Source organism: Taudactylus pleione, unplaced genomic scaffold, assembly GCF_031769625.1.
Source record: "Taudactylus pleione unplaced genomic scaffold, aTauple2 ptg000490l, whole genome shotgun sequence".
Taxonomy (NCBI): Eukaryota; Metazoa; Chordata; class Amphibia; order Anura; family Myobatrachidae; genus Taudactylus; species Taudactylus pleione.
The window spans coordinates 1,091,503-1,379,860 of NW_028284892.1; the positions used below are offsets into that span (position 1 = coordinate 1,091,503).

The 288,358-nt window shown below is 46.6% G+C and overlaps 2 protein-coding genes across 11 annotated transcripts; one reads left to right on the forward strand and one right to left on the reverse strand.

Annotated features, from left to right (window-relative positions):
* Positions 1 to 2,834: 2,834 nt before the first annotated feature.
* LRRC71 (leucine rich repeat containing 71) lies at positions 2,835 to 105,346 on the forward strand. 4 transcript variants are annotated; one of them, XM_088449647.1, is made up of 17 exons: positions 2,835 to 3,113; positions 7,674 to 7,768; positions 9,806 to 9,841; positions 10,419 to 10,553; positions 11,361 to 11,483; positions 12,928 to 13,003; positions 13,087 to 13,161; positions 13,911 to 13,979; positions 14,941 to 15,100; positions 16,281 to 16,364; positions 16,447 to 16,536; positions 23,302 to 23,439; positions 25,212 to 25,326; positions 25,474 to 25,553; positions 26,465 to 26,573; positions 28,341 to 28,462; positions 103,310 to 105,346. In XM_088449647.1, the coding sequence occupies exons 1-17, from the start codon at positions 3,088 to 3,090 to the stop codon at positions 103,418 to 103,420; spliced, it is 1,644 nt and encodes a 547-aa protein (XP_088305773.1). In that variant the 5' UTR covers positions 2,835 to 3,087; the 3' UTR covers positions 103,421 to 105,346. The 4 variants fall into 4 exon arrangements, with proteins under 4 accessions (XP_088305773.1, XP_088305775.1, XP_088305772.1 ...); XM_088449646.1 differs by having other exon boundaries at positions 2,839 to 3,113; positions 25,471 to 25,553; XM_088449649.1 differs by lacking the exon at positions 28,341 to 28,462 and having other exon boundaries at positions 2,836 to 3,113; positions 25,471 to 25,553; positions 103,310 to 103,427.
* ARHGEF11 (Rho guanine nucleotide exchange factor 11) lies at positions 105,222 to 235,726 on the reverse strand. Of its 7 annotated transcripts, none has more exons than XM_088449645.1 (43): positions 234,525 to 235,726; positions 189,655 to 189,687; positions 188,481 to 188,495; positions 177,121 to 177,212; positions 173,358 to 173,456; positions 169,447 to 169,496; positions 168,146 to 168,203; positions 167,750 to 167,925; positions 167,313 to 167,384; positions 166,811 to 166,930; positions 166,591 to 166,645; positions 166,056 to 166,132; positions 164,853 to 164,987; positions 164,403 to 164,471; positions 162,731 to 162,832; positions 161,380 to 161,478; positions 154,181 to 154,223; positions 153,056 to 153,152; positions 151,979 to 152,101; positions 151,752 to 151,775; positions 149,929 to 150,073; positions 149,345 to 149,447; positions 146,405 to 146,434; positions 144,906 to 145,032; positions 132,862 to 133,041; positions 132,511 to 132,558; positions 132,055 to 132,242; positions 128,404 to 128,550; positions 127,869 to 127,948; positions 126,660 to 126,785; positions 126,082 to 126,199; positions 123,392 to 123,570; positions 122,184 to 122,259; positions 120,516 to 120,683; positions 118,476 to 118,563; positions 118,156 to 118,263; positions 117,982 to 118,061; positions 117,481 to 117,705; positions 116,914 to 117,312; positions 110,717 to 110,812; positions 108,098 to 108,393; positions 106,506 to 106,595; positions 105,222 to 106,001 (listed from the first exon to the last, which is right to left on the reverse strand). In XM_088449645.1, the coding sequence occupies exons 1-43, from the start codon at positions 234,557 to 234,559 to the stop codon at positions 105,972 to 105,974; spliced, it is 4,701 nt and encodes a 1,566-aa protein (XP_088305771.1). In that variant the 5' UTR covers positions 234,560 to 235,726; the 3' UTR covers positions 105,222 to 105,971. The 7 variants fall into 7 exon arrangements, with proteins under 7 accessions (XP_088305771.1, XP_088305769.1, XP_088305765.1 ...); XM_088449643.1 differs by having other exon boundaries at positions 106,409 to 106,595; positions 108,167 to 108,393; positions 234,525 to 235,725; XM_088449639.1 differs by having other exon boundaries at positions 106,409 to 106,595; positions 234,525 to 235,725.
* Between the last annotated feature and the right edge of the window lie 52,632 nt (positions 235,727 to 288,358).

Genomic DNA, 288,358 nt, shown 5'->3' on the forward strand with positions numbered 1-288,358 from the left:
AAAACTAAACCACAAAAAAAAACAACTTCTAGTCTTTAAAAGTAAGGCTATATTTGTTCGTTTGGTGTAATATACTGGATACAGCAGAACCACCAACCTGCTATTTTCCCCGGTGTCTGGTGGGATGAGGTGGCAGTTCCACGTCATGGGAGACTAAAGTTGATGATCAATTTTATGACCGAAATAAATGGAGAGAAACCTGAAAGGGATTTGTGTGTGTCTCCTCCACAGGGAATAAAGCTGCCGGTTTAACTTCAAAGAGCTAGTTCTGAGCAGGACCCAGAAATGCCTATTGATCTGGTAAAGATCTGTTCAACGCAGAATCGGATGGAGATACCCAAAAATGCATACATTAGTTTATATGTGTGAGCTGTAAGCTAAAACTCGCTATTTGCGTGCAAGAAAAGAAGAGATCTGATGTAAAATCAGCCCTCTGTCACTAGTAGCATGCCTCAGATCCATTTGTGTTACCTGAACTTGCAATGTATACAAAGTGATCTTAATGTGAAAGTAAAATTAGTTTTATTGCTGTTTCAGGAGTATCCTGACAAATTATTGGCCACATACCTACGTCCATAGGCTGATCACCAGTAGTTTGAATTTCCAGCGTGGAACATTTGGTGATTGGATACCTATACAGATAAAGATTTTTTATATATGGCACCGATGGTTTTCTGACATTTCTTTTGTAAAAAAAAAAAAAAAAAAAAAAAAAAGAATTACTTGTATTTTTTTTCTTTGTATGATTCTTTTAACAAGCAATGGACGGGATGTACTAAAGGAAAAATGCAGTAAAACCAAGTTTTGGGGGTTTTACTGCATTTCCATATGTACTAAGGCCCGGCCACCCTGTTATCGGTGCAGAGGGTAACGCCAGAAAAACCTGGCGTTACCCTACAGAAGCCCGTGGCCTTCTTACCGCATCCCGCACCTGACGCTTCACCGTTGCCCAGCCCTGGCCCTCACTCACCTGAGTGTCCTGTGTGATGGCCCGTGCGCCGCCTGGGTCCTCCTAATCTTCTTCCGGGTGCAGGGAGGAGGAGGAGTAGCCCAGGACTTCCTGCACAAGTCACCAGCAGGAAGTTCCTGGGGCTCTGAGGGGAAGAGGTCCCACGGAGACCCCACTCACCCGGCGTCTGCTACTTCGCAAAGGGCAGCTGTCCTTTGCGATACTAAACGCATATGTTAGTACATATGCGATTAGTAAGGTTGCGGTGACTGGCGGAATGTTCACTGCAACCTTAGTACATCCCGCCCAATGCCTAATGCTCTTCCGAAACCTACAGGGAAATTTTGCCAACCATCAGGATTATGTATTGGAATGGAAAAGCCAAGTGCATGATGGCCATGACATTTTCAATCTTTAAATTGCATCATAATTCTGCAGCAACTCATTTAGCAGCTGCATGTACTCAACACATACTGTACATCCTCTTTGTATAGAGAACGCCAAGTTTTAATTTGCCATTTTTGCAGTGACCATTTCAGCGCTTGTTTCTGTCAGCCAGTCGTGGACACCTCACAGATGCTGCGAATAAGGTGGGACAGTCCCAATTTGTGGACCCAAAAGAAGTGTGGGGGGTGGGGTTACAGGGCAGTGGGAGGAGCTTTGTCAGAGTGGGTGTGGTCAGGGGCCTGTCTTGTATGGACTGGGGATGACTGTATTTGGTCCTGGTTAAATGTTAATAGGTGTGTATAATATTAACTGCATCGCTATTTACACTCTCTCATTCTCTGGGTGTTAGTAGCCGCAGTCACCACAGGAGGGATTTTCCCCATTCGTCATATCTGAAATCTGTGGATTCTTGCCTTCGAAACCTTGCTCAGTTTGCGTCTTGCGTAATTTACGCACCTCTATGGGACGCAAGCAAAAACCAGCAGTGTGTGTGTGTGTGTGTGTTTGTTTTTTTCTCTCCCACCACTCCCCTAACAGTATGTTAGTTACAAAGCCCCCCTGTCTCTGCCCCTCAGCTTTGCATGATCTCAGTCCTGGAGAACAGACGCTGTATTTCTTGAACCTCCCCCATCTTCAGCTGTTCAGTTGTGTAAGAGGGGCTCATCTTCCAGCCTAGACACTAGGTGGGGAAGGCCCGGCTCACAGACAGTCAGGACTCCTCTCGTGAAGTCCTGCAAAGATATAATAGAGGCCGGACGTGGAACAAGTGTCTGTGGGACGGATTCAGAAGTTCACGTAGTGTCAGTGCCGCTTGCTTGCAGCTGGTGCTTTCAGTCTGCGTATTCGTCCAAACTGCGCTTGCGTCCAGATGATTACCGCCGGGAGCCGCAGAACAAATTTGGATGCAGAGATGGGCAATTTCAGGGGGCGTTTACGGGTGATAACAGGTGCGTGGCTAGCCAGACGCCGGCGTATCGCGGTCAGTGACTGTGTCTTTTGCCGCAGTTGAACGGATTCCGTCAGCCATGTTCTGTCAGATATTCTGCGCCTCCATAGGACTGGTGCAATGTTTGGTGGTGCGGCCTAATGCGCACAGCGTCGGATTAGTACCGCAGCAGATGGGCGTCTCTGTACAGATTCCATCGGCTGCGGCATTAACGACAGTCACGCTGCGGCCAATGACTCCTGCGTGGCTGCGGTACAGTGTGCCTCTGAATCCAGCCCTGCGTCTGGTCAGATTGTGTAGAATGCAGATCAGGCGCAGCCTCCATTATCGGTGAGGTCCCACTCACGCAACAAAACAGTCATCTGCTCATGAAGTCTCTTATAAAGGAGACTCTGGTAACAAAGATTAATCCTTTGTATCTGGGACACCGTCATTAATAAATCATCAGTGATCATAAGTCATCCTCCTATTCATTTGCTGGAACAATACCTGAACTGGGACAAGACACTGATATTACCACTGACATTTGCTGCGAGAGGCCAGGCCGGCCTGTATTTATGTTACAGATGAGCAGGGACAGCAGGTGGCTGAATGCACCATATATATATAAATTACATACTACTTTAATATCGTCAAGACATACCTACAGCCATACTTCCCCTAAGCAGCGTCCTGCTTACACAGAGGTCAGCCTTCCCCGGAATAGAGAGAAAACCAATGACCTTTTTGCTGCCGGTCACAGAAAATGACACCTTTAGACAAGTGGAGAAGGTACGTACACGTATGTCGCTTTATGTACAGTTATATGTCCAATACTGTAGACACGCCACATCCAGTGATTTATTTATTTCAATATAAAGTCGACAAATAGTCATTTGGCATTAAAATTTTAAATGCACAGAAATATGAAATTATTAAACTGGAATCCTGTTAAGGTTGTGCCAATTTGACTTCTGTATGCAACTGTGTGTGTGTACACACACACACTATTCAATATTGATCTGCAGAACATGCATGTTATTCCCCTCTTATGGAGCATACACGCGGTCAGATTTGTCAGATGAACGATCTGACCAACGATTTGAACTATGAACGATTTTTAGGTGTATATTTACTAAAGTGCAGGTTTTTAGAAGCCAGTGAGATTCTTCTTAACACCTTCTTCAGGGCACCTAGCACCTTCTAGAAGATAATAGCTAGAATCTGATTGGGGTGGTGTATTACATTTATTATCTAAAGCACTAGATGTCTTACATGTGCAGGTTCCTTACACATAATCCAGACATGTTTTAGACAAAAATAAGCAAGTCCACATTATTTCAATATTTTTTCTGGGCTTATTTTGAAAAATAAAAATACAATAATAATATTAATATCATTATATGGAATGCAATTATTATCTCGACAATTACTATATAGACACTCACTATGGCAACACAACCAGTTAAAAGTTTAGCATGTTGACACTGTTAAAACGTTGACATGCTAAATGTCGACACCTGCCGGCATGGTTAACATTTCGACATATCACATGTTTATAAAGTAATAATGTCAACAATACAGATCTTAGGGTTATGGGCAGTGTTAGCATTCGGGTTACGTTAGTGTGAGGTATTGACATTTCAACATGTCGACATGTTCCAAGTCAGTACAGTGCGCTTCAAAATTATGAACATGTTGAGATGTACCCTGTTGAAATAGAGCACCAGTTGACATGCTGTAGTCTAGATTGTGGTTGTTGACCGGGCCGTAACTAGGATAGTGCGGCCGGTGCCATCACACAGGGCACCACAGGGCAGGGGGCACTGTTTGGGTCTGTCAAATTTCTGTTTATTATCATTCTCACTTGTAGCTTCCTCTTATGTCATCCCCAGCATCTCCTGGCCTATCTGTTCCCAGACCCTTCCCCATGAGGCCATTCCCCTTTTTTGGGTGCATTGTGTCCCTTTGAAAAATGAGGGGGGCGCCAATGCTCTTTCTGGCACAGGGCACCAAAAAGTCTGGTTGTCAACATATCATAAAGAACCCCCGCTGTACAACCACATATTTTATGAGGTAAAAATACTTTCTCCTAAAATACTGCTTACTTTAGCCTTGTTTATACCTTTAAAAAATGGAGATTGAGGCAGGTTTACTACACGTGGCACTGTCTTATGTTTGAAGCGTTTCTTTACATTTGGCGCAATGCGTCTAGGGATGGTCTTTTCTGGTAAAGTTAAATAAAAGGCGCGATATGCATCCAAAAAAAAAGTTAGTACCTGATACTGGCGTGCCCAGAGCTGCTTTCATCCTAATCACCATCACCAACTTGATTGTGATTGGCATTTTTAATGTATATTAATAATAATAAAAAAACAGCGTGGAACCCCCTATCCCACCACTCACAGCCTAGGCTGGTACTACTAATGCGGGGAAGAAAACAGCATAGGGACCCGTGCAAAAGCCGCAGCCCGCACCAAGTGATGGGATCCCACTGCCATAGTGAGACAGACTCAGCTGCTCATGGCAGAGTATTGGCTGATGGGCAGATGCAGAGGCGTAAGCAGCGGAATGAAGATATGCAAATGTTGCAGAATCAACGCTGACAGTCTACCCTCTCCTATTCTGCTGAATGCATCTTCCCGGCGCTGTATGGAGAACCTGCTGCTCACTGATATACCCCTTTTCTAATAACCCGGGTAATTTTTGGGTCTACCTGGGTCGTGGCTGCGTGTAAAAAGATCTTTGAGAAAAAACCTGGGTTGAGTGAGCTGGGAAACTGACCCTGCTGGCTACCTGGGTTGAACCCACGAAGGATCCGCGGGTAACAGCGCAGTGTAAACAGTGCGACCCAGTCACAATGACCTGGGTCATGCCTCAAACCAGCGGATTGGTTGGCTTCAATAGCACATGGAGACTACATCATCTCTAAAGCTGCATACACATGTAAAGATTATCTGTCCAACCATCCAACTAGTTGATCGGTTGGAATGAAATTCTGGTAACGTATGGGAGTAACTGATGATCAGCAATTTGCTTCCAAATGCCGGGAAATGGACAAAAACTGTTGTTTGAACAAATTGTTTAGATCAAACATTTAGCAAACTTGTCTGACAACCATTTTCATCTGTTTTCTGGCATTTAGGAGCAAATTGCTAATCATCAGTTACTCCCATACGTTACCAGATTTTCATTCAAACCAATCAACTAGTTGGATGGTTGGACAGAAAATCTTTATGTGTGTATGCACCATAAGGGTCCACGGTAATGCTGGGAGACCCATGACCGTTGTTCAAGAGTAGTGCCTAGATGCCCTTCACCGAGTGGACCTTGACGTCATCAGTTAAGGCAGGGTACACACCTAAACGACCGGCAATCGTGCCGATGTTCAGGGCGATTTGCCTTCACCCTGGACATCGCATGACTGCCGGAAAGATTTCATTAAAGACGGATCAATCACTGTTCTGTCCTTCATTAACTTGTACAGGCTCACATACGATATCGTATGATTGACTGTGCTGCACAGTCAATCGCACGATATCACATATGACCGCGGGGAGGCGCAAATTGGGCATACACACTGCACGATATGCCCGATTTGTTGTTCCGATTTGGCTAAATCGGCCAAATCGGGCTGATATCGTACAAGTGTGTATGCACCCTTACTGTCCATCATTCCTTACTATCCACGTGGACATAGAGGGGGAATATAAACTGTACCCGTAGCGTGGCGAGTGAAGAAATTCTTCTTTTGGGGCCTTTATGGGCATGGAACGGCACTTCCGCCCTCACTCCATGTCACTTCCAGGTCTTTGGGATGAAGGGGAAATAAGTTCTACCGTTGTGAGAGGTTGGACCCAGGAAAATAACCTGAGTACAGCCATCGGAGTGAAAGGGGTAAAAGTTGCTGCATACACACACAACGATTTTTTGAATGATTATCGTTAAACAATATCGTTTAACAAAATCGTTCACTTTCTGAGTCATACGATGAGCTATTATCGTTCAAGCGCGTTCGCGTTTGTAGTTCAGTCAGACTTGTCAACTCAACGATTTTCAGTAAGTTAAAATATGCAAAATTTGTTTGTAGTTCAAAAAAATCGTTCAATATGGTGCATACACACGATCAGATTTTTTCTTCAGATATGGACGATAACGATTTAAAAATCGTTCAGTCGTTCATATCTGAAGGAAAATCGTTCATATGTGACATGCCTGAACGATGGACGATCAACGATGCGCGTTCCCGTTTGTCAGATAACGATATCTGACATCTGATGGGTTTGCAGTCAGACTTGGACGATTCCATTCATTTTAATGCAGTCAAAAATCGTTCAATCGTTCAAAACTTTGGTCAAATCGTTCAAATCGTTTAGTCGTTCAGTCGTTCATCTGACAAATCTGACAAATCTGACCGTGTGTACGCTCCATTACACTTTAAAAAATCTGACAGAAAATCGTTCATAAAATCGTTGTGTGTGTATGCAGCTGCCACCAACCCATGCTCAGTATCCCGGGTTGGAGTAGGGTTTTTTTTTTTGAGGAAAAGGTGTATTACAATGTAATAGTCTGCATACCCAAATGTGATTGAGAAGCAGCTACATAACACACACTTGCACTGTTTCCAGTGCTGCACAGAGCAGAGGGGACCAAGAAACATTTTAAAAACATCACAGACAACCCGGCTAAAGCTGAGGTGCGGAGTCTTCTCAAACGCAGTAGCTACACTGTCTTTACTTCCATGGCCAGCAGTATACAGAGTGTACTTTAGAGCACACTGCACCCGGCATTAGGAGGTGACAATTCCAGTGACCGAGAAACCCCCCCAAAGTGCGCCCTTGAGCCCGTCATTCAATCATAACAAGCCACGCCTCGATTCATACAAACTCCGCCCCTGAACCACCCAAACGCCGCTCCAAAAACATCCCATTGATGTGAACAAAGCTCCGCCCATCTTCAAGCACGCACCTCCCCCTTTCCCACTCTGTACGCGGCACAGCTTCCCGCTTATTTCGGCTCCAGCCGCTGCCCAAACCCCGCCCCGGCGACTGATTGGTGGATGGTCTCTAAACCACCTCCCACCCCTTACTGGTTACTATGGTGACGGGACTCTGCTGAGGCTGCGGGAGCCATTGTTATTACTCTGTATACTAATCATATATAGAGATAATATTACTATACATAATAACGCTGTGAGCGGGAGGAGGGTAATACCCAGGGTCTTGTGGAACTATAAGTCCAAGCATGCCCTGCCACCCTGGCACAGTCTGCTGGGACTTGTAGTGCCGCAAGCAGCCGGAGATCTTGTCTGCAGAGCTGACACTTCTTGTGTTGCTCCCGGTGTTTCTGCAGCGTCATCAGGGTCCTGGCTATGGGGAAGAAGGCAGACAAGGCCCCGAAGGAGAGGACACTGAAGGACTGCACTGAGGAGGACCTCAGACACTCAGGTACCTACTACCCCAGTCTGCTCCTGATCACAGGCTGCACAGCCTTAGTGTGCCATTAGCATATGTATATCTCACACACATTATATCTAGGCCACTCTTATGCCCTTCTTGTTATTATGATATAAATGTTCATTAACACTTAAATATGTTACAGTACAAGAGGAACCCCAAGGGCTCAGTTCAATTATCAGTGTATTGCCCGGGGTGCCCACAGTGTGTTGCTGCAATGGCATTAGTACATACTCAGTGGCACACTGTTGTCCCTGATTTCACCTCAAAATCATATATTGGAGTTCAGTGAACTCCAATGTGTGATTTTGAGGTCAAATCAGGGAATCCTGGCATATTGTAATATGCACCCAGTTCACAGCCCCATAGGGGTACATATTACAATACGCCAGGGCTTCCATAAGTGCGGCATCACCTGTAATTCAATTGACCCCTAAATGTATGTATTTGAATAATTGCATTTATTTCTGCATTGATGCTGCTGCAAACTGTTGCCGAACTGTGTGATTGCTGCACTAATATCACAATATCATGTTAGAATTTGGCAACTTTGGATCAAAACGATTTGTTCCATTTTCCCTTTTTTTTTAAATAATTATTATTGTTATTATTATTATTATTATTATTATTATTATTATTATTATTATTATTATCATAATGTGTCCACATCGCCATACAGTGAAAATATCAATTGCATAAATATATGAAACCACAATGATCAGGGGCGTATCTATAATGGGTGCAGGGTGTGCGGGGCTCATGGGCCCCTCGGTCCTGGGGGGCCCATACCGCACACCTTGCACCCATATTTTAAATACTCACCTCTCTGGAGTCCCACATTGGTGATATCAGCGCTGGAAAAATTGCCTGGAAAATGGCGGCTGGTGCCATTTTTCCGGCGTTTAGCGCATGCGCAGTAAGGAAATCGCTGGAAAAATGGCTGCCGCACCATTTTCCCGGTGGCCTGCGCAGACTAGTGCCCAGAGTTTACTGCTGAGGTGCTGCCAGCTGCCAGAGAGAGAGGAGGGGACCTCGGACGGAGTCTGCACACGGGCCACTTTCTCTCTTAATCCGCCCCTGACAATGATAAAACTGAGTGGGCGTGCAGACAGGATCAGAGTCACTGGTGGGAAAAATGGAGACAGATGCGCACTAGTTACAGAAACCGTGCTGGGAGCAGGGAGCAAGAAAAGAGGGATTACAGTCTATGAGGGACGGGGGAACTGGGAGAGAGGGTTAGTAAATGGTCAGAGGTGCCGGTTAGAGTGTTATGATGGAGGATAGACTTGTATGATGAGCGTCTTGAGTGCTTGTTTTACAGTATGGAGGATGGCAGAGAATGTGATAGAGCAAGGGAGTGAGTTCCAGTGTAGAGGGGCAGCATGAGAGAAATCTTGGTGGATGCGGGAGTGAGAGGAGGTGATCACAGCGGAGGTGGTGGTCAGGGAGCGGAGAGGGAATGTGGACAGAAATCGGGTAGTAGATGTAGAAGTGAGTGGAGCAATTGCAGGCTTTATATGTGAGGGTGTGGAGTTTATACTGTTTTCTGTGGTGGATAGTTGTGGGCAACATTTTCACTTCTAAAAACTCTCAATTTAGTAAATATACTCCTTAGTGTATGTTGATCATCAGTTAGCAGCATATGTCATCACGTATTCTCCAGTGGAATAAATCAAATTCACTATGATGCGTGTACTGCACTATGATACAAAGTTTTCACCAAAGTCTACTCCACCTGCAGTCAAGAGCCTCATCAATGTTTAACCTGTAAGTGGGGTATGGGCGGACAGAAAGTAATACATTTCAACCATTCATGCATATAACAAAGTGCCCACCCCCAGCCATATACCCCCACTCCCTCCCACCCCACAATGTTGGTCAGCTCCATAGCCACACTCTTCTCTACTGTCCCACCTGTTGTTTGATTTATTTCCTTTTTTATATATATATATATATATATATATATATATATATATATATATCTCTTTTAGTTATATCAATGCTGTGTCGTTTGTTTTTTTATTGTAGGTGTTGGTTTTCAAGACAAAACGTTGCTGACAGTCGGTAAGAATAACGTATTTATTTACCATTCACCATTTTCATAACTGTCGCCATGTATCTTAATTTATATTGTGTCATAGACAGACTTTGTTATATTTGTCCAACATCACTGCGGCCATTTTGAACTGTCAGTTGATGAATACCAGCACTATATAAAGACTCCCGGCTCTCCTGTACATGCTTGTACTCAGATGGAGGCTTGTGAGAGATGTTCCCTATTAGGAAGCCCCCGACTTCTCTTGTAAGAATCGGTTTCCCTGGGACCACGTCCCCTACCATTGCTATTTGATCAGAAGCAAGAGCCGCCATTTTCTGAGCTCCCCATTTCCTGAAGTAATATATAATTTCAATGTAATATTGTCATTGTGTAGTGTGCTGTGTAAGTGGCACCTGATTGGACGGGAGTGGGCGGAGCTACAAGTTTTTTTGGGGGGGCAGCCCTTTAGAGCAGAGTGGAGCTGCCGCGTCATTCACGGGCCGGCTGCAGTTTGCACCATCATATTAATGTAAGTGCAGTAGTTTCCTGCATAGGAGGGGTATTTTTCTGTTCATATGTTCTAACCGAAGACCTTTCTTGCAGAGGACTACCAGTGCACCGGTAACCTGGATCAAGATTTTACAGAGCTCTGCAGCCGCTCGGGTTATACAGAAATTCCAAAAGTTGTAGCCCGACCGCATCCGCCCAGCACTCCAGTATCCGAGAAATACGGCTTAGGTGAACTTCATTTTTACCATTATTTTTATTTAAAAAAAAATGACGCATATTGGTAAATAACTCAACTTTTGTTTCCCAATATGTGTAATTTTTTAGGATATTGTTTTTAGAATGACATTTTCTTTGTTTAGTATAGAAGCTTCATTTGGTCACCAAAGCTGTTCTGACAGTCAATGAAAAAGGCCAAAAGAATGTTTTTAATTATTTGTGATGCTAAATGTGTTTTTCTTAAAGACACCAAGGGCACAAAGGTTATCAGGAAAACCGCAATGGTCATTGAAATATCCAAATGAGAACAATAATGCATTGAGACCAATACCAGCCTGATAAACTCTGACAATCGCTGCATAGTTATCGGTATAGCAACAGAGGTACGGCCTGAATTAGAGGTGTGCGGAATTAACACATCAGGCGCAAGCGGGGGATGTTTTCATTCTGCACATACGTCCTGGTGGTTACCGCTGGGGGATGCAGATCGGAACTGCATGGAGATCTATGCAATTCCGATGGGCATTCCAGGGCAGTGACAGCAGGGGGTGGCTATTGACAGCAGTGTCAGGAACTGCATCGAAAAAGGCAGGTCCACTGGAGAAGTTGCCCATAGCAACCAATCAGCTGCTAACTATTGATAAATGCTACCTCAAAGCTAATTGGTTGCTATGAGCAATGTCTCCATTGGTCCACTCTTTTCACTGCTGGATCCATCAGCCGCATAGTCTTCCATAGGCTCGATGATCAATAAATAGGTTTCCATATGGTTCTTACTGTACATAGTAACAATATTGCATTGCTGTGATCCCCTGACAGATGACGCAGACTGGGCATCAGACATCCAGGCCAGCCAGAGTCACAGCTCTTCTTTCAAGCCCTGCATCCGGGTAGAGCTGGAGAATGAAGACGGACGATCCGTCCAAGAAATATCCATTAGAGGTGACTGAGGCGTTCATAAAACCTTCACCCGTTCACATTATACATTTTCTTCATGTGCAGCAATAATATTAGCCTCTTGTTTAACTATAATCAAATATATGATGGCAGCATGGTTGGCGTAGTACGTTAGCATTACTGCCTCCCCACACTGAGGTCATGAGTTCAGTTCCCAGTCATGGACAATCTGTGTGGAGTTTGTATGTTCTCATATTTGTATGGGTATCCTCCCACACACCAAAAAACATACTGGTAGGTTATAAAAAAAAAAGTGTGTGTGTGTGCATGTGAGAGGGAATATAGAGTGTAAGCTCCACTGGGGCAGTGATTGATGTGAATGCCGGAAACATTTCCCGGGAAAGTGCTGGTCAATCTAATGGTCCAAAGATCCAATGCCAGTTACATTGAATAAAACGAATTTAATGATATATGTCAATATACAATAGAATATATTAAAAACAAGTAAATATAAAATGATGGATAAAAACAAAGGAAAGTATTAAATAGATAAACATGTAGGTGATATTAGGTGTAGCAATGCATTTCACAGAGCCTACGTCTGCTTCCTCAGGCTGATACTTACATAGCTTCCTGCTATAAAGGGACAGTGAATGTTATTTTTAGATGGTTAAACCTCTTGCATGCTAAGGATGAGTGTGACTTGTCCTTAGCACTTTAGAGGTATATGTGGAGGACGCATTCCACTCAAGTAGCAAAAGGTAAATAGACTTTTCCAAGTGCAATTTGTAAATAAGGGTGAGGGTCACCGCTGGTGAGCGTTGGATGACTGTATAGATCCTTATGCTGATGGTTACCGCCGGGGAATGCAGATCAGAATTGCATGAAGTTCCCTGCAGTTCTGAAGGGCGTTCCTCTGAGGTGACTGGGGGAGGTGGCTATCGACATTAGGGTATTAGCGGGCGTGTCGGTACCAGGGACTGCGTCAATTGATGCATTTCCACTGGCACCAGCAGCCATGTGCCGCTGGGCATTCTGAGCAAAAATAGGGTTGCTCTAATGTCCAATGTTGCCATCGATGTCCGATCCATGGTGCGACTATTTGTGCACATCGTCAGATTAGAGCTGCAGCCTTTGGATCTCTCAGTAGACAGCCTATCGCCTGCGGCATTAGCATAAATTCGCAGTAGCAGTTGCGACAAAAGTCGTATCCGCTACTGCATCTCCGTCCATCCCTGAATCAGGCCGTCAGTGTAAGGACTGGCAGAGGAGGGACAGCAGCGTATAGGAGACTGCTTAGGTGCTTGAGTCTGGAAGCAGCAATCACAATTGACCAAAGTGGGGGCAGTCTATGGAGAAAGAGAGTAGCAGTCGCCAAGGTGTAATAGGGTAAAAAAGTAAACTGAGATCTCTGTGTAAGCGACTACCCATAAGGCCAGTTGATGATTTCTTGTGGCTCTGATCACACCATGCGATTCTGTAATTACAGGGTGGAAGATCGACGATAAAATGATGGGAATATTCGCTAAGTGTTTGCCAGCTGTTACCAGTCTCCACAAGATCAGGTGAGTGGGCGGCCATCTTGTCCTGCTGTTCTGACTCCAAGCACATAGCCTGGGTGTACTGTAACGTGTCGTTACTCTGACAGCCTGTGGAACGTCGGCCTAACATACAGCACCTTCTCCTCTTTCCTGGCCATCCTGCAGCATTGCCCAAACGTCAGGTAAGAACCGATGGCACCATTTGTGATAGAAATTAAGAAAGGATAAAATGGGATCCATCAGAATAATATTGACTAAATGACACCGATCTCGTGTTTGGTGTATCCAATACTCTATTTTACACCAGTGAGCTCCACACTCTAGGACACACGTGCGATTTTTACCCAGAATCCCTCCCACCAGTTGCAGGACAGTGTAACGCAGGTGAATGGTCGCCAGGAAGGGGCCTGTGTTGTGTTATTAGGCGTCTAGTCTCACTGATTGTCACCATGTACCTGGGCCTTAAGCATATCAGTTGGAACCTACAAGGCCAGAAAGTACCTCCGCAATCTCAGTTGCCGCGACCATTCTGCGGCACCATAGACATACTCGGGACTGCGATAATCAAATGATCTACGAGCGGTTCTGCGTCTGTGTGGATGCTGTGTAGATGCTTGGCTTTGAAGAGCCGCCAGTGGGTGGCGCAATACATCTCCCGGCGTCTACAACATTTGCATAATTGCGCACAGCATCTGCGTACATATTCACAGCAATGGCGGCATTAACGTAGATCTATAAATAAGGCCCATTATCCGCTTTATGTAGAATTTATTTAACTGATGTAGAATTGCTGAAAAAAAGTGGATATTTTATGTACATTAATTTTGCCATAACAAGCAGGTAAGACTCTTTTCTTTAAGAAGTGTTTATCTTATTATAAACTATGCTATAATCATATAATAATACACATTGTTTTTTTTTCCTTCACCAGGGTAGTGGTACTGGAAGGTAACCCCCTGCCAAATCAATCATATTACAGGCTGATCTCTGATGATTTAGCGTAAGTGAAATAATCTGCATACTGCACCGTACTAATCAGTAGTAAGGACAGTAATGTTTATGTTGTATACGTACTGCGAGTACATGAGTTGGGAAAGAAATTCTGTGAGGCAGCCATTATGGTTTCTGCTGTATGACAGGGTCACCAGGGGAACAGATATTCTGGGCCTTAATTAGAGCAATTTGCGTTAAGGTGCAATTGCACCTGGGAAAGGTTTGCACTTCGCTACCAATACAGAGCGGGTGTAATGTCATGTGAGATGCAACCAATTCTGTTTAGGTGGCAAATGTGCCTCCTTCCTCTACACATGGCACGAGCAGATGCTGCAGGAATACCACAGGAGATGCGGCATCAGATGCTGCAGGAATACCACAGGAGGTGCGGCATCAGATGCTGCAGGAATACCACAGGAGGTGCGGCATCACTGTGAGCACAATAGATGGGCGAAACGCAGTACACAAGTCATACACATTACAGAAAGTGGCCGGAAGGTGTCAGTTAGAAGCTAATGGAACAAGACGCAAATATATCAAAAGCTTCCACCTCTCCAAACAGAATAGGAAACATACTTTATTTTTTCAGTACTTTGTAATCTTAGTATTAGATTGTAACCGCAGCAGTTATACTGTATTTGCCTAATTGGGTGTGTCTTTGGCATGTTCGGCGAATCAGACGCGGCCAGCGGCCATCATCATTAGCTCGCAAATTGCACCACTGTTTAAATGAGGTGGCCATCTTGGGTTGCAATTTGCGGCAACACTCCCTCACCCGTCTCCTTCAAACCTTGTCTTGTTCCTCCTTGATGTAGGGATCTGTAAGTGCAAAATGCGTCAAAGTCGCCAGGATAATAAATGCACATGATCAGTAATTACGAGCAAGTTGTGGCAGACAAGCTACAACATGCATTTACATCCAACTCTGACAGAGCTCCTCTGATGCTCATGCCGTCCCATCTATACAGGTTGGGCCATATATCCCTCAGGAACAACCAAATTAACGATGAAGGGGCCCGACTCATCAGCCAAGCTATACAGAGCCTGAAGATGACCAACAAAACCTTGTCTTCCCTTGTTCTCAGCTACAACCACATCACAGACCTGGGGGCAGGTTACATTGCACAGGTAAGGAAGAGTGGACAATTGCGGCAGATATAAAAATCGCAGTGTTCTAACGCGAGTTACCGCTCACGCCATAGCGATCCTGCTGTCTTAATGCGGCAAGCAGACAGGAACAGCATTCCCAACTCATTTTAATGCTAAACTGTCGGAGCACATCCTGGGACCCTGCTGTGTTCATAGAACGCCTGCCTGAGACCATAGGACAGGTATAGGACCCTCAGACACTTTGTGTGTGGCAGCGCCAGCTAGCTGATGTAGATACACCAGCCCAGTTACACCTTCACTACATCAGAGGCATTTTAATAAATGAGGGGCTCCATGTGTTCAACCCCTCCCCATACCTGGCTGTTGGCGGTGACATCATTCCGAAGACATCTATCAGGACAGGCTTTTGATTCAATTTGATGGATTGGAGAACAGAGCGCCTGATTCCGAGATGTACACTATTGTGCCAGCCGCTGTGTCTGTGTATGGAACGGCTGTGAACAATTGCGTATCTATAATGGGTGCAGGGTGTGCTTACGCTTCACATCAAACACCCATATATCGTTCTACTCCCCTCTCCGCGGTCTCCAGAGTCCTGCCTCTGCTGCGCTGCCAAATGATGCGGGGGCCATTTTCCTGGTGATTTGTGCATGCGCAGTAGAGCTGTATAAGGCACGGGCACCATTTTCCCGGAGACCTGCAAATGTGCATTAGAATCTGGCACCAAGTCACTGTCTACTGCGCTGCCAGAGTGGAGGGGGCCCACACAGGCCTTCTCCTCTCTTAAAGTGCCAGTGGCAATACGCAAATGCCGCAGGAGGCATCTCGGGGCCAGCGAAGCTGCGTCCAAGTACACAGCCACTTGTTTTGGCACACCCAGAAAACATGGCCAACACGTCCCGTTTTTCTGCAACGCTCACTGATGCCCCAGTAGGACACAGCATTTTAAAACGTAAATGACAGGTTCTTTATTTAATACTGTTCTTAATTCCATCAATTGAATCAAAAGTCTGCCCTTAGAGCGGGTGTACCTAAATAGCTATTGAAAGATGACCCCTGTAAATAAAGCAATAGGACTATGGCATTCTGGGAAGTATTCGTAACATCTGAGCACCTCACTTATTGCAGCGACATCATTGAGCTGAGTATTATTTCTCAGGACGTTTACCTGCTATTTCATTATTGTTTTACCCTTTAGGCCTTAAGATTAAACCGATCTCTGCTCACCCTCAATCTATCCAGCAACCAGATCGGAGATCAAGGCGCGTTGGCGTTGGCCGAGGTGGGTGAGGATTCAAGTTACCCTGATTACATACTGTCATGTGAGCGGATAACCTATAATGCAGCGCCATGTTCCTGGATAGGTGCTGGGACAAATCTCATTAACACACGCAGAGATTGTGGAGAGGAGGCGCCTGCTACTGGCGAAGGGGACTCAGGAGCTGCCCAAATCGGTGAGGAGTGTGTGACATTTTATTCTGATAAACAGGCGTATTTATCACAATCCGCAATTAAATTGTGGTTGTGATACGAAGATTTTGTCTCAATTCTCAATGTGATATTTGATAATATGGCAAGCATGTATTAAAAAACCTGTTTCACCGGACAGAGATTGCGAGAGAGCTCTGTACCGGCGAATCCCACTCCCTGCGCTTCTCGTTTATTTGTCGTAAATGTGAGAGACCCATGTCTACAGAATGTTCATGTGCCGGAATTACGGCCATCAGGGAGGAGAGCCTCCTGTGTGCTACCTCTCCTCAATGCCCCTACCTCAATGCCCCTGCTCCCTTACCTCCTCTGTTCCCCCTCCCTGATGAATCTGCCCCGGCCCCCCCTAGGTGTGTGCTGCTGCCCTGCTCCCGGCCTCCTCTCCTGCCTCTCTCCCATCAATGTTTGTAATAGAAAATAACAAAACTTCCCTGCACCCAGGGATCTCTCGTGGGCTGCTTCAGTAACCCGGCCAGCTGATCTGTGTGGTCAGTTGAGGTACTGGCCGAGACTTTCACTGCTGGTCGGGTCACAACAGCAGCCCACCGATCACCGCTCCCTGAATGAAAGTTTTATTTTATTTTACTTATTTTCTATTATAACTATTTATATTCTTTCTGTATGCAGCGCCATAACACGCTTTTCTGTGCCCTATGCTGGCCACACCCCCTGAGCATACAATGTAATGACGTCATGTGGAGGGGCCGGGCCGGTAGCGCCGGGTTTTACAGCACTGACCGGAGCGTCCTCAGGACGTCTGGAGTGTCCAAAGGATATGATGGGAAACGCCTGGTTACTAGTGGTTACCTAGCGGTTCCCATCATTGAAGTCAATGGTGGGAACCGTTCATTGGCTGAGAGAGGCAGAGGCTCCCCTCTCTCAGCCAATGTTCACAATAGCAAAACATCTGGATGTGTGCTTGGCCATTTCGAGTAGCGGGGTGTGAGAAACATGCGAGTTTGAATGTTCTTGCACCCTATTACATAGGATGAGTTCTAAAAATATGCGAGTTACATTTTGCCCTAAGTACATGAAAGAGAAAAGATTGTATCATTTTGTGAGGTAAATAGAAATGCAATTATAATATATATGATTTATGGTCAACCAATGTGACCAGCCTGGTCATCATTATGCTGTCACTATGACGGCCTATATATTTATGTGAGGCCTGTAGCTGCATAGGCATTCTGGGACTTATAACAATGATCTTTTCTTTTATAAAATTGGCCTACATCCACCACCAGGGGGTGTGGGAACAGCCCTAGTGCTGTCATCACAAAGCTGGTGTTTCTAGGGGGTGGGGCACAATTTTTGTTATACGCCTGATCTCCCAAGGGCAGAGGTTCCCAAACTCAGCCATTACAGTCCAGGTTGAGGATATCCATGCTTGAGTCCAGATGTTTACTTAAAATTCACTGAGGTACTAATTATGTAACTGTGCTCAAGCATGGATATCCTTAAAACCTGGACTGTAATGGCGGAAATTGGGAACCTCTGCCCTAGGGACTGCAGATCTATGCTGACTAGACTGGGGCTATTTGGCACTGTGCTAGGGGTAGCCCACGCTGCATATTTCCCTGGCTGACGGAATGGGATTAAAATGTTGGCGGCTGTTTAGTCAAATCCCAACAGCAGATGGCCGATGGAGAAGTATGTTCCCTAACCCCAACCCTCTCCCTCCCTAACCCTCCCTTAGGGGTGCCTAACCCTAACCTCCCCCCTTAGTGCCTAACCCTCCCCTTCCCCTAGCGTAACCCTAACCTTCCCCGGGGAGGGGGGGTTCCTAACCCTAAGTACCCCCAGGGGTCCCTAAACCTAACCCCCCCATCCCCAGGCTAAATGTAATACTTACCCTGTGAGCGACATTCGGGATGGCGGAGGTCGGGTTTCCTGCATTAACATAGACGTTGGTATTTCACCTCCTATGTTAAATCCCTTGCCGGGATTACTCTGTCGGTATTGAGACCGGCGATCGTGCCGCCGCTGGTCTCATAACTACATACCCTGACTGGTGTTGGTAGTGGTAATTTTGGGGTCACCTTACGCTTTTCACCCTCCCGATTGGTATACTGCAATGAACCCATGCTCCTGGTTAAGTCTAACCAGCTGGTGTGTCTACAACAATACTTTCCATTGGTGACTACATTTTACTAACTGAGTACACCACAAAATATTACACACATATCAACAGTCACCAGGTGCCCTACTGTCAGTGAGGGTGGAGGTCTTGTTTTACATCCCCTTGCATATTGCAACAGGCTGGTTGATGACATTGAATAATTCTTCCTGCTTGCCAAAATTGTAGGCTAGCTCAGTGGACTAGCAGCCATGTGTCCCGCCTCTGTGTAATGCTTGCCCTTAAGAAGAGTCACTGCACTTGCCTCCAATGTGAGCTGACACAGTGGGTGTGTGCGGGTCATCTCTATAGATAACTAAATGTATTATTCATGCCTGCACCAGAACTGCACATCACATGACCTAGAAGAAGCTGATGTAGCCGTTGGGACCAGGTAAATGATCGCTGGGCCAACAGGGAGGTTAGGTCAACATTCTATCATAATAACCTGTCGTCTGTGTGGACATGATGAATGTCAGGATAGTCACTGCTGCATGTTGACATATCACCTATGTCAACATCCTCATACCGCCCTAAAGCACTGATACATTTCAGGGAGCTGAGAGCAGAAAAGTAAGCAGCCGGTGCTATTCATGCCCAGATGGAGCATTAATTGAACTGCTCCGTCAGGAAGCCCAAAAGAAATAGCTGCGGCTAAAACAACTGAATCTCCCCCCTTGGTGCCTTGAAAGTTGCAGCTGGGTGGTATAAGACATTGGGAAAGGTATCTGTGCTTATTATAGGTATAGGCTGGCTCCGTGGCAAGGTTCCTTATACAAAATTGTGGCGTGGTCCCTGTTTTGAATCCCATGACCAGTGTTACTTATATTACCTGTAATTTTCCCCCAGACTCCATGATAACATTTGAAATAGTCTCTTCATATTCTTGATCAAGTGGTGGCTCAGCTGAATGGTTGCCAGGATTACTGCTGGTGATGACCATGGAGATCCTGGTTTGAATCCCAAGACCAGTGTTATTTATATTACCTGTAATTTTACCCCAGACTCCATGATAACATTAGTAAAAGTCTCTCTATGTACTTGGTTATGCAGTGGCTCAGCTGAATGGCTTCCAGGTTTACTGTTGGTGAAGCCCATGGAGATCCTGGTTCAATCTCAGGCAGGTTTGAATCCCATGACCAGTGTTACTTATATTACCTGTAATTTTCACCCAGACTCCATGATAACATTAGTAAAAGTCTCCCCATATGCTTGGTCATGTTGTGGCTCAGCTGAATAGCTGCCAGGGTTACAGCAGGTGATGACCATGGAGATCCTGGTTTGAATTCCTGGCCTGGTATTATTTATATTACCTGTAATTTTCCCCAGACTCCATGATAACATTAGTAAAAGTCTCCTCATATATTTGGTCATGCGGTGGCTCAGCTGAATGGCTGCCAGGATTACTGCTGGTGATGATGGAGATCCTGGTTCGAATCTCGGGCAGTCTGGTTGAGTTCCACATGACACAGAGCACCCAGGGCTAGTGGATGATGGTTGGTGTCCTAAGTTGGAGTGTTGCACCGTGTGTTTGTTATTTATTTAAGGTGCAACATCAACAGTAAAGGAGAGCCTTCTGCAGGATCATCTACCACAATCTACTATCTCTCACGGGTGATCTCCCTGCTGACAGGGGGCATTTTGTCAGGGTCATCTATCTTCCATAAAGGACACTAAAAATGAAGTTACCATACCTGGGAAACATGAGCAGAGACTGTCCCTAGAGCACAGCCATGGACATTGACCTTGAGGAAGAGAAGACACCATCAGGCAGCATCCAAGCTACCAAAAGAATCTAACATTTCTACTTACCTGAAGCAGGATCTTGGCACAGTTCTCTAGTAGAAAGGTCACCTACTGAAGTAGTCCCAGGTAGGATTCTTTTAGTAGCTTGGATTTAGCCTGCTGAGCTGCCTTCTCTTTGCAAGGTCAAGTTTCATGGATGTGAGTAGAGTCTCTGTTCATGATTCCCAGGTGTGGTGACTTCCTTTTTAGTGTCTTTTATGGAAGATGGATGACTCTGACAAAATGCCCCCAGTCAGCAGGGAGATCACCTGTGAGAGATGATCCTGCAGAAGGCTGTCCTTTACTGTTGATGTTGCACCTTAAATAAATAACAAACACATGGTGCAACACTCCAATTTAGGACACCTGACTGAGGATACCATCCATTATCCACTAGCCCTGGGGGCTCTGTCATGGGGAACTCAGCCAGACTGCACGAGATACGAGAACCAGGATTTCGATGCTCATCACCAGCAGTAATCCTAGCAGCCATTCATCTAAGCCACCACATGACCAAGTATAAGAGGAGACTTTTACTAATGTTATCACGGAGTCTGGGGGAAAATTACAGATAATATAAATAACACCAAGCCTGGGATTCAAACCAGGATCTCCATGGTCATCACCTGCAGTAATCCTGGCAGTCATTCAGATGAGCCACCACATGACCAAGTACATAGTGAGACTTTTAGCAATGTTATCATGCAGTCTGGGTTCGAATCCCAGGACCAGTGTAATCTATATTACCTGTCATTTTCTCCCAGACTGTATGATAACATTGTTAAAAGTCTCACTATGTACTTGGTTGTGTGGTGGCTCAGCTGAATGGCTGCCAGGTTTACTGCAGGTGATGACCATGGAGATCCTTGTTTGAATCCCATGCCTGGTGTTATTTATATCACCTGTAAGACTCCATGATAACATTAGTAAAAGTCTCCTCATCTACTTGATCATGTGGTGGCTCAGCAGAATGGCTGCCAGGATTACTGCTGGTAATGATGGAGCTCCTGGTTCGAATCTTGTGCAGTCTAGCTGAGTTCCCATGACACAGAGCACCCTGTGCTAGTGGATGATGGTTGGTATCCTCAGTCAGGTGTCCTAAGTTGGAGTGTTTCACCGTGTGTTTGTTATTTATTTAAGGTCATCAACAGTAAAGGACAGCCTTCTGCAGGATAATCTACTATCTCTCACAGGTGATCTCCCTGCTGACTGGGGGCAATTTGTCTGAGTCATCTATATTCCATATAAGACACTAAAAATGAAGTCACCACACCTTTGAAACATAAGCATGGACTCTACTGTCCCTAGATCATATCCATGGACCTTGAAGAGAAGACACCTCATCAGGCAGCACCAAGGTACTAAAAGAATCTTACATGGGACTCCATCATTGCGATCCTTCTACTAGCGTTGTGTGCCAGATCCTGCTTCAGGTAAGTAGAAAGGTCACATTCTTTTGGTAGTTTGGATTCTGCCTGATGAGGTGTCTTCTCTTCCTCAAGGTCCATGGATGTGCTCTAGGGACAGTAGAGTCCCTTGTGTTTCCCAGATGTGGTGACTTCATTTTTAGTGTCTTCTATGGAAGATAGTTGACTCTGACAAAATGCCCCCAGTCAGCAGGGAGATCACCTGTGAGAGATAGTAGATTGTGGTAGATGATCCTGCAGAAGGCTGTCCTTTATTGTTGATGTTGCACCTTAAATAAATAACAAACACACGGTGCAACAATCCAACTTAGGACACCTGACTGAGGATACCAAAAATCATCCACTAGCCCTGGGTGCTCTGTCATGGGGAACTCAGCCAGACTGCACGAGATACGAGAACCAGGATTTCGATGGTCATCACCAGCAGTAATCCCAGCAGCCATTCATCTGAGCCACCTCATGACCAAGTATATGGGGAGACTTTTAGCAATGTTATCATGGAGTCTGGGGGAAAATTACAGGTAATATAAATAACACTGATCCTGTGATTCTAACCATGATCTCCATGGTCATCACCAGCAGTAATCCTGGCAGCCATTCAGCTGAGCCACCACACAACCAAGTATACAATGAAGCTATTATAATGTTATCATGCAGTCTGGGGGAAAATTACAGGTAATATAAATAACACTGGTCCTGGGAATCTAACCTGCCTGAGATTCGAACCATGATCTCCACCAGCAGTAATCTTGGCAGCCATTCACCTGAGCCACCACATGATTCAGCTGAATTGGCTGCCAGGATTAAGGCTGGTGATGACCATGGAGATCCTGATTTGAATCCCAGGACCAGTGTTATTTATATTACCTGTAATTTTCCCCCAGACTCCATGATAACATTTGTAATAGTCTCTTCATATTCTTGGCTGCCAGGATTACTGCTGTTGATAACAAAGAGTGTAACTATATTACACATAAAGTATAAAAAGTGAATCCCTGGGACTGGATACCAGCTGCTGTCCATGTGTAATCAGATAAGCTCTTATTCACTTATAATGTATGTTTCATATGATTAAACTCATACAGGTGCAACAGTGAAGGAATGGGAAGGTAGACTGGGAGTGTAACTCAGGAGCTGTCCCATCACTAGCAGCAGAGGACCTGGTTACTAGCTGACTGTGCCAGCTCATGACTTGCATAAGAGCGGTGACTTTAGTAATATTGTCATGCAGTGTTAACAATTTTACTACGTCCCTTTATATAATGTTAGTTTGCATCCTAGATTTTGTGGTCCTATTAGCTGATCACCTGCATAAATAGGTCTCATCCACCATTGACCAGGCACTATAACAGGCCATTATATAGAAAGAAGAACTAATAGGAGCTTATTTCTTTATTCCCCAGCCGTCAACGACCCGACCCGTGGATTCCAAGAGTGAGCGATTATCCAACCATCCGAACACCACAGCTGTGGAGAAAGCAGACAAGAGCCACGCTCTGAAGGCTAAACAGAGTGCCACCAAGAAGAAAGACAAGGAGAAGGTAGGACGCCTGTCTGTGATGTCATACCGTCATCCGCCTCCTAAGTGTCATCTCAGCTTCTTCACTGGTGAACCATGGCCACTGCCTGTAGCCGGGATGTACCTACCTAATTATGTATGAATATCAGACCCTCAAACATTACTCCTTCCACATAATGCCCTGCTCCGGAACTGACCACTGATATAATTGATGAGATGAGTGTTTCTAAGCATCAGTTACTGAATGAAGCCCAGATACCGGCAATAGCAGGAAGTCAGACTGTATCCTATTTCATAATGTTGTCTTGATGATTTTCAGCAATACGGGGAGCTCAGCTGATCCTCCTGGTTAGATGAGTAACCCGAGCAGAGATAGTATATAGACAGTAATAAGACAGACAAGGAATAGCTCGACACCAGATGGTCGTCAGTTAATTGGTCAACATGGTGAAAAGTTCAACACAAAAAAAAGGTTGACACATGGTTTTTCATGATTTTTAGGGTTGTTAGGCTAAAATATAAACAAAACATGTTGACCCTTTTGTGTCTGTCGACATTTTGACCATGTCGACCTCTTAACTCTATTGACCTAAAACACTGTCGACCAATTAACAGTCAGCCTAATGACCCTGTCTACCTATTGTCTGTCGACTATCTAATATCACCCTATTGCTTGTCTATCTAATTACTGTCTATCTATCAATCCACATCCGCTGGAACAGAGAGACAAAGGACTCGGATAATCTAGTGAGTGTCCTACGTTAATTGTTCATGCCCCATTCGGATCCCGCTGTATCTACAGTACATGAAAGCAGAATGCAACATTAGGGATCAGTAGTGACAGATGGCTCAACAGGTAGATGGCACCCTGTGGTCGAATGGGTCACAATCTTGGGGTGTAATCACTAGCGTATTTAAGAATTTTGAAGGCACATTTTCCCTGCCCAACCAAGCTACTGTAACCAGCTAGCTTTAGGTGCTCAGAAGGCAGATAGCCAAGGAAACTTATCCCAGGTCACAATAATACCTCTTTTCCACCAAAAACCCGGGTCCGACCTGGGTTTTCAGACATGGTTCCAACCCAGGTCAGACCCCATTTACACAGCACCATCGATCTGGGTTATTCTCAGGTCAGCCCCGTTCACACTGAACCTGGGTCTCCCCTGCTAAACTTGTGAGGTCATAAAAAGTGGGAGGTGACTGCTCCACAACCACCAATCAGCTCATTTTAGGCATGACTCAGGTCAGATAACCACGGTTGCGCCGTTTGCACTGCAACATAACCCAGGTCCATCCTGGGTCCGACTCTTATAGCTACCTGGGTTGGATTGCCGGGTCACTTAACCTGGGTTATTTTTCAGGGACCCTTTTACACTGAGCTGCGACCCGGGTAGAACCAGCAATAACCCAGGTTTTTGCTCTGGTGTGAAAGGGGTATTAGCCAGCATCTCCAGCAATTCTCAGTGTCATTGCACCTGACTCAAGAGGTGGACAAAGCCCGGGTTGGTGCTGCGGCTTCGGCCATAGCGCAGCGGGGAAGTTATGCAAATGCTGCCGGTGGCATATTGTGTAATTGTGGTCTGGTCTCATATCTCCCACTCATTTTTCATTGCTAATTCAGGGCCAAATGATATGATTAAATAATCCAGGACAGGTTACGTTAATTGGAATGTAAGTAGGGCAATGGGAGTTGTGATGAAATCGGTCATGTTGGAGGGCATTGATGATCCCGTAAAGTGGAATAAATCAGTTAAGTTTGAGTCTGAGAGAATATTAATAAAGTCTTTGCTATAGGAGCCCCAGAAGAAGGAGGACAGAACTACGGTCAGCAACGGGGCGAGCGGCATCCCCAGTGTGGTGACGCAGCCAGGGCCGACTAAGAAAGAGGACCTCAAAACAGCCAAAAAACGTAAGTCACGTGACAGGACAGGAGGCTGCATCCTGGTCATGTTATGGCTGTATTCCGTGCTGTACAGTTATCGAAGTTCTGAAGATGAGCAGCTGATGGGTCAGTATCTTCTCATTGAGTAATCTATGTGCCGTTACCTTACAGAAGTGCTCAACCCTGACCAAAAAGGCACACGTGGAAAAGGCGTTAAATCTGCCACCAAGAGAGCTCCCTTGTCAGAGCAAGAGGTAAGCTGGACGAGGAACCGAGGCTCTTCAGCTGGCGTTGGATCACAGCTTCAATGCTGTGTTAGCTTAATGGGAGACCCAAACAGAGACCATTAGTCTTGTTGTATTATGGCAGACCCAACCTCATGTAGCCTTGTTTTGGTTATGGTCCTAAGTAACCTCTTACACCAGTGTTTGCCAACTCCAGTCATCAGGGACCCCTAGCAATGCAGGTTTTACATATCTCCTCAGGATCACAAGTGAAGTTGGCACCACCTGTGGATCAGCAATTAATACATCTGTGCACCATCTAGGAGATCTGGAAAACAAGCACTGTTAGGGTTCCCTGAGGACTGACGGTGAGAAATACTGTCTTATGCAATGGTAAAACGGGAAGCTCATGTCTAGTGTCATAATTGGAGACCTCACCCCATCTAGCACTTATCTAGTGGTATAATGGGAAATGGTGCCCCAAGTAGCCTCTTTAATCCAGGTACCAGCCTCTTATTTAGAGGTATAATGGGAGATAATGTCCCCTATTTAGAGGTATAGTGTTATTATTGCAGCATTAGGTATAAAGCATGGAAGTAATGAGAAATGTGTTCTGGATGCATAAAGTCTCATATAAAGTCATTCAAAACACAAACACCGACACACGTATACTGTGGTTTTGGCTGCAAGTTACCACAAACACCCACACACGTATACTGTGGTTTTGGCTGCAAGTTACCACAAACACCCACACACGTATACTGTGGTTTTGGCTGCAAGTTAACACAAACACCCACACACGTATACTGTGGTTTTGGCTGCAAGTTACCACAAAAAACTGATAAAGACAAATTGTGTATGAATATGTCCCTCCAATGTCACTTATTAACTGAATGCAATATCTTATGTTATTTCTCTACAATTACTCATATACCTCTCAGCAAGTGGAGCCCACAGAGGTGGTCAACCCTTTATTGGAAGCCGCCGAGTTCCGACATGGGAAAGTATTTCTCCCAGGAAACAAAGTTCTCATCAGCCTAAACCTTTCACGTAAGTCACATAAACGCAAGGCAAGGACCCAAGGATCATCTAGTCAGCTGTACCTCGCCGTCAGTTTGTTACCCTCCTTTCTGGATATAGGGCAGGAACCTTATCTGTACAACAGGAGACTCTGTATCTGGACAGATAAAGTAAGGTCCTCAGGCCACCCTAACAGTCCAGGTTTTAAGGATATCCATGCTTGACCACGGGTGAGAATCAGTTCCTCAGTCAATTTGATTTAGCCACCTGTGCTGAACCAAGGATATCTGTAAAACCTGAGCTGTTGGGGTGCCTTGAGGACGGCGTTTGGGAACCTCTGTTTTGTGATCTTCCTTATTTGTTGTACAATCCATGTCAGGAACCATACCGCATACCATACAAGAAAGTACCTGTAAAAGAGGTGTATATAACGTAGTGTGTTTAAAACGTTTTGTTTTTGTATGAATACTATTATACATACATCAACGAATAGGTAAAAACAGCTTTTCTGTTGGACTTTTGGTTTGAATCCATAGGAAACTATTACATGAGTTGTTTTTGCCTATTCATTGATGTACATGCAATATATTTTGTTATTGTATAAATAAATGTAAAACATATTACACGGTTTCATTATACTTAGTGCATGTCCTATATGGTTCCTGATGCGGATTGGACAACCAACAGCAACCAACAGGACAGATCACAAAAGACCCACAATATACAGATCAGCGCACAGAGGGCCTAATTCAGACCCGCTCGCAAGCAGGTCGATGTTGGCCAAGTGCGCATGCGCACGACGGAGGCGGCTCTGAATCAGGGCCAGGTTCCTTTATTTGCTAGAAGTAAAATGTAAATCACTTTGGCCTCAGAGGCGCACGCAATCCCAACGCACTGCCGAAGTTCAGCAATTATTTGCCACTGAAAACCCTACAGCACATGCATTACAGAGTGTACACACAAAGGTAGTATTGCGATCGGGACATATGGCATCAGAAATGGGGTGGCAAAGCGGTGGCCGTTCCTGGGCGGTGCCCTGTAGTCAACGCAAACCCCCCCATCTCCTGGGTGTGCCGTGGTCATATCAGTGATAGCGGCTGCGTCCTCAGACGCACAGCTGCAGCCACACAGGCCATGTACAGACAGAGACATGTGATTTTTCAATGCTAACTATTCAGACGCAGGCTAGTGCACCAGGGAACAGCTGATACTAGCATTAGTGTGTTATAGCTACGCACCAGCGTGCAAATCATGCCCTTTGTGTGCACTGTTGTATAAAATACACTAGAGGGCGCAGTCTTTACTTTATTTTTCCATTTATGTTTTCCTCAGACTATTGATTTGAAATCTGTGTAAGTGCTTTGTCTCCACAAGAGTCTCGCACATCGGTCAGTCTCAGTGGGGATATCTTATACCATATTCACTTAGAGGGTCTATCGCAGACTCTGAGCCAGATGATAACTGATAAATCAGCAGTCAGGTCCAACCGAATGATTCCTCTTGTTATGAAGGCCATAGATTTGCCACAAACTCTCTGTGATATGGACAAGACTATCAGCCTGGCCGTGGTGATACAACTATATGCAAAGCTGATTATAGATTTTCAGCACAGGGAAAGGCAAAAAGCCCTGTACACAGGGAGGGAAACCCTCTGCTTTGTAGATACATACTGTATAGAAATGATTAAAATATAACCTTTTGTGATATACGTTACCTGCTGAAGCCCCATTAAATATATATTTATACATAGAATAAAATGGGGATGTAGCACCCACTTCATTAAATTCAAATCTGCAGGGAACAGGATCACAGAGGAAGGATTAAAAGGCTTTGTGGCAGCAATGGAGACACAGGTGCAGGAGACCAAGCCGATTCCCGGCACCAAGAGCCACACAGGACTAATGCGGCTATGTGTGGGGGTAAGCACTCCGTATATAGCGGCTGTGTGTGGGGGTAAGCACTCCGTATATAGCGGCTGTTTGTGTGTGAGCATGCTGTATATATAGCGGCTGTGTGTGGGGGTAAGCACTCCGTATATAGCGGCTGTGTGTGTGTGAGCATGCTGTATATAGCGGCTGTGTGTGGGGGTAAGCACTCCGTATATAGCGGCTGTGTGTGTGTGAGCATGCTGTATATATAGCGGCTGTGTGTGGGGGTAAGCACTCCGTATATAGCGGCTGTGTGTGTGTGAGCATGCTGTATATATAGCGGCTGGGTGTGGGGGTAAGCACTCCGTATATAGCGGCTGTGTGTGGGGGTAAGCACTCCGTATATAGCGGCTGTGTGTGTGTGAGCATGCTGTATATATAGCGGCTGTGTGTGGGGGTAAGCACTCCGTATATAGCGGCTGTGTGTGGGGGTAAGCACTCCGTATATAGCGGCTGTGTGTGTGTGATCATGCTGTATATATAGCGGCTGTGTGTTGGGGTAAGCACTCCGTATATAGCGGCTGTGTGTGGGGGTAAGCACTCCGTATATAGCGGCTGTGTGTGTGTGTGTGAGCATGCTGTATATATAGCGGCTGTGTGTGGGGGTAAGCACTCCGTATATAGCAGCTGTGTGTGTGTGAGCATGCTGTATATATAGTGGCTGTGTGTTGGGGTAAGCACTCCGTATCTAGCGGCTGTGTGTGGGGGTAAGCACTCCGTATATAGCGGCTGTGTGTGTGTGAGCATGCTGTATATATAGCGGCTGTGTGTGGGGGTAAGCACTCCGTATATAGCGGCTGTGTGTGGGGGTAAGCACTCCGTATATAGCGGCTGTGTGTGTGTGAGCATGCTGTATATATAGCGGCTGTGTGTGGGGGTAAGCACTCCGTATATAGCGGCTGTGTGTGTGTGAGCATGCTGTATATATAGCGGCTGTGTGGGGGTAAGCACTCCGTATATAGCGGCTGTGTGTGGGGGTAAGCACTCCGTATATAGCGGCTGTGTGTGTGTGAGCATGCTGTATATATAGTGGCTGTGTGTGGGGGTAAGCATGCTGTACAGCGGCTGTGTGGGGGTAAGCACTCCGTATATAGCGGCTGTGTGTGTGTGAGCATGCTGTATATATAGCGGCTGTGTGTGGGGGTAAGCACTCCGTATATAGCGGCTGTGTGTGGGGGTAAGCACTCCGTATATAGCGGCTGTGTGTGTGTGAGCATGCTGTATATATAGCGGCTGTGTGTGGGGGTAAGCACTCTGTATATAGCGGCTGTGTGTGTGTGAGCATGCTGTATATATAGCGGCTGTGTGTGGGGGTAAGCACTCTGTATATTGCGACTGTGTGGGGGTAAGCATGCTGTATAGCGGCTGTGTGTGGGGGTAAGCACTCCGTATGTAGCGGCTGCGTGTGGGGTAAGCACTCCGTATATAGCGGCTGTTTGTGTGTGAGCATGCTGTATATACAGTCAGGTCCATAAATATTGGGACATTGACAGAATTTTTATATTTTGGCCTCTATTCACCAGCACAATGGCTTTGAAATGAAACAAACAAGATGTGCTTTAACTGCAGACTTTCAGATTTAATTTGAGGGTAATTACATCCAAATCGGGTGAACGGTGTAGGAATTACAACAGTTTCAATATGTGCCTCCCACTTTTTAAGGGGCCAAAAGTAATGGGACTATCAACTCAAAAGCTATTTCATGGACAGGTGTGGGCTATATCCTCGTTATTTCATTATCAATTAAGCAGGTAAAAGGTCTGGAGTTGATTCTAGGTGTGACATTTGCATTTGGAATCAGTTGCTGTCGACTCTCAATATGAGATCCCAAGAGCTGTCACTATCAGTGAAGCAAACCATCATTAGACTGAAAAATCAAAACAAACCCATCAGAGAGATAGCAAAAACATTACGTGTGGCCAAATCAACTGTTTGGAACATTCTTAAAAAGAAAGAACGCACCGGAGAGCTCAGCAACACCAAAAGACTCGGAAGACCACGGAAAACAACTGTGGTGGATGACAAAATAATTATTTCCCTGGTGAAGAAAAACCCCTTCACAACAGTTGGCCAAATCAAGAACACTCTCCAGGAGGTAGATGTATATGTGTCAAAGTCAACAATCAAGAGAAGACTTTACAAGAGTGAATATAGAGGGTTCACCACAAGATGTAAACCATTGGTAAGCCACAAAAACAGGAAGACCAGATTAGAGTTTGCCAAACAACATCTAAAAAAGCCATTACAGTTCTGGAACAACATCCTACTGACAGATGAGACAAAGATCAACTTGTACCAGAGTGATGGGAAGAGAAGGAAAGGAACTGCTCATGATCCAAAACATACCACCTCATCAGTGAAGCATGGTGGTGGTAGTGTCATGGTGTGGGCATGTATGGCTGCCAATGGAACTGGTTCCCTTGTATTTATTGATGATGTGACTGCTGACAAAAGCAGCAGAATGAATTCTGAAGTGTTTCGGGCAATATTATATGCTCATATTTAGTGAAATGCTTCAGAATTCATTGGACGGTGCTTCACAGTGCAGATGGACAATGACCCGAAGCATACTGCAAAAGCAACCAAAGAGTTTTTTAAGGCTAAAAAGTGGAATGTTATACAATGGCCAAGTCAATCCCCTGACCTGAATCCGATTGAGCATGCATTTCACTTGATGAAGACAAAACTGAAGGGAAAATGCCCCAAGAACAAGCAGGAACTGAAGACATTTGCAGTAGAGGCCTGGCAGAGCATCACCAGGGATGAAACCCAGTGTCCGGTGTTGTCTATGCGTTCCAGACTTCAGGCTGTAATTGCCTGCAAAGGATTTGCAACAAAGTATTAAAAAGTGAAAGTTAGATTTAGGATTGTTTCGTTTGTCCCATTACTTTTGGCCCCTTAAAAAGTGGGAGGCACATATAGAAACCGTTGTAATTCCTACACCGTTCACCTGATTTGGATGTAATCACCCTCAAATTAAATCTGAAAGTCTGCAGTTAAAGCACATCTTGTTTGTTTCATTTCAAAGCCATTATGGTGGTGAATAGAGGCCAAAATATGAAAATTCTGTCAATGTCCCAATATTTATGGACCTGACTGGATAGCGGCTGTGTGTGGGGGTAAGCACTCTGTATATAGCGGCTGTGTGTGTGTGTGTGTGAGCATGCTGTATATATAGCGGCTGTGTGTGGGGGTAAGCACTCCGTATATAGCGGCTGGGTGTGGGGGTAAGCACTCCGTATATAGCGGCTGTTTGTGTGTGAGCATGCTGTATATATAGCGGCTGTGTGTGGGGGTAAGCACTCTATATAGCGGCTGTGTGTGTGTGAGCATGCTGTATAAATAGCGGCTGTGTGTGGGGGTAAGCACTCTGTATATAGCGGCTGTGTGTGTGTGAGCATGCTGTATAAATAGCGGCTGTGTGTGGGGGTAAGCACTCTGTATATAGCGGCTGTGTGTGTGTGTGAGCATGCTGTATAAATAGCGGCTGTGTGTGGGGGTAAGCACTCCGTATATAGCGGCTGGGTGTGGGGGTAAGCACTCCGTATATAGCGGCTGTTTGTGTGTGAGCATGCTGTATATATAGCGGCTGTGTGTGGGGGTAAGCACTCTATATAGCGGCTGTGTGTGTGTGTGAGCATGCTGTATAAATAGCGGCTGTGTGTGGGGGTAAGCACTCTGTATATAGCGGCTGTGTGTGTGTGAGCATGCTGTATATATAGCGGCTGTGTGTGGGGGTAAGCACTCTGTATATAGCGGCTGTGTGTGTGTGAGCATGCTGTATAAATAGCGGCTGTGTGTGGGGGTAAGCACTCTGTATATAGCGGCTGTGTGTGTGTGAGCATGCTGTATATATAGCGGCTGTGTGTGGGGGTAAGCACTCTATATAGCGGCTGTGTGTGTGTGTGAGCATGCTGTATAAATAGCGGCTGTGTGTGGGGGTAAGCACTCTGTATATAGCGGCTGTGTGTGTGTGAGCATGCTGTATATATAGCGGCTGTGTGTGGGGGTAAGCACACTGTATATAGCGGCTGTGTGTGTGTGAGCATGCTGTATATATAGCGGCTGTGTGTGGGGGTAAGCACTCTATATAGCGGCTGTGTGTGTGTGTGAGCATGCTGTATAAATAGCGGCTGTGTGTGTGTGAGCATGCTGTATATATAGCGGCTGTGTGTGGGGGTAAGCACTCCGTATATAGCGGCTGTGTGTGTGTGAGCATGCTGTATATATAGCGGCTGTGTGGGGGTAAGCACTCCGTATATAGCGGCTGTGTGTGGGGGTAAGCACTCCGTATATAGCGGCTGTGTGTGTGTGAGCATGCTGTATATATAGTGGCTGTGTGTGGGGGTAAGCATGCTGTACAGCGGCTGTGTGGGGGTAAGCACTCCGTATATAGCGGCTGTGTGTGTGTGAGCATGCTGTATATATAGCGGCTGTGTGTGGGGGTAAGCACTCCGTATATAGCGGCTGTGTGTGGGGGTAAGCACTCCGTATATAGCGGCTGTGTGTGTGTGAGCATGCTGTATATATAGCGGCTGTGTGTGGGGGTAAGCACTCTGTATATAGCGGCTGTGTGTGTGTGAGCATGCTGTATATATAGCGGCTGTGTGTGGGGGTAAGCACTCTGTATATTGCGACTGTGTGGGGGTAAGCATGCTGTATAGCGGCTGTGTGTGGGGGTAAGCACTCCGTATGTAGCGGCTGCGTGTGGGGTAAGCACTCCGTATATAGCGGCTGTTTGTGTGTGAGCATGCTGTATATACAGTCAGGTCCATAAATATTGGGACATTGACAGAATTTTTATATTTTGGCCTCTATTCACCAGCACAATGGCTTTGAAATGAAACAAACAAGATGTGCTTTAACTGCAGACTTTCAGATTTAATTTGAGGGTAATTACATCCAAATCGGGTGAACGGTGTAGGAATTACAACAGTTTCAATATGTGCCTCCCACTTTTTAAGGGGCCAAAAGTAATGGGACTATCAACTCAAAAGCTATTTCATGGACAGGTGTGGGCTATATCCTCGTTATTTCATTATCAATTAAGCAGGTAAAAGGTCTGGAGTTGATTCTAGGTGTGACATTTGCATTTGGAATCAGTTGCTGTCGACTCTCAATATGAGATCCCAAGAGCTGTCACTATCAGTGAAGCAAACCATCATTAGACTGAAAAATCAAAACAAACCCATCAGAGAGATAGCAAAAACATTACGTGTGGCCAAATCAACTGTTTGGAACATTCTTAAAAAGAAAGAACGCACCGGAGAGCTCAGCAACACCAAAAGACTCGGAAGACCACGGAAAACAACTGTGGTGGATGACAAAATAATTATTTCCCTGGTGAAGAAAAACCCCTTCACAACAGTTGGCCAAATCAAGAACACTCTCCAGGAGGTAGATGTATATGTGTCAAAGTCAACAATCAAGAGAAGACTTTACAAGAGTGAATATAGAGGGTTCACCACAAGATGTAAACCATTGGTAAGCCACAAAAACAGGAAGACCAGATTAGAGTTTGCCAAACAACATCTAAAAAAGCCATTACAGTTCTGGAACAACATCCTACTGACAGATGAGACAAAGATCAACTTGTACCAGAGTGATGGGAAGAGAAGGAAAGGAACTGCTCATGATCCAAAACATACCACCTCATCAGTGAAGCATGGTGGTGGTAGTGTCATGGTGTGGGCATGTATGGCTGCCAATGGAACTGGTTCCCTTGTATTTATTGATGATGTGACTGCTGACAAAAGCAGCAGAATGAATTCTGAAGTGTTTCGGGCAATATTATATGCTCATATTTAGTGAAATGCTTCAGAATTCATTGGACGGTGCTTCACAGTGCAGATGGACAATGACCCGAAGCATACTGCAAAAGCAACCAAAGAGTTTTTTAAGGCTAAAAAGTGGAATGTTATACAATGGCCAAGTCAATCCCCTGACCTGAATCCGATTGAGCATGCATTTCACTTGATGAAGACAAAACTGAAGGGAAAATGCCCCAAGAACAAGCAGGAACTGAAGACATTTGCAGTAGAGGCCTGGCAGAGCATCACCAGGGATGAAACCCAGTGTCCGGTGTTGTCTATGCGTTCCAGACTTCAGGCTGTAATTGCCTGCAAAGGATTTGCAACAAAGTATTAAAAAGTGAAAGTTAGATTTAGGATTGTTTCGTTTGTCCCATTACTTTTGGCCCCTTAAAAAGTGGGAGGCACATATAGAAACCGTTGTAATTCCTACACCGTTCACCTGATTTGGATGTAATCACCCTCAAATTAAATCTGAAAGTCTGCAGTTAAAGCACATCTTGTTTGTTTCATTTCAAAGCCATTATGGTGGTGAATAGAGGCCAAAATATGAAAATTCTGTCAATGTCCCAATATTTATGGACCTGACTGGATAGCGGCTGTGTGTGGGGGTAAGCACTCTGTATATAGCGGCTGTGTGTGTGTGTGTGTGAGCATGCTGTATATATAGCGGCTGTGTGTGGGGGTAAGCACTCCGTATATAGCGGCTGGGTGTGGGGGTAAGCACTCCGTATATAGCGGCTGTTTGTGTGTGAGCATGCTGTATATATAGCGGCTGTGTGTGGGGGTAAGCACTCTATATAGCGGCTGTGTGTGTGTGAGCATGCTGTATAAATAGCGGCTGTGTGTGGGGGTAAGCACTCTGTATATAGCGGCTGTGTGTGTGTGAGCATGCTGTATAAATAGCGGCTGTGTGTGGGGGTAAGCACTCTGTATATAGCGGCTGTGTGTGTGTGTGAGCATGCTGTATAAATAGCGGCTGTGTGTGGGGGTAAGCACTCCGTATATAGCGGCTGGGTGTGGGGGTAAGCACTCCGTATATAGCGGCTGTTTGTGTGTGAGCATGCTGTATATATAGCGGCTGTGTGTGGGGGTAAGCACTCTATATAGCGGCTGTGTGTGTGTGTGAGCATGCTGTATAAATAGCGGCTGTGTGTGGGGGTAAGCACTCTGTATATAGCGGCTGTGTGTGTGTGAGCATGCTGTATATATAGCGGCTGTGTGTGGGGGTAAGCACTCTGTATATAGCGGCTGTGTGTGTGTGAGCATGCTGTATAAATAGCGGCTGTGTGTGGGGGTAAGCACTCTGTATATAGCGGCTGTGTGTGTGTGAGCATGCTGTATATATAGCGGCTGTGTGTGGGGGTAAGCACTCTATATAGCGGCTGTGTGTGTGTGTGAGCATGCTGTATAAATAGCGGCTGTGTGTGGGGGTAAGCACTCTGTATATAGCGGCTGTGTGTGTGTGAGCATGCTGTATATATAGCGGCTGTGTGTGGGGGTAAGCACACTGTATATAGCGGCTGTGTGTGTGTGAGCATGCTGTATATATAGCGGCTGTGTGTGGGGGTAAGCACTCTATATAGCGGGTGTGTGTGTGTGAGCATGCTGTATAGCGGCTGTGTGTGTGTGAGCATGCTGTATATATAGCGGCTGTGTGTGGGGGTAAGCACTCTATATAGCGGCTGTGTGTGTGTGTGTGAGCATGCTGTGTATATATAGCGGCTGTGTGTGGGGGTAAGCACTCTGTATATAGCGGCTGTGTGTGTGTGTGAGCATGCTGTATAAATAGCGGCTGTGTGTGGGGGTAAGCACTCTGTATATAGCGGCTGTGTGTGTGTGAGCATGCTGTATATATAGCGGCTGTGTGTGGGGGTAAGCACTCTGTATATAGCGGCTGTGTGTGTGTGAGCATGCTGTATAAATAGCGGCTGTGTGTGGGGGTAAGCACTCTGTATATAGCGGCTGTGTGTGTGTGAGCATGCTGTATATATAGCGGCTGTGTGTGGGGGTAAGCACTCTATATAGCGGCTGTGTGTGTGTGTGAGCATGCTGTATATATAGCGGCTGTGTGTGGGGGTAAGCACACTGTATATAGCGGCTGTGTGTGTGTGAGCATGCTGTATATATAGCGGCTGTGTGTGGGGGTAAGCACTCTATATAGCGGCTGTGTGTGTGTGTGAGCATGCTGTATAGCGGCTGTGTGTGTGTGAGCATGCTGTATATATAGCGGCTGTGTGTGGGGGTAAGCACTCTATATAGCGGCTGTGTGTGTGTGTGTGAGCATGCTGTGTATATATAGCGGCTGTGTGTGGGGGTAAGCACTCTGTATATAGCGGCTGTGTGTGTGTGAGCATGCTGTATATATATAGCGGCTGTGTGTGGGGGTAAGCACTCTATATAGCGGCTGTGTGTGTGTGTGAGCATGCTGTATATATAGCGGCTATGTGTGGGGGTAAGCACTCTATATAGCGGCTGTGTGTGTGAGCATGCTGTATAGCGGCTGTGTGTGTGTGAGCATGCTGTATATATAGCGGCTGTGTGTGGGGGTAAGCACTCTATATAGCGGCTGTGTGTGTGTGTGAGCATGCTGTATAAATAGCGGCTGTGTGTGTGTGAGCATGCTGTATATATAGCGGCTGTGTGTGGGGGTAAGCACTCTGTATATAGCGGCTGTGTGTGTGTGAGCATGCTGTATATATAGCGGCTGTGTGTGGGGGTAAGCACTCTATATAGCGGCTGTGTGTGTGTGTGTGAGCATGCTGTATAGCGGCTGTGTGTGTGTGAGCATGCTGTATATATAGCGGCTGTGTGTGGGGGTAAGCACTCTGTATATAGCGGCTGTGTGTGTGTGAGCATGCTGTATATATAGCGGCTGTGTGTGGGGGTAAGCACTCTATATAGCGGCTGTGTGTGTGTGTGTGAGCATGCTGTATATATAGCGGCTGTGTGTGGGGGTAAGCACTCTATATAGCGGCTGTGTGTGTGTGTGTGAGCATGCTGTATATATAGCGGCTGTGTGTGTGTGAGCATGCTGTATATATAGCGGCTGTGTGTGGGGGTAAGCACTCTATAGCGGCTGTGTGTGTGTGAGCATGCTGTATATATAGCGGCTGTGTGTGGGGGTAAGCACTCTATATAGCGGCTGTGTGTGTGTGTGTGTGAGCATGCTGTATATATATCGGCTGTGTGTGGGGGTAAGCACTCTATGTAGCGGCTGTGTGTGTGTGTGAGCATGCTGTATATATAGCGGCTGTGTGTGGGGCTAAGTACTCTATATAGCGGCTGTGTGTGTGTGTGAGCATGCTGTATATGTAGCGGCTGTGTGTGGGGGTAAGCACTCTATATAGCGGCTGTGTGTGTGTGAGCATGCTGTATATATAGCGGCTGTGTGTGGGGGTAAGCACTCTATATAGCGGCTGTGTGTGTGTGTGTGAGCGTGCTGTATATATAGCGGCTGTGTGTGGGGGTAAGCACTCTATATAGCGGCTGTGTGTGTGTGAGCATGCTGTATATATAGCGGCTGTGTGTGGGGGTAAGCACTCTATATAGCGGCTGTGTGTGTGAGCATGCTGTATATATAGCGGCTGTGTGTGGGGGTAAGCACTCTATATAGCGGCTGTGTGTGTGTGTGTGAGCATGCTGTATATATAGCGGCTGTGTGTGGGGGTAAGCACTCTATATAGCGGCTGTGTGTGTGTGTGAGCATGCTGTATATATAGCGGCTGTGTGTGGGGGTAAGCACTCTATATAGCGGCTGTGTGTGTGTGAGCATGCTGTATATATAGCGGCTGTGTGTGGGGGTAAGCACTCTGTATATAGCGGCTGTGTGTGTGTGAGCATGCTGTATATATAGCGGCTGTGTGTGGGGGTAAGCACTCTATATAGCGGCTGTGTGTGTGTGTGAGCATGCTGTATAGCGGCTGTGTGTGTGTGTGTGAGCATGCTGTATATATAGCGGCTGTGTGTGGGGGTAAGCACTCTATATAGCGGCTGTGTGTGTGTGTGTGAGCATACTGTATAGCGGCTGTGTGTGTGTGTGAGCATGCTGTATAAATAGCGGCTGAGTGTGTGTGTGTGAGCATGCTGTATATATAGCGGCTGTGTGTGGGGGTAAGCACTCTATATAGCGGCTGTGTGTGTGTGTGTGAGCATGCTGTATATATAGCGGCTGTGTGTGGGGGTAAGCACTCTATATAGCGGCTGTGTGTGTGTGTGAGCATGCTGTATATATAGCGGCTGTGTGTGGGGGTAAGCACTCTATATAGCGGCTGTGTGTGTGTGAGCATGCTGTATATATAGCGGCTGTGTGTGGGGGAAAGCACTCTATATAGCGGCTGTGTGTGTGTGTGTGAGCATGCTGTATATATAGCGGCTGTGTGTGGGGGTAAGCACTCTATATAGCGGCTGTGTGTGTGTGAGCATGCTGTATATATAGCGGCTGTGTGTGGGGGTAAGCACTCTATATAGCGGCTGTGTGTGTGTGTGTGTGAACATGCTGTATATATAGCGGCTGTGTGTGGGGGTAAGCACTCTATATAGCGGCTGTGTGTGTGTGTGTGTGAGCATGCTGTATATATAGCGGCTGTGTGTGTGTGAGCATGCTGTATATATAGCGGCTGTGTGTGGGGGTAAGCACTCTATATAGCGGCTGTGTGTGTGTGTGTGTGAGCATGCTGTATATATAGCGGCTGTGTGTGGGGGTAAGCACTCTATAGCGGCTGTGTGTGTGTGAGCATGCTGTATATATAGCGGCTGTGTGTGGGGGTAAGCACTCTATATAGCGGCTGTGTGTGTGTGTGTGAGCATGCTGTATATATAGCGGCTGTGTGTGGGGGTAAGCACTCTATATAGCGGCTGTGTGTGTGTGTGAGCATGCTGTATATATAGCGGCTGTGTGTGGGGGTAAGCACTCTATATAGCGGCTGTGTGTGTGTGTGTGTGAGCATGCTGTATATATAGCGGCTGTGTGTGTGTGAGCATGCTGTATATATAGCGGCTGTGTGTGGGGGTAAGCACTCTATATAGCGGCTGTGTGTGTGTGAGCATGCTGTATATATAGCGGCTGTGTGTGGGGGTAAGCACTCTATATAGCGGCTGTGTGTGTGTGAGCATGCTGTATATATAGCGGCTGTGTGTGGGGGTAAGCACTCTATATAGCGGCTGTGTGTGTGTGAGCATGCTGTATATATAGCGGCTGTGTGTGGGGGTAATCACTCTATATAGCGGCTGTGTGTGTGTGTGAGCATGCTGTACATATAGCGGCTGTGTGTGGGGGTAAGCACTCTATATAGCGGCTGTGTGTGTGTGAGCATGCAGTATATATAGCGGCTGTGTGTGGGGGTAAGCAATCTATATAGCGGCTGTGTGTGTGTGTGAGCATGCTGTATATATAGCGGCTGTGTGTGGGGGTAAGCACTCTATATAGCGGCTGTGTGTGTGAGAATGCTGTATATATAGCGGCTGTGTGTGGGGGTAAGCACTCTATATAGCGGCTGTGTGTGTGTGTGTGAGCATGCTGTATATATAGCGGCTGTGTGTGGGGGTAAGCACTCTGTATATAGCGGCTGTGTGTGTGTGAGCATGCTGTATCTATAGCGGCTGTGTGTGGGGGTAAACACTCTATATAGCGGCTGTGTGTGTGTGTGTGTGAGCATGCTGTATAGCGGCTGTGTGTGTGTGAGCATGCTGTATATATAGCGGCTGTGTGTGGGGGTAAGCACTCTATATAGCGGCTGTGTGTGTGTGTGAGCATGCTGTATATATAGCGGCTGTGTGTGGGGCTAAGCACTCTATATAGCGGCTGTGTGTGTGTGTGTGTGTGAGCATGCTGTATATATAGCGGCTGTGTGTGGGGGTAAGCACTCTATATAGCGGCTGTGTGTGTGTGAGCATGCTGTATATATAGCGGCTGTGTGTGGGGGTAAGCACTCTATATAGCGGCTGTGTGTGTGTGAGCATGCTGTATATATAGCGGCTGTGTGTGGGGGTAAGCACTCTATATAGCGGCTGTGTGTGTGTGTGTGTGAGCATGCTGTATATATAGCGGCTGTGTGTGGGGGTAAGCACTCTATATAGCGGCTGTGTGTGTGTGTGAGCATGCTGTATATATAGCGGCTGTGTGTGGGGGTAAGCACTCTATATAGCGGCTGTGTGTGTGTGAGCATGCTGTATATATAGCGGCTGTGTGTGGGGGTAAGCACTCTGTATATAGCGGCTGTGTGTGTGTGAGCATGCTGTATATATAGCGGCTGTGTGTGGGGGTAAGCACTCTATATAGCGGCTGTGTGTGTGTGTGTGAGCATGCTGTATAGCGGCTGTGTGTGTGTGAGCATGCTGTATATATAGCGGCTGTGTGTGGGGGTAAGCACTCTATATAGCGGCTGTGTGTGTGAGCATGCTGTATAAATAGCGGCTGTGTGTGGGGGTAAGCACTCTGTATATAGCGGCTGTGTGTGTGTGAGCATGCTGTATATATAGCGGCTGTGTGTGGGGGTAAGCACTCTGTATATAGCGGCTGTGTGTGTGAGCATGCTGTATATATAGCGGCTGTGTGTGGGGGTAAGCACTCTATATAGCGGCTGTGTGTGTGTGTGTGTGTGTGTGAGCATGCTGTATAGCGGCTGTGTGTGTGTGTGAGCATGCTGTATAAATAGCGGCTGTGTGTGGGGGTAAGCACTCTGTATATAGCGGCTGTGTGTGGGGGTAAGCACTCTATATAGCGGCTGTGTGTGTGTGAGCATGCTGTATATATAGCGGCTGTGTGTGGGGGTAAGCACTCTATATAGCTGCTGTGTGTGTGTGTGAGCATGCTGTATATATAGCGGCCTAGTGTGGGGGTAAGCACTCTATATAGCGGCTGTGTGTGTGTGAGCATGCTGTATATATAGCGGCTGTGTGTGGGGGTAAGCACTCTGTATATAACGGCTGTGTGTGTGTGAGCATGCTGTATATATAGCGGCTGTGTGTGGGGGTAAGCACTCTATATAGCGGCTGTGTGTGTGTGTGTGTGTGAGCATGCTGTATAGCGGCTGTGTGTGTGTGTGAGCATGCTGTATAAATAGCGGCTGTGTGTGGGGGTAAGCACTCTGTATATAGCGGCTGTGTGTGGGGGTAAGCACTCTATATAGCGGCTGTGTGTGTGTGAGCATGCTGTATATATAGCGGCTGTGTGTGGGGTTAAGCACTCTATATAGCGGCTGTGTGTGTGTGTGTGAGCATGCTGTATATATAGCGGCTGTGTGTGGGGGTAAGCACTCTATATAGCGGCTGTGTGTGTGTGAGCATGCTGTATATATAGCGGCTGTGTGTGGGGGTAAGCACTCTATATAGCGGCTGTGTGTGTGTGAGCATGCTGTATATATAGCGGCTGTGTGTGGGGGTAAGCACTCTGTATATAGCGGCTGTGTGTGTGTGAGCATGCTGTATATATAGCGGCTGTGTGTGGGGGTAAGCACTCTATATAGCGGCTGTGTGTGTGTGTGTGAGAGCATGCTGTATAGCGGCTGTGTGTGTGTGTGAGCATGCTGTATAAATAGCGGCTGTGTGTGGGGGTAAGCACTCTGTATATAGCGGCTGTGTGTGTGTGAGCATGCTGTATATATAGCGGCTGTGTGTGGGGGTAAGCACTCTATATAGCGGCTGTGTGTGTGTGATCATGCTGTATATATAGCGGCTGTGTGTGGGGGTAAGCACTCTATATAGCGGCTGTGTGTGTGTGTGTGTGTGAGCATGCTGTATATATAGCGGCTGTGTGTGGGGGTAAGCACTCTGTATATAGCGGCTGTGTGTGTGTGTGAGCATGCTGTATAAATAGCGGCTGTGTGTGGGGGTAAGCACTCCGTATATAGCGGCTGGGTGTGGGGGTAAGCACTCTGTATATAGCTGCTGTGTGTGTGAGCATGCTGTATATATAGCGGCTGTGTGTGGGGGTAAGCACTCTATATAGCGGCTGTGTGTGTGTGAGCATGCTGTATATATAGCGGCTGTGTGTGGGGGTAAGCACTCTATATATCGGCTGTGTGTGAGCATGCTGTATATATAGCGGCTGTGTGTGGGGGTAAGCACTCTATATAGCGGCTGTGTGTGTGTGAGCATGCTGTATATATAGCGGCTGTGTGTGGGGGTAAGCACTCTATATAGCGGCTGTGTGTGTGTGAGCATGCTGTATATATAGCGGCTGTGTGTGGGGGTAAGCACTCTGTATAGCGGCTGTGTGTGTGTGTGAGCATGCTGTATATATAGCGGCTGTGTGTGGGGGTAAGCACTCTATATAGCGGCTGTGTGTGTGTGTGTGAGCATGCTGTATATATAGCGGCTGTGTGTGGGGGTAAGCACTCTGTATATAGCGGCTGTGTGTGTGTGAGCATGCTGTATATATAGCGGCTGTGTGTGGGGGTAAGCACTCTATATAGCGGCTGTGTGTGTGTGTGTGTGTGAGCATGCTGTATAGCGGCTGTGTGTGTGTGTGAGCATGCTGTATAAATAGCGGCTGTGTGTGGGGGTAAGCACTCTGTATATAGCGGCTGTGTGTGGGGGTAAGCACTCTATATAGCGGCTGTGTGTGTGTGAGCATGCTGTATATATAGCGGCTGTGTGTGGGGGTAAGCACTCTATATAGCGGCTGTGTGTGTGTGTGTGAGCATGCTGTATATATAGCGGCTGTGTGTGGGGGTAAGCACTCTATATAGCGGCTGTGTGTGTGTGTGTGAGCATGCTGTATATATAGCGGCTGTGTGTGGGGGTAAGCACTCTATAGCGGCTGTGTGTGTGTGAGCATGCTGTATATATAGCGGCTGTGTGTGGGGGTAAGCACTCTATAGCGGCTGTGTGTGTGTGAGCATGCTGTATATATAGCGGCTGTGTGTGGGGGTAAGCACTCTATATAGCGGCTGTGTGTGTGTGTGTGAGCATGCTGTATATATAGCGGCTGTGTGTGGGGGTAAGCACTCTATATGGCGGCTGTGTGTGTGTGTGTGAGCATGCTGTGTATATATAGCGGCTGTGTGTGGGGGTAAGCACTCTATATAGCGGCTGTGTGTGTGTGTGTGAGCATGCTGTATAGCGGCTGTGTGTGTGTGAGCATGCTGTATATATAGCGGCTGTGTGTGGGGGTAAGCACTCTATATAGCGGCTGTGTGTGTGTGTGTGAGCATGCTGTATATATAGCGGCTGTGTGTGGGGGTAAGCACTCTATATGGCGGCTGTGTGTGTGTGTGAGCATGCTGTGTATATATAGCGGCTGTGTGTGGGGGTAAGCACTCTATATAGCGGCTGTGTGTGTGTGTGTGAGCATGCTGTATAGCGGCTGTGTGTGTGTGAGCATGCTGTATATATAGCGGCTGTGTGTGGGGGTAAGCACTCTATATAGCGGCTGTGTGTGTGTGTGAGCATGCTGTATAAATAGCGGCTGTGTGTGGGGGTAAGCACTCTGTATATAGCGGCTGTGTGTGTGTGTGAGCATGCTGTATATATAGCGGCTGTGTGTGGGGGTAAGCACTCTGTATATAGCGGCTGTGTGTGTGTGAGCATGCTGTATATATAGCGGCTGTGTGTGTGAGCATGCTGTATATATAGCGGCTGTGTGTGGGGGTAAGCACTCTATATAGCGGCTGTGTGTGTGTGAGCATGCTGTATATATAGCGGCTGTGTGTGGGGGTAAGCACTCTATATAGCGGCTGTGTGTGTGAGCATGCTGTATATATAGCGGCTGTGTGTGGGGGTAAGCACTCTATATAGCGGCTGTGTGTGTGTGTGTGAGCATGCTGTATATATAGCGGCTGTGTGTGGGGGTAAGCACTCTATATAGCGGCTGTGTGTGTGTTTGAGCATGCTGTATATATAGCGGCTGTGTGTGGGGGTAAGCACTCTATATAGCGGCTGTGTGTGAGAGCATGCTGTATATATAGCGGCTGTGTGTGGGGGTAAGCACTCTATATAGCGGCTGTGTGTGTGTGTGTGAGCATGCTGTATATATAGCGGCTGTGTGTGGGGGTAAGCACTCTATATAGCGGCTGTGTGTGTGTGAGCATGCTGTATATATAGAGGCTGTGTGTGGGGGTAAGCACTCTATATAGCGGCTGTGTGTGTGTGAGCATGCTGTATATATAGCGGCTGTGTGTGGGGGTAAGCACTCCGTATATAGCGGCTGTGTGTGTGTGAGCATGCTGTATATATAGCGGCTGTGTGTGGGGGTAAGCACTCTGTATATAGCGGCTGTGTGTGTGTGTGAGCATGCTGTATATATAGCGGCTGTGTGTGGGGGTAAGCACTCTGTATATAGCGGCTGTGTGTGTGTGAGCATGCTGTATATATAGCGGCTGTGTGTGTGAGCATGCTGTATATATAGCGGCTGTGTGTGGGGGTAAGCACTCTATATAGCGGCTGTGTGTGTGTGAGCATGCTGTATATATAGCGGCTGTGTGTGGGGGTAAGCACTCTATATAGCGGCTGTGTGTGTGAGCATGCTGTATATATAGCGGCTGTGTGTGGGGGTAAGCACTCTATATAGCGGCTGTGTGTGTGTGTGTGAGCATGCTGTATATATAGCGGCTGTGTGTGGGGGTAAGCACTCTATATAGCGGCTGTGTGTGTGTGAGCATGCTGTATATATAGCGGCTGTGTGTGGGGGTAAGCACTCTATATAGCGGCTGTGTGTGTGTTTGAGCATGCTGTATATATAGCGGCTGTGTGTGGGGGTAAGCACTCTATATAGCGGCTGTGTGTGTGTGTGAGAGCATGCTGTATATATAGCGGCTGTGTGTGGGGGTAAGCACTCTATATAGCGGCTGTGTGTGTGTGTGTGAGCATGCTGTATATATAGCGGCTGTGTGTGGGGGTAAGCACTCTATATAGCGGCTGTGTGTGTGTGAGCATGCTGTATATATAGCGGCTGTGTGTGGGGGTAAGCACTCTATATAGCGGCTGTGTGTGTGTGTGTGAGCATGCTGTATATATAGCGGCTGTGTGTGGGGGTAAGCACTCCGTATATAGCGGCTGTGTGTGTGTGAGCATGCTGTATATATAGCGGCTGTGTGTGGGGGTAAGCACTCTATATAGCGGCTGTGTGTGTGTGAGCATGCTGTATATATAGCGGCTGTGTGTGGGGGTAAGCACTCTATATAGCGGCTGTGTGTGTGTGTGAGCATGCTGTATAGCGGCTGTGTGTGTGTGAGCATGCTGTATATATAGCGGCTGTGTGTGGGGGTAAGCACTCTGTATATAGCGGCTGTGTGTGGGGGTAAGCACTCTGTATATAGCGGCTGTGTGTGTGTGTGAGCATGCTGTATATATAGCGGCTGTGTGTGGGGGTAAGCACTCTATATAGCGGCTGTGTGTGTGTGTGAGCATGCTGTATATATAGCGGCTGTGTGTGGGGGTAAGCACTCTGTATATAGCGGCTGTGTGTGTGTGTGTGAGCATGCTGTATAGCGGCTGTGTGTGGGGGTAAGCACTCTATATAGCGGCTGTGTGTGTGTGTGAGCATGCTGTATAAATAGCGGCTGTGTGTGGGGGTAAGCACTCTGTATATAGCGGCTGTGTGTGTGTGAGCATGCTGTATATATAGCGGCTGTGTGTGGGGGTAAGCACTCTGTATATAGCGGCTGTGTGTGTGTGAGCATGCTGTATATATAGCGGCTGTGTGTGGGGGTAAGCACTCTATATAGCGGCTGTGTGTGTGTGTGAGCATGCTGTATATATAGCGGCTGTGTGTGGGGGTAAGCACTCTATATAGCGGCTGTGTGTGTGTGTGTGAGCATGCTGTATATATAGCGGCTGTGTGTGGGGGTAAGCACTCTGTATATAGCGGCTGTGTGTGTGTGTGAGCATGCTGTATAAATAGCGGCTGTGTGTGGGGGTAAGCACTCCGTATATAGCGGCTGGGTGTGGGGGTAAGCACTCCGTATATAGCGGCTGTTTGTGTGTGAGCATGGTGTATATATAGCGGCTGTGTGTGGGGGTAAGCACTCTATATAGCGGCTGTGTGTGTGTGAGCATGCTGTATAAATAGCGGCTGTGTGTGGGGGTAAGCACTCTATATAGCGGCTGTGTGTGTGTGAGCATGCTGTATATATAGCGGCTGTGTGTGGGGGTAAGCACTCTATATAGCGGCTGTGTGTGTGTGTGTGAGCATACTGTATAGCGGCTGTGTGTGTGTGAGCATGCTGTATATATAGCGGCTGTGTGTGTGTGAGCATGCTGTATAAATAGCGGCTGTGTGTGGGGGTAAGCACTCTATATAGCGGCTGTGTGTGTGTGTGAGCATGCTGTATAAATAGCGGCTGTGTGTGGGGGTAAGCACTCTGTATATAGCGGCTGTGTGTGTGTGAGCATGCTGTATATATAGCGGCTGTCTGTGGGGGTAAGCACTCTATATAGCGGCTGTGTGTGTGAGCATGCTGTATAAATAGCGGCTGTGTGTGGGGGTAAGCACTCTGTATATAGCGGCTGTGTGTGTGTGAGCATGCTGTATATATAGCGGCTGTGTGTGGGGGTAAGCACTCTGTATATAGCGGCTGTGTGTGAGCATGCTGTATATATAGCGGCTGTGTGTGTGGGGGTAAGCACTCTATATATCGGCTGTGTGTGTGTGAGCATGCTGTATAGCGGCTGTGTGTGTGTGAGCATGCTGTATATATAGCGGCTGTGTGTGGGGGTAAGCACTCTATATAGCGGCTGTGTGTGTGTGTGAGCATGCTGTATAAATAGCGGCTGTGTGTGGGGGTAAGCACTCTGTATATAGCGGCTGTGTGTGTGAGCATGCTGTATATATAGCGGCTGTGTGTGGGGGTAAGCACTCTGTATATAGCGGCTGTGTGTGTGTGAGCATGCTGTATATATAGCGGCTGTGTGTGTGGGTAAGCACTCTATATAGCGGCTGTGTGTGTGTGTGTGAGCATGCTGTATAGCGGCTGTGTGTGTGTGAGCATGCTGTATATATAGCGGCTGTGTGTGGGGGTAAGCACTCTATATAGCGGCTGTGTGTGTGTGTGAGAGCATGCTGTATAAATAGCGGCTGTGTGTGGGGGTAAGCACTCCGTATATAGCGGCTGGGTGTGGGGGTAAGCACTCCGTATATAGCGGCTGTGTGTGTATGAGCATGCTGTATATATAGCGGCTGTGTGTGGGGGTAAGCACTCTATATAGCGGCTGTGTGTGTGTGTGTGAGCATGCTGTATAGCGGCTGTGTGTGTGTGAGCATGCTGTATATATAGCGGCTGTGTGTGGGGGTAAGCACTCTGTATATAGCGGCTGGGTGTGGGGGTAAGCACTCCGTATATAGCGGCTGTTTGTGTGTGAGCATGCTGTATATATAGCGGCTGTGTGTGGGGGTAAGCACTCTATATAGCGGCTGTGTGTGTGAGCATGCTGTATAAATAGCGGCTGTGTGTGGGGGTAAGCACTCCGTATATAGCGGCTGGGTGTGGGGGTAAGCACTCCGTATATAGCGGCTGTTTGTGTGTGAGCATGCTGTATATATAGCGGCTGTGTGTGGGGGTAAGCACTCTATATAGCGGCTGTGTGTGTGTGTGAGCATGCTGTATAAATAGCGGCTGTGTGTGGGGGTCAGCACTCTGTATATAGCGGCTGTGTGTGTGTGAGCATGCTGTATAAATAGCGGCTGTGTGTGGGGGTAAGCACTCTGTATATTGCGGCTGTGTGTGTGTGAGCATGCTGTATATATAGCGGCTGTGTGTGGGGGTAAGCACTCTATATAGCGGCTGTGTGTGTGTGAGCATGCTGTATAGCAGCTGTGTGTGTGTGAGCATGCTGTGTATATATAGCGGCTGTGTGTGGGGGTAAGCACTCTATATAGCGGCTGTGTGTGTGTGTGAGCATGCTGTATAAATAGCGGCTGTGTGTGGGGGTAAGCACTCTGTATATAGCGGCTGTGTGTGTGTGAGCATGCTGTATATATATATAGCGGCTGTGTGTGGGGGTAAGCACTCTGTATATAGCGGCTGTGTGTGTGTGAGCATGCTGTATAAATAGCGGCTGTGTGTGGGGGTAAGCACTCTGTATATAGCGGCTGTGTGTGGGGGTAAGCACTCTATATAGCGGCTGTGTGTGTGTGTGTGAGCATGCTGTATATATAGCGGCTGTGTGTGGGGGTAAGCACTCTATATAGCGGCTGTGTGTGTGTGAGCATGCTGTATATATAGCGGCTGTGTGTGGGGGTAAGCACTCTATATAGCGGCTGTGTGTGTGAGCATGCTGTATATATAGCGGCTGTGTGTGGGGGTAAGCACTCTATATAGCGGCTGTGTGTGTGTGAGCATGCTGTATATATAGCGGCTGTGTGTGGGGGTAAGCACTCTATATAGCGGCTGTGTGTGTGTGAGCATGCTGTATATATAGCGGCTGTGTGTGGGGGTAAGCACTCTATATAGCGGCTGTGTGTGTGTGTGAGCATGCTGTATATATAGCGGCTGTGTGTGGGGGTAAGCACTCTATATAGTGGCTGTGTGTGTGTGTGAGCATGCTGTATAGCGGCTGTGTGTGTGTGAGCATGCTGTATATATAGCGGCTGTGTGTGGGGGTAAGCACTCTATATAGCGGCTGTGTGTGTGTGTGAGCATGCTGTATAAATAGCGGCTGTGTGTGGGGGTAAGCACTCTGTATATAGCGGCTGTGTGTGTGTGAGCATGCTGTATATATAGCGGCTGTGTGTGGGGGTAAGCACTCTGTATATAGCGGCTGTGTGTGTGTGAGCATGCTGTATATATAGCGGCTGTGTGTGGGGGTAAGCACTCTATATAGCGGCTGTGTGTGTGTGTGTGAGCATACTGTATAGCGGCTGTGTGTGTGTGTGAGCATGCTGTATAAATAGCGGCTGAGTGTGTGTGTGTGTGAGCATGCTGTATATATAGCGGCTGTGTGTGGGGGTAAGCACTCTATATAGCGGCTGTGTGTGTGTGTGTGAGCATGCTGTATATATAGCGGCTGTGTGTGGGGGTAAGCACTCTATATAGCGGCTGTGTGTGTGTGTGTGAGCATGCTGTATATATAGCGGCTGTGTGTGGGGGTAAGCACTCTATATAGCGGCTGTGTGTGTGTGAGCATGCTGTATATATAGCGGCTGTGTGTGGGGGAAAGCACTCTATATAGCGGCTGTGTGTGTGTGAGCATGCTGTATATATAGCGGCTGTGTGTGGGGGTAAGCACTCTATATAGCGGCTGTGTGTGTGTGTGTGAGCATGCTGTATATATAGCGGCTGTGTGTGGGGGTAAGCACTCTATATAGCGGCTGTGTGTGTGTGTGAACATGCTGTATATATAGCGGCTGTGTGTGGGGGTAAGCACTCTATATAGCGGCTGTGTGTGTGTGTGTGTGAGCATGCTGTATATATAGCGGCTGTGTGTGTGTGAGCATGCTGTATATATAGCGGCTGTGTGTGGGGGTAAGCACTCTATATAGCGGCTGTGTGTGTGTGTGAGCATGCTGTATATATAGCGGCTGTGTGTGGGGGTAAGCACTCTATAGCGGCTGTGTGTGTGTGAGCATGCTGTATATATAGCGGCTGTGTGTGGGGGTAAGCACTCTATATAGCGGCTGTGTGTGTGTGAGCATGCTGTATTTATAGCGGCTGTGTGTGGGGGTAAGCACTCTATATAGCGGCTGTGTGTGTGTGAGCATGCTGTATATATAGCGGCTGTGTGTGGGGGTAAGCACTCTATATAGCGGCTGTGTGTGTGTGAGCATGCTGTATATATAGCGGCTGTGTGTGGGGGTAATCACTATATAGCGGCTGTGTGTGTGTGAGCATGCTGTACATATAGCGGCTGTGTGTGGGGGTAAGCACTCTATATAGCGGCTGTGTGTGTGTGAGCATGCAGTATATATAGCGGCTGTGTGTGGGGGTAAGCAATCTATATAGCGGCTGTGTGTGTGTGTGTGTGTGAGCATGCTGTATAGCGGCTGTGTGTGTGTGAGCATGCTGTATATATAGCGGCTGTGTGTGGGGGTAAGCACTCTATATAGCGGCTGTTTGCGTGTGAGCATGCTGTATATATAGCGGCTGTGTGTGGGGGTAAGCACTCTATATAGCGGCTGTGTGTGTGTGAGCATGCTGTATATATAGCGGCTGTGTGTGGGGGTAAGCACTCTATATAGCGGCTCTGTGTTTGTGTGTGAGCATGCTGTATATATAGCGGCTGTGTGTGGGGGTAAGCACTCTATATAGCGGCTGTGTGTGTGTGAGCATGCTGTATATATAGCGGCTGTGTGTGGGGGTAAGCACTCTATATAGCGGCTGTGTGTGTGTGTGTGAGCATGCTGTATATATAGCGGCTGTGTGTGGGGCTAAGCACTCTATATAGCGGCTGTGTGTGTGTGTGTGTGTGTGAGCATGCTGTATATATAGCGGCTGTGTGTGGGGGTAAGCACTCTATATAGCGGCTGTGTGTGTGTGAGCATGCTGTATATATAGCGGCTGTGTGTGGGGGTAAGCACTCTATATAGCTGCTGTGTGTGTGTGTGAGCATGCTGTATATATAGCGGCTGTGTGTGGGGGTAAGCACTCTATATAGCGGCTGTGTGTGTGTGAGCATGCTGTATATATAGCGGCTGTGTGTGGGGGTAAGCACTCTATATAGCGGCTGTGTGTGGAGCATGCTGTATATATAGCGGCTGTGTGTGGGGGTAAGCACTCTATATAGCGGCTGTGTGTGTGTGAGCATGCTGTATATATAGCGGCTGTGTGTGGGGGTAAGCACTCTATATAGCGGCTGTGTGTGTGTGTGAGCATGCTGTATATATAGCGGCTGTGTGTGGGGGTAAGCACTCTATATAGCGGCTGTGTGTGTGTGTGAGCATGCTGTATATATAGCGGCTGTGTGTGGGGGTAAGCACTCTATATAGCGGCTGTGTGTGTGAGCATGCTGTATATATAGCGGCTGTGTGTGGGGGTAAGCACTCTATATAGCGGCTGTGTGTGTGTGAGCATGCTGTATATATAGCGGCTGTGTGTGGGGGTAAGCACTCTATATAGCGGCTGTGTGTGTGTGTGAGCATGCTGTATAGCGGCTGTGTGTGTGTGAGCATGCTGTATATATAGCGGCTGTGTGTGGGGGTAAGCACTCTGTATATAGCGGCTGTGTGTGTGTGAGCATGCTGTATATATAGCGGCTGTGTGTGGGGGTAAGCACTCTATTTAGCGGCTGTGTGTGTGTGTGAGCATGCTGTATAGCGGCTGTGTGTGTGTGTGAGCATGCTGTATAAATAGCGGCTGTGTGTGGGGGTAAGCACTCTATATAGCGGCTGTGTGTGTGTGAGCATGCTGTATATATAGCGGCTGTGTGTGGGGGTAAGCACTCTATATAGCGGCTGTGTGTGTGTGTGTGAGCATGCTGTATATATAGCGGCTGTGTGTGGGGGTAAGCACTCTATATAGCGGCTGTGTGTGTGTGAGCATGCTGTATATATAGCGGCTGTGTGTGGGGGTAAGCACTCTATATAGCGGCTGTGTGTGTGTGAGCATGCTGTATATATAGCGGCTGTGTGTGGGGGTAAGCACTCTATATAGCGGCTGTGTGTGTGTGTGAGCATGCTGTATATATAGCGGCTGTGTGTGGGGGTAAGCACTCTATATAGCGGCTGTGTGTGTGTGAGCATGCTGTATATATAGCGGCTGTGTGTGGGGGTAAGCACTCTATATAGCGGCTGTGTGTGAGCATGCTGTATATATAGCGGCTGTGTGTGGGGGTAAGCACTCTATATAGCGGCTGTGTGTGTGTGTGAGCATGCTGTATATATAGCGGCTGTGTGTGGGGGTAAGCACTCTATATAGCGGCTGTGTGTGTGTGTGTGTGAGCATGCTGTATATATAGCGGCTGTGTGTGGGGGTAAGCACTCTGTATATAGCGGCTGTGTGTGTGTGAGCATGCTGTATATATAGCGGCTGTGTGTGGGGGTAAGCACTCTATATAGCGGCTGTGTGTGTGTGTGTGTGTGAGCATGCTGTATAGCGGCTGTGTGTGTGTGTGAGCATGCTGTATAAATAGCGGCTGTGTGTGGGGGTAAGCACTCTGTATATAGCGGCTGTGTGTGTGTGAGCATGCTGTATATATAGCGGCTGTGTGTGGGGGTAAGCACTCTATATAGCGGCTGTGTGTGTGTGTGAGCATGCTGTATATATAGCGGCTGTGTGTGGGGGTAAGCACTCTATATAGCGGCTGTGTGTGTGTGTGAGCATGCTGTATATATAGCGGCTGTGTGTGGGGGTAAGCACTCTATATAGCGGCTGTGTGTGTGAGCATGCTGTATATATAGCGGCTGTGTGTGGCGGTAAGCACTCTGTATATAGCGGCTGTGTGTGTGTGTGAGCATGCTGTATAAATAGCGGCTGTGTGTGGGGGTAAGCACTCCGTATATAGCGGCTGGGTGTGGGGGTAAGCACTCTGTATATAGCTGCTGTGTGTGTGTGTGAGCATGCTGTATATATAGCGGCTGTGTGTGGGGGTAAGCACTCTATATAGCGGCTGTGTGTGTGTGAGCATGCTGTATATATAGCGGCTGTGTGTGGGGGTAAGCACTCTATATAGCGGCTGTGTGTGAGCATGCTGTATATATAGCGGCTGTGTGTGGGGGTAAGCACTCTATATAGCGGCTGTGTGTGTGTGTGTGAGCATGCTGTATAAATAGCGGCTTTGTGTGGGGGTAAGCACTCTGTATATAGCGGCTGTGTGTGGGGGTAAGCACTCTATATAGCGGCTCTGTGTGTGTGTGTGTGTGAGCATGCTGTATAGCGGCTGTGTGTGTGTGTGAGCATGCTGTATAAATAGCGGCTGTGTGTGGGGGTAAGCACTCTGTATATAGCGGCTGTGTGTGGGGGTAAGCACTCTATATAGCGGCTGTGTGTGGGGGTAAGCACTCTATATAGCGGCTGTGTGTGTGTGTGAGCATGCTGTATATATAGCGGCTGTGTGTGGTGGTAAGCACTCTATAGCGGCTGTGTGTGTGTGAGCATGCTGTATATATAGCGGCTGTGTGTGGGGGTAAGCACTCTATAGCGGCTGTGTGTGTGTGAGCATGCTGTATATATAGCGGCTGTGTGTGGGGGTAAGCACTCTATATAGCGGCTGTGCGTGTGTGTGTGAGCATGCTGTATATATAGCGGCTGTGTGTGGGGGTAAGCACTCTATATGGCGGCTGTGTGTGTGTGTGTGAGCATGCTGTGTATATATAGCGGCTGTGTGTGGGGGTAAGCACTCTATATAGCGGCTGTGTGTGTGTGTGTGAGCATGCTGTATAGCGGCTGTGTGTGTGTGAGCATGCTGTATATATAGCGGCTGTGTGTGGGGGTAAGCACTCTATATAGCGGCTGTGTGTGTGTGTGTGAGCATGCTGTATATATAGCGGCTGTGTGTGGGGGTAAGCACTCTATATGGCGGCTGTGTGTGTGTGTGTGAGCATGCTGTGTATATATAGCGGCTGTGTGTGGGGGTAAGCACTCTATATAGCGGCTGTGTGTGTGTGTGTGAGCATGCTGTATAGCGGCTGTGTGTGTGTGTGTGTGAGCATGCTGTGTATATATAGCGGCTGTGTGTGGGGGTAAGCACTCTATATAGCGGCTGTGTGTGTGTGTGAGCATGCTGTATAAATAGCGGCTGTGTGTGGGGGTAAGCACTCCGTATATAGCGGCTGGGTGTGGGGGTAAGCACTCAGTATATAGCGGCTGTTTGTGTGTGAGCATGGTGTATATATAGCGGCTGTGTGTGGGGCTAAGCACTCTATATAGCGGCTGTGTGTGTGTGTGTGTGAGCATGCTGTATATATAGCGGCTGTGTGTGGGGGTAAGCACTCTATATAGCGGCTGTGTGTGTGTGAGCATGCTGTATATATAGCGGCTGTGTGTGGGGGTAAGCACTCTATATAGCTGCTGTGTGTGTGTGTGAGCATGCTGTATATATAGCGGCTGTGTGTGGGGGTAAGCACTCTATATAGCGGCTTTGTGTGTGTGAGCATGCTGTATATATAGCGGCTGTGTGTGGGGGTAAGCACTCTATATAGCGGCTGTGTGTGAGCATGCTGTATATATAGCGGCTGTGTGTGTGGGTAAGCACTCTATATAGCGGCTGTGTGTGTGTGAGCATGCTGTATATATAGCGGCTGTGTGTGGGGGTAAGCACTCTATATAGCGGCTGTGTGTGTGTGTGAGCATGCTGTATATATAGCGGCTGTGTGTGGGGGTAAGCACTCTATATAGCGGCTGTGTGTGTGTGTGAGCATGCTGTATATATAGCGGCTGTGTGTGGGGGTAAGCACTCTATATAGCGGCTGTGTGTGTGTGAGCATGCTGTATATATAGCGGCTGTGTGTGGGGGTAAGCACTCTATATAGCGGCTGTGTGTGTGTGAGCATGCTGTATATATAGCGGCTGTGTGTGGGGGTAAGCACTCTATATAGCGGCTGTGTGTGTGTGTGTGAGCATGCTGTATAGCGGCTGTGTGTGTGTGAGCATGCTGTATATATAGCGGCTGTGTGTGGGGGTAAGCACTCTGTATATAGCGGCTGTGTGTGTGTGAGCATGCTGTATATATAGCGGCTGTGTGTGGGGGTAAGCACTCTATATAGCGGCTGTGTGTGTGTGTGTGAGCATGCTGTATAGCGGCTGTGTGTGTGTGTGAGCATGCTGTATAAATAGCGGCTGTGTGTGGGGGTAAGCACTCTATATAGCGGCTGTGTGTGTGTGAGCATGCTGTATATATAGCGGCTGTGTGTGGGGGTAAGCACTCTATATAGCGGCTGTGTGTGTGTGTGAGCATGCTGTATATATAGCGGCTGTGTGTGGGGGTAAGCACTCTATATAGCGGCTGTGTGTGTGTGAGCATGCTGTATATATAGCGGCTGTGTGTGGGGGTAAGCACTCTATATAGCGGCTGTGTGTGTGTGAGCATGCTGTATATATAGCGGCTGTGTGTGGGGGTAAGCACTCTATATAGCGGCTGTGTGTGTGTGTGAGCATGCTGTATATATAGCGGCTGTGTGTGGGGGTAAGCACTCTATATAGCGGCTGTGTGTGTGTGAGCATGCTGTATATATAGCGGCTGTGTGTGGGGGTAAGCACTCTATATAGCGGCTGTGTGTGAGCATGCTGTATATATAGCGGCTGTGTCTGGGGGTAAGCACTCTATATAGCGGCTGTGTGTGTGTGTGAGCATGCTGTATATATAGCGGCTGTGTGTGGGGGTAAGCACTCTATATAGCGGCTGTGTGTGTGTGTGTGTGAGCATGCTGTATATATAGCGGCTGTGTGTGGGGGTAAGCACTCTGTATATAGCGGCTGTGTGTGTGTGAGCATGCTGTATATATAGCGGCTGTGTGTGGGGGTAAGCACTCTATATAGCGGCTGTGTGTGTGTGTGTGTGTGAGCATGCTGTATAGCGGCTGTGTGTGTGTGTGAGCATGCTGTATAAATAGCGGCTGTGTGTTGGGGTAAGCACTCTGTATATAGCGGCTGTGTGTGTGAGAGCATGCTGTATAGCGGCTGTGTGTGTGTGTGAGCATGCTGTATAAATAGCGGCTGTGTGTGGGGGTAAGCACTCTGTATATAGCGGCTGTGTGTGTGTGAGCATGCTGTATATATAGCGGCTGTGTGTGGGGGTAAGCACTCTATATAGCGGCTGTGTGTGTGTGTGTGAGCATGCTGTATATATAGCGGCTGTGTGTGGGGGTAAGCACTCTATATAGCGGCTGTGTGTGTGTGTGAGCATGCTGTATATATAGCGGCTGTGTGTGGGGGTAAGCACTCTATATAGCGGCTGTGTGTGTGAGCATGCTGTATATATAGCGGCTGTGTGTGGCGGTAAGCACTCTGTATATAGCGGCTGTGTGTGTGTGTGAGCATGCTGTATAAATAGCGGCTGTGTGTGGGGGTAAGCACTCCGTATATAGCGGCTGGGTGTGGGGGTAAGCACTCCGTATATAGCGTGAGCATGCTGTATATATAGCGGCTGTGTGTGGGGGTAAGCACTCTATATAGCGGCTGTGTGTGTGTGTGTGAGCATGCTGTATAAATAGCGGCTGTGTGTGGGGGTAAGCACTCTGTATATAGCGGCTGTGTGTGTGTGAGCATGCTGTATATATAGCGGCTGTGTGTGGGGGTAAGCACTCTATATAGCGGCTGTGTGTGTGTGATCATGCTCTATATATAGCGGCTGTGTGTGGGGGTAAGCACTCTATATAGCGGCTGTGTGTGTGTGTGTGTGTGTGTGAGCATGCTGTATATATAGCGGCTGTGTGTGGGGGTAAGCACTCTGTATATAGCGGCTGTGTGTGTGTGTGTGAGCATGCTGTATAAATAGCGGCTGTGTGTGGGGGTAAGCACTCCGTATATAGCGGCTGGGTGTGGGGGTAAGCACTCTGTATATAGCTGCTGTGTGTGTGTGTGAGCATGCTGTATATATAGCGGCTGTGTGTGGGGGTAAGCACTCTATATAGCGGCTGTGTGTGTGTGAGCATGCTGTATATATAGCGGCTGTGTGTGGGGGTAAGCACTCTATATAGCGGCTGTGTGTGAGCATGCTGTATATATAGCGGCTGTGTGTGGGGGTAAGCACTCTATATAGCGGCTGTGTGTGTGTGTGAGCATGCTGTATAAATAGCGGCTGTGTGTGGGGGTAAGCACTCTGTATATAGCGGCTGTGTGTGTGTGAGCATGCTGTATATATAGCGGCTGTGTGTGGGGGTAAGCACTCTATATAGCGGCTGTGTGTGTGTGAGCATGCTGTATATATAGCGGCTGTGTGTGGGGGTAAGCACTCTATATAGCGGCTGTGTGTGTGTGAGCATGCTGTATATATAGCGGCTGTGTGTGGGGGTAAGCACTCTATATAGCGGCTGTGTGTGTGTGTGAGCATGCTGTATATATAGCGGCTGTGTGTGGGGGTAAGCACTCTATATAGCGGCTGTGTGTGTGTGTGTGAGCATGCTGTATATATAGCGGCTGTGTGTGGGGGTAAGCACTCTGTATATAGCGGCTGTGTGTGTGTGAGCATGCTGTATATATAGCGGCTGTGTGTGGGGGTAAGCACTCTATATAGCGGCTCTGTGTGTGTGTGTGTGTGTGTGAGCATGCTGTATAGCGGCTGTGTGTGTGTGTGAGCATGCTGTATAAATAGCGGCTGTGTGTGGGGGTAAGCACTCTGTATATAGCGGCTGTGTGTGGGGGTAAGCACTCTATATAGCGGCTGTGTGTGGGGGTAAGCACTCTATATAGCGGCTGTGTGTGGGGGTAAGCACTCTATATAGCGGCTGTGTGTGTGTGTGAGCATGCTGTATATATAGCGGCTGTGTGTGGTGGTAAGCACTCTATAGCGGCTGTGTGTGTGTGAGCATGCTGTATATATAGCGGCTGTGTGTGGGGGTAAGCACTCTATAGCGGCTGTGTGTGTGTGAGCATGCTGTATATATAGCGGCTGTGTGTGGGGGTAAGCACTCTATATAGCGGCTGTGTGTGTGTGTGTGAGCATGCTGTATATATAGCGGCTGTGTGTGGGGGTAAGCACTCTATATGGCGGCTGTGTGTGTGTGTGTGAGCATGCTGTGTATATATAGCGGCTGTGTGTGGGGGTAAGCACTCTATATAGCGGCTGTGTGTGTGTGTGTGAGCATGCTGTATAGCGGCTGTGTGTGTGTGAGCATGCTGTATATATAGCGGCTGTGTGTGGGGGTAAGCACTCTATATAGCGGCTGTGTGTGTGTGTGAGCATGCTGTATAAATAGCGGCTGTGTGTGGGGGTAAGCACTCTGTATATAGCGGCTGTGTGTGTGTGAGCATGCTGTATATATAGCGGCTGTGTGTGGGGGTAAGCACTCTGTATATAGCGGCTGTGTGTGTGTGAGCATGCTGTATATATAGCGGCTGTGTGTGGGGGTAAGCACTCTATATAGCGGCTGTGTGTGTGTGTGTGTGAGAGCATGCTGTATAGCGGCTGTGTGTGTGAGCATGCTGTGTATATATAGCGGCTGTGTGTGGGGGTAAGCACTCTATATAGCGGCTGTGTGTGTGTGTGTGAGCATGCTGTATATATAGCGGCTGTGTGTGGGGGTAAGCACTCTGTATATAGCGGCTGTGTGTGTGTGTGAGCATGCTGTATAAATAGCGGCTGTGTGTGGGGGTAAGCACTCCGTATATAGCGGCTGGGTGTGGGGGTAAGCACTCCGTATATAGCGGCTGTTTGTGTGTGAGCATGGTGTATATATAGCGGCTGTGTGTGGGGGTAAGCACTCTATATAGCGGCTGTGTGTGTGTGTGAGCATGCTGTATAAATAGCGGCTGTGTGTGGGGGTAAGCACTCTATATAGCGGCTGTGTGTGTGTGAGCATGCTGTATATATAGCGGCTGTGTGTGGGGGTAAGCACTCTATATAGCGGCTGTGTGTGTGTGTGTGAGCATACTGTATAGCGGCTGTGTGTGTGTGAGCATGCTGTATATATAGCGGCTGTGTGTGTGTGAGCATGCTGTATATATAGCGGCTGTGTGTGGGGGTAAGCACTCTATATAGCGGCTGTGTGTGTGAGCATGCTGTATATATAGCGGCTGTGTGTGGGGGTAAGCACTCTATATAGCGGCTGTGTGTGTGTGTGTGAGCATGCTGTATATATAGCGGCTGTGTGTGGGGGTAAGCACTCTATATAGCGGCTGTGTGTGTGAGCATGCTGTATATATAGCGGCTGTGTGTGTGTGAGCATGCTGTATATATAGCGGCTGTGTGTGGGGGTAAGCACTCTATATAGCGGCTGTGTGTGTGAGCATGCTGTATATATAGCGGCTGTGTGTGGGGGTAAGCACTCTATATAGCGGCTGTGTGTGTGTGTGTGAGCATGCTGTATATATAGCGGCTGTGTGTGGGGGTAAGCACTCTATATAGCGGCTGTGTGTGTGAGCATGCTGTATATATAGCGGCTGTGTGTGTGAGCATGCTGTATATATAGCGGCTGTGTGTGGGGGTAAGCACTCTATATAGCGGCTGTGTGTGTGTGTGTGAGCATGCTGTATATATAGCGGCTGTGTGTGGGGGTAAGCACTCTGTATATAGCGGCTGTGTGTGTGTGAGCATGCTGTATAAATGGCGGCTGTGTGTGGGGGTAAGCACTCTATATAGCGGCTGTGTGTGTGTGAGCATGCTGTATAAATAGCGGCTGTGTGTGGGGGTAAGCACTCTATATAGCGGCTGTGTGTGTGTGAGCATGCTGTATATATAGCGGCTGTGTGTGGGGGTAAGCACTCTGTATATAGCGGCTGTGTGTGTGTGAGCATGCTGTATATATAGCGGCTGTGTGTGGGGGTAAGCACTCTATATAGCGGCTGTGTGTGTGTGTGAGCATGCTGTATATATAGCGGCTGTGTGTGGGGGTAAGCACTCTGTATATAGCGGCTGTGTGTGTGTGAGCATGCTGTATAAATAGCGGCTGTGTGTGGGGGTAAGCACTCCGTATATAGCGGCTGGGTGTGGGGGTAAGCACTCCGTATATAGCGGCTGTTTGTGTGTGAGCATGGTGTATATATAGCGGCTGTGTGTGGGGGTAAGCACTCTATATAGCGGCTGTGTGTGTGTGAGCATGCTGTATAAATAGCGGCTGTGTGTGGGGGTAAGCACTCTATATAGCGGCTGTGTGTGTGTGAGCATGCTGTATATATAGCGGCTGTGTGTGGGGGTAAGCACTCTATATAGCGGCTGTGTGTGTGTGTGTGAGCATACTGTATAGCGGCTGTGTGTGTGTGAGCATGCTGTATATATAGCGGCTGTGTGTGTGTGTGAGCATGCTGTATAAATAGCGGCTGTGTGTGGGGGTAAGCACTCCGTATATAGCGGCTGGGTGTGGGGGTAAGCACTCCGTATATAGCGGCTGTGTGTGTGTGAGCATGCTGTATATATAGCGGCTGTGTGTGGGGGTAAGCACTCTGTATATAGCGGCTGTGTGTGTGTGAGCATGCTGTATATATAGCGGCTGTGTGTGGGGGTAAGCACTCTATATAGCGGCTGTGTGTGTGTGTGAGCTTGCTGTATAAATAGCGGCTGTGTGTGGGGGTAAGCACTCTGTATATAGCGGCTGTGTGTGTGTGAGCATGCTGTATATATAGCGGCTGTCTGTGGGGGTAAGCACTCTATATAGCGGCTGTGTGTGTGTGTGAGCATGCTGTATAAATAGCGGCTGTGTGTGGGGGTAAGCACTCTGTATATAGCGGCTGTGTGTGTGAGCATGCTGTATATATAGCGGCTGTGTGTGGGGGTAAGCACTCTATATAGCGGCTGTGTGTGTGTGAGCATGCTGTATATATAGCGGCTGTGTGTGTGGGTAAGCACTCTATATAGCGGCTGTGTGTGTGTGTGAGCATGCTGTATAGCGGCTGTGTGTGTGTGAGCATGCTGTATATATAGCTGCTGTGTGTGGGGGTAAGCACTCTATATAGCGGCTGTGTGTGTGAGCATGCTGTATAGCGGCTGTGTGTGTGTGAGCATGCTGTATATATAGCGGCTGTGTGTGGGGGTAAGCACTCTGTATATAGCGGCTGTGTGTGTGTGAGCATGCTGTATAAATAGCGGCTGTGTGTGGGGGTAAGCACTCCGTATATAGCGGCTGGGTGTGGGGGTAAGCACTCCGTATATAGCGGCTGTTTGTGTGTGAGCATGCTGTATATATAGCGGCTGTGTGTGGGGGTAAGCACTCTATATAGCGGCTGTGTGTGTGTGAGCATGCTGTATAAATAGCGGCTGTGTGTGGGGGTAAGCACTCCGTATATAGCGGCTGGGTGTGGGGGTAAGCACTCCGTATATAGCGGCTGTTTGTGTGTGAGCATGCTGTATATATAGCGGCTGTGTGTGGGGGTAAGCACTCTATATAGCGGCTGTGTGTGTGTGTGAGCATGCTGTATAAATAGCGGCTGTGTGTGGGGGTAAGCACTCTGTATATAGCGGCTGTGTGTGTGTGAGCATGCTGTATAAATAGCGGCTGTGTGTGGGGGTAAGCACTCTGTATATAGCGGCTGTGTGTGTGTGAGCATGCTGTATATATAGCGGCTGTGTGTGGGGGTAAGCACTCTATATAGCGGCTGTGTGTGTGTGAGCATGCTGTATAGCAGCTGTGTGTGTGTGAGCATGCTGTGTATATATAGCGGCTGTGTGTGGGGGTAAGCACTCTATATAGCGGCTGTGTGTGTGTGTGAGCATGCTGTATAAATAGCGGCTGTGTGTGGGTGTAAGCACTCTGTATATAGCGGCTGTGTGTGTGTGAGCATGCTGTATATATATATAGCGGCTGTGTGTGGGGGTAAGCACTCTGTATATAGCGGCTGTGTGTGTGTGAGCATGCTGTATAAATAGCGGCTGTGTGTGGGGGTAAGCACTCTGTATATAGCGGCTGTGTGTGGGGGTAAGCACTCTATATAGCGGCTGTGTGTGTGTGTGTGAGCATGCTGTATATATAGCGGCTGTGTGTGGGGGTAAGCACTCTATATAGCGGCTGTGTGTGTGTGAGCATGCTGTATATATAGCGGCTGTGTGTGGGGGTAAGCACTCTATATAGCGGCTGTGTGTGTGAGCATGCTGTATATATAGCGGCTGTGTGTGGGGGTAAGCACTCTATATAGCGGCTGTGTGTGTGTGAGCATGCTGTATATATAGCGGCTGTGTGTGGGGGTAAGCACTCTATATAGCGGCTGTGTGTGTGTGAGCATGCTGTATATATAGCGGCTGTGTGTGGGGGTAAGCACTCTATATAGCGGCTGTGTGTGTGTGTGAGCATGCTGTATATATAGCGGCTGTGTGTGGGGGTAAGCACTCTATATAGCGGCTGTGTGTGTGTGTGTGAGCATGCTGTATATATAGCGGCTGTGTGTGGGGGTAAGCACTCTATATAGCGACTGTGTGTGAGCATGCTGTATATATAGCGGCTGTGTGTGGGGGTAAGCACTCTATATAGCGGCTGTGTGTGTGTGTGAGCATGCTGTATATATAGCGGCTGTGTGTGGGGGTAAGCACTCTATATAGCAGCTGTGTGTGTGTGTGTGAGCATGCTGTATATATAGCGGCTGTGTGTGGGGGTAAGCACTCTATATAGCGACTGTGTGTGTGAGCATGCTGTATATATAGCGGCTGTGTGTGGGGGTAAGCACTCTATATAGCGGCTGTGTGTGTGTGTGAGCATGCTGTATATATAGCGGCTGTGTGTGGGGGTAAGCACTCTATATAGCGGCTGTGTGTGTGTGTGAGCATGCTGTATATATAGCGGCTGTGTGTGGGGGTAAGCACTCTATATAGCGGCTGTGTGTGTGTGTGTGTGTGAGCATGCTGTGTATATATAGCGGCTGTGTGTGGGGGTAAGCACTCTATATAGCGGCTGTGTGTGTGTGAGCATGCTGTATATATAGCGGCTGTGTGTGGGGGTAAGCACTCTATATAGCGGCTGTGTGTGTGTGTGTGAGCATGCTGTATATATAGCGGCTGTGTGTGGGGGTAAGCACTCTATATAGCGGCTGTGTGTGAGCATGCTGTATATATAGCGGCTGTGTGTGGGGGTAAGCACTCTATATAGCGGCTGTGTGTGTGTGAGCATGCTGTATATATAGCGGCTGTGTGTGGGGGTAAGCACTCTATATAGCGGCTGTGTGTGTGTGTGAGCATGCTGTATATATAGCGGCTGTGTGTGGGGGTAAGCACTCTATATAGCGGCTGTGTGTGTGTGAGCATGCTGTATATATAGCGGCTGTGTGTGGGGGTAAGCACTCTGTATATAGCGGCTGTGTGTGTGTGAGCATGCTGTATATATAGCGGCTGTGTGTGGGGGTAAGCACTCTATATAGCGGCTGTGTGTGTGTGTGTGTGTGTGTGAGCATGCTGTATAGCGGCTGTGTGTGTGTGAGCATGCTGTATATATAGCGGCTGTGTGTGGGGGTAAGCACTCTATATAGCGGCTGTGTGTGTGTGTGAGAGCATGCTGTATAGCGGCTGTTTGTGTGTGTGAGCATGCTGTATAAATAGCGGCTGTGTGTGGGGGTAAGCACTCCGTATATAGCGGCTGGGTGTGGGGGTAAGCACTCCGTATATAGCGGCTGTTTGTGTGTGAGCATGCTGTATATATAGCGCCTGTGTGTGGGGGTAAGCACTCTATATAGCGGCTGTGTGTGTGTGTGAGCATGCTGTATAAATAGCGGCTGTGTGTGGGGGTAAGCACTCTGTATATAGCGGCTGTGTGTGTGTGAGCATGCTGTATATATAGCGGCTGTGTGTGGGGGTAAGCACTCTATATAGCGGCTGTGTGTGTGATCATGCTGTATATATAGCGGCTGTGTGTGTGTGAGCATGCTGTGTATATATAGCGGCTGTGTGTGGGGGTAAGCACTCTATATAGCGGCTGTGTGTGTGTGAGCATGCTGTATATATAGCGGCTGTGTGTGGGGGTAAGCACTCTATATAGCGGCTGTGTGTGTGTGTGTGAGCATGCTGTATATATAGCGGCTGTGTGTGGGGGTAAGCACTCTATATAGCGGCTGTGTGTGTGTGTGTGAGCATGCTGTATATATAGCGGCTGTGTGTGGGGGTAAGCACTCTATATAGCGGCTGTGTGTGTGTGAGCATGCTGTATATATAGCGGCTGTGTGTGGGGGTAAGCACTCTATATAGCGGCTGTGTGTGTGTGAGCATGCTGTATAAATGGCGGCTGTGTGTGGGGGTAAGCACTCTATATAGCGGCTGTGTGTGTGTGTGAGCATGCTGTATATATAGCGGCTGTGTGTGGGGGTAAGCACTCTATATAGCGGCTGTGTGTGTGTGTGAGCATGCTGTATAGCGGCTGTGTGTGTGTGAGCATGCTGTATATATAGCGGCTGTGTGTGGGGGTAAGCACTCTGTATATAGCGGCTGTGTGTGGGGGTAAGCACTCTGTATATAGCGGCTGTGTGTGTGTGAGCATGCTGTATATATAGCGGCTGTGTGTGGGGGTAAGCACTCTATATAGCGGCTGTGTGTGTGTGTGTGAGCATGCTGTATATATAGCGGCTGTGTGTGGGGGTAAGCACTCTGTATATAGCGGCTGTGTGTGTGTGAGCATGCTGTATATATAGCGGCTGTGTGTGTGAGCATGCTGTATAAATAGCGGCTGTGTGTGGGGGTAAGCACTCTATATAGCGGCTGTGTGTGTGTGAGCATGCTGTATATATAGCGGCTGTGTGTGGGGGTAAGCACTCTGTATATAGCGGCTGTGTGTGTGTGAGCATGCTGTATATATAGCGGCTGTGTGTGGGGGTAAGCACTCTATATAGCGGCTGTGTGTGTGTGTGAGCATGCTGTATATATAGCGGCTGTGTGTGGGGGTAAGCACTCTGTATATAGCGGCTGTGTGTGTGTGTGAGCATGCTGTATAAATAGCGGCTGTGTGTGGGGGTAAGCACTCCGTATATAGCGGCTGGGTGTGGGGGTAAGCACTCCGTATATAGCGGCTGTTTGTGTGTGAGCATGGTGTATATATAGCGGCTGTGTGTGGGGGTAAGCACTCTATATAGCGGCTGTGTGTGTGTGTGAGCATGCTGTATAAATAGCGGCTGTGTGTGGGGGTAAGCACTCTATATAGCGGCTGTGTGTGTGTGAGCATGCTGTATATATAGCGGCTGTGTGTGGGGGTAAGCACTCTATATAGCGGCTGTGTGTGTGTGTGTGAGCATACTGTATAGCGGCTGTGTGTGTGTGAGCATGCTGTATATATAGCGGCTGTGTGTGTGTGTGAGCATGCTGTATAAATAGCGGCTGTGTGTGGGGGTAAGCACTCCGTATATAGCGGCTGGGTGTGGGGGTAAGCACTCCGTATATAGCGGCTGTGTGTGTGTGTGAGCATGCTGTATAAATAGCGGCTGTGTGTGGGGGTAAGCACTCTGTATATAGCGGCTGTGTGTGTGTGAGCATGCTGTATATATAGCGGCTGTGTGTGGGGGTAAGCACTCTGTATATAGCGGCTGTGTGTGTGTGAGCATGCTGTATATATAGCGGCTGTGTGTGGGGGTAAGCACTCTATATAGCGGCTGTGTGTGTGTGTGAGCATGCTGTATAAATAGCGGCTGTGTGTGGGGGTAAGCACTCTGTATATAGCGGCTGTGTGTGTGTGAGCATGCTGTATATATAGCGGCTGTCTGTGGGGGTAAGCACTCTATATAGCGGCTGTGTGTGTGAGCATGCTGTATAAATAGCGGCTGTGTGTGGGGGTAAGCACTCTGTATATAGCGGCTGTGTGTGTGTGAGCATGCTGTATATATAGCGGCTGTGTGTGGGGGTAAGCACTCTGTATATAGCGGCTGTGTGTGAGCATGCTGTATATATAGCGGCTGTGTGTGTGGGGGTAAGCACTCTATATAGCGGCTGTGTGTGTGTGTGAGCATGCTGTATAAATAGCGGCTGTGTGTGGGGGTAAGCACTCTGTATATAGCGGCTGTGTGTGTGAGCATGCTGTATATATAGCGGCTGTGTGTGGGGGTAAGCACTCTGTATATAGCGGCTGTGTGTGTGTGAGCATGCTGTATATATAGCGGCTGTGTGTGTTGGTAAGCACTCTATATAGCGGCTGTGTGTGTGTGTGTGAGCATGCTGTATAGCGGCTGTGTGTGTGTGAGCATGCTGTATATATAGCGGCTGTGTGTGGGGGTAAGCACTCTGTATATAGCGGCTGTGTGTGTGTGTGAGCATGCTGTATAAATAGCGGCTGTGTGTGGGGGTAAGCACTCCGTATATAGCGGCTGGGTGTGGGGGTAAGCACTCCGTATATAGCGGCTGTTTGTGTGTGAGCATGCTGTATATATAGCGGCTGTGTGTGGGGGTAAGCACTCTGTATATAGCGGCTGTGTGTGTGTGTGAGCATGCTGTATAAATAGCGGCTGTGTGTGGGGGTAAGCACTCCGTATATAGCGGCTGGGTGTGGGGGTAAGCACTCCGTATATAGCGGCTGTTTGTGTGTGAGCATGCTGTATATATAGCGGCTGTGTGTGGGGGTAAGCACTCTATATAGCGGCTGTGTGTGTGTGAGCATGCTGTATAAATAGCGGCTGTGTGTGGGGGTAAGCACTCCGTATATAGCGGCTGGGTGTGGGGGTAAGCACTCCGTATATAGCGGCTGTTTGTGTGTGAGCATGCTGTATATATAGCGGCTGTGTGTGGGGGTAAGCACTCTATATAGCGGCTGTGTGTGTGTGAGCATGCTGTATAAATAGCGGCTGTGTGTGGGGGTAAGCACTCTGTATATAGCGGCTGTGTGTGTGTGAGCATGCTGTATAAATAGCGGCTGTGTGTGGGGGTAAGCACTCTGTATATAGCGGCTGTGTGTGTGTGAGCATGCTGTATATATAGCGGCTGTGTGTGGGGGTAAGCACTCTATATAGCGGCTGTGTGTGTGTGAGCATGCTGTATAGCAGCTGTGTGTGTGTGAGCATGCTGTGTATATATAGCGGCTGTGTGTGGGGGTAAGCACTCTATATAGCGGCTGTGTGTGTGTGTGAGCATGCTGTATAAATAGCGGCTGTGTGTGGGTGTAAGCACTCTGTATATAGCGGCTGTGTGTGTGTGAGCATGCTGTATATATATAGCGGCTGTGTGTGGGGGTAAGCACTCTGTATATAGCGGCTGTGTGTGTGTGAGCATGCTGTATAAATAGCGGCTGTGTGTGGGGGTAAGCACTCTGTATATAGCGGCTGTGTGTGGGGGTAAGCACTCTATATAGCGGCTGTGTGTGTGTGTGTGAGCATGCTGTATATATAGCGGCTGTGTGTGGGGGTAAGCACTCTATATAGCGGCTGTGTGTGTGTGAGCATGCTGTATATATAGCGGCTGTGTGTGGGGGTAAGCACTCTATATAGCGGCTGTGTGTGTGAGCATGCTGTATATATAGCGGCTGTGTGTGGGGGTAAGCACTCTATATAGCGGCTGTGTGTGTGTGAGCATGCTGTATATATAGCGGCTGTGTGTGGGGGTAAGCACTCTGTATATAGCGGCTGTGTGTGTGTGTGAGCATGCTGTATATATAGCGGCTGTGTGTGGGGGTAAGCACTCTATATAGCGGCTGTGTGTGTGTGTGTGAGCATGCTGTATAGCGGCTGTGTGTGTGTGAGCATGCTGTATATATAGCGGCTGTGTGTGGGGGTAAGCACTCTATATAGCGGCTGTGTGTGTGATCATGCTGTATATATAGCGGCTGTGTGTGTGTGAGCATGCTGTGTATATATAGCGGCTGTGTGTGGGGGTAAGCACTCTATATAGCGGCTGTGTGTGTGTGAGCATGCTGTATATATAGCGGCTGTGTGTGGGGGTAAGCACTCTATATAGCGGCTGTGTGTGTGTGAGCATGCTGTATATATAGTGGCTGTGTGTGGGGGTAAGCACTCTATATAGCGGCTGGGTGTGGGGGTAAGCACTCCGTATATAGCGGCTGTTTGCGTGTGAGCATGCTGTATATATAGCGGCTGTGTGTGGGGGTAAGCACTCTATATAGCGGCTGTGTGTGTGTGTGTGTGAGCATGCTGTATAAATAGCGGCTGTGTGTGGGGGTAAGCACTCTATATAGCGGCTGTGTGTGTGTGAGCATACTGTATAGCGGCTGTGTGTGTGTGAGCATGCTGTATATATAGCGGCTGTGTGTGTGTGAGCATGCTGTATATATAGAGGCTGTGTGTGGGGGTAAGCACTCTGTATATAGCGGCTGTGTGTGTGTGTGTGTGAGCATGCTGTATAAATAGCGGCTGTGTGTGGGGGTAAGCACTCCGTATATAGCGGCTGGGTGTGGGGGTAAGCACTCCGTATATAGCGGCTGTGTGTGTGTGTGAGCATGCTGTATAAATAGCGGCTGTGTGTGGGGGTAAGCACTCTGTATATAGCGGCTGTGTGTGAGCATGCTGTATATATAGCGGCTGTGTGTGTGGGGGTAAGCACTCTATATAGCGGCTGTGTGTGTGTGAGCATGCTGTATAGCGGCTGTGTGTGTGTGAGCATGCTGTATATATAGCGGCTGTGTGTGGGGGTAAGCACTCTATATAGCGGCTGTGTGTGTGTGTGAGCATGCTGTATAAATAGCGGCTGTGTGTGGGGGTAAGCACTCTGTATATAGCGGCTGTGTGTGTGAGCATGCTGTATATATAGCGGCTGTGTGTGGGGGTAAGCACTCTGTATATAGCGGCTGTGTGTGTGTGAGCATGCTGTATATATAGCGGCTGTGTGTGTGGGTAAGCACTCTATATAGCGGCTGTGTGTGTGTGTGTGTGTGTGAGCATGCTGTATAGCGGCTGTGTGTGTGTGAGCATGCTGTATATATAGCGGCTGTGTGTGGGGGTAAGCACTCTATATAGCGGCTGTGTGTGTGTGTGAGAGCATGCTGTATAAATAGCGGCTGTGTGTGGGGGTAAGCACTCCGTATATAGCGGCTGGGTGTGGGGGTAAGCACTCCGTATATAGCGGCTGTGTGTGTGTGAGCATGCTGTATATATAGCGGCTGTGTGTGGGGGTAAGCACTCTATATAGCGGCTGTGTGTGTGTGTGTGAGCATGCTGTATAGCGGCTGTGTGTGTGTGAGCATGCTGTATATATAGCGGCTGTGTGTGGGGGTAAGCACTCTGTATATAGCGGCTGTGTGTGTGTGTGAGCATGCTGTATAAATAGCGGCTGTGTGTGGGGGTAAGCACTCCGTATATAGCGGCTGGGTGTGGGGGTAAGCACTCCGTATATAGCGGCTGTTTGTGTGTGAGCATGCTGTATATATAGCGGCTGTGTGTGGGGGTAAGCACTCTATATAGCGGCTGTGTGTGTGTGTGAGCATGCTGTATAAATAGCGGCTGTGTGTGGGGGTAAGCACTCTGTATATAGCGGCTGTGTGTGTGTGAGCATGCTGTATATATATAGCGGCTGTGTGTGGGGGTAAGCACTCTGTATATAGCGGCTGTGTGTGTGTGAGCATGCTGTATAAATAGCGGCTGTGTGTGGGGGTAAGCACTCTGTATATAGCGGCTGTGTGTGGGGGTAAGCACTCTATATAGCGGCTGTGTGTGTGTGTTTGAGCATGCTGTATATATAGCGGCTGTGTGTGGGGGTAAGCACTCTATATAGCGGCTGTGTGTGTGTGAGCATGCTGTATATATAGCGGCTGTGTGTGGGGGTAAGCACTCTATATAGCGGCTGTGTGTGTGAGCATGCTGTATATATAGCGGCTGTGTGTGGGGGTAAGCACTCTGTATATAGCGGCTGTGTGTGTGTGAGCATGCTGTATATATAGCGGCTGTGTGTGGGGGTAAGCACTCTATATAGCGGCTGTGTGTGTGTGAGCATGCTGTATATATAGCGGCTGTGTGTGGGGGTAAGCACTCTATATAGCGGCTGTGTGTGTGTGTGAGCATGCTGTATATATAGCGGCTGTGTGTGGGGGTAAGCACTCTATATAGTGGCTGTGTGTGTGTGTGAGCATGCTGTATAGCGGCTGTGTGTGTGTGAGCATGCTGTATATATAGCGGCTGTGTGTGGGGGTAAGCACTCTATATAGCGGCTGTGTGTGTGTGTGAGCATGCTGTATAAATAGCGGCTGTGTGTGGGGGTAAGCACTCTGTATATAGCGGCTGTGTGTGTGTGAGCATGCTGTATATATAGCGGCTGTGTGTGGGGGTAAGCAGTCTGTATATAGCGGCTGTGTGTGTGTGAGCATGCTGTATATATAGCGGCTGTGTGTGGGGGTAAGCACTCTATATAGCGGCTGTGTGTGTGTGTGTGAGCATACTGTATAGCGGCTGTGTGTGTGTGTGAGCATGCTGTATAAATAGCGGCTGAGTGTGTGTGTGTGTAAGCATGCTGTATATATAGCGGCTGTGTGTGGGGGTAAGCACTCTATATAGCGGCTGTGTGTGTGTGTGTGAGCATGCTGTATATATAGCGGCTGTGTGTGGGGGTAAGCACTCTATATAGCGGCTGTGTGTGTGAGCATGCTGTATATATAGCGGCTGTGTGTGGGGGTAAGCACTCTATATAGCGGCTGTGTGTGTGTGAGCATGCTGTATATATAGCGGCTGTGTGTGGGGGAAAGCACTCTATATAGCGGCTGTGTGTGTGTGAGCATGCTGTATATATAGCGGCTGTGTGTGGGGTTAAGCACTCTATATAGCGGCTGTGTGTGTGTGTGTGAGCATGCTGTATATATAGCGGCTGTGTGTGGGGGTAAGCACTCTATATATCGGCTGTGTGTGTGTGTGTGTGAACATGCTGTATATATAGCGGCTGTGTGTGGGGGTAAGCACTCTATATAGCGGCTGTGTGTGTGTGTGTGAGCATGCTGTATATATAGCGGCTGTGTGTGTGTGAGCATGCTGTATATATAGCGGCTGTGTGTGGGGGTAAGCACTCTATATAGCGGCTGTGTGTGTGTGTGTGTGTGTGAGCATGCTGTATATATAGCGGCTGTGTGTGGGGGTAAGCACTCTATAGCGGCTGTGTGTGTGTGAGCATGCTGTATATATAGCGGCTGTGTGTGGGGGTAAGCACTCTATATAGCGGCTGTGTGTGTGTGAGCATGCTGTATATATAGCGGCTGTGTGTGGGGGTAAGCACTCTATATAGCGGCTGTGTGTGTGTGAGCATGCTGTATATATAGCGGCTGTGTGTGGGGGTAAGCACTCTATATAGCGGCTGTGTGTGTGTGAGCATGCTGTATATATAGCGGCTGTGTGTGGGGGTAATCACTCTATATAGCGGCTGTGTGTGTGTGAGCATGCTGTACATATAGCGGCTGTGTGTGGGGGTAAGCACTCTATATAGCGGCTGTGTGTGTGTGAGCATGCTGTATATATAGCGGCTGTGTGTGGGGGTAAGCACTCTATATAGCGGCTGTGTGTGTGTGAGCATGCTGTATATATAGCGGCTGTGTGTGGGGGTAAGCACTCTATATAGCTGCTGTGTGTGTGTGTGAGCATGCTGTATATATAGCGGCTGTGTGTGGGGGTAAGCACTCTATATAGCGGCTGTGTGTGTGTGTGAGCATGCTGTATATATAGCGGCTGTGTGTGGGGGTAAGCACTCTATATAGCGGCTGTGTGTGTGTGTGTGAGCATGCTGTATATATAGCGGCTGTGTGTGGGGGTAAGCACTCTGTATATAGCGGCTGTGTGTGTGTGAGCATGCTGTATAAATGGCGGCTGTGTGTGGGGGTAAGCACTCTATATAGCGGCTGTGTGTGTGTGAGCATGCTGTATATATAGCGGCTGTGTGTGGGGGTAAGCACTCTATATAGCGGCTGTGTGTGTGTGAGCATGCTGTATAAATGGCGGCTGTGTGTGGGGGTAAGCACTCTATATAGCGGCTGTGTGTGTGTGTGTGAGCATGCTGTATATATAGCGGCTGTGTGTGGGGGTAAGCACTCTGTATATAGCGGCTGTGTGTGGGGGTAAGCACTCTGTATATAGCGGCTGTGTGTGTGTGAGCATGCTGTATATATAGCGGCTGTGTGTGGGGGTAAGCACTCTATATAGCGGCTGTGTGTGTGTGTGTGAGCATGCTGTATATATAGCGGCTGTGTGTGTGGGGGTAAGCACTCTATATAGCGGCTGTGTGTGTGAGAATGCTGTATATATAGCGGCTGTGTGTGGGGGTAAGCACTCTATATAGCGGCTGTGTGTGTGTGTGAGCATGCTGTATATATAGCGGCTGTGTGTGGGGGTAAGCACTCTGTATATAGCGGCTGTGTGTGTGTGAGCATGCTGTATATATAGCGGCTGTGTGTGGGGGTAAGCACTCTATATAGCGGCTGTGTGTGTGTGTGAGCATGCTGTATAGCGGCTGTGTGTGTGTGAGCATGCTGTATATATAGCGGCTGTGTGTGGGGGTAAGCACTCTATATAGCGGCTGTGTGTGTGTGAGCATGCTGTATATATAGCGGCTGTGTGTGGGGGTAAGCACTCTATATAGCGGCTCTGTGTTTGTGTGTGAGCATGCTGTATATATAGCGGCTGTGTGTGGGGGTAAGCACTCTATATAGCGGCTGTGTGTGTGTGAGCATGCTGTATATATAGCGGCTGTGTGTGGGGGTAAGCACTCTATATAGCGGCTGTGTGTGTGTGTGTGAGCATGCTGTATATATAGCGGCTGTGTGTGGGGCTAAGCACTCTATATAGCGGCTGTGTGTGTGTGTGTGTGTGTGAGCATGCTGTATATATAGCGGCTGTGTGTGGGGGTAAGCACTCTATATAGCGGCTGTGTGTGTGTGAGCATGCTGTATATATAGCGGCTGTGTGTGGGGGTAAGCACTCTATATAGCTGCTGTGTGTGTGTGTGAGCATGCTGTATATATAGCGGCTGTGTGTGGGGGTAAGCACTCTATATAGCGGCTGTGTGTGTGTGAGCATGCTGTATATATAGCGGCTGTGTGTGGGGGTAAGCACTCTATATAGCGGCTGTGTGTGAGCATGCTGTATATATAGCGGCTGTGTGTGGGGGTAAGCATTCTATATAGCGGCTGTGTGTGTGTGAGCATGCTGTATATATAGCGGCTGTGTGGGGGTAAGCACTCTATATAGCGGCTGTGTGTGTGTGTGAGCATGCTGTATATATAGCGGCTGTGTGTGGGGGTAAGCACTCTATATAGCGGCTGTGTGTGTGTGTGAGCATGCTGTATATATAGCGGCTGTGTGTGGGGGTAAGCACTCTATATAGCGGCTGTGTGTGTGTGAGCATGCTGTATATATAGCGGCTGTGTGTGGGGGTAAGCACTCTATATAGCGGCTGTGTGTGTGTGAGCATGCTGTATATATAGCGGCTGTGTGTGGGGGTAAGCACTCTATATAGCGGCTGTGTGTGTGTGTGTGAGCATGCTGTATAGCGGCTGTGTGTGTGTGAGCATGCTGTATATATAGCGGCTGTGTGTGGGGGTAAGCACTCTGTATATAGCGGCTGTGTGTGTGTGAGCATGCTGTATATATAGCGGCTGTGTGTGGGGGTAAGCACTCTATATAGCGGCTGTGTGTGTGTGTGTGTGTGTGTGAGCATGCTGTATAGCGGCTGTGTGTGTGTGTGAGCATGCTGTATAAATAGCGGCTGTGTGTGGGGGTAAGCACTCTATATAGCGGCTGTGTGTGTGTGAGCATGCTGTATATATAGCGGCTGTGTGTGGGGGTAAGCACTCTATATAGCGGCTGTGTGTGTGTGTGAGCATGCTGTATATATAGCGGCTGTGTGTGGGGGTAAGCACTCTATATAGCGGCTGTGTGTGTGTGAGCATGCTGTATATATAGCGGCTGTGTGTGGGGGTAAGCACTCTATATAGCGGCTGTGTGTGTGTGTGAGCATGCTGTATATATAGCGGCTGTGTGTGGGGGTAAGCACTCTATATAGCGGCTGTGTGTGTGTGAGCATGCTGTATATATAGCGGCTGTGTGTGGGGGTAAGCACTCTATATAGCGGCTGTGTGTGAGCATGCTGTATATATAGCGGCTGTGTGTGGGGGTAAGCACTCTATATAGCGGCTGTGTGTGTGTGTGAGCATGCTGTATATATAGCGGCTGTGTGTGGGGGTAAGCACTCTATATAGCGGCTGTGTGTGTGTGTGTGTGAGCATGCTGTATATATAGCGGCTGTGTGTGGGGGTAAGCACTCTGTATATAGCGGCTCTGTGTGTGTGAGCATGCTGTATATATAGCGGCTGTGTGTGGGGGTAAGCACTCTATATAGCGGCTGTGTGTGTGTGTGTGTGTGAGCATGCTGTATAGCGGCTGTGTGTGTGTGTGAGCATGCTGTATAAATAGCGGCTGTGTGTGGGGGTAAGCACTCTGTATATAGCGGCTGTGTGTGTGTGAGCATGCTGTATATATAGCGGCTGTGTGTGGGGGTAAGCACTCTATATAGCGGCTGTGTGTGTGAGCATGCTGTATATATAGCGGCTGTGTGTGGGGGTAAGCACTCTATATAGCGGCTGTGTGTGTGTGTGAGCATGCTGTATATATAGCGGCTGTGTGTGGCGGTAAGCACTCTGTATATAGCGGCTGTGTGTGTGTGTGAGCATGCTGTATAAATAGCGGCTGTGTGTGGGGGTAAGCACTCCGTATATAGCGGCTGGGTGTGGGGGTAAGCACTCCGTATATAGCGTGAGCATGCTGTATATATAGCGGCTGTGTGTGGGGGTAAGCACTCTATACAGCGGCTGTGTGTGTGTGTGTGAGCATGCTGTATAAATAGCGGCTGTGTGTGGGGGTAAGCACTCTGTATATAGCGGCTGTGTGTGTGTGAGCATGCTGTATATATAGCGGCTGTGTGTGGGGGTAAGCACTCTATATAGCGGCTGTGTGTGTGTGTGTGATCATGCTCTATATATAGCGGCTGTGTGTGGGGGTAAGCACTCTATATAGCGGCTGTGTGTGTGTGTGAGCATGCTGTATATATAGCGGCTGTGTGTGGTGGTAAGCACTCTGTATATAGCGGCTGTGTGTGTGTGTGAGCATGCTGTATAAATAGCGGCTGTGTGTGGGGGTAAGCACTCCGTATATAGCGGCTGGGTGTGGGGGTAAGCACTCTGTATATAGCTGCTGTGTGTGTGTGTGAGCATGCTGTATATATAGCGGCTGTGTGTGGGGGTAAGCACTCTATATAGCGGCTGTGTGTGTGTGAGCATGCTGTATATATAGCGGCTGTGTGTGGGGGTAAGCACTCTATATAGCGGCTGTGTGTGAGCATGCTGTATATATAGCGGCTGTGTGTGGGGGTAAGCACTCTATATAGCGGCTGTGTGTGTGTGTGTGAGCATGCTGTATAAATAGCGGCTGTGTGTGGGGGTAAGCACTCTGTATATAGCGGCTGTGTGTGTGTGAGCATGCTGTATATATAGCGGCTGTGTGTGGGGGTAAGCACTCTATATAGCGGCTGTGTGTGTGTGAGCATGCTGTATATATAGCGGCTGTGTGTGGGGGTAAGCACTCTATATAGCGGCTGTGTGTGTGTGAGCATGCTGTATATATAGCGGCTGTGTGTGGGGGTAAGCACTCTATATAGCGGCTGTGTGTGTGTGTGTGAGCATGCTGTATATATAGCGGCTGTGTGTGGGGGTAAGCACTCTGTATATAGCGGCTGTGTGTGTGTGAGCATGCTGTATATATAGCGGCTGTGTGTGGGGGTAAGCACTCTATATAGCGGCTCTGTGTGTGTGTGTGTGTGTGAGCATGCTGTATAGCGGCTGTGTGTGTGTGTGAGCATGCTGTATAAATAGCGGCTGTGTGTGGGGGTAAGCACTCTGTATATAGCGGCTGTGTGTGGGGGTAAGCACTCTATATAGCGGCTGTGTGTGGGGGTAAGCACTCTATATAGCGGCTGTGTGTGTGTGTGAGCATGCTGTATATATAGCGGCTGTGTGTGGTGGTAAGCACTCTATAGCGGCTGTGTGTGTGTGAGCATGCTGTATATATAGCGGCTGTGTGTGGGGGTAAGCACTCTATAGCGGCTGTGTGTGTGTGAGCATGCTGTATATATAGCGGCTGTGTGTGGGGGTAAGCACTCTATATAGCGGCTGTGTGTGTGTGTGTGAGCATGCTGTATATATAGCGGCTGTGTGTGGGGGTAAGCACTCTATATGGCGGCTGTGTGTGTGTGTGTGAGCATGCTGTGTATATATAGCGGCTGTGTGTGGGGGTAAGCACTCTATATAGCGGCTGTGTGTGTGTGTGTGAGCATGCTGTATAGCGGCTGTGTGTGTGTGAGCATGCTGTATATATAGCGGCTGTGTGTGGGGGTAAGCACTCTATATAGCGGCTGTGTGTGTGTGTGTGAGCATGCTGTATATATAGCGGCTGTGTGTGGGGGTAAGCACTCTATATGGCGGCTGTGTGTGTGTGTGTGAGCATGCTGTGTATATATAGCGGCTGTGTGTGGGGGTAAGCACTCTATATAGCGGCTGTGTGTGTGTGTGTGAGCACTCTGTATATAGCGGCTGTGTGTGTGTGAGCATGCTGTATATATAGCGGCTGTGTGTGGGGGTAAGCACTCTGTATATAGCGGCTGTGTGTGTGTGAGCATGCTGTATATATAGCGGCTGTGTGTGGGGGTAAGCACTCTATATAGCGGCTGTGTGTGTGTGTGTGTGAGAGCATGCTGTATAGCGGCTGTGTGTGTGTGTGTGAGCATGCTGTGTATATATAGCGGCTGTGTGTGGGGGTAAGCACTCTATATAGCGGCTGTGTGTGTGTGTGTGAGCATGCTGTATATATAGCGGCTGTGTGTGGGGGTAAGCACTCTGTATATAGCGGCTGTGTGTGTGTGTGAGCATGCTGTATAAATAGCGGCTGTGTGTGGGGGTAAGCACTCCGTATATAGCGGCTGGGTGTGGGGGTAAGCACTCCGTATATAGCGGCTGTTTGTGTGTGAGCATGGTGTATATATAGCGGCTGTGTGTGGGGGTAAGCACTCTATATAGCGGCTGTGTGTGTGTGTGAGCATGCTGTATAAATAGCGGCTGTGTGTGGGGGTAAGCACTCTATATAGCGGCTGTGTGTGTGTGTGTGAGCATACTGTATAGCGGCTGTGTGTGTGTGAGCATGCTGTATATATAGCGGCTGTGTGTGTGTGAGCATGCTGTATATATAGCGGCTGTGTGTGGGGGTAAGCACTCTATATAGCGGCTGTGTGTGTGAGCATGCTGTATATATAGCGGCTGTGTGTGGGGGTAAGCACTCTATATAGCGGCTGTGTGTGTGTGTGTGAGCATGCTGTATATATAGCGGCTGTGTGTGGGGGTAAGCACTCTATATAGCGGCTGTGTGTGTGAGCATGCTGTATATATAGCGGCTGTGTGTGTGTGAGCATGCTGTATATATAGCGGCTGTGTGTGGGGTTAAGCACTCTATATAGCGGCTGTGTGTGTGAGCATGCTGTATATATAGCGGCTGTGTGTGGGGGTAAGCACTCTATATAGCGGCTGTGTGTGTGTGTGAGCATGCTGTATATATAGCGGCTGTGTGTGGGGGTAAGCACTCTATATAGCGGCTGTGTGTGTGTGTGTGAGCATGCTGTATATATAGCGGCTGTGTGTGGGGGTAAGCACTCTGTATATAGCGGCTGTGTGTGTGTGAGCATGCTGTATAAATGGCGGCTGTGTGTGGGGGTAAGCACTCTATATAGCGGCTGTGTGTGTGTGAGCATGCTGTATATATAGCGGCTGTGTGTGGGGGTAAGCACTCTATATAGCGGCTGTGTGTGTGTGAGCATGCTGTATAAATGGCGGCTGTGTGTGGGGGTAAGCACTCTATATAGCGGCTGTGTGTGTGTGTGTGAGCATGCTGTATATATAGCGGCTGTGTGTGGGGGTAAGCACTCTGTATATAGCGGCTGTGTGTGGGGGTAAGCACTCTGTATATAGCGGCTGTGTGTGTGTGAGCATGCTGTATATATAGCGGCTGTGTGTGTGAGCATGCTGTATAAATAGCGGCTGTGTGTGGGGGTAAGCACTCTATATAGCGGCTGTGTGTGTGTGAGCATGCTGTATATATAGCGGCTGTGTGTGGGGGTAAGCACTCTGTATATAGCGGCTGTGTGTGTGTGAGCATGCTGTATATATAGCGGCTGTGTGTGGGGGTAAGCACTCTATATAGCGGCTGTGTGTGTGTGTGTGAGCATGCTGTATATATAGCGGCTGTGTGTGGGGGTAAGCACTCTGTATGTAGCGGCTGTGTGTGTGTGTGAGCATGCTGTATAAATAGCGGCTGTGTGTGGGGGTAAGCACTCCGTATATAGCGGCTGGGTGTGGGGGTAAGCACTCCGTATATAGCGGCTGTTTGTGTGTGAGCATGGTGTATATATAGCGGCTGTGTGTGGGGGTAAGCACTCTATATAGCGGCTGTGTCTGTGTGTGAGCATGCTGTATAAATAGCGGCTGTGTGTGGGGGTAAGCACTCTATATAGCGGCTGTGTGTGTGTGAGCATGCTGTATATATAGCGGCTGTGTGTGGGGGTAAGCACTCTATATAGCGGCTGTGTGTGTGTGTGTGAGCATACTGTATAGCGGCTGTGTGTGTGTGAGCATGCTGTATATATAGCGGCTGTGTGTGTGTGTGAGCATGCTGTATAAATAGCGGCTGTGTGTGGGGGTAAGCACTCCGTATATAGCGGCTGGGTGTGGGGGTAAGCACTCCGTATATAGCGGCTGTGTGTGTGTGTGAGCATGCTGTATAAATAGCGGCTGTGTGTGGGGGTAAGCACTCTGTATATAGCGGCTGTGTGTGTGTGAGCATGCTGTATATATAGCGGCTGTGTGTGGGGGTAAGCACTCTGTATATAGCGGCTGTGTGTGTGTGAGCATGCTGTATATATAGCGGCTGTGTGTGGGGGTAAGCACTCTATATAGCGGCTGTGTGTGTGTGTGAGCATGCTGTATAAATAGCGGCTGTGTGTGGGGGTAAGCACTCTGTATATAGCGGCTGTGTGTGTGTGAGCATGCTGTATATATAGCGGCTGTCTGTGGGGGTAAGCACTCTATATAGCGGCTGTGTGTGTGTGTGAGCATGCTGTATAAATAGCGGCTGTGTGTGGGGGTAAGCACTCTGTATATAGCGGCTGTGTGTGTGAGCATGCTGTATATATAGCGGCTGTGTGTGGGGGTAAGCACTCTGTATATAGCGGCTGTGTGTGTGTGAGCATGCTGTATATATAGCGGCTGTGTGTGTGGGTAAGCACTCTATATAGCGGCTGTGTGTGTGTGTGAGCATGCTGTATAGCGGCTGTGTGTGTGTGAGCATGCTGTATATATAGCGGCTGTGTGTGGGGGTAAGCACTCTATATAGCGGCTGTGTGTGTGTGAGCATGCTGTATAAATAGCGGCTGTGTGTGGGGGTAAGCACTCTGTATATAGCGGCTGTGTGTGTGTGAGCATGCTGTATATATAGCGGCTGTGTGTGGGGGTAAGCAGTTTGTATATAGCGGCTGTGTGTGTGTGAGCATGCTGTATATATAGCGGCTGTGTGTGGGGGTAAGCACTCTATATAGCGGCTGTGTGTGTGTGTGTGAGCATACTGTATAGCGGCTGTGTGTGTGTGTGAGCATGCTGTATAAATAGCGGCTGAGTGTGTGTGTGTGTGAGCATGCTGTATATATAGCGGCTGTGTGTGGGGGTAAGCACTCTATATAGCGGCTGTGTGTGTGTGTGTGAGCATGCTGTATATATAGCGGCTGTGTGTGGGGGTAAGCACTCTATATAGCGGCTGTGTGTGTGTGTGTGAGCATGCTGTATATATAGCGGCTGTGTGTGGGGGTAAGCACTCTATATAGCGGCTGTGTGTGTGTGAGCATGCTGTATATATAGCGGCTGTGTGTGGGGGAAAGCACTCTATATAGCGGCTGTGTGTGTGTGAGCATGCTGTATATATAGCGGCTGTGTGTGGGGGTAAGCACTCTATATAGCGGCTGTGTGTGTGTGTGTGAGCATGCTGTATATATAGCGGCTGTGTGTGGGGGTAAGCACTCTATATAGCGGCTGTGTGTGTGTGTGTGTGAACATGCTGTATATATAGCGGCTGTGTGTGGGGGTAAGCACTCTATATAGCGGCTGTGTGTGTGTGTGTGTGTGAGCATGCTGTATATATAGCGGCTGTGTGTGTGTGAGCATGCTGTATATATAGCGGCTGTGTGTGTGTGAGCATGCTGTATATATAGCGGCTGTGTGTGGGGGTAAGCACTCTATATAGCGGCTGTGTGTGTGTGTGTGAGCATGCTGTATATATAGCGGCTGTGTGTGGGGGTAAGCACTCTATAGCGGCTGTGTGTGTGTGAGCATGCTGTATATATAGCGGCTGTGTGTGGGGGTAAGCACTCTATATAGCGGCTGTGTGTGTGTGAGCATGCTGTATATATAGCGGCTGTGTGTGGGGGTAAGCACTCTATATAGCGGCTGTGTGTGTGTGAGCATGCTGTATATATAGCGGCTGTGTGTGGGGGTAAGCACTCTATATAGCGGCTGTGTGTGTGTGAGCATGCTGTATATATAGCGGCTGTGTGTGGGGGTAATCACTCTATATAGCGGCTGTGTGTGTGTGAGCATGCTGTACATATAGCGGCTGTGTGTGGGGGTAAGCACTCTATATAGCGGCTGTGTGTGTGTGAGCATGCAGTATATATAGCGGCTGTGTGTGGGGGTAAGCAATCTATATAGCGGCTGTGTGTGTGTGTGTGTGTGAGCATGCTGTATATATAGCGGCTGTGTGTGGGGGTAAGCACTCTATATAGCGGCTGTGTGTGTGAGAATGCTGTATATATAGCGGCTGTGTATGGGGGCACTCTATATAGCGGCTGTGTGTGTGTGTGAGCATGCTGTATATATAGCGGCTGTGTGTGGGGGTAAGCACTCTGTATATAGCGGCTGTGTGTGTGTGAGCATGCTGTATATATAGCGGCTGTGTGTGGGGGTAAGCACTCTATATAGCGGCTGTGTGTGTGTGTGAGCATGCTGTATAGCGGCTGTGTGTGTGTGAGCATGCTGTATATATAGCGGCTGTGTGTGGGGGTAAGCACTCTATATAGCGGCTGTTTGCGTGTGAGCATGCTGTATATATAGCGGCTGTGTGTGGGGGTAAGCACTCTATATAGCGGCTGTGTGTGTGTGTGAGCATGCTGTATATATAGCGGCTGTGTGTGGGGGTAAGCACTCTATATAGCGGCTCTGTGTTTGTGTGTGAGCATGCTGTATATATAGCGGCTGTGTGTGGGGGTAAGCACTCTATATAGCGGCTGTGTGTGTGTGAGCATGCTGTATATATAGCGGCTGTGTGTGGGGGTAAGCACTCTATATAGCGGCTGTGTGTGTGTGTGTGAGCATGCTGTATATATAGCGGCTGTGTGTGGGGCTAAGCACTCTATATAGCGGCTGTGTGTGTGTGTGTGTGTGAGCATGCTGTGTATATATAGCGGCTGTGTGTGGGGGTAAGCACTCTATATAGCGGCTGTGTGTGTGTGAGCATGCTGTATATATAGCGGCTGTGTGTGGGGGTAAGCACTCTATATAGCGGCTGTGTGTGTGTGTGAGCATGCTGTATAAATAGCGGCTGTGTGTGGGGGTAAGCACTCTATATAGCGGCTGTGTGTGTGTGTGTGAGCATACTGTATAGCGGCTGTGTGTGTGTGAGCATGCTGTATATATAGCGGCTGTGTGTGTGTGAGCATGCTGTATATATAGCGGCTGTGTGTGGGGGTAAGCACTCTATATAGCGGCTGTGTGTGTGAGCATGCTGTATATATAGCGGCTGTGTGTGGGGGTAAGCACTCTATATAGCGGCTGTGTGTGTGTGTGAGCATGCTGTATATATAGCGGCTGTGTGTGGGGGTAAGCACTCTATATAGCGGCTGTGTGTGTGAGCATGCTGTATATATAGCGGCTGTGTGTGGGGGTAAGCACTCTATATAGCGGCTGTGTGTGTGTGTGAGCATGCTGTATATATAGCGGCTGTGTGTGGGGGTAAGCACTCTATATAGCGGCTGTGTGTGTGTGTGTGAGCATGCTGTATATATAGCGGCTGTGTGTGGGGGTAAGCACTCTGTATATAGCGGCTGTGTGTGTGTGAGCATGCTGTATAAATGGCGGCTGTGTGTGGGGGTAAGCACTCTATATAGCGGCTGTGTGTGTGTGAGCATGCTGTATATATAGCGGCTGTGTGTGGGGGTAAGCACTCTATATAGCGGCTGTGTGTGTGTGAGCATGCTGTATAAATGGCGGCTGTGTGTGGGGGTAAGCACTCTATATAGCGGCTGTGTGTGTGTGTGTGAGCATGCTGTATATATAGCGGCTGTGTGTGGGGGTAAGCACTCTGTATATAGCGGCTGTGTGTGGGGGTAAGCACTCTGTATATAGCGGCTGTGTGTGTGTGAGCATGCTGTATATATAGCGGCTGTGTGTGGGGGTAAGCACTCTATATAGCGGCTGTGTGTGTGAGCATGCTGTATATATAGCGGCTGTGTGTGGGGGTAAGCACTCTGTATATAGCGGCTGTGTGTGTGTGAGCATGCTGTATATATAGCGGCTGTGTGTGTGAGCATGCTGTATAAATAGCGGCTGTGTGTGGGGGTAAGCACTCTATATAGCGGCTGTGTGTGTGTGAGCATGCTGTATATATAGCGGCTGTGTGTGGGGGTAAGCACTCTGTATATAGCGGCTGTGTGTGTGTGAGCATGCTGTATATATAGCGGCTGTGTGTGGGGGTAAGCACTCTGTATATAGCGGCTGTGTGTGTGTGTGAGCATGCTGTATAAATAGCGGCTGTGTGTGGGGGTAAGCACTCCGTATATAGCGGCTGGGTGTGGGGGTAAGCACTCCGTATATAGCGGCTGTTTGTGTGTGAGCATGGTGTATATATAGCGGCTGTGTGTGGGGGTAAGCACTCTATATAGCGGCTGTGTGTGTGTGTGAGCATGCTGTATAAATAGCGGCTGTGTGTGGGGGTAAGCACTCTATATAGCGGCTGTGTGTGTGTGAGCATGCTGTATATATAGCGGCTGTGTGTGGGGGTAAGCACTCTATATAGCGGCTGTGTGTGTGTGTGTGAGCATACTGTATAGCGGCTGTGTGTGTGTGAGCATGCTGTATATATAGCGGCTGTGTGTGTGTGTGAGCATGCTGTATAAATAGCGGCTGTGTGTGGGGGTAAGCACTCCGTATATAGCGGCTGGGTGTGGGGGTAAGCACTCCGTATATAGCGGCTGTGTGTGTGTGTGAGCATGCTGTATAAATAGCGGCTGTGTGTGGGGGTAAGCACTCTGTATATAGCGGCTGTGTGTGTGTGAGCATGCTGTATATATAGCGGCTGTGTGTGGGGGTAAGCACTCTGTATATAGCGGCTGTGTGTGTGTGAGCATGCTGTATATATAGCGGCTGTGTGTGGGGGTAAGCACTCTATATAGCGGCTGTGTGTGTGTGTGAGCATGCTGTATAAATAGCGGCTGTGTGTGGGGGTAAGCACTCTGTATATAGCGGCTGTGTGTGTGTGAGCATGCTGTATATATAGCGGCTGTCTGTGGGGGTAAGCACTCTATATAGCGGCTGTGTGTGTGTGTGAGCATGCTGTATAAATAGCGGCTGTGTGTGGGGGTAAGCACTCTGTATATAGCGGCTGTGTGTGTGAGCATGCTGTATATATAGCGGCTGTGTGTGGGGGTAAGCACTCTGTATATAGCGGCTGTGTGTGTGTGAGCATGCTGTATATATAGCGGCTGTGTGTGTGGGTAAGCACTCTATATAGCGGCTGTGTGTGTGTGTGAGCATGCTGTATAGCGGCTGTGTGTGTGTGAGCATGCTGTATATATAGCGGCTGTGTGTGGGGGTAAGCACTCTATATAGCGGCTGTGTGTGTGTGAGCATGCTGTATAAATAGCGGCTGTGTGTGGGGGTAAGCACTCTGTATATAGCGGCTGTGTGTGTGTGAGCATGCTTTATATATAGCGGCTGTGTGTGGGGGTAAGCAGTCTGTATATAGCGGCTGTGTGTGTGTGAGCATGCTGTATATATAGCGGCTGTGTGTGGGGGTAAGCACTCTATATAGCGGCTGTGTGTGTGTGTGTGAGCATACTGTATAGCGGCTGTGTGTGTGTGTGAGCATGCTGTATAAATAGCGGCTGAGTGTGTGTGTGTGTGAGCATGCTGTATATATAGCGGCTGTGTGTGGGGGTAAGCACTCTATATAGCGGCTGTGTGTGTGTGTGTGAGCATGCTGTATATATAGCGGCTGTGTGTGGGGGTAAGCACTCTATATAGCGGCTGTGTGTGTGTGTGTGAGCATGCTGTATATATAGCGGCTGTGTGTGGGGGTAAGCACTCTATATAGCGGCTGTGTGTGTGTGAGCATGCTGTATATATAGCGGCTGTGTGTGGGGGAAAGCACTCTATATAGCGGCTGTGTGTGTGTGAGCATGCTGTATATATAGCGGCTGTGTGTGGGGGTAAGCACTCTATATAGCGGCTGTGTGTGTGTGTGTGAGCATGCTGTATATATAGCGGCTGTGTGTGGGGGTAAGCACTCTATATAGCGGCTGTGTGTGTGTGTGTGTGAACATGCTGTATATATAGCGGCTGTGTGTGGGGGTAAGCACTCTATATAGCGGCTGTGTGTGTGTGTGTGAGCATGCTGTATATATAGCGGCTGTGTGTGTGTGAGCATGCTGTATATATAGCGGCTGTGTGTGGGGGTAAGCACTCTATATAGCGGCTGTGTGTGTGTGTGTGAGCATGCTGTATATATAGCGGCTGTGTGTGGGGGTAAGCACTCTATAGCGGCTGTGTGTGTGTGAGCATGCTGTATATATAGCGGCTGTGTGTGGGGGTAAGCACTCTATATAGCGGCTGTGTGTGTGTGAGCATGCTGTATATATAGCGGCTGTGTGTGGGGGTAAGCACTCTATATAGCGGCTGTGTGTGTGTGAGCATGCTGTATATATAGCGGCTGTGTGTGGGGGTAAGCACTCTATATAGCGGCTGTGTGTGTGTGAGCATGCTGTATATATAGCGGCTGTGTGTGGGGGTAATCACTCTATATAGCGGCTGTGTGTGTGTGAGCATGCTGTACATATAGCGGCTGTGTGTGGGGGTAAGCACTCTATATAGCGGCTGTGTGTGTGTGAGCATGCAGTATATATAGCGGCTGTGTGTGGGGGTAAGCAATCTATATAGCGGCTGTGTGTGTGTGTGTGTGTGAGCATGCTGTATATATAGCGGCTGTGTGTGGGGGTAAGCACTCTATATAGCGGCTGTGTGTGTGAGAATGCTGTATATATAGCGGCTGTGTATGGGGGCACTCTATATAGCGGCTGTGTGTGTGTGTGAGCATGCTGTATATATAGCGGCTGTGTGTGGGGGTAAGCACTCTGTATATAGCGGCTGTGTGTGTGTGAGCATGCTGTATATATAGCGGCTGTGTGTGGGGGTAAGCACTCTATATAGCGGCTGTGTGTGTGTGTGAGCATGCTGTATAGCGGCTGTGTGTGTGTGAGCATGCTGTATATATAGCGGCTGTGTGTGGGGGTAAGCACTCTATATAGCGGCTGTTTGCGTGTGAGCATGCTGTATATATAGCGGCTGTGTGTGGGGGTAAGCACTCTATATAGCGGCTGTGTGTGTGTGTGAGCATGCTGTATATATAGCGGCTGTGTGTGGGGGTAAGCACTCTATATAGCGGCTCTGTGTTTGTGTGTGAGCATGCTGTATATATAGCGGCTGTGTGTGGGGGTAAGCACTCTATATAGCGGCTGTGTGTGTGTGAGCATGCTGTATATATAGCGGCTGTGTGTGGGGGTAAGCACTCTATATAGCGGCTGTGTGTGTGTGTGTGAGCATGCTGTATATATAGCGGCTGTGTGTGGGGCTAAGCACTCTATATAGCGGCTGTGTGTGTGTGTGTGTGTGTGAGCATGCTGTATATATAGCGGCTGTGTGTGGGGGTAATCACTCTATATAGCGGCTGTGTGTGTGTGAGCATGCTGTATATATAGCGGCTGTGTGTGGGGGTAAGCACTCTATATAGCGGCTGTGTGTGTGTGTGTGAGCATGCTGTATATATAGCGGCTGTGTGTGGGGGTAAGCACTCTATAGCGGCTGTGTGTGTGTGAGCATGCTGTATATATAGCGGCTGTGTGTGGGGGTAATCACTCTATATAGCGGCTGTGTGTGTGTGAGCATGCTGTATATATAGCGGCTGTGTGTGGGGGTAAGCACTCTATATAGCGGCTGTGTGTGTGTGAGCATGCTGTATATATAGCGGCTGTGTGTGGGGGTAAGCACTCTATATAGCGGCTGTGTGTGTGTGAGCATGCTGTATATATAGCGGCTGTGTGTGGGGGTAATCACTCTATATAGCGGCTGTGTGTGTGTGAGCATGCTGTACATATAGCGGCTGTGTGTGGGGGTAAGCACTCTATATAGCGGCTGTGTGTGTGTGAGCATGCAGTATATATAGCGGCTGTGTGTGGGGGTAAGCAATCTATATAGCGGCTGTGTGTGTGTGTGTGTGTGAGCATGCTGTATATATAGCGGCTGTGTGTGGGGGTAAGCACTCTATATAGCGGCTGTGTGTGTGAGAATGCTGTATATATAGCGGCTGTGTATGGGGGCACTCTATATAGCGGCTGTGTGTGTGTGTGAGCATGCTGTATATATAGCGGCTGTGTGTGGGGGTAAGCACTCTGTATATAGCGGCTGTGTGTGTGTGAGCATGCTGTATATATAGCGGCTGTGTGTGGGGGTAAGCACTCTATATAGCGGCTGTGTGTGTGTGTGAGCATGCTGTATAGCGGCTGTGTGTGTGTGAGCATGCTGTATATATAGCGGCTGTGTGTGGGGGTAAGCACTCTATATAGCGGCTGTTTGCGTGTGAGCATGCTGTATATATAGCGGCTGTGTGTGGGGGTAAGCACTCTATATAGCGGCTGTGTGTGTGTGTGAGCATGCTGTATATATAGCGGCTGTGTGTGGGGGTAAGCACTCTATATAGCGGCTCTGTGTTTGTGTGTGAGCATGCTGTATATATAGCGGCTGTGTGTGGGGGTAAGCACTCTATATAGCGGCTGTGTGTGTGTGAGCATGCTGTATATATAGCGGCTGTGTGTGGGGGTAAGCACTCTATATAGCGGCTGTGTGTGTGTGTGAGCATGCTGTATAGCGGCTGTGTGTGTGTGAGCATGCTGTATATATAGCGGCTGTGTGTGGGGGTAAGCACTCTATATAGCGGCTGTTTGCGTGTGAGCATGCTGTATATATAGCGGCTGTGTGTGGGGGTAAGCACTCTATATAGCGGCTGTGTGTGTGTGTGAGCATGCTGTATATATAGCGGCTGTGTGTGGGGGTAAGCACTCTATATAGCGGCTGTGTGTGTGTGAGCATGCTGTATATATAGCGGCTGTGTGTGGGGGTAAGCACTCTATATAGCGGCTGTGTGTGTGTGAGCATGCTGTATATATAGCGGCTGTGTGTGGGGGTAAGCACTCTATATAGCGGCTGTGTGTGTGTGTGTGAGCATGCTGTATATATAGCGGCTGTGTGTGGGGGTAAGCACTCTGTATATAGCGGCTGTGTGTGTGTGAGCATGCTGTATATATAGCGGCTGTGTGTGGGGGTAAGCACTCTATATAGCGGCTCTGTGTGTGTGTGTGTGTGTGAGCATGCTGTATAGCGGCTGTGTGTGTGTGTGAGCATGCTGTATAAATAGCGGCTGTGTGTGGGGGTAAGCACTCTGTATATAGCGGCTGTGTGTGGGGGTAAGCACTCTATATAGCGGCTGTGTGTGGGGGTAAGCACTCTATATAGCGGCTGTGTGTGTGTGTGAGCATGCTGTATATATAGCGGCTGTGTGTGGTGGTAAGCACTCTATAGCGGCTGTGTGTGTGTGAGCATGCTGTATATATAGCGGCTGTGTGTGGGGGTAAGCACTCTATATAGCGGCTGTGTGTGTGTGTGTGAGCATGCTGTATAGCGGCTGTGTGTGTGTGAGCATGCTGTATATATAGCGGCTGTGTGTGGGGGTAAGCACTCTATATAGCGGCTGTGTGTGTGTGTGTGTGTGTGAGCATGCTGTATAGCGGCTGTGTGTGTGTGTGAGCATGCTGTATAAATAGCGGCTGTGTGTGGGGGTAAGCACTCTATATAGCGGCTGTGTGTGTGTGAGCATGCTGTATATATAGCGGCTGTGTGTGTGTGAGCATGCTGTATATATAGCGGCTGTGTGTGGGGGTAAGCACTCTATATAGCGGCTGTGTGTGTGTGTGAGCATGCTGTATATATAGCGGCTGTGTGTGGGGGTAAGCACTCTATATAGCGGCTGTGTGTGTGTGAGCATGCTGTATATATAGCGGCTGTGTGTGGGGGTAAGCACTCTATATAGCGGCTGTGTGTGTGTGTGAGCATGCTGTATATATAGCGGCTGTGTGTGGGGGTAAGCACTCTATATAGCGGCTGTGTGTGTGTGAGCATGCTGTATATATAGCGGCTGTGTGTGGGGGTAAGCACTCTATATAGCGGCTGTGTGTGAGCATGCTGTATATATAGCGGCTGTGTGTGGGGGTAAGCACTCTATATAGCGGCTGTGTGTGTGTGTGAGCATGCTGTATATATAGCGGCTGTGTGTGGGGGTAAGCACTCTATATAGCGGCTGTGTGTGTGTGTGTGTGAGCATGCTGTATATATAGCGGCTGTGTGTGGGGGTAAGCACTCTGTATATAGCGGCTCTGTGTGTGTGAGCATGCTGTATATATAGCGGCTGTGTGTGGGGGTAAGCACTCTATATAGCGGCTGTGTGTGTGTGTGTGTGTGAGCATGCTGTATAGCGGCTGTGTGTGTGTGTGAGCATGCTGTATAAATAGCGGCTGTGTGTGGGGGTAAGCACTCTGTATATAGCGGCTGTGTGTGGGGGTAAGCACTCCGTATATAGCGGCTGTTTGTGTGTGAGCATGCTGTATATATAGCGGCTGTGTGTGGGGGTAAGCACTCTATATAGCGGCTGTGTGTGTGAGCATGCTGTATATATAGCGGCTGTGTGTGGGGGTAAGCACTCTATATAGCGGCTGTGTGTGTGAGCATGCTGTATATATAGCGGCTGTGTGTGGCGGTAAGCACTCTGTATATAGCGGCTGTGTGTGTGTGTGAGCATGCTGTATAAATAGCGGCTGTGTGTGGGGGTAAGCACTCCGTATATAGCGGCTGGGTGTGGGGGTAAGCACTCCGTATATAGCGTGAGCATGCTGTATATATAGCGGCTGTGTGTGGGGGTAAGCACTCTATACAGCGGCTGTGTGTGTGTGTGTGAGCATGCTGTATAAATAGCGGCTGTGTGTGGGGGTAAGCACTCTGTATATAGCGGCTGTGTGTGTGTGAGCATGCTGTATATATAGCGGCTGTGTGTGGGGGTAAGCACTCTATATAGCGGCTGTGTGTGTGTGTGTGATCATGCTCTATATATAGCGGCTGTGTGTGGGGGTAAGCACTCTATATAGCGGCTGTGTGTGTGTGTGAGCATGCTGTATATATAGCGGCTGTGTGTGGTGGTAAGCACTCTGTATATAGCGGCTGTGTGTGTGTGTGAGCATGCTGTATAAATAGCGGCTGTGTGTGGGGGTAAGCACTCCGTATATAGCAGCTGGGTGTGGGGGTAAGCACTCTGTATATAGCTGCTGTGTGTGTGTGTGAGCATGCTGTATATATAGCGGCTGTGTGTGGGGGTAAGCACTCTATATAGCGGCTGTGTGTGTGTGAGCATGCTGTATATATAGCGGCTGTGTGTGGGGGTAAGCACTCTATATAGCGGCTGTGTGTGAGCATGCTGTATATATAGCGGCTGTGTGTGGGGGTAAGCACTCTATATAGCGGCTGTGTGTGTGTGTGTGAGCATGCTGTATAAATAGCGGCTGTGTGTGGGGGTAAGCACTCTGTATATAGCGGCTGTGTGTGTGTGAGCATGCTGTATATATAGCGGCTGTGTGTGGGGGTAAGCACTCTATAGCGGCTGTGTGTGTGTGAGCATGCTGTATATATAGCGGCTGTGTGTGGGGGTAAGCACTCTATATAGCGGCTGTGTGTGTGTGAGCATGCTGTATATATAGCGGCTGTGTGTGGGGGTAAGCACTCTATATAGCGGCTGTGTGTGTGTGTGAGCATGCTGTATATATAGCGGCTGTGTGTGGGGGTAAGCACTCTATATAGCGGCTGTGTGTGTGTGTGTGAGCATGCTGTATATATAGCGGCTGTGTGTGGGGGTAAGTACTCTGTATATAGCGGCTGTGTGTGTGTGAGCATGCTGTATATATAGCGGCTGTGTGTGGGGGTAAGCACTCTATATAGCGGCTCTGTGTGTGTGTGTGTGTGTGAGCATGCTGTATAGCGGCTGTGTGTGTGTGTGAGCATGCTGTATAAATAGCGGCTGTGTGTGGGGGTAAGCACTCTGTATATAGCGGCTGTGTGTGGGGGTAAGCACTCTATATAGCGGCTGTGTGTGGGGGTAAGCACTCTATATAGCGGCTGTGTGTGTGTGTGAGCATGCTGTATATATAGCGGCTGTGTGTGGTGGTAAGCACTCTATAGCGGCTGTGTGTGTGTGAGCATGCTGTATATATAGCGGCTGTGTGTGGGGGTAAGCACTCTATAGCGGCTGTGTGTGTGTGAGCATGCTGTATATATAGCGGCTGTGTGTGGGGGTAAGCACTCTATATAGCGGCTGTGTGTGTGTGTGTGAGCATGCTGTATATATAGCGGCTGTGTGTGGGGGTAAGCACTCTATATGGCGGCTGTGTGTGTGTGTGTGAGCATGCTGTGTATATATAGCGGCTGTGTGTGGGGGTAAGCACTCTATATAGCGGCTGTGTGTGTGTGTGTGAGCATGCTGTATAGCGGCTGTGTGTGTGTGAGCATGCTGTATATATAGCGGCTGTGTGTGGGGGTAAGCACTCTATATAGCGGCTGTGTGTGTGTGTGTGAGCATGCTGTATATATAGCGGCTGTGTGTGGGGGTAAGCACTCTATATGGCGGCTGTGTGTGTGTGTGTGAGCATGCTGTGTATATATAGCGGCTGTGTGTGGGGGTAAGCACTCTATATAGCGGCTGTGTGTGTGTGTGTGAGCATGCTGTATAGCGGCTGTGTGTGTGTGAGCATGCTGTATATATAGCGGCTGTGTGTGGGGGTAAGCACTCTATATAGCGGCTGTGTGTGTGTGTGAGCATGCTGTATAAATAGCGGCTGTGTGTGGGGGTAAGCACTCTGTATATAGCGGCTGTGTGTGTGTGAGCATGCTGTATATATAGCGGCTGTGTGTGGGGGTAAGCACTCTGTATATAGCGGCTGTGTGTGTGTGAGCATGCTGTATATATAGCGGCTGTGTGTGGGGGTAAGCACTCTATATAGCGGCTGTGTGTGTGTGTGTGTGAGAGCATGCTGTATAGCGGCTGTGTGTGTGTGTGTGAGCATGCTGTGTATATATAGCGGCTGTGTGTGGGGGTAAGCACTCTATATAGCGGCTGTGTGTGTGTGAGCATGCTGTATATATAGCGGCTGTGTGTGGGGGTAAGCACTCTGTATATAGCGGCTGTGTGTGTGTGTGAGCATGCTGTATAAATAGCGGCTGTGTGTGGGGGTAAGCACTCCGTATATAGCGGCTGGGTGTGGGGGTAAGCACTCCGTATATAGCGGCTGTTTGTGTGTGAGCATGGTGTATATATAGCGGCTGTGTGTGGGGGTAAGCACTCTATATAGCGGCTGTGTGTGTGTGTGAGCATGCTGTATAAATAGCGGCTGTGTGTGGGGGTAAGCACTCTATATAGCGGCTGTGTGTGTGTGAGCATACTGTATAGCGGCTGTGTGTGTGTGAGCATGCTGTATATATAGCGGCTGTGTGTGTGTGAGCATGCTGTATATATAGCGGCTGTGTGTGGGGGTAAGCACTCTATATAGCGGCTGTGTGTGTGAGCATGCTGTATATATAGCGGCTGTGTGTGGGGGTAAGCACTCTATATAGCGGCTGTGTGTGTGTGTGTGAGCATGCTGTATATATAGCGGCTGTGTGTGGGGGTAAGCACTCTATATAGCGGCTGTGTGTGTGAGCATGCTGTATATATAGCGGCTGTGTGTGTGTGAGCATGCTGTATATATAGCGGCTGTGTGTGGGGGTAAGCACTCTATATAGCGGCTGTGTGTGTGAGCATGCTGTATATATAGCGGCTGTGTGTGGGGGTAAGCACTCTATATAGCGGCTGTGTGTGTGTGTGAGCATGCTGTATATATAGCGGCTGTGTGTGGGGGTAAGCACTCTATATAGCGGCTGTGTGTGTGTGTGTGAGCATGCTGTATATATAGCGGCTGTGTGTGGGGGTAAGCACTCTGTATATAGCGGCTGTGTGTGAGCATGCTGTATAAATGGCGGCTGTGTGTGGGGGTAAGCACTCTATATAGCGGCTGTGTGTGTGTGAGCATGCTGTATATATAGCGGCTGTGTGTGGGGGTAAGCACTCTATATAGCGGCTGTGTGTGTGTGAGCATGCTGTATAAATGGCGGCTGTGTGTGGGGGTAAGCACTCTATATAGCGGCTGTGTGTGTGTGTGTGAGCATGCTGTATATATAGCGGCTGTGTGTGGGGGTAAGCACTCTGTATATAGCGGCTGTGTGTGGGGGTAAGCACTCTGTATATAGCGGCTGTGTGTGTGTGAGCATGCTGTATATATAGCGGCTGTGTGTGGGGGTAAGCACTCTGTATATAGCGGCTGTGTGTGGGGCTAAGCACTCTATATAGCGGCTGTGTGTGTGTGTGTGTGTGAGCATGCTGTATATATAGCGGCTGTGTGTGGGGGTAAGCACTCTATATAGCGGCTGTGTGTGTGTGAGCATGCTGTATATATAGCGGCTGTGTGTGGGGGTAAGCACTCTGTATATAGCGGCTGTGTGTGTGTGAGCATGCTGTATATATAGCGGCTGTGTGTGGGGGTAAGCACTCTATATAGCGGCTGTGTGTGTGTGTGAGCATGCTGTATATATAGCGGCTGTGTGTGGGGGTAAGCACTCTGTATATAGCGGCTGTGTGTGTGTGTGAGCATGCTGTATAAATAGCGGCTGTGTGTGGGGGTAAGCACTCCGTATATAGCGGCTGGGTGTGGGGGTAAGCACTCCGTATATAGCGGCTGTTTGTGTGTGAGCATGGTGTATATATAGCGGCTGTGTGTGGGGGTAAGCACTCTATATAGCGGCTGTGTGTGTGTGTGAGCATGCTGTATAAATAGCGGCTGTGTGTGGGGGTAAGCACTCTATATAGCGGCTGTGTGTGTGTGAGCATGCTGTATATATAGCGGCTGTGTGTGGGGGTAAGCACTCTATATAGCGGCTGTGTGTGTGTGTGTGAGCATACTGTATAGCGGCTGTGTGTGTGTGAGCATGCTGTATATATAGCGGCTGTGTGTGTGTGTGAGCATGCTGTATAAATAGCGGCTGTGTGTGGGGGTAAGCACTCCGTATATAGCGGCTGGGTGTGGGGGTAAGCACTCCGTATATAGCGGCTGTGTGTGTGTGTGAGCATGCTGTATAAATAGCGGCTGTGTGTGGGGGTAAGCACTCTGTATATAGCGGCTGTGTGTGTGTGAGCATGCTGTATATATAGCGGCTGTGTGTGGGGGTAAGCACTCTGTATATAGCGGCTGTGTGTGTGTGAGCATGCTGTATATATAGCGGCTGTGTGTGGGGGTAAGCACTCTATATAGCGGCTGTGTGTGTGTGTGAGCATGCTGTATAAATAGCGGCTGTGTGTGGGGGTAAGCACTCTGTATATAGCGGCTGTGTGTGTGAGCATGCTGTATATATAGCGGCTGTGTGTGGGGGTAAGCACTCTGTATATAGCGGCTGTGTGTGTGTGAGCATGCTGTATATATAGCGGCTGTGTGTGTGGGTAAGCACTCTATATAGCGGCTGTGTGTGTGTGTGAGCATGCTGTATAGCGGCTGTGTGTGTGTGAGCATGCTGTATATATAGCGGCTGTGTGTGGGGGTAAGCACTCTATATAGCGGCTGTGTGTGTGAGCATGCTGTATAGCGGCTGTGTGTGTGTGAGCATGCTGTATATATAGCGGCTGTGTGTGGGGGTAAGCACTCTGTATATAGCGGCTGTGTGTGTGTGTGAGCATGCTGTATAAATAGCGGCTGTGTGTGGGGGTAAGCACTCCGTATATAGCGGCTGGGTGTGGGGGTAAGCACTCCGTATATAGCGGCTGTTTGTGTGTGAGCATGCTGTATATATAGCGGCTGTGTGTGGGGGTAAGCACTCTATATAGCGGCTGTGTGTGTGTGTGAGCATGCTGTATAAATAGCGGCTGTGTGTGGGGGTAAGCACTCCGTATATAGCGGCTGGGTGTGGGGGTAAGCACTCCGTATATAGCGGCTGTTTGTGTGTGAGCATGCTGTATATATAGCGGCTGTGTGTGGGGGTAAGCACTCTATATAGCGGCTGTGTGTGTGTGTGAGCATGCTGTATAAATAGCGGCTGTGTGTGGGGGTAAGCACTCTGTATATAGCGGCTGTGTGTGTGTGAGCATGCTGTATAAATAGCGGCTGTGTGTGGGGGTAAGCACTCTGTATATAGCGGCTGTGTGTGTGTGAGCATGCTGTATATATATATAGCGGCTGTGTGTGGGGGTAAGCACTCTGTATATAGCGGCTGTGTGTGTGTGAGCATGCTGTATAAATAGCGGCTGTGTGTGGGGGTAAGCACTCTGTATATAGCGGCTGTGTGGGGGTAAGCACTCTATATAGCGGCTGTGTGTGTGAGCATGCTGTATATATAGCGGCTGTGTGTGGGGGTAAGCACTCTATATAGCGACTGTGTGTGAGCATGCTGTATAAATAGCGGCTGTGTGTGGGGGTAAGCACTCTATATAGCGGCTGTGTGTGTGAGCATGCTGTATATATAGCGGCTGTGTGTGGGGGTAAGCACTCTATATAGCGACTGTGTGTGAGCATGCTGTATATATATAGCGGCTGTGTGTGGGGGTAAGCACTCTATATAGCGGCTGTGTGTGTGTGTGAGCATGCTGTATATATAGCGGCTGTGTGTGGGGGTAAGCACTCTATATAGCAGCTGTGTGTGTGTGTGTGAGCATGCTGTATATATAGCGGCTGTGTGTGGGGGTAAGCACTCTATATAGCGACTGTGTGTGTGAGCATGCTGTATATATAGCGGCTGTGTGTGGGGGTAAGCACTCTATATAGCGGCTGTGTGTGTGAGCATGCTGTATATATAGCGGCTGTGTGTGGGGGTAAGCACTCTATATAGCGGCTGTGTGTGTGTGTGAGCATGCTGTATATATAGCGGCTGTGTGTGGGGGTAAGCACTCTATATAGCGGCTGTGTGTGTGTGTGTGAGCATGCTGTATATATAGCGGCTGTGTGTGGGGGTAAGCACTCTATATAGCGGCTGTGTGTGTGTGAGCATGCTGTATATATAGCGGCTGTGTGTGGGGGTAAGCACTCTATATAGCGGCTGTGTGTGTGTGAGCATGCTGTATATATAGCGGCTGTGTGTGGGGGTAAGCACTCTATATAGCGGCTGTGTGTGTTTGTGAGCATGCTGTATATATAGCGGCTGTGTGTGGGGGTAAGCACTCTATATAGCGGCTGTGTGTGTGTGAGCATGCTGTATATATAGCGGCTGTGTGTGGGGGTAAGCACTCTGTATATAGCGGCTGTGTGTGTGTGTGAGCATGCTGTATATATAGCGGCTGTGTGTGGGGGTAAGCACTCTATATAGCGGCTGTGTGTGTGTGAGCATGCTGTATATATAGCGGCTGTGTGTGGGGGTAAGCACTCTATATAGCGGCTGTGTGTGTGTGAGCATGCTGTATATATAGCGGCTGTGTGTGGGGGTAAGCACTCTATATAGCGGCTGTGTGTGTTTGTGAGCATGCTGTATATATAGCGGCTGTGTGTGGGGGTAAGCACTCTATATAGCGGCTGTGTGTGTGTGAGCATGCTGTATATATAGCGGCTGTGTGTGGGGGTAAGCACTCTGTATATAGCGGCTGTGTGTGTGTGTGAGCATGCTGTATATATAGCGGCTGTGTGTGGGGGTAAGCACTCTATATAGCGGCTGTGTGTGTGTGTGAGAGCATGCTGTATAGCGGATGTTTGTGTGTGTGAGCATGCTGTATAAATAGCGGCTGTGTGTGGGGGTAAGCACTCCGTATATAGCGGCTGGGTGTGGGGGTAAGCACTCCGTATATAGCGGCTGTTTGTGTGTGAGCATGCTGTATATATAGCGCCTGTGTGTGGGGGTAAGCACTCTATATAGCGGCTGTGTGTGTGTGTGAGCATGCTGTATAAATAGCGGCTGTGTGTGGGTGTAAGCACTCTGTATATAGCGGCTGTGTGTGTGTGAGCATGCTGTATATATAGCGGCTGTGTGTGGGGGTAAGCACTCTATATAGCGGCTGTGTGTGTGATCATGCTGTATATATAGCGGCTGTGTGTGTGTGAGCATGCTGTGTATATATAGCGGCTGTGTGTGGGGGTAAGCACTCTATATAGCGGCTGTGTGTGTGTGAGCATGCTGTATATATAGCGGCTGTGTGTGGGGGTAAGCACTCTATATAGCGGCTGTGTGTGTGTGTGTGAGCATGCTGTATATATAGCGGCTGTGTGTGGGGGTAAGCACTCTATATAGCGGCTGTGTGTGTGTGTGTGAGCATGCTGTATATATAGCGGCTGTGTGTGGGGGTAAGCACTCTATATAGCGGCTGTGTGTGTGTGAGCATGCTGTATATATAGCGGCTGTGTGTGGGGGTAAGCACTCTATATAGCGGCTGTGTGTGTGTGAGCATGCTGTATAAATGGCGGCTGTGTGTGGGGGTAAGCACTCTATATAGCGGCTGTGTGTGTGTGAGCATGCTGTATATATAGCGGCTGTGTGTGGGGGTAAGCACTCTATATAGCGGCTGTGTGTGTGTGTGAGCATGCTGTATAGCGGCTGTGTGTGTGTGAGCATGCTGTATATATAGCGGCTGTGTGTGGGGGTAAGCACTCTGTATATAGCGGCTGTGTGTGGGGGTAAGCACTCTGTATATAGCGGCTGTGTGTGTGTGAGCATGCTGTATATATAGCGGCTGTGTGTGGGGGTAAGCACTCTATATAGCGGCTGTGTGTGTGTGTGTGAGCATGCTGTATATATAGCGGCTGTGTGTGGGGGTAAGCACTCTGTATATAGCGGCTGTGTGTGTGTGAGCATGCTGTATATATAGCGGCTGTGTGTGTGTGTGAGCATGCTGTATAAATAGCGGCTGTGTGTGGGGGTAAGCACTCTATATAGCGGCTGTGTGTGTGTGAGCATGCTGTATATATAGCGGCTGTGTGTGGGGGTAAGCACTCTATATAGCGGCTGTGTGTGTGTGTGTGAGCATACTGTATAGCGGCTGTGTGTGTGTGAGCATGCTGTATATATAGCGGCTGTGTGTGTGTGTGAGCATGCTGTATAAATAGCGGCTGTGTGTGGGGGTAAGCACTCCGTATATAGCGGCTGGGTGTGTGTGAGCATGCTGTATATATAGCGGCTGTCTGTGGGGGTAAGCACTCTATATAGCGGCTGTGTGTGTGAGCATGCTGTATAAATAGCGGCTGTGTGTGGGGGTAAGCACTCTGTATATAGCGGCTGTGTGTGTGTGAGCATGCTGTATATATAGCGGCTGTGTGTGGGGGTAAGCACTCTGTATATAGCGGCTGTGTGTGTGTGAGCATGCTGTATATATAGCGGCTGTGTGTGTGGGTAAGCACTCTATATAGCGGCTGTGTGTGTGTGTGTGTGTGTGTGAGCATGCTGTATAGCGGCTGTGTGTGTGTGAGCATGCTGTATATATAGCGGCTGTGTGTGGGGGTAAGCACTCTATATAGCGGCTGTGTGTGTGTGTGAGAGCATGCTGTATAAATAGCGGCTGTGTGTGGGGGTAAGCACTCCGTATATAGCGGCTGGGTGTGGGGGTAAGCACTCCGTATATAGCGGCTGTGTGTGTGTGAGCATGCTGTATATATAGCGGCTGTGTGTGGGGGTAAGCACTCTATATAGCGGCTGTGTGTGTGTGTGTGAGCATGCTGTATAGCGGCTGTGTGTGTGTGAGCATGCTGTATATATAGCGGCTGTGTGTGGGGGTAAGCACTCTGTATATAGCGGCTGTGTGTGTGTGTGAGCATGCTGTATAAATAGCGGCTGTGTGTGGGGGTAAGCACTCCGTATATAGCGGCTGGGTGTGGGGGTAAGCACTCCGTATATAGCGGCTGTTTGTGTGTGAGCATGCTGTATATATAGCGGCTGTGTGTGGGGGTAAGCACTCTATATAGCGGCTGTGTGTGTGTGTGAGCATGCTGTATAAATAGCGGCTGTGTGTGGGGGTAAGCACTCCGTATATAGCGGCTGGGTGTGGGGGTAAGCACTCCGTATATAGCGGCTGTTTGTGTGTGAGCATGCTGTATATATAGCGGCTGTGTGTGGGGGTAAGCACTCTATATAGCGGCTGTGTGTGTGTGTGAGCATGCTGTATAAATAGCGGCTGTGTGTGGGGGTAAGCACTCTGTATATAGCGGCTGTGTGTGTGTGAGCATGCTGTATAAATAGCGGCTGTGTGTGGGGGTAAGCACTCTGTATATAGCGGCTGTGTGTGTGTGAGCATGCTGTATATATAGCGGCTGTGTGTGGGGGTAAGCACTCTATATAGCGGCTGTGTGTGTGTGAGCATGCTGTATAGCAGCTGTGTGTGTGTGAGCATGCTGTGTATATATAGCGGCTGTGTGTGGGGGTAAGCACTCTATATAGCGGCTGTGTGTGTGTGTGAGCATGCTGTATAAATAGCGGCTGTGTGTGGGTGTAAGCACTCTGTATATAGCGGCTGTGTGTGGGGGTAAGCACTCTATATAGCGGCTGTGTGTGTGAGCATGCTGTATATATAGCGGCTGTGTGTGGGGGTAAGCACTCTATATAGCGGCTGTGTGTGTGTGAGCATGCTGTATATATAGCGGCTGTGTGTGGGGGTAAGCACTCTATATAGCGGCTGTGTGTGTGAGCATGCTGTATATATAGCGGCTGTGTGTGGGGGTAAGCACTCTATATAGCGGCTGTGTGTGTGTGAGCATGCTGTATATATAGCGGCTGTGTGTGGGGGTAAGCACTCTATATAGCGGCTGTGTGTGTGTGTGAGCATGCTGTATATATAGCGGCTGTGTGTGTGTGTGAGCATGCTGTATATATAGCGGCTGTGTGTGGGGGTAAGCACTCTATATAGCGGCTGTGTGTGTGTGTGTGAGCATGCTGTATATATAGCGGCTGTGTGTGGGGGTAAGCACTCTGTATAGCGACTGTGTGTGAGCATGCTGTATATATAGCGGCTGTGTGTGGGGGTAAGCACTCTATATAGCGGCTGTGTGTGTGTGTGAGCATGCTGTATATATAGCGGCTGTGTGTGGGGGTAAGCACTCTATATAGCGGCTGTGTGTGTGTGTGTGAGCATGCTGTATATATAGCGGCTGTGTGTGGGGGTAAGCACTCTATATAGCGGCTGTGTGTGTGTGTGTGTGAGCATGCTGTATATATAGCGGCTGTGTGTGGGGGTAAGCACTCTATATAGCGGCTGTGTGTGTGTGTGTGAGCATGCTGTATATATAGCGGCTGTGTGTGGGGGTAAGCACTCCGTATATAGCGGCTGGGTGTGGGGGTAAGCACTCCGTATATAGCGGCTGTGTGTGTGTGTGAGCATGCTGTATAAATAGCGGCTGTGTGTGGGGGTAAGCACTCTGTATATAGCGGCTGTGTGTGTGTGTGAGCATGCTGTATATATAGCGGCTGTGTGTGGGGGTAAGCACTCTATATAGCGGCTGTGTGTGTGAGCATGCTGTATAAATAGCGGCTGTGTGTGGGGGTAAGCACTCTGTATATAGCGGCTGTGTGTGGGGGTAAGCACTCCGTATATAGCGGCTGTTTGTGTGTGAGCATGCTGTATATATAGCGGCTGTGTGTGGGGGTAAGCACTCTATATATCGACTGTGTGTGTGTGTGAGCATGCTGTATATATAGCGGCTGTGTGTGGGGGTAAGCACTCTATATAGCGGCTGTGTGTGTGTGAGCATGCTGTATATATAGCGGCTGTGTGTGGGGGTAAGCACTCCGTATATAGCGGCTGGGTGTGGGGGTAAGCACTCCGTATATAGCGGCTGTGTGTGTGTGAGCATGCTGTATAAATAGCGGCTGTGTGTGGGGGTAAGCACTCTGTATATAGCGGCTGTGTGTGTGTGAGCATGCTGTATATATAGCGGCTGTGTGTGGGGGTAAGCACTCTATATAGCGGCTGTGTGTGTGTGTGTGAGCATGCTGTATAAATAGCGGCTGTGTGTGGGGGTAAGCACTCTGTATATAGCGGCTGGGTGTGGGGGTAAGCACTCCGTATATAGCGGCTGTTTGTGTGTGAGCATGCTGTATATATAGCGGCTGTGTGTGTGTGTGTGAGCATGCTGTATATATAGCGGCTGTGTGTGGGGGTAAGCACTCTATATAGCGGCTGTGTGTGTGTGAGCATGCTGTATATATAGCGGCTGTGTGTGGGGGTAAGCACTCCGTATATAGCGGCTGGGTGTGGGGGTAAGCACTCCGTATATAGCGGCTGTGTGTGTGTGAGCATGCTGTATAAATAGCGGCTGTGTGTGGGGGTAAGCACTCTGTATATAGCGGCTGTGTGTGTGTGAGCATGCTGTATATATAGCGGCTGTGTGTGGGGGTAAGCACTCTATATAGCGGCTGTGTGTGTGTGTGTGAGCATGCTGTATAAATAGCGGCTGTGTGTGGGGGTAAGCACTCTGTATATAGCGGCTGGGTGTGGGGGTAAGCACTCCGTATATAGCGGCTGTTTGTGTGTGAGCATGCTGTATATATAGCGGCTGTGTGTGTGTGTGTGAGCATGCTGTATATATAGCGGCTGTGTGTGGGGGTAAGCACTCTATATATCGACTGTGTGTGTGTGTGAGCATGCTGTATATATAGCGGCTGTGTGTGGGGGTAAGCACTCTATATAGCGGCTGTGTGTGTGTGTGTGAGCATGCTGTATATATAGCGGCTGTGTGTGGGGGTAAGCACTCTATATATCGACTGTGTGTGTGTGTGTGAGCATGCTGTATATATAGCGGCTGTGTGTGGGGGTAAGCACTCTATATATCGACTGTGTGTGTGTGTGAGCATGCTGTATATATAGCGGCTGTGTGTGGGGGTAAGCACTCTATATAGCGGCTGTGTGTGTGAGCATGCTGTATATATAGCGGCTGTGTGTGGGGGTAAGCACTCTATATAGCGGCTGTGTGTGTGTGTGAGCATGCTGTATATATAGCGGCTGTGTGTGGGGGTAAGCACTCTGTATATAGCGGCTGTGTGTGTGAGCATGCTGTATAGCGGCTGTGTGTGGGTAAGAACGCTCTATATATAGCTGCTGTGTGTGGGGGTAAGCACATCGTACAGTGTTGGCTTACCTTGACACTCCAGCTGTTATGGAACTACATAACCCAGCATGCACTGCTACAGTTTTGCTATTAGGGCATGCTAAAACTGTGGCAGGGCATGCTGGGATATATAGTTCCACAACAGCTGGAGTGTCAAGGTTAGCCAACACTGACATAGTATATAGCGGCTGTGTGTGTGGGGGTGAGCACGCTGTATATATAGCTGCTGTGTGTTATGTCAGGGCCGCAGCTAGGGGGGGGTGCGCTAAGGGGGCAAGTGACCGGGAGACTAGGTTGCTGCTCTTGTGGGTTTGGAGACGCATCCCGGCCTTGAGAGGCACAGAGACGCCATCAGTCTAATGGGGTGCTGGTCGCAAGCCAATCTGTGGCTTAATGTAAAAGGGGCCTTACTGTGGCATAAATGTATAAGGGGCATTACTGTGGCATAATGTGTTGTAGGGGGCATTATTGTGTTGCAGAATGTGTTGTAGGGGGCATTATTGTGTTGCAGAATGTGTTGTAAGGGACATTACGGTGGTATAATGTGTTAGAAGGGAAATTAATGTGTGGCATAAGGTGTTATAAGGGGCATTCATTTGTGGCATAATGTGTTGTAAGGGGCATTACGGCGGCATAATGTGCTATTAGGGGCATTGATGTGTTGCATAATGTGTTGCATAATGTGTTGTAAGGGTCATTATTGTGTGGCATAATGTGTTATAAGGGGTATTACCTCTGTGCTGTTTTTTGTGGGGGTGAGGGTGCCAAATTATGGCCTTGCCCCGGGTGACAAAAATCCTAGCTTCGGCCCTGGTTATGTACAGATAAGTACTTTCTCTGGACCTCATTACGTGTGCTGTGCCATCTACCACTGGCCTAATATGTATTGCAACAGAGACCAAAATAGACTTTTATTGCAGTTTTAGTAGGAGACATTTTACATTTTTACAATTTTGTCAGGTAAGAGATAAGCAACCACTTCAGCTGCTGTGGAACTACACATCCCAGCATGCCCTGCCACAGAAGCTGGAGTGCCGGACGTTGCTATCCCTGGAATAAGATTGTGAAAGCTAATTACCCAATATGGTCCAATCCTTATGTACATATAGTGAAGAGAGATCAGCATATATTAAAGTGCAGCCTTTCATTTACATCACTGGGACATGCACTGTAACTAGTTCCAGGTTCCCAGGACAATTGGTTTAAGCAACAAAATGGCTGTTCCCACTGTGTGAGGCGACGGTCGTTCATAAAACAGTTTTCTTGCTTACTTGTTAGCGTATATAGCAGTAAAATAGAGATTGGTTAAAGTTAATCAGCTTATCATCACGGGTGTAATTCAGGTAAAATGTGATTTGCATAGGGCTGGCATGTGGGCAGATGGATATAGTCATCAGTATACTGTGTACTTTACCAACTATTGGTGTCCACTCTCCATAAAAGGTTATGGGCCTATACACTCACATTTACATAGTCTTTAACATGATAGAAATCACTTTATTATGCAAATAATCTAAATTTCATGCTCATAGCGTTGAATATAAAATGGCAATAATATGGGAACTTGTGTCTGTATCATGTACACAGTGATTGCAATAAAGACAATTTGTCTCCCCCTAGTGGGCAGACAGAGGATTACTGCTTCATTGCTACCTGTAGCTGTGCTGCACCAACAATCATATGATAACTAACAGTCACAATAAAACCTTTTTGATTCTCCTGCGCTTTCCTTTATGTTGTACATTGCCATTGTATAGTGGGTGCACAGCCATTGTATAGGCTGCCTCACTCTCTAATTACTCTTTCCCCTCACCCTACGTCATGGCAATGCCAGCTTTGGCACCATACAGATATTGCTGACTGGGCCTGCATAAATAGAAGATGTCCTCTTTGCTATCACAAAGCCACACTTACACCTTTGTACAGAATCACAATGACCACTATCGGTCACCAAATTATAAATGGGGTTCCTCACCCTAACATATAATAGCTGCCTCTTGCACAGAGCGTGTGTTTTTTTTTGGCATTTAAGCCAGTTTAATCAAACTTGTGCAATGTGAATGGCAGCGGTATCTACGATTGATTGATCTTCCCTTATCTGTAGAAAAACAACTTCCCTGATGAAAGTGTGACCTTTGCTCGGATCCAGGAAATAATGCTGCCCCGAGACCCTATGAAGCCCTCCAGATCGTCTGAAGATGAGCAGCCACTGTGAAAGGACTGGAGGAGAGTCCCCAGGGATGAGTGGAGAGTTGGTCCTGCTGAAGAAGGAAGCACAGTCACTCTATTGCAGGGATTATATTCTCCCAATGTCTGATGTAACTATTACAGTAATACAGGTTTTGAACGTCTCTTCTGGCTCACTTGTCTTAGATGTCTGAGGCTACATTACTCACAAGTACTTTACCCGTCACAGAGACACACAGGGAGCTAAATCTATATTCAGCCAATCAAGTGACCAAGAACTAATGACATTATCCAATCAGAAGTCAGTGCCTCATGCTGTAGTGATGTTACTAGTGAAAGGATTGGCTATATTCTCACATGAACTAATTCAGCCCATAAAAGTGTTATGGACTTATAATAAAATCCAATTCTTTTAAAGAACACTGACACAATGTGTATTAAACCCACATCCGTAGGAAGCATAGCAGTAATATACCGAAGAACCTCCTCCTTCCTGTAACCTCCATTTAGCTCCCATCAGGTCAGCAGTCCATCAGACAAGGTCAAGTGCCCCTGACTTCAACCCATACAGCTTCCAATTCAATGGTGACGTCAGGAGATCCACCTCCAGAGTGTTCTGCCTTTGGGTTGTCCATCCGAACCATTCTCTGTTCATTCTCTGTATAATGACAAATACATCACACATAACAGGTATAAAACTACAGATGTTTGCTTTAGAACTAATGCGGTGTGAGGATTCTAAACAGACTAGTTTGCAAGTTTTCGGGAGATAAAGGGTTTTCAGTTTATACTTTACATATTATAGGATACTTTAACTCTGGATGAAACGCACCTCGAGGCGTCAATCATTAAATTTGGCCGACCATTTTAAAAACTGTAATCTAAATAGATGATAAACAAGCCTGTCTTAGCATTTATTTCTATTGCCCTTTTAAGATCTTCAAAGCTACCCATCTCCTTAGTAGATCCACATATATTGGCCAGCTGTAATTTCACTCTACAGTTTAGAGTTGGGCCAGTCAGTAGATTCTCTGCAGATAAGGTCACACCTGTTACCACCTGGTTTAAAGAACACATAGGGCCATATCCAATTAGCCGCGGTAAATTACCGCAGCTAATTAACTCGCTCGGGGCTATCCAATTAGCCCCGTAGTCGGCATGACGACGACACTTATCGGGTTTTTTTTTTTTTGTTCGGGGCCTGATATGTCCCAAAAAATAATCCACGATAAGTGCCGTTTTTTTTGCCCAAAAAAACGCGAGAACACATAGGGCCGCGAGCTTATCCTATTAATTCTCCCAAATTAATAGGATAGGGATAAAAAAAATATTGGGGATTATCGGCGAAAAAAGCCCCATTTTTCGCTGATCACGAGGATCAATTAGCGCCCGAACAGTGTTCGGGGCTAATTGGATATGGCTCTAAACTTGAAATGCAAATTATCTTATATAACGCAACTATTGATACAAATTCAAGTACTACTGTAAAAGATCCCATACTTTAAAAATGTATGTTATAGTTAATATAGCTAAATAAAAAACGACACAAGTCTATTAAGTTCAACCTTTCATAAATTCTAATTGCGTTGATCCAAGGTGAAAACAATCATGGTATTTACATTTCCTGTACAGCGGAAATACAGAACGTTGCCTGGCATACATTGGGATATTGCAGGGTGTGGGCTGAAAATGACTGCGATAACTGATCATAGCGGCCAGGGAGGTGCTGCCACGCCCCCAAGATTGTGTGGCCACGCCCCCTAGCTTTAGTGGTATTCTTTCGGCACTCAATTAGCTTCATAATATACAAATCAGCCTCAGAGTTGATGAAAGACACCAGTGGTAAAAAGCCAGTTTTATTACAAGTTGGACGAGGGAAAAAAAAAAAAAACTATATACAAAATAAAAAAAAAATGCACATAGATACATATTTATAATTAAAACAAAAAAAAGAGGGGGCAGCCAATCTGCTCTCTTGTCATTGGGAATAGTGCATTTTCTATAGACTCTCCACAGTGCAGTGGGATAACACAAGCCAGACCATACGTCCCCGAGCGTAGGACCATCCACAAGAGGTCGCATTCCTGCAAGGGCCATTCAAACGGAAGAGCCATGCGAATTTCAGGGGTTAGGGGCGCAAACACTCCCCATTTTTCTCTTTAGAAACCAATCCGCGATAATGTAGGTATTTTTGTCTTTTCGGTTTTAAATAGGTACATAACTATACATATTTTTATATATATATATATTTATATTTCATTTTTCAAGCTAACATGCTTTGTGTTTTTGTTTTTTTTCTTCCAAAAATAATAAATTCCAGTTTCTTTGTTTTCTCTCTTTCCAAAAGTTTTTAAAGTTGTCTTTTCCTTGTAATCCAAGTTTGGCTGTTAAATACAGAGCTCAACTGTAAAGTGCCGATGGCCTAAACTGGCAAGCGTCACTGCGTCTCAAGCGCCCCGGCCCCCTGCTGGTAGTCTGGTCATACAGGGGGAGGGGGGAGGGAGAGGAGAGAAGAGTAGTGGTAGAGACCCTAGCGGTTTTTGGCGTCCGTGCACAAGGTTAAAGGCCCAGGGTAAAGTTTAAAGCGCTATCAGGTGGATCTGTAAGGCCTAAGGGGAAACAAAACAGGTCGGCATTAATGACTGTTTAATACACAAAGCTCTGTAAAAATGAAAGATACGATTTGTGAATGGCACTATATATATATATATATATATATATATATAATGTCGTGTAGGTCAACTTTTTATTTCAAAAATTTCCTCAGGAATAAAAATCAGACCTAAAATGGTTCCCCTCCCCCTCTTTTGTACTTCCTGCTCACAAGATGGCCGACTTCATGCAGACATGCAAAAAGGTACATTTAGCATAAACTAAATCTTAAATAAATAAATCTTGTTATAAGTAGTCTTTTCACATTTCTGTGTAAGTATTACGTAGGGGACATGCCTGCTTTCCATGTTAAGTGCCATGTAATAACCATTATACAACGGTGAATTAAGACGGCGTTGCTTACCGTCTCGATGGAGCGACACGGACATGCTGTTCTTCACAAAGAAGAGAGAGCTACTACTGACACTGGTCCCGTGTTGTACCTCTGGCTGGTTTCTCACCTCCGTGGTTGGCTCTTGCTGGCGTGGTCGGTCTTCTGTGGCCTCAGTTCTTAAGGACCTTAAGAGCTCCTGGTGTGCGGACTCCACCTCCTGCGCAAAGGTGATAGAAAGGCGAGCATTAACGCTTACATACAGCGCTGCGGAAATCCCACATATTACATTATGGAACAGCGGAGGCAGGAGCATTTTAGGAGAGGGGGTTCATGTGCAGACTTAGTGCGGGCCCCCTTCTCTCTCTAGCCGTGCAGTAGAATCTACTGCGCATGCGAGGGTCTACGGGAAAATTCCTGGGGACAGCAGTACTGCGCATGCACGAGTCACCGGGAAAATGGCCGCCGCCATTTTCCCAGAGATGCCCGGTGCTGTACAGCAGCAGTCTGGGAAAAAAAAAAAAACATGCTGCCTAAATACTGATAAGGCAAAAAACTATGTGTCCGTCATTATTATGCAAACAGCCAATATAAAAGCTTTCCCTGTATAGACCAACTAGATTATTTTATAACTAGTTAGGAGCCTGTCATAATGATGGGTAGTGCTCGAAGTGGTAATTTAGAGGTGGGGGTATGGAGATTGAATCTCCCCCGCCCCCATGGGCCCCTGCTTCCATATCACCCCATTGTACTTTTAACCCCTTCCCTCACAATTCTTCCTGCCTGCTCCCCTCTCTCACACCCTGCCCTTACTGATTCCCTCTCTCTTTCACCCCCTACAATAGCTAGCCTGCCTCTGTCTGCCCCTCTCTCTATTCCCTCTCTCACACCCTCCCCTCTCTCTAATTCTCTCTTACCTGCGCTGCTGGAGTGTAGTCACCGGGATCCTCGGGTCTTCACTGCAGTTTATCTGGCACCGCTGCGAGCCAATGAGAAGCTGCCATTTGGCAGCTTCTCATTGGCTGGCGGTTGCGAGCCCTGCGATTGGCTGGCGGCCGCGAGTCCCGCGATTGGCTGGCGGCTGCGAGCCTCGTGATTGGCTGGCAGCCGCCCAGTGCGTGGTGCTTACAGTGCAGCCGGGACCAGGTAGTTTACCCCGGCTACATGTCAGCGCCTCCACTGGCCCGATTGAGATGTGTGCCCTGCGGGACACATCTCTACACACTGCCGCCGCTGTTCCAGCACTGGGATCCAGCTGGTGCATTCTCTTCTAAATCTAAAATGAAGTGGGGCCGGGAAGTGGCGGTATGTCATACCGCTGTATACTGCCCCACTTCGACCACTGATGATGGGACATTGTTGCACCCGTGAAAAGTCCCGTTTGAGAGCTCAAACGGGTTACTTTTTGGTTATTTCTGCTCGCCAGCTCGGGAGGCTGCGAGTAGAAATGTCAGCGCCGGCGGCTGTGTGAGCCCGAACGGAGCAACAATTGAAGTGCTCTGTCGGGCGCCATCTAGTGGGCGCAGGTGTGTAACACACTTGAATTCCCCCCATAGAGGTGAGGTGGAGCGTTAGCCTTTGATAAATATAAGTGTAGGAAAAGCAAATCTGATCGAAATTTAAACCTTGAACTACATTTCCCAGCATGCCCTCTCATCCGACAGATTCCCTGAAAAATACAACTTCTTGGATTGAGGTTTGCAACATGGTCCCGGCTCTCACCTGTAACCTATGTAATTTGGCTGTTAGCTGTTCCATTGTTCTGAAGATTGTATCAACATCTTGAATTACCAAATTTGGTGGCAGATCTGAGTGGGATGCTTGACTTTCCGCCCTTCGAGCCGTTGGACTGTGACATTTCGGATGGCTGGTCTGCGTACTGTGTAAGTCCTGAGATTTGGGTAATGATGGACTCCTCGCTGGTTCTCTACACTGTCTGGGTTCTGGAGATTCTTGGGGCTCTTCCTCGGGTGGGGGCAACGTGGGAACAGATGGCATAACCACGTAAAACAAATTTCCTATTATGCGGGGTGGAGAGAGTCATAGGTTAGGGACAGGCGGATAAATCCAGATTTTGAAGACAAAACACATGCAGCGACCGGTTATTCTGATGGCAGAAGAACGTCTGGCCAAAGGAGACACAAATATTTAGCGAGAGACACGTAGACAGCGATTCATTCCCAATCTCAGCAAACCTTTGTGAGCGTTCAAACCAATGGATTAGCAGATTAGAATTCACTCAACTATCTTTGCATGACAAGTGGCAACGTTAATGTGGAAAAGACATGGGAGTTAGGAGGTCTGCGAGGAAAGATCGAGACAGATGGAGAGGGAAGAAAAATAAAATGAGCTAGCTAAATGAGCGAGAGGTAATGAGGCATCACCCTTGGAAGGGACGCGCGCTGGTGAAGATCAATTATTGTCTGAACAAATTAGCCATGCGTGAGGAGCCTGCAAAGAAATACCTCATGCCTCGCTTATCATGGTTTCCAGGAGAGGTTCAAAATGGGTGAGGGATGAAGTATGTCATTTTGGCAAGTTATCCCGTTATTTTAAAGCGGCCAGAGTCATTGCTGCTTTAAAAATATGGGCTAGCCTGCCCGAATTCTGCCAGTTCCTGCAACTCGCAAGGCTAGTAAATAAAATAATGGCCCCGGTGTCTTTGGAAAATCATTATCTGTCAATATATGATGGCAACGTGAACACAGCGCACAGGCTTGTGGGAGCACTGTCGAGTGCATTATAAAGACCTTACGTCACCATGGACCGAATGACACTGCCCGGTGAGCACCCAGGCTCCTCAGCCTGGCCTTGTGGGTGTTTCTACAGGCAACGCTACACAACAAATAGCAGCACAGCCAAAGTGCAACTAAAAAGGCCACTTGTCCACAAACCGTAAATAAAACCTTGTGGGAAATACAATCACGCCTTCAGGATTACAGTCACTAGCACACTGGCCTTTATCAAAAACCTTTAAACAACAAGAGAAACTTGGGAATCTCTCTCTGTCCCCCTTATACAATACATATGGATTTGCTTTTAATTAGGTCTGTAAATGAGAAATAAGTAGATACACTCAGCTTTGCAAATAAGCTGTTGACTGGAGAGTATATAGTTCCAGGTACTATGCTACTCTCCGGTGTTATTAAAACATGAAGCCGTCTTGTGCCGACACAGGTTACCCGCTTACGGGCACTGTTAGAGACACTCCATGCTGTACGACAGATTTCAACATTCTAAGCGCTCTATACAGAACCTCACCGACACAACTACTCACACAGATACGGGCAGACTATTCCCTGCGACTCATGACCTTGGTGATGTCACAACTATCACATTATAAGTGATTACGCAACTTTCTTCCGCTTTGCGATTAATTTACAGAATTTCCCCAACCTTCATAATAACATCAAAAATCTACAATTCAGCAGTTTACACATGAAACGACATAGGAACCTCTGTTTTAACTGACTTAGGCAGGAAACATATACATTAAAATACATCAGGGAATCGGGCACCGGACAGCAGTATAAAAAAAAAGTGACAACATTTAAAAAATTGACAACAAATTATCCTCTAGCAGAAAGGTGCAAACTCTCATGCATATAAATGATCTGCCAGCCAATCAGTAAGGGGCAATGTGTCAACTGGACTAAACAAATGTGGGACTTAATTTACCACTTTATAGAACGAGGTTTAGGAGGAGTTGGGGATCCCGTAAAAGTTCAATATAAAACATAAATCATTACCAGCAGCCATTGTAGAAATACCCTCAAAATCCTAACAAACACAGAAAAAAGAGAGATAAAGTACCAACCAATCGGCTCATAACTAATTTTTCAAGCACAGCCTGTAACATGACAGTTAGAAGCTGATTGGATGGTACTTTCTCCAAGGTTTGCTAAATCTCCCCCACAGGCTGCCCAACCAATTTTGCCTTTGCCAAATAAAAAGAACATGGCCACTTGGTAAAAATAAATCCTCAACACAACAAATTTGAGAGACGTTAAAAGATGATGAACCTACACTAGTTCTAACAATAGAAAATAACACGTATTAAGGCACAAGCTGAACTTTCACGTTGATCATCAGCTCAGAAAAATATCACCTTTAAAATGTCCACTACTATAAATCTGAGGAACGTTAGTTGGCGTAGTGGCTTATAATTTACTTACAAGAGTTTTTTGGGGGGAATTTTTTATTTTTAAATCAGTAATTTAGAGAAGGGTGATGCCACGGTGTGAGCAGGGTAATGGTGAGAAGATACACAGCGAAGCATCGTCTCGGTGACTAAAGCCGCCTCCTTCTCCTGGCCATTCTTGCAACGCAAAAAAGATTTACCATCTAAACCAGTTCCGCCACCAGCTTCCCGCAACACTCTGTCTGCCTGGCCGCTGTCTGGCAACGGTATGACATCATTACTGCCCACCACCTCAGCTGTGCAGAAGACACCAGATAAAAGAGAAAAAAAAAAAAAAAAAAAGGAAGGGGGAATATGGTGGAAAAGACAAAACAAAAATAAAATTTAGAAGATAAAAACAGAAAATCAGCTGAAAGATCGTTAGTGTGCACATTTGATCGGTAACTCTCAGGAGGAAATAGATCATTGTAGACGTGAGTGGAATGAGATCAACCAAATAGTTGCTAGAGCTTCTATGAGACAGAAATGTTACTTGGACAGTTTATTCACTGAGAAGAGACATTGGGAGATGCTGACCAGTCTGCGTGTCCGCGCAAACTTCGGCCTGAAAAGTCCGCTATCCACCCCACACATTTGCTTTCCATACCAGGACTTAAAGTCCGATGCTGTATAATTATCTTTTTATGCTCCGTAAGAAGCCATTTCAAGCCCTGAAACCACTTATTATGTCCGCCAATCAGGTTACAGACAGGAAGTCAAATGTGCAAAGGAAAAATCTGCTCTCTTGATTAGAACCTTATGCCACATATATGTACTTCTAATATGATCTTCAAACTTATGCATTTTAGGATTACTTGATTTTTGTGTCCATAATTTGCTTTAAAAGTTAACACATTCTAAGGAAAATGCGCAAGTTTTTCCACATAATCAGAATTTAAAGTCTATTCTATTCGGGGGAAGCTCTTTTTCATTGCACACCTTACTTCCTGTTTGCACAAGTGCCAATTGTAAGAAAGACGATGCTGGGAGCCACTCAGAGCTGAGGAAGACCTTCCCCCTCCCTTCTACATATTTTCCACTCAGGTTGAAGGGGTCAAATACTAATCTTGAAACTGGACTGGTCACATAGATAGAATGGCGGTAGCCATTTTGTGGAACGAGCCAGTATTCATGGAATGCAGTCCATTATTTTAACAGGGTCTTTTTGGCTTAGTAATTAATAGGGTACATTACTAATCATATGACAGGGTTCTATCCTCCCAAATACTGTCCCAGTCCGAAATGCGCTTTATATGGGTCAACATGAGTAGACATCTGCACGTCACGACCACTTACTAGTATCGGTTCAACTTGTGTTTTAAAAAGGACGACTTCATGAAAAATAAACGTTGAGGTATATAAATGAGCTATTGTACTAATAATAATCACACATACTAGGTTATATACCTATAAGTGACTTTGACACAAGGAACCTAAAATGTAATTACAATCTCTCTTGGCAGACCTGCCCAAAATGTCGATCACGATTTACCGGTTCTCCCGCCGGTAGAATGCGACCAACTTGCATCACTGGGAACACTGGCCTCTGAAGTGATCAGAGGCTAAAGAAGGCCCTGATCGCTTCAGAGGCCAGTGTTCCCAGTGATGCAGTGCCGGGTGAAGTCATGATATCACCCGCGATTCTTTGGAGCCCGCGCATCTGCTGGATCTAGTTTGATCTAGTCAGTGGCAGTGACAGCGGGAGCCCTGACAGAGTGGAGCGGTGAAGCAGCCTGCCCAGCGTGAAGTCAGGTAAGTTCTGCACAGGGGTGTGGGGACTGTTCTGCACTGGGAGTGGGGACTACCACTGGGGGCACTGCTACAGGGGGCACAGCATAATGGGCACTACTACTGGGGGCACAGCATAAGGGGCCCTACTACTGGGGGCACGGCATAAGGGGCACTACTACTGGAGGCATTGCATAAGGGGCACTACCACTGGGGGCACGGCAAAAGGGGCACTACTACTGGGGGCACAGCATAAGGATCACTACTACTGGAGGCATTGCATAAGGGGCACTACTACTGGAGGCATTGCATAAGGGGCACTACTACTGGAGGCATTGCATAAGGGGCCCTACTACTGGAGGCATTGTATAAGGGGCCTACTACTGGAGGCATTGTATAAGGGGCCTACTACTGGAGGCATTGCATAAGGGGCCCTACTACTGGAGGCATTGCATAAGGGGCCCTACTACTGGAGGCATTGCATAAGGAGCACTACTATTGGAGGCATTGCATAAGGAGCACTACTACAAGAGGCATTGCATAAGGGGCACTACTACTGGAGGCATTGCATAAGGGGCCCTACTACTGGAGGCATTGCATAAGGGGCCCTACTACTGGAGGCATTGCATAAGGGGCCCTACTACTGGAGGCATTGCATAAGGGGCCCTACTACTGGAGGCATTGCATAAGGGGCCCTACTACTGGAGGCATTGCATAAGGGGCCCTACTACTGGAGGCATTGTATAAGGGGCCCTACTACTGGAGGCATTGCATAAGGGGCCCTACTACTGGAGGCATTGCATAAGGGGCACTACAACTGGAGGCATTGCATAAGGAGCACTACTATTGGAGGCATTGCATAAGGGGCACTGCTACTGGAGGCATTGCATAAAGGGCCCTGCTACTGGAGGCATTGCATAAGGGGCACTACTACTGGAGGCATTGCATAAGGGGCACTACTACTGGAGGCATTGCATAAGGGGCCCTACTACTGGAGGCATTGCATAAGGGGCCCTACTACTGGAGGCATTGCATAAGGGGCACTACTACTGGAGGCACTGCATAAGGGACACTACTACTAGAGGCATTGCATAAAGGGCCCTGCTACTGGAGGCATTGCATAAGGGGCCCTATTACTGGAGGCTTTGCATAAGGGGCCCTACTACTGGAGGCACTGTATAAGGGACACTACTACTGGAGGCATTGTAGAAAAACGTTTCCTGATCTACCGAGCCCGAAGAAGGGGGCGCGACCATGCAGCCATGGATTAGCGACGGCGGTAGCAGAGAGTATGTTATTGCAAAATGAGTGACAGGTAGCGTTTGGGGGAGGTAATGGGGTGGCTAGAAAAGCACAGACGTGTCAGGACCATTACTGGACATGCCCCAGTGTGCCTCTGCATTGTATGCCGCTGAAGAGGCCCCTGCGTCTTAGAGGTCCGAAGGGCGACCAATGTGTTAGCTTTTGTACATAAGCGGCGGATGTGAGACATCGGAGGTGGGCATCTCGGTGCACAAGGCGGCAGGTAAGTCATTACCATATTTTTACAGGATGGCAGCAGCGACGGGCATTGTGTGAGTCTCTTAATTCACTTAATTGTTGGGAATAAAAATAAAAGCATTTTTTTTTTTTCATACAGGGACATACTTATGAAGGGAAGAGACTTAAATGAAATTAAAGGGATAATTTAATTAAATGAATAATACAGAATACCTAGGACATGGATCTTCAACCACTGGCCCTCCAGCTGCTGTGGAACTACAGATCCCAGGATGCCCTGCCACAGTTGCCCTGCCACAGTTTTAGCATGCTGTTATATCAAAAAGGTGGCAGGGCATGCTGGGATGTGTAGTTCCACAGCAGCTGGAGGGCCAAAGGTTCAAGACCCATAACCTGGGGGGTATATTTACTAAATGGAGAGTTTTTAGAAGTTTAGATGTTGCCCATAGCAACCAGATACTACTTAACATTTACCTAGCACCTTCTAGAAGATAATAGCTAGAATCTGATTGGTTGCTATGGGCAACAACTCCACTTCTAAAAACTCGCACTTTAGTAAATATACCCCCTAGTACCTAATATCCGGGAGCCTAGGAGGAGACTTGCTGTATGTTGGCTAAGCCCCACTGACGTCAGTCAGCCCAGCATCATAAACCTCTCTCAGCTTTGTGTCACTTTGAAGAAGGCTCCTTACACGCAAATATTGGCCAGTTCAGTAGGCTGATCCTGCGTGCACCTCCATAGGCTGAGAAGATGTTCCTCTTCTTCTTTATTACTTTTTATTACCTTGCCCTAATTGTACGGCAGATTAAATTCAAATTGTTGAAATATAAAGCAAAGTTAGTTTCTATCTGCTGACAACGCAAATGTGGTCCAACAGTGCCATCATGTGGATAATATTGTAATTGCAGTCCAAGACAAAAACATCAAACATTTGCAAGACAAGCGTTCTATATATTAATACTGTATATCCATTACACTCTATTGCTGTTTTTAAAGCACTGCAATTTTCTGTCTAAGACGTTTAATTGAAAATTCTCTAAACATTTAAAAAAAAAGTGCTAAAATATTCTTTATAAATAGATCCAAACACACCACATAAGAATGATCTTAAATGCTTTCCTTATGCCGGGCATACACTGCCATATAAAATACCTGTCAGACAGACATTTTATCTGGCAGCCTGACAGCCAGCAGATATCACGGGTATACACTGAGATATCACGGGCATACACTGTGAGATATCTCACAGTATATTGGCCCAGTTATCTGCCTCTGGGAAGGAGACATTTCCCCTTTCCTTCCTTGTGAAGGAACAGGGGAAATGTCTGTCGGTCGGCCGCAGCTGGGCATACACTGCCCGTTGTGGCCAACATTTAACTTACAGAATACTGCATGGCACGGGGCTGCTGGACGTTCCGGCATGCCTGACCGATCGATATTTTAGCATCGGTTGGCCGCACACACAGCACAATTATCGGGGCGAACTGCAGATTTCAGCCCAATAATTGTATAGTGTATGCCCAGCATCGGACGTTGTTCTATTGCTGCTTTATGACAACATTCAACAATTACACGACACTATTTCAGCTGAGAAGTTTTACAGGTTTGAAGCCAGAAAATGTTCAATTCATTGTGGAAGTTTTTAAACACTGCAAATGATGATTTTTATTTTAAATTGTATTTACCGAATACTGACCATTGATTCACTGCTTAATACATATAAACTGTCAGCACCTGCCTCCCTGCTGCAATCTTATGAGGGTGATGATCTCAGACTGTGACTAGAATACATTACTAGCAGAATCTACACTGAAATCTCCCAATCACGGTGAGGACAAAACCAGATGATGATATAGGTCGGAGAACTTGTCTCATAATACCAAGTTAGCATTTAGTCCTGGGTGGAGTATCTGGAATATGTCCTCCTGCCAACCTAGTCTTCCCAACAATCCAGAGATTGTCCCCCACCCCCCAACCCAATCCCAAAGCTTCCGATTTTGTTCTCTCTGTTGATAATGGGAAGTTCACATCATCATCATCATCACTGGAGCGTTGGAGCCCTTTGGGGGGGACTCAGCAATTGAGGGGGAATACCAGACCTCGAGGTTGGTTAAGTTCAAAACTTTCATCTCTATGTGGAAGTCCATAGACACGGATGTCTGTGTGGAAACTATTACACATGTGGAGCAGAAGGTACTGTAGCAGTTGGCTCACTATTTAGATAGATCACTATTTACTATGAAGTGAGGTCTGCTCCACCTGCGCATACACGATCCAAGCTCTGAAAAGTGGTCTCTGTAACATCCAAAGCTCACGGAGTGTTACACCTGAGCGCACGCTGCATCCCGCATAGTGAATGAAGAACAATTCCCATGGGAATGACAGGTCTCTGCGTGCACACCCTGTCTCACCATCACATATCCTGTGTAATGCGCTGGACGCAATATATTTCAACTTCTTGCCCTATACCTCAATGTAATTACTCAGCTGAGGTCCATAATTAAAACATAATGTGCCTCTTCTCAAACAACTTTACAAATTTAGCACAGAGGTCCCTAATTAACAGGACTGATATATATCCCTATACGGTGTAGCGTAAACTGACGTATAGGGATGTACTGTAAATCAATGTCTCGGGAAGGGGTATCTAGTGGACGTGATGATGCCTGGCTTTAAATTTGGCGGGGGCACAGCTGTCAGCCAGTAGGAAGCAGACTTTGTCCCCATTCACCATAACCACTGTCAGCCTCAGGAGATGAACCACGGGGAGATAATCCGAGTGACACACCTAAAGCCAGGTACAAAGCCAAGAGGTAGAGGTGTAATGTACATAGTCAGGGGAGTACAGCAAACTGTACTAATGTAAACTGAATTATACATCTCTTAACTCATATACTACGTACTAACTTATGTGTTTGAAACTTAAGGGCCACAATCTCTTGGCAGTCTTGGAGCCCCTTGTAGACAAGCTATCGGAGCTAGTTACCCACCAGTGCAATGATCAAAGCACAGACCGTAAGAGATAAAACGCACAGAACATCTGAAGCTTCTATTACATATGTCCTATACACATGTTAATTAGTAGAGGTCTCCTAAAGTCTCACTAAAAGCAAAGTGACTGGCTTACCTTTCCGGACGACTCTGTAAGCTTGGTTAGTCTGGTCCTCGGAGGCAGCATCTGAAGGCTCAGCCTGATTGTGAGTGTGGCTCTCCACCTGATTCCACACCTTCTCCTCCCCGTCTCTAGAACTTCGCCTGTGATTGTGAGTAAGGTCCACCGTGGACCTATGGCTTCCTTCGTTGCTAGAACACTGCTGTGACGAGCCCCCCCTATTGCCAGCCATGCTTTCTCCATCTAGAATCTCTACTAGGGTGTCTGTTGGCACCTCCCATGGTTGTCCAGTCCCACTGGTGACAGACGGCGTGGGTGTGAGGTCATCCTCTGGCTCAGCCACGGGGACACCGTCATACTCTGACTGTCTCAGGGGGAGAAGACTCTGCAGGATCAGCTGCCGAAGATTCTGGACTAAAAGGAGATTGAAGTGAGACGGCATAATATTAAGGGGCTGGAACTTCGTTTAATGCAGCTATATCTATGGCAGGTAGGTGTCCTTGCTGCCATTTAAAATTGGAACAATTGTAAAATACAACAATTTAATACACTCTAAATATATTAAACCGGCTGAGAACGCACCATCTTCCAGTGCAGATTCCGCCAGTCCTTCGGTCACGGAAGGCCATCGGAAGGGAAGGTAGGAGGAGTCAGCCTGATCCTCGGACCCTCCTCCTGCATCTTCAACTTCAGAGGTAAATGGCAGCTGTGTGGGAGTCTGAGCTTCATCCTCCTCTAACCCCTCGGGTTCCTCCAGCAGGACCTCCGGCTTGTGAGAGTGACCCAGGTAGTCACTGTGGCTCTCATCTGCAGGGACATAATGGCATCATAATGTTACTAGCAGGGTGTGAAACCCACCTGAGATCTGCGTGATAGAAGCAGCTGACGTTGGGTCCAGTGTTAAATATGAAAGGAAACATATATGTAGAGTCACACATGCAGGAGGTACCATGGGAAGACTTCAGGACTCTTGCGGTTTGGTTCCTGGCCTTCATCTTTTCTAAACCTGTAGGAATCCCGATCTAGACGGAAACATTTTATGTACAACACAATGAAACTGCTCGGCAAATGCAGACAGCTCACCTATTGTCAGGTCCTCGCTATTGGTTCTCATACCAGCTTCGGACAGTATGGTCGGGATGCCTGCATCCTGAAACACCGAACTGCAAGACAAAGGGAGAAGGCCAAACATCTCCGGTGACGTATGAGGCCACTCTAGGACTTCTCCATCCTCTCTTACAGAACATTGGATCTCACCTGGAAGAGCGTGTCCTGGATGGGGTCAGGTCCTGAGTGCTAGGTTTTATGGAAGTGGGGGGGTTTCTCACGGTACCTTTGGTGGCTTCTTCCAGAAGGTCCTTCCACCTGTGAGCAAACATATGGACCTATCAATGCACACGTGACAGCAGACAGAATACAAAGGGGAAAAGGACATATATAGCAGCCGTCAAGAATCACTTTAATGGATTCATTTAGTAGAAATGACATGGGAAAATTTTCTTCAAGGATCAGGCCTTACTCATCGCCTTCATCCCAAATCAGAAATGAGCTCAAACACTTTCTATTTTCCGACTTACATGTTCTTTTCAGAAGACGTCAGTGCCACCAGCTCGTAGATCTGTGGGCCTAGTTCGGAGGTGCAGATAATGAAGAAGGCCTTTTTATCTGTGAATAAAACAGAGATTGCGCGGTGTAGGTGGGGTCAGCTCAATTATAATACAAGCCATAGAGAAATTCCTTGTCCATGGTTTCTATCTCCGTGGAAGTCTGACAGCTGGGCCTAGCGGGAGAGAGCTAGAATAAAGTAAAGCAGCGGCACCCTCTTACATAACGCCAGATAATGTCACAGGTATCTAAGTCATATATAGCTTTATGTAAGAAACACCTGACACAGCTCCTTCCTAACATAACGCCGTGGACCTAGGAAGGTAAGACCTGTCTGGCAAACCCGAAATCTGAAGTGCTTAGAATCCTCAAAACTGTTCATCCGCGAGTACTGAAATCCCTGTGCTGTATATGGGAAGGGATTTGTGGTTTTATAGTGTAATTGCCGAGATAATAGTGGTTATCCAAACAAACAGCAGCTGAGGCTGCATCGCTATGGGAGAAAAGGGGATTCTTGAACGAAATGTTATTTCTTTTTCACTTCAGTAATTGAACAAAAACTTTAGGTTACGTTTCCCCACTGATTCCTCGCCGTTGCTAAGAAAAGAGCACAAGGATCATGGGTGAATCAGAGTTTTGCATAGTGTTTTTGCTGGCTCAGCCTCCACCTACTTCATTACAGCTGGGGTCCGCTGGTCCTGAAGATGAAGCCTCCTGGCAGACAGCAATTAGGCAGGTAGCCTAAACTCTCCCGTGCCTCCTGCATGCAAATTGACCTCCGCGACCCCTTTCCCCCTCTTCCCACTGGTGCAACGTAAACAAGGATCAGTGGTTCTGATGAAGGGGTGGCTTTGGTTGGGGTGCGGCCTGCTGTTCCCACTAGGCATCTCTCTGAGATAAAGGTCAAGGAATGTGTTGAGGTTTACGGTTTGACTAAAGTGGAGAACTGGGACTGTCTGGGCAAAAGGAGGGTTATGAACACCTGTGCCCTTTTTTGCTGATCATTTGTAGGGTACAAGGAGTCAATGGAGTTGGGGGGCCGGTTGATTTATTGGAATAGCCATGGGCCCCCCAGTGGGTTGGTGAGGTATACCCCCAGTACCCCAACTCCATTGGGTACACCCCCAGGACCAAGAGCTATAGGGGGGCAAGTTGCAATATATTCACAACACCAACAGATTTATATATTTGGGGCCCCCAAAACCCCACTTGGTCCAAAAACACTACAGGATGGGTTCTCCTTCTGGTTTCCCGGCCACAAACTGTAGGCCGCCGACATGGTCAAAACAACATGTTCCACCTAAAGCAGGATGCAAAATGCTTCCCACATGTCCTGGGGTCTCAGGACACCACACAATGGTTCAATGGTCTGTCTAGACTCATATGCTCAGGGCAGAATAAGTAGGCTGGAGTTGCAGAAGAAGGATCATTAGACTCTGGAGGAATCCACACAAGCAGAGAGAAAACTGTCCCCCATTCTACCACACCAGAACTTAAATGTGGTCTCCCTACGATTAGATGACAGATAGCCATCCACCAACTCGGGAAGGTAACGTTGCCAGTGTGAATGCAGATTGTACGGAACACTGTAGTGTCACGCCCGTAAAAATGGCACAGCTGCAAGGTGCCAAGTGTTGTCTAGCTCTAGACGACCAAGAGTCGACTTGACCACCGATGAGGTTGAGTGACAGAGTTGGGGATGAGGGGCTCCTGCACGTGGAGCAGGAAGACCTTTAGAAAGTCCATTTATATTCCTTTTAAATTCTCTCTTTGGATTTACTGGATTTAATGCAAGAAACACATAATTGCTACGATTAGTCCCAAAGTGTTGGAGCACTGAGAGACCACACTGATATAGAGAGGGGGTACTAATATTAAATGTGTAGTGGGCAGTTTAGTTCCTGAATCATACTATATGTCATACATCAGGCGAGGGGTATTAAGTCTCCACAAATCTATACACCGAGATCAGCAAGGAGCATCCACTATTCCTCGTGGCTCTGAGACCTTACCTGTGGCTACAGATCGGACCAGCACAGAGTTCAGCTTGATCACCGGACTGAATGTCTGTTTGGTATCGGAGGAGACCACTGAGGTTTTGCTGTGACACTTCAGCACCAGCTTCTCATCCTGTTTTTGCAGCAGAACTAGAAGGTCCTCCAAGAGGAGAACATGCAGATCTGGACAAAGAGAAAAGTATAAAAGGTGTTGCAAATATATATATATATATATATATATATATATATATATATATATATATATATACATATACATACATACATACATACATACATACATACACACACACACACACACACACATTAATTTGTATTTTATTGAAGCAAGATGTAACAACACACCATAAAGATTCATAGTAATGACAAAAGATAAACATCAGAGACAGTAGATGTAGGAGATCATCAATCTTTCGAGGAAAATAAATCACATTAATGAAAACATTCAATGGAGACTATGTATATTTCACAAAGTGTAACAATATATTAGTAATACATGTTTAGTAATAAAGTAAACGATGAATGAAATGTGACACCCGTTCCCTGTATTATCGAAAATGTATAAGATCATATACACTTATACATCAAATGGGGGATCGCCCTCTAGCATTCTCACCCCATACCAGGATGTCAGGTGTAAACAATTATGAATCTTCCTCTGCATAGAAAGAGGTAGGGAACCAATGTAACTCTACCAATCCTCAACATCTACGTCCTCCTAGATTATCTACCAATCCCTTACATCTACCGTCCTTCTACATCATCTACCAATCCCCAACAGCTACATCCTCCTACATTTTCTACCAATCCCCATTAGCTACATCATCTACCAATCCCCAACATCTACTGTCCTCCTACATTAACTAGCAATCCCCAACATCTACATCCTCCTACATTATCTACCAATCCCCAACAGCTATATCATCCTACATTAATCATCCTACATTATCTACCAATCCCAAACAGCTATATTATCTACCAATCCCCAACAGCTATATCATCCTACATTATCTACCAATCCCAAACAGCTATATCATCCTACATTAGCTACCAATCCCCAACATCTACGTCCTCCTACATTATCTACCAATCCCCAACAACTATATCATCCTACATTAGCTACCAATCCCCATCAGCTACGTCCTCCTATATTATCTACCAATCCCCAACATCTACATCCTCCTACATTATCTACCAATCCTCAACAGCTACGTCCTCCTACATTATCTACCAATCCCCAACAGCTATATCCTCCTACATCTACCGTCCTCCTATATTATCTACCAATCCCCAACATCTACGTCCTCCTACACTGTCTACCAATCCCCAACAGCTACGTCCTCCTACATTATCTACCAATCCCCAACAGCTGCGTCCTCCTACATTATCTACCAATCCCCAACAGCTACGCCCTCCTACATTATCTACCAATCCCCAACATCTACCGTCCTCCTACATTATCTACCAATCCCCAACATCTACCAATCCCCTATATATCTACCGTCCTCCAACATTATCTACCATACCTCTATACTATCTCATGATCTCTTAAATCTACTTTCCACCTACAATATATTACGGTCTCCTATCTCAACTGTCTACCAATTAGTGACATTTTGTCTTCCAACAGACCTTTTTGCCTTCTTGCCGATCTAGATCACCTACCAATTGTTTTATCTTTAGTTATCCTCCAGGTTAGTGACCCTTCATGAATCATGCGCCTCGATGTCAGGTCCAAGTTCTGTACACCAGAAAACAGATGGTCATTCCCAGCGTCGGCAGGTTCGGATTACACACAAGCCCGGCCAACCACAATGTGACATATTATGATACTTCGTTTCCCCAAACGCATGAACTTTATGGGATTACAGTAAATGGACTTCAGGAATAACCCTTTTACACCAAAGTCTGACCCGGGATTTGGAACATGTTTCCAACCCGGATCAGACCCCTTTCCCACTGCGTCGCGCCAACACAGTTATGCCCGAGTTGGCACCGTTCACACCGGACCAGAGTCTGCAGTGACCAGAGTCTTTTGGTGTTGCAGTGGACGCTTGAAAATGATGTAATCTCCAAGCGCCGCTGAAGCTGGCCAATCAGCTAGCATGTGGCATGACTTGGGTCATCGTGACCCGGGTCACGCCGTTTACACTGCAGGTTGACAGGGGAACGACCCGTGCCCAACCCCGCAAGCTAGCCGTGTCGGATCCCCGGGTCACTGGACCCGGGTTGATCGGTTACACTGACAAAAATCCCGGGTTGATGCGCGTTCATGTGCCAAAAAAAAATTTAAAAAAAAATCGGGATTTCAGTATCCGTGTAAAAGGGGTGTAAATAGAAACTAAGGGGGTACATTTACTAAAGTGAAATTTTTTAGAAGTAAGGTTGTTGCCCATAGCAACCAATCAAATTCTAGCTATTATCTTCTAGAAGGTGCTAGTTAAATGTTACCTAGATTCTGATTGGTTGCTATGGGCAACATCTCCACTTCTAAAGAACTTTCACTTTAGTAAATATACCCCCAAATGTTTCATGCTACATGTTGGTGTATATTTTTTATGATATATGTCTGAATGGAATGGAGCCACACTCACGATGGTGAACGTGTCATGACTGTGAGTAAGATCTACCGACAGTAGTATCACCCTTTCTAATGATCGGTTACATTTCAGTCTGGCACCCTTTGGGGGGGGGGGGGGGGGGGGTGTTCGCTACCCTATTCGGCCAGCCGGGCAAAGGGTGCGAGACCTGCTGCCGTTGTCGGCGCTTAAAAGCTGTGGCAGCGGCAATACGCACCCTTCGCCCGCAACTGAATTCCCCCCCTATGGATTAGGCTTGTAGATCAGTCCCAGTGGTCTCACACTCTCCCCCACCTTAAACTCTGCAGCCAAAGGGTTATTGCTCCTCTCCAGAGAGGTGGTGTCCAGGCGTTTCTGATATTCCGCCAGTCTGTATTCATTCTCTCTCTGCTTCACCGACTCGTTCACATATTTCAAAATGTCCCGACATCGATCCCGGCAATAGCACAGCTTCTCGTATTCTGCGGTACCAGCTGCAAGGACACAGAGCCAGATAAAGCGTATTTGTATACACACGGAACAGCCAGTCCTCGGTGATCCCTACAGCTCCCTATCAATCAGTCACCTCCACCTCCCCCTCCCCTCCATATCAAATGTATTTGTACAGAGAGGATAAACAAATAGCAGCCTCTAGAGGGTATTACTCTTAGTTATTATGAGGCACTGTACATGGGGATTGGCACAGCAGAAGTGGAAGCAATGGCACTTTATATGACGAGGAGACGCACTTACAAGTTACTATGTAGGTCTCCTTACCCCACCCCAGGATAAACGTCACCAGCATATGCGCAGAAGTTAGCAATGACTCTGGTACAAAGCCTCATATGCAGCATAGAAGGGCTATTATTTAGCATACACAAATTGGAGAAGGTCTTATTTGAAGAGACAACAAAGGCGGTCCTCCATACTGGCTGTTAAATTGCATCTGTGTACAGCAGCTACTGTCACTGAGGCTTCTATGTACAAGCCATTACTTCAATATTTAACCTCATTGGATGAATCAAGCGGGACAGTTTTTTAATTTTTTAAAATATATTTTTTTCCTTTCTTAGATACAGGAAGACGACACAGATTAGCGTTCAATCTAGCACCCTGCACCTGTCACAACCAGAGCAGTTTCTCTTTCCTGCCTGGGGCGATCGTTCTTTGCTCTGGTGCTTCTAGCACACGCTGGTCTTTATCTATGAGTTTGTTGCATCAGCTGAGTGTGCTAGAAGTGCCCGAGAAGAGAGCAGCACCCCCCCTGGCAGGAAAACGGAACTGCATGGGTTGCAACAGGTGCAAGGTGCTAGAATGAACACTACAGACTGTGGGTTAGGTTTCATTCCTACGAGACAGAGCACTAAAAGCTCATCAAAAGGACAAAAATAAAGTAGAGTAGGATGGAGGATCAATGTTGGGTAGTAGCCCCCTACAGGAATTACGTGGCAGCTGCCAAAAATCCTTCAGCTCTAGGAGGGACACAGGGTGAAAATACCAAAGCTACCTTCAACAGAAGGCATGCCTGGGGATGACCATCCCTCTAGGAGTATTCTCCCAAAGGTGGCCTCCTGAGACGTCAATGTGCACTCACTACAATTTGGTAATATTATGCTAAATGACCAAATCAGTGCCTTACTAACTTGGTCTGATGCTCTTTGCAATACCACCCACAGAAAGAGAGAGACAGATCCGGGTAAGTGTGCTGCCAAGCCCAGAGGGAATCTTTACTATATACAAAACGGGACAGCTGGACTGATTGAGTGGAGAGTCACCGAATTCTGGGCAGATAGATACACAGACCATACAAAAGGGAGTGGGGTGCTGATTCCTTGGCGAGGTCACAGGCACAATGGTGAGACCACCAATTGCCTCTTGATGAGAAACCCAGAGACGCCCCTGGTGTTGTGACAAGGAAACCAGAATAAATTGCTTTTGTGGAAAACCAGTTATGGAGACCTATGATTAAGAACTGCTAGGTCAGGGACCCAAACACAGCTCTGGGAGAATAGCTACCATCCAGGTTAGAAAACACAAAGAAAGCTCAAAGTAGGGACACTTGGAGAACAGTCAGAAAGGAAGTGTCTTGAATTGCTGCTGTTGACTATGTTGAATTCCTTAAATCCAACACCAGCTGAAATTAAATAGCTCATTTGGACACCAAAAAGAAATCGGAAGTCAAAACCTCGGAACTCCTTCTGATGACCTAAAATAGTGCAGACGACTGTAGCTTCCAGAAATTATTGCACGGTCAAGTGAAAAACATATGTGCACTTCAGTTCTCTTGGGAGCTTAGAAGAGGTTCACAGGGAGTTCCAAAAAGGATCTCCAATATATCGCCAAATGATGGCTTTGTATACCAAGCGGTCCAGACACTGAGTTCAATCAGGAGTCTCCAAAGAGTTGGAGATCGGTCCAAAGAATGTACACACCCAGAGGTCCATGCCATTAATCATGTGGGCTTACTGTTGTCACCAGCTGTGATGGTTTTTTCTTTGGGGCAAAGAGTCAACCAGTGAAGCAAAAGTAGGAACTCAATTGGGTTTATTCTGAGGAATGAATGGACTCTTCCCACCCATAGTGTCCTTGGTTATTAAGTCCTTGCCTAAAGAGAGGACTTGCCTTGACAAAGGCAGCGTAGATCCAACGCTTCAAGAAGTAGTGTCTCACTAACCAAGATGTGAGCCAGAGAACTACGCACCACCATCAAATTTGATGAAGATCTGGCTTCTTTTCTGGTAGAATCAAGGGCAACATTCTCCTTGTAGAAGGTTTCATCCAAGAAATTAGAGACAATCGGCTTTTAGAGAACAATGTATCCAGCAGAGTAACCAGACGATCCGCAGATAGAAAGCGTTCCCAAAACTACATCCGCCCACCACAACACCCACTCACTAAAAAGCCCTCTGGGTAAAAAGCGCAAAAAAATAACCAACTGGGCAATGGCGTGCATTTCTAAAACAGTTACATAGTGGTAGTGAACTTCATATTCTATCTAGTCTCACCATGCGTGTGTTTGATGATGTTCTCCAGAAGCAGAGGGTATTTGGTCAGCCGCTGCATCTCCGACACAATTAAATCTTTCAGTTGAAGCCGCCGGCACTGGGGGCTGCTCTCTGCCTCCTGCATATCAAAGGATGGAGAAACGGGAAGCGGTGAAGGACAGAAGAGAGGATATCGGTGGGGGGAACAGGACAACACCACAGACGATTGGTAGAGTTTAGCCAAGGAAACTGAAATACAGATAAATATAGAAATACGGAAATATTGGGTGGCCAATGCGGTTCATGGGGTAAGGATGCGGGCATCACTGTACTAAAGAGGTCTCCAGCCTCCCTGGTAGACAAATAAACAGGTTCTTTTTAGATGGCGCTCACCTTATGGGGGTTATCAGAAATGTGAATAGCATGTATTGAGAAGGAGTCCCAATTGTCTAAATGAATTGTACATACCAATAAAATGGGGGTTAAGTCAATTTATTAAATTGATGGCTATACATCGTGTATAATTTCATCGATTGTGGCTAGTATAGGTCAAACATATAGACAGATATAGGACAATATGCGTCAGACTGGGAGAGTACCTGCATGAAGATGTTAAACCTGGTCTCTTTTCGTTTTTTTATTTTGATAAGGTCAAGAGCGATAGTCTGGCAAGAACAAAATTTGGCTGTTTCTTGGCACACTTCCTCTCCCGCGGCTCCATCGAACTGAAGAAACAGAACGGAGAAAGACATTAGAGGACCGGATTCTGAGTTGGGAGCAAAGTAAGAACGAGCCGTAACGGAGCACCTGGACAAACCATGCTGCAGTGCAAGGGGGGCACATACATTTATATTTTTGTATGCAGGGTAAATCCCGGCTGCTTCTGCATGTAGCTCACAGATGCTGGAAAGCTTTATTTATACACTGTAATTTAGATTTGAGTTTGGACATACTCCTCTCACATCTAAATCTCTCAGCACATTTTACATCTGCCCCACCTGTAGTGCAGCACGGTTTTACCCAGGTGAAAAGGGACTTGCTCTTTTTTGCTTGGCTCTCATCTCCAAATCAGATTATTACTTCTGGGTAATGTTCCCATACAGGAGACAATACTTATGTCTAATGGTCCTATAGAGGAGATCATGCTTCTGGGTAATGGTCCTATACAAGAGATAATACTTATGTCTAATGGTCCTATAGAGGAGATCATGCTTCTGGGTAATGGTCCTATACAGGAGATAATACTCATGTCTAATGGTCCTATAGAGGAGATCATGCTTCTGGGTAATGGTCCTATACAGGAGATAATACTCATGTCTAATGGTCCTATAGAGGAGAACATACTTCTAGGTAATGCTCCTATACAGGAGATAGTACTTATGTTCTCCTCTATAGGACCATTAGACATACTTCTATGGTAATGCTCCTATACAGGAGATCATGATTCTGGGTAATGCTCCTATACAGGAGATAATACTTATGTCTAATGGTCCAATAGAGGAGAACATACTTCTAGGTAATGCTCCTATACAGGAGATCATGCTTCTGGGTAATGCTCCTATACAGGAGAGAATACTTATGTCTAATGGTCCTATAGAGGAGAACATACTTCTATGTAATGCTATTTGTATAGCAGCACTAACATAGGTTGCAGCCCATATCTGCCTGTTAGAAGGACTCAATGCAGGATGAGGATCGCATGACCCTGCACTGATGAGTCCTAACAATGACAGAACAGTCTCTCTCCAGGTTGAAATTCAGGCTCAGCACAAGCTTCCAGTGGTAACAGGTATAACAGCCAGCCTTACCCGGGACAACATCAGGTCACCAATCTCTTTGACAATCGGTCCTTCCTCCCTCACCCGCTTCATGAGTTCTGCCAATGAGTCTGGAAGCAGGAAGAAAAAGGAGAATGCAGGAAATCCCTTTATCAGCACGAGCCCTTTATCTTGAGATTCAGGTTATCATGGCTGGACAACCATTGTGTAATAATCTTTCTGCTGCCTTATGGTCAAAATCCATCAACTAAGAATACCGGTCTTCTCTAATGTATTTACATCATATGCCAGTAAAATACAGCTCAGTGGGGATCCAGCATATCCCATGTATTAGTGCATGTGCTGTATTTTGTATTATTATTGTTTGAGAGATGTCACAAAAACACTGCGGGGTAAGAGATCAGCCACCTGAACAGAGCATCACTTGGTGGCCAAACCAGTTAGTCTTTATATTACTGGCCCATCTTTTTACTAGTGATAGCACCGGGTCTACATGTTTTCTAGATCTCTGTGCTGGCTCATTGTGGCATGCATCTTAAGTCTAGAGAAGACAATAAGTCCTTACTGTGGATCTCAATAAGCTCCGGCAGATTGGGGAACACAAGCAGCAGCTCATCCGTGGACAGTAGGTTCTCTTTGCGCATCCTTTGATAGAATATATGGTCAAGAACTCGAAGGACCCGAAGGTGAGAAGCTTCCGTCATAAATAACTCTGAGGAGGAGAAAATGGGGACAGTTCAGTCCTGGGACTCATCTGCCAGAGAAGCCAGCACAAGGCTTAATATACATCGTTTACACCTTTGGCATCCCAAGTATAATCCATTTTACTAATAACATTAGGTGTTCATTCTAGCACCCTGCACCTGTCACAACCGGTGTCCTCTTTCCTGCCTGGGGGTGTCGCTCTCTGCTCTGGTGCTTCTAGCACTCTGGTCTGTATCTCAGCAGATTGTTGTATCAGTGGAGTGTGCTAGAAGCACCAGAGCAGACAGCGATACTCCAGGCAGGAAAGAGGAACTGTACGGGTTGTGACAGGTGCAGGGTGCTAGAATTAACACTAACAACATTTCATCGACTTGCTGGTCCCGCCATTAAGCAGAACGTAATGCACTGAACAATTCATCCCGTCTTCAAATAAATCAGGTATACCTGGCCAACACCAGACTTCTTTTCTCAGTACGCCTAGCAGAGAAAAAAAAAGCTGTACACTATAATTTCACACAGAAAATCTAACTGTACAGAATGCGTTGCACCAATAAGAGCCAACCGTACAGCCTGCATCGCACCAATAAGAGCCAACAGCCTGCGTCACACCAATAACAGCTAACTGCACAGCCTGCATCGCACCAATAAGAGCTAACTGCACAGCCTGCATCTCACCAATAACAGCTAACTGTACAGCCTGCATCTCACCAATAACAGCTAACTGTACAGCCTGCATCTCACCAATAACAGCTAACTGCACAGCCTGCATCGCACCAATAACAGCTAACTGTACAGCCTGCATCTCACCAATAACAGCTAACTGTACAGCCTGCATCTCACCAATAACAGCTAACTGCACAGCCTGCATCGCACCAATAACAGCTAACTGTACAGCCTGCATCTCACCAATAACAGCTAACTGCACAGCCTGCATCTCACCAATAACAGCTAACTGTACAACCTGTATCGCACCAATAAGAGCTAACTGTACAGCCTGCATCTCACCAATAACAGCTAACTGCACAGCCTGCATCTCACCAATAACAGCTAACTGTACAGCCTGCATCTCACCAATAACAGCTAACTGTACAGCCTGCATCTCACCAATAACAGCTAACTGTACAGCCTGCATCGCACCAATAACAGCTAACTGCACAGCCTGCATCGCACCAATAACAGCTAACTGTACAGCCTGCATCTCACCAATAAGAGCTAACTGTACAGCCTGCATCGCACCAATAACAGCTAACTGTACAACCTGCATCGCACCAATAAGAGCTAACTGCACAGCCTGCATCTCACCAATAACAGCTAACTGCACAGCCTGCATCTCACCAATAACAGCTAACTGTACAGCCTGCATCTCACCAATAACAGCTAACTGCACAGCCTGCATCGCACCAATAAGAGCTAACTGCACAGCCTGCATCTCACCAATAACAGCTAACTGTACAGCCTGCATCTCACCAATAAGAGCTAACTGTACAGCCTGCATCTCACCAATAACAGCTAACTGTACAGCCTGCATCTCACCAATAACAGCTAACTGTACAGCCTGCATCTCACCAATAACAGCTAACTGTACAGCCTGCATCTCACCAATAAGAGCTAACTGTACAGCCTGCATCGCACCAATAAGAGCTAACTGCACAGCCTGCATCTCACCAATAACAGCTAACTGTACAACCTGCATCTCACCAATAAGAGCTAACTGTACAGCCTGCATCGCACCAATAACAGCTAACTGTACAACCTGTATCGCACCAATAACAGCTAACTGTACAGCCTGCATCTCACCAATAACAGCTAACTGCACAGCCTGCATCTCACCAATAACAGCTAACTGTACAGCCTGCATCGCACCAATAAGAGCTAACTGTACAGCCTGCATCGCACCAATAAGAGCCAACTGTACAGCCTGCATCTCACCAATAACAGCTAACTGCACAGCCTGCATCTCACCAATAACAGCTAACTGTACAGCCTGCATCTCACCAATAACAGCTAACTGTACAGCCTGCATCGCACCAATAACAGCTAACTGTACAACCTGTATCTCACCAATAACAGCTAACTGTACAGCCTGCATCGCACCAATAACAGCTAACTGCACAGCCTGCATCTCACCAATAACAGCTAACTGTACAGCCTGCATCGCACCAATAACAGCTAACTGTACAGCCTGCATCGCACCAATAACAGCTAACTGCACAGCCTGCATCGCACCAATAACAGCTAACTGTACAGCCTGCATCGCACCAATAAGAGCTAACTGTACAGCCTGCATCGCACCAATAACAGCTAACTGTACAACCTGTATCGCACCAATAAGAGCTAACTGTACAGCCTGCATCTCACCAATAACAGCTAACTGCACAGCCTGCATCTCACCAATAACAGCTAACTGTACAGCCTGCATCTCACCAATAACAGCTAACTGCACAGCCTGCATCTCACCAATAACAGCTAACTGCACAGCCTGCATCGCACCAATAAGAGCTAACTGCACAGCCTGCATCTCACCAATAACAGCTAACTGTACAGCCTGCATCTCACCAATAACAGCTAACTGTACAGCCTGCATCTCACCAATAACAGCTAACTGTACAGCCTGCATCTCACCAATAACAGCTAACTGTACAGCCTGCATCTCACCAATAACAGCTAACTGTACAGCCTGCATCTCACCAATAAGAGCTAACTGCACAGCCTGCATCTCACCAATAACAGCTAACTGTACAGCCTGCATCTCACCAATAAGAGCTAACTGCACAGCCTGCATCTCACCAATAACAGCTAACTGCACAGCCTGCATCTCACCAATAAGAGCTAACTGCACAGCCTGCATCTCACCAATAAGAGCTAACTGTACAGCCTGCATCGCACCAATAACAGCTAACTGTACAGCCTGCATCTCACCAATAACAGCTAACTGCACAGCCTGCATCTCACCAATAACAGCTAACTGCACAGCCTGCATCTCACCAATAAGAGCTAACTGTACAGCCTGCATCTCACCAATAACAGCTAACTGTACAGCCTGCATCTCACCAATAACAGCTAACTGCACAGCCTGCATCTCACCAATAAGAGCTAACTGTACAGCCTGCATCTCACCAATAAGAGCTAACTGTACAGCCTGCATCTCACCAATAACAGCTAACTGTACAGCCTGCATCTCACCAATAACAGCTAACTGTACAGCCTGCATCTCACCAATAACAGCTAACTGCACAGCCTGCATCTCACCAATAAGAGCAGGTCTACTGTGCTGAATGCTAAACCTGGGCCTACTGTCCGTAGCCTGTGCCACATGGGATGTCCTTTACGCTACAAAACTCCATTATTTATGTTATGTTAGCTCCTGGCTTGCACATAACATGATTTTGCCTTTTAAATGACCGCTACTATAAAACAATGGGCAGTCTCGCACGGGACACACCGATGCCTGCAACCCACAGGCATATACCCCTATCAGTGAGATTATCCATCACGCACCATAAGCACTCACCATGTATCACTTCCTGTCGTGCCCTCTCCTTCGCATGAAGATTCTGTGCCACCTCCCTGCCCACCGTGTGCTGCCAGTTCTGGGCGTCCGGTTCTGGGTCAAGATCGGAAAGATGCCCCAGATCATCCTCCTGTAGGTTGGCGAGCAAGGACTCGCCGGTAAAGCTCAAGTTTGGGGACTCCATGCTCCTAGAATAACAGATCATGCCTGGAAATACCTTTAAAACTACAGAGATGAAGCACAAGTGGGGTATGTCACCTAACTAATAGGATTACTAGATACAAGATTATATTTTGTTCCCTACACACCTTCATTCGTTTACCTATTCTTAATATATTTATTTTATACAGGAACCTAAAATACTCGTACAACTATCTAATGTGCAATGGAATATGGCATTGCAGAATATAAAAAAACAAAACAAAAAACAAACACCCCAACCGCTGGATCCCTTACCTGCGGCACAGTTTGGGCGTATAGGGCGGAGTCGGATTATCCAGCGACCTGTGGCATAAAAGTACGGTATGTTAAAGTCTACCGAAGTAATCACAGTCGGCTCACAATCCCAACCTAAAGGAGAGGCTTCTGGGTAAATTTATGACATTTAGGTGAGTTACGGACTACAGATTAAAGTACCCAAGAATCTAAGGTTCCTGGCTAAGTACCCAGAAGTTTCCGTGATATTTTTTATTCGCTGGAATGTTTTTGTAGATTACAGTTTTTCCTTTATGACACTGAATCCTGTTTATATCACATATTATGCACAGATTATCTCTACACCAAGCGTTCCCACGCGGCAATACGCACCTCGTGGATAGACTGGACGCTGAAGAGGACGCCGACTGATGTAGCCTGGCCGCCTCGGCTGCGGCGTCCATATCCACATCACTGCGGGAGCGGGGAACGTTATCAACTTTGCGGGATTTCTTTAGCTCCTCCCGCCCCTTCAGGCTTTCCGAGCGTCCGAGCTTCACCTCCGCCCTGGCGCTGCAAGGGGGAAAAAAATGGCTTCATAGAATTTTGGAAAATGACCTGGCTCCCTGTCACTTCAATTAGATGGGATAATAACGGTTTGGGAAAGTCGGCTTGTGTAGGCGGTGAATCATGATTTAATTAGCGTTATGCAGTAATCTAAAGAGATAAATGAAGATTTGTGAATGACAATATTGTTCCTGGCCGGTAGTAATCATCTACAGAATGTGGTGTTATTAGCCGAGATATTTCCATCCCCCAATTAGGTTTATAATCTATTTGTACAGCCGTAAAAACAGCAACGTTCAGTATACACACACACACACACACACACACACACACACCACGGATAATTTCATCACAAGCCAATTCATCTACTAGTGTTTCCAGACCGTAGGAGGATACGAAAACAAAACCAAGACCCTACAAATTAGCAGCTCTCGGCTGACAAGAGCCTAATGCCTGAGGGATGTAAGACAGAAACACTAAGCACTGTGTCACTATGGGCTGGAAGACATGGCGGGCGTCTGGGGGGGGGAAAGCGCTCTGGCGCACATCGGCCAAGGCGCCACACGGCATTCGTGGCTCATTGAATCTGCCAATTAGACTTATTAACTAAGCAACAGTAAGAAATGCAAAATCTATAACAGAAGTGAATTTGTGCATATTTTTGTTCATATTCTGCAATTTATTTTTACTGTACATTATAAAGCTATGGGGCCAGTGTGGATTCTGGTTTTCCCAGAAAAATTATTGTTTTTGCTACTTATTAAATATTGAAGGTTGATAAAGAGGGCAAGAAAGTTCAAATCTGCCTCCGATCTCCCTGCTCAATACAGATCTTAAGTTGTACGCTGAACTCCTTGCCAATAGGCTTATCTTAGTACTGCCCTCTCTGGTACACTGTGACAAGGTAGATGAGGGAAACCAGGAGGATACCCTTTGACCTCATCCATATGCTTAACTGGAAGAAACTCCCCTCAATCATCCCCTCTCCAGAAGCATAGAAGGCTTTCGATAGGTTCTTGATGCCCCAAGACTGCCGTTTGGGGTCTCCCCAGACATACGGGGTATATTCACGGGGATCTTGGAAAATAAACGCTCTCTTTTTGCAGGCTACATTCTGCTGACTCTCCCTTCCCAGCCTGACCAAGATCATGGAGCAATTTCGCTCAGGTTATAAAACACAATATAAAACAATTAACTGCGCTGACATATCCTTAAGAGTCACTATTACATCAGCATATTTAGTGTTCCGGCTAGGATGTTTTAGCGGGGAGCCACACCCTGCCCGATTTCAAAAGGGTAGAATGCACCCTGCTGTTTTGGAGGCACGCCCCCAAGAGTGATAAAAAAGGGGGCGTGTCTTAAAGACACGCCCTTTTTCTCATGGCCCCGTTCCCTTTTCGGCCGTGCACACTATAGAGTGCGCCTTTCTAGGTCTGGCACCCAGCCCAGCGCTAGAATAAACACTAATACTCATGAATTATTGGGGGCGATTCAATTCAGCGGGAGTTAAGTTCCCGGTGCTATACAATTCAGCGCACTGTTAGGGCGACTTATGATTTCTTCTCACACCCTCCTGAGGGTGCGAGGAGAAATCAGACTAAAGTGCCGGCCGAGAGGCTTTTTTCCAGCTAAGCGAGGCGCCAACTGCGTCATGGCCGGCACTTTAGTCAGAGAATGCCAGGGCTCACGACTAAACACCCAGGTTAAGTCGTGAGAACCAGCATTCTCCGACATAGAGCCGCATTCAATTTGAGCCGAGCCGCGATACTTTTCCGCGTCCCGGACTATTCGCCTACTTCGCCTGTTTTGTAGGCGGAAAAGTATCGCGCGCGTGCCCGCTTTATCCCGTATTCAATTTGAAAGTACGCGAAAACGGGACCCGGCGAAACTTAAACAAGCGGAAAGTCCTGTCAAATTTGGGGCAATCAGCCTGACACCCCCAAAGGATGCTCTGACATGGGGGTTCCCTTTGGTACCCCCCAATTTGGCTTGCTGAAGGTATTTGGTGTTTTTAAACGGGCTCAATAGCTGCTAAATAGCGTTTTCTATACGTGACGCAGAACAGTATTCAGGAGGTTTTTTGCAGAAAATAACTTATCCCAGCAAATTTGGGGTACTTGAAAATGGGGGTCAGCATATTTAAAAGTTGCTAAAGTGAAGTTGAAAAAATCGTTAAAAATCCACCTGCCGCAAGCCCCTGCAATAAAAAAAACACTTGGGGCATACTTGGGGACCCCCCCAGAGTAAAGTTCGCTAGTTTTTAACTTTGTACCCCAACTTTTTTTTTTCGCCCCCTTTTTCAAAGTAATTTTTTGGGTGTCCTTAAGTGTTTTTTTTTACATTTTTTGACACCGTTTTACCTTTAGGGGACTGTCTGAAGGCTGCACGGGGGTTCCCGCAACGTTGCACCCCGAAACCCCAATTCTGCACTTTTTTCCGCCTGCCATTCATAGGCAAAACTCTTTCGCCTAGCACATTACATTGACTTTCCACCTAGGTGGAAAGTCTTTCAAACTGAATACGGGGTAAGAGCAAAACAGGCGAAAATTACGTCATCTGCGAAAAAGTATCGCGGGTCCGGACTTTTCACCTCAAATTGAATACGGGACTTAACTTGCAAGTGTCGGACTAAACAGCGCGCTGTATTGAATAGCTCCGGGACCAACTTCCCAGCACTATTCAACTCCTGCTGAATTGAATCCGCCCCCATAGGATGTTTTATTTTTTTTTATTTAATTCAGGCTATAGTCACTGAACATGACTCTTGTATTGGCAATCTGTTGTTGCCGACTATTGCAATGATTACCAGTACACTGCAACAATGTGTCAGACTCTGAAGGTGCCTGCACACTAGACGACTCGCAACAATGTCATCAGTGATATCCCTTGTACTCTCCCCGGCACTCCAGGACACGATCCGGAGCAAAACAGATATACGACATATCGTGTGTTGTTACCGATTTCCCAATCGATAGATCGTGCCTGATAGAGATGTGTGCCCAAATTTAAATAATGGGCTGTACTATATCTAGACACAGATGCATGCACAGATCAGTGAGATCTGTGCATGTGTATTAAAAAAAAAAAAACGATGCTTCCCCCCCCCCCCCCCCCTTAAAAGCACAACCAACCGCTGGCTTTTGAGAGCCAGTCCTGGTTGTGAAAATACAGGGGACAAAAGACGTAGGGGTCCCCCTTATTTTGCACAACCAGCACTGGGCTCAGCGAGCCGGTCCTGGGTTTGGAAATACAGGGAACAAAATTAGTTGGGTTCCCCTGTATTTACCATAACCAACATCAGACTATCTTTCTAGCGGGGAGGGGGCTAATTCCACAGCCAGGGGAACCACTAGTCAGCCCACGCCAGGGATCCCTGTGGAGGTGGGGACCCTCCCAATAAAGAAGTCCCCATCTCCAGGGCACCCCAGGCCTGGGCTGATGGCCCGGGGCTATCCTTGGCACCCCTGGGCAGTGGGTGCTGTGTTGATAGTGTAAAGTGTATGTAAAAAATAGAATAACATTGTCTTTTACAGTAGAACTACAGGTCCCAGCAAGCCTTCCCCGCATGCTGGTACTTGGGCTTGGAGAACCACAAGCACTAGCATGCGGGGCATTAAAGGCCTGCTGGTACCTGTAGTTCACCTACAACACACACACACACTGACCTTCAATACCTGGACAGCTGAGCCCAGTGCTGGTTGTGCAAAATACAGGAGACCCCTACATCTTTTGTCCCCTGTATTTTGACAAGGACTGGCTCTGAAAAGTCCGGGGCTGGTTTTGCTTAGGGGGGCGGGGCCACGCTGGTGTTTTTTTTTATTTTACATTTGACATGCATTTTTTAATACACAGATGCATGCACGGATCTCACTGATCTGTGCATGCATCTGTGTCATTAGGGAAATGCCTGTCAAATTACGTTGGCATCATGCAGTTCGGAACGACATATCGTTTGTGCCTAAACACTGAACGATATGCAGCGATTCGTGTACGAGTTCGCCAGATCTTACTGCATGTAGGTAAGATCTGAAGATACGACAAATGACCCGCGGGTACGCGCATCGTTAGTGTACCCTGCACGATTTGTCGTTCTGATGTGTCGAAGGTTCATCAGACTAGAACGTTCAAAGTAAATCTTCAGGAGGACCAGTCACAGTTTGCATAGCATTAGGCAGCAATTGCCAGGAATCCAAGTTATTGAGAATTTAATAATATGTGCAGGTAATCATTTACATGGTACAGTATTTATCTTCTTCCAGTGAATGAATATTGGTCCTTTAATGGTCATGATCAGTAACGCTGGTTTGCCGCCTAACAGCGCATGGTGCTATCAAACCAGATAGGTCACTTGTTTACCACCAATCACATAAATATGGTCTGGAGCAGATTATCTGATGAAACAAGCTCAAACTACTTTGTGGTCGTAAGCGCCCCACACAAGCTATAATGTAGTTTAAATAAATGATATCACTATATACGTCTGTGTACTAAGAACCCCTACCAATGCAAAGTAACAAAACCTATAAACGGAGCCCAAAAGCCCCTATCTTAACAGAAAACAGGCGAACACAGAAAGGTCTCTTCCCTGAGTCTCTAAAGCAGGGGTGGGCTATAAGCTGCCCTCCAGCTGTTGTTGAACTATAAATCCAAGCATGCCTTGCAACAGTTTTAGCATGGTCAAATAGCAAAACTGTGGCAGTGCACGCTGGGATATGTAGTCCTACAACAGCTTGGGGTCCGCTTATCGCCAACCCCTAGTCTAAAGCCATCGTATAGTGTGCGCCCAGCTTAAGAAATGTTATTAGTATAGACTCTGGATAACACATGTATCAACCTTCCAAAGAGGACAAGTGGAAATTTTGCCAAGGCAACCAATCAGCTTCTAGCTATCATTTTATAGATTGTACTAGATAAATGCTAGCAACAAGCTGAATGGTTACTCTAGGAAACGCCTCTTCTTGTCATCATTAGAAGATTTGCTAATTCTTCCCCTTAAACAGATAATAAATTATAGACACCAGTGTGTCATATACAACACAAAACTGGTACAGTAGCTGGCATTGTGTGTGGAGGCTCAATATAATGAATCAGCTGTTTATGTAGGAAAAAGACAATAAAAGTAGAATAACGGACGACAAAAGCAATTCCTCTATAAGCGTAATGGAGACGCTGTAATGGCTGCTAATCATACACAGGGTAAGGCGCGTTACATTACTACATGTCCTGCCCTCATAGCACCTCATTCAGTGCTGGACGCAGTGGCGATGTCTGACGCCAGCGGGTGATGATTTCAGGCTGCGCACAGGTGCGCATGCGTCCCGATGGTTATTGCTGGGAGCTGCGGAATTTGGAAGCACAGAGAGGCAATTTCGGGGGTCGTTACTGAGGAGTGGTCACAGGGGGGTGGCTAGCCAGACACGTGACCCAGTCGGCGACTGCGTCTTCTGTCACTTTTGCACTGACGCAATGTTCGATGGTGCGACAGATGCTGTGACCAATGGGGCGTCTTGATGCGCACAGCGGCAGATTAGCGCAGCAGCTGGTGGGCGTGTCTCTGTACGGATCCCATTGGCTGCGGCATTAGCAGAAAGGCGCAGTCTTGGCTGCGCACCTGTCCGCCTCTGAATCAGACCAAGTACCGATAACCAAAACCGATCTCTGTAAGTGTGGTAATACCAGGCGCACAGAATCGTATAGGGCCTACATAACAAGGACAATATTAGCTACGCGTTATCGGCCTACAGTCTTCCTTACCTCCTCCACAGTTTCCTCTCCAGCTTCTTCTTATCCATCATTTATATCACTGCTCCCCCTCTTGCGTGCCCTGACTGTCCTCAGCCCTTCTCTATATCCCCACACAGCCTGTGCAGTCCTGCGCCTTCATCCCCACACAGCCTGTGCAGTCCTGCGCCTTCATCCCCGGCCCTCACAGCACAGAGGCCTGATTATTCTGCCAGTGCTTTATGGCAGCATCCCAGCAAGATACTGTATTGATCCCATTTCTATTCTAACATGAGCTGTAAAAAAAAAAAAAAAAATCAATGGCACGCTACACAGGACAGAGCAAGCATCTGAGCAGCAGAGCGCCCTGTCTCACTAACACAGCGTGCGAGCAGACCGCCCTGTCTCACTAACACAGCGTGCATCCTGACACTTACATGCCAATGGCTATTAAAGGAGGCGGCTCCTGCCATCCATGACTCCATGTTCACACTGCTGTCTGAGGCAGCTAAAAATGGCTACACAAAAGGTTGGGCAACGCCATCACTGCACTGGGAATTATAAATATAGATCATTGTCTTATGCACAGAATTAGAGACTCACTGATCTACGCTTTCCAGACCGAATGACCCAGTTACTGAAAACCGATATGTCTCCAGTATCGGTGTATAGGGGACCGTTACTGAGAGACGAGTATCTCCTGTATTTGTGTATAGGTCACAGTTACTGAGAGCCGTGTGTCTCCTGTTTAGGTGTTTGGGTCACAGTTACTGAGAGACGTGTGTCTCCTGTATCGATGTATGGGTCACAGTTACTGAGAGACGTGTATCTCCGGTATCGGTGTATGGGTCACAGTTACTGAGAGACGTGTATCTCCTGTATCGGTGTATGGGTCACAGTTACTGAGAGACGTATCTCCTGTATCGGTGTATGGGTCACAGTTACTGAGAGACGTGTATCTCCTGTATCGGTGTATGGGTCACAGTTACTGAGAGACGTGTATCTCCTGTATTTGTGTATAGGTCACAGTTACTGAGAGACGTGTATCTCCTGTATCGGTGTATGGGTCACAGTTGCTGAGAGACGTGTGTTTTCTGTATCGGTGTATGGGTCACAGTTACTGAGAGATGTGTGTCTCCTGTATCGGTGTATGGGTCACATATACTGAGAGCCATGCAGTTCCTGTATCGGTGTATGGGTCACAGTTACTGAGAGCCGTGTATCTCCTGTATTGGTGTATGGGTCACAGTTACTGAGAGCCGTGTATCTCCTGTATCGGTGTATAGGTCACAGTTCCTGAGAGCCGTGTAGCTCCTATATCGGTGTATGGGTCACAGATACTGAGAGCCATGCAGTTCCTGTATCGGTGTATGGGTCACAGTTACTGAGAGCCATGTGTCTCCTGTATTTGTGTATAGGTCACAGTTACTGAGAGACGTGTATCTCCTGTATCGGTGTATGGGTCACAGTTACTGAGAGCCGTGTAGCTCCTGTATCGGTGTATGGGTCACAGTTACTGAGAGTCGTGTGTCTCCTGTATCGGTGTATGGGTCACAGTTCCTGAGAGCCGTGTAGCTCCTGTATCGGTGTATGGGTCACAGTTACTGAGAGCAGTGCGTCGCTTGTATTGGTGTATGGGTCACAGTTGCTGAGAGACGTGTGTTTTCTGTATCGGTGTATGGGTCACAGTTTCTGAGAGCAGTGTGTCTCCTGTATCGGTGTATGGGTCACAGTTACTGAGAGACGTGTATCTCATGTATCGGTGTATGGGTCACAGTTCCTGAGAGCCGTGTAGCTCCTGTATAGGTGTATGGGTCACAGTTGCTGAGAGACGTGTGTCTACTGTATTGGTGTATGGGTCACAGTTCCTGAGAGCAGTGTGTCTCGTGTATCGGTGTATGGGTCACAGTTACTGAGAGTCGTGTGTCTCCTGTATCGGTGTATGGGTCACAGTTCCTGAGAGTCGTGTGTCTCCTGTATCGGTGTATGGGTCACAGTTCCTGAGAGCCGTGTGTCTCCTGTATCGGTGTATGGGTCACAGTTACTGAGAGCCGTGTGTCTCCTGTATCGGTGTATGGGTCACAGTTACTGAGAGCCGTGTGTCTCCTGTATCGGTGTATGGGTCACAGTTACTGAGAGACGTGTGTTTTCTGTATCGGTGTATGGGTCACAGTTACTGAGAGCCATGTAGCTCCTGTATCGGTGTATGGGTCACAGTTCCTGAGAGCCGTGTAGCTCCTGTATCGGTGTATGGGTCACAGTTACTGAGAGCCGTGTAGCTCCTGTATCGGTGTATGGGTCACAGTTACTGAGTCATGTGTCTCCTGTATCGGTGTATGGGTCACAGTTCCTGAGAGCTGTGTAGCTCCTGTATCGGTGTATGGGTCACAGTTACTGAGAGCAGTGCGTCGCTTGTATTGGTGTATGGGTCACAGTTACTGAGAGCAGTGTGTCTCCTGTATCGGCGTATGGGTCACAGTTACTGAGAGCAGTGCGTCTCCTGTATTGGTGTATGGGTCACAGTTACTGAGAGCAGTGCGTCGCTTGTATTGGTGTATGGGTCACAGTTGCTGAGAGACGTGTATCTCCTGTATCGGTGTATGGGTCACAGTTACTGGAGAGAGACGTGTGTCTCCTGTATCGGTGTATGGGTCACAGTTACTGAGAGCCGTGTGTCTCCTGTATCGGTGTATGGGTCACAGTTACTGAGAGCTATGCAGTTCCTGTATCGGTGTATGGGTCACAGTTACTGAGAGCAGTGTGTCTCCTGTATCGGTGTATGGGTCACAGTTACTGAGAGCAGTGTATCTCCTGTATTGGTGTATGGGTCACAGTTACTGAGAGCCATGCAGTTCCTGTATCGGTGTATGGGTCACAGTTACTGAGAGCAGTGTGTCTCCTGTATTGGTGTATGGGTCACAGTTACTGAGAGCAGTGCGTCGCTTGTATTGGTGTATGGATCACAGTTGCTGAGAGACGTGTGTTTTCTGTATCGGTGTATGGGTCATAGTTACTGAGAGATGTGTGTCTCCTGTATCGGTGTATGGGTCACAGTTCCTGAGAGCCATGCAGTTCCTGTATCGGTGTATGGGTCACAGTTACTGGAGAGACGTGTGTCTCCTGTATCGGTGTATGGGTCACAGTTACTGAGAGCCGTGTGTCTCCTGTATCGGTGTATGGGTCACAGTTACTGAGAGCAGTGTATCTCCTGTATCGGTGTATGGGTCACAGTTACTGAGAGATGTGTATCTCCTGTATCGGTGTATGGGTCACAGTTCCTGAGAGCCATGCAGTTCCTGTATCGGTGTATGGGTCACAGTTACTGAGAGACTTGTATCTCCTGTATTAGACCTGACACATCCAAAATGTCAATTTACAACTTGAAATATGTGAGCGCTGAGGTTTGGATGGTTAGTAGTAGCGTTCCCAATAGGCTTTTTGAGCAGGGCAAATTGAGCAATTTCAAAAGGGCAGAATACGCCCTGCTCTTATGGCGGCACCTTGCTAAAAAAATCTGCCGGGTGCCAACCCCACCCATGGGCCTCAGTGTCGCGGGGGTGAAAAATTGCGGTACAGCGCTCACCGACTGTGAAAAGATGCAGTGCGCATGCGCGCAGTAATGCAAGAGCTTGGGGGCAGCCCTTTCGGACACGCTAGAGTACCCTTTCTACTGTCCGGCGCCCTGCCCCATGCCGGACCTAGAATGATCACTAAATGGATATCTATAACAATACATATATTATGAGTAAAAGGAGTCAGTATAAAAATATAATTAAGAAACTAAAATAGGATGGACACAGCGCTTAATTGACAACACTGAGTGACAAATAATTAATCCTGAACTCAGGTGTTTTATTAAAAAAAGGAAAATTATTTATCATGCAAATAATTAAATAGGAGTATTTCAGCAATAGATAATAAGATTCAATACACATTAAAAATTAATAGAATAATACAATAGTCAATGTAAAACCAATAAGAAATTCACTATAAGCTGGAGTTCAATGTCTTTACCCTCCAAATAGGAGGTCTCCTATGTCGCTTAGTGAACCAAAGAAACTGATGGTAATAAGAACCAGATCCACGATTCCTCAGTGGAGTTAATAGTAGTGTATTAACGGTATTAGTTCCAGTGTATAATGGTAATAGGTAAGCTCACCCTCTGTTGGGAACCCGCGGCATATGAAATGTTGAAGATGGAAAAGTGCCGGCTGGTAGGGACCCCAAGCAGGAATAAGGTCATCAGCCTCTGACGAAGCCGTGGGTGGAGCCACGGGGAAACGCGTCAGGCTTCGCCACTCTCGCGGTCATCTACTTGGAGCATTCAGCAGCATAGATTCAGCCATCTGGTTGTATTAACGTGTCCCCCCTGAGGGCTGACTAAAGATCTCACCCGTTCCGTCACTCACTTGCAGTGTGAGCCGGACGGTTTGCTGGAGCCTCAACGCTACCTGAGCGAGCTCCCTTACATCAGCAAACTCACTTGCCGTGTGAATCGGATATCCCGTTGGAGCTCCCTGGCTGCACGCCGGTCTCTGACACAGACGGTTATTCCTGCTTGGGGTCCCTACCAGCCGGCACTTTTCCATAACAAGCGATACAAAGTTTATACTAGCTACAGGTAAACTATCCGGTCCTGGGTTATTAGGCGCTGAGGTCCTTCCTGTTTTATTCATTATAGTGAGAGCTGCCATGAATCTCTTTAGACCTGTGCCGTATAGAGTTTTTAGAACACACTCCCGATGGTCTCATACAAAAGGGATCAGAAATTATGTATTGTTACTACAGATGACTTTCCTAGCCTAAGGCATCACTCCTGCTCTGTGTATTCAATAAGGTGGAAGATGACACTTTAATAGAGCTCCTAAACCGATTTATGTAAACAGCCAGTTTAGTTTCTCCGCTCCAGTCATATCACATCAGAAATATATATGTAATAACTCAAGGAGTAGAACATTAGATGGTTACTTATACCCAAGATATCAGGCATTTATCACCATCAAAAACTCTTTCTGAAACTACAAGAACACTATCAAAATCAGAATAGACGATTCCTAGAGAAGATATGGTACAATAACGCATGTTTCTGTGTCTGCACCACTTTACTGGTGGAATGGCCTTGGCAAGGGCCTACCAAACAAAGAGTTATGCAGATTGTGGAAAGAACAGCGGAAAGACCCTGAAAACCAACCCCGTTACTGCCTCATTACACAGGTATTTATCTACCCTAACTGATTATAAAATTACTCTACTGACATTCAATTAACTCAAATATCTGGATCCCAGTAACCGGAGAGAACCTTTGGTCCCTTATTACAGGTCATACTTCCCACCCCCTGTCCAGGCACAGGAAATGAAAGCTTCCATACCTCCCTTAAAGTCCCCTGGAGCATGGTAATCCTGTTTGAACCCTTCCAAGCTTCATCTGAGGAACACACTAGCTGGAACCATTTAAAAAGTGGTCCTAACAACACTAGAACCAGCTCAACCATTAGGCAACGTAGTCTGTTACCCAGGGGCTAGTGCCACAGACTGACCTGGACTAGAATTAAACATTTTACATGGTTAGTTTTGACAAATGGGAGAGGAGAAAATTGGGCCCATATAGGTATCTCACCTAAGTCAGGCTCTGTAAATAGTGATGTATAGACAAGAAGCAGACACTTTAAAATTACAAAAATATAAAATTTAACTTTAATCAACGCAATTAAGCCGAGATGGCGTTTTAACATTGGCAATAGCACCCTAATGTGTATTAAAATGCATGAATTAAGCCTACCGTACGTACGGGTTTTGTGTGTACTGCACATAGCCCCATACATCGAGAGTTGTCCCCTATATATGTATAGAGGATAGTCACAAAAGTGGAGTATCAAAAAATGATGTCAAATACTCCAAAAGCAGTATAAAACATATTTTTAAAAAATTTACCTCAGTATTTTTATTTTCGCTCAATTTTAAAATCGGTCCTCTCTTTTATAAATATCCCGTAAAGAAGTGTCTCTCTCTCTACTATTGGGAGTGTCCTTTCGAGAAGCTCATATATCGTTATTTTTTTTTCTAAAAAAAAGATTAATTGCAAAACTAGAAGACCGAGCGTAACGTTAGAAGACACGGTTCTAACCGTTGTAAACGCAAACACACTTTACCTGTCATTGTCCAGCAGGTCTTCAGGATAGCTTCCTGTGGACAATCGCTGCAAGCAGAGTTCCTGGAAGTCATACTGCTGGTTGTTTTCGAAGTGTTGGATGATGTTTCGGACATTCCCGGGTTTTACTGTGGAGAAACGAATACGCAACATGTGAGACACCATACCTCCGTAGGCCCATCTGGCTGGCTACATCTTGGGCGGCCATTTGCAGCCAGCAAATTCACCACAGGAAACAGGAAGTGACATTGTGAGAAAGGAAAAGAACAGGAACGACGCAGGGAGAACACTCAGATTATAATAGATTAGCGGAATTTATAAAGGAAGAAAAGACAGCGTCTGCAGAGCAAGATCATGTTAGTTATATAGGTCAAAGCTGAAGAGATCATAACCGAGTTACTGTGTGTCACATGAAGATACTAAGTAAGCGGCAGCTTGATGGACGTTCAGAGGTAATTTTAGGGCTCGTTCAACTGAAGACTGATGGGCTGACGCAGGGGGGAGTATACTATGACCGTTGAAATTGGTCTGCGCATGCTGCACCCCTGTAGATTTTTTCCCATTTCAACCTGTCTTCGGTGGCTTGTGCCAGGATGGGCTGATCGGGGCATTCTGATGGCGGCTTAAATACAATAAGGGGGCATTTACGCTAATGCATGAAGAACTGGAAAAACGCCTGACTGAGCCATTTTGTGTGATCAGGGATGATGATGGTCGACGGATATATAACGGCCTGTGATTGGCTGCCTGCCAACACCCCAGCAAATGTGTTTGTCGCAGGTACGTAACTCATACGTGGGGGTCTTAGATGTGCTCCTGTCGTAAATCGGGCACATGTGCAGCAGATGGAATCCGAAACGCACCCCAATCCCAGCTGGAGCTCTGCAACTGTGCGAAAAACTTGCCTTCATGCGTGCGCTTTTTTCGCCTGTAACTAGGGCCCATTTTGTAACCCTACTCCAAAAATAGCTGAATTTCTGGTCCGAGAGGGATTAAATATGTGAAGAGCAAAGATACACAACCACCAGGATCAACAAGATTGGAGATAATCCTCTTCAAGCAAGGAATGGCCGCCTACCTTGCTGCCACTACATTTATTTTCAATGCTATTAAAAGCTGAGGGTACAATTTTTAGTGTCAGACCATTGTCCCTGCATTCTACTAGTATTGAAAACACTAGTAAACCGCAGATCAAATATTCCAGTGGGTACCGTATTTCCAGTCACTAAGAAGACTTGCCAAAACATAAGATGTCTACTGTGACCACAACTTGACTGTAAGCTCTTCAGCTCAGAGATATGGCCCTCAATGACCATATGATAAGAATTCTAAAAAATTAAAAAAGTTCAGGTATATAGAAATTAGAAACATTAAAATTTTTTAATTGGTTTCATTTGAGTTTGAAAAAAAACATACCAAATAAAGAAGAAGAAAGGATTAGTGAAAGGAGGGTCTATTAGAGGCCAAAAAAGTGTCAAGGAATTAAGAGATTAGGTTTACCTTCACCAGGGGACAAAGGGATATGAAATGCTACAATGAAAAAAAAATTAGGAATTAAGTCTTAATTAATGAAAAAAAAAAAATAATAAGTAGCAGCGCAGCGAATTAATGACAGACATCATAAGCAACAGAGCCTTGAGAAGAGAACAGGGAAAACGGACCAGACAGACATTTCCATTGAAGACCTTCACATCTACACCAGACACTGTGTCCTACGTTAGGCCTCAGGTTGCGGATTTTAGCGTGAAACATCCTTGTCCAGCAAAATAACTCGTGGTTACTTACTAACGGTAGTAGATCAATTACCAGTATCTATCCAATGAAGACCTGTTCATCTAGGGCAGGGATAGGCAACCTGATACACTTTGGGGGTCGCACTAGGCGGCCCTCTAACCTCCAAAAGGGCCGTACGGATGTGTTCTCACACACTACTGGTGTGTTCGCACCAAAACAGACGTGCCCGGTCCCGTTCGTCTTTTTCGCCTGGAAATGCGTCTTAGTCGCAATGTGCTGCAACTACGATGCACCACAAGACTGCACCGATCAATTTGATATGCGGACACTTTATCTCTGTACGCGACCGAGTCTGAATCTGTAGCTTTTTTCCACGCCAAGTAATTAATTAATCAGTGCAGTCGCCTGCTGCATTCTAGTCTCATCGCACAAAAAAGATGTTTGGCGCAAGCTGAGTCGCACAGGACCAGGCTGCTCACTCGTGCCAAGCATCTTGCAACGCATGGCGTATTGAGGCTAGGTGTATGAGAACACATCTGTACATTACTTCTGATCTTAGTAGTTCGTTAAACGAATAAGAGTAATTAGTGAAGAGATACCTATCTATGGGCCTGATTCGGCTTAGATTGCAGTTGCTAATACGCACGCAATTGACCAATTGTAGCGTTCTGCTCATGCATCGCAGTGCACGTGCCGGCCACAGCGATCGGGACTGCGATTGCAGAGGCTACGCAGACCCATCGCAGAGTGATTGACAGGAAGTGCCGTTTGTGGGGGGTGACGGGGGAGCGAGCGCAGGCGTGCCAGTACGTTTCAACGCCGTTGCAGGGGTGTGCATAAATTATCCACTGCAACAGCTTACGCAGCCAGAGGTCTCATAGTGCGTGGCTGTTAGCAATTTCTGAGTAAGGCCAGGGCTTGTGCAAGTGTGTGTATGGGTCCGATGGTACGCTATTGTACAGATGGTTTCACTATTACAGATGTGCGTATGGTAGAGTGGGTGTCCTTATGTGGTGCTGAGTTTGCATTGCGATTGAAGTGGTTTAGCTTGCTATCCCAGTTAAACTGCGTGCGTACGCAGTATTGCGATCCGTAGCGGAAACAGGCCCTATAATAGCATATCAGCAGGCTTTAAAAAATAAACTACAACCTCCATGATCCACATGGGTCTCTGACATTTGGTTAGGTCACCGTGAACCTCGATTCGATTCCCAACCACGTTCATGACTTTGGTATAAAGATCATAATACGAGGACCAGCCATAATTACATGCGGTAGGTGAAGCAGAATTAATTAATTATTGGGGGGAGGGGACTCTGGACCCTCGAGACAGACGCTCTCTATCAGTATGTTGACATTTGAAGTATACTAAAAAGTGATAACTCCTCCCCCTTCCATAACCCCCCGTACTGCTGGACAGTATTATTTTTTTAACCGAGCTGGTAGGATAGACCCAGAAAAGTAACGAAAAGAAAAACAGCATTTCCCTGAAAAATATTAAAAAATAATAAAAATAAAAAAATAAAAATATTTTGGTAAACTTTAAACACGTATTTAACAATGCGTATTTTGCTCTAGTTCTGTTTAAAGTTTACCAAATTTTTTGTTTTTTTCCCAGGGAAATGCTGTTTTTAATATTATGTTTAAATACGGTGGGTGTACAGTGTCCCCAGATGGATTCAAAGAGGAGGATTTAACATCATTTATTAATCCTTTATTATTCCATTGGGAATGCTATAACATGGCGGTAACATATTCGTTAGTATCACCGCGACACTAAACAAAATTTACTGCCGCCATTTAGTGTCGGCGTTAAATGGAGCCCTAAACATGGCTACCACAACAGGTGACATCGACAAAATACTGTGCAAGTAGTTTCTTACTAATTTCAATTATCGTATGGTTTAAATTTACCAATGGCAAGCTGACAACCTGCTTGCAATACCAGAACATAGCAAATAAATAAATAATAATGGACTGAATAAAATGGGGTAAAAAAACAAAACAAAAAGAAAAAGCCACAAACAAATAAAACGATGATAATTGTGAGGTAAACCTCAGACAATATGAATCTACATACACAGATTATTCCATGTCACACAAGCTGGCGGACTGTACCACCTGACCCTACACACTCAAAGTTGTAAATTCAAGTACACAGCTCTCAACATTAGCTAATCTGTGAATGGGGACTCCGGCCTGGCTGTGGCATGTTGTGGGCGTGTCATAATAGGTACAGCCGCTAACCCAGGGGTCTTCAACCTTGGCCCTCCAGCTGCTATGGAACTACACATCCCAGCATGCACTGCCACCTTTTTGATATAACAGCATGCTAAAACTATGGCAGTGCATGCTGGGATATGTAGTTCCAGAGCAGTTGGAGGGCCAAGGTTGAAGACCCCTGCACTAACCCAAACATTGAGGCCACACCCCTGGGGCCATGCTTAGCAGTGCTGAAGTGCTAGGCCACCTCTCCGGCTACTGAAACCCCTGCATGCAGCAGGGTAACACCATGTAACCCCTACCCCAAAAACCGGGTCAAACCCGATCATGTTACAGCGAGATCGCTGCCTCAAATCGGGACTGCCCCACATTTTTCTATTACTAGGTCAGCTTTTTGATTTGTGTGTAGGGTATTTCCTGTATGAACAGTAGGCGGTGTTTGCAATGCAGCCATAATAGTTACAGCAGCTTTTTAATACTCACTACTTTGAGAGGAACTTTTGGGTTTTCCAATGTATTTGAGAATGGGATTCCTTCTCTTGTCATCCGCCGATTCCCGGTCCTTGTCCTTTTTCGCATTGCTACTCTGTGACGCAAGAAAGATCAGGAGTCAACGATATTCCTTCAGATCAAGTCCTGAATCAACTCTTTGTAAAACACCTATACGCTTCAATTGTACTGTAGCAACCAATCAGCTATTTGCTTTTACTGTAGAAATGGGCACCAGACATGAAAGCCAATATCCGATTGGCCGCCTTAAAGACTAGCCTGTTGTTGTACTATCTGCACCTTGCTATGAGCTAGCCCTTAAACAGTTTAAACAATGTCCATCTCACCCACAATACTCCTCCTGTGCCGCTACTCACTACTGTACCTAATAGGCCTGATCCGACTCTGCCACAACCATCAAATCCATAAACACTCTGTGAAAGCCACCTCTTTATCATTAGATTTTGTTAAAGAAAAAAAATATTGTTTGGATGGACATCTCCTTTACAGGACACTTATTTGGGTGTTTGTTCATCTGAATTTTGCTGGACCCTGTAATAACGTCCTAGTCAACTCACCTTTTTAGTCTTGGGGAAGAACGGAAGCCACTTGTCTTTGTCGGGGATGCTCTGAGACTTCTCCGAGACGCTGACGGGACGAAACTCTCGAGAGCTTATTCCAGCATGATTCATATATGTACTTAGTGCAAATGCCATAGGGGAACTGGAGGGAAGCAACGGAGGCAAGAGGGCACTAGGTCATTGCTAATTAGTCATTCGTCCACTTCAACAACATAAATCACTAAAGTTAAAACTTAAGACGATTTCTATAAGAGGGGGCGTAATTATTTTTTTTATACATATACCAGAGACGGGTGTGCACCCAGGTGTCCAACGGTGCAGATATTTTTTAGCTTGTTTGCAAAACTCAGCATCCAAAAACAAGTCCCAAAATACAGAACTGCGGTAATAGCTAATATAATACTATGCTCAGCAGCCCTTAGTACATCAGCAGATAGACTACAAATGTGTCCAAATGGCCGTGACAATTACACAGTTGAAACCAGATTTATATTTGACACCCGCAATACATTATGGGACTTTAATGTATGTTAAGTTTAAGTAATTAACACAGGAGGCCCTTTCCCCCTCTGTTTATATACATATTCCGTTTGTCACACACGTAAAGCCTTCCCAGTGTCATACGGAGAGAACTTTGTCATGTTATTATTAAATATTATAATACATGTAGCATACAACGACAATAATATATAGAGAAGCATTTGGATTCAGCCTGCCTGTGTCTATGCACCCACTATAATACAAGGAGATGCTCTTATTATAAACCCTCTCAGAAGGATCAGATTTGAAGCTGTCAGATACAAACCACCTCATTTGCGGCCAATTCTCAGGCTGTGAACGGAACAGTAACTTTTGAATTCGATGTTGCTCACGCGACTGATCACACAAAAACTGGCCACAGACTGTGTGATGTGGTTGGCCAATTGGATCATTTGTAACCAAATTGCTCAACCAATGTGTGGGAGTCCAAATTGCCATTACAGACAATCAAAGTCCAATCAAACCAAGCATGGTGAGTGATTCTCCCCAACCTAGCACGACCCTGAATCTGTAAGCTTCCATGTTACACATTGCCGGTTCTTCTGCCCGATGCCGGAACCAGCTTGATCAGTGGGATGGGCCACCTAGTGTGTGCCGATGAATTGCTCACTTATCTGGATGTCAGAGTTTGTACGGATCAGACATGTTCGCTAATCAGTGCAGTCAGGTAGCGGATTACAAAGGTCAGTAGCTTGCAGCAAGGAACAGTATATACAACTAAATACGTCTTAATTACTCTCATGGTATTAGGGATACAAACCTTTCCGATTGCACATTATATATGTCCTGGACATAAAGGAGTTAATTAAACAGTATGGTTTAAAAGCCAAGAAGATATGACAAGTTATATATACATTTCGATCACAGTTTACTTGAAACAGAGCGAGGGTTAAACAAACGTTTGTGAGCCTAGAATACCTGGGATCCAGAGTGCAGTGCCTTATACACATACAGCAGAAGATACCCTACGCATTCCGCCATAATGTACAGCATTCCTTAATGCACACACGTCGCACATTCCCACCTCTGGGATTGAATAAACAATACCTACTGCTTTCAATATGTAATGTGCACCCAACATCCAGTCGTTTTGGGTCTAGTACAAATAGAATGGAATATAGTAGGAACCATGGACATCCCTGGGGAACATCGCAGAATTAACCAATGACACCACACACACACAATCGGATTGAATCACTGGGCACAATAGAGAGCAAGGTCAGACCTATCTGCAGCCCACAATTATTATTGGTTCGGTATCTTTCTGATGTGCCACTCACCTTCTCTCTTCTTCATACTTTGATCTGATAAAAAGAAATAAATAATATTAATTTTCAGCCATTTCAAAATAATTCCAAAAACAACGATTTGTTACAAAAATAAAAAAAAATCTACACATCTACTAAAAGTGTAGCCGCACACAGTCCATGTGAGCAGTGTAATCAACGGCCCCGCACAAAATCCAAAAGCATAAACGGTGGTGACAAGATGGTAACCTCAAACTCACAGTATCTCCCCCAGCTGTGCGATCTGTTTAGCAGCAACCTGACGCTCTCTCTGAGGGTCAATATCAAGGTCGAGCAGGTCGTTTTCTCCATAAAGACTGCCCAGGCCCATGGTCCGCTTTGTCCTGTGAGAGATGACAGGTCACAACATGAATATGACAAATCCATATTTACCAGCAAGCATTATAGCGGCATACCTCTACCAGGACCTTAGTAATTTAAATGTTATTAGAGTGGGCTGTGGCTTGTTTTTTGCACATGAGAACAGCGATGGCCACTGGCGGCCCTCCGAACCTCACTAGCGGTCCCCAGCTCTTACCTGCCTTATTGTCAGATTTCTTTGTACTAGGCTGCAACCCTTCTTTTTTTAAATGCCTGATATCTTACTATAGATAGGTGCCTCTTTTGATGATTAATAATATTTTTTCCCCTTATTACTAAGATTAAGTATAATAACCTTTTGAAGGTTAACGGGGAGCCCATATGACCTATTACTACACTAGATGGTTGATAACAATTTAGCAGCACTAGTGACATTTTAAAGCCTGCACAATTTTTGTTTTCCAGGAGAAGAGAGCAGGTTAAAGCCTGCCCACTTTTTGTTTTCCAGGAGGAGAGAGCGGGGCTGCATGGATGGTTACAGCTATTAAAGGCTCTAGAAAATATAGCGAAATGCGTGGTAGGATTTTGATTTATTTTTTTTTAATTCGCTCACGGGACTACTGTACTCCTTTCATTTTAAGTGGTTTTCTTAATACACTTTACTATCAAAAAAACAATTATCCCTTTTAAGTTGCAAAACAGGCTCCTTGTTTTGTAGCACTCGATAACAATAGTATTCGCCGCTGAGAAAATAAAAGGTGACTGTCCTGTATTATGCAGCACAGAAGGGGATATGTACCAAGACTTGGAGAGTGATAAAGTACCAACCAATCAGCTCCTAAATGTCAGTTTACAGGCTGAGTTTGAAAAATGAAAGTTAGGAGCTGATTGCCTGATACTTTATCACTCTGAAGGCTTAGTACATTTCCCCCAGATTTCTTTGGGCATATAGTATTCTGTAAAATGTACAATATCACCTGTAATCTTGTATCTGCTCCTGTATCTCAGGCAACATGGCTTCCTGCGCTTCACTTAATGCACCTCGAATATCCTCAGAGCCGCGTAAACGTGATTCTGTGAGGGACAAACAGCAGCGATGCCAAGAATATTAACCAGTTCATTGTCAACACTTTAAATGGTTATAAAGTACTTTCAAGCATGCTTTAAAGTATAAGGCTACATCCCTACGTATTTATTTTTAAAGCAGAATTCTTTGACACTAAAACCTCCTTCCATTCAACTGATTTTAAAGGAAAACATACATTCATAAATGCTCGTGAGCCCTTTCTAGAGAAAACACCAGGTACAGTCTCGGATACGGCGGCAGGTCCACTCTGCAACATATTTCAAAATAGACAGGAGTACAGACTATCCACTCGCTAAGAACCAGTGACCTGACTGAGGCATGAGACTAACAGTGAATTCAGTCATTGAATGATGAACATATATACAAATAAGGCATCCGTTCACTAGCAGTCTGTGATATCACTGAGACACAACGTTTAGAGTTAAGGCTTCATAAATTATTACCAGACTTGTGCCTTTGCATTCTTTAAAGAGCCTTGTATATCAGTGACGTGCGGTGAGGTAAATAGCTGGGAAGGCGCTGGCTAGTATTAGAGCCAGATTTACAGATACATATATAAACCCAAGGGTTCATGTTTGCATTATACAAAGGTGCAGCAGTATATAGTGCTGGAAATTTGCTGCGTTTTGATCAGGGCTGTGCGGAAAAGGTAGACCACCTGCCATACACTTTTTACTCCAGAGTTTTGACTATAAAAATGATTAGTATAACGCAAAGAAGAGATTTATAATATAGTCTTCCAATTGTTCTCATCATTTTTATATTCAAAACTCTGGAGTATACCTAACTATGACAACTGCCTCACTGTTGTATATAATCCTACTGAGCAGAACCGAGGGTTAAAAAGTTACTGCTCGGCAATGCCATGTAAGTGATGTAAGTGGCCACTGGGTGGCACTGTTTTAGAGCAGTATAAGGAAGATAGTTCTATCCAAATCTGCAGATGAATATGGGCAGTCCCTAATAAGAGGAAGAAGTTGTGAAATCAGGGTCAATACGATAGCTTATTGCTTACCTATTTCACTCAGTAAGTTCTCTGGAATTTTGACTCTCAGAGGCTGTAAAACAGAACAGGATAGCTCAGGCTTGCTTTGCAGACAGCAGTACATATCAGTGTAAGTAACAGTAAAGCAGGGAGTTCCAGGACAACTAAAACAAGAGATATGGTAAGAACTTACCTTTGTTATCTCTGTTTCTACGAAGTCCATAGGGTCCACAGGGTTGACCTTGGGGTATAGGTTGGGAACCAAATCCGGGCACCACGCAGTTAAAACTTTTAGCTCCCAGGATGCACTGGGTCCACTCTCCCTATAACCCCACCCCCAAGCCAGAGGCACCTCAGTTTGTAAGTAGCCAAAGGCCGGAGGAGGAGAGAAAAAGAGAGAGAAAACTGGAACACTCAATAACCATACTCACAGAAATGGGAGACGGAAAACCGGTGACCAGCCACACAGCCCATATGAAGCCAGGTGCGTCAGGGCGGGCGCCCTGTGGACCCTATGGACTTCGTAGAAACAGAGATAACAAAGGTAAGTTCTTACCATATCTCTTGTTTTCTACTTCAGGGTCCATAGGGGGTCCACAGGGTTGACCTTGGGGATGTCCCAAAGCAGTTCAACCAAGGGTGGGGACGCTCCTGTGCTGAGAGGAGAATCCGTCGCCAAAAAGGAAGCATCCTGAGAGGCAAAGGAAACCAATGCCTAGAACCTTAAAAAGGTGTGGACAGAAGACCACGTGGCCACCTAGTAAGGTAAAACAGCCGAGGCGCCACAGCGAGCCGCACACATGGCCCGAGAAAAAACAAGCATCAACAACAGGAAGGCCTACCCATGGGTAGGCCCCTGAGGAAGACCTACGAGGCCATCCAGCCAACATTTGGTTATAGGCCGGCCATCCTTTCCTGTGAAAACCAGAAATCTCAGACCACCAATAAGGAGTCCGATTTCCGTAAGGAACCTGAACGGATCACAAAAATCCAAAGAGGCCAGACCACAGTCAATGAGGCCACACCAGCCGAGAGGACTGGGGACAGAATGGCCGTACCATAAGTTCCAGAACAATATGGAACCTGAAAACCACTAAGAAGCAACACAGGGCGAGAGCAACTCCCACCCTGACATGATGCCCTCCAGAAGAGGGAGCCACATGAGAACGCTCCCAATTCAGACACTCTCCTGGTTGATATAAACACCCTGAGAGAAAGAGAGAGCCTAAGCAATAGACCATGTAATGGCTATCACAACCAGCGGTTCCATTGACTGTCCCCGGAGGTAACGAAGAACCACTACTTACTCCCCAGGAGTCCCTAGGGAGGACAAATGGAGGCATAATCAAGAAAACACTCCAAAGGATGAACTGGATACCAGAGTGGAGCAATTCCATATCTTAACCATACTGACAGTGTAGAGATCCGCACTGTCAGGAAGACCAGGCCAAGTGTGAAACCCAAGCCAGCCGGAAGGAATGCCAGAATAACTGGAAATCCTGGACACCGGAGGATTGTATCGACAGGTACAATACCATAAGATTTATGGCTGCCACAGTTTGTGGTAGGTCCCAGCAAAAGCTGATCCATGTGCTCTAATCATTCCAACGATGACAAAGCCAGGGAAGCCGTAAGACCGCTGTAAGGACACAGTCAAAGACAAACGACCCAGGTCCAAGGCAAAACCAAAGACCCTGAGACAACAGGTCCGGGCAGTGAAGCATCAGGGATGGAGTATCGATGTAGAGACTCCGAAGATCCAAGTACCCCTGACATCTGGGGCAATCAGGAGCCACCAGCAGGAAAGCATCTCCGTCTCGATTGAAAACACTTCCAAAGACCTTGAGGAAGAAGGGAGACCGGAGAACACAGGTACACAAAGTGGAAGGACCACTTCACCGACAAAGAGTCGCTGAAGGTTGCTTCAGAATCCCCAAAGCTGAACTGTAACACCATAGTGTGATAAAGTCAGAAGGCCATGAGGGTCACCTCAGGGGGGCCCCCCCTGCTCACCAGGAGATGAAACCTCTCTTGGGGAAGAGACTAGTCCCCGGGATGCACGTCGTGACGGCTGAGGACTCCCGCTTCCCAATGGAGAGCTCCTGAAATGAACGCTGCCGAGATGGTCGGGAGGAGACCCTCGGACTATGTCCGAATATGTGACATACCTGTCATTGCCACCCAACGAACAGTGTTGCTAAAAAGGAAGCCACTGTCCTGACCCTGTCGGACTGAACCTTTTCAGGTTCACCGGGAAACAAGAGTTATGCCAGAGTAAGTTAATTGACAGGGTGGAATCGACAGACGTCCAACTGCACTGAAAAGGATTCGATCCAGACACTGTCCATAGCAAAGAAAACCCTGGACGAGATGGCCATAGCCACCCGGACAGGGACCGACTTGCCTCCGGAGAGAGCATCATCATTTGAACAGTTATCCGACAGAAAAAACTCATTCCATCTGGAGATGAGCCAATTATGGAAAGGCCTGGAATGGAACTGAGCCCATTCCACCATGCATCCCAGAGTGTAAAGACATCTGTCGACTGCGCAGACAACCATGTACTCCTAATGGAAGAGAGGAGATTCCGTCTTACGCCAGAAGAATTCTCAGATTCTGAGAATCCAGCAGGGATCCTAGATGAAGAATACCCAGAGAGGGATGCAGGGAGGACTTTTTCCCCGTTGATTAAACGTCTGCACCCTGAAGAAGCCACAGTCATCCTGACCTGGCCGTAAAGTACCCCGGTGATCCCGCTAAGAGCAGGAGGCCGTCCAGGTACAGGAGCATTGGGATATACTGAACAGAAGAACTGTCAGAAAATCCAAAACGCTGGTAAACCCCTGTGGGGCTGAGGACAGTCCCAACAGGCAGAGCCCGAAAAATTGTAAGTGTTGCTGTGATACAGCAAACCTCAGCCCATGCTGAGGAAAGGTCTCTGTAAGTACCCGTAGGCACGCGTCCTGTATATCCAGTGATACCATAAAGTCCCCAGGTTCCAAACATCGTATGATGGAGCATAGGGATTTCCTCCTGAGCCCAGGTAGCTTTAGGAACTGGTTCAGGGAATTGAGACAGAGAATAGGCCAAAGAGGACCATTCAGCTACCGCACCAGAAAGAAAGCAGAACAACCAGTCCCTCACTGAGATAGTGGGGATGGCCTAATTAGCTCCGCTTACCGCAACAACTGCATAGCTTTCTGGATCTGTAAGGCCCTTGTAAAGAGGGCGTACCCTCCTACCCACGTAGCCGCGGCAACTTGACACTAATACCGGGCGAACTGAGAAAATCGGTATCTCCCAGTTGTAGGCCTGTCCCGTCAGGCTGAAGAGATATCCGTAGGTTCAGAAGCAGGATCGGCTGGCAGTCCAGGCCTGCTCGGTACTGGATATGTCGGCCCTTGTAGATGCCGACAGTCTACGAAGAAACAGACCTTTAGGCTGACCCAGAGGACAAAAAAGACTTAACAGACTTAGTCTGAGGCCTTGTAGTGGGCATAGCTGAAAGCGGTAAACTTGTCGTTAGTAATACTGCCAATGTTACTACAATCTTGTCAAGGTCAGGACCAAACAATATCAACCCTAAAGATGGTATCTGCACCTCTGCATTCCCAGAGCGCAGCCATAGGGTATTACGGAGGATACAGTCGCAGCCGGAACTCTGAAAGTTAGGAGACTAGTATCCAATATAGGCATTTCCACCTATGACAACAGCATATATTACGTGAGCGACCAAATACATTTGAACCCCCGACGTGTTGGAGGGGAAAAAACGTTACAAATGCATCAACCCAATATGCAATAGTATTAACCAACCATGCTATAGCCATGGTAGGATGGATAACAACTCCTGAAAGCAAGTATACTGATTTCAGGCAGAGTTACCACCTACGGATCCGAAGAATCCGACCACGCAGGAATGGGAGGCGTAGTAACGTCTGTAATCAGACGAGTAACACGCCCATCCCCCCCAGGAGGGGCTCGTGATGACCCTCAGGGAATTTGGGACAGGAGGCCAAACACTGTTGTAACACCTCCTATCTGGCAACAGCCAGAGTCCCGCTATGCGATCCACCCGCTAGTCAGCAACAGGGAACCCGAAGGCACGCAATACTGAGGGTGTATGATACAGGTGCAGGTCAACATTCACTCTAACCAGAATGGACCTGCTACCAGCCCTAAAGCAGGGATAATAATACCTGAAATAGGCTTCCCCCCGTGTAAGAGGGAAAGAGCCCCGAACAGTACCCAGTTCACGGCAGAGCCAACTGGGAAGTAACCACAGGGCGTCAACCACGCCAATTAGCGTTTCGTAGAAAACGACATCCACCCAGGGTGGCTGTTGTGGTAATCCCTGCAAGGGGAATGACAGACTATTGTGGCACCAGGGGGAATTCATATACTGCGAAAAACCCCTGCAGGGAGCGGTAGTCTGTGTCACAGGGGAAGAGAGCAAGAAGCTGCGAGATACCCTGAGATGAAAAGGGCAGTATGGTGAAGTAACCCCAAGTGAGGTACAACAATGGGGCCCGCCCGGCGATCCGCAATTGAGAGGATCCCGAGAAAACAAACCGCCCAAGGGGGTCGTGAAAGAGGCCGGCACCAGATGACGCCACATACAGAACCCTTTATGAGTCAAATCCTCCGCACTAACACCTGCAGCACATGACTTGCAGGATAGTAAAAATGGGTGCAGTATAACGCTCTATCTCCTGGTCAGACATATCTGACCAATCTTGGCGGAAATATTAAGCAGCGCTATACTGGTCCTGACTGATGCCAAAAATTAGCTGCAGGGACCCATTTTCAGCGTATGCAACACACAGTTCCATCTAAAATATGGCAACGTGCAGCACGCAACAGTATGTGACAAACCACACAAATATTAACAAGTATATAAATGTGAGGTCTCAGAACCACCCTAAGTACAGCTGTATTAGGGCAGATAAAGAAAAGGGATAGATATACACTGACAGGTGAGAGAATAAAGTACAGTCAGCACTAGCATAAGTCACATACAATGCAGATATATACATATATACATAAACATGTCATATAATATACTGCACTATTACACTGCATTCAACTGCCCAGATTCAGTGTCTGGGAAGGCTACAGTGCTGTGTACACTGACCTGATGGTGAGGTACGCAGGGGGACTGGACTCACTGCCATCCTGAGGGATTTCTGCTGCACCACAGAGATAAAATGGCCGCTGGAGACCTCAGAGGAAGCGTGGCCCGCGGAGGAAGCAGCTCAGCGACGCCAGACTATGGATACTGAAAGGCGCGCTGAGCTGAGGGGAGGAGCCGCTGTAACAGGGAAGGCTGCCTCCCCTGGCCGGCTATTAACCCCCGGGACGCCGGCTCCCTGCACCGATCGTTAAGTCCCTGGTGGTCTAGTGGACACACGGGGTATGGGGGGCCCGCCGCCACTGCCGGCGCCTCCGGTCTGTCCCCTGAGACCGGAGGCACAGGACTGCATTTGAAATGCGCGGATCACCGCAAGCGGTGATCCGCGACCTTACCTGCTCCCCGTGGATCCGGCAGCAGTCCTGGGCGCCCACAGAGTCCGGCTAGTACAGACTCTGGGGTCCCGCTGAGATCCCCAGATCTGTACTGGCGTCTCAGCGCCAGCGGGGTGACGGAGCGGCAGCTTAGACGTCCTATGGACAGTCCGACGCTGCCGCTCTGAAGAGTCCAAAGTCCATGGAAAAAACTTTGTCCCTAAAAAAATAAAATAAGCTTAGGGGCTGCTAATCAGCTCCCCCTGCGCTAACGGTGACCCGACTCCGGCCGGGCACCAACTTAAACTGAGGTGCCTCTGGCTTGGGGGTGGGGTTATAGGGAGAGTGGACCCAGTGCATCCTGGGAGCTAAAAGCTTTAACTGCGTGGTGCCCGGATTTGGTTCCCAACCTATACCCCAAGGTCAACCCTGTGGACCCCCTATGGACCCTGAAGTAGAAAGAGTGTTTATCACAGGCATCTGGTCAAGGGTAAGTTCTAGAAAGTCATTCTGGCTTCATTGCAATATCACAGCTGGTGTGGAGCAATTGTCCCCCACCATATCACAGAGTGTATCCTTACCCCAATGTCCGATAAGGGACAGAACAAAATCAAAAGTATTAACGAAGTTCAAACGGAACGTGTGATCTGTGCAGGCCCCACGGAAATTAATCCAGTATATAAAAGGAAACCCTCAGATTCAATTATGTATAATGTCTGCCCCCTCCTCTGTCAGGTACATTTATGGACATTAGTACATCGGTATCTGCATATGTCCAAAAAAAAAAAGGGCCGTAACTCACAGCAGCCAATCACATTCTAGCTGCAATTTTTCTGGATGAACTTCGGAAAATGAAAGGCAACGTGATTGGCCGTTACAGCTTACGGAACATTTTTTGCTACGTGTGCATCACTTTCCATAGCTGTCCTGTAATGGTGTGTACAAGAAGAGTAAACTATTGCTAAGTGTTCATGTAATTTTGTTCTGTGAAAGTCTCCAGTCAATATCCTATCATTTCCTTACAGAACAGGAAGTCTGAACTGCATGGCAAAAAAAAGCCCCCTTATCGAAGATAAATAGTTTTAGATAGCAGTCAGACCTCTCTAGGTATATTTAAAAAATCTCATTTAAAGCACTTTTCAATGAACGAACTTGGAAATCACGGTCGATGGTCTTTTAAAGAAATACTTTAGACAGAAAAAAAAAAAAGTTTGAAAGAGCACACCTATACATAATTACAGTATACAGCACCGCCACAGGCTCGTAGGAGGTACTGCAAGCCAGCAAAACCAAGCAAAGCCACTGGAAGTAATCTTTTCTAATGGCTAATGGTAGTCGTTGCAAGACAAAAAGCTCAAATAGCAAAGCTCAGCAAATCAGTCACTGTTGACCAAGCCAGTTTAGTTGTATACACCAAACTAAGCAGAGTGTTATTATTACCTAAGAAACAGCAACTCAGACTGACTTTTAAACTGATGCAGTGGAGTAATGCGGTGCCCTCCCACGCTGGCATCACAGGAATGTGACACACAGACCAGTGGACAGATCTCATGTCTGTCCTATATACTAATTTTTTCAGAATTTTCTATATATTCCTCTCCGATAATAGGTTTAAATATCCTTAAAGTAAGAGATTTGGGATGAAAGGGGTCGTCTGTAATTCAGCCACTATGAGAAGAAACGTGGGGCTGAGGAAGAAGAGAGAGACCTCCATGATAACTCACAGCAGTTTTATCCAAGAAGATGCTCCAGACTTCCTTCCCCAATGAGCAGGAGTCTCGAGCACTCAGCTGCTGGCACACCTCGGCACACAGGTAGAAGAGCTGCAATACAGGAAGGGTACATCAACAGCCGCTACACCTGATCTGATCATGCAATACCACCTAAAGCTGTAGCGCTGCTTCATGCTCGCTTAAAGCGCCGCCATGCTGCAAATATATATTGTATTATACAAGTGGGTATTAAACAACTCACATGGAGCAGGGGAAAAGCAGACATTACAACGGAACATTCAGTTGATTCAAAGCTTCCATTAATAATTACTAACTGTTATTAAAACGCAAAACAATAGGGTATTAATTATGCATTTCTGAGAAACCTCATTTTCCAGCTGCAGAAAACCATTATGTTAATTCAATTTGCTTGGCAAAGCCTTCAGATTACAGCAGCGTATAATGGATGTAATTTTCCATATCCTGCATATGTAGAAACTGCATGTTGCCCTGATTTATATGCTTGATGTCAGTACATTGGTGGATTATATAGGTGTAGACATCCGCTCAGTATGCTGGGGGTAATTCTCCGTATTTTACTGTTCTTATTATGTATGTACAGACGAGTGCACAGTGCCACCTCCCTGGTTCTGTATGAATGGACTGAAGAGCATGTATGTACGGACGAGTGCACAGTGCCACCTCCCCGGTTCTGTATGAATGGACTGAAGAGCATGTATGTACAGACGAGTGCACAGTGCCACCTCCCTGGTTCTGTATGAATGGACTGAAGAGCATGTATGTACAGACGAGTGCACAGTGCCACCTCCCTGGTTCTGTATGAATGGACTGACGAGCACGTATGTACAGAGGAGTGCACAGTGCCACCTCACTGGTTCTGTATGAATGGACTGACGAGCGCCAGTCTTGGTATTTGGTTAGTGCTCCCCTCGAATAGAGGAAAAGCAGAAAAACATGGAAGTGTCATTCTAATACGGTGGCTAATGGGTCCGTATACATAGAGGGAGATGTATCAAACCTTCTAAATAGGGAAGTTGCCCATAGCAACCAATCAGATTATACCTATTATTTTATAGAATATGCCAGATAAATGATAGCTAGCGGGTGATTGGTTGCTATGGGAATCTTCTCAATGTATCCTCTATAGAAGGTTTGATACATATCCCCTTTTACTAATATGTATATAACAGGTGTGGATTACAGCAATGATGCGTGTGTACAAGCACGCGTTGCTTTCTCTGAAAGATGGTCAGGCAAGCCTGTACTGCATGAAATCTCTCCACTCCTTGGACAGCATACAACGCTAACCGTTCTCGCGCTAAGATGCTTGGCATCGTCTTACCAGCGGATTCGGATCAGCTTGGGAAAATATGTATCGCAGGAAAACCCCCATATGAGCTGGCCGAGCCTTCAGCTTCTCCAAGTCTTGGAACAAACCATCACACTGCAGAGGGGTGAATGAACAGGAGGTGAAATATAATATTGGACCTAATCACTGTTAATACAGACAACTGCAATAACAAAAACCACATCATAATCTGTATTGGCACATCTGTCCTTACAGAGCAAAGATAGGACATTTGCCATGGACAGGGCTGGATCCAAAGATTGTCCTCATCAAATTTCTCTCTTTGGTTGGTCAGATGTATCACAAGTTTAGCAACTGGCTCGAGAACAGGCTAAAACGATCGTGTTCCAATTGGGCCATCCTAATCAGTGTCATTTGTGTCTGGGGCCTGTTCGTTTGGGAGGGCTATAAATTTAGGGGGAGATGTATCAAATCTTGGAGACAGCTAAAACTGAGAAGTTGCCCATAGCAACTAATCAGCTTCTAACGGTCATTTCATAGACTCTGCTAGATGAATGGCAGCTAGTAGCTGCTTTTTCTCTCCAAGGCTTGATATCTCTCCCCCTGACAGGCCGATAAGTGTTCAACCTCTGACTGCATTTACCAACATAGGATTATCGTCAGGTACCACATGAAATACGGAGAGGTTGGATATTAAATAAGTATAAATAAATAAAAAGGGACAGCGAAACTCCAGTTCACCCTCTGCCTACAGAGACCACTGTGTGGGCAGATTGCTGAGACCGCAGCTGTAGTGGCTCTGTAATGCCACTTGCCTCTCATTTAACTCATAGGCCGCAGCCTGATGTAAATTAGTGCCACAGCGATGCACTCAGTCCAAGGTCATTTGATTGCCCACAAAATGGCCGCCTGCGCTACGTGTAAGTGACAGGCAGCGCGCATTTCAGGAAAATACACCAAAATGGCAGCACGCAAAAATAGTGCACAGAGAGAACCGAGAATGGGTGGTCCAAAATGCTTCGCATTAATAACGTCACTGCCTGTTTCATACATGTCCCCACAAAGTTATGTGCCTGATCAGGGCCGGCTCTTCATTTGAAAGCACTACTTTTATGTCAGATGTCATGCAGTGGGGTCCCAGTGATTAGCTCCTCCCCTTTACCACTAATCACAGCCGCCATTTCATGTGTAGTCATAGGGTGGCGCTGGAATTTCCTGTGCCCCTTGTGCTATAGGTATGACTCTCTACTGAGTGCCATTACTTTGAAAGAGTTAATGTATGCTCCCAAAAGTGTGGAAAGCTACATAAACAAATTACTTAAAAGTAGGGATGTGCAGGCTCGGAGAGGTTCGAATTTTCCCGCCAAGTTCAGATTTTTCCCGCCAAAAATGGGTTCTCAGAAAGAGGCAAAATGTCATCTTTCATGGACAAACATCATCTTCCATGGACTTTTGTCCAGGAATGATGATGTTTGCCATGAAAGATGACGTTTTGCCTCTTTCTGAGACCCGATTTTTGCCAGGAAAAATCCGAAATTGGCGGGAAAATTCGAACCTATCCGAGCCTGCACATCCCTACTTAAAACATACAGAGACAGTCTGGTTGTTAACAATGCGATACATGGATGAATGTAAAATTCTCACAGGTGCCGCACCACAGGCCGGAGTAATACACAATATAACTGAACACAAACAGGCTCATCACCTCAGTTATATCATATCCATGGTCATAATCCTCTTCGGGGCCTATGATCGGAGGTCTTGAGTTGTCTACCTAAAGAGATAAAGTACTGTTTATTCCTGCTGACCTGACAGCAGTGCCTCATTTCACCAATTTCAGCGGCAAATTATAATTTGTCAAAATACATAAATACATCCAGGATAAATCTAAGTAATACAGAGTGTCGTGTTTTTGCTGGCACTAAGCCAAAATCTAACGGTGCACCACCCACCGTGGCACCGCACGAGAGAGGAGGGGGCCTGCATTGAGTCTGCACGGGCCCCCTCCTCTGTCAAACCTGCCCTGCTCCTTAGTCAATAGGAACATGAGGTAGAAACTTTGAAGAAAATATTAAATCGTAAAAAATTCAGATTAAACAGAAAATAAGCATTAAAACCATTCATTTCCCACCCCCCTTCCCAAAGTGCTCTGTACCTGCTCTGTTCCTGGAATTAATACGGTATCTGAGCCCTGCCGCCGATGCTGGAAGATTCTTGTAGAGATGACTGGAGAGGTATGAGAGCTATCTAATCCCAGGTCAGACAGAACGGAGTTCCGGTTCATGGAATACTGGGGAAAGAGGAAACATTCTTTATAATAGGAGGCCATGACATCTAGGTGCTCTTTGGCTACCCCACAGCAACCAATCAGATCCCTGCTTTCATTTTCACACTGCAACAGAAAAATGGCGTCTGTGTGTAAAAATACCCCAGCAGCCATCTTAGGCTATATATTCCTTTTTCCATTACACCTGGGCTTTGTAGTTGCACAGCCCAGAACCAGCCAAGTATCCCAAAACACTCACCCAATGACCTTCTCTGTAACTGCCATCATAATGACGGGTGGTAGGAAATTTAAGACATGCTCATCACTGCTGGGTATTATCACAGATTTACTGACACAAATTATCCTTTAGACAGGAATATTACAATACAGGCAGATATTTATTATAAAATGACATTTTGGGCCTTATTCTGAGTAGGCGGTAAGTGTATCAGTCCACGTCAACCAGGATTACTGCGTTATGCTACTGCGAGTAACCGCCTGTCTCTGAGGGTATACGTGTGGCTTCGTGCGTTTGGTCGGACCGCCCACTCGTCATCGCTCCTATCGGTACTTGGACCCATTCCCATGCTGGGCGCAATAGATGCGTCTGATAAAAGATGTCCCACCTCTGTGAAGTTGAGCTACACGGCCATGACACTCCCACGAGGTGCAAGTGTACCGCGGCCCTCCTCATGGTAACCGTGAGTTGCCGTCCGGGAACAGCCATGTCCAACTCGCGCAGAGCTCCTTGCCCCTGCAGATGCTTTGTGCGTCGTACTGCTGTTATTGAAGCATGCGCAGTCTGTGGTAATATCGCGAGATGGATCCGGCTCCGAAACAGGCGATTTATATTTATTTTTGACAGCAAAGAAAAACTGAACAAAATCTAACTCTCAGGGGTAAATTTACTAAAGTGAGAGTTTTTAGAAGTGGAGATGTTGCCCATAGCAACCAATCAGATTCTAGATATTATCTTCTAGAAGCTGCTAATTAAATGTTACGTAGAATCTGATTGGTTGCTATGGGCAACATCTCCACTTCTAAATCTGTCACTTTAGTAAAATGACCCCTCAGTCTCCTAGGTCTCCTCACCTCACTAAGAGACGGGATTCTTTCCGTGCCAGAGTCCAAGCCGCTGTCGCCATCTTGTGAATCCATAGACAGCCGGCCTAGACAGAGCAGAATGTGCGTGGTAATATGGGATACAGTGTAATAACAGGCAGTAACATTATTCCGTATTGGAGGCTTTTACAATTTGTCACGAAAACGGGGACAACTGGTCACATGACCTTATTTACTAACCCACACAGACATGTACTGTAGCCCCTATATTGCAATATTTGTCATACATTAATATATGCCTAGATCTAGTTTTCAGATTATTACTTTACTAATTATCTAGGGAAGTCGGTCCTGCTCCAGCTTACAAAACGAGAATGGGCCCACACTGTACTTAATGTATACAAAAAAGTTTTTAGAGGAACTTGGTACCTGTAAAAATTTGATTCCAGGCTAGGGGAGTCTTGGATTACGAGCCTGTTCGTCATGCTGCAAGCTACAAGCTAATGTTTTACAAGCTAATGTTGTACACTTTTCCCGCGGGTTACCACTTTCATACATAACTTACCTTCTACTACTTTATAGACTATGGAGCTACAGTCACTGTAAGATCGCAATATATCCTGCAAAACAGACCAGAAACATTGTGTCATTGTTGGGAGTGGAACACAGGGGCACAGGATACAAAGTGACCCACAGAATAACTTTTCCAGATTTAGACAAATGACCCTGTGGACACCTGTGGGGCAGACCTGTCCGGAGCTTCTCTGGTAGCTGCGTGTACTTACCGCAGGCCCAGATGTTTCCTGTCTAATCTTCAACTGCAGCTGATAGACCCTCCGCCTGGCCCCCTCTATCTGCTCCTGAAGGCTGGCGTTTGGGGTCCGGTTATAAACTTCACACAGAGTCTGCAACATAGGGAATAACATTTCTGTACTGACTGCACGAACCATGAAAAAAGGAACTTTAATAAAGACTCATTTATTTCCCAATGGTATTTCAGAAAAGAAAGGCGCCCTTTTACTTATTATCGCACCATTCAGGTGCCACTCTCATTTTAACATACGTACTCGTATGTTGATACAGAAGTTGGTTAATATTAATAATAGCTGTACCATTATTAAGCAGCAGTGTTTTTATGTCCTACGTACTCAGCGACTTCTTATGGATAAGCCACAATTCTAATCAAAGGCACAACAAAATGATGTGCCAGTCCGTCCACCCTACAGCAATCAGAGAGGCAATAGAGGCCTGGGGAGGAGCGAGGCGGATCAGGGCCTCCGTTCCTACCTGAAGCTCGGACTCCTCTTGTTTCAGCATGTTGCGCAGGATCTGAGTTGCGTGTTTTTGAACCTCGGGATCCTAGAAGAGCAAAACAAAAGCGTGGTAAATACTGCACATTAGAAGAACACGCTACCTGGGATCTTGTCCATTTGTTGACATTCAGATTGTCGACATTCTAAAACGTTGCCATTTAACAAGTCAACGACAGAATGTTGACAAACTGTTTTTTTTCTTCATTTTGGGGTTAGGCAAAAGAGCCCGTATGCCGACATTCTGGAGTCGACATTTTAAATGTCCACATTTTGAACATGTGGACATTTTAACCGTCAACATTTTAGCCATGTAAAACACATTGTTTGACGTCTTAAAGTTCATGTCGACATTTTGACTGTCGACTCTCCATACCACACCCCAGCATCCACCCTATACCCTCGGCTCCCTACCTGTAGTGGTTTAGGTCCGGTGATTCGCTGGGGAGGCGGCAGCGGAGGGGGCGGCGGCACAGGAGAGGACAGTGTGTTCCGTGGAGACACTGAGGAGCTGAGGTCATGATGAAGCCCAGACATAGCCATGGATGGTGGAGGAGAACCCAGCAGAGTGAGCGCAACGTACGTTCCAGCTGGTTCAAAAACAAAAAGATAAGAACACGTTAACGTGGCTGCGACAAGGACACGTAGGCATCTGCCGGTGGCCACTCGATGATTGCAGGATGAAATTGATTTGCTGCATTTCTCAACTCTGTGCTCTACAGGTGAAGGATGAACCCAGTACTATTTGCATAAAGCCCATAATACCAGGGATGAAGATGTTTGTTCTACGTATCTTAAGCCATTACTCACACTTGATGAGCTTGACCACCTCGATGTGAGAGCTGTTAGCCACCAGCGTTCCATTTACCTGCAAGGGAACAAGCAACTCGTAATGTCTGGTAGTATGTTCAACCTCTGACCTTCTACCCGATAGAAAGGTCACAATAATAAAGTGATGAAATTAGCAGCCATCTTTAGACACTCGCTGTCTTAATTAAATTGCACCTTAATATATCAAGGAGAGTGCAGCCTAGCAATATACATAGGGGGCGATTCAATTCAGCGCAATCTGGAGCTATTTAAGTCAGACTAAAGCCACTTAAGTCAGAGAATGCCGGTTAGCGTGACTAAAGCTGGGTGCTTGGTCGCACTAACTGGCACTCTCCGACTAAAGTGCCGACCGCGAGGCTGTTAGTGCCGCGCTAAGCTGAAATAAAAAACGGATCACGGCCGCCACTTTACTGGGAAATTTTTTAGTCGGGCTATCAGCGCGGTGAATTGAATAGCTCCAGGAACTCCTTCCTGGGGCTTTTCAGCATCATGCTGAACTGAATCGACCCCATTGAAAGCAATATACCCACAGACTGACAGGCTGATGTCTCACCCATAATGGTGCAGCTTACAAAACCGCTCTCACTACAGTGTGTAATCGCTGTCTATGTGCCTGATTCAGAGCCGCTCGCTCTGAATCAGGGCCGGGCTTTTTTTTTTTTTTTTTTGGAGCGGCCTCTTGGCCGCTCGCATAGCTGTGGGTCACCACCCACAGCAATTGCACGCGGCCAGGATGATGGTTGCGATGGTAAGACCATCGCGACCATCGGGCTTGCTATGGGACCCTTGTGGTAGGGTCTCGCCCATCGCAAGCCCCAGAGAGCTCTCCACTGACATCACTTGTAATGTCAGTGGGGCCACCCCCAAACGGCAGGCGTTCTCATGGGAATGCCTCTGTTTGGGCAGCCAACCCCCCCCCCCTACCCGGCCCGCCCACCAAACGGGGCGAGCTGTCACTCAACATCGACAGCTCACCCCCTTTGGTGCGAGACCCGGAGCGACGGAGTGCCCGTCGCTAGCCGGGTCTCGCGCATGCGCACGATGGAGCCGACTCCGTCGTGCGCATGCGCTGTGGGCCACCATCGACCCGGTTGCGAGCGCTCAGCGCTTGTGACCGGGTCTGAATCAGGCCCTATGTCCAATGGGTCTACGATGGAGGAGACTAGAAAAATATTAATTCACAGAACTGCCTGACCCGCAAAGCATGCGATCTAATACAAAAAAGTGGAAACCGTAAAAAAATAACAAATGTCCTCCAAATGATGGATTACAAAACTCACCTTCACAATACGGTCGCCCTCTTGTAACCCCGCCCGCATAGCCGCACCCCCTGAAACGTGAAACGGAAGAGCATTAGTAACGGCAGATCCAAATGGCTTACACACGTTTCACGAATGTAATCCCGGAAAAGGTCTGTTCAGGCCATTGTCACAGACTGGGTTTTTCTACGTATATATTTACAAATTATTTTCAGCTCAAGGTGATGACAGCAAACTGGACGCACAAACTTACATAACAACTATAGGATATAATTAGCATCGGCCTTTAGAAAACGACACCCCCTTTTGGCTCACTTACATACAATTTGACAATTTACTGGTTTACAATCAATATTCATAAAATGTATTATTCATCTTTCTTTTTAAGCAATTTATCTTTTGTAAAATAATCCCAGTTGCATCACTCCCTTGATGGTTTAAAATGCAGCAGAAACTAGGATTGGGCAGACTGCCAGTCAGGTTCATTGTTCTGCGGATTACATCGCTCCCAGCACTGCAACAAACTGGTTTATACGGGAGCACAGCAAGCGCACACATTAACTGTGTGTTACATAGAGGTAACTACAGAGGCAAAACAATGGGCGCTGTGAGGGGGAGCGGTCGTAGAACCTCTGCAGAAGCAGTCATACAACACGCCACCAAAAGGGAAAAAATTAATAACAAGAAGGCACAACACCAACAACAAAAATAATAATATTGTTATTATTACTGTTATTGTTTATTATTGTTATTACCACTATTATTAATTTTGTTGTTACTTTGATTATTATTAACAAAATTAATAATAAACAGTAATAAAAAACAAAACAATAATAACAGTAATAATAAACATAATAATAATAAAAATAATACCAATAATAATAAAAATATGTTTATCATGGATACAATTAATTGGAGGTTTGTATAAGCAAACAGAGGTCATTTTTATCATCATTATTATGGGCCAGATTCTGAGGTGCAGCGACCAATAATCTTCCCATGGAGACGACCACTGGCTGCAGCGTTAATCTGTCTCGGTGCGTCTTATAGATGCACCACCTCTGCACCACCAGTCGCGCCGTCGAAGCTTGCACCAGCCCTATGGCAGGCGCAACTACTCTGTCTGAACAGGACATTCCGTGTCAGCGCTATGGTGTCTTTAGACGCAGTCTCTGTCCACAACACGCCCGCGTCTGCCAAACTACCCTGTTATCTCCCGTAAACGCCCATTGAAATCCACGGCTCTTGCGCCCAATTTGCGTCTCCCAGCAGTAACCATCTGAACGCATGCGCAGTGCGACTCGGGAGCAGACGCAGTACTACAAACATCGGCCAACTGCGTAAATATCGGCATTGCGTGCATTCAGTGTCTACCTCTAAGCTAGGTCCTATATTTGTAGGTAGAACCCAGTGTGATACAATGGAGTATTTTATCAATACGGTAGACAAATAAATTTTGTTATAATGCTTTAATGTGTGTTTGGGTAATGCGTAAACTATTATAATCTATTATTTAGCATGTAAGTTTATGTTTTACAGGAAAATGTAGTGAATATGGCAATATTGGGCTTCATTTGTATTTTAGTTTTCCTTTGGATCAATAGCAACAAGCTATTGTGGGCCTGATTCTGAGTTGGAAGCAACGGAACTCGTGTACGCATCTTTTGGCAGACGCACGCCTGCGACTATCTCCAAATGCCGCTACAAAGTCCTTCCTTGGTGTCCATCCCTATGTAAGAATGGGCAAGGACTTTCAAAGGGTATTGCAGATTTATAATAAATACCTTCAGATGTGTTTATAAAAGGACTGTAACATTTATTTTGGGACCAAGCGCACATTAATGACGTCATAATAACCACGCTTCCAATTATCTCACCCTTACTACCAAAACAGTCCCTTAAAATAGATTAACATAGCTCATTATGAATAGTAGGAGAGATTGAATGCAGGGAAGGCCTTCGGAAGATGGTCATCAAATCGTGGCGGTGATACCGCCATCGCAAGGCAACCATCAAGGGCTTAGCCATCGATGGTTCAATTGTGTGCATGCGCCCTGGAAACTCGCGCATGTGCAAATCTGCTGTGCTGCATATGCCGTTTCCAGATGTCCGCAGCGGAATTTAGTTAATGCAGCCATCGGATGAGCACGCAGGAGGCGTGCGATGGTTAGCAAGCACCACAAACCCGGCATCAAAAGAAAAAGCGTTTTCCAGTGATCCGGGAACATCGATGGTTGCTAACCATCAGCTACTGATGTACATCCCTAGCTGAGCAGGAGATAAAGGGACTGAACACAAGTCCATTTGCAGAGCATATCTTGTTGTGTGTTCGTTCTGCGCAAGCCTCAAAACCAGCCTTATAAACTACGCCCCATTCTTAGAAAAAAACTGGATGCATGTACACTTCTTACATAGGCAAAGGTCAGTGACGGTATACCAACAGAATATGGCGCTAAGAAGCGTTGTGCGCACTACTATGCAAGTAGTTTTCAGGAGGATCTTTTGCACTTAGTACAGGGCTGGCCCATGCGCACTCGGATTTGCCTTCCACTCTGACCAACAGGGATTATGGGGGAAAGGAAGTCAAACAATGGCACTGTACTGAATGGGGAGCTCTGCGTGCAGTCATTTTAAGCACCAAGCTAAACACTTTGTGAAGTTATATATCAAGAACCTGTCTGTACATTCATCACTTCATATTTACATTCTGTAAAAGCACAGACAAAATATAGAAGGGTAGATTACTTTTGAAGGCAAATGTTTGCAACCCGTCTTTGTTGGTTAACACACAGGAAAGAATCCAAAATAAGAGTATTGTATTGAAGCAGACGAGAGTTTTCGGTCAGGCCAGATAATCACCGGTATTTGGCGTCCATGTGCAATTAATGTCATGGTCAGTATAATCTAATATGAAGTGTCGTGTGACAGAGCTTACAGAGCCGAGAAAATCAATTCTGTTGAGTCCAGCACCAAACATTACATAAAGTAAAGATAACCCTAATCTCCTACATACACCAATAATACAAACATTGGGGCATATTCAATTAGCCGTGAAAAGTCCCACAGTTTTCGCCGACATCGCTGGTTTTCAATCTGAAAAAGTATCGCGCGCGTCCCCGCTTATCCCAGTATTCAATCAGAAATCGTTGAAAACAGGACCCGCCGAAACTGTAATATGCGAAAAGTGCTGTCAGATTTGGGGAACTCAGCCTGACACCCCCCCCCATCACTCTAGATACCCCCGAATAGCCATACTGAAGGTATTTGGGGTACTTAAATGCTCTCAATAGCTGCTATTTCGCTGTTTTGTATAAGTGGTGAAGAATAGCATTTAGCAGGTTTTTTTGCTCAAAATAAGTAGTCCCAGCAAATTTGGGGTACCTGAAAATGGGTGCAAGCATATTTTTAAGTTGCTAAAGTGTAGTTTTAGCAATCATTAAAAATCCACCTTCCACAAGCTCCTGCAAACTTAAAAACACCTTTGGCATACTGGGGGACCCCCCTGGAGTCTATTTCACTACTTTTTAAGTTTGTCCCCCAACTTTGGACTTTTTCGCCCCCAAAACGGAAATCGATCTAAAGACTATTTAAAACTTTTCTTTTGTTTTAACGCAGGGGGTTCCCGTAGCTTTGCACCCCAAAACCCCAATTCTGCCATTTTTTTTCGATACCTAATCATAGGCGAATCTTTTTTGCAGGTCCCATTGCATTGCGTTTCCACACCGGCGAAAAGTCTTTGGAATTGAATACGGAGGAAACTTTTCGCATGGTGAAATGACGTCACCGGCGATACTTTTCCGCAGAAACTGACTTATCGCGGCTAATTTAATACGGCCCATAATGGACATGGCAGTCTATATAATACGTAAGTTGCCAGTAGGAACACAATAACCGCCAAAGTCAAAATGTATCAACATGAAAGGTTCACTCACCTGGGCGCACCGACTGGACAAGGACAATTCGGTCCCCGCTGACTGTGAAGCCAAATCCATTCTGGTCCCTCTGTACAACCACGCAGCGCTGAACCAAGCCTACAACAAGATACGATAACGATAAAGAAGAGAGGAACAATAATAATAAACCATACTAACCAGCCAACTATTGTATAAGACATGACACACTTCCCATGCTGGCCACTGAGGGAGCTGTAGACTAATGGCAGAACTGGACTGTATTTCAGCGCAGCAACAGCCAGATTGTTTTGGTCGGAGTACAATAAATCAAATAATTAGTACTACAGAGCAATGTATGTATTTATCATCACTGAATGAGCATTTTTCTCAGCTGTCCAGAAAAAAAAAATCATTATCTCTTTTTCAAAACTCTCTGGAAGGTGGTTCAGTATGGTTGCCAGTCACACAATCTCGTCATATCATGCGAAGGCAGAGGGGAAAGGGGGAGGCGGAGGAAAGATTTTACTGTACACAGAGCAGATGTAGCTCAGAGGGGCATTCGAAAGCCCCACAGAGCACTAAAATTGTGTGCTACGTGACTGTGGTTGCCATGGCAGGCTATGACACTGTGCCAAATTCATTATTAGCAGCATGAAGAAGCCAACAGGATCTGAATACAGAATGGATGTGGGGAAGAAAGGACAGTTCAGAGTCTAGGATGACCTCCCTGGGCAGCGAGCCTGAGGGGCAGGGATTATTATTATAGTAGTGTTGTCAGACAAATATCTGCCAGGTAGATTCTGTCAGCTGTGGGAATTAGTTAAAGATTAGTCAAATCGCCAACATTTAACATGGCAAATGTCTGCAATCCGGCGTCGGGTCGCAGAACATTGATGGTGGGCGATCGGAAGTTTCCGATCGTATCCCTGCATCGCGACGATCCGTCGCAGATGGATGGCCACCTTTAGTTCTGTACAGGGAGATCATTCCCTTACAAGTAGAATGGCAAGAGAGGGGACCCTTTGTTGGAGGTGTGTAATGGACAAGCATTAACCTTGTTTGGTAAAGTCAGTGGGAAATTGGAGACCTGCTTGGATCCAGCTGGCAGCAGGTTGGGATTGCTCCAGATGAGAGCCATAGTACAGATATATGACAGTTTCAGCAAATCCCAAATTTGTGGGAGTGACTTAGAAGCAGGTGGCCTAAGGTTTTTGAGTAGACCCAACAGGGAGGATATGTTGGCCCAAATGACATACTTAGATGCAATACCTAGCCAGCGGGTCATGTCTGGGGAGTATGGTTCTGCTATTTGGGAGGTGCAGAGCTAAATAATACAGTTTTAGGTCAGAGAGGCCCCTTCCAACTGTAGTCTTGGGATTCTTTAGTATGTCGTAGGCCAATCTTGGAGGGCTGCTGTCCTAGATGAAGCCTATGGGGGGTCCAATTAGCAGCGCTAAAGTAGCGCTGCTAATTGATCACGGTGGAACTATCCAATTAGCCCCGAAGTGCCGCCTGATGCCAGCACTTACCAAGGATACTTATTGTGACGTGTCCCGAAAATAATCCACGTTTAGTGCCTTTTTTTTCACCACCTAAATTGCGAAAACACATAGGCCCGCGAGCTTATCGCGGGTCCTATGTGTTTTCGGGAGAATTATCCTAATAGGATAGGGTGAAAAAAAACATTGTCGAAAAACGGGTATAGTCACCGTTTTTCGTCGAACGCGACTATCCATTAGCGCCCAAACTATGTCCAGGGCTAATTGGATACCACCCCTATGAGAGCCATTCACATGTTACTTGATAAGGAGACCTAGGAGTCTGGAAGAGGTACAGCCATTTAGAGATGCTGCTATGGTCCTGTCCATCCACAATATTAGCAGACGACTCCAGGTTAAATCCATCAGAAGTTAGGTAAAGTCTGCAGTAGGTTTCCTGTATTATTAAATAACATCTTGATGTTAAAAGGACCCCTCCCCCCAAATATATATATACACATTTTTACGGTTGGCGTTTGAAGTTGTAGCTTGATTTAAGGGGTTTGCAGTTAAGAGAGGAGACTGCATGGTACCCGATTATTGACCTTCCACATTGCGGTGAAGCAACTCTGTAGAGGTTCGGCAGAGAATTCTTAGTGGATACTAAGATATTGTTATTATTACCATCAGCATTATCATTCCTTATCTGAACTCCTCAGATGTTAAGATCAGACCCTGTAGTTCAAATCTGCAGCGCAAAGATCAATGGGAAGAGCGGGCAGCAATATCTAGTGTTCATTCTGGAACCCTGCACCTGTCACCACCCGTGCAGTTCCTCTTTCCTATCTGGGGTGTCGCTCCCTGCTCTGGTGCTTCTAGCACACTCGGCTGATGCAACAAACTGCTGATATACAGAGCAGAGTGTGCTAGTAGCACCAGAGAGCGACACCCCAGATAGGATAGAGGAACTGCACAGGTTGTGGCATGTGCAGGGTGCTAGAATAAACATTAAATTCAGTAACGCGAGTTAACACAGATGGTGATAGAGCCAGGGTAGATACATTTGGGTACCATTCTAAATCATAGAGAGGATACGGATATCCAAAAACATTTAAGCATTTATCAGAAAATTGGTATAGAAAGAGGAGAGGACCTAGGACAACAGAGGAAGTGTTTGTGCGAAGAGAGTGTAGGCTAGACACTCAAGAAGTTTGGAGGGCCATGGGCGTTGAGAGATGGGCATGTAATCTGAGAGGGTGTTAGGGTTAGAATAGGAGTAGTCACCACACGCCTGAAAAATGGTGGGAAGATACCAGTAGAGAGAGACAGGGGGGTGAGTGAGTGGTGAGGGACAAGTTCAAGTAGAGTAGAAAAATTAAAGTAGACCCGTCATCTTCATTTATCGGCTTGAATGAAGAGAAGGTGACACAGAGAGGTACGAGCCCCAAACTCGTATTAAAATACTGAAGGTTTTATCTTTGGTGGAAGATGTTCCTGTGGGATAGGGTTTATCCGTTACACACTGCGGGCAGCAATGAGTGATACTATACATAATGTAGCTGTGCCATATTTATTTATTACCAGTTATTTATATAGCGCACACATATTCTGCAGCTACAGAGAATATTTGGTCACTCACATCAGTCCCTGCACCAGTGGAGCTTACAGTCTATATTCCCTATCACATGCTCACACACACATACTAGGGTTAATTTGTGTTGGGAGCCAATTAACCTACCAGTATATTTTTGGAGTGTGGGAGGGAACCGGAGCACCCGGAGGAAACCCACGCAAGCACAGGGAGAATTTATCATGCGCCCTGGCAGAAACCCCAGTGTGCCGAGGTTTGTCCCCCCTCGCCGGCAGTCAAAATGCCGGGGGGACAGACTCCAAGTTTAGGCATATGATCCAAAATGGGTCCAGCGTAGCCTCTTGGGCTATGTAGGTCTCCCATCAGCCATCCCTGTAGTCCCCTTAGTAGGCTATGGTGATGCAGTAAACTGCAAAAACATAGGAACTGCAAGAGAACGTCTACATTCTCGGCGGTATCCCTGTTACATAAGAGGAAGTGATGATAGAGAGTAAAAGCCAGGGAAAAGTTATCACTGCTTCATAAATAGACCTCGAGGAATGAGAACAATAAGTGCACTGCTTTAGTCAAACACATGTCCAGAAAGGAAAATGTATTTCCTCTTGAGATGAAAACCAGTGATTTCTTATTACACCACCAATCGTTCCTAATAACTATTGCCTGCAATACACTAGAAACGAGTAGCTCCTATGTGATTCTGCCTGCACGCAAGGCGGGTAAGTCACATGGTTACCTGTTGACTCGTTGTAGTCCGATGTTTGGCGCTGGTGTCCAGGCGACCTTCGTTCCGACGCTCCGTCACTGACAGAGGACAGGCTGCTCAACCTGCAACCAAGACAAGGAATGAATTAGCCTCTTCAAAGTTTACACATAAAGTATATTTTCTGCAATGAACACAAATATGTGAGCGTAAAAAAAATATATATTAAATAGGATTGAACAGCCATTGTGTAAAAATCCCCAGCTTGCAAACAAACTGCAATGCAGCGTATTAAATCACTCGGATACAGTGTCCTATTAATGATAAGGTGCCTACATACACACTAGACTATTTTTTTGCACGATTTGGCCGATTTGGAGCGACAAATTGTGCAAAACATGTAGCGTCCACGAACGAGAACGGTCCCACGGGTTGTTTGTCGAAACCTCAGATCTTACCTACATGCAGTAAGATCTGGCAATCTCGTTAACCAGATTAAGGTCGTTGGTCAGATTGCAGAATTTCACACACAATATCGTATGTCTGGGAGCGCCGCGGAGTTGCCGGGGAGATGAAGGGAAATCGCTGACGACATTGCACGGTTTGCGAGTCGCCTAGTGTGTAGACACCTTTAGCCAGAGAGTGACTCAGTGATGCTAGTGGTTCCTAAAAGTATGGACAGATACACAGGGGTGGATGTATCAACAGTGCATCGGAAGAATTCAGTAAATCATAAAGCTGACTTATATAAGAAAAACAAGCAATTGCATAACAGGATTACCACATGCATGCTATACGGAAGGCAAATATAAAAAGTGAGGCCCTAGAACGGGTATATTTTGACATTCTGCCCTAATATTCCCGTTACACATCTCCTCAATGCCAAACCCTTCACACAAGGCGGGTACCCGCTGCCAGAACATAACGCAATACAGCTGCCCGCCGTACAGCTTAAACACTTCAAAAACTTGCAACCACAGTTTTGTTTTTCAAGCGTAGAAAAGATGACCTGTTGGTGCCGCCATTACCACAAACACTGCTTGCAAAATTCGTAAAACGTAAGCTTTATATACTAGTTTTTGCAGCAACTGCCTTATCATTTCCAAAATATAATAGGGTAGGAGGCTCTAGTCTTTCCCGAAACTGCGGGATAGGTAAGTTACCAACAAGTAACTTACCTATCCCGCAGGAAGATCTAGACATTAAAAAATACTTTCAAAAGAAAAAAAAACAAAAACAAAATATATTAAATCAGTGAAGATGAAAAAGACACTTGTCCATAAGCTTCAGTCTCTGACAGGATTTCAGTTTTGCATTGGACCAACCACTAACGTGCACTAATAATACCAGCAGGTAATGTACCATACATATGAGGGCATTCATACAAGCTCAGAATGCATTCATTCCTCACAATAAACCCATATTCCTAAAGAATGCTGAAGTGATGACATCAGAAGTAACCTCTAATGACACAGAACGCCAGAGCTCTGACCTTGGCTTTCATAGGAAAATCACACAGTAGCTTGTACTCGACCTAACTGTAAAAAAAAAAAGCCCTTCAGAGACTGACAAAAATGCTTTTTCTCTCAGCGTGTGTGTGTGTGTGTGTGTGTGTGTGTGTGTGTGTGTGTGTGTGTGTTACTCATTTGCATGTACCAAAATTGCAAGTGTACAAAAACACTAAACATAAAGAGGTGGATGTATGAACAGCTGAGCCCCACCATGGGGGGCCAGCCTTCGTAGCAGAGCCCCACCTTGGGGGGCCAGCCTTCGTAACAGAGCCCCGCCCTGGGGGCCAGCCCTCGCAGCCGAACCCCGCCCTGGGGGCCAGCCCTCGCAGCCGAACCCCGCCCTGGGGGCCAGCCCTCGCAGCCGAACCCCGCCCTGGGGGCCAGCCCTCGCAGCCAAGCCCCATCCAGGGGGGCCAGCCCTCGCAGCCAAGCCCCATCCAGGGGGGCCAGCACTCGCAGCCAAGCCCCATCCAGGGGGGCCAGCACTCGCAGCCAAGCCCCATCCAGGGGGGCCAGCACTCGCAGCCAAGCCCCATCCAGGGGGGCCAGCACTCGCAGCCAAGCCCCATCCAGGGGGGCCAGCACTCGCAGCCAAGCCCCATCCAGGGGGGCCAGCACTCGCAGCCAAGCCCCATCCAGTGGGGCCAGCACTCGCAGCCAAGCCCCATCCAGTGGGGCCAGCACTCGCAGCCGAGTCCCATCCAGGGGGGCCAGCACTCGCAGCCGAGCCCCATCCAGGGGGGCCAGCACTCGCAGCCGAGCCCCATCCAGGGGGGCCAGCACTCGCAGCCGAGCCCCATCCAGGGGGGCCAGCACTCGCAGCCAAGCCCCATCCAGGGGGGCCAGCACTCGCAGCCAAGCCCCATCCAGGGGGGCCAGCACTCGCAGCCGAGCACCATGAAGGGTCCGGCACACACAACTAAAGCTGGGTACACACTATAAAATGACAAGCGATGCGACAGTCGTCCCAATTTCACCAAGTCCCAGAACACAAGATATAGAGCGTACACACTATGCAGTCTTCCGAACGACGGTACAATATATTGTGTTGCATGATCGGATCAAAATGATTGTTACTGCTGCGTGCATACATACAACACGATGTGCAGCACAGCAGATGGGACAACGCGATGAACGACAGCCTGGAACAATGGATCAGGTGTACACACAATACAATGAGAAAACATCTTTCCTATCCACGTCGAAACGATATATTGGACAATACGCCATGTACTGTGTGTACCCAGCACCATTCTGATCGTCAACACACACACAATTGAGATCCATTTTGGGGGCCATTCGGGCACAGAGAGACCCAATCTGCTGATAAGTTTGCAAAGCACCATTCCAGTAATGTGTTCACAGACCCGATCCACATTCTGGTGAATTCTACTCTACCCAATACTTGCAAATGATAAATAGAAGACGTTTGCTTAACGGAGATCGCTCAACTTCTCGTCACAGATAAAACATTAATAAACAAGCTACAGCTAAAATGTGAAAGTAAAATAGAGAACCTCACTCAGCAGACCGTTTTGCTCATAAATCTAAGATTACAGCCGTGCAGGAGAGCAGGATAAACTATACATTATTTAAAAGCCATTAAACGGCAATCATCATGGGAGATATTACAGCAATAGTGGGACCAGCCAATAGAGATAAAGGAAGTCAGCAGATGCAGAGAACGGGTTAAAGGGAGCAGACGGGCTGGCGTGACGCCTCGATAAACCCAGACGCTTAATATTTTCTGGGCTCAGCAAGGATTCTACAGCAGTTGCAGCTTTACTGAAGGTGCAGCGAGGAAATCAAAGGGAGGAACTGAGGGGGCGAGGGAGGTTGTGGGAAAACCAGAGAGAACTTGGGTGATGCCCAAATTGAAATGACCGCTGACACTGCCCCGGTGACTCCTTGGGAACTGAAAAGATCTGCAAGATACTGATACCAGATACGTCGAACTGCCCGAATCACACTAGTTCAACTACAGGCACTAGCTAAAGCATTTCATATGGGAGGTGGACGTCCTAGACTTACCAAATGAACACTGTACCCATATTCTCCTTAAAGAAAGATCATCCAGCCCCCTTAAAGATTGTAAGCGTGCAAGCAGGGCCCTCTGTCCTGTCTCTCTGCTATTACCCACAGTCTCATTTTATTACGGTAATGTTCACACTTGATTAAGTGCATACTCACTTACCAATCGTTCAGCCGATGTGTCTGCGCTGACATCACAACTGTGCGGGCATTTAAATGCCCGCCCAGTTAAGATGCCAGTCACCGGCACGTCCGTGCAGCAAGTGTACAGACGGTAGGCGGGTTGCCCGAACACATAGCCAGACTTACCGATATATCTGCAAGATATAAATCGGCATCAGCTGTGCTGCCGGGACGATGCGATAGGTCCGTGAACGATGTAGTCTGTATACACCCATCGATGCACTTCAGATATATCGTCCATTTAATGAAAAGGGCGATATACCCACGAGTGTACCCAGCATAATGCTTGTCCTGTCTTCCCCGCGCATGTTCAAGATGGAACAGACCATGCTAATAATATTATTAATATCAGGGACCACTGACCACTAATTGGTGTCTGGAATTTGCCTAAACATCGGTCATCTCTAAACTCTGGAAAAGGATTAGGACAGAAGTCTGCAACTCCAAGCACGAATGTAAAGGGTCCCCTAACAGTTAGTATAGCCACTTTCATGGCTTACATTTAATGCTCAGCCATTTTTAAACACGAGTTGCTTGTGTGTTAAGATTTCATGCATTCCCTCCCTCCATTTATTGCAGAGATAATCCAGCCACCATTGTATATACATATACGTGCACCAGATTACCTTTTTGGGCTATGGACAGAACTCACAGCATGTTTACTACATGCGAGGTGGCTGACTACACCTCCAGATAAAGCTGCAACAACAAGTTTTTACATTTCACCACTTAAATGATATCTGACAAGGTCAAGGCTGGGTTAATGAAGAACAGACCTGGACAAATGGATCCAACAGTTAGGAGCCATCAATTTTATAATTAGGCCATGCAGAAACGATTAGGTGTGGAATTATGACCACTGGCAGGTAACTAAGTCACTCCTACCTTACAGTGACCAGCAGTCCAAATGACAAGTATGTTATATAGCCAGTCTGTGCACCCACGTACGATTACATGCCACCCTGTGCCCCACAGAAACAAACTAGCATGGGTCCTTAGGGGAAAACACTACAAGCAGCCTGTTCCCCCAGGGGATAAAAACATTACACCGGCCTGTTCCCCCAGGGGATAAAAACATTACACCAGCCTGTTCCCAAAGGGGATAAAAACATTACACCAGCCTGTTCCCCCAGGGGATAAAAACATTACACCAGCCTGTTCCCCCAGGGGATAAAAACATTACACCAGCCTGTTCCCCCAGGGGATAAAAACATTACTCCAGCCTGTTCCCAAAGGGGATAAAAACATTACACCAGCCTGTTCCCCCAGGGGATAAAAACATTACACCAGCCTGTTCCCCCAGGGGATAAAAACATTACACCAGCCTGTTCCCAAAGGGGATAAAAACATTACACCAGCCTGTTCCCCCAGGGGATAAAAACATTACACCAGCCTGTTCCCCCAGGGGATAAAAACATTACACCAGCCTGTTCCCCCAGGGGATTAAAACATTACACCAGCCTGTTCCCCCAGGGGATAAAAACATTACACCAGCCTGTTCCCCCAGGGGATAAAAACATTACACCAGCCTGTTCCCCCAGGGGATAAAAACATTACACCAGCCTGTTCCCCCAGGGGATAAAAACATTACACCAGCCTGTTCCCCCAGGGGATAAAAACATTACACCAGCCTGTTCCCCCAGGGGATAAAAACATTACACCAGCCTGTTCCCCCAGGGGATAAAAACATTACTCCAGCCTGTTCCCCCAGGGGATAAAAACATTACACCAGCCTGTTCCCCCAGGGGATAAAAACATTGCACCAGCCTGTTCCCCCAGGGGATAAAAACATTACACCAGCCTGTTCCCCCAGGGGATAAAAACATTACACCAGCCTGTTCCCCCAGGGGATAAAAACATTACACCAGCCTGTTCCCCCAGGGGATAAAAACATTACACCAGCCTGTTCCCCCAGGGGATAAAAACATTACACCAGCCTGTTCCCCCAGGGGATAAAAACATTACTCCAGCCTGTTCCCCCAGGGGATAAAAACATTACACCAGCCTGTTCCCCCAGGGGATAAAAACATTACACCAGCCTGTTCCCCCAGGGGATAAAAACATTACACCAGCCTGTTCCCCCAGGGGATAAAAACATTACACCAGCCTGTTCCCCCAGGGGATAAAAACATTACACCAGCCTGTTCCCCCAGGGGATAAAAACATTACACCAGCCTGTTCCCCCAGGGGATAAAAACATTACACCAGCCTGTTCCCCCAGGGGATAAAAACATTACACCAGCCTGTTCCCCCAGGGGATAAAAACATTACACCAGCCTGTTCCCCCAGGGGATAAAAACATTACACCAGCCTGTTCCCCCAGGGGATAAAAACATTACACCAGCCTGTTCCGCCAGACACATCAATCGGTCGATTGATAAGTGTGTATAGCTTACCAAATGGCTGCAAAAACCGGTTGGCCGCCAAGTCGGGTAAATGTGTAGCCAGCTTTAGTGACATTATATGTTATATATTTGTAATGATACCGTACATGGGTCACCTAAGTTACACCCCCACCCTGCTCTATCCAGCCCAGCTACCCTCTTTCCACTGCTACACCCCCCGATCTGTCAGCTGTTCATTCTGACCCCCACCCCCCTCTCTGCTCCGTAACGCAACCCCAACCCGCTCTGACCGCCCCCCGTGCGCCATCCTGTCTCGGTCAGGGTAAAAAGTACAGTTTATAATGGTTCCCATCAAGCAACCAGGAATGGGTTCCAAAAATTGTCTTCTGATTCAAGAGAAGGAACAAAGACTAAGCAGAATTTCCCTGGTCACCAGGGCACGTTTCAGTCACCACATACAGTGCATCCGGAAAGTATTCACAGCGCTTCACTTTTTCCACATTTTGTTATGTTACAGCCTTATTCTGAAATGGAATAAATTCATTTTTGTCCTCAAAATTCTACACACAATACCCCATAATGACAACGTGTAAAAAGTTTTTTTGAGATTTTTGCAAATTTAATAAAAAAAACAACAAACTAAGAAATCACATGTACATAAGTATTCACTGCCGTTGCCATGAACCTCAAAATTGAGCTCAGGTGCATCCTGTTTCCACTGATCATCCTTGAGATGTTCCTACAGCTTAATTGGAGTCCACCTGTGGTAAATTCAGGTGATTGGACATAATTTTGAAAGGCATGCACCTGTCTATAGAAGGCCCCACACTTGACAGTGCATGTCAGAGCACAAACCAAGCATGAAGTCCAAGGAATTGTCTGTAGACCTCCAAGACAGGATTGTCTCGAGGCACAAATCTGGGGAAGGGTACAGAAAAATATCTGCTGCTTTGAAGGTCCCAATGAGCACAGTGGCCTCCATCATCCGTAAATGGAAGAAGTTCGGAACCACCAGGACTCTTCCTACAGTTGGCCGTCCGTCAGGGAGGTGACCAAGCGATCAGGGGAGAAGGGCCCTAGTCAGGGAGGTGACCAAGAACCCGATGGTCACTCTGTCAGAGCTACAGCATTCCTCTGTGGAGAGAGGAGAACCTTCCAGAAAGACAACCATCTCTGCAGCAATCCACCAATTAGGCCTGTATGGTAGAGTGACCAGACGAAAGCCACTCCTTAATAAAAAGCACATGCTAGCCCGTCTGGGGTTTGCCAAAATGCACCTGAAGGACTCTGACCATGAGAAACAAAATTCTCTGGTCTTATGAGACAAAGATTGAAGTCTTTGGCGTGAATGCCAGGTGTTATGTTTGAAGGAAACCAGGCACCGCTCATCACCATGCCAAAACCATCCCTACAGTGAAGCATGATGGTGGCAGCATCATGCTGTGGGGATGTTTTTCAGTGGCAGGAACTCGGAGACTAGTCAGGATAGAGGGAAAGATGAATGCAGCAATGTGTACAGAGACATCCTGGATGAAAACCTTCTCAAAACCCCAGAGCGCTCTTGACCTCATACCGGGGCGACGGTTCATCTTTCAGCAGGACAACGACCCTTAGCACACAGCCAAGATATCAAAGGAGTGGCTTCAGGACAACTCTGCATGTCCTTGAGTGGCCCAGCCAGAGCCCAGAGTTGAATCCAATTGAACATCTCTGGAGAGATCTGAAAATGGCTGTGCACCGATGATGCTTCTCATCCAACCTGATGGAGCTTGAGAGGTGCTGCAAAGAGGAATGGGCAAAACTGCCCAAAGATAGGTGTGCCAAGCTTGTGGCATCATATTCAAAAAGACTTTGAGGCTGTAATTGCTGCCAACGGTGCATCAAAGTATTAAACAAAGGCTGTGAATACTTATGTACATGTGATTTCTTAGTTGTTGTTTTTTTTATATTCATTTTTCAAAAATATCTTTTGCACGTTGTCATTATGTGGTATTGTGTGTAGAATTTTGAGGACAAAACTGAATTTATTCCATTTTGGAATAAGGCTGTAACATAACAAAATGTGGAAAAAGTGAAGCGCTGTGAATACTTTCCGGATGCACTGTAGATCAGCTTTAAGTCTTTCATAAACCATACCAGAAAAAAACTTTTATTTCTCATTTTCCTATATTTGCCATAGCAAAACCAGGAAGCAACTAAATAAAACAGCACACAACCCACTATTAATCTCGTATGCAGAGCACTAATACATTTTCTTTGCAACCACATGCGCGTGTTAGTTGACCCCGTATTGCCCCAGAATTTGCCCTCACATTATACCAGCATTGGCCCACCAGCAATAATCTACAGATGAACCGGGCCACAATGCTACTATAGAGCTACTGACGTCTCTGTACCATCCTGCAATCCTGCACGGCATTAAACAATGTCACAAGACACAGACCTCCTCATCTGGAAAGTCCAGACAGGCCATCCATTTCTGTTACAGACAGTTGCCCTTCCGGGTCCATTTGCACGTTGACCCCCTACACTGTCAAAAATAGGGTACAGGAATGGAAGATCTACAGTGTCTAGACAGAAAGTCAATAGGTCAACACGCAAGTGGTCGACAAGGTCAAATGGTCAATGCACAAATGGACAACGCAGAAAAGGTCAACACAGTTTATCATGATTTTTATTTAGGGTTAGGACGAGGGTTAGAGTAAGGTACCAGGGGGAGGGTTAGGATTAGGGTTAAAACAAACAACATTATGTTGCCTCAACATTCTCTGTGTCGACAATTTTTGCGTCGACCTTTTGACGCTGTCTACCTATTTCCTGTCGACCATTTGGTGTCGGCCAATTTACTGCCTATCTAAATACTATAGATCTTTCAATCCACATCCCATAAATGGCACACACTCGAAATAGCATTCCTGCCAGCATTACAAAAGTGTCTGATAACCTTTGTGTCCTAACCCTGTATGTCTAGTTAGCTACAACTTAATTATAGAGAAAGTAAGCAGGTCAGAATAGTGCACATTACCCAGTCTTGTGCCTATTAAAAACATAATAGCACACAACTCAGAGCAACCCAAAAACCTGTGCAGTAATGACGGGATGATGAGTGAAGTGTTAAAGGACAAAGAATGAAACCGGTAAGCGGAAATTCAGCCCTCTGAAGCCTGCCGCATACTTAGAATTCTTTACCACTGGTTTTCAGCAGAGCAGGAATTCTATAATAATAATAATAAAAACAAACTTTAGCAACAGCACAGGACAAAGTGCTATAACCTTGGTGGCAAATCCGCCCTGTGTAACCCCTTCAGTACCGCTGCTGACAAGCATGCAAGCAAACGGCATCGAGCCAAGATATCATGCAGAAAAAGGCAGCCAGCCAGCTAACCAACCCTTTCATTATGAGATGATCCCCCCCAAATGGCACGGTGGGTCTTCCTGTAGAATAACGCGCTTTTACCGGTCTGTGAGTGACAAGTCAGGAACCCCCTTTATGATGGGATACGCTTCTTACAGAACAGAGAGAATATTAGTTACTGATAGATACAAGGAACAACCAACAGAGTTGCAGTAAGTTTACAGCAGAAGCAAGCGAGAGACTAATAGTGATGGGCCACTAGAACCACATACGGCCACCACCAGCCATTGCCTGCGGCCCTCAGCTTCCTCCTGCCCCGGCAGATTTGCTATTGATGTACCTCTGAAATGCCTGCGGATATTATTACAGATAGGCGTCATTCTTTTAATAAGGTGTGGCCCTTTAGAAGGTTAGGGGACTGCAGTACTGAAGTGTAGCAGGTTACTTAGTGCTATACTATGTATCTGGCCAGAATCAAATATTGTTTACCTGCTATAATATTATAGGCTACTAATTAACCTCACAGTCTATGGGCCATATTCAATTTAAGGCGAAAAGTCCAAGGTCACACTTTTCGCCATCATCGTCGCTTTTCCTGGGGATAAAGTATCGGGCGCGTGCCCGCGTATCCAATTAGGAATCTGCGAAAACGGGATCCGGTGGAAAGGTAAGTATCGAAAAGTCCTGACACTTTTGGGGAAATCAGCCTGTCACCCCCCAAAAGATGGTCAGACATGGGGGATCACTATGGGTACCCCAGAATTGGCCTGCAAAAACGTATTAGGGGTTTTGAAAGGGCCGCGGCAGGTGCTTTAAGTAAAGAAGTGGTGAAGACTAGCATTTAGCGTAATTTATTTTTTTTTTTTAAATAACTTGTCCCATCAAATTTGGGGTACATAAAAATGGGTCCCTAAAGTGAACTTTAAAAATTCTTCAACAATCCACCTGCCGCAACCACCTACATTCTAGAAAACACCTGCCGCATACTTGGGGAACCCCCCTGATTCAATTTTGCTAGTTTTTAAGTTTGTCCCCCACCCACTTTTTTTTGGGGTGTCCTATGCTAATTTTTTTTGACACCGATAACTTTAAGGGGACATTCCAAGGGCTGCAGGGTACTTTTTTTTTTTTTTTTTTTTTTTTTAACTCTGCACCCACAAACCCCAAATCTGCACTTTTTTTCGCCATCTATTCAATGGTGAAAACTTATCCCCGTTTTAAAAAAAATAATTTTCGCACCGGCGAAAAAGTCCTTGTAATTGAATATGTGGATAAGTGAAAATGGCGAAAAATGATGTCATCGGCCATAAATTATCACCGATAACGGCTTTTCGCAGCCTAATTGAATATGGCCCTATGAATGCTTAGGTTATAATAAATACACGGCAGAATAAAAGGAGCAGAATCATTTAAGCTGTGCTACAAGCTAGGAAACATTTGTTCAGACAGGTTCCATTTAAAGAGTGAAATCTAGATGGACTTTAGCAGCCTACCAGATGTATTCTCGTTAGGGATGTGCAGGCTCGGATGGGTTCGAATTTTCCCGCCAAAAATCAGGTATCGGAAAGAGGCAAAACGTCATCTTTCATGGACAGACATAATTTTCCATGGACTTTTGTCCAGGAATGATGATGTTTGTCCATGAAGGATGACGTTTTTCCTCTTTCTGAGACCCGATTTTTGGCGGGAAAAATCCGAACTTGGCGGGAAATTCGAAGCTATCCGAGCCTGCACATCCCTAATTCTAATAATCACTGGCCCAGCTCACAAGCGGTTGGCCACTTTTGTGCACGGGTGCTGGGCCTAATTCCAGGACCAAAAAAGTTGTGTGTATGAGTGAGCTTGGGGGCCACCATCTGAAGTGTGGGATATTCTGCCACTGCACGATGCTGACAAAGCGGAAGAGAGCAACACACATATATTGTCACAGTCACATGCAAGACACATCGAGCAACAGTCGCTTCTTACCAGGCTGCAATGGGGCTGGTAGTGAGGCGGCACGGTGAAATGGACAAGAGAAAGACACACGTTAGCTTGCAAACAAAACAAATGAATTATCTGCTCATCATGAAAGATAAACGCATGGAGAGTGATTTGTTGCGGTCACATGGAGCTTCAATTAGCCGTGAAATTGCATCGGAACCGCTTGTGGAATCTTGGAGGCAAACCCTCCATGTTTTATTTGCTCGCCCCCCGTAGATGTACGAGCAAAAAAAAAAATATATATATATATAAAAAAAAAAATAAGCAAGGTTTTCCTAACCGGAAAAGTTGCCTGTTGGGTTTTTTTTTTTTACGTTTTTGACGACTGTACATAGAGAAGCTAAATATTACACACAGAGACATCAAAAGAAGATAAACTGTACGTTACACAGAGACGTCACAAGAACCAGGATATCTGGCCACACTAGCACAGGCAACACCAATGTTACATAACAAGCATCTAGCATATTATATATGGACCAGGGATGGCCATGGACTGTTACCGTGGATGGTTTCTCTCAGATGGTACATTTTTTTTTTACCATCGATGGGGGAGTTTAGATGGCAAAATCCCTTCATATGCAAGTACCGCACATGCACGGCTGCAGTCTCGTTCCATGTGCGGTCTCGAACCACCAACATTTTGATGATTAACAACCACTGACCATCGATGGTTAATCCATAGATAGCCATCCCTAATTTGGACACTGCGATGATTCCTTTATTGCATGGTGCTCTTGAAGACTCACTGAGGTCTCCTCCTTCATGTCTCTCTGCATTTTAGTATACAGTAGGGTTGGCCATTAACCAGTTATCGATGGTCAGAGGTCGGTGGGTGAGTGATGGCCAGCCACCGATGGTAAAATACAGATGACTGAGCCGATCGAGAAACAAATGCATTTTGCGCATGCACAGACGCAGACTGTACATGTGCAAAGTTTCTGTCCGGTGGCTTAAAACCATCGACCATCAATGGCAGAGCCGTTGATGGTCACCACTAGTATACAGTGCACAGGGTGTGTCGCTTTCCAGTTACAGTAGTCCCAACGACTGAAGAGCCACAAGTCACCAAAACCCTGACAGGGGGGCATGCTGGAATCTGTAGCTCCACAGCAGCTTGACAACAGCACAAACAGGTTACAGACACATTCTTACATACCTTGGCAGATGAGAATGTCGCTTAGAAGGTGCTCTGTGACACAGAATGAGGACGGCGGACAGATGATGGAGACAGACATCAAATCCCGAGAAAGCAGAGCGGAGAGAGAGAGAGAAACAGACAGGTATGACAAGAGACAGTGTGTGAGAGACACAGACGTGTGTGCACCATTCCTGTACACACAAGCTACATTCTAATCAAACAGAGAAAATAAACCAAAGGTCTGTCTAAGGCACATGATTTACATAGAGAGGCGTGCCCACTCCCCTTTCCACTCTATGTGTGTACATTCTGTATGTGCACAGATATAGGGAGAGAACACGGACAGTTAGTTTCAGGAAACGCACATTAAAAATGTCACACAGAAATACAATGAGGAGGTACAGTGAAACTATGTTTATGCAAAACATAATGTAAAATGCAACAACAATGACAAATTCAAGTACAATGCTTTAATACGGAGTTAAAAGGGCACCTAAAAACCAAAAGGACTTGTTCACACAGTGGTTCATGATTTCTCTCTCTCTCTTACATCTGGACAACAAGAACACTTGCAAACCTGTCCTGTTAAACATTATAAAGACAAGTGCGGATTCTGCGTCCAACCACAATATTTTGGCTATTAGGGGGTCACCGGTACCTAGTGAAGTGATAGAACAGAACTACTCATGAGAATGCAACCTAAGACCAGACGTAATAAGAGGGACAATCGTTCTAAAGTCACTGTATACAGCCTCTGTTTATATACTATCGCGTAGTAGTATGCATCAAGGAAGAGACATTCCGTGCGGTCACCAGGGCCATATGCACGCCGCCGCTCAGCGCTGCTGCTGGAAGTAGTTCTCAACTTTTTTCATGTTACTGGCCATGCTTTCAGTGCTGTACAAAATATAATATTTATAATATATATATACACACACACACATACATAAAGAACGAAATTAGAGCGCCACTCAGAGTCTTCTCTTAAAGGTGAATAAAATTCAGTGTTTTAATTATCAACGTTTCAGGGAACAGATCCCCGTCATCAGGATACACAATGGGAATCCTTTAAAAGACGACTGGGAGCCGCCCTAATTTTGTGCTATATATATATATATATATATATATATATATATATATATATATATATATATATATATATACACACATATATATACCATTTACTGATTGAGATTCTTTACCCATAATGCATATTTGACATACACAAAAGGAGGCAGGTCCTAATTGTCATCTGCATATCTGTCCTAGCTGGTGATAAGAAGCCACATGAGGAAAATGTTCTCGTAGGGATCCCTATAAGTGCCTGCCAGTCTAACCCATCTACTTAAGAGACAAATGTGGCATAGCACGGGCAAAGAAGAGAGACAAAACCAGGCTTCCACTGAGGTGCCCATATTCCCCTAACCTGTCTTTATGAGGTGGGAAAGGGGACTATACCAGCATGCTCACCAAGAGCCCCATGGGGTCTAAATCTGACTCTGATAGGTTCTGTTCCATTCATACATTACACCTATACTGTGTTATCCTCACGCTATATTCCTAGGGCGGTCTGCCAGTCATAGTTCCCCTGCCACCTGGCACTGTGACGATGCCAAAAGTCATGCTGCACTGACATTTCATATAGTGCGACTTATTGGCCGTGTCACAGTGTCGGGCGGCGTCTGACTGGAGGGTAGAGCAGATCCCACTACCAGTATAAAAGGAAGGTCGCCTGCTTGCAGACGGGATTAGCGAAGAGCGTAAACTGCCTGTGTCCACTCCATGTGTTTCAGCGGCCACGTTTGTTACGGGACGCGGTCAGTATCTTGACCGCTGGGATTCTGGCTGTCAAAACCCCGGCGCCGGCATCCCAAAGGTAAGTAGCGGAGTTAGGGGGAGGTTTAGCATTAGAGATTAGGGTTAGGCACAATAGAGAGGTTTAGGCACTAGGGGGAGGGGTTAGGTTAGGCTTACTTACCTCGAGGCGTCGGGATAGTATCCTGACTGCAGGCATCCAGTTTGTTATTGGGCCTTCTGTGTAGCCAATAAGTGGGGAAGTATATGGTCAGCTTTAAAAAAAAAAAAAAAAAATAGTGTAGAAAAAGCAAGTGGGCAGTATTTGGACCACTCTAAAGGTGCATACACACGTAGCGATCTGTCGATACGATATCGCCGACACCGTTATGCACCCTTCCTGGTATGCTGGATGATCAATATCGATCATCCAGCACACCACCAACTTGCCAACGGCTATACCAGGGATGGGGAACCTCAGGCCTGGGGCACCCTGCAGCAGAATCTATGCAGCCGTGCCACCTTATGCGCACTTAGGATGCTTCAAACGGTCACACTGCTGCCTTTACAGCTCCTTGGAGCATCCTCAAGATGCTCCAGGCATTGCTGTAATCACTGGCAATTGTGGCCCCGTCCCCGTGTGACATCACATGGAGGGGGCGTGGCCTGCACCGGGCCCGTGAATAATGTTCTATATATCAAAATGGCCCTCGGCAGAAAAATGGTTCCCCACCCCTGGGGCTATAGGGACCCGCGATTTATAGCAACTCGCTCAAAATCAAGCAAGTTGACCGGCATGCCCGGCCGATGGACGATATCGCTATCGTCCATACGTGGCCACGCATCGCTGGTAAGTTGATATGGACATTTTAAATGAGCGATTTCAACGATAACGGTAACCATACCGTTATCATTCAAATCACTACGTGTGTACGCAACTTAAGGTGTAGAGAAGAATTAACATATACAATGTTAATCTGGAATTTAAATCAATAGAAGATCAGGATTTACACATCACCTTTAAACCCCGTCATGGTCCACACAGTAACTCTGGCCATAATAGTTAAAAGGACATAGCAGATCGCCAAACTCTGTTTGGCCACCACTTGCAGGGTTGCATAAAATTGGATTTAAAAAATAATCAAAAACTGATTTGATTTAAATCAGATTTTTTTTTTTGGCACTTAAAATTTTTTTATTTTATTTTTTTAAATCCTGTTTAAGTAAACATTTAAAATTTTTAACGTTTATTTAAAAAAAATGTAATAAAAAAATTCTATTTAAAAATCAAATAAATCCGTTTTTTTCTTTATTCTTATTTTATTAAATCCAATTTTATGCAACCCTGTCCCACCAGTAGAAACAAGATGAAGGCTGCTCTGCAAATGGAAATAAAAAGTTAAAGAAAAACAGAGGTAAAGGCCAATACACAGCAGGCTCCAAGGAAAAGAAATAGAGGAATGATCTCCTATATAACGTCCAGACTTCCATGATGGCTACTGCGTTATTTGATAACAGCTTCTGCCTGGCATTAATCAAGCGTACTCCTGTATTAATAATGAAATGTGCCCTTACCATTCCGTAAATGTTTGAACAAACTCAGAAAATGAACTGAAAGTTGCTCCCTGCGTGCTGCCGAGTACGGACATATTTCTGTGATAGTTCGTGACTCATCTGTCACAAGGGAGAGCAGGCTGCTGTATTATCACCAATGTGTGCCCTCGCAGCAGATTCTACATTCACAGGACTTATCTACAGATCACGCAGAAATCAGAGAAATGTATTTCCAATAATGTAGAGTCTTCTATCCTATCAGGATATACGGCAACACCCATCCATTTAAATGGTTGGGCACGAGATGCCGGCACATGGGATCCCGGCGGTCAAAATCCCGACAGGGTTAGGATATAGACACCTGTCTGTAGGTATCTTAACCCTCCTCGGTGCTTAAATCTAACCTCTCCCCTAGTACCTAAACCTAACCTCCCCCCTAACCCTCCACCTAGTGCCTAAATTGCGGGTTTTTAAAAGTGGAGATGTTGCCCATAGCAACCAACCTGACTAACTATTATCTTCTAGAAGATGGCTCGATAAATGTCAAGTCAAATCTGATTGGTTGCTATGGGCAATATCTCCACTTCTAAGAACCTGCGCTTTAGTAAACATACCCCAACGGGAATCAGTATGTAATACCGCCGGCCGCACGGTTCAAATCCCGACAGTGGAAGCCCGGCAGGGGTGAAGATCCCGACAGCTAAAAACTTATATTAAATTATTATATATATATATATATATATATATATATATATATATATATATATATATATATAACCCTATTCCCTCCCCGAGCCCTAACCCTCCTTTGGGGGTGCCTAACCTTAACCCCCTCTTCCCCGCAGCCTAAACCTAAGTCTCCCAGGGTAGGGGGGTGCCTAACCCTAATCTGCCCCCGGGGATGCCTAACCCCAACGCCCCCTACCCCTAGCCTGACTCTAAGTACCCCCACTCTGGGAGCCCCACATCATCTCCTTTTCTTATTTGTGAACCCCTCTTAAACTAGATTTTACTTTCTGGAAAAAAAACAAAAAAACAAAAACATTGCTACCTTTTATTTAAGCCTAAAACAACGTAATGATATTTTTTTATCAGTAGGGAAAAAAAGATAACAGTAAGCGGCTATAAAGTGCAATACGTCTAACTGGACTACTCATGTGAGGACATTTACTAATAAATGAGCAGTATCCTATGGCACCCAAATAGTTTTCATAGGGTGTGATATGCATTACCGCCGGCCGCATGGTTCGCTGCCCGACAAAGGAGGAAATCCCGATCGTCCTAAAGGTAAGTATTTACTAACCTCCCCCCTTGAGTCTAACCCTATCCCTCTCTCACCCTAGCCTAAACCTAACCCCCCCCCCCACACACACACCCCCCCCGTGCGGCTGTCCGCTGCGGCGCCCGGCATCCGCTCAATCGGGATGCCAGGCGCCGGTCTCCAGACGTCGGGCAAATGACAGGCGTCTAGATTTAGACGCCTGTAATTTGTCCCTAGTCGGGATAAAGCAGTCTGGAAGCCGGCGGTCGGCATTTAGACCGTCGGGTTCCAGACTACATCCCCTTTCATACACTAAGGGGCCTATGTATCAAAGCTTGATGCGAGATAAAATTGTGAGATATTTATCACCAAGCAATCAGCTTCTAACTTACATTTTGCAGGCTGTGTTTAAGAAATGATAGTTTGGAGCCGATTGGTTGGCGATATACATTTCACAATTTTATCTCACATCAAGCTTGGATACATACCCTCCTGACTTACACTAAAGGGCATAACAGCCTGACACCTCCAAATGCATACCTCCCAACATGACCCATGCCAGGGGGGACAAAATGCTCTGTTCCTGACTTCCCTCTTAATTTATGATTGTCATCACCTGTGGTGAAACACCTTTCTTATCGATAACCTAGTTCAACACAGGTGATGGCAATCATAAATTAAGAGGGAAGTGCTGGAACAGAGCATGTTGTCCCTCCTGGAATGGGTCATGTTGGGAGGTATGCCAAATGTAATGTACGGGGCAACGGTACACTCCGAGGGATGCCCTACAGGAAGTACACAGGTGCCTAAGATGTCCCGGACTGCGCCTCCTCCATGTTGCAGAGCTCATTGATTAGCTTCTCTGTTGGAATGTTCAAAGGAAACCTGATTTTCGGGGGAGCTCTCCCAAACTCCTAGGAGAATAGGCCAGACTCCCGCATCCGTCCACTTCTCCAGAAAAGCAGGCAGTCTGGGGAATTATTTCACCCACTTTGGGCTGATTTATGCCCCCTGCACCTCCGAGGGCCAGGTATAAAGTGGACAAGATGTATGGATGAGCTTATTTTGTTCATCCAAGTTGTACGAAAGACATGGCTGACCTGCCTGCCCATCAATCACAACAGCTCTTTGGATGCTATGGAAGCTTGAGCACCCCCAATGTTACTATCCATGTCTAAAGATGCCATTTTTTAGTCAAATGCGGGCAAGGAAGGGGGGGGGGGGGGGGAGATTTGGAGGGGGCACATAAGTCATTCCCATTGTTTTTCCATACAATAAGTTAACACAATAACTGTTACTGGAATAGAGTTCATTCTGGTCCCTGCACCAGTCACAAACTGTGCATTTGGACACACAACTTTATTCAAGAAATACATAAACATAAAATCCAGTTAAACAGTCAAACAGATCCTTCACTATGTCACATAGCCATACTGTACCAGCCAATAAACACAATAGGTGTTTATGGGATAGGGGGTGGGTGCACTTATTTAGTGTTAATTCTGGCACCCTGCACCTATCCCAACCTGCGGAGCTCCTCTTTCCTGTCTGGGCTGTCGCTCTATGCTCTGGTGCTTCTAGCACACTTTGGCCTTTATCTCAGCAGTTTGTTGCATCATCTGAGTGTGCTAGAAGCATCAGAGCAGAGAGCGAAACCCCAGGCAGGAAAGAGGAACTGCAACAGTTGTGACCGGTGCAGGGTGCTAGAATGAACACCATAGGAACAGGTAGAACAGTTAACGAATGAAAAGGTTGCATTTTGGTGAATGGAAAGGACACACTGAATAAAAGTCACTCCCCGTGCCTAGCAATAAAAGGCCAACGCCATACTTCTAGCTGTGTATCTGTGCACATGTGAGCTGTGTTAGTAAATGAGCCTCTCTCATGTATTTGTGGCAGTGTAAGTAGGGATAAAACAGAACACTAATATTTTGATCTTGGTCTTCGGCATTTTTGGGTCACAGAGTTACCCTTTCTCAGGGGAAGCTTAATGTTTTAGGACCACTGGAATGACTTTCTCAAGAACAGCTTGTTTGCATAAGGCGACTTCCATGGTCCAAAACATTGTTATACCTAATATAAGCATCAGTGTTGCTGGAATCATTTTTATTTAAATCATCACCAAGTAGAACCAACTGCAAAAGTCAATGACAAAGTGCTGGATTTGCCATCCCTGTGAGACACTGAAGGGTTTACAGGAGTATGGGGGGTTTTTATGCCTAATTTGGAGCACCTCAGCTAAAATACAGTATCCTAAATGACATTCATTCCCATCTTCCCCCACTCTTATGCTGCCCAGACACGGTGCGATATAGCAGCCGATCCGATGGATTGGTACGATATTGCTGCTATATCGTACAGTGTGTGGGCATGATATCGGCCAGTGCATGCTCCCGTGGGATCGTATGTCGCACCTCCAGATCTTACATGATGCAAATAAGATCTGGTGATGCGATGTACGATCTCAGGCAGCGCTATGCAAATAGGGGGGGGGGCGACATATCGGGCAGGGGATTGCGCTGTGTGTAGGACCACCCGATACTTCGGCCGTCGCAACGCAAGGTGCCTGTTACACGTTCCTCACCTTGATGGTCAGAGAAGACACATAAGGAAGCAATTCAATTCGCCATAATATGCAGCTATCCATCGCACCTTTTGCGATGTCGGCAGACGATGTGCCGTTCCAGAACAGCACATCACAGGACGTGTTGCTGGAAAACAACGCCTGGCTGCGCAGATATTGGCATATTACATTAATACCAACAAAGCAAGTGCAATGCTGTTAGGACACAATGGGGGCGATTCAATTGTTTACTCCTACCCGTCTAAAGTGATGGGCGATCTTCAATTCTTTGTGCCGCTGGGATTGAGTGGCACCCAAAAACATGACTTCTGCTTACCAACTCCTTTTTTTTACCAAAAATAATGGGCTTCCGTGGCACTCGCGCCCAGCAGCACAAACAATTGAATATCAAACATCACTTTAGATGGAAGCAGCAGGCTCGATTAAAGAATTGAAGCGCCCCCAGTGTTCCGTTCTGGAATGACACATCGCATCGATATATCGGGAACTGATTTCCCACAAAGTGATCTGTGGGTTCCTGGATGACAGTTGCTAAACCAGTACAGGCAAGGCTTGCCACTATAAAAAATAACAAGAATGAAAACGTATCTACTGGAGGCCTAGATAGTGCACAAATGAAACCCTAAAACAGCTGATAATCTAGTATCTCACAGCCAACTAATAAAGCCAGTTTCCGTCAATGAGAAATAGCCTGACTCCATTAAATACGCAGCATAGTAAACAACTGTGTTTTGAAACCTCATTATCCTCCGACCTCAGTGCCCTTTTAATCTTTTATAAATCTTAAAGCCCTGCTGCAAGTCAGGACATGGCGTACATGGACTACAGGTCAGCGGTGGCCTGCAGGAGCCCTGCCAACAACACGGTACGTTGCGCTGACATCCGAACAGAAAGGGTCTCTCTACCATACCAGGCAGGAAGCCCCAATTTTCACCCAAAACCTTCTCAGTATTACAGAAACGCAACTACTTCCAACCGGAGAATTAACCCAAGGACAACCAATACCAGTCACTCGGGGGAAAACGTATATCTCGTGCCATCATCAGAGGAACGCTCTGCTTCTAGCCTGCTTTTACAAGACAAGACGAAGGCAGAGATTCAACTAATCGTGAAATTTCGTTAATAAGCGACTGCGTACATTTCAGGTCATCATGGGAGGAGAATCTTGTTCATTTTGGTGCGCACGCCTCTGTGGGGTGAGGTTTTCTTCCTGGACAACCAGCGTTGACGCTTCCCCCATAGGATTCTCTTCATTATACACCTGTACCTGTGACCCCCTGGTATATTGATGTTAAAAAGGCCACACAAATGTACACAAGGCATACTCCTAGTATGGAAATTGGTTTATTTTCCATTAATGGACACTGAGCCCTTGTAACAAAACATAGCTTACCCACGGTGCAGCCATCTGCCTTGTTTTGTGGCCATGGAAGCCACATTTGGCTATAGAGTGGCTACACATTAGCCATGGCAATCTGTGCAAGGCCGCATTTCCATATGTACTAAGCTCTGGAATGCAATACATCCCGGGGCTTGGACCCTTAGTGGGGATTCCAAATCAGTGCGAGTAGCGCGATTTGCCATTCTAGAATGGCGAATCGCTTCCATCTCCGTTGCAAGTTTTGCCTCACACCCCACAGAGGCCAATATATGCCCAACTCTAGTAGATCAGCATCAATTGAAGACCCCCCCACCACTTTCTTTGTGCAGCTGTACACACAGAAGCATGGGTGTCGTGCCCAAGTTAAGAGTTTACTGTGAAGTACAGCAGAAGAAACCAAACATTGAAAAACAGGTCTTAGGTTACCATTTTTATATATCCGATTGTGAGCTCTTCTGTCCAGGCATCTCTACATTGACTTTACTTATCATATAACGTCAAGTGGGATCCAAATGTTTACATTCTCACACATTATGGACCCCTGATTGAGTTTCAAGCTTATCAACATAATAACCAATAGCTCATGTTTTTACTGTGAGATGTGTTCAGATTCTCGCTGGCAAGGATAAGTGCTGTCCGGAATGGTTCTGTGTATTGATCAGAGCTCCTACTGGTAACACTCTCCATCCACATGTGGCTACATAGATGTATGTATACATTGTAATACGATCGGGGTAGGAGGTCCCTCTCCTGGGGTAGGTGGATACCTTCAAACACACAGCAGCCAGGAAAACAGCACACCAGTCCAGGGTTTTCTTGCAAGCTAGCCGCAGCAAGTTTTTATTGTGCAGTATAAAAATGGTAAACATAAAAATAAATCCTAGCCCGTCTAGGCACTAACTAAACAATAAATTCCCTCTCTCAAAGCGGGTAGGGCCTCACCACAAACATAGGCATATGCACAGTATTTACAAGTAGTACATCACAGTGTCTCTGAACAAGCCTCACTGCCTGCTCTCCCCAGGTATGAGAGCCTGAACCAAACCCTCACACAGCTTATATGAGCCTCTCACAGCTGCAGTCACTAATACCCCTTTCACATCGCAAACCTGGCTCTGACTCGGGATTTTGAAGCCGGGTCGGATTTGGCTGCGACCCGGGTGAGACCCCTTTCACACTGCACCTTCGACCTGGGTTATTGCCGGGTCGGCACCGTTCACAATGAACCCGGATCTGCCCTGTAAAACAAGTCGCCGCACACGGCAATTTTTCTGTTGGCGTGTTCACACTGCACCCCGATCCGGGTCGACCCTGCAATATACGGGTTACTTTTGCGATGTGAAAGGGGTATAGTTAGCCTGCTCTCAGGCTGAAAGATGGAAAAACCTAACCAGCCTTGTGGATGGAGCCCTCCCTTCACTCGCACACCCAGGACCCATTATCCGCCTTTTACCAAAAACCGACACTCTAATCTGTTTAGCAGAACAGAATTTTCCTGGGGGTTTAAAACACATAGGCCAAAAATCTTGGATAAATATATCTGCCATTTATCACTTTACCAGTGCTTCTATCACAACACGCATAGCCTAAATTCCTTATATTGTTACCAAGCAGAAGGTCCCCAAAATCCCAGGCTCTCCATTCACCAGAGGTGTGGCATCAGACAGGCGATAAGTTCACTGCTGAAGTAATATGTATAGTCACATTATTAGTAGTAATCAGTTTGTGGATGCTTTTGGACCTCCCTGAGTCTCAGGATCAGGGCTCACACACGGCTGCCTTCGCCTCTCACATGCATAAGGCAAAATGAAGCTACTGGGGGTTCAGTACAGCAGAGAGGGGCTGGCCAGTCACAGCAGAGGGCGGGGTAGATTAGGGGGTGGTGACTGAGGGTCCAATAAACTAGTTAATTAATATCTATATAAATAATACGCTCTCATGTAATTGTCATTAGGAGAAACTGTGTATTGTAAGGAGTGATGCACATTCTACTAAAAAATATATGGATATTAGAAGTAACCTTGGCTTTCTACGACCTGTATAAAGCACTTGGCTTCCGACTTCTAACATCTATATAATCAATATATGCATTACCCCACAAAACAAAGGCGGATATCATTTCTCACAGAACATGTGAGGGTTTACACACATTTACTCATTGCCTCTATAATGTCAGGAGATGCATGGTTACATAGAGGACCAGGAAAACACTAGATACATACTCAGTGTAAGTGGCATTTTGAGAGAAGCCTGCACACACACGCCCCGAGGAGAGGGCGACGGTAGCAGCCGGATGAGGGGAATTTTCTAATAATCCAGACTAGTATTTTCCGATGGAGACGAGTAATTGCGATGCAGCTGCCCGCGGTGCCTCCCCCCTGCTGACTCCATTGAAGTCATTAGTTCAGGCTGGATTTCTGCAAGGCACAGCATATGCACAGTGTGGGTAGGAGGGGGGACAACACACACACACACACAAACACCCAGTTGCGGAGAGTGGAAGGAGTGAGACTGCAATGCGCTGGGCACACTATTAACACTTTGTAGCTCTGTATGATAGGTCGCATCAATGCACACAGAGAAGCAATGGTCAAGGACTGACCAGGCAGATGCTGATATGAACTATTGGTAAGTCCAGCCACGGGCTGACAACACGTGCCGAGCCTAATAGGGAATGGCCAATCAGGCCTAGTCCAGATCAGTCCAATCTGCTCAACTTGTACATACAAACAGTATGGTCACGTGGTCTGTGGGGCCAGATCTGCCCACTCACAGACACAATTTTAGACAACCCTATTTATCAATGATATTAAACACCAGTGAGATTTTTCGTTTAGTATCACTGTGATACAAACAAAAAGCTTACTAGTATTTAACAATACTTACCCCTCTGGCGAGGTCCTGCTAAGTCCTCGTCTTCGGCGAGCTCCTCTGCTGGACTGCTGGCCGCCTAACGCTGCCAGCGGCAGGGCTCCGGTGTTATGCGCATGCACGATGGTCCATCTGCGCATATGTTTGACACAGAGACCCTAGAGTGCCTGGAAGGCTCCGCTGAAGCCGGAAAGGGACCGTCGGGCCTCCATTGCAGGCAATGGGGAGCGTATGAAAAACACGGGTAATATTAGATTACCGTTGTTTGTTAAATCCAGAAACCTGGCATCGTTGATAAATGGGGGCCTAAGCTTGCCAACCATGGACCGATAATGATCCGACCATACACGCTACGTTTACTAAGCTAATCGCCCAATTTAAAGTATGATATCGCAGTGGGAGTGGCCAGCATTAGCTAATACAGGCTCAGGGGCTGTCTCACCGACAGCAAGTCTTCTGTTTATGGACGTAAGTGGCTCTCTACTTTAATCAAATCTTTTACGAAAAGATATTCAGGTCACTAATAATACGCATAGGCATGGCATCAAGTGAAGGAGTAAAAAAAAAAAAATATATACAGTATTAGAGGACCAGAAAAAACACCACCAAGACACACAGCAAAAGTTATAGAACCTAGTGATGTTCAATACATTCTACTGGAAACTGAGAATGAAAAACACAGAATCATTTCTTACTTACTGTAAAATAAATAAATATATGAGCGTGGAAGACAGAGGATGGCTATAAAATTCAATGTTAAATCTTTCCCATAGAACAACTGGAGCTCGTGTCAGACCTACAATTTCAGAATTTAAAAAAAATCTAGCAAAATGCTTCTGTGTAGCAGAGTGGACAGTACTGCTACCTCTCAATGCCGGAAGCTTTGAAGTTGACACAATTAGGATCGTCCCACGACGAACTACGTGCATATGCTACACTTGCAGTAGCCCCATGGGACTGTGTACCAAAATCCACCAATTTGAGGGGTGAAATCGGGAAGTAATGTTGCTAGTCGCTAGTGATTTGCAAAACTGAAAATTAACTGAGCCCGGGATACTGTATGTCTGTGTATATGTGCAGAGCTGGTCGGTGACTCCTACAGTTAATATTAAACTAATGGAAATGACTTTGGCTTAATGCAGTTTTTTTTCCCAAAGGTTGTGACAGTAAATGACTCCAGAAAAACAAAATAAACTTTCCTGATATAAGAATGAAGGACTTGGTGGAAAGGCACACAAGCCCAGCTGTGTCAATACTGTGGTGCAGACAAGGCAGGGGTTAAAAACATATGCATGTTTGCACAGCACACAGACATGCTAAGCAGGGTCTCACAGGACAATGTCACAAAGCGAGACCCTGGCGTCAGCACAGATACCTAGGTAACTGGCTAACACCCCCCCCCCCACACACTCTATCCTGTGACTCAGGAGTCCAAGAATGAGGCCTGGATAATCATATCCTCCTTACACCAGACACCCAGGGTATATAGTCAAGTCTGCTGTAGCCTGCACTGCTCCTAATTATGACTCCAGTCAGCTCATTGCGATGTGGCACAGACTTGCACAGAAAAATGGCAGCATGCGTGGAACAACTCCTGCGTTCTGACATGACAGGTCAATCGATATAGGTCACTTATGCGGAAAATTCTAAATATGCAGAGGAGTATGTTTCTGTAAGATTTATGTGCCTGTCATTTACGGATGACTGAAAAAATAATACTTTCTACAGAAAGGTAAGTTAAAGCTTAGCATGAACAAACACTACGTTCAAGGTGCTAATGCAGAGGTTACGTTGTAAAGAACAATGCTTAATACGTTTTGGAAGCATGAGGGGGATAAGGCTATTGCTTTAATATTCCCAGATTTTTCCTGATGTTTTTGCACAATATCTAAAATCGGAGGAAAACCATTAAAAAGTGTGTCGTAGTTTCCACAACCGCATCCCTAAGAGCCCTACAAAGACTATAATTACAGAGGGGAGAGGAAGGCAGGCTTGTGTTCTGTGTACTCAGCATTGTGCTGGTGTATCCCGCTGCTAGGCTACAGCCAGCTAAGCAATAGGCCAGAGCTGAAACACTAGAGACTGGAATGGTCCAGCCTACAATCCTGGTACTAGTTCCTTTGCCATCCTCTCCAAGTCTCTGGCATCGTATCTTGGTGACTAATTCAGCCCCCCTTACTTCCAAGTACAAAATGTTTTACAGTTCATTAGGCACAGAATTATTTCAAGTGTGCATTCATATCAATTGTTCACTTATGGAGGCTGGCTATAAGCTTTTTGGACCTAAAAGTATGCTTGAAAAATCAGCCACTAATTAAGAAAAAAAAAAAAAAAGTTATCCGTAACACGTTCATAGAAGTTGAAACCAATGCACTTATGTATTCTATAACACAAAGTTCCCTTACATGCACACCGCCATTACAGTCCAGGTTTTAAAGGATATCCCTGCTTGAGTCCAGATGGTTCAATCAAATTGACTGAGGTACTAATTAAGTCACTTGTGCTTATGCATGGATATCCTTAAAACCTGGACTGTATTGGCAGAGTTTGGGAAGCGTGCATTAATCTATAGTAAAATATGAGAGTTGAGTAAAAATAAAATGAAAGAGGCATTGCATATATGTGTTAGTAGGTAGTACTGGGTATTACAGGGCTGCATAAAATTGGATTAGTTATGTGATTTAAATAGGATTTGTTATTTAAAAAAAATTTAATAAACTTTTAAAAAGTTTTTTTTTTATTAAAATCCTATTTCAATCCAAAAATATCTGATTTAAATCAAATAAATCAGTTTTTTATAATTATTAATTTTTTTTTATCCAATTTTATGCAACCCTGCTGGGTAATGATGTTTATGTCTGGTTTTGCCTTTTAATAATTGCCAATTTAAATCTGCAGCCGAGATCGCTGGAATCTAAAGCCGCATATCCACTGCACGACTAATGAACGATAACGACATCGTTATTGTTCATTATATTGTGCAGTGGACATTGAGCCCAAACTGAACAATAAATCGTTCAGTGTGGGCACCCTCCCTCATCCCCGAACCTGCACAACCTGACTATATCGTCAGGTTGCACAGTAGGTTCAGGCGATGACAGATGCCAATAATTTGGAGCGCGCATCGCTGGACGTTACCGGCATATTCACTGCACGATTACGTTATCGTTCATTTATATCGTGTAGTGGATATGCGCCTTAAAACTCTGACCCATTTGCAAATCCCCGTAGAATCACGCACATACATTCCTTGTATTTTTTCTTTCACACAGCAAAACGACAGAGCAGGGAAATATGTAGAGGTGAAAAGCACTTTGGCTGTGCCAATCCATGAGAATGTGCCAGTGGGAGACTGTAGACGGGCAGTACATGTTCTAACCACATAAACGGTAAGTAGACACAGAAAACACAGCAAATAATAATAGCTGACGGATAATTGCTAACCCAAGAACAAATAAAAAACAGTTTACTCCTGTGCAGAGGGAGCCGACTTCACGAACGACAACCTGGAGACCTAGAATAACAGAGTTTGTTTTTGCTGACTTGTTAGGCCTTTGAAGTGGGCGGGCGCACAGCACAATCCAATATTCCTTCTCCCCAGGCAAGCAATTTCCCCCCGCATGTATAAATCAGACAATAATGTTATCCCAGACAGGAATTTATTGCACCTGCAAAATTACAATGTGGACAAGTACAGACGTGGGACAGGACAGTGCTAGAAGCAGGCGAAGTGTGTACCGACGCTACAACACGAGGGGGGTGTCTCTGTACACGGAAGAACTGAAAGTGAAAATTCTAATTGTTTGGATCAACTCATTTTTGTATTATTACAATATTAGAAAAATATAATAAAAATGCACTTTGAAAAAAATTGCTAGGGGTAAAACAGACACCGGGTACCCGGTCCTGTGCGACTGCCAATAAGGCCCATTTCACCTAGGACACAATGGGTGACATTCAGAAACATTGATGTATGGCAAAATGGTTTTGTAACCATAGCAACCAATTAAATGTGTCCTAAGTTTTCTAGTAGCAATATATTACTTTAATGTTACCAAGTACATAAAGTATAGCCCATCTGACACACAAATCAGCATTACCACGGCAACGGCAGCCAAGATACCAATAATCACACAAATGGACGATGAAAATTCACGTATCTCAAAGTAATGTAGGAACGGGACACCTCACAGAATTCAGTTTATTTTGAGGCTTGATAGTTACTATTCATGACGTGTTATTTAGTTAATTTGGGCTCACGTACAGGCTTGGTGCATTTTCCAGAGACAACTATTACCCCTTTTCCACCAAAAATCCCGGGTCTGACCCGGGATTTACCTCATTTCCATTGCGGCGTTGACCCTGGAATATCCCGGGTTGACACCGTTCACACTGCACCCAGGTGTAGTGCCGGCGCTTGGCGATGAGGTCATCACCAAGCGTTGGAAAATCCAGCTCTCCCCCTGAACGCCGGACCGGAGCGGGCCGGCGACCAGGGAAAGTTGTCCTTCCCGAGGAGGGAGTCCTACCCGGGGGAGCTGTCATTCGGGAGGCTGTCATTCGGGAGGGCAGGGAGAGATTACAGCCTCCCTATATGAAGAGGGGATGGGGTAAAAACTGGAACAGTCCGGACTATACAGGAAGGCTATGATCTCTCCCTCCCCGATGACAGCTGTCACACAGACAGCCTCCCGAATGACAGCCAATCACCATGCGGGAAACGGATCCCAGGTCGAAAGACCCGGGTAACCCGTTTCAACTGAGTCTGACCAGGGTTTTTACCCACGTAAAACCCTGCTTGAGACCCGGGAAGATTTTTTCCTAGGACCCTTTTCCACTGAGCCGTAACCCGCGTTGCCACTGCAATAACCCGGGTATTTTGGCCAGTGGAAAAGGGGTATAACTCAGTAGTTTATGCTCTGTACAAATCAGAAAGGGCCCTGGTGCAATTAAATTCCATAATGACTGAAACTTCTTACAATCTTATTTTGAAATTAAATTACTAATCTTCAATAAATATTAACGGTTTAAAGCCCAGAATAGCAGAAAAAAAATGAAAATTGCACCCAATGACTAGAATAAGCGAAACTGTACTGTGAGGTACAACTATAGAAAGTAGACATTCTCAGAATGTCGACACCGACAGGAGGGTTAGGCTAAGTGGGGAGGATAATGTAGGCTGCTAGGGGTAATAGGCACTAGGGGGAGGGTTACAGATTAGGATTAGGGGGGGCAGAATACTCACCGGAACGCCACTGTCGAAATGTACCTGCTGGAACCACGTGACAGCCGTGATGCGGAAGACGACGCCGGACCTGCCACTGCCGCTGGGAGCAGGTAAGACACCACTAGACCACCAGGGACGGTATGGCCATGATGACATTCTCATAGCGACCCGATGCATGTCCGTATGATAACGGTCGACCAATCAAACCAAACTGGAGAATGCAATAATCTCAAACTATGGAACACTGACAAAATTTGGCTTTGTACCACTCCCCCCCCCCGCTCCACAATACACATCACCGAATCAGGTAGCCAGGAATCAATTCAGCCGATAACGCTTCAAATGTCATGCCATGGGGGAAAGCATCCTGGGACTTATAATAAATATATCACCAGATATCCTGACTAACCAGTAGTTTGAATCCATGGAAGCCTTCCCTCTGTTCAATTGACTGTAGATATTATTTCACCTTTAATATAAAGCAAAGCAAGCTACAGCACAACTCTTGTCTCAGTCTTAATCGAGAACATGAAATAAGGTGGAAGGTTAAGCGACATTAGGGACTAAGTAGGAAAGGAAAGGTCAAATCAGGTCAGGTCAGCGCCTTCCATCGCAGTCATATGTTTTAGTGACATCATGAAACTATGCTGAGTTTTGTACCAGATGTTAAGGATGGCGGACTAAAAATAGGCCTCATTGTAGAACGAAACACGATCCAGATGTTGTGATGTAGTGTGTACAGTGTAAAAGGCATCACGCTGGTTGTGTGTGCGCACGCCCGGCTTAAAAAACAGTGCAGGGCGAGACAGCAGATCTCAATAGCTGTTATAGGTCTGTACACTACACCGCACATGTGAATCCAGACACATATGCTATTCTGCATGCAGCAAGGCATCATTGCAATCTACTTACTGCCATGCAACATAAATACGTTTTACTTATTGCAGCTCAGCGTCTATGTGCATGTTTAGAGATCTGAATTTCGACATTCGAATGTCAACAATGCCAGAATATTTAAAATGGGCTCGTTACACATCCATTGGCTAAAGAATGATTTCATTTCGGTGCGCTTACATCAAAATACAATTCAATTTCAAGGCCAATAATTGGATTGAATAATCAGACTCTGACGTGTGTGCGCAACGTCAGGGTAACACCTGCCGCTATTCTGCTAGGCTGGAAGAAAGCAGACTCGGGGGCGAAAACCCCTTTAACTACCCTGAAGACATCTTGCCCTGGGCAGGGATTTGTGCACATTACATCCCAGACACAAAGTCAGTATGTTCCAAACACATATCCAGCCGATGTTTGGGAATCTGCGCAGGTGCCAGAACGGATCTGCGAGTCCGCTTGCAAACTGGCAGCAGACCGTGATTGACAGTCTTCTGCCGATTGGGGGCGGGGAGGGGGCGGCGACAGCCTCAGTTACCCGAAATTGAGGTTTCCGGGCCTCTTCCTCTAAACTGCGGCGGCCGGCTGCGGGATCCTACGGGTCACCGCAGCCGGCCGATGGTACGCAGATTAACTGATGCTGCATTGAACGTAGCTCGGTTAAGTAATGCACAGGGGGCCATGATGCTTATAATCCTTACAGAATCAGGCCCTTGATACCAAGCATCCTACTTGCATAACGAACAGAGATTCAGCGCGCTTATTAGGCTTGCAGAGTCGTAAGAAGGCTTGATACATCCCCCCCAGTGAGCGGACCTGTAGTTGCCCGCACACAGGGAAAAGGCGCGCTCCTGAAATAAAATTGACAATCTCGAATTCGCTCATCACTTCGAAGGACAGGTAACGTTGACCGTAAGATAACATTTAATTGAAAATCAATAGACCGCACGATTGGTGTAGTGGTTAGCATTATTGCCTCACAGCACTAAGGTCTTAAGCTGGCCACACATCTAAAGATTATCTGTCCAACCATCCAACTAGTTGATTGGTTGGAATGAAAATCTGGTAAGGAATGAAAGCAAATGACAATCAGCAATTTGCTCCCAAACGCCAGAAAATGGACCAAAAATGTTGTTTAAACAAACAGTTTAGATCAAACATTTAACAAACTTGTCTGACCGACCATTGTCATCTGTTTTCTGGCATTTAGGAGCAAATTGCTGATCATCAGTTACTCCCATACGTTACCAGATTTTCAATCCAACCAATCAACTAGTTGGCTAGTTGGATGTAAGGTGGTCTAGTGTGTGGCCAGCTTAAGGCTCAATTCCAACCAGGCACTATCTGTGTGGAGCTTGTATGTTCTCCTCATGTTTGCGTGGGTCCTCCCACAATTCAAAAACATACTGCCAGTTCATTTGGATTCTGACAATATCCTTGTTAACCCCATTGTGTGTGCGTGCAAATGTGGTAAGGAATATAGGCCCTGATTCAGGGCCGGACGCTCTGACCAGAGCGCTCGCTCTGAATCAGGGCCCACCTCCATTAATATGGAGCGTCCTCCTGGACGCTCGTATAGATGTGGGTCACCACCCACAGCATATACGAGCGTGCAGGATGATGGTCACGATGGTCTTGACCATCACGACCATCAAAACTGCGAGCAGAAGCCTGCGGTTGAGTTTTCCAACCGCAAGGCCAGGAGTGATTTTGGCTCTATCAGAGCCAAAATCATTCCCACTGACATCACTAGTGATGTCAGTGGGGCCGGCTTCAGACGGCAGGCGTTCCCTTGGGAATGCCTCCGTCTGGCAGGCACGCCCCCGGCACGCCCACCAAAGGGGGCGTGCTGTCAGTCAACATCAACAGCACGCCCCCTTTGATGAGACACTCTGAGCGAAGGAAAGTCCTTTGCTCGTAGGGTCTTGTGCATGCGCACGACGGAGCTCCCTCCGTCGTGCGCATGCGCAGTGCGGACCACCGACCCACTTGCGAGCGGACAGCCGCTCGCGAGTGGGTCTGAATGAGGGCCATAGATTGTAAGCTCCAATGGGGGAAAGACTGATGTAAATAACTAAAAAGTCTATAATATGCTGCAGAATATGTGTGCCATATATAAATAACTGATAAATACATACTACACTGTGACAACGTCAGCTTAACGTTTAGGATAACACATCACCTATAGCCAAGCCCTATTTAATCAGTTCTCAACTACCTGTTACATAGTAGGGACCTATTTGATTAGCAATGGGTTAAATAAAGGAATAATTAGGTTTAACATACAGATATTAATGTTCAATTCAATTAATCATATATTATTATAAACAGGGAATTTGAAAAAAATATTTGCCCAGTCTATGTGGCACTAGTGATGTCACGGTTTTCTAGCCAACTCATAGGCAATATTCTCAAAATGATTGCCTCAACCAACAAAATGGCTGCCTCCCTGTGTGGAGGTGACAGGCAGACTTTAACAAAGCAAAACTTTATATAATGTGGCGGGAACTCCCTCAAACTGTTGGAAATAAGGGGGAGATGCATCATCGGCGACATTGCCGATGCGGTACATCCCCCCCGACTTCGCGTACATACCGCGGTTAATTTTAACCGCGGTATGTACCAAGAATATCGCAAAGAACAGCTCTCTCGATGAAAGCTGTCCTTTGCGATGCTGCCGGGTAGAGGGACTTCCGGGTTTAACACCCAGAAGTCCTTCTGCGCAGAAGGACGCGGGGGCTCATGGGAGGGATCCGTTCGGATCCATCCCAGCCCTGAGCGTTGCGCTAAGAAGCCCATAGGCTTCTATTGGGTAACGCCACCTGCATTCTGCTGCTTAATACATACGGGGGATGCGGTAAAACCCCCAAAAACTGCATTTTCGGGGGTTTTACCGCATTTTCGCCGGTGATACATCTCCCCCTAAGACACATTACAGGAAATGATTACATACTCCACTGTGGTTACAGTTGTCAATACCAATTTGTGGTACAGTTAGTTTGCCGCAGTTAGACGTTAATGGATCACGGCACATAATACAGACCATTAAGCAGCAAAGGGCATCAATAGATGCTAGTAAACATATAAACCTTCTTCCCTATTTAATACTAGGTTAGAAAGGGATAACTGTGATTTCACGGTATGTCGATATAGAAAACGTTGCACAGTACCTAGCGAATTTCTGCTTTGCCTACTTAGCTTGAAAAGTACAGGAGTTTTAGAGTTTTCAGGGATGGAAGTAGGCCTCAGTGAATTGACTGACCACAAAATGGCTGCCTCCCCGCTGTTTAAGCAGCTACATTTTAAACTACGAATTGTTAATTCCTGGTGAAAAGCGCAAAGTGTGGAAAGTTTTAAACACTCCAGAAAGCTAACCTGTTCTTTCAGTTATGGTTCACCTACATTTACAGGTCGTTATCTGCTACCACCAACCTCCGCAAAGCCCTGCACTCCTGCACAAGCAGCATGCAGGCGGAGGTGATTAGAATAGATAGGACTGTGCGTCCCAGTGACAGGTGCTGGTCTCGCACACAGTTTTGAGCTGCAGGGCACAATGAAGTGAGCAGACCTGAACAAAAGAAACAAAAAAAAAAAATGCATCTTCATATCTGCCATCTCACACACCTCACGGCATGCAGGAAACAAGAAGCTCCATCTTTACTTAGGGATATTAGGTTTCTGATAAGTCCATAAAAAGCAGAGATTTTCTGCAGGACAGAGATAACAGACATACACCGAAATGTGTGCATGTAAAATTCCCTGTCACACACTGACGCCATACATTTTGCTTCAGATCAATTTGCTGAGGACTAGTGACATCACGGACACAGGACTAGTGATATCACGGACACACTACCTCATTAAGATTAATGGAGGGCTGACTACTTAAATTCATGAGGTACTGCTGGCCAGGTTGATTGGCTACATGCTTATAAATATTCAATATGGCTTATAGTCAAAATGACTACAAGCCTGCATTTAAAGTTAATGATTAGTAGTGGTCATTAGGTTTGTGAGGTGACAAAACATAAGTATAGACAACAATAATAATGAAAACAAAATGGAGTCAGTATCCTAAATTTTATATATATATATATATATATATATATATATATATATATATTTGGTGAGGCGCTACAATGCAATCCTTATTTGCACTGTAATGATACAGTGAAGTTATATGGCAATAGTAACTTATCTTATGTTAAAATGTGTCAACATCAATCCGGTTTTATTTTGAGATTTCAAAATATCCCACAAAAGCATTGTAATATACATGTACTCAGATTCAAACCAAATAATATGTCAAAGTACAAATATAGTGCAGTCTAAATGTAATGTAACCAGCTTGATTTTATCAGTGAAAGTGTGACATAGGGGAATGGCGGGGAACTACATGCGTATACATTCCACATATAGAATGAGGAAGAACTGGCGGCTATAAATACTTGATTGCTCTTATACTGGTTGTAAAACAGCTTTTGCAAGCTTAACATGCCATTTTGAACACATTAATCAGTCAAGATGATTGCTTACAAATATCTATATATAATCATAACTACTGGTGTAAATGCATAATGCAAAAAAACTGGTGTTTTCACCTTCCAACTACTTTCCCCAATGCCTTTATATCATCATTGCAGAGGATGTTATTATTATTTCTGTTGTCATTGGATACAACACCACTACCCTGCTCATTAGACACACGGCATAATATTTAATGCTGTTTTGCTGTATGGGGACCCTTTGCGTGTCACGTCAAAATTAAATCTTTTTCGTGTTGACGTCAGGAGGAAAAATTAGTCCTCTAAAAGGCAACCTTATAAGACCTTGGTTAAAAAAAAAAAAAAAAAAGGACTATCGCCGTATATTCAAAATGGCTCCCGTGCGAAGCTGGGGCGGGTTGTTAGTTGATGATTAAGAGTTAAAAGCACCCAACTAGGCCAGGGCATTTAAAAACGCACTCACTACCTCCACACAAGCAGCCATTTTGCGAGTTCAACCGATAATTATGAGGGATGCCAACTTGAATACTCACTGGTGAACGTAAACCAGTGTGCTCACAAAAAAATGTCTGAAAACACAAGATGGATGCCCAAGATAAAATGTCTCCATTAAAAGGATAGCACAATTTGTTTTTTTTTGTTAAGCTGCGTCATTCATTTGAAACCACAAACGTGGGGAATAGTAATATAGCACAAGACATCGGATAATCACTGAAACACAAAAACAGACTAATCTGCAATATCAGACCTATGGTCTGTGTAAACTATGCAGCAATGTTTGAGAAATTCCCCCAGGTAGTGATTTCCACAACATTCCAGGTGTTCTATGAAGTACACAATCTCGCCACGTCTCCTCACAGTGCAAAAGGACACCCCACACCCCACCTCCAGCTACACTAAGCAGCGGCCACATGCCAGCCGGAGCGGAAGGAATCCCTAAATCAATAGAGATGGGTAAATTTAGGTCAATCTTCCAGAGTCAAACATACTGTTACGCCCAAAATTAGCTGCGCGCACAAATACCACTGTCACTTTTGCAATCAAAAATGTATTTATCATTGTGTGTATGTTTGGCATAAAAGCAATAAAAATGCTGTACTAAAAGAATGAAAAAAAAAAAAAAAACAGATGTAAAAAAACAAAAAAAGTTTTATGCAAAGAGTACTATAAAAATTAAAGGAACATTCGGATTAAGCAGCGATGTTAACATATTCTAATGCAGATGTTGGCTTCTGTGATCCGCTGTTGCGTCAAATCTTCATCGGCCATCTGAGTAGGCCTAAGCTTACTCAAAATGGCCGCCGGAACTCCTCTGGCGAGGCTTGAAAATCTATGTCAGAAGGCGCAGACAGTGGCCTTGTCACGCCCCAAAATGTCCGCCTAAACATTTTTTTTAATTTTTTTTTTTAGAGGTTTGATCATCATATTTAACAAACAAGGGTCAAAAAGCCTCCATCATATTCACATTATTTAAACCATCCCTCCAGACAAGAAGGTTATCTAAAATGCTGACATTAAGGTTGATTCAGGATAGGGGAATTTTTGGCCCATTCACCTGTCAGAGCGTTTTGAGGGTTCGAAACGACTGTAGCCAGGCATTCCACGGAACAAAGAAAATCCTATGTTCCTTTGTCAATGATTTTTTTTTTTTTCTCTTCTGTTTGTGTTGTCTGCGGTTTTCAGATTTCATTATAGTCTTGGACACTGAAGATGAAATTCCTGTTAATTACTGCATTTGTCTGAAATCAGAGATGTCAAATTTACACAGGCTTTCATGCAGAGTTCCGTTACCAAACTCCCAGAGTGACTACAGCCGCAGATCACAGGGGCCTGTCAGCAAACGGGATCCATGTGAGGAAATGAGGGGGGTATCTGGCTGGGTATGCTAAAATACTCTGCACAAAATAGGTTGGCACTGGGCAGTCTCTATGAAGACATCATGTAATGATGAGATGTGAAATAAAGTATGCGGGCAGTGCCTCGGGGTGCCCCTTTTGGCACATTAGGCAAAAAATAAAAATGAGCACCCCCCTCACCTAATGAAAATCGAGAACTTCAGAGATTAAACTCAGACCTTACAAACCACATCTGTCATCTCGTGTATTACGGAGCTGAATAATATAAATGATGTAACTTAAGGGTTTAATGCTCTCATCCTATCACAGCAAGTTGCCATATTGGAAAGGTGTGGGGAGGGGAGGGGGGAGCAGGGGGCTTCCCTAACTACACAGGCAGTGTGTGACTGACAGCCAGGCAGACTTGTTTTAGTGGCCGTGTGAATTTGTAGGTTCGTACGATAGCAAATTTCAGCCGTAACTGTTCATGCATTGCTTGCACAAAACGAATGCCGTAGATTCACCTGCATAGTGGGGTTTGTAATGTCGACATGGGAATGAGAATGTCAGCACAATCAAATGGAAGAGCGCAGCATGTTGACAGTGACCATGTCAAAATTCATCATGTCTACATGGATGACAGTATGTCGACCTTACTTCCCCGATGACCCAGCTGTCACTTACCGGGTCCATGCGGCTGCAGCGGCACCAGCATTTTCTTCCGGGTCCCCAATGAGCTGCGGTTATGGTAAGCATTATTTCCCTACCTCTAATCCCTAACCCTCCTCTAGTGCCCAACCCTAACGTGCCCCCTCCCCCCACACCACACCGCAGCCTAACCTTAACCCTAACCATCGGCATTCTGAGAATGTCAACATGTCAGTCTCTGTAACCATGTGACCGGATCCCGTATTGAGAGTTACGCAATGCTCTCTCCCCTACCTGTACAATTAGTTTAATACTTATCACCACTGCGCACTTGGGACCTGATTCAGACCTGCTCGCTAGCAAGCGATCGCTCGTTGCTGGTGATGTTTGCAAATGTGCGCATGCGTATAGTTCGCAGTGCGCTTGCGTATAGTTCGCAGTGCGCGTGTGCATAGTTCGCAGTGCGCGTGTGCATAGTTCGCAGTGCGCGTGTGCATAGTTCGCAGTGCGCGTGTGCAAACTAGTACGAGCAATCGGGATGCACTCGCTCGCCCTGCAAAGACAGCCCAGTGGAATGAGTGACAGGAGAAGCAGTTTGTGGGTGGTAACAGGGGCAGTAGTAACGGGGGAGTGGAGTTGCGGACGCAGGCGTGCCGAGTGTTTCAACGCAGTTTCTAGGGCGTACATAATTAACAGGCAGCGTCATAGTACACGTCACCTGGTTGAATTATACACTGAAGTGCTTGCAGTGATTGCGGCAGGGTACACTCAACCGCAAGCGCTGCGGTCAGTTCCAATGGACCCCGATGTACCGATGTTTGTATACACTTCCAGGAGACGACGTTCGCTAGTGGGCGGCTAAAGACAGGCTGGTGGGCGTCTACATACACAAAGTGATCGCTCGCCAAGACATAGTGGGCGTGCTTATGCCTTGCCGTGCGAGCACCTTCCTTGACGTCACTTAGCTGAATTTCCATACGCTGGGAGCGAGCGGCCGCATCTAGCGAGCGGGTCTAAATCAGGCCCTTGGCCCAGTCTATATATTAAGTGCAACTGATACACCTGGATACAGCATGCGATCAACGCTACAAAGCCCTTAATTCCGTTGAAACACCCTCTCTGTACAGTGCCAACGTGCATACAACCCATTACAGGCTAGTTAGGCCACTTTAGTTGCAAGTACTTATGTACACTTGGTTACGGAGAAGGAACAGTATGAAAACTCATAGCGTTTACTACGTGCTCTGAGATGAATGTACGTTTTTAGCGGTGTTGACGCACATTTGATGCTCCGAAATACAACGCAAATCATAAAAAGAATGCACCACATTGTAGGTTTTTATAGTCACATATGTTTACAATGCACTCACCTTTCTTAAATATGTTTAAATGCAGAATTTTACTGCCAGTGTGTACGTAGCCTTATGGAACCAGGCAAAATGTGCATCCACTGACGTGCACAGAAACTACTACTGCCAGTAATTAGTAATTATTTAGGAGCTTTATCTTCCTGGTTCCCAGGATTTGCCCAGCACTGGCTGAGAGCAGAAAGTACGAGCAGGGGCTTATTCACATCTATGCGCAGAGAAAATGCGAAAAAGCATAAAAACTAACCACATTGTAATTGCATTTCAATGTATGTACTCTTGCCAACACAATATATTGTACTGAACAAGCCCATAAGGAGCTGTTCATGTTATATTTCATGCAGCTTACCGGCATCATAAGCCTTTAAGCAAATAGACAAATATCGGGTGTGATATAGAAGATAGACACTCAATAGATTAACAAATGGTAGACAGACATTAAGTCGACAGGTACCAATGGTCTATATGCATATGGTCGACAATGCAAGTAGTCGACAGATACAAAGGTTGACAGGGACAAATATGTTTGACTTTTTTTTTTTTTTCTCTAAGCCTAATCTTCACCCTAACCCCCCCCCTCCTGGTGCCTAAACCTAGCCTAACCCTCCCCTTAATGCCTAACCCCAACACTCCCCTTCCGCAGCCTAACCCTCCGGCAAGTGCCTTAACCCTGACCCTAAAATGATGAAAAAACGCGTTGACCATTTGTGCATCGACCATTTTTCCCTGTCGATTTATTGAGTGTCTATCTAGACACTATCGATCTTTAATCCGGATACCATATATATCATATCGTTTTGTTGATTTTACGCAAACTATATTAGATTTTATATATCATACAAATATAATGTGCTAACAATTAAAAGTAGTCTAACCAGTTTTTTATTTTTCCTTCCTGCTGGAAATCCTCGGATTATTTGCAGTCCTAATGACAGCTGATAAGATTGTTAGGACTGTGATGGAACTCTAGAACATAAGGACCCCATAACCCAGACATAAAAGCAGGTCGTTTAGAGGCCACAGACTCCAAGGAGACCGCGCTGCCTAAATTATGTACAATTACACATCTACCTGGCTTATGAATGAACCCATCGACCCAGCGGTAACCAAATTATGCGTAGGACACACAGGAAGCCTGCAGGAAGGCCTAACGATTACTAAACGTGCTCATGTTGTTCTACATTCAAGTAGGAATTATATTTCAGGCCGATTTTGAAATACAGTTCTTATTTTTTTCTGTCATACCTATGTATACAGGGACACGGAGACATCTGTGGGGCACCGGTTGTTACTGAGGGGGCGTGGCCAAATCCTGTAGGCATGGCCATGCCAACCTCCAAAAAAAAAAAAAAAAAAAGTAAAATTTGGTATATATTGTAACCCTATTCTAAGGGGCATATTCAATTAGCCGCTGTGTTTAGCGCGGGCAGATGGCCTCGAGTTTTAACGCCTGGAGCTATTCAATTATAAGACAAAATACTAACCGATCAGCATCGAACTTACATTTCACAGGCTTTGATAAATACCCTCTTAAGTGCCTGGAGCTATGGGCTAATGTGCTCGTGGTAAGGGCACAGGGCAGACAGTGGATTGCTGTCCGCACCTCAGGAGGGTGCGAACAAAAAGCCACAGTGGGTGCAGACTGCAGGCTTACCGCGGCTAGTAATTGAATCTGGTGCAAACTTTTAAAAATTACCGGGAAAAAGGCCCATTTCACACCCACTGCAAACTGGCACGCTTTCTTTAAGGAACCTGCATATCCAGTATGGCTTCTCAGTGAAGCCCCAAACAAAAATATAAAAATCTTACTTAAAAATTATATTTTGTTAATTGAAAGAGAAAAAAAAAAAAAAATGAAAGAATGAACAATTACATAGGCTGATACTAAAACAAAATGGCCGCCAGACTCCCCTGAAGAGTGAAGAAAATCAGGCGTCATTACCAGAGGGAGTTTATTTGTTTTATCATGAGGGAGAAAAAGGAGGAACAAACGTACATTTGACATTGAGAAAAACACATTGCACAGTGCTGCCTTTAAGCTGCCCACTGACTTTCTTTCTGTTCATTGGGGGGCAGGCACGCTGCTTATAGCCCCCTCAGGCAGTAAAAAGTTCAAAACACAGGATACCAAAGTAAGAATGTGCTTTGAATTCACTATCGCCACCCAAAAGTTTCCCATAATCTTCTCGGGCTATCAGACAGTCAATGTTCCCAGCTCACACAAGACAACCATTGAGGTTCTCAATGCGATGACTGCAGTGACTTAATGCACCAACTGCGAGTCTCTCCACCACTAGAATGGCGAGCATTGTGCACGAGGAGGAAGATCTAGAGCAAAGTGTGAATACAGCCTGGCCTGCACTGACCACAGCTTAACCCAGGCTGCCCCTACGTTTCAGGCTGTAGGAAGAGATAGGAGGATAAACAAAGCCAAAAGTGGGACCAAGGCAAGGGTCTCTTCGTTGATTATTATGCAAAAAGCAGCCCATGAAAGACTTTTTTGGTAGTCTAGTATAAAGATGGGACACATTTCTTTTGGTATAGATGGCACGACAAGCAACCCCCAAAACATACAGTATGTGCCAATAGCTGTACTGCTAAGTGCACCCTTCACCGTGTGCAAACAACGCAATTTGCACGCACTGCAACAAGCTCTCAATCACTAAAACTAAGGAACGTGCGCTCTGTGTAATGCAATTATTGGGTCAGTAGTACTCATCTTTCTGATATGCATTAAATGATCGTTTTTAATCATTTTACTCACATAGGGCTATAGACTACATTCTTCAGTCACGGACAGTTTTTGACGTCTGGGACACAAAAAGACTCATCCAATGAAACGAGAATAGCATTTGTATTTTAGCCTCAATTATACTGTGGGCCTGGTTCCTGTATAAAGTAATACAAACGCACAGTGCCACTTCCAGGTCAGTATGCTTTTCACCTTACTTCCGGGTATCGGGACAGTTCAGTTCCTCCATCTCATTACGTTTCCTTGTATTTGTGATACCACTTTCAGACAGAAAAATCCCTAAAACCTGGGTTTTTCCAATATCTTTCAACTCGGGAAGGACCCGGGAATTTGCTGCTACCTAACCCCCTTTCACACAGCACATAATTCCAGAAAATTCCCGGGTCGACCCCTTTCACACAGAACACAGATTATCCCTGCAATATACAGTGTGTCATAATAAATGGACTGCTTTTATGGCACACAGAGATGAGGTCATGAAAAGTGCAGCCCGTGCACCGCCATCTCAGCCAATAAGTGCTGCTTACTATGCCCGGAGTCGAAAAACCCAGGTCGGCACCTGTCAAGACAGCCGCCAACCCGTGTAAGACCCGGGAAAAACCCAGGTAAATACCTGGGTCGAAGTACCGGGAATTAGGTCCCGTGCTAACCCTTTCAGACAGAAATAAAACCCGGGTCGACTCGGGTAGAGCCAGAAAATTACCGGGTTCTCTTCTGTCTGAAAGGGGTATAAGCAGATTATTCTGCACACTGGGCCCGATTTACTATGGAACGCAACTACGAATGCAATAGCGATTACGCACACAGTTCATCTGATGCAACAAACTACTGAGATACAGACCAGAGTGTGCTAGAAGCACCAGAGTAAAAAACAACCTCCCCCCAGACAGGAAAGAGGAACTGCATGGGCTGTTACAGGTGCAGGGAGCTAGAATAAGCACTAATTATTAGTATGTTCTCAATACAGTGTTTCCTCAAGGAGCGATCCAGCCATTCGGAGCAAGCAGCCGTATACCTTTTGATAGGACTCAAATCTGTCTGTCATCATAGGATCGTGTTATTGGGGAGACGTGTGCCAAGCACTATTTTGCATATATGCATAAATGGAAACTGTTAGGGATTTAGTTTAGTATGTTGGATAGAATTCCCAGGATATCTTCGGTTGGATGTATAGACAAATGCACAGTACTACTACAGCACATAATTTTCCCCACCTGTTCTCACAATACAAGGACAAAAGCACATTCTGTTTTGTTGTAATCAGTCTCATCAAAATATACATCTGTATACAGTACGCACCAGTAAATGCACAGTTTTTTAGCGTGTAATCTTCATGTAAACTGTAGAAATTCAGAATTATAGTGGCCAAGTGCTATTTATAAGCGTGATATAATCGTGTCACGTCAGGGGCTTGTAATGTTTGCTAGAAGTGACTTGTATGTATGCATCTACACAGTACCATAGAAACACTGAAAATACTAGTCACCCGCTGGCTGTAGATAGCAACGTACCAAGCTCATTACCACACAACATGGCTTTCTGTGCATGCATGTGTACGGAGACTTAATTTATGACCGCCAGCAAGTATCTATTGCATACGGTAGAATAGCAACCATTTGCCTGGAGACCAAGCTTAGCGGAGCTAAACATCAAAATGTCTCTTTAAATAAAAGCCATGAAGTAAACAACGCTTTTATTTCCCTCCAGTTCCTCAGGCTTAGTGACACTAAACAATGGAGTATTCCGGTACATAATATACTTTATGTATTGTCCAGTGTACCCATGCATTGTACTTTTGTTGCATTAATGATATAACTAACTTGCAGATTTAGTCCAAAACAGTGTTGGAACCCATGGTGCGGCTTAAGGGGGGTATCCACCACACGATTAAGTGGAGCGATTGAACAATAACAATCGTTTGATCATTCAATCGTTTGCAAAAGTGTCTAAAACGACCAGCGACGGTCTTTTAGACATCTATGATCTCTCCAACATGCTGGTCAACCTGACAATATCGTCAGGTTGAGCGTGTTTCCAGATGATGGATGACCCTGCACTGAATGTCTGCTCGTTCAGTGCAGGCTCATCACACAACTGACAAACGACTGCACGATTACAATGTCGTAATCGTGCCGTCGTTTTTCAGATCTGGCAGTGGACACCCCCCTTTAGTTGCAGAATCTAGGATGCAACAAATAGCCCCATTTTGATTTGAAAATAGGTTAGTGTACATCTGCAGTAGCCATTTTCTGTCAAAGGGGGCAATTTAATTCCCAGCGCGGTGATGTATCTCTCTGGATGAGTGCCCGGAGCTATTAAACTGCCTGCATTGCGCCACACGCTTAAGTCGGGAGATGCGGTTTACAGCGATTTAGGACCGGGGCTAAGTCGCGCTAATCTGCATTTTCCAAATGAAGTGCCGGTTGCGATGCGGTTACCGCACGCGATGCTGTCCTGAGCCACTAGTTAAGTTGCAGAAACCCTGTTAGTTGTGGCATTACAGCGCGACTAATTAAAGATCTTTGGCACTCATCCCGGGGGCTACATTGCCGCTCTGGGAATTGAATTGTCCCCCCCCCCCCCAAAAAAAAGAGTATAGATGGAGATTTATTTTTTAACTGCATTTTATAAGCGATCTCTATATATTTACATTGATAAATCTTAAAAATAAAAGGCTTCCATATTATTTGCTTCATAAAGAGGCGGAACGTAATCCTCCATATCAGTTTTATTACATAATCCCTACGCTTTTATTGGCAAGCTTACTTGCAGGGAATGAACTGCTAAAGTGAATCATTCAATGTAGGTATTCGAAACCTCAAACGAGGGCTAATAATTGGCTATGTATCTTGATGGTAGAGGGCTCCATGACTTGCGTTGTCATCAAGCACATATTTGTGGTCTAATAGCTGACCCCAGCAAGCCAGGACTAAGAGCAGGGAGATCTGTAGGAGCAGAGAGTCACGCAGGGATGATGGAAGTGGAAGGGTCAGCCGTAGAGTTAGGAGATGATGACAGCACAGACAGTGTAATGGTTAGCGGTACTGCCTCACAGCACTGAGGTTGTGAGTTCAATTCCAACTAGGCTTTAATTTTGACTTTTCCTGTGGCGTTTTTGGGGCTCGTTGAATCACCAATATGTGATCTCGCTCGTCTGTTAATCATATGTTTAAAGAGATAATAAAGTTAATTAATTAATTAATAGGGGCACACCGTGAGCCGCTAATGGTGACATAGTCATGGATCGCTTTGATTGTTTAACTGGATTTTATGTATCTCTTGAATAAAGTGATACGTTTTGTATGTATTTATCGAATGCTGCAAGCAAAAGAATTGCAAGTCCAACATTATATCACGTGTGCGGCCAGTCATTGTAGGCCACTTGCAGTAAGCAGCCATGTTGGTCGTGTTCTGGGCCTTGAGAAGACCCATAGATGGGAAGAGATCTATGCAGCGGACAGGAAGTGGCAGACGATATGGTTAAAAGAGGGAGATATCCCAGACGGAGCAGACTGTACTGTGTTCTAGCACAAAGTAGCTCTGTCCTCCATAAACAGACCGTTCACTACACACAAGTACACAGACCTTTCCCCAATGTAAAGGGAGATCTCAATTGCACATTAGCACGACACAGTTTCTGTGTGGAGGGTCTGTACACAACATGAACGTATTACCCTCTGCTTAAATTCACATTTACCTATTAAGATTGTAAGCTCTTTTGGCACAGGCTCACATTCCTCCATTAGTACGTATGGCCATTCCACAGTCAACAAGATAAACAGTGTGCATGAGACCTCTGACTCACTGGACCTATAAAAACCAGATTACATCCCTGGGTCTGCAGTCTGCCTTGGCCCACTCAGACAGACGCTCCTGTAATTTATCACAGCAAAATTGTGTTACAGCACAAAACTCATTTTATCCCACCTAACCTGCCCTCATCCACCGAGGTAAAATAAGCTTTGAGATTTGCTGTTCCCCTGTCATCAGGACGAGAGGGTGTGTGCCACAGCAATAAATAAATAATGTATGGTGTACATACAGAAAGTCACCAGAGCTGTTTTTTTTTTGCCTCCACAAATATGGCGACCCAACGTAATGATAAGATAGATTATCCTTGTGTCTTATACACGGCTAAATTATTATTTGGGTTAGAAAGTAATAACTTAATTTAATAATATCTCATGTACAAAAAAAAATCATCACAGTACGACCACATTTGCAGGTGGCATCCATATTGTCACACTGCGAGCATCACCTGAGGCGGTCAGCACTCTGTAACAGTAAAATAAAAGTAAAACAGCCACAGCAACAACATTAGTGTGAAAAAATAATGGCTGTGGCTTGGTGGAATCGGTATGAAATCCTGGCACTCGGGATGCCTGCTGTCAAAATACCGACAGTGGCATCCCGATGTTCAGGATCCCCTAAGTATGTTATCCGCCCCCCCTTCTCCCCTGTATCCTAACTCCCACCCCCCCCACCCCCATAGCTAAATCCTAACAAGCCCCGATATACTTACGATCGGCATCCCGGCGCTAGGATTTCGTCAGTCGGCTTGGCTCAATGGACTGACTTGCTGAATGCTCATGAAGTATTGGAGCAGTCCACAAAATGGCTGCCAGCGCTGTACTGTGCCACTTCTACAGGCAAGTTATTCCATGAAACTGGCATGGTTTCTGCAAGCAATTCTTCTCTCTAGGCTGGCAATATTAGACTACAATTATACCCTCTCTCAGACAACAGCCTGTTCCCAGCCTACTACCAATACCGTCTGGAACCTAAATGGTCTTTAAAAGAAATGAAGACATAACACGTCTATGAAGAAAACAAGAAAAGGACATTGATGGCTCAGCTCTGTAGAAATCTAGACAATGGTTTATTACAATTAATCAGTGATGATGCATAAAATACAGTATATATTATGTGTATAAATGGTGACTTGTGGTGTAATAACTGTGCTCTTTATTAAATTGTGCCTGTGATGAAAATAAATGACATATTGCCACTATTGCAGAATACAGAAGCCAATTGGTTTTGGGATGGGTATGATATGTCGGCAGTCATAATGAAATGTCGACATGCTAAAATGTAAACATATGGTTCCGGGTTGCCCAGCGGCAACGTATCTGCTCCCAGCGGCTGCAACAGCGTTTTTCCGGCGGCCATATGACTGTGACTTCCACGTCAGACCTCCGATCCCCCGGCGTTCGGGTGAGTATTTCTCCCCTGACCCTCCCTCTAGTGCCTAAATCTACCCCCTCCCCACCCACACCACATGTGCAACTTAACCCTAACCTCCCCACCGCAGCCTAACTATCCCTCCTGTCCGCAGTCTAATCCTAATGTTGACATTCTGACAGGGAATTCTAACAATCAATTCTGAGAATGTTGACACGTTGCCCGTCGACATTTTACCAATGTCGACATCATAACCGCCAAATCTCAGCATCGTCATTGAGCCTTTTGACTTGGATTTATGTGCTGCTTATGCCTTTATATGGTCTAGGAACTACTCAGGGTTTCCTAATATTGTTAGAATGTACAGCTGCAGATTTTTATCGAGTGCGCACTAATTTAATGTAGGGCCGTGTGCATCATTTTCCTCCAGACACTGCTCAATCCAGTTTCAAATCTAATTCAGACACTGGGAACCAAATTAGGACTTCCCGTGCATTATTCAGTGCCAAATTATATTCCGACAGTGCATTTAACCACTAAGCTTCCTCTATCACTTGGTACTACCAACGTAGAGGATGGAAGAAAGATAAAATGGAGGATAAGGATCGCATTTTGCAATGCGATCAGGGCATGCAGTATCGCCCATGATCGCATTGCAAAATGCGATCATACCGGCCGAATGTATGAACCGGCACATGCATGGAGACGGGCTCCAAAAAGAGCCCGTCCCTGCGATGTGGCCGGAGCGCATTCCGGGCTGCTGCGCATGCGCAATCCCGCGGACTGCACATGAGCGGCGCCTATTGCCGGCGGAGGGATCTGGAAGATCCGCCGGCTCAAATGCGGTAAGTGCCCATAGGACACAGTGGCTAACGCTATCTGCAGATGGCGTTAGCTGCTGGGGTCAATATCGGGAATGCGAAGCATTCCCGATATTGATACATTTGGCAGCATCGCATCCCCCATAGAAACCTATGGGGGAGGCGGCTGCCGGCGGCAATGGAGGGATCGCAGCAGGTTTCGGAGATACCTGCTGCGGTCCCTCCTTCATACATTCGGGGGATACTAAGTATTTGAGGTAAACCCCCGAAAACAGGTGTTTTCGGGGAATTTACCTCAAATGATCTTTGATAAATGAGCCCCATACCTTAAAAATTCGGCACAAAACATTACATTAGTTCAAATACTTATTCAAATCCCACAAGGTTTTTAGCAAGCTGCAGTGTGAAGTTTTCTATGGTCACAGAGACGTTAGGTGTAACTTATACCCCAGGGCAATTACCTGATCAGGTATATCGGGGTAGCCTAGAGTCTGAAATCTGATACCCTCTAAGGACAGGCCACACAATGCTAACATGGGAGCAGGGATTATGAGATTGAGGGCCCTGGTGTCCTCAGGATACTCCAAAACCCAGCAGTGACAAGTAAAAGGAAAATTATAATTCAAGATTACGCATTATTTTCCCCAAATGGGTCAGAAATCAGAGGATTTTCCATCTGCCGAGAGAAAATGCTGAACTCTAGTAATGACATGTTTGTGTTCCCCAGCTAAAAGGAAACTTGGAGTACTAACAAAGGAACAATGTAAATCATCTATTAATATTAAATCTTCAGTTCTTTAAAAAAAAAAAAAAAAAACTTATAATAATAATTAGAAATAATAGACGCTAATACACACTTATTAAAATATCTGAAAGGAATAAATGTTTTATGCTGAATTAAATCAGTTTTGCCCTTGTCCGATTGACAGCTGCCATAAAGATCTCTGTATTTTTGATTTATTGGTCCTTTTTAACAAGTTGCCTTAAATCAGGGATGGGGAACCTCAGATCCGGGGGCCATATAAGGCCCTCGGAATTATTTGGTCTGTCCCTATGAGCTTTTTTCTGCTAGCCTTACTTGGCTAGCAGGCATACATGCCTACCCTCCCGGTTTTCGCGGGAGGCTCCCGATTTTTCGGGTAACCCCCCGCACCCCCGGAAGTGGGCAGAATTAGGAGAATACCCGCGGCAATCGCGGGTCTCCGTGAAGGGGGCGGGGCTTAAGCTGTGATTCTGCATGAATCACAGCATTTGGCCCCGCCCCCTATGTAAATTGTGCCCAATCGCGGCAATTTTACCGCGAGGGGGCGGGGCTTAATGACGCGAATCGTCAAGCCCCGTCGGCCCCCTGCTGCTTCTCTTACCCGGGCTTCTCCCGGGAAGAGAATATTAAAGGTAGGCAACCCTGCTAGCAGGGTGTGTAGAATAGCAACCTGCAGCCAGAATCTATGCAGCAGTGCCGTCTGTAGCGTCCTTAGGATGCTTCAGACAGTCACACCGCTGCCCTTACAGCTCCTCGGAGCATCCTCAGGATGCTCCGGGCATTGCTGTAATCACTGGTGATTGTGGCCCCGCCCCTTGTGATATCTTACGGAGAGGGGGCGTGGTCTGCAGCAGACCCGCGAATAATGTTATGTATATCAAAATGGCCCCTTGGCAGAAAAAAGGTTCCCCACCCCTGCCTTAAATAAACAATGTACGAAGGTTTATTATATATGTATAGCTCAGTAAGTATGGACATTTTTTGCTCCCTGAAATTTTTGTGTATTTCATTAGAAGAATATTATCCTTAAACAGGCTAAGAGTTGCAAAGAATATGTTAATAAACACATGGTAACATAGGTATGTACTGGATGAACCACTTTTTTTTTTTTTTTGTACAACAGGTCATCAGGTAAAATATACTACTACATACATTGGTGCCAACAGATCTGTCATTTCATGTATTAAATCACTGACTTGGGATGTGGGACAAACTTTCACCTAGATATGGCAGTACAGGCTATGCAACTTCCCATGTATAGAAATGTTTAGACATTCTCACATGAGTTGCGCAGTTACAGCTTCTTGTGCTCAGGAACCTAGACCTGTAGTAACTGTCTATTAATGCAAGAGTTTGGCTGCTTGGGGCTCTCCAGTTGTTGCCTTGACAGCTTATGCTGGGATTTGTAGTTTCACAATAGATCACAAACTGTTTAAACCTGATGTTTAAAATTTAAACTAGCACCGCGGGGATATAGCTCCCGGGTTAAGTGCCAGGAGCTATTCAATCACTTCTGCGGTAATGCTGGGTACACACGGGACGATCTGCACAACCAACGATATCGTTGAACGATTTCCCTGTAGTGCTGGACAAACGATATTGGGTGTACACACCGAAAGATATCTTTCAGTGAAGTCATCCTGCCACATCTCTGAACAGGCAAATCTCGACTAGATCGTCCAAATTGGCCTTCATGTACGAACGACCATGGATATCGTTATCGCCCAGCGGAAGCGCGCATCGTTGGTCGTTCACTGCATACACACGGAACGATATATTGTTGAACGATATCGTTATCGTTCAAAGATATCGTCTCGTGTGAATGCACCTTAAGCCCGCGACTAGCCCCTAACACGGATTTCTGCTCACACCCTCCAGAGTTATCCAGCAGAAATCTGCGTTAACTAGTACCTGGGGGCTAGTCGCGGTCTTACCACGTGCGGTAACCGCAGGGATGGAGCTCCCATGTTAAGTGTCGGGCACGATGCAGTCCACTGACTAGCTCTGGACAAACAAACCCTAGAGCTACATCCTTGCGGTGCTAACTGAATCATCCCCACTGAGCCCACTATCCCCAAGTAAAGTGACAGCATTCTCATAAATATAGGTTCTGGTCTCAAAATGGCCGCCTGTGCCATATTACATCAAGTCAAATAATTACAGCGTAGGGTCTGGCCATATTTCAGCAAGTACTGAAGCCCAAAATGCAACGGTGTGGGTTCTCATGTACGATACTAGTGCAGACAGGAGAGGGCTTTCATATATCGCGGCTCTGTAATGTAGAAGTATATATTTTACGGAACAGTGCGATAGGAAGAAGGGTAATATGTATAGGAGCTTACTCACTGGGAGCTATTTTTAAGACAACCCCGGTTTTCTTTGAAAACCACTGCTCGGGAAGCACTGACATAAACAGGAAAAGAGAGCCTGAAAATGGAAACATCTTTAATGGAACTTGAGGAAAACTCTGTATGGTCCAAGTGCACCCGGCAGCCTAATTATCCACCTTTTCAGTGTTACAAGTCCCTGCAGCAATCGCTCTTCTTTTCTTAATTACCGTTCTCTACAACGACTTTTTCCTGCTAGAGCTTCCGAATGGCTTAAATTTTCTGAACACCACGCACTCCGGGATGTCAAAATGGCCGATGACAGCTTCCTGTCACAGTAAGGATGTAGGGAGTGGGTTCCTGTTCTTTTTTTGGTACTATGTTAGTAGGCCTTTAGCTATAAAAGAAGCAAGCTTATGGGACCCATGGGTCAACTAGCAATGAGATTCAGGTCACAGAGTTCATCCCAGTCAGTACATTGTATAGTACCTCACGGGTTGGAAAATGGCGTTTGACACTTTTACAAAAATAACTAAAAATTAAAAAAAACTCTGCGTTGATAAAAAAAAAAAAAAAAAAAGTCTTATGTTTCTGTGAAATTAGGGCTTTTTCAGTTAGTAGTAGGGTACAGTAAAGGAAAATAATCTATATAATAATTGTGCAAGGTCTGTCCTGTCACCAACACGCGCGCACATGCTTATAGCGTTCCCGCTAGGCTGTTTTCGCAGGGCGTGGCGCCCTGCCCTCCTTCTGGAGGGCAAAAAGTACCCTGCCCTCCAGAAGGAGGGCAAAAAGCTCCCTGCCCTCACAGCCTGCGGGTGCCGGCTTCAGTGTCCCGCGGGTGGAGAAATGTGCGGTGACCCGGTCACCACCGGAGAATAGACGCCGGGCGCATGCGCCCGGCATCTATTCTCCCTGTCTTTAGCGCTTGGGGGCCGCCCGGCGTGTCCGGAAGTGCCGGGCACGCCCCCAAGTATGACGAAAAGGGGACGCGTCGTATAGACATGCCTCCTTTTCATGGCCACGCCCCTTTTCGGGCTCGCGCACAAAGTTGCCCTCTCTAGCTCCGGCGCCCTGCCTGCCGACGGAGCTAGAGTGAACACTATGCTTAGGAGACGGGACAGACCTATCCCAGGTGGAGCACCTGGGGTAAGTATGGGGAGCAGAGGGGCGCACCAAGATAGAGCTGCAGAGAGGGGGTAGGAGCTGTATATAGAGGGGGCGGGGTCAGACAGAGCGGGGGCGGGGTGGAGTCGGGGGAAGACTGGAGGTGACCCGGGTCCCTTTACTAGCACACTCAGCTGATGCAACAAACTGCTGAGATACAGACCAGAGTGTGCTAGAAGCACCAGAGCAAAGCGCGACACCCCAGAGAGGAAAGAGGAACTGCATGGATTGCGACAGGTGCAGGGTGCCAGAATGAACACTACATAGGTACATCATGAAATGCACTGTGGGGTGACATTTCTTCCAGTTTGTTTATGACCAGGCCTGATCAGAAGAATGGGATGTCCATTTCCTATACTGGGCATAATTAATAAGAAAACCGAACCGAAGCGGCCATATGAGGGGAGACCTACTGTATATTGGTGCCCTGAAGCCAAACCCCTTACATATCGCTTCACTTCCAGCTACACAGAATTCTCCTATTATTTTACCCTATAAAGATTTCATAGCTCTATAAAACGAGACACTACAAGATGGAACTTACTCTGCAGCCTGAGGATACCAATCTCTGGAGCTGGCACCTATTCCCACACTTCCATTTCCTAAAGATAATGTTATTGTTACAGGATTTAGAGATCTCAAAGTCACTTCCACGGCTGCCTCTTCACAGCAATGACCTGAAACTGTCTGCAATCTGCTTCTCCCGAGCAAAGGCACTAATAACGATCTGTAGCACTGCAATACGGACAGGTAAGGGGATAAGCTTCACAGAAAACCAGGCCGTGTAGCCGCAACGCAAATCAAAGGAGTCAACTTTGGCCCAAACACCTGGCATCGGCACTCGCTGCCCTCGGTTACTGTATTACACCACTACACAGGGCTGTAATGGGTATTGTATATGGTCACATCAGTACAATATAGAATCCCAGCATGGATGATAAAGTATCCACTATACTGAGATAATTGGAATTTACTGACATCATTCATAAAAAATAAAATGCATTAAATGAATTCCATTTAAGAGATTCCAACAGTACTGAATTTCAAAAAGGCAGGCCCAAATTATGGGAGTTTATACCAAATTATTTTTTTATTTAACAGGTGCAGCACAATCTACTAGCCTGTAGGTGTCCCTATTTCAATTAAGTCCATCAAATTTAAAATCAAATTTGTTGATAACTACACGGTAAAATCATGATTCTCCTTCTCAAAAATTCCTAATCCACCACCTATGTATAGTTCCAATGTGTTCGCGCTGTTCCCAGTAGTGGGTGTTAAAAGTCTGACATGTCGACATTGTCAGAATGATGACATTCAGGATGGGAGAGTTAGGCACTATGGGGAGGTTATGGTTAGGCTATAGGGGGGGGGGATATTAGGGTTAGGAATTAGGGATAGGATGATTGTACTTACTGGAACGCTGGAGAATCAGATTACTCCGCCGGAACTAACAGTCACATAACCGATGGGACAGGGAATCCACCACTTCTGCTGTGAGCAGGTTAGTCACCACTGGGCCACTAGGAATGATTTGTCGACATTCTATCATGTTGACATTTCAGCACGGTCAACATGATAAATGCCGACATATCATACTGAACCCCTCCCCCACAGCTCCTGACACCTTAGCTCATTTAAATGTTTTTAACTGCTATAGCCAAAAATAAACTCAGCTATACAATAACAATATAATAATACTATCACACAGTAACACAATATAACAGGCTTCAGGTGACAAGGGAACAGACCCCTCAATAAACACAACTGTGCGGGTCCAAATTGGTGGTGATTTCCCATAGTCACATTACTGCGCAAAACATGTGCAAGATGCAAAATAAAGGCTCGTTTCACTACACGCAATGACAGGCATTTCACTTATGAGACTGTAGCAGTTGTGTAGAAATCGTGGCGTTGTCCAGAGCAACCAATCAGCCGTTTGCTTTCATTTTCTAAACTGCTTGAAAAAAAAAAGGCATTCAGAATCAAGTTCCTATCGCCTACTAAAACCCGTAGACCGGTTTTCATAACATGTCCCTTAATGACTTCCTTGACGGATAATATGAACAAACAGTGAATAATTATCTTAAGTCAAGTGCAAAGTACATGAGCTCCGTTTGATAAGGAAATGCAAATACTAGACTGGAGCACATGAGAAGCTCAGTAAGGGAGGTCAGGTGTAAGGACACATTCTTTAAAGTGTTTATCAACAACCGTACAGCCTCTAGTCGCTATTCAGTTATCGATCAATCAGATCGAACCGTTGCGCCAACCAATGCTTAAAAGGACCCCGTATAAAGAGAGATCAACAGGAGTTTTGCTCACGGTCTAAGCGATATTCAATCAATTTCCACGACCAGCACCGAGGCTGCATTTATCGTGGATTTCTGCTCGCACCCTCTACAGGTGCCATCAGAAATGCGCGCTAAGTAAGGCTACGGGGCTGGTCGCGGGGAAGCTGCCTAACGGGGCTAATCCCGTGCATTTTCACGCAAATTCGTGGACGTCGCGGGCGTTAACTGAATATCTTGCTTAAGACTTGTCTCATCCTCCAAAAACAAGATACATTGTAGGTCCTTGAACACAGGGGGTCGGTTCATTTTGGAACCTTGGGCCACGGATAGGTTTCCAGCCAATAAGGAAGCAGATTTCCAGCCAATAAAGGTACATAAATCTTGATTGTTTTTTGCTCGCAACTCACTAGGCTACAAGCTACAACAAGTGAGAATTCCCTGCCCAGATATCCTGCAAGGTCCTGGTAGAATTGAATAATCGCCCCATCGATTGTTTTTGGGCGTCCATCGGGCGGTATTCAATTGTTACACCGATGGGTGTGACTGCCGCGGGCGCCCATTACTTATCGCGCAACAAGGTGAATGCCGTTGGGCTCCCAAAATACAGACTTTAAGCTAATCTTTGCTCGCCTCCTCGGGAAGGTGCAAGCAGAAGAAATGGGTGCCCTTGGCACTCGATCGGAGGAACAATTGAATTACTCCGTTGGGTGCCCATTAGTTACAGCTGCGGTAAAAACAATTTCATTCCCTCCTTGGTGTGCACTGCAAACATAGGGGCTGTTGAGCAATGTGCACAGAGGTTTAAACAAGTGTCAGCACAACTGATCACAGATTATAATAAATGCATCCAAGGAAAACAGGGTAAAAATATATCTGTGTGAACCCCTGCACTAGAGGTGGGCTGCAGGCATTGCGGACTTTCAGTCTCCACCTCTCCTGCCCAGAGCCCGCCGGGCAGTGGGTGGGGATTCTGGGGGGGGACTTGGTCGTTGAGCTACTAATTGCCTTCTGTGATGGGGTTCAGTCCGATACCCCCTCCCCACATTCCCTCGGCTGATTCAATAAGAGTTTCTGGGAGGGAACACTGTTGTTGTATGTAGCTTCTACCTGTCATTTTATAGAACGTACATCATAAACACTGCCTCTAAGCTGACTGGTTGTTATGGGTAACTTCTCCGCTATTTAGACAGCATGATACATCTCTCTCCCCCCCCCCCCCCCAAGTTTCAAATACTAGACAAGATAAAACATTACTACACATGAATGTAAAAAAATTTAAATAGACATGCCTAACTTACTGACCAAGGTTCATATCTTAATCTACCCTGGTTAAATAAAATCTTATTGGGTTTTGTAGAGGGGATTTTTTTTTTCTATAAATCGCACAATAAATGCAACAGGTACTCTTTATACTTGACCTTCTATGGGCGGGATGTACTAACCTTGCGGTGTACATCCCGCCAGTCACCGCATCCCTACTGATCACATAAGTACTAACATATGCGATCAGTACCGCAAAAGGACAGCTCTTCCGATTAGAGCTGTCCTTTGCGATCAGCGCTGCTCCTTGAACTTCCAGGCTTATGACCCGGGAGTCCATCTGTGCGTGTACCGAGTGATGCAGCAGCCACAGCGCATGCTGGGAGGGATCCGATCGTATCCGTCATACCGGCGCGATGCGGTAGAAGCCCACAGGCTTCTATAGAGTAACGCCAGCAAACGCTGGAGTTACCCTCCGCATTGAAGCCCCGGCGCCCAACCAATGGTACATATGGAAAATGCGGTAAGACCCCGAAAATGGGGTTTTTATCGCATTTTCTATTTAGTACATCCCACCCATTGTTCGAAGGTAACAGACATGCGTCTTGGGTTTAGTTGAGAGCATTGAAGCAAATCATTCTGAAAGCAAACACCAAGCCCTATTCCACCCTAGGGAGGGCATGAGAAGACTGCTCCTGTGCCCAGGGAAACCTGGCCACCAGAACATCAGGAAGAGGAAAACCTAGCAACCAATGAGATTCTAGCTCTGATTTATCTAGTACAACCAGGAAAATATCTAGAATCTGATTGGTTGGCAATAGCTCCCATTTTCCTTTTTTGAAATTTGAGTAAATCTACCTCCTAGTCTGCTAAACAGAAAATGACAATGACAGAGGCTAGACCGGCTTTTTGTGCAGGTGGACGGGTCTCAGCAGGCCTTGCAGAGAGAGATGTACACCAAACCACCTCAGGTAGGCCTCAGGCCCCCTTGAGCTTCAGCAACTGGACAGATATTGCTACAGTGGAATAAGGGAAGGTCAGACTCTGTTTAAACCATCCAGGGCCCGATCCTTCATAAACAGCATGGTATACAAATGCACACGGCCCTTAACAAACAAGATTAAATAGGCCGTGGTCTTGAAAACAGATCTCCCTTTAAATGCATTAGCCGCCCCAATAGCAGTAGCTTTGCACGACACAAAGCTACTGGCTTCGGAGTCCCTGACATTCGAACAAAATGCACACAGAGAATGTGATGGATCTGCCATGTTTGAGTCTTCCGCAAGGGTGCACCGACTTCTCCACCCATCCCGTCACCTTCGTTTCCTTGGTGCAAAGGAATTCTTGTTGTCTGCAGAACCTAGTTCTATGTTGCAGGGGAAATTTATCATCCCAGGTTTGTACCATTTTCAGCTGGTAAGCTGCCATGTCTGTTCCAGACCTAGGACATCTTTCAAGAGAGAAAGAAAAAGGAAGAAAAAAAAGCCTGGATACTTTTACCAGAGCCAAGTGCTAGGCCTTTAAAATTGGAAGAAAATAAATAAATAAAAAATACATTCATTCATTAAACCGCCATTTCACATCGCATGTCCTAGTAGCCAACTAAACTTTTCTTGCATATTTAAACCATGATCTACCATGAACACCCAAGGAAATGTCTTTCTGAAACTGCAAGGTTAGCCCCAGCCAGACAGAAAATAAAAAATATTTCCGATCTGTCATTCCCACCTCTCTCCAAAACCACACAAAGCAAAAATCTCTGCCGTTCTCTGCAGCAAAAATGACAATTGTATTGTATATATAAAACTAAATTCATAACTACATCCAGAACTTCAAAACCAGACACTTTTACCATTCAGAACATACGTGTATATATAGTGCTTACCATTCCACAAGATGTAAACGCTCGCAATAACAACAAGATTTAATCTCGGTGCAAAATTATCATTACATAGATTATATTAAGACACTCCAATGGTTCTTCTCATTGGTAAAGGGGACACAAGAATAGGCAATTGTTACAGGACAAGAAAGAGGGGGAGGGGATTAACCTGTCACATATAATAAATCGGAATATATGATATTAAGGATTACACATATATATTGTGCAACAATCATTTACACAAAATTATAATTATTTCTCTCAATGAGACTGGCACAGATGTACATAATATACATGTCAACATGTATAATAATCATTCAAAAATAAAAAATTAAAAACAATGAAATGCTAGCATAACCCACACACATGTTTTTGTATGCAATAAAAAGTTGTTCAATACAATAGATACAACAGAAAGACTTTTGTTATAAAATGCTAAATGATTGACAATCCTTATAACTGTCACATTCAACCATTAAATGTTTAACATAATTATAGCACAATAGACAAATAGATAATTTTATACCTGTCAATAGATGTCGGAGGTGAACTGATGCTCATTTTTGCAAAGGATATCCCAAAATCCAGCGTCTCACCACCGAATTGGAAGAAGATGCAGGAAGATTGAAAATTAAATGTATAGGGTTTATCACTGCAGACAAATGCAACAATGAATTCTTAAAGGAGCAGGCAAACTCATCTTGCATGGCCCTCCTTCCTGCTCCAACCCAAATAAATACTGGCTCTTTCGTCTTTGCGTGCAAATAAAGAGGAAAAAAAAATATATATCCAAAAATTCTATCTAAATTCAAGTTTAAAGTCCCATGTCAAGATGTTCTTTGCCTAAACATTATGGCAGAGTAGCAGAATACTAAATAAAAATAAAATCCAGCAAAATTTGTTTTAACAGCTGTTGTTCTGTTGACAAGGCAAAGTTTTAACCCTCAGCGTCCACAACGATATCCTGCAGGTTTTTTTTTTTCATAAATAAAATATCATATTCCCCTGCACAGATCATCCAGCTACAAAATAAATTATCATAATCATTTTTTCTTTCTTAAAAAAAAAACAAAAAAAAAAAAACTAAAAGCTTGGAAGTTTTTTTTGCATTAACTTTAAAATATATAAAAATTAGCAAATTAAAATGCAAAAAAAAAAAAAAATTTGTATATAAAAAAAAAATATGCTAAGGCATTTGCACAATTCCTTTAAGTAACCACAACAGAAAAAATAAGCAGTGGTTTGGGATTTGATTTTTTTTTTTTTTTTTTTTTGCTCTGCACCAATTGAGTTTTGTGCAGTGAAGAAACCTACAAAGCAGATATTTTCAATGAGATCCTTCCAAGCTGGTTCTTTCTCCTTCTCCACTGGATCTTTGCTATTTTCTTCCTTACAGCACATCCAGCTCTGCTGCTAGGCCTGTTAGATCACCAGGCTTTCCTGGAGCCCCGTGCCCAGCATGCTGCATCCTTCTCTCCCCCTCCTCAGCCCTCTCTCCGGCTCCATATCCAGATAGAAGGGACATGCAAAAATATATGTCTGTAGTGATATTGCAGGGGAAAAAAAATTCCAAGGCACAGATTAAAGCCCCCAGTGCAGCAGTGATAGGGAGAGATAGTAGAGATCAGTTATTTTCTGTCCCCTCCCTCCTTCCTTTCTTTTCCTTTTTTTTTTTTTTCCTCTTCTTTCTTTCCCTGCCCTCCCCCCTTCTGCATAAATACAGGCAGAAGCTGCAATAAACACAGTCACAGACCAGGCTTTGGTGCTCCCCTCCCCCCTGACTGCTGGAGGGAGGGCTGGGCAAGGACTCCTAACTCCCTCCCCTCTCAGTCCCTTCCTCCCCATGCTACTCTCCTCAGTGACTGGGATCTGGGAACACACACACACACATAGGACATATTGTACACATATATTGTATTCTATATAATTCTGTACACACCACACACAGCTGTAATGCCCTGAGCTACACCAACACACTGCACATCAGCTAAAACTATTACATGCACTAATACTGACTCGCTCATAGCTATGCCTGGCATTGGGCAGGTCAGCACCATACTGTATGTACAGTAAATGCAGGGATGCGGTATATAATGGCACGCATGTGAATTGTATGTGCTGCACTGCAGTTAGATCATTTGTGCATGCCTCGGGTACGTTTCTATGCAGAATGCATGGGTGTGTATGTGCCCACATAGATTGCAAGATGGCTCGGGCGGTGCCTTCTGTTTGAATGCCACTGTCGGCAGTTTATCCTGTACACATCCCGTGAATGTACAGTGATCCCTAATGTGTGTTGGATAAGGAGAGCTCTGGCGCTGCCGCCGTCCTCAGTGCAGACAGGTGAGCAGAGCAGGTGGTCTTCTAGGACCTGCTGGAGCTCGGTGGAAGGTCTAATGACTGACATGTGCTACTGCACAATATTATTATCATTTATTTATATGGCGCCACAAATGTTCCGCAGCGCCTTACGAAGTACATGCGCCGGGATCTCCGTGCATCTTTCTCCTTGGTATTCATGCCGACTAGACGTGACTCCGTGACCCTCCAACGTACTAGCTGTGCAGAGCCTATACAAACACCACAAGTACACTAAATCTCCACCACTATCATGTGTGTGCATATTGCTAACATCCACCGATGAATTTAGCGCTCCGACGCCGGGCGCTCTACAGTGCCCAGCAATACCCTAAAGCTCCAGGCTGCTTCTATATGCTACAGTTATACCGGTCATATCCCTGTCTCTGTTATTCTACCTAGTTCGATAAACCTAAGCACTGGTTAAGCTGCACCACGTGCGGACTGACCGCCACCAGCACCAAACAACTGCACAACACGCTCAACATCATACATCATTCTGGAGATGTCGACATTGTACCTTTCGATATGTTGAACTATGTGGGTGTTGACACGGTATGTGTCGACAATGCGACTGGATCCCTTAACTAAGAGTGAGCTTAGTGCAGCGATAGGGAACCTTTATTCGTCCGCTTCAACAATAAAATAGTGCCAGGAAACAGGCGAGTGATAACCAATATCCCGGCAATACTGGAAGCCTTTTGCGCCACTGGTGACTCGATAATGGGCGCAGGGTCTGTGTTGCACACTGGCCTCTGCACCCATTTAATATACCTACCTTGTGGCCACCGCTAAGCAAGCCACCAGAAAAATGTTGCCGACTGTATTTGCCTAGAGATAATGTGCATACGCAGCGAGTAATCACCAGGAAAATGTCGCCATGTGCCAGGTAAAGTAGCGATGTTGCTGGCCGTGACCGTGCTATTCCGCATAGGCACATTGCGCCTTTCCCCTGGAAATTAATCACCCCCATAGAGGAATGGGGACATAAAAATTATATATATATCCCACCCTTCGTGAGTGGGATATATAACCCATGAAGGTTATTACCCAAAATGCCTCCACCAACCCTGCATTACGTCCAACGTACCCATTGTGTTGACTGTTTTTGGTTTGTTTTCTTCTTTCTGTAATTGTAAACCGCTGTGCTTTGTTTTTGATGTTGTAAAGCGACTTTGACTCCAGATGGAGAAAAGTGCTATATAAATAAATATATTATTAATATTATGGTTTAACCGTTACAGAAATATTCATATACATAATACACTTAGAACTGATAAATAATTAAGAATTTATAATACGGTCAGGTCCTGCAGTAGAAGCACTCTCGGGAGCAGGCTTCCTTCGGTAAATGCCCCTATACACCTACCGACGTATTGTCCAATCCTGCAATCGGATCGGAAACTCCGATCTGCCGGTTGGAAATGTCGACCTGCGGCCATCGAAGGATCAGTGAAATTATACAATTTCACCGATTTGCAAATCACGATCATACTTTGATCATGATCAGCATATCGGTGAAATCCAACATGGTAGTGTATGGCGGCCATTAGTCAGTAAGTTCATGGTATGCCCGGTCACCCTATTTTCTACCCAAATGCTTCAGCTCACTAGAACACATAGGAGTGAGGTCGATTGTATGGCCTGAAAAGACTTTGGACCTCATTCAGAGCCGCTCGCTTGCTAGGAGCAATTTTTCGCCCGTCTGCGCATGCGGCTAAGTCGCAGTGCGCGTGCGCAAACTAGCGTCTGCGATATACAATCGAGCTCTCGTAGTACACAGACAGGACGCTACTTTGAGTGACAGATTGCGCCGTTTGTGGGTGGTAACAGGGGAAGGTGCTTAGATATAGCACGTAACATTTGTGAGTCCAAACTGACATCTAATTTGCAGTGTAAAAATAAAGCTGTGGTCTACATGCAAAAGCAGCCAGTATTTACCCCACATACAAAAATAAATTATTTGCACCCCTTGCATAGCAACATGGTTTGTCCAGGTTCACAGGGCTCGATTCAGACCCGCTCGCTAGATGTGTACGCTCGCACCCAGTGTATGCAAATTTGAGAAGGCAGGCGATCGCACAGCAAAGCATTAGCATGACCACTATGTCTTGGCGTGCGATCGCTCAGTGTATGTAGACACCCACCAGCCTGTCTTAAAACACCCACTTGCGCACGTCATCTCCAGGAAGTGTATGCAACTATCGGTACATCGGGTAGCATCGGATGCGACGCATTGTTTGAGGCAGACCATACCCTACCGCAAGCACTGCGAGCGCTTCAGTGTATAAACCAGCCAGGTGACGTGTACTATGATGCTGCCTATAATTTATGTACGCCTCTGAAACGGCATTGAGAAGCTCAGGCACGCCTGCGTTCGCACCTCCACTCCCCCGTTATTAATGGCCAGCCCCTGTCACCACCCACAAACGGCTTCTCCTGTCACTCACTCTGCTGGGCTGTCTATGCGCAGCGGCCGAACGCTTCCCGATATCGCGCATGCGCACTGCGATGCGTACGCATGCACACAATGCGAACATCGGCCGCCTACGAGTGAACGCATCCTAGCGGGCGGGTCTCAATCAGGTCCACAGTTACTTGCTATATCTTACTCTATTCCCAAAGCTGAATCAGGCCCCGAGTTCCTACTTGGACTAACAAACATACTTTCAGTCTCCCATCTCTGCTCAAGCCGTACTCGCCAACTTTGCTGCCAGGTCGGCACAGAGGGGGCATGGTGGCCGGGAAAGTGGGCGGTGCAGGGGGCGTGGTGGCACGATAGCGTCGTCATTGCCCTGCTCCTCGCAAAGAAAACAGGCATTGTATAGTGGTGGGCGGGTCTTCGATGAAACGATTCAGCGCGGATCGCATCATCACCGCCATCCCGGCCTGCCCACTTGTGCTCTGTAAGTGGATGGCATCGGGGAGGAAGGGGGGGTGTGAGTGGGCAGAGGGGGGTCGCAGGGGTGGGGATTGTGTGCGTGTGGAGGGGGGCCAACGAGGAGGGAGAGGTGCAGGTGGATGGAGGAAGTGCGGAAGACATGCCCACTTTTCCAGGCACCCTGCCAGCCAGAAGCAAGGGCCATGGGGCAGCGATGGCGTCCTGTGCTCTGTTCGGCGGCATCAGCCATTCACCTCTAGTTACGGTCCTGGTAAAGCACTATGGTGGCGCTATATAAACAAATGTTAATGTGAAATGTTGACGCTTATAATACCAAGATTATCCCAGCAGTGTCGCTATTATCACAGCAATGCCCCTGCACATGCCAGCATTGCCAAAATAACTGAGCATTTCCCTCATCATGCAAGCAATGCCCACACTCGTATGTCAGCAGTGCCTAGTTTATAGTAATACCCAACAGTATGGAAGTAAATACCAGCAGTCAGTGCCCACATTACGCCCCAGTACATAGCAGCAGCGCATTATAGCAACAGTGCCTACAGCTGCTGGCATAGACAGACAACACCAGGCATGCCACGCGCTGTGCCCTGTCCTACTTGTCTGGAAGCTGAAGATTAAACACATGCTGTGTCTATTTAGAGTACAAATAAAATGTCTGCCCTTAGGAGGTTGACGAAAAAATAAACAAAATGTGTACAAAACAAATGTAGAAACACAGTCATACACAAAGGGCTACATGTACACATCTATGCGGCTGCCCCAATACATCCGCTTGTTCAATAGCCGCCATCTTTATCAGCATGCTTTTGCACCAGTCCTATCTTTGGTGCAGAAGATGCGTCTGACAGTTCCGTAACTAGGGATGCGCAAACTGTACCGATGCACAGGACCAGGTTAGCAAGGGAGCAGATGCAGCAACATCTCCAGGCCTCCACATAAAAACAGGCCCATTGGCATAACAGCATGGTGATGACCGGACACCCAACTGGCCACAGGGTCGTACTAAGATTGTATTTCTATTTTCCCCACGATATGATGTAAATTTCACACTTTTACATATTTAGGGAGACATTGGGCTGATAGTGTAAGAGGGGACACGCCCACATGGCTCTGGCCACACCCACACAGCACTGGTCACCCCCACACAGCACCAATCACAGCTCCTCTACTCTTCTCACCATAGGCCCTTGAACATTTTCAGCCCCAGGCCCATTGGCTCTTAATCCAGCCCTGTACACGCCCACTACACTCCCTCTCTAAACTTCACCAGCAGGCAGTGTTGTAACTAGGGGGAGTCGGTCCAGGTCAGTGGTCTCAGTCAGTGTAGTGCGGTCCGCAGTGCGCAGTAACACAAACACATCGAGGTGTGTTTGTTTTAGCAGCCAATGAGAGTCAGACAGACTCTCATTGGCTGCTGCACCCAGAGCCGAAGCCGGGCTGGAGCTCACTCATGAGCTCCGTCTTCCGGCTCGGCAGTGGGTGAAGGGAAAGACCTCATGATGTCTCTCCCATAGTGCCGAGCGGGAGGATGGAGGAGCGGACGGCGGTGGCGGGCGCAGGGGCGAGTAATCAGATAAGTATGTGTTTTGCGTGTGTCTGTAACCCCCCCTTCCATCTGAGTGTTGGTGGGGGGTTACATGTCATTGTGTTATATATGTAAGGAGCACTACTAGCCGGGGGCACTGTATAAGGGGTACTACTGGCCGGGGGCACTATATAAAGGGCACTACTGGGGGCACAGCATAGGTTGTCCACTACTGGGGGCACTGTATAAGGGTCACTACTGGGGGCACTGTATAAGTAACACTACTGGGTTACTGCATAAGGGGCACTGTATAAGGGGAACTGCATAAGTGGCACTACTGGGGGCACTGCATAAGGGACACTGTATAATGGGCACTACTGGGGGCACTGTATAAGAGGCACTGCATAATGTGTACTACAACAGGGAGCACTGCATAAGGGGCACTGCTACTGGGGACATTGCATAAGGGGCACTACTACAGTGGGCATTGCAAGAGGGGAACTACTAGTATGGGTATTGCATAAGGGGCAGTATTACTAGGGCCATTAAGGTGCATATGGAATGGAAAGGAATGTTCCCAGAGTGACAAGACGCGGTGGTGTGTCTGGTTGACACGACACCACTTTTCAGTGACCACGCCCCTTGTGGAATGTGGCCACGCCCACTTTATTTGAACCAAAAGCGCACGCACATACTTGGGGGGCGGGGCTCCGTTTTTTAACTTGCCCTGGCCTCCAAATACCCTAGTTACGCCACTGCCAGTTGGCGAATGCCCAGTTATGCCCATTCAGCTGCAAGAAGTGGAATTGCGACTGAGATGCTAAGAATCGCAAGATTCGTCCGCATAACGGACTTGCATGCAATGTACTTGTGAGATTACACTACTTTTGTACAAATAACAAACAAGTATGGAAGCTATGGTTAGTGCATTTTTGGCCGTTTTTTTTTTTTTTTTCATTTAAAAAAAATGAAATAAATAAATATTTCTCCCAATCCCAATTTGGGCGGAATTGAATTGTTTTCACAGCCCGCATCTCCCGTCTAAAGTGACAGGAGACGCGGGCCGCTATGCAATTGTTCTAGATTTTCGTTCTGATCGCGCCCAAAGTGGTCGGGTCTAGCCGCGTAAAGCAGCTAAAACCGACCAAAGTGCTTGGCGCGATTGCGAAAAGTGATGTTTGGGCGCCCAAACATGTCACTTTTCGCACATGTCAGCTCTCATCCCCCTGGGGCTGCGAGCTGAAATGTAGCGCTGGCAGCTGATCGTGCCCGATAGGAGCAAGAATTGAATAGCTCCGTCGGGCGAGATGGGGGCAGGAATCAATTGAATTCCGCCCTTTGTCAGAAAATAAAACAAAAAATCTGAACTCCACTTGGATAGACCACGAGGTAAAAAATAGTTATTCCCGTTGAAAGCACCATACTGTACAGTATAGAGAAAATCGATCCCTCCACGTGGTACAACGCTCCTGTGGTCCTGACGGGGTTACAGCAGAGTAAACATATAAACGCCTATGCTGGGCGGGTACATAGATAGTAAATGGATGGCATACTGGCAGGCTGCAAGGCAATCACAGTGGTGGTTACGGAGTTATTTGTTTGCCTTTTGTTTGATGAGATGAGGAACATGGAAAATGCCTCTTTGGTAATCTAATAGTATATGACATTTTCTCTATTAAGCCGACATGGAAGCCCCTCCTTACTGGGCACATGATCTTCCTCCTGGTGGTGATGAATACAGCAGACACTGGTGAAACTGCTGGAAGTTAGATATCATTGGGAATCAGTACAGTAGCTGGTAATGAAGTGATGCCTTGTGTTAGGCGGATGTGAGGCTGTCTTGTTTGCTCCCTGCTGGTCAGTTTTTCTGCTCCCATTAAGCACGCAGAGAGGAATTAACCCCCTTCAGCCAGGCGTCTGCACTACAGCATTGCTCCGAGGGGATTCTGGGATTCTGAGCACATTGGCTGCCGCCCATATCCGCAAGGGACAGAAAATAGAAAACCACAAGACCATTTTATTTGGCTCGTTTCATCTCCCGCTGTACTATTTATTTTAAAGTAAAATTATACTCCAGTTATGGTATAACCGGTGATGCAGATGAGTGGAAATTGGAGCAAAGGTAATGGACTTGCTTTAAAGCGAACCGGTCGCCTTTGCCCAGTGGAGGCGGCCATTTTGTGGGAGGTGCCAATGTTCAAGAGAAAGGCATCCTAAGGCATCGCTTCCATTCCTCACTGCAGTACCCTTTGTTACAGTGGGGCTATCCCGAATTTCAAAGGACAACAGTGAAGGAGACTAGGGCCCTGATTCAGAGCTGGACGCAAGCGGCCGCTCGTTCGCTCCGAGCGATGTTTGCCCAACTGCGCATGCGTACGGATCGTAATACGCATGCGCGAACCACTCAGTGCGGCCGAAAATCGTGTGCTCGCAAAATAGCGAATGCCTGCTATTTTGAGTGACAGAATGAGGCGTATGTGGGTGGTAACAGGGGAAGGTGCTTGAAAACGGGGAGTGGAGATCCGATCACAGGCGTGCTTAAAGGTCAAAACGGGCGTTTTATGGGTGTGCATAATTAAAACTTCAGCGTCATTGTGCACGTCACTGGGTTATTTTTTGCCAGAACTGCTCGCAAAATTGTGGTAGAAAAAACCAACCACAAGAATAGCGAGCAGTTCATACCCTGTTCGATGTACTCGATTAATCTAATAAATAGCGGACATGACGTAGGATGCGAGCGGCCAGGGGGCGTAGTTTCCCAAAAAACGACCGCAAGTTTTGTACGCTCGTTCAGACCTAGAGGCGTGAACAGACCGCAAACAGCGAACGGTTCATTTGAATAGCCAGCCCTATTTTCTTGACGAGCGAGCACAAATAGCGTCCGGCTCTGAATCAGGCCCTAGGTTTGGTCAGAACGGGGTATGTGATTCACATGAATGACAGACATCACTCAGAGTTCATGCCTGGTTCCAGTGTTGCGTGCCTCCATCTTGTTTGCGTGCAGCCATCACATACGTCACCTTAAACTTGTGCTCAGCGCTGGGCTAAGGGGGAGGCTGGAGGAATCACGGAGGACTCAACTATATATAGGCACGCACTCTCCCCCAATACTCCTATGATCTGATCGACCTCTATCACTGAGTCCACGTAAACTCTTAGTGAACATAAGCATCTCCATCTGCTCACAGAGCGGCTTTCAGCCTCAGTGACATTGGCTGATAGCAGCTCTATTCCTTCCCCTCCACCAAATTCCAACAGCAGGGTTTAGGAAACGAAATGTTATCAGCCCTATCTACTAGTGACAAAGTACAGCCTTCTATACTCCACTAGTCACTGATTGGCTGCCGACGGAGGCTGTTGGCAGGTCAGAGACCTGGCAGGAGCCAGGAGGTGAAAACCCACTAGCCACCATGGAATGGACTGTATATTGCACGCTGGCCACAACAGGCTGAGATTTTAATTGTAAACTTGCCCACCTGGAGTTGGGCTCTAGACCGTCCAGCATGGGAGATCATCTCTGCGGACAACGCCGATGTTAGAAGATCTGCCCAATGCACAGGATCTGTACTGTGCATGCGCAGACCTCCTTCTGATGGACAGGCTGCGGCCGTTTGATGGCGACATTAGGCAGCGTGTCGGCCCCAATCTCTGGACGTGCTGAAGCCAGTGGCTGCATCCTTGTACACCGCTTCATTGGCTTCAGCCTGGTGGTGACACTACCGGCCATCCTGAGTAACCTGAAGGTCACTCAGATGACCGATGGTCACGCAGAGTTATCTGATGCTGCGTCTTTTGGACGCATCTGCAGATCACAGAATCCGACATGAGGAGTCTATTGACACAAGACCTGAGCCTGCTGCGGAATTAGTATATTATTGCAAAGTAGCTGCGTCTAAAAACGCAGCTACTGTGAAATAGCGTACAGCTCTGTATCAGAACCTTGGCCAATAAAGACTGGACTTTGCGTTGTAGACTGGCCGGCAGCAGGGAATAACAAGTGTACTGTACACTAGCTACCAGGAGTGTATTGTAAACTCACCACCCAGGAATGAGCTCTGTAGGGTATAAACCATCAGGGGATACTAAGCCACCAGAGTATGGGCTTTAGAATGAACATTTGGCCATCTGGGAAAGAGGTCTAGGAATGACATGAGCTGTGATCTAGCCACCAGGGAATGGGTTCTGACTTGAATTGAATTGTATTTTATTGGCCAAGTATACAAAACGCATACCCGAAATTTAGCTCCAGTTACTGCACATCAGAAAAACACACATACATTAAAAATCACAGCCAATCATAAAAAACACATAAAACACTGGGCCTGATTCAGAGCGCTCGCTCTGAATCAGGGCGGCTTTTTTTTTTTTTCGGCCTGGTCTCCTGGCCGCTCGCTAAGCTGTGGGTGAAAACCCACAGCTTTTGCGAGCGGCCAGGTGATGGTCGCGACCATCGGGCTTGCGACGAGATCCTTGTAGTAGGGTCTCGTTCCCGCAAGCCCCAGTGAGCTTCCTGCTCTATTCCTGCTCTTCAGGAACGCCTCCGTTTGTCCAGCTACCCCCCCACCCCGCCTACAAAACGAGACGAGCTGTCAATCACAATCGACAGCCGCCCCGTCTTGTAGTGAGTCCCGCAGCGAGCGAAATTTTGGGGCTCGCGCGTGCGCACTGCCCGGCCATCGACCCGCTTGCGAGCGCTATGCTCAATCAGGCCCACAGTACCTAAGTTATACTCACAGAACAAGCAAATCTTCCCTATTAGTTGTTCAACAAACGAATAGCCTGCGGGTAAAAACTATTAAAATGCCTTGAAGTTTTCGCAGGCAGGGTTCTATAACGCCTGCCTGATGGGAGTAATTTAAATAAAGGACAGCCAGGATGCGACTGATCCCTTACAATATTGGAGGCCCGCTGAGGGGAGACCTACCCCAACAATCCTCTCCGCTATTTTCACAACCCTTTGGAGCCTACACTTATCCTTTCTGGTCGCCAAACCAAACCAAACCATAATTGAGGAACATAACACTGACTCAATTATAGCGGTATAAAAAAGAATCAACGGCTCCCAGGGAAGTTTAAACTTTTTAAGCTGTCTTAAAAAATACAGTCTTTGCTGCGCTTTCTTCTCAATAATATAAATATTAGGCCCCCACTTAAGATCTCATGATATTGTAGACCCCAAAAACTTAAAAGAGTCAACAGTAGCCACAGCGTTCCCATCTATTACTAGTGGGGACACAGGGGCAGGACTCTTCCTAAAGTCCACAACCATTTCAACCGTTTTACACAGATTCAACTCTAAGTTATTCCTACAACACCACAAGGCCAACTGTGCCACCTCTCTCCGGTATGAGGACTCGTCCCCATCCTTAATCAAACCAATAACAGTGGTGTCATCTGCGAATTTCAAAACTTTCACAGTTTGATCCTCTGCGCCTAACAGTCATTGGTATACAATGAAAAAAGCATAGGGGAAAGGACACACCCTTGGGGGGACCCTGTGCTGATCCTACGTGCAGAAGAAGTGAGCTCCCCTGCTTTCTTGTAAACCAACTGAGCTTTACATTGTACACTAGCCTTCTGGGTATAAGCGCTGTGTAATACAGTGATTACCAAGGATTTAAATCTGTATAAGCGGGTTGCAGTCAGGAAGCCGACGGTCGAAATGCCGACCGCCGGCTTCCCGACTGTCAAATTTTGGCAGGGTACTAATGACAGGCGTCGAAATCCCGAGCCCGACGCCCAGCATACCAAACGAAAGTAAGCCCGGCGCGGACAGCCACAGGGGGGGAGGGTTAGGGTTAGGTTTTAGATTACAACTTCCAATTGGAAATCACTTTTAGGGCTAGATGGGCCATTAGGACAATTGAGTAATGCCACTGGGCTTATGCAACACCTAAGTTACTTAAATTTCATTCATTATATTTTCTGTGTTTTGTTAGATCACTTTGTAATTATTCAGGTACCAACATACCCTGCGGATCATCAGCGTGTGCTTCCAGTACTCAACCCTCCCAATTCATGCTCGAAAATATTAAAATAATTCCCGTTTTTGGCTTGTGAAACCGATTCAACTACTCCTCTCCCATTCTGGACCCTGCAAATTACACTTGTCCCTGTCACCTGACCTGTACGTCAGTTAGCCTGCCCATCCAGACCCGCAATGGCTTATTGTTCCCAGCTGGATCACCTATTCAGATGCACAGTCCTACCAGCACCACCTGTTTCCAGCTATGGGAGGTCTATGCATGTGATTAAGCTCTCTGCATTGGCAAGTAGATCTCTTTCTAACCCCCTCCATGTTGTCATGTGCAGTCAAATGTACAATTACATTTCATTAGCTGCTAGCAACACATATAATTATATACTTATAGCAGTATGTATTACGGTATAAGTAATAGGAATGGGCTCTGTAGACTGTGGGGTCATATAGTTCGAGTATAATGTGCTGATCACTGCTGTATTAAGGGGTCTATGTACTAAGCCTTGGAGGGAGATAAAGTGTACAGATATAAAGTCCCAACCAATCAGTTCCTAACTATCTGTCCACCTTATCTCTCTCCAAGTCTTAGGGCCTGATTCAGAGCCGGACACTCTGACCAGAGCGCTCGCTCTGAATCAGGGCCCTCCTCCATTAAAATGGAGCGTCCTCCTGGACGCTCGTATAGCTCTGGGTCACCACCCACAGCATATACGAGCGTCCAAAAAGATGGTCACGATGGTCTTGACCATCGCGACCATCGGACTTGCGACGGAGACCCTGCGGTAGAGTCTCCCTGCCACAAGCCCTGGAGTGATTTTGGCTCTATCAGAGCCAAAATCACTCCCACTGACATCACTAGTGATGTCAGTGGGGCCGGCTTCAGACCCTCCGTCGTGCGCATGCGCAGTGGGGAACATCGACCCACTTGCGAGCATACTGCCGCTTGCGAGTGGGTCTGAATGACCCCCTTAGTACATAGACCACCTTAAGCTAGTTACACACTTGAGCAACTGGCATTAGTTTCGACATTGGAATGAATGCCCATCAACAGTGATTGTGCGTCCACACTGGACAACTTTAATGAACGACTTAACGATCACCGCTACATCACTCTTTAACAACGCACTGGCCGCTAGCGATATACAGTATGTGTGCAGCACATCAAACCTGTCGACCCCTGGAGCGCGCAATCATGCGTACACACTGAGCGATGTAGGCGACATGTCGTTACAAAACTGCATATTGTCCCGACATCGCTCCAGTGTGTACCCAGCTTAAGTCTGTAGGAACTCCAGTGGGTATCATGTGCCACTTTGCGGCATTACCTTCATCTTGGTGCTTATTAGTGTTTTAGTGCATCATGCTGCATGTATATGACCTGGTGACAAAGGGCCTATTTCTTCGTCAGAAGTACAGGTAAGTGGATGGATCTTGGCGATTTCAGCATACTTCATCTACAGTAGAGAGTAAGAGTTCTGTGACTTCGCTAGATAAGGCAAACACCTGCGGAGATTGCTAGGGCGTATGGATTGATCTGTCCACTGACGGACCACGCTTTCTGTGTAGTGGGCGGTAAATGGGCGGCGACCATGTGCTCGTGTGGAATCGTTCCGTCTTGTGAGAGTGACATGGGAACGTTGTGGCCGCGTAAGCCGGCTTCCGTGCTCGGTTGCAGCGCGCGGATGGAGCGGTGGGGCACCTGTTTCAGACGGATCTTGTTCACCCAGCAGATACTAATGACCGTCAGCGATGTCGTCCCATCTGACATGCAGCACATCAGACGGGACGACGATGCACGTGAACCCACGATTGAGGGTACACACTGAGCAATATGGACGATACATTGTTCCGATCCGCGACAGAACGATCTATTGTCCGATATATCGCCTAATGTGTACTCGGCCTTAGACCTCGCTACAGAGTGCTCTAAGGGCCTGATTCACTATGGATCGCTATTCTGCTTATACGCATGCAGCGCAGTTGCTAATATCAGCGGGGATATGTAAATGTCTGCATTCGCATTGCGATCGCAGGCTAACATAAGGACGCCCACTTCCCCTTACTCACATCCGTATACTTTGGCAACATAGCGAAACAATCGGTAACATCGGACCCATACGCACAGGTAATGCAGATCAGACCTCACTCAGGAATTGCTAACTTCAGCGCACAGTATGAGGCCTCAGGCTGCGTATGGTATCACAGTGGATAATTTATGCACGTCCATGCAACACCGTCCCAACACACTGGCACAACCACGCCCCATCATCACCCGCAAACAGCACTTCCTGTCAATCACTCTGCCATGGGTCTGCGTAGCCTCTGCGATCACAGTCCCGACTGCAGCAGCTAGTTCGCATACTGCGATGTATATACACGTGCAGAACGCAACAATCGGACGATGGCGTGCGTAACAGCAACTGCGTTCCTTGCTGAATCCGGCCCTTAGTTGGGATACTTTAATTGTAGCAGATATAAAACACTAATAAAATAATATATATTTCCGGGATGAAGGTAACACCGCTTAGTGGCTATTAGATGAAAGCAGAGGTTCCTGTAAAGAACATCTTGATTTGAATCTGCAGCCTTACAGATCCCCCTAACAGGTAAGTGAGCGATGTGGAGACGTCGTTGTTCATGTATTGTATGTACTAGCAGTGTAATTATCTTGAGGATCTGCACTGTTTGTTCAATTGTTTTTATTGCAGTTATATCTCCGCTGCTGGTTACCGCAGTTATTTATTCTAATTGTTGTTTACAGTACTAGGATACCAGTCTCACCAGCATCCGTTATACGTGTGCCTATGGTCATATACACATGATACATAGCTATTTTTCTTTCCAAATACTAAATGTGTCTGTTTTGCAGGTTCACCTTGAGTGCCCAAACATCCTGGGGCCCCCTCAGAGCGGGATGCATTTTTAGGTATAAAAATTCTGTCACAAAACAAAATGGTGGACGTACATGTGCATGTTGTGTTGCATGTATATCTTCAAGACATATCCATCTCAAATCACAGAAGTAAACAGGGGAGTATTATAGGGGGGGGGATGGGGCAGATGCCCAGGGGGCCAGCACAATGCCGCAAATATTGCCCCAACCTGGCTGGCTCTCAGCAGAGTTGCAGTGTATTACATCCCGTCTGCTGCCAGAGCCGGTTAATGGCAGCGCCGCAGACATGATCTAATACGCTGCATCTCTGCTGGTCAGCGCAGTCAAGGTACGGGGCAACCTAGTAATGGTGGCGGGAGGCAGCAAACGAATTGTCAATTTTATTGGTGGGGGCCCCCACATCTTAAGGTGTGCGGTACAGGGACCCAGTGGCCCATGAGCACCACAGACTCTGTAGTCGTTAGTACAAAACATATATATATATATATATATATATATATAAAATATAAGATACCATTCAATAAAGTTTTTAGTGAATTTCCCGTCATTCAGCGTTTCCCCTTTCTGTCTGAATTGATCATGTGCAAATGATGTTTTCACTGTAAAATCTCCAAATACGTCCAGTAAACAGAACTCGAAGACTCTTATTTTTGAGATTTATTCCCCCAATTCTGTCACCTTATATAGAATCTTTCCCTCAGCGAGGTTCCCTTCCTAAATCTTTGATCCCATTGTGTCACGATCCTTCCCAGCAGCAACAGGAAGCTACTGGGAATTCATGCTGGTAGCTGCACTGAGTTCCTATGGCAGATCACAGCATGGAATGCAGATGTTTAACCCTTTTGCTGGGTTGTCTCATCTCATGTCATGCTAGAGACATTTCTTGGCCCAAAATGGTGAAACTTTGCCTCCAAACTTTCTCACTTTCAGACGCAAAGATAACGCTCTAATAGTTCCATTTTAATCAACACTATACTCAAATAAGGGGGGGCATGAACTTTGTTTCTATATAAGTGCACGTCTGACACCACAGTCAGTGTGACAGGAATCCGCATTGTCAAAGGCCTCACTTCACAAATCTGCACTGTCAGAGGCCTCACATCACTACTCTGCGCTGTCAGAGGCCTCACATCACTGCTCTGCACTGTCAGGGGCCTCACTTCACAAATCTGCACTGTCAAAGGCCTCACATCACTACTCTGTGCTGTCAGAGACCTCACATCACTACTCTGTGCTGTCAGAGGCCTCACATCACTACTCTGCGCTGTCAAAGGCCTCACATCACTACTCTGCGCTGTCAAAGGCCTCACATCACTACTCTGCGCTGTCAAAGGCCTCACTTCACATCCCTGCGCTGTCAGAGGCCTCACATCACTGCTCTGTGCTGTCAGAGGCCTCACATCACTTCCCTGCGCTGTCAGAGGCCTCACATCACTGCTCTGCACTGTCAGAGGCCTCACATCACTGCTCTGCGCTGTCAGAGGCCTCACATCATTGTTCTGCGCTGTCAAAGGCCTCACATCACTACTCTGCGCTGTCAAAGGCCTCACATCACTACTCTGCGCTGTCAAAGGCCTCACTTCACTTCCCTGCGCTGTCAGAGGCCTCACATCACTGCTCTACGCTGTCAGAGGCCTCACATCACTGCTCTGCGCTGTCAAAGGCCTCACATCACTACTCTGTGCTGTCAGAGACCTCACATCACTACTCTGTGCTGTCAGAGGCCTCACATCACTACTCTGCGCTGTCAAAGGCCTCACATCACTACTCTGCGCTGTCAAAGGCCTCACATCACTACTCTGCGCTGTCAAAGGCCTCACATCACTTCCCTGCGCTGTCAGAGGCCTCACATCACTGCTCTGTGCTGTCAGAGGCCTCACATCACTTCCCTGCACTGTCAGAGACCTCACATCACTGCTCTGCGCTGTCAGAGGCCTCACATCACTGCTCTGCGCTGTCAGAGGCCTCACATCATTGTTCTGCGCTGTCAGAGGCCTCACATCTCTACTCTGAGCTGTCAGAGGTCTCACATCACTAATCTGCACTGTCAGGTCTCACATCACTGCTCTGCGCTGTCAGAGGCCTCACATCACTGCTCTGCGCTGTCAGAGGCCTCACATCACTGCTCTGCGCTGTCAGAGGCCTCACATCACTGCTCTGCACTGTCAGAGGCCTCACATCACTACTCTGCTCTGTTAGATGCCTCACATAACTACTCTGAGCTGTCAAAGGCATCACATCACTAATATGTGCTAAGTCCTCCCATCACTACTCTAAGCTGTCAGAGGCCTCACATCACTAATATGTGCTAAGTCCTCACATCACTACTCTAAGCTGTCAGAGGCCTCACATCACTAATATGTGCTAAGTCCTCACATCACTATTCTGCTCTGTTAGAGGCCTCACATCACTATTCTGCTCTGTCAGAGGCCTCACATCACTACTCTGAGCTGTCAGAGGCCTCACATAACTACTCTGAGCTGTCAGAGGCCTCACATCACTACTCTAAGCTGTCAGAGGCCTCACATCACTACTCTGCACTGCCAGAGGCCTCATATCACTATTCTGCTCTGTTAGAGTCCTCACATCACTACTCTGCACTGCCAGAGGCCTAACATCACTAATATGTGCTAAGACCTCACATCACTACTCTGAGCTGTCAGGGGCATCACATCACTAATATGTGCTAAGTCCTCACATCACTACTCTAAGCTGTCAGAGGCCTCACATCACTAATATGTGCTAAGTCCTCACATCACTACTCTAAGCTGTCAGAGGCCTCACATCACTATTATGCTCTGTTAGAGGCCTCACATCACTACTCTGCACTGTCAAAGGCCTCACATCACTATTCTGCTCTGTCAGAGGCCTCACATCACTACTCTGCGCTGTCAGGGGCCTCACATCACTACTCTGCACTGTTAAAGGCCTCACATCATTACTCTGTGCGGTCAGAGACCTCACATCACTACTCTGTGCTGTCAGAGGCCTCACATCACTACTCTGCGCTGTCAAAGGCCTCACATCACTACTCCGCGCTGTCAAAGGCCTCACATCACTACTCTGCGCTGTCAAAGGCCTCACTTCACTTCCCTGCGCTGTCAGAGGCCTCACATCACTGCTCTGTGCTGTCAGAGGCCTCACATCACTTCCCTGCGCTGTCAGAGGCCTCACATCACTGCTCTGCGCTGTCAGAGGCCTCACATCATTGTTCTGCGCTGTCAGAGGCCTTACATCTCTACTCTGAGCTGTCAGAGGTCTCACATCACTAATCTGCACTGTCAGAGGCCTCACATCACTACTCTGCTCTGTTAGATGCCTCACATAACTACTCTGAGCTGTCAAAGGCCTCACATCACTAATATGTGCTAAGACCTCACATCACTACTCTGAGCTGTCAGAGACATCACATCACTAATATGTGCTAAGTCCTCACATCACTACTCTAAGCTGTCAGAGGCCTCACATCACTAATATGTGCTAAGTCCTCACATCACTACTCTAAGCTGTCAGAGGCCTCACATCACTAATATGTGCGAAGTCCTCACATCACTACTCTGCACTGTCAGAGGCCTCACATCACTAATATGTGCTAAGTCCTCACATCACTATTCTGCTCTGTTAGAGGCCTCACATCACTATTCTGCTCTGTCAGAGGCCTCACATCACTACTCTGAGCTGTCAGAGGCCTCACATAACTACTCTGAGCTGTCAGAGGCCTCACATCACTACTCTAAGCTGTCAGAGGCCTCACATCACTACTCTGCACTGCCAGAGGCCTCATATCACTATTCTGCTCTGTTAGAGGCCTCACATCACTACTCTGCACTGCCAGAGGCCTAACATCACTAATATGTGCTAAGACCTCACATCACTACTCTGAGCTGTCAGGGGCATCACATCACTAATATGTGCTAAGTCCTCACATCACTACTCTAAGCTGTCAGAGGCCTCACATCACTAATATGTGCTAAGTCCTCACATCACTACTCTAAGCTGTCAGAGGCCTCACATCACTATTATGCTCTGTTAGAGGCCTCACATCACTACTCTGCACTGTCAGAGACCTCACATCACTATTCTGCTCTGTCAGAGGCCTCACATCACTACTCTGAGCTGTCAGAGGCCTCACATCACTACTCTTAGCTGTCAGAGGCCTCACATCACTACTCTGCGCTGTCAGAGGCCTCACATCACTGTTCTGGCTGTCAGAGGCCTCACATCACTACTCTGAGCTGTCAGAGGCCTCACATCACTGCTCTGCACTGTCAGAGGCCTCACATCACTGCTCTGCACTGCCAGAGGCCTCACATCACTACTCTGCACTGCCAGAGGCCTCACATCACTATTCTGCTCTGTTAGAGGCCTGACAGCACTACTCTGCGCTGTCAGAGGCCTAACATCACTAATATGTGCTAAGACCTCACATCATTACTCTGAGCTGTCAGGGGCATCACATAACTAATATGTGCTAAGTCCTCACATCACTACTCTAAGCTGTCAGAGGCCTCACATCACTAATATGTGCTAAGTCCTCACATCACTACTCTAAGCTGTCAGAGGCCTCACATCACTATTCTGCTCTGTTAGAGGCCTCACATCACTACTCTGCACTGTCAGAGGCCTCACATCACTATTCTGCTCTGTCAGAGGCCTCACATCACTACTCTGAGCTGTCAGAGGCCTCGCATCACTACTCTGAGCTGTCAGAGGCCTCACATCACTACTCTGCGCTGTCAGAGGCCTCACATCACTGCTCTGCGCTGTCAGAGGCCTCACATCACTACTCTGAGCTGTCAGAGGCCTCACATCACTGCTCTGAGCTGTCAAAGGCCTAACATCACTACTCTGCACTATCAGAGGCCTCACATCACTATTCTGCTGTTAGATGCCTCACATCACTACTCTGCACTGCCAGAGGCCTCACATCACTATTCTGCTCTGTTAGAGACCTCAGATCACTACTCTGAGCTGTCAGAGGCATCACATCACTAATATGTGCTAAGTCCTCACATCACTACTCTAAGCTGTCAGAGGCCTCACATCACTAATATGTGCTAAGTCCTCACATCACTACTCTAAGCTGTCAGAGGCCTCACATCACTAATATGTGCTAAGTCCTCACATCACTACTCTAAGCTGTCAGAGGCCTCACATCACTAATATGTGCTAAGTCCTCACATCACTATTCTGCTCTGTTAGAGGCCTCACATCACTATTCTGCTCTGTCAGAGGCCTCACATCACTACTCTGAGCTGTCAGAGGCCTCACATAACTACTCTGAGCTGTCAGAAGCCTCACATCACTACTCTGCGCTGTCAGAGGCCTCACATCACTACTCTGCACTGCCAGAGGCCTCATATCACTATTCTGCTCTGTTAGAGGCCTCACATCACTACTCTGCACTGCCAGAGGCCGCACATCACTATTCTGCTCTGTTAGAGGCCTGACATAACTGCTCTGCACTGTCAGAGGCCTCACATCACTACTCTGCGCTGTCAGAGGCCTCACATCACTACTCTGAGCTGTCAAAGGCCTAACATCACTACTCTGCACTGCCAGAGGCCTCACATCACTATTCTGCTGTTAGATACCTCACATCACTACTCTGCACTGCCAGAGGCCTCACATCACTATTCTGCTCTGTTAGAGGCCTCACATCACTACTCTGCACTGCCAGAGGCCTCACATCACTATTCTGCTCTGTTAGAGGCCTGACATCACTACTCTGCGCTGTCAGAGGCCTAACATCACTAATATGTGCTAAGACCTCACATCACTACTCTGAGCTGTCAGAGGCATCACATCACTAATATGTGCTAAGTCCTCACATCACTACTCTAAGCTGTCAGAGGCCTCACATCACTAATATGTGCTAAGTCCTCACATCACTACTCTGAGCTGTCAGAGGCCTCACATCACTAATATGTGCTAAGTCCTCACATCACTACTATAAGCTGTCAGAGGCCTCACATCACTATTCTGCTCTGTTAGAGGCCTCACATCACTACTCTGCACTGTCAGAGGCCTCACATCACTACTCTGAGCTGTCAGAGGGCTAACATCACTAATATGTGCTAAGTCCTCACATCACTATTCTGCTCTGTTAGAGGCCTCACATCACTATTCTGCTCTGTCAGAGGCCTCACATCACTACTCTGAGCTGTCAGAGGCCTCACATAACTACTCTGAGCTGTCAGAGGCCTCACATCACTACTCTAAGCTGTCAGAGGCCTCACATCACTACTCTGCACTGCCAGAGGCCTCATATCACTATTCTGCTCTGTTAGAGGCCTCACATCACTACTCTGCACTGCCAGAGGCCTAACATCACTAATATGTGCTAAGACCTCACATCACTACTCTGAGCTGTCAGGGGCATCACATCACTAATATGTGCTAAGTCCTCACATCACTACTCTAAGCTGTCAGAGGCCTCACATCACTAATATGTGCTAAGTCCTCACATCACTACTCTAAGCTGTCAGAGGCCTCACATCACTATTATGCTCTGTTAGAGGCCTCACATCACTACTCTGCACTGTCAGAGACCTCACATCACTATTCTGCTCTGTCAGAGGCCTCACATCACTACTCTGAGCTGTCAGAGGCCTCACATCACTACTCTGAGCTGTCAGAGGCCTCACATCACTACTCTGCGCTGTCAGAGGCCTCACATCACTGCTCTGGCTGTCAGAGGCCTCACATCACTACTCTGAGCTGTCAGAGGCCTCACATCACTGCTCTGCACTGTCAGAGGCCTCACATCACTGCTCTGCACTGCCAGAGGCCTCACATCACTACTCTGCACTGCCAGAGGCCTCACATCACTATTCTGCTCTGTTAGAGGCCTGACAGCACTACTCTGCGCTGTCAGAGGCCTAACATCACTAATATGTGCTAAGACCTCACATCATTACTCTGAGCTGTCAGGGGCATCACATCACTAATATGTGCTAAGTCCTCACATCACTACTCTAAGCTGTCAGAGGCCTCACATCACTAATATGTGCTAAGTCCTCACATCACTACTCTAAGCTGTCAGAGGCCTCACATCACTATTCTGCTCTGTTAGAGGCCTCACATCACTACTCTGCACTGTCAGAGGCCTCACATCACTATTCTGCTCTGTCAGAGGCCTCACATCACTACTCTGAGCTGTCAGAGGCCTCGCATCACTACTCTGCGCTGTCAGAGGCCTCACATCACTACTCTGAGCTGTCAGAGGCCTCACATCACTGCTCTGAGCTGTCAAAGGCCTAACATCACTACTCTGCACTATCAGAGGCCTCACATCACTATTCTGCTGTTAGATGCCTCACATCACTACTCTGCACTGCCAGAGGCCTCACATCACTATTCTGCTCTGTTAGAGACCTCAGATCACTACTCTGAGCTGTCAGAGGCATCACATCACTAATATGTGCTAAGTCCTCACATCACTACTCTAAGCTGTCAGAGGCCTCACATCACTAATATGTGCTAAGTCCTCACATCACTACTCTAAGCTGTCAGAGGCCTCACATCACTAATATGTGCTAAGTCCTCACATCACTACTCTAAGCTGTCAGAGGCCTCACATCACTAATATGTGCTAAGTCCTCACATCACTATTCTGCTCTGTTAGAGGCCTCACATCACTATTCTGCTCTGTCAGAGGCCTCACATCACTACTCTGAGCTGTCAGAGGCCTCACATAACTACTCTGAGCTGTCAGAAGCCTCACATCACTACTCTGCGCTGTCAGAGGCCTCACATCACTACTCTGCACTGCCAGAGGCCTCATATCACTATTCTGCTCTGTTAGAGGCCTCACATCACTACTCTGCACTGCCAGAGGCCGCACATCACTATTCTGCTCTGTTAGAGGCCTGACATCACTGCTCTGCACTGTCAGAGGCCTCACATCACTACTCTGCGCTGTCAGAGGCCTCACATCACTACTCTGAGCTGTCAAAGGCCTAACATCACTACTCTGCACTGCCAGAGGCCTCACATCACTATTCTGCTGTTAGATACCTCACATCACTACTCTGCACTGCCAGAGGCCTCACATCACTATTCTGCTCTGTTAGAGGCCTCACATCACTACTCTGCACTGCCAGAGGCCTCACATCACTATTCTGCTCTGTTAGAGGCCTGACATCACTACTCTGCGCTGTCAGAGGCCTAACATCACTAATATGTGCTAAGACCTCACATCACTACTCTGAGCTGTCAGAGGCATCACATCACTAATATGTGCTAAGTCCTCACATCACTACTCTAAGCTGTCAGAGGCCTCACATCACTAATATGTGCTAAGTCCTCACATCACTACTCTAAGCTGTCAGAGGCCTCACATCACTAATATGTGCTAAGTCCTCACATCACTACTATAAGCTGTCAGAGGCCTCACATCACTATTCTGCTCTGTTAGAGGCCTCACATCACTACTCTGCACTGTCAGAGGCCTCACATCACTACTCTGAGCTGTCAGAGGGCTAACATCACTACTCTGAGCTGTCAAGAGGCCTCACATCACTACTCTGAGCTGTCAGAGGCCTCACATCACTGCTCTGCACTGTCAGAGGCCTCACATCGCTGCACTGTCAGAGGCCTCACATCACTACTCTGCGCTGTCAGAGGCCTCACATCACTGCTCTGCACTGTCAAAGGCCGCACATCATTACTCTGCACTGTCAGAGGCCTCACATCACTATTCTGCTCTGTTAGATGCCTCACATCACTACTCTGCACTGCCAGAGGCCCCACATCACTATTCTGCTCTGTTAGAGGCCTCACATCACTACTCTGCACTGCCAGAGGCCTCACACCACTATTCTGCTCTGTTAGAGGCCTCACATCACTACTCTGCGCTGTCAGAGGCCTCACATCACTAATATGTGCTACGACCTCATATCACTACTCTGAGCTGTCAGAGGCATCACATCACTAATATGTGCTAAGTCCTCACATCACTACTCTGAGCTGTCAGAGGCCTCACATCACTAATATGTGCTAAGTCCTCACATCACTACTCTAAGCTGTCAGAGGCCTCACATCACTATTCTGCTCTGTTAGAGGCCTCACATCACTACTCTGCACTGTCAGAGGCCTCACATCACTACTCTGAGCTGTCAGAGGGCTAACATCACTACTCTGAGCTGTCAGAGGCCTCACATCACTACTCTGAGCTGTCAAGAGGCCTCACATCACTACTCTGAGCTGTCAGAGGCCTCACATCACTGCTCTGCACTGTCAGAGGCCTCACATCACTGCGCTGCACTGTCAGAGGCCTCACATCACTACTCTGCGCTGTCAGAGGCCTCACATCACTGCTCTGCACTGTCAAAGGCCGCACATCATTACTCTGCACTGTCAGAGGCCTCACATCACTATTCTGCTCTGTTAGATGCCTCACATCACTACTCTGCACTGCCAGAGGCCCCACATCACTATTCTGCTCTGTTAGAGGCCTCACATCACTACTCTGCACTGCCAGAGGCCTCACATCACTATTCTGCTCTGTTAGATGCCTCACATCACTACTCTGCGCTGTCAGAGGCCTCACATCACTAATATGTGCTAAGACCTCATATCACTACTCTGAGCTGTCAGAGGCATCACATCACTAATATGTGCTAAGTCCTCACATCACTACTCTGAGCTGTCAGAGGCCTCACATCACTAATATGTGCTAAGTCCTCACATCACTACTGTGCACTGTCAGAGGCCTCACATCACTATTCTGCTCTGTTAAAGGCCTCACATCACTACTCTGCACTGCCAGAGGCCTCACATCACTATTCTGCTCTGTTAGAGGCCTCACATCACTACTCTGCGCTGTCAGAGGTATCACATCACTAATATGTGCTAAGTCCTCACATTACTACTCTGAGCTGTCAGAGGCCTCACATCACTAATATGTGATAAGTCCTCACATCACTACTCTGCACTGTCAGAGGCCTCACATCACTACTTTGTGCTAAGTCCTCACATCATTTGGCGATGACGCGATTCCTGACCCCGCCCCCTGCTTCACAATGCCAATAATCTCGGCATTATGTAGCGGGGGCGTAGCCAAAATGACGCGATACTGTGGCCACGGAATGATCCAACCGAGTCAGGCTTCCCGTCCCTGTATGCACGACTAACACTTTCCATACACACCAACGACACTCCCGCACGACGGGGCGGTTCCACGCACTTGCATGCTGGCTGCCCGGTTGCTGACCCATTACCGCCCAAATTCACATACAGCAGATCCGGCTGAGTTCTGTATACGACGGACATGCTAAAAATGCGTAAACTGGCATCTCCTCTGCATGCCCTGTACGCTAATACTCACAGTTGATGTCCGTTCACAGAGATCTGTCAGACTCAGTAACCAATATTCTTCTGCTAGCGACCTCTATTGTTAAATTATCAGTATTCAGGCAACAGTGCCATGACCTGTACTGCAATTGATACAGTCTGATGGCATGTAGCTTGCGTAACCTTATATGGCAGCATTCAGTGAGCAACCTCTAATTTATTTTCTGATTAAAGCAAGCTGCTCTGACAATTAAGGGGATATAATACAACTCCCACACGGGACATTAAAATATTTTAAGGGAGAGATGTATCAAGCCTTTAAGCTAGGACAAGTGGAGAAATTGCCCACACCAACCAATCAGCTTGTACCTATCATTTTCTGGAATTTACTTGATAAAAGCTAGCTAGGAGCTCATTGGTTGCTAGGGGTGACTTTTCCACTTCTCCACTCTTTAAGAAGCTTGATAAATCTCCCAAACAGTTTCACTCTAAATAAGCCTTGATGTCCGGATGCTGCGTTCAAAGAAGATGAACAAAACAGTGAACTAACTAAAATATTATAGGTAAGGATTCCTGGGGCATGTGACTGGCACCATTTCTACTTTTTGACTATGTTGAAAGTTCACCAATAAAGAAATCATATATCTATTTTTAAGTCTGCTTTCTTTAATGTGAGCCAGAAATATACAGTACACCCATTGTTGATAGTGTTATTCATGTCTATTATAATGAATTCATATACACACAGTACATGATTTTAGGTGCCTATTTAACAAAAAGGTAACAGTTTGACTTTGAGCGTCAACGCTTTGTGGTATCAGACAGAACACAGAGGCGCTGGGCTGGACTTTCTACACCACCCACCAGGATTTTTGGGTTTCACTGGTTTTAGCACCGTCATAACTGTGAGTGTCAGCTCCGCGCCAATGTGGTGTCCCCAGTTGTGAGAGGGTCATCGCTACCATCAGGCAACTTCACCTACAACTGGGTGTGTTCACACCATTGGGCACTGTATAACTGCTGCAGCACCTCTTTGCTAGCTGTACTGACTGAATTCTTCCTGGCTGCTCACCGTGGTCCAGGACTGGCAGGGTGCTGCTTACAGGATCTCTGTGCTCAAATCAGGACAGCCAGGAGATGGATTAAAGGGTTGGCTTTAATCTGTTGGCCACAAGAAACATAGCAGGTCAGGGACAAATGGAGATACCGGTACAGTAAGCACCGATGTCACAAGATGGTAGGGAATTATAGAACCCACTGTTACATCATTTATCACATAGGTTTGGTTGAGGGGTAGAATGCCACCGAGCCCAGTTAGCAATTCAGGCTGATCCCATCATCTGTCCTCGAGAGTCCGCCCAGCCTAGATACATATCCTAGCCACAGTGGGGTAACAGTGTGTGTTCACCTGCCCGCATTTGGCCCGAAGCCTGGGGGCTACATATATAAATGCTGAAATCGGCTTCGGGAGCTTGGTAGCAAGACCCTGCCATGATGGCAGCTGCAATAGGCTGTTGTCCACTGCAGGGCTTGGTTTTCTGGGAAGCCCAGTTGGCAGTGATCCTGGCAAGGTCGTGGTAACTTTTCTAGGGCTGCTGGCAGAGCCGCTGGTGTCTCAGCCCTGCAGCCTGCCTAACCATGCACTTTACCTGAGCTGGGTCCTCCCGGGTACCACGTCAGATATCACCAGACCACCAAGTGAACATACAGTTTTATACACTGCTTTATATTTTAGAAAATAAACAAATAAACTGTTCACCTACAGGTTCCTATACAGCCCTCCCACTGCAGCTCCCACATCGTGTGAGAATTTAGGGTTAGAGGTCACAGGCAGAGACGCGGTTCTGAAAGCTGGCGCACAGCAAGAGCTGTTGCAACCTAAACCATCTAGACATCTACTATCATTTTCTATACCACTATATGTACATTACAGTATTACAATTAAAAAAATGATGGCTTTGGATTACAGCATATGCTTGCCGTGCACCAATTTGATATAAAGAACCACCACCCCGTGTAATGTGCCCTGCATGCTACAGGTGCTGGATGCCCTCTTCTCTTGCCTGAGTCAGTCCCCTATAGGTATGTCACAGTTACACTATATGAGCATCACATACTGTATGAGCATCGCGTACTGTATGACCATACAATGGGCTTGTGCGGAGCTTCAGCACCAGCGTTAAGGATCTACATGGGGTGTTCCCGTACAAGAAATAGGAAAGCCAAGCTGACAATAAGCTATTATCCTATCCACCATCCGGGTTCCGGACTATACATAGACAGTAAAACGGTCGACAATGTCTAGATAGACACCAGATGTTAGACTGAGACAAAAGGTCGACAGGGACAACAGGTCGACATGTAATGGTAGACATGTACAAATCGTCGACAGGGTCAAAAGACAAAAAACATGTGTTGACCAAGTTTACTATTTCCGCGTCGACCTTTTTTGTCCATGTCTATCATTTGTACGTGTCGACATTTTTACATGTCAACATCTAGTGTGTCAACCTTTTGTCCCTGTCAACCTATTGACTGTCTAACATCTGGTGTCTATCTAGGTGCTTGCCGCCTTTGTTAAAACAACTTCCTGACCAGGACTTCCGTTTTTTTTGGAATTTTACTAATAAAGTTTTTTCACTATGGACTATAAATATAGAACTTTCTTCAACCACCAACATCCTTGACAAAGTGCCCAAGTGCATGAAACGCGTTGGGTAGCTGTGAGACACGCACACGCCGAACCGGAAGTACTGCTCCGCAACTTCCGGTACAGCGGTAAACAGAAGCCGGGACAAGATCACGCTGAGAGAAGTCTGACCAGATACCAGGAGACTCCGTTCGCCAGGATACAAGGTAGGAATAGGGACAGTTATCCAGAGCAGCTGTATCCGTACCTAGAGCACCGGACTCCACACACTAAAGACTCACCCAGTAACCCGCACTACAAGCGGCTCCAAGCACTCGCTCACTGAGGAGCTATAAACATACCAGTGTTACAGCAATCTACCCAGTTACCCTCCTACCCACCCTGCCTTACCTTTCCTATACCACCCACAACCTTATCATTATCTCAGTTTTATTTATTCTTCTTTAAATTTATTTTTATATATTTTTTACTTATATTTAATTTTATTTTTATGTTCAGTTTTATTCAATTATTTCCAAACACAAACATATATATAAAACCATCCTAGAAGCGTTCTATAAAACCACACATACTGACTATCTAGACACTGTCGACCTTTTTACTGTCTATCTGTTCATCCGCACCCTCACCATCCAGTAAAGTGGGGTTTTTTTTGTTTTTTTTTGATTTTTAACATCAGTCTGTTCACATCATTATGCAATGCTAATTATTATTGTACACAGAGGGCCTGATTCAGACCCGCTCGCGAGCGCTGTGCGCTCGCATGCGGGTCGATGGTGGCCCAGTGCGCATGCGCGAGACCCGGATAGCGACGGGCAATCCGTCGCTCCGGGTCTCGTACCGATCTTGAGTGACAGCACGCCCGTTCCCATGGGAACGCCTACCATCTGGGGCCGGCCCCACTGACATCACAAGTGATGTCAGTGGGAGTGCTTTCGGGTCTGTTAGAGCCGAAAGCACTCTGGGGCTTGCGGCAACGAGACCCTACCACAAGGGTCTCGTCGCAAGCCCGATGGTCGCGATGGTTTTGACCATCGCGACCATCTTCCTGGCCGCTCGCTATAGCTGTGGGTGGTGACACACAGCTATGCGAGCGGCCAGGAGGCCGCTATGAAAAACAAGAAGGACGGCCCTGATTCAGAGCGAGCGATTTGTCAGAGCGTCCGGCTCTGAATCAGGCCCAGAGTTCATGCATTAAATAAGCCTGACACAGAAGCTGTGCAACACTTTGCGCAATATCATTGAGTCAATTAGTTGCTGTTAAAATTGATAAAGTGACTTTTCCCCCCTGGAGGAAGAGAGCACACTTTGATGCTATTTGGCAGAGAATTCCAAGAGTTGTATAAGAGTTGTATAACTTGCAATAAAAAAATAAAATAAAAACAGCGCACAAATTAATCACCAAGGGCCCTACGTATCAAGCTTTTTTTTTTTTTAGAAAATGATGTAGATACCGCAGTTTCTGCATAATTTTATGAATTGCTGCTATGTACTAACAGCACAATGCAGGAGATTTCATAGAAATCTCCGGGAAAGTGCTAATCAATCCTGCAGACCGCAGTCCCCATTATTATCAAAGGGGGCTACGATCTCAGCCCTATGTACCAAACTCCAAAAAGTAATGCCTTTCGAAGTTTGGGTCCCCGGTAGGTTACACTATCTTGAGATGGTATAAACTGCTTTAAGCCTATGGAGGCTTACGAGCAGGAGAGAGATCTTCCCCCGCTGCTTCCGGTCGATGGCGGACACGGACACTGTGCGTATTCCGTATCCTCCAATTATCCTGTTAATTAGTGCATGTATGGGCTTGAAGATAGATGTATGTCCCTTTAAATTATCACGACAATCCAGCTTAAGGTACTTTTTACCAGTTCCGTGAAGACAGTGTTGGGCTTCTGTTTCAGCGATGTGTTATTTCAGGAATAGAGGAAAATTCCCATAGTAGATACCACAGAGGTCTTTTTGATGAGGATACTCTCCAGTGACAGCTCTCTCAGAGGCATGTATTGCTTGACTGGGCAATTTATATAGGCATTACAGAAAGACTTGAAATTTTCAATTATGTCAATTCTAAGTAGTGATATTTTTGTACTTTGTTTATAAGTAGAAAATTATTACTTGTTATAATTGTATTTACCAATCTATCATTTGTTAGTCATTAGCTGTTTTTAAAAATAACCAAGCTCCAATCAATTTTTTTTGGACTTGACTAGAAGATTGGAGTAACAGTGTACCCCCCTGCAGGAACTGCAAATGGTATCACCTATATGGGATATACATAATGGGTATATTAAGGTATTATGGGGCTTTTTTTTTAACATACAATGCACATTACATCTTTACATTTTTGTTGTACTGAAAAACATACTTATCCTGATTATCATAGCTCACATGTTAAGCTGGGTACACATTGGCCAACATATCGGTCATTCAACTGAACAGCCGATATATCGTGTGCGCGTCGGCCAGTGTGTACAGACGATATGACTGAACAACGTCGTTCGCAGACATATCGCGTCGGCGGTGCAGCACGGCAGATCGCCGATATATTGGCTCATCACGCTGTGTGTACGGATGGTCGGACGACCGTCCATACACTTGCTGCAGAGGTCACGGGTGACTGACATCACAACTGAGCGGGCAACTGTGTGGGCGGACCCACTTGTTGGCATCTGACTGGCAATTTTATAATGCGTAGTATTATATGGACCTAACACAGAGGTGCCAAGAGGAGGGGTGGCAACCATTTACCCAGGGCCTTCCTTAGAACCAGGGAATGAAAAGTCTCTTGGCAGCCTGGACCTAACATGTACTGTTATTCATACAAACATTTTATTGTTTTATATCGCTAAAGGTAGGTGCAGGAGCAGAGGATACAGTTGTTGTTTTTTTTGGGGGGGGGGGGTTCAAATAAGGCACAAGAGGCATCTGAAATCTGCTACTGACTTCCAAAGAAGGCGTCACACTGACATCTAGTGTTCTTCTCTAATATTACACAAATCTCCCTGTTACAATGTAGAATCAAGTTGTGTATTATTACATTGGTAAGTATATCCACATGACTTCATATTGATACATTGAAAGAACATTGTATGTATTGCATACTAAATAGATATCTCATAAAAATAAGGTTGTAATATCTAGTTAATATTAATAAAATTAGCCGTGGTGACAGTGGCAGGTGGATGGAGGACTGGGGAGTGACAGAGACCAGTGAAGCACCTAGAAAATGAGTAATGTACCAAGTTGAGCTACAATTACATTATAAGTGGTAATAACATCATATATAGTGGGAGATTTTGCCGAAAGCAACCAATCAGCTTACGGCTATAACATTTTAGAATGTACTAGATTAAGAGCCTATGGGGACCTAGGCGAGATACTTTTTTGGGGGCCCCCTTCTCTTCCACTCCATCCATGCCAAAATGCCTTCCCCATGGCAATCCCCAGCCCTCTATACTACACTATATTTGCAGTACTTAGCCTATACATGCTTACTAGCTCACATACTCCCCTGCCCACCAGTTCATTATTCATATGCTCTCTGCCCACAAGCATTTTCTCACATGCCTCTCTGGCCGCCAGCATTTCCGTCATATGCCTACCTGCCCAACAGCTTTCTTACATCCCCCCGGCCCACCAACTTTTTCCTTAATGCCCCCCTCCCAGCTTTTTCCATACATTTTCCCCTGTCGACCACATTATTTCTCAAGTGACATGCCCCCTGTCTACCAGCCTATCACTCACATGCTTCCCATCAGTACCCACACTGCCCCTTCTGCTTACCTGATTCCCCACCATGGCTGCACAGGAACTGCCAGCATGCTGTGATTACACCAGAGACAGCTGGAAGGAGCTTCATTCACCCTCAGAGCAGGAGCTGTCCCAGCCTGGCAGCATGATCTTATAGCTGTAGGCAAAAGAAGGGAGGTGAGGGGGCACTTGGTGGCACCACCTAGGCACTGCATATATACAGAGAGGGTCACATATAAAGACACACACATACAGGCAGGGTTACGTATAGAGACAGACACATATACAGGCAGTTATGTATAGACAAGACATACAGACATGCTTACATATAGACATGTAAATATATATATATATATATATATATGCTGACACATATTGACACACACTTATATGCAGGCAGGGTTACATATAGAGATGCACATAAGTACAGACATGCTTACATAGGGACAACACACACATATATACAAGCAGGGTAACATACAGAGACACACATATACGGCCAGGGTTATATATAGACACATATACACAGGCAGGGTTACATACAGAGACACATACATACAAGTACAGTTACATATAGAAACACATACATATAGGCAGAGTTAAATATAGAGATACACATACAGACAGGGATACATATACTGATACATACAGGCAGGGTCACACTTAAGACACACACACACATACATACATACATACAAATATACATACATACATACATACATACATACATACATACAGGTAAGGCCACACACACACACATACAGATGTGTCCTCCATCTTTGTTGCTGCAATCACGTTAAACAGTCCTTCTAGTTGCACCTAGTCCCTTGTGAGTTTATTCATGCCGTGCGTCTTTTTCACTGCAAATTGCATCTTATACACAGTGCAATGCAAATAAGATGTAAAAGCAGTATTTGCTGATTAATATGCTATGCGGCATGTGTATGTTCTGTGTGTGACTGCAGCTGTATCTGTATAGTAAATGCTACGTTACAGTGTATGCGGCATGTGTATGTTCTGTGTGTGACTGCAGCTGTATCTGTATAGTAAATGTTACGTTATAGTGTATGCGGCATGTGTGTGTTCTGTGTGTGACTGCAGCTGTATCTGTATAGCAAGTGCTACGTTACAGTGTATGCGGCATGTGTATGCTCTGTGTGTGACTGCAGCTGTATCTGTATAGTAAATGCTACGTTACAGTGTATGCGGCATGTGTATGTTCTGTGTGTGACTGCGGCTGTATCTGTATAGTAAATGCTACTTTACAGTGTATGCGGCATGTGTATGTTCTGTGTGTGACTGCAGCTGTATCTGTATAGTAAATGCTACGTTACAGTGTATGCGGCATGTGTATGCTCTGTGTGTGACTGCAGCTGTATCTGTATAGTAAATGCTACGTTACAGTGTATGCGGCATGTGTATGTTCTGTGTGTGACTGCAGCTGTATCTGTATAGTAAATGCTACGTTACAGTGTATGCGGCATGTGTATGTTCTGTGTGTGACTGCAGCTGTATCTGTATAGTAAATGCTACGTTACAGTGTATGCGGCATGTGTATGTTCTGTGTGTGACTGCAGCTGTATCTGTATAGTAAATGCTACGTTATAGTGTATGCGGCATGTGTATGCTCTGTGTGTGACTGCAGCTGTATCTGTATAGTAAATGCTACGTTACAGTGTATGCGGCATGTGTATGTTCTGTGTGTGACTGCAGCTGTATCTGTAGAGTAAATGCTACGTTACAGTGTATGCGGCATGTGTATGTTCTGTGTGTGACTGCAGCTGTATCTGTATAGTAAATGCTACGTTACAGTGTATGCGGCATGTGTATGTTCTGTGTGTGACTGCAGCTGTATCTGTATAGTAAATGCTACGTTATAGTGTATGCGGCATGTGTATGTTCTGTGTGTGACTGCAGCTGTATCTGTATAGTAAATGCTACGTTATAGTGTATGCGGCTTGTGTATGTTCTGTGTGTGACTGCAGCTGTATCTGTATAGTAAATGCTACGTTATAGTGTATGCGGCATGTGTATGCTCTGTGTGTGACTGCAGCTGTATCTGTAGAGTAAATGCTACGTTACAGTGTATGTGGCATGTCTATATTCTGTGTGTTACTGCAGCTGTATCTGTATAGTAAATGCTACGTTACAGTGTATGCGGCATGTGTATGTTCTGTGTGTAACTGCAGCTGTATCTGTATAGTAAATGCTACGTTACAGTGTATGCGGCATGTGTATGTTCTGTGTGTAACTGCAGCTGTATCTGTATAGTAAATGCTACATTATAGTGTTTGCGGCATGTGTATGCTCTGTGTGTGACTGCAGCTGTATCTGTATAGTAAATGCTACGTTATAGTGTATGCGGCATGTGTATGTTCTGTGTGTGACTGCAGCTGTATCTGTATAGTAAATGCTACGTTATAGTGTATGCGGCATGTGTATGTTCTGTGTGTGACTGCAGCTGTATCTGTATAGTAAATGTTACGTTATAGTGTATGCGGCATGTGTATGTTCTGTGTGTGACTGCAGCTGTATCTGTATAGTAAATGCTACGTTACAGTGTATGTGGCATGTGTATGGTATAGTGTATGCGGCATGTGTGTTTTCTGTGTGTGACTGCAGCTGTATCTGTATAGTAAATGCTACGTTATAGTGTATGAGGCATGTGTGTGCTCTGTGTGTGACTGCAGCTGTATCTGTATAGTAAATGCTACGTTATAGTGTATGCGGCATGTGTATGTTCTGTGTGTGACTGCAGCTGTATCTGTATAGTAAATGCTACGTTACAAGTAAATGTTACGTTATAGTGTATGCGGCATGTGTATGTTCTGTGTGTGACTGCAGCTGTATGTGTATAGTAAATGCTACGTTATAGTGTATGCGGCATGTGTATGCTCTGTGTGTGACTGCGGCTGTATCTGTATAGTAAATGCTACGTTATAGTGTATGCGGCATGTGTATGTTCTGTGTGTGACTGCGGCTGTATCTGTATAGTAAGTGCTACGTTATAGTGTATGCGGCATGTGTATGTTCTGTGTGTGACTGCGGCTGTATCTGTATAGAAAATGCTACGTTATAGTGTATGCGGCATGTGTATGTTCTGTGTGTGACTGCGGCTGTATCTGTATAGTAAATGCTACGTTATAGTGTATGCGGCATGTGTATGCTCTGTGTGTGACTGCGGCTGTATCTGTATAGTAAATGCTACGTTATAGTGTATGCGGCATGTGTATGCTCTGTGTGTGACTGCAGCTGTATCTGTATAGTAAATGCTACGTTATAGTGTATGCGGCATGTGTATGTTCTGTGTGTGACTGCGGCTGTATCTGTATAGTAAATGCTACGTTATAGTGTATGCGGCATGTGTATGCTCTGTGTGTGACTGCGGCTGTATCTGTATAGTAAATGCTACGTTATAGTGTATGCGGCATGTGTATGCTCTGTGTGTGACTGCGGCTGTATCTGTATAGTAAATGCTACGTTATAGTGTATGCGGCATGTGTATGCTCTGTGTGTGACTGCAGCTGTATCTGTATAGTAAATGCTACGTTATAGTGTATGCGTCATGTGTATGTTCTGTGAGTGACTGCAGCTGTATCTGTATAGTAAATGCTACGTTACAGTGTATGTGGCATGTCTATGTTCTGTGAGTGACTGCAGCTGTATCTGTATAGTAAATGCTACGTTACAGTGTATGTGGCATGTGTGTGTTCTGTGTGTGACTGCAGCTGTATCTGTATAGTAAATGCTACGTTATAGTGTATGCGGCATGTGTGTGCTCTGTGTGTGACTGCAGCTGTATCTGTATAGTAAATGCTACGTTACAGTGTATGCGGCATGTGTGTGTTCTGTGTGTGACTGCAGCTGTATCTGTATAGTAAGTGCTACGTTATAGTGTATGCGGCATGTGTATGTTCTGTGTGTGACTGCAGCTGTATCTGTATAGTAAATGTTACGTTATAGTGTATGCGGCATGTGTGTGTTCTGTGTGTGACTGCAGCTGTATCTGTATAGTAAGTGCTACGTTATAGTGTATGCGGCATGTGTATGTTCTGTGTGTGACTGCAGCTGTATCTGTATAGTAAATGTTACGTTACAGTGTATGCGGCATGTGTATATTCTGTGTGTGACTGCAGCTGTATCTGTATAGTAAATGCTACGTTACAGTGTATGTGGCATGTCTATATTCTGTGTGTGACTGCAGCTGTATCTGTATAGTAAGTGCTACGTTACAGTGTATGCGGCATGTGTGTGCTCTGTGTGTGACTGCAGCTGTATCTGTATAGTAAATGCTACGTTATAGTGTATGCGGCATGTGTGTGCTCTGTGTCTGACTGCAACTGTGTCTGTATAGTAAATGCTACGTTACAGTGTATGCGGCATGTGTATGTTCTGTGTGTGACTGCAGCTGTATCTGTATAGTAAATGCTACGTTACAGTGTATGCGGCATGTGTATGTTCTGTGTGTGACTGCAGCTGTATCTGTATAGTAAATGCTACGTTACAGTGTATGCGGCATGTGTATGCTCTGTGTGTGACTGCAGCTGTATCTGTATAGTAAATGCTACGTTATAGTGTATGCGGCATGTGTATGTTCTGTGTGTGACTGCGGCTGTATCTGTATAGTAAATGCTACGTTATAGTGTATGCGGCATGTGTATGCTCTGTGTGTGACTGCGGCTGTATCTGTATAGTAAATGCTACGTTATAGTGTATGCGGCATGTGTATGCTCTGTGTGTGACTGCGGCTGTATCTGTATAGTAAATGCTACGTTATAGTGTATGCGGCATGTGTATGCTCTGTGTGTGACTGCAGCTGTATCTGTAGAGTAAATGCTACGTTATAGTGTATGCGGCATGTGTATGTTCTGTGAGTGACTGCAGCTGTATCTGTAGAGTAAATGCTACGTTACAGTGTATGTGGTATGTCTATGTTCTGTGTGTTACTGCAGCTGTATCTGTATAGTAAATGCTACGTTACAGTGTATGCGGCATGTGTATGTTCTGTGTGTGACTGCAGCTGTATCTGTATAGTAAATGTTACGTTATAGTGTATGCGGCATGTGTGTGTTCTGTGTGTGACTGCAGCTGTATCTGTATAGTAAATGCTACGTTACAGTGTATGTGGCATGTGTGTGTTCTGTGTGTGACTGCAGCTGTATCTGTATAGTAAATGCTACGTTATAGTGTATGCGGCATGTGTGTGCTCTGTGTGTGACTGCAGCTGTATCTGTATAGTAAATGCTACGTTACAGTGTATGCGGCATGTGTGTGTTCTGTGTGTGACTGCAGCTGTATCTGTATAGTAAGTGCTACGTTATAGTGTATGCGGCATGTGTATGTTCTGTGTGTGACTGCAGCTGTATCTGTATAGTAAATGTTACGTTATAGTGTATGCGGCATGTGTGTGTTCTGTGTGTGACTGCAGCTGTATCTGTATAGTAAGTGCTACGTTATAGTGTATGCGGCATGTGTATGTTCTGTGTGTGACTGCAGCTGTATCTGTATAGTAAATGTTACGTTACAGTGTATGCGGCATGTGTATATTCTGTGTGTGACTGCAGCTGTATCTGTATAGTAAATGCTACGTTACAGTGTATGTGGCATGTCTATATTCTGTGTGTGACTGCAGCTGTATCTGTATAGTAAGTGCTACGTTACAGTGTATGCGGCATGTGTGTGCTCTGTGTGTGACTGCAGCTGTATCTGTATAGTAAATGCTACGTTATAGTGTATGCGGCATGTGTGTGCTCTGTGTCTGACTGCAACTGTGTCTGTATAGTAAATGCTACGTTACAGTGTATGCGGCATGTGTATGTTCTGTGTGTGACTGCAGCTGTATCTGTATAGTAAATGCTACGTTACAGTGTATGCGGCATGTGTATGTTCTGTGTGTGACTGCAGCTGTATCTGTATAGTAAATGCTACGTTACAGTGTATGCGGCATGTGTATGCTCTGTGTGTGACTGCAGCTGTATCTGTATAGTAAATGCTACGTTATAGTGTATGCGGCATGTGTATGTTCTGTGTGTGACTGCGGCTGTATCTGTATAGTAAATGCTACGTTATAGTGTATGCGGCATGTGTATGCTCTGTGTGTGACTGCGGCTGTATCTGTATAGTAAATGCTACGTTATAGTGTATGCGGCATGTGTATGCTCTGTGTGTGACTGCGGCTGTATCTGTATAGTAAATGCTACGTTATAGTGTATGCGGCATGTGTATGCTCTGTGTGTGACTGCAGCTGTATCTGTAGAGTAAATGCTACGTTATAGTGTATGCGGCATGTGTATGTTCTGTGAGTGACTGCAGCTGTATCTGTAGAGTAAATGCTACGTTACAGTGTATGTGGCATGTCTATGTTCTGTGTGTTACTGCAGCTGTATCTGTATAGTAAATGCTACGTTACAGTGTATGCGGCATGTGTGTGTTCTGTGTGTGACTGCAGCTGTATCTGTATAGTAAGTGCTACGTTATAGTGTATGCGGCATGTGTATGTTCTGTGTGTGACTGCAGCTGTATCTGTATAGTAAATGTTACGTTATAGTGTATGCGGCATGTGTGTGTTCTGTGTGTGACTGCAGCTGTATCTGTATAGTAAGTGCTACGTTATAGTGTATGCGGCATGTGTATGTTCTGTGTGTGACTGCAGCTGTATCTGTATAGTAAATGTTACGTTACAGTGTATGCGGCATGTGTATATTCTGTGTGTGACTGCAGCTGTATCTGTATAGTAAATGCTACGTTACAGTGTATGTGGCATGTCTATATTCTGTGTGTGACTGCAGCTGTATCTGTATAGTAAGTGCTACGTTACAGTGTATGCGGCATGTGTGTGCTCTGTGTGTGACTGCAGCTGTATCTGTATAGTAAATGCTACGTTATAGTGTATGCGGCATGTGTGTGCTCTGTGTCTGACTGCAGCTGTGTCTGTATAGTAAATGCTACGTTACAGTGTATGCGGCATGTGTATGTTCTGTGTGTGACTGCAGCTGTGTCTGTATAGTAAATGCTACGTTACAGTGTATGCGGCATGTGTATGTTCTGTGTGTGACTGCAGCTGTATCTGTATAGTAAATGCTACGTTACAGTGTATGCGGCATGTGTATGTTCTGTGTGTGACTGCAGCTGTATCTGTATAGTAAATGCTACGTTACAGTGTATGCGGCATGTGTATGCTCTGTGTGTGACTGCAGCTGTATCTGTATAGTAAATGCTACGTTATAGTGTATGCGGCATGTGTATGTTCTGTGTGTGACTGCGGCTGTATCTGTATAGTAAATGCTACGTTATAGTGTATGCGGCATGTGTATGCTCTGTGTGTGACTGCGGCTGTATCTGTATAGTAAATGCTACGTTATAGTGTATGCGGCATGTGTATGCTCTGTGTGTGACTGCGGCTGTATCTGTATAGTAAATGCTACGTTATAGTGTATGCGGCATGTGTATGCTCTGTGTGTGACTGCAGCTGTATCTGTAGAGTAAATGCTACGTTATAGTGTATGCGGCATGTGTATGTTCTGTGAGTGACTGCAGCTGTATCTGTAGAGTAAATGCTACGTTACAGTGTATGTGGCATGTCTATGTTCTGTGTGTTACTGCAGCTGTATCTGTATAGTAAATGCTACGTTACAGTGTATGCGGCATGTGTATGTTCTGTGTGTGACTGCAGCTGTATCTGTATAGTAAATGCTACGTTACAGTGTATGCGGCATGTGTATGTTCTGTGTGTGACTGCAGCTGTATCTGTATAGTAAATGCTACGTTATAGTGTATGCGGCATGTGTATGTTCTGTGTGTGACTGCAGCTGTATCTGTATAGTAAATGCTACGTTACAGTGTATGCGGCATGTGTATGTTCTGTGTGTGACTGCAGCTGTATCTGTATAGTAAATGTTACGTTATAGTGTATGCGGCATGTGTATATTCTGTGTGTGACTGCAGCTGTATCTGTATAGTAAATGCTACGTTACAGTTTATTCCGCATGTGTGTGTTCTGTGTGTGACTGCAGCTGTATCTGTATAGTAAATGCTACGTTACAGTGTATGCGGCATGTGTATGCTCTGTGTGTGACTGCGGCTGTATCTGTATAGTAAATGCTACGTTATAGTGTATGCGGCATGTGTATGTTCTGTGTGTGACTGCGGCTGTATCTGTATAGTAAATGCTACGTTATAGTGTATGCGGCATGTGTATGCTCTGTGTGTGACTGAGGCTGTATCTGTATAGTAAATGCTACGTTACAGTGTATGCGGCATGTGTATGCTCTGTGTGTGACTGAGGCTGTATCTGTATAGTAAATGCTACGTTACAGTGTATGCGGCATGTGTATGCTCTGTGTGTGACTGCGGCTGTATCTGTATAGTAAATGCTACGTTACAGTGTATGTGGCATGTGTATGCTCTGTGTGTGACTGCAGCTGTATTTGTATAGTAAATGCTACGTTACAGTGTATGTGGCATGTCTATATTCTGTGTGTGACTGCAGCTGTATCTGTATAGTAAATGCTACGTTATAGTGTATGCGGCATGTGTATGTTCTGTGTGTGACTGCAGCTGTATCTGTATAGTAAATGCTACTTTATAGTGTATGCGGCATGTGTATGTTCTGTGTGTGACTGCAGCTGTATCTGTATAGTAAGTGCTACGTTATAGTGTATGCGGCATGTGTATGTTCTGTGTGTGACTGCAGCTGTATCTGTATAGTAAATGCTACGTTATAGTGTATGTGGCATGTCTATATTCTGTGTGTGACTGCAGCTGTATCTGTATAGTAAGTGCTACGTTATAGTGTATGCGGCATGTGTATGCTCTGTGTGTGACTGCAGCTGTATCTGTAGAGTAAATGCTACATTACAGTGTATGCGGCATGTGTATGTTCTGTGTGTGACTGCAGCTGTATCTGTATAGTAAATGCTACGTTATAGTGTATGCGGCTTGTGTATGTCTGTAGAGTAAATGCTACGTTATAGTGTATGCGGCATGTGTATGCTCTGTGTGTGACTGCAGCTGTATCTGTAGAGTAAATGCTACGTTACAGTGTATGTGGCATGTCTATATTCTGTGTGTTACTGCAGCTGTATCTGTATAGTAAATGCTACGTTACAGTGTATGCGGCATGTGTATGTTCTGTGTGTGACTGCAGCTGTATCTGTATAGTAAATGCTACGTTACAGTGTATGCGGCATGTGTATGTTCTGTGTGTGACTGCAGCTGTATCTGTATAGTAAATGCTACATTATAGTGTTTGCGGCATGTGTATGCTCTGTGTGTGACTGCAGCTGTATCTGTATAGTAAATGCTACGTTATAGTGTATGCGGCATGTGTATGTTCTGTGTGTGACTGCAGCTGTATCTGTATAGTAAATGCTACGTTATAGTGTATGCGGCATGTTTATGTTCTGTGTGTGACTGCAGCTGTATCTGTATAGTAAATGTTACGTTATAGTGTATGCGGCATGTGTATGTTCTGTGTGTGACTGCAGCTGTATCTGTATAGTAAATGCTACGTTACAGTGTATGTGGCATGTGTATGTTATAGTGTATGCGGCATGTGTGTGTTCTGTGTGTGACTGCAGCTGTATCTGTATAGAAAATGCTACGTTATAGTGTATGAGGCATGTGTGTGCTCTGTGTGTGACTGCAGCTGTATCTGTATAGTAAATGCTACGTTATAGTGTATGCGGCATGTGTATGTTCTGTGTGTGACTGCAGCTGTATCTGTATAGTAAATGCTACGTTACAGTGTATGCGGCATGTGTGTGTTCTGTGTGTGACTGCAGCTGTATCTGTATAGTAAATGTTACGTTACAGTGTATGCGGCATGTGTGTGCTCTGTGTGTGACTGCAGCTGTAGCTGTATAGTAAATGCTACGTTACAGTGTATGCGGCATGTGTATGTTCTGTATGTGACTGCAGCTGTGTCTGTATAGTAAATGCTACGTTACAGTGTATGCGGCATGTGTGTCTTCTGTGTGTGACTGCAGCTGTGTCTGTATAGTAAATGCTACGTTACAGTGTATGCGGCATGTGTGTGTTCTGTGTGTGACTGCAGCTATATGTGTATAGTAAATGCTACGTTACAGTGTATGCGGCATGTGTATGCTCTGTGTGTGACTGCAGCTGTATCTGTATAGTAAATGCTACGTTACAGTGTATGAGGCATGTGTGTGTTCTGTGTGTGACTGCAGCTGTATGTGTATAGTAAATGCTACGTTACAGTGTATGTGGCATGTCTATGTTCTGTGTGTGACTGCACCTGTATCTGTACAGTAAATGCTACGTTACAGTGTATGCGGCATGTGTATGTTCTGTGTGTGACTGCAGCTGTATCTGTATAGTAAATGTTACGTTATAGTGTATGCGGCATGTGTATGCTCTGTGTGTGACTGCAGCTGTATCTGTATAGTAAATGCTACGTTACAGTGTATGCGGCATGTGTATGCTCTGTGTGTGACTGCAGCTGTGTCTGTATAGTAAATGTTACGTTATAGTGTATGCGGCATGTGTATGCTCTGTGTGTGACTGCAGCTGTATCTGTATAGTAAATGCTACATTATAGTGTATGCGGCATGTGTGTGTTCTGTGTGTGACTGCAGCTGTATCTGTATAGTAAATGCTACGTTATAGTGTATGCGGCATGTGTGTGCTCTGTGTGTGACTGCAGCTGTATCTGTATAGTAAATGTTACGTTATAGTGTATGCGGCATGTGTATGTTCTGTGTGTGACTGCGGCTGTATCTGTATAGTAAATGCTATGTTACAGTGTATGTGGCATGTCTATGTTCTGTGTGTGACTGCAGCTGTATCTGTATAGTAAATGCTACGTTATAGTGTATGCGGCATGTGTATGCTCTGTGTGTGACTGCAGCTGTATCTGTATAGTAAATGCTACGTTACAGAGTATGCGGCATGTGTGTGCTCTGTGTGTGACTGCAGCTGTATCTGTATAGTAAATGTTACGTTATAGTGTATGCGGCATGTGTATGTTCTGTGTGTGACTGCGGCTGTATCTGTATAGTAAATGCTACGTTACAGTGTATGTGGCATGTCTATATTCTGTGTGTGACTGCAGCTGTATCTGTATAGTAAATGCTATGTTTTAGTGTATGCGGCATGTGTGTGTTCTGTGTGTGACTGCAGCTGTATCTGTATAGTAAATGCTACGTTATAGTGTATGCGGCATGTGTATGCTCTGTGTGTGACTGCAGCTGTATCTGTATAGTAAATGCTACGTTACAGAGTATGCGGCATGTGTGTGCTCTGTGTGTGACTGCAGCTGTATCTGTATAGTAAATGCTACGTTACAGTGACAGTGGCTGTTTTCCGCACCACATTCCGTAGTGTTGATTTTACAGACTATGGCCCGTATTCAATTAGAGGTGAAAAGTCGGAAAAGTTTCGCCGGTCTGACTTTCCACCTCCTTCGCCTGTTTCAGAGGCGGAAACTTTACGCGCACGTCACCGCTTTTCTCCGTATTCAATTCCTAAACAGGCGAAAACGGAAAGCGGCGAATGCAAAACAGGCGGAAATTACTGTCAGAAGTGGGGATATCAGTCTGTACCCCCAAAAAGATGCACTTACATAGGGAATCAATGTAAATGTGTACTAACAGCCCTAATAACAGTGTTTGGGGTACTTCACTAGTTTAAAATGCTTCTTATTAGCGTCTTTGCACAAGTGGTGAAGAATGGCCTAAAGCTGTATTTTGGGGTGAAAATAAGAAGTCCAGTCAAATTTGGGGTACTTGAAAAAGGGTGATAGCATATTTAGATGTCTGTAAAGTGAACTTTTAAAAAAAACGTGAAAAACCACCCTCATACATGCACCTGCAATCCCTAAAACACTTGAACCCTCCTAACAGCACCCCGATAACCATAGAAAAAAGATTCCCTCCAGCACACTGCAAAAATGTCAGCAAAAAATACTTAAATCCTACATGATAATAGAGATTCAGAGGTATTAGTTACATACATTTGCAAATATATGAGTAAGCGCCAGGCCATCGTCAAGGCTCCTCTATACTGGCGTCCCTAATATTAAGGGGTTAATGTCCAAGGAGCAAGGTACTCCAAACAGTTCCAGCCAAGGACCATCCCCAGGGCATCACATGAAAAGGGGAAAAAAGGTGATAGTGAAGTGTAAAGAATAGATGTGTAAAGCTAAATCAATAAGTGTTAATGAAATGAGAGAGAATTAAAATGACATGAATTGTTTGGAGTACCTTGCTTCTCGGACGTGAACCCCTTAATGTTAGGGACGCCAGTATAGAGGAGCCTTGATGATTGGCCTGGCGCTTATTCATATATTTGCAAATGTATGTAACTAATATCTCTGAATCTCTATTATCATGTAGGATTTAAGTATTTTTTGCTGACATTTCTGCAGTGTGCTGGAGGGAATCTTTTTTTCTATGGTTCGGTATAAACCCCGCCCTTTACAAGCACCTGTGCTATGTCATTAAGCTGATATGAGCGACCACCATACTTTTTGTTAGCACCCCGAGAAGTCTATTTATCTAGTTTTTATAGTTGTCCCCCCACTCTTTACTTTTTCGCCCACAAAACAAAAGTACTTTTTTGGGGTGTTCAGAGGTTTTGCTTTTTTGTTGTTGATTTGTCCTTTGGGGGGCTGTCCCAAGGGTTCGGAGTAATTTCCCCATGTTTGCACCCCCAAAAAATGATTTTGCCCTTTTTTTCACCTGCTATTCATAGGAGATACTTCTCCACCTATTACATTGCATTGAGTTTCCGCTTAGGTGAAAACGTCCTGGAATTGAATATGGAGATACTTTGATAACAGACGGAAAGTCCGAATCCGCGAAAATTTTTCTCCAAACGGCACTTTTCACCTCTAATTGAATCCGGCCCTGAGTCGCACACAGAACATACACATGCCGCAAATCAATTTAATCAGCAACGTCAACTTGCGCGTCATATTCGCGTCGCATTGCAAATAAGACGCATTTGTGTCGAAGACGGCCAGCGCCGGTTGAGTCGCAAGGGAGCAGGTGGCTGTAATGCGCCCTGTGTAACGCGACTCATAATGCACAGAGGATAGATGAGGAAGGAGATATCTGTACATACACAGGGCCAAAACTAGGATTTTTGTCACCAGGGGCAAGGCAGTTATTTGGCTCCCCCAGCCCCCTCCCCAATGAAAAAACAACAAAGAGAGCGCTCTTCTGTGCGCGTCTAAAGTGCACACGCTTCCGAAACAGGGGTGCATACTGTAATGGCGGTGGGCAAGAGTGGGCAGGTGCTGTGAGATTAGACACAAACACATACATACCGTGTCACATATAGACGTCAGGGCCGACCATGAGGCAGCTGCCTAGGGGCGCCGGCCACTGGAGGGCGCCACTCGCCGTCCATAATGACAGGCAGAGGCAGTGTCCTACTAATGACCACGTGAAGTCCGGGCGGTGGCCGCAGCACTTGTAAAGCCAGCAGCGACCACTGCTCTGTCAGTGACTGAGATAGTGTGCAGTGGTAGTTCTGCATACTATCTCCTCACTCCCCGGCCCCCGCAGCCACAGCATCCGCCCTGTGCGCGGCGTGTTTAGTCAGGCTGCCTACTGTGCCAGCGTCGACGTCACTGCCGCCCATTGCCGCTCCAGCCATTGAGTCAATCGCCCGCCCCCTAGGCTGCCTCTGTACTTCCTCCTTTGCTCAAGGAGAAGGAAATGGGTGCAGCTCAGGCTGAAAGCCTGGGAAGGAACAAGAGCTGCCTGCAGTAATATAATAAGTATGCTATATTGTATATACCATATATTTTAACAAGCACTGTATATTGTGTGTATGTCTATCAGTAAGTGTGATGGTGCTGTAGAATATTATACTGTCTACAGCACCATTACACTTACTGACACACATCACACATTTGGGGGGGGCAATAGGCTGAAGCTCAGCCTAGGGCGCCGGGAAAACTTGCACAGGCCCTGATAGGCATACATACATACATACAGGATCACATATAGACACACATATATACAGGGTTACATATATACACAGATAGACATATACACAGATACACAGACTAGGGCACCTCTGACTTTGATGTGGAGCCTCCAGCAGCAGCAGCTCCCACCTTCTCCTCCTTGTTGCAGAAGTTGTTGAACAGAACATGCCGGTGTAGCCCCGCCCCCCTTGCTTGGTCAGAGGAGCATGTGCTGGACTCCACCAATCAGGGCTCAGCTCATGCTCCTCTGCCTTCAGGAAGCTTACCAATACCAGATAGACTGGGTCACGTGTGAGGCAGTGAGAGACAGCCTCCAACGATCCCAGCAGCAAATGCCATGGAGATCATCACATTCAGAGACACAGCACACAGCAGCCATGGGAGGCATAGCTTTTTGTATTTAAAGAAAAGAAGCCACCATTGGGACACCATTGAATGATCACCATTAGATGGCAGCAAACATCGGAATGCTGCCATCGACTGGTGAAAACACTAACATCGCAATAATAAACCGATGGATGGCAAACATCGACCATCGATGTCCATCCATAAGATAGAGCTGCAAAACAGCAATAGATTAGCAGCTGCTGCAGATGTATCCCCCCATTACCTGGCTCTTCTCTAATGTGCTGCTCTATAAGTGATGTATCCCCCCATTACCTGGCTCTTCTCTAATGTGCTGCTCTATAAGCGATGTATACCCCCATTACCCGGCTCTTCCCTAATGTGCTGCTCTGTAAGTTATGTATCCCCCCCATTACCTGGCTCTTCCCTAATGTGCTGCTCTGTAAGTGATGTATCCCCCCCATTACCCGGCTCTTCCCTAATGTGCTGCTCTATAAGCGATGTATCCCCCCCATTACCCGGCTCTTCCCTAATGTGCTGCTCTATAAGCGATGTATCCCCCCCATTACCTGACTCTTCCCTAATGTGCTGCTCTATAAGTGATGTCCCTAATGCGCTGCTCTATAATTGATGTATCCCCCCCATTACCCGGCTCTTCCCTAATGTGCTGCTCTATAAGTGATGTATCCCCCATTACCCTCCTCTTCCCTAATCTACTGCTCTGCAAGTGATGTATCCACCCCATTACCTGGCTCCTCCCTAATGTGCTGCTCTATAAACGATGTATCCCCCCCATTACCCGGCTCTTCCCTAATGTGCTGCTCTATAAGTGATGTATCCCCCCCCCCCCATTACCCGGCTCTTCCCTAATGCGTTGCTCTATAAGTGATGTATCCCCCCCATTACCCGGCTCTTCCCTAATGCGCTGCTCTATAAGTGATGTATCCCCCCCATTATCTGGCTCTTCCCTAATTCGCTGCTCTATAAGTGATGTATCCCCCCCATTACCCGGCTCTTCCCTAATGCGCTGCTCTATAAGTGATGTATCCCCCCATTACCAGGCTCTTCCCTAATGCGCTGCTCTATAAGTGATGTATCCCCCCATTACCCGGCTCTTCCCTAATGCGCTGCTCTATAAGTGATGTATCCCCCCATTACCCGGATCTTCCCTAATGTGCTGCTCTATAAGTGATGTATCCCCCCATTACCCGGCTCTTCCCTAATGTGCTGCTCTATATGTCATGTATCCCCCCATTACCCTGCTCTTCCCTAATGTGCTGCTCTATAAGTGATGTATCCCCCCCATTACCCAGCTCTTCCCTAATGTGCTGCTCTATAAGTGATATATCCCCCCCCCATTACCCGGCTCTTCCCTAATGTGCTGCTCTATAAGTAGGCTTACCATACCATCCCTTTAAACCGGGATATGTGAATTACACAGGTTCTGTGGCTGATTAACATTAGGGGCGGGATGCATGACGCATCGTACTCGTGATGCGATGCATTCTGGCGGTCATCACATGAATGCCGGCATTGGCAACGCTGGTATGCATGACTATGCCTGCAAAGGACCGCTCTCTCGGTAAGTGTGGTCCTTTGCGGTGGAGGGGCTTCTGGGTCAATGACCCAGAAGCCCTTCTGCCGTCCTTCTGCGTGCCGCGGGGGGTGCTGGGAGGGATCCGATTGGATCCCTCTATCAGCACTCTGCAGAGAGAAGCCCACCGCAGCCAAGTCCCGAAGTAGGATGGTAAGCCTATCTATAAGTGATGAATCCCTCCCGTTACCCGACTCTTCCTAGTGATGTATCCCCCCCCATTACCCGGCTCTTCCCTAATGTGCTGCTCTATAAGTGATGTATCCCCCCCATTACCCGGCTCTTCCCTATTGTGCTGCTCTATAAGTGATGTATACCCCCCATTACCCGACTCTTCCCTAATGTGCTGCTCTATAAGTGATGTATCCCCCCCATTACCCGGCTCTTCCCTAATGTGCTACTCTATAAGTGATGTATCCCCCTCCATTACCCAGCTCTTCCCTAATGTGCTGCTCTATAAGTGATGTATCCCCCCCATTAACCTCCTCTTCCCTAATGTGCTGCTCTATAAGTGATGTATCCCCCCCATTACCCGGCTCTTCCCTAATGTGCTGCTCTATAAGTGATGTATCCCCCCCCCATTACCCAGCTCTCCCCTAATGTGCTGCTCTATAAGTGATGTATCCCCCCCCATTACCCAGCTCTCCCCTAATGTGCTGCTCTATAAGTGATGTATCCCCCATTACCCAGCTATTCCCTAATGTGCTGCTCTATAAGTGATATATCCCCCCCATTACCCTCCTCTTCCCTAATGTGCTGCTCTATAACTGATGTATCCCCCCCATTACCTGGCTCTCCCCTAATGTGCTGCTCTATAAGTGATGTATCCCCCCCATTACCTGGCTCTTCCCTAACGTGCTGCTCTATAAGTGATGTATCCCCCCCATTACCCTCCTCTTCCCTAATGTGCTGTTCTATAAGTGATGTATCCCCCCCATTACCCGGCTCTTCCCTAATGTGCTGCTCTTTAAGTGATGTATCCACCCCATTACCCGGCTCTTCCCTAATGTGCTGCTCTATAAGTGATGTATCCCCCCCATTACCCGGCTCTTCCCTAATGTGCTGCTCTATAAGTGATGTATCCCCCCCATTACCCGGCTCTTCCCTAATGTGCTGCTCTATAAGTGATGTATCCCCCCATTACCCGGCTCTTCCCTAATGTGCTGTTCTATAAGTGATGTGTCCCCCCCATTCCCTGTCTCTTCCCTAATGTGCTGCTCTATAAGTAACCCGGCTCTTCCCTAATGTGCTGCTCTATAAGTGATGTATCCCCCCCCATTACCTGGCTCTTCCCTAATGTGCTGCTCTATAAGTGATGTATCCCCCATTATCTGGCTCTTCCCTAATGTGCTGCTCTATAAATGATGTATCCCCCCCATTACCCAGCCCTAATGTGCTGCTCTATAAGTGATGTAACCCCCCCATTACCCAGCCCTAATGTGCTGCTCTATAAGTGATGTATCCCCCCCCATTACCTGGCTCTTGCCTAATGTGCTGCTCTATAAGTGATGTACCCCCCCATTACCTGGCTCTTCCCTAATGTGCTGCTCTATAAGTGATGTATCCCCCATTACCTGGCTCTTCCCTAATGTGCTGCTCTATAAATGATGTATCCCCCCATTACCCAGCCATAATATGCTGCTCTATAAGTGATGTATCCCCCCCATTACCCAGCCCTAATGTGCTGCTCTATAAGTGATGTATCCCCCCCATTACCCGGCTCTTCCCTAATGTGCGGTTCTATAAGTGATGTATCCCCCCATTACCCAGCTCTTCCCTAATGTGCTGCTCTATAAGTGATGTATCCCCCCCATTACCCGGCTCTTCCCTAATGTGCTGCTCTATAAGTGATGTATTCCCCCCATTACCCAGCTCTTCCCTAATGTGCTGCTCTATAAGTGATGTATCCACCCCATTACCCGGCTCTTCCCTAATGTGCTGCTCTATAAGTGATGTATCCCCCCATTACCCGGCTCTTCCCTAATGTGCTGTTCTATAAGTGATGTGTTCCCCCCCCATTCCCTGTCTCTTCCCTAATGTGCTGCTCTATAAGTGACCCGGCTCTTCCCTAATGTGCTGCTCTATAAGTGATGTATCCCCCATTACCTGGCTCTTCCCTAATGTGCTGCTCTATAAATGATGTATCCCCCCCATTACCCAGCCCTAATGTGCTGCTCTATAAGTGATGTAACCCCCCCATTACCCAGCCCTAATGTGCTGCTCTATAAGTGATGTATCCCCCCCCATTACCTGGCTCTTGCCTAATGTGCTCTATAAGTGATGTACCCCCCCATTACCTGGCTCTTCCCTAATGTGCTGCTCTATAAGTGATGTATCCCCCATTACCTGGCTCTTCCCTAATGTGCTGCTCTATAAATGATGTATCCCCCCCATTACCCAGCCCTAATATGCTGCTCTATAAGTGATGTATCCCCCCCATTACCCAGCCCTAATGTGCTGCTCTATAAGTGATGTATCCCCCCCATTACCCGGCTATTCCCTAATGTGCTGTTCTATAAGTGATCTATCCCCCCATTACCCAGCTCTTCCCTAATGTGCTGCTCTATAAGTGATGTATCCCCCCCATTACCCAGCTCTTCCCTAATGTGCTGCTCTACAAGTGATGTATCCCCCCCATTACCCGGCTCTTCCCTAATGTGCTGCTCTATAAGTGATGTATCCCCCCCCATTACCCAGCTCTTCCCTAATGTGCTGCTCTATAAGTGATGTATCCCCCCCATTACCTGGCTCTTCCCTAATGTGCTGCTCTATAAGTGATGTATCCCCCATTACCCAGCTATTCCCTAATGTGCTGCTCTATAAGTGATGTATCCCCCTCCATTACCCAGCTCTTCCCTAATGTGCTGCTCTATAAGTGATGTATCCCCCCCATTACCCTCCTCTTCCCTAATGTGCTGCTCTATAAGTGATGTATCCCCCCCATTACCCGGCTCTTCCCTAATGTGCTGCTCTATAAGTGATGTATCCCCCCCCCATTACCCAGCTCTCCCCTAATGTGCTGCTCTATAAGTGATGTATCCCCCCCATTACCTGGCTCTTCCCTAATGTGCTGCTCTATAAGTGATGTATCCCCCATTACCCAGCTATTCCCTAATGTGCTGCTCTATAAGTGATGTATCCCCCCCATTACCCTCCTCTTCCCTAATGTGCTGCTCTATAAGTGATGTATCCCCCCCATTACCCGGCTCTCCCCTAATGTGCTGCTCTATAAGTGATGTATCCCCCCCATTACCTGGCTCTTCCCTAACGTGCTGCTCTATAAGTGATGTATCCCCCCCATTACCCTCCTCTTCCCTAATATGCTGTTCTATAAGTGATGTAACCCCCCATTACCCGGCTCTTCCCTAATGTGGTGCTCTATAAGTGATGTATCCCCCCCATTACCCGGCTCTTCCCTAATGTGCTGCTCTATAAGTGATGTATCCCCCCCATTACCCGGCTCTTCCCTAATGTGCTGCTCTATAAGTGATGTATCCCCCCCATTACCCGGCTCTTCCCTAATGTGCTGCTCTATAAGTGATGTATCCCCCCATTACCCGGCTCTTCCCTAATGTGCTGTTCTATAAGTGATGTGTCCCCCCCATTCCCTGTCTCTTCCCTAATGTGCTGCTCTATAAGTGACCCGGCTCTTCCCTAATGTGCTGCTCTATAAGTGATGTATCCCCCCCCATTACCTGGCTCTTCCCTAATGTGCTGCTCTATAAGTGATGTATCCCCCATTACCTGGCTCTTCCCTAATGTGCTGCTCTATAAATGATGTATCCCCCCATTACCCAGCCATAATATGCTGCTCTATAAGTGATGTATCCCCCCCATTACCCAGCCCTAATGTGCTGCTCTATAAGTGATGTATCCCCCCCATTACCCGGCTCTTACCTAATGTGCTGTTCTATAAGTGATGTATCCCCCCATTACCCAGCTCTTCCCTAATGTGCTGCTCTATAAGTGATGTATCCCCCCCATTACCCGGCTCTTCCCTAATGTGCTGCTCTATAAGTGATGTATTCCCCCCATTACCCAGCTCTTCCCTAATGTGCTGCTCTACAAGTGATGTATCCCCCCCATTACCCGGCTCTTCCCTAATGTGCTGCTCTATAAGTGATGTATCCCCCCCCATTACCCAGCTCTCCCCTAATGTGCTGCTCTATAAGTGATGTATCCCCCCCATTACCTGGCTCTTCCCTAATGTGCTGCTCTATAACTGATGTATCCCCCATTACCCAGCTATTCCCTAATGTGCTGCTCTATAAGTGATGTATCCCCCTCCATTACCCAGCTCTTCCCTAATGTGCTGCTCTATAAGTGATGTATCCCCCCCATTACCCTCCTCTTCCCTAATGTGCTGCTCTATAAGTGATGTATCCCCCCCATTACCCGGCTCTTCCCTAATGTGCTGCTCTATAAGTGATGTATCCCCCCCCATTACCCAGCTCTCCCCTAATGTGCTGCTCTATAAGTGATGTATCCCCCCATTACCTGGCTCTTCCCTAATGTGCTGCTCTATAATTGATGTATCCCCCATTACCCAGCTATTCCCTAATGTGCTGCTCTATAAGTGATGTATCCCCCCCATTACCCTCATCTTCCCTAATGTGCTGCTCTATAAGTGATGTATCCCCCCCATTACCCGGCTCTCCCCTAATGTGCTGCTCTATAAGTGATGTATCCCCCCCATTACCTGGCTCTTCCCTAACGTGCTGCTCTATAAGTGATGTATCCCCCCCATTACCCGGCCCTAATGTGCTGCTCTATAAGTGATGTATCCCCCTCCATTACCCAGCTCTTCCCTAATGTGCTGCTCTATAAGTGATGTATCCCCCCCATTACCCTCCTCTTCCCTAATGTGCTGCTCTATAAGTGATGTATCCCCCCCATTACCCGGCTCTTCCCTAATGTGCTGCTCTATAAGTGATGTATCCCCCCCCATTACCCAGCTCTCCCCTAATGTGCTGCTCTATAAGTGATGTATCTCCCCATTACCTGGCTCTTCCCTAATGTGCTGCTCTATAAGTGATGTATCCCCCCATTACCTGGCTCTTCCCTAATGTGCTGCTCTATAAGTGATGTATCCCCCCATTACCCTCCTCTTCCCTAATGTGCTGCTCTATAAGTGATGAACCCCCCCATTACCCAGCCCTAATGTGCTGCTCTATAAGTGATGTATCCCCCCCCATTACCCGGCTCTTCCCTAATGTGCTGCTCTATAAGTGATGTATCCCCCGATTACCCGGCTCTTCCCTAATGTGCTGCTCTATAAGTGATGTATCCCCCCCATTACCCGGCTCTTCTCTAATGTGCTGCTCTATAAGTGATGTATCCCCCCCATTACCCTCCTCTTCCCTAATGTGCTGTTCTATAAGTGATGTATCCCCCCCATTACCCGGCTCTTCCCTAATGTGCTGCTCTATAACTGATATATCCCCCCCATTACCCGGCTCTTCCCTAATGTGCTGCTCTATAAGTGATGTATCCCCCCATTACCCGGCTCTTCCCTAATGTGCTGCTCTATAAGTGATGTATCCCCCCACCCATTACCCGGCTCTTCCCTAATGTGCTGCTCTATAAGTGATGTATCCCCTCCCTATTACCCGGCTCTTCCCTAATGTGCTGCTCTATAAGTGATGTATCCCCCCTATTACCCGGCTCTTCTCTAATGTGCTGCTCTATAAGTGATGTATCTCCCCCATTACCCTGCTCTTCCCTAATGTGCTGCTCTATAAGTGATGTATCCCCCCCATTACCCGGCTCTTCCCTAATGGGCTCCTCTATAAGTGATGTATCTCCCCCATTACCCGGCTCTTCCCTAATGTGCTCCTCTATAAGTAGGCTTACCATACCATCCCTTTAAACCAGGACATGTGAATTACACAGATTCTGTGGCTGATTAACATTAGGGGCGGGATGCATGACGCATCGTACTCGTGATGCGATGCATTCTGCTGGTCATCACATGAATGCCGGCATTGGCAACGCTAATATGCATGACTATGCCTGCAAAGGTCCGCTCTCTCGGTAAGTGCGGTCCCTTGCGGTGGAGGGTCTTCTGGGTCTATGACCCAGAAGCCCTTCTGCCGTCCTTCTGC

Excerpts from the sequence above, each read along its gene's own strand:
- ARHGEF11 (XM_088449639.1), bottom strand. The coding sequence starts at position 234,559 with ATGAGCATCAGTTCACCTCCGACATCTATTGACAG. Across the intron at positions 152,102-153,055 it reads GAGCAGATACAAGATTACAG|GACAAAGCGGACCATGGGCC; the intron begins GTGATATTGTAC and ends CATCTCTCACAG. Across the intron at positions 127,949-128,403 it reads GGAGCTTATTGAGATCCACA|ACTCATTGGCAGAACTCATG; the intron begins GTAAGGACTTAT and ends TCCTGCTTCCAG.
- LRRC71 (XM_088449646.1), top strand. The coding sequence starts at position 3,088 with ATGACACCTTTAGACAAGTGGAGAAG. Across the intron at positions 13,004-13,086 it reads ACCAGTCTCCACAAGATCAG|CCTGTGGAACGTCGGCCTAA; the intron begins GTGAGTGGGCGG and ends TTACTCTGACAG. Across the intron at positions 13,162-13,910 it reads CAGCATTGCCCAAACGTCAG|GGTAGTGGTACTGGAAGGTA; the intron begins GTAAGAACCGAT and ends TTCCTTCACCAG.